The sequence below is a fragment of the Colias croceus genome, chromosome 17 (genome assembly GCF_905220415.1).
Source record: "Colias croceus chromosome 17, ilColCroc2.1".
NCBI lineage: Eukaryota > Metazoa > Arthropoda > Insecta > Lepidoptera > Pieridae > Colias > Colias croceus.
Genome location: NC_059553.1, coordinates 1,248,358 through 1,477,756, shown reverse-complemented (window position 1 = coordinate 1,477,756; position 229,399 = coordinate 1,248,358). Strand labels below are relative to the sequence as shown.

At 34.0% G+C, this 229,399-nt stretch overlaps 18 protein-coding genes and 1 long non-coding RNA gene across 24 annotated transcripts; 7 read left to right on the top strand and 12 right to left on the bottom strand.

Moving 5' to 3' along the window:
* Positions 1-32,062: 32,062 nt before the first annotated feature.
* On the bottom strand, positions 32,063-33,732 carry LOC123699271. Its single transcript, XM_045646193.1, has one exon. The coding sequence runs from the start codon at positions 33,730-33,732 to the stop codon at positions 32,506-32,508; it is 1,227 nt and encodes a 408-aa protein (XP_045502149.1). The 3' UTR covers positions 32,063-32,505.
* Positions 33,733-41,913: 8,181 nt separating this feature from the next.
* On the bottom strand, positions 41,914-42,549 carry LOC123699240. Its single transcript, XR_006752505.1, has 2 exons — positions 42,202-42,549; positions 41,914-42,132 (listed from the first exon to the last, which is right to left on the bottom strand). It is a non-coding gene; the product is annotated as an uncharacterized LOC123699240 (long non-coding RNA).
* Positions 42,550-61,883: 19,334 nt separating this feature from the next.
* LOC123699147 (transcription factor jun-D) lies at positions 61,884-64,178 on the bottom strand. Its single transcript, XM_045646027.1, has one exon. The coding sequence runs from the start codon at positions 64,054-64,056 to the stop codon at positions 63,334-63,336; it is 723 nt and encodes a 240-aa protein (XP_045501983.1). The 5' UTR covers positions 64,057-64,178; the 3' UTR covers positions 61,884-63,333.
* A 6,452-nt stretch (positions 64,179-70,630) lies between these two features.
* LOC123699059 (peptidylprolyl isomerase domain and WD repeat-containing protein 1) lies at positions 70,631-84,077 on the bottom strand. Its single transcript, XM_045645920.1, has 12 exons — positions 83,868-84,077; positions 83,426-83,586; positions 83,079-83,217; positions 82,662-82,749; positions 82,253-82,397; positions 75,642-75,821; positions 74,915-75,033; positions 74,108-74,300; positions 73,426-73,660; positions 72,852-73,040; positions 71,976-72,127; positions 70,631-71,081 (listed from the first exon to the last, which is right to left on the bottom strand). The coding sequence occupies exons 1-12, from the start codon at positions 83,983-83,985 to the stop codon at positions 70,938-70,940; spliced, it is 1,863 nt and encodes a 620-aa protein (XP_045501876.1). The 5' UTR covers positions 83,986-84,077; the 3' UTR covers positions 70,631-70,937.
* A 534-nt stretch (positions 84,078-84,611) lies between these two features.
* On the top strand, positions 84,612-95,299 carry LOC123699052 (CCHC-type zinc finger nucleic acid binding protein). Its single transcript, XM_045645909.1, has 3 exons — positions 84,612-84,779; positions 93,207-93,388; positions 94,348-95,299. The coding sequence occupies exons 2-3, from the start codon at positions 93,210-93,212 to the stop codon at positions 94,601-94,603; spliced, it is 435 nt and encodes a 144-aa protein (XP_045501865.1). The 5' UTR covers positions 84,612-84,779; positions 93,207-93,209; the 3' UTR covers positions 94,604-95,299.
* Positions 95,300-99,936: 4,637 nt separating this feature from the next.
* Positions 99,937-103,479, bottom strand: LOC123699169 (THAP domain-containing protein 5-like). Its single transcript, XM_045646060.1, has 3 exons — positions 103,373-103,479; positions 102,533-102,719; positions 99,937-100,469 (listed from the first exon to the last, which is right to left on the bottom strand). Exons 1-3 carry the CDS (start codon positions 103,447-103,449, stop codon positions 100,152-100,154), a joined length of 582 nt encoding a protein of 193 aa, XP_045502016.1. The 5' UTR covers positions 103,450-103,479; the 3' UTR covers positions 99,937-100,151.
* Positions 103,480-103,817: 338 nt separating this feature from the next.
* LOC123699227 (CD109 antigen) lies at positions 103,818-137,567 on the top strand. The gene is made up of 33 exons (XM_045646132.1): positions 103,818-104,054; positions 104,384-104,757; positions 105,512-105,692; positions 105,869-106,040; positions 106,496-106,608; positions 107,826-107,966; positions 108,508-108,688; positions 109,229-109,404; positions 109,805-109,954; positions 110,426-110,650; positions 113,841-114,018; positions 114,473-114,648; positions 114,985-115,095; positions 115,667-115,807; positions 116,524-116,673; positions 117,286-117,425; positions 117,751-117,914; positions 118,281-118,504; positions 118,850-119,026; positions 119,503-119,685; positions 120,442-120,678; positions 121,018-121,202; positions 124,090-124,192; positions 124,556-124,717; positions 125,309-125,410; positions 126,006-126,192; positions 126,754-126,908; positions 129,605-129,676; positions 130,241-130,402; positions 133,779-133,972; positions 135,107-135,281; positions 135,805-135,910; positions 136,735-137,567. Exons 2-33 carry the CDS (start codon positions 104,399-104,401, stop codon positions 136,935-136,937), a joined length of 5,385 nt encoding a protein of 1,794 aa, XP_045502088.1. The 5' UTR covers positions 103,818-104,054; positions 104,384-104,398; the 3' UTR covers positions 136,938-137,567.
* On the bottom strand, positions 121,692-123,766 carry LOC123699228. Its single transcript, XM_045646133.1, has one exon. The coding sequence runs from the start codon at positions 123,456-123,458 to the stop codon at positions 121,812-121,814; it is 1,647 nt and encodes a 548-aa protein (XP_045502089.1). The 5' UTR covers positions 123,459-123,766; the 3' UTR covers positions 121,692-121,811.
* LOC123699232 lies at positions 127,186-129,233 on the top strand. The gene is made up of 2 exons (XM_045646138.1): positions 127,186-127,883; positions 128,308-129,233. The coding sequence occupies exons 1-2, from the start codon at positions 127,430-127,432 to the stop codon at positions 128,361-128,363; spliced, it is 510 nt and encodes a 169-aa protein (XP_045502094.1). The 5' UTR covers positions 127,186-127,429; the 3' UTR covers positions 128,364-129,233.
* Positions 131,077-145,691, bottom strand: LOC123699230 (myb/SANT-like DNA-binding domain-containing protein 3). 2 transcript variants are annotated; one of them, XR_006752503.1, is made up of 5 exons: positions 145,588-145,691; positions 145,427-145,464; positions 133,772-133,907; positions 131,425-131,511; positions 131,077-131,297 (listed from the first exon to the last, which is right to left on the bottom strand). XR_006752503.1 is itself a non-coding variant. In XM_045646136.1 (4 exons), exons 1-4 carry the CDS (start codon positions 132,937-132,939, stop codon positions 131,077-131,079), a joined length of 756 nt encoding a protein of 251 aa, XP_045502092.1. In that variant the 5' UTR covers positions 132,940-132,987. The 2 variants fall into 2 exon arrangements, 1 of the variants encoding a protein (XP_045502092.1); XM_045646136.1 differs by lacking the exons at positions 133,772-133,907; positions 145,427-145,464; positions 145,588-145,691 and adding exons at positions 132,317-132,388; positions 132,564-132,987.
* LOC123699231 (ER membrane protein complex subunit 7) lies at positions 140,551-141,370 on the bottom strand. Its single transcript, XM_045646137.1, has one exon. The coding sequence runs from the start codon at positions 141,296-141,298 to the stop codon at positions 140,618-140,620; it is 681 nt and encodes a 226-aa protein (XP_045502093.1). The 5' UTR covers positions 141,299-141,370; the 3' UTR covers positions 140,551-140,617.
* Positions 142,914-151,580, top strand: LOC123699229 (beta-hexosaminidase subunit beta-like). The gene is made up of 10 exons (XM_045646135.1): positions 142,914-143,173; positions 144,983-145,199; positions 146,455-146,564; positions 147,057-147,265; positions 147,508-147,620; positions 147,989-148,190; positions 149,127-149,253; positions 149,845-149,928; positions 150,910-151,112; positions 151,339-151,580. Exons 1-10 carry the CDS (start codon positions 142,985-142,987, stop codon positions 151,520-151,522), a joined length of 1,638 nt encoding a protein of 545 aa, XP_045502091.1. The 5' UTR covers positions 142,914-142,984; the 3' UTR covers positions 151,523-151,580.
* Positions 151,581-154,786: 3,206 nt separating this feature from the next.
* Positions 154,787-163,315, top strand: LOC123699270. Its single transcript, XM_045646192.1, has 10 exons — positions 154,787-154,961; positions 155,036-155,321; positions 156,117-156,342; positions 157,513-157,652; positions 157,972-158,048; positions 158,160-158,233; positions 158,602-158,778; positions 159,669-159,803; positions 160,418-160,988; positions 162,944-163,315. The coding sequence occupies exons 1-9, from the start codon at positions 154,899-154,901 to the stop codon at positions 160,890-160,892; spliced, it is 1,653 nt and encodes a 550-aa protein (XP_045502148.1). The 5' UTR covers positions 154,787-154,898; the 3' UTR covers positions 160,893-160,988; positions 162,944-163,315.
* An 8,241-nt stretch (positions 163,316-171,556) lies between these two features.
* Positions 171,557-183,033, bottom strand: LOC123699141 (WD repeat-containing protein CG11141). 2 transcript variants are annotated; one of them, XM_045646020.1, is made up of 10 exons: positions 182,686-183,033; positions 179,166-179,329; positions 178,265-178,388; positions 176,998-177,039; positions 176,720-176,841; positions 176,116-176,290; positions 175,658-175,857; positions 175,116-175,219; positions 172,385-172,883; positions 171,557-172,055 (listed from the first exon to the last, which is right to left on the bottom strand). In XM_045646020.1, the coding sequence occupies exons 1-10, from the start codon at positions 182,908-182,910 to the stop codon at positions 171,653-171,655; spliced, it is 2,058 nt and encodes a 685-aa protein (XP_045501976.1). In that variant the 5' UTR covers positions 182,911-183,033; the 3' UTR covers positions 171,557-171,652. The 2 variants fall into 2 exon arrangements, with proteins under 2 accessions (XP_045501976.1, XP_045501977.1); XM_045646021.1 differs by lacking the exon at positions 176,720-176,841 and having other exon boundaries at positions 171,558-172,055; positions 176,876-177,039.
* A 4,412-nt stretch (positions 183,034-187,445) lies between these two features.
* On the top strand, positions 187,446-194,972 carry LOC123699168 (minor histocompatibility antigen H13). Its single transcript, XM_045646059.1, has 7 exons — positions 187,446-187,734; positions 188,877-189,058; positions 190,596-190,758; positions 191,368-191,551; positions 191,984-192,134; positions 192,475-192,633; positions 193,718-194,972. The coding sequence occupies exons 1-7, from the start codon at positions 187,543-187,545 to the stop codon at positions 193,779-193,781; spliced, it is 1,095 nt and encodes a 364-aa protein (XP_045502015.1). The 5' UTR covers positions 187,446-187,542; the 3' UTR covers positions 193,782-194,972.
* Positions 194,973-196,498: 1,526 nt separating this feature from the next.
* On the bottom strand, positions 196,499-201,696 carry LOC123699071 (RNA 3'-terminal phosphate cyclase). The gene is made up of 9 exons (XM_045645935.1): positions 201,552-201,696; positions 201,355-201,472; positions 200,008-200,134; positions 199,561-199,746; positions 199,138-199,276; positions 198,605-198,717; positions 197,828-197,975; positions 197,146-197,256; positions 196,499-196,835 (listed from the first exon to the last, which is right to left on the bottom strand). Exons 1-9 carry the CDS (start codon positions 201,591-201,593, stop codon positions 196,749-196,751), a joined length of 1,071 nt encoding a protein of 356 aa, XP_045501891.1. The 5' UTR covers positions 201,594-201,696; the 3' UTR covers positions 196,499-196,748.
* A 3,245-nt stretch (positions 201,697-204,941) lies between these two features.
* Positions 204,942-208,326, top strand: LOC123699175 (pollen-specific leucine-rich repeat extensin-like protein 2). Its single transcript, XM_045646066.1, has 4 exons — positions 204,942-205,229; positions 205,528-205,666; positions 205,849-206,000; positions 206,129-208,326. The coding sequence occupies exons 1-4, from the start codon at positions 205,182-205,184 to the stop codon at positions 206,948-206,950; spliced, it is 1,161 nt and encodes a 386-aa protein (XP_045502022.1). The 5' UTR covers positions 204,942-205,181; the 3' UTR covers positions 206,951-208,326.
* A 4,753-nt stretch (positions 208,327-213,079) lies between these two features.
* On the bottom strand, positions 213,080-223,172 carry LOC123699236 (iroquois-class homeodomain protein IRX-5-like). 4 transcript variants are annotated; one of them, XM_045646142.1, is made up of 8 exons: positions 222,805-223,172; positions 218,602-218,720; positions 217,982-218,137; positions 216,805-216,972; positions 216,073-216,293; positions 215,385-215,538; positions 214,121-214,246; positions 213,080-213,644 (listed from the first exon to the last, which is right to left on the bottom strand). In XM_045646142.1, exons 1-7 carry the CDS (start codon positions 222,950-222,952, stop codon positions 214,124-214,126), a joined length of 1,089 nt encoding a protein of 362 aa, XP_045502098.1. In that variant the 5' UTR covers positions 222,953-223,172; the 3' UTR covers positions 213,080-213,644; positions 214,121-214,123. The 4 variants fall into 4 exon arrangements, with proteins under 4 accessions (XP_045502098.1, XP_045502100.1, XP_045502099.1 ...); XM_045646144.1 differs by having other exon boundaries at positions 216,139-216,293; XM_045646143.1 differs by having other exon boundaries at positions 216,073-216,287.
* A 2,568-nt stretch (positions 223,173-225,740) lies between these two features.
* Positions 225,741-227,422, bottom strand: LOC123699343 (lipase 3-like). The gene has a single exon (XM_045646271.1). The coding sequence runs from the start codon at positions 227,416-227,418 to the stop codon at positions 225,868-225,870; it is 1,551 nt and encodes a 516-aa protein (XP_045502227.1). The 5' UTR covers positions 227,419-227,422; the 3' UTR covers positions 225,741-225,867.
* Positions 227,423-229,399: the final 1,977 nt, after the last annotated feature.

The window sequence follows — 229,399 nt, the reverse complement described above, 5'->3', positions numbered from 1 at the left end:
AGTAGAAAACTAGAAATTAAAATTGGCAAAAAACATGGAAGTATGACTATATTTCCGTGGCAAAAAGCTTTTGCTCCTTGCCATAAAGAAAAAATGCATTCACCGCCAAAATTTAATTGACACGTAAGAGCGTTTTCACATTGTCCGGTCCGATATCGGATATCGGGCGCCGATAGCCGATATCCGATATCGGAGGCTAAGTAAAATGTATGATTTAGGTACCTGTCTTTCACATTGTCCGGTCCGATATCGGATATCGGAGCCAACACCGATATTCCCGTGAACTATCGGACGATAATGTTCAGTGTTACCAACTCAATTTTCGAAAAGGTAGTATACCAACAGCAAAAAAAGCACTAGTTTGTGTATTTTCAGTCATTTCTAGGCGCTAAATGTAAAAAAAAATCCTTTAATTTACTTTAAACCTTTTTATTAAGAAAACATTCATTTAAGTATTTAAAGGCATTAAAAATACTATTTTTACGGGAGCTATTTTAATACCGTCCTATAATATACGGCAATTGGCTGAACTGAAGTAAACAAAAATATATTGCGTTCTTAAATTCAACCGTATCTTCGAAATATTAGTGTCTTTTATCTTTATTTACTCATTCTGCCTCGCTCCTCCTCCTACTTGGACTACTGTTGTGCTGTAAGCTGCTTATTGTATTGTTGTCATTGAGTCACAGATTTAGTGCTTTGTTTTAGCGCCGATATCAAACCTGTATAATAAATAGCACATCTAAATAATATTAAGTAATTAATAATATCAAATCTTTTTTAAATTTTACTTTTCCAGCTATTTTGAAGTCGGTTTCTTTTTTGTAGTTATTTTTACTGTATGTACAACTACGATCTATCAGTTGAATTTTTTTAAATCAAACACTTTTTATTGAAAAGAAAATTTACAATACGGCAATTTTGTTTAGTTTTCTCTAAAATTTCAGAATTAGAATGCGGCGACCTTACATTTTGTCAAGAACGCGCGGCGACTTTTGAGCTTGTTTGGCTTGTTTACTATTTTGGTTGTCATGGCTCGTATGCTTAGATTATATAGATGGCTATATTATTATTAGTCTGTGGTACTACGTAGATAATTTACTGTTCTGTGGTAGATAACAGCACCTACATTTGTAAATGTAATTTGAATTTATATTTACCAGTTTCGTCGCTTTAATACTGAGTTGAATTTTATTTTATTTTATTTGTATAAGAACATAACAGTCGTACATGATTTAATATAAAAAAATTCTAAAATTCACTACGACCACACAACATGTTCTATTATTAAAAAAAGAAAAACAGCATATAAAAAAAACAAGCCTCACAATCTCTCACAATGAAATTGAATATTGAAACTAGATTCTGACTCTGCAGAGGGTACAAATCCAAACTCCGCAGTCAGCAGATTAAACCGGTTTGAAAAACATAGTTTATTTATTACTATTTATTTTATTTAAAATAAAGTTTATTTTTTGTAACATAAATGCATCCACTGATTTTTTTAATTCTCCATATATCTACTTTTCTAGTTTCTGGCAACACTCATGATATCGGGACGATATTATCGGATAATGTGAAAGGGCAAATTGTGTCCGATATCGGATATCGGCTATCGGCTTCCGATATCCGATATCGGACCGGACAATGTGAAAACGCTCTAATTATAAAAAAGTTTCTTGAATGATTTATTTGTATGAATTCATAATAATTATGGTCACATAGAGGAATATGGGAAAAACATTATCAAAGCCATGCTATAAGTTAAAAATTGGATCGCAATATAATGCAAACTGTTCTATTTTTTTCCTTACTGCAAAGTTTTACATTTGTTAGTCAAATACCTACTGAATAAAGAAGTGAATACAGTTACAGCCAGAGAAACCATAAAAAATGACCTGAAAATACACCGAGCTAGTGTACAAAATACGAATAAACTGTGGAAAAAACAATAAGGTTGAAAATAATAATGAAGAGCTGTGTGGGCATTTTCACAAAAATGTATACCCCCTGATTTTCACCTGTCCCTCGAATTCATTAAATTCTATATAATGAAGTAGTTGCCAGAATTATTTATATATGCTATCAAAGTGAAGAAACGTATACAATATTTTGTTTTTTTAACAAAAACTATGACATAATCTAAAATAAAGTTAAGTTAATTATAAATAACCATTGAAAAATGTGTAATTTTACGCTGTCCCCTGCTTACTCTTACGCGTTTATTAAATCATTTCTTAACTTTTTTGTTAGAAAGGTACCATCTTTTAAGGTTTTATTTGGTCCAGGATAATCAGTTACTGTGATAATAGTTAAAATATAATAACCTTATATAACAAAAATAAAATATAAAAAAATAAAAAAGAAAATCAAAAAAATTGTCCTTCCCGGAACGTTCAGTTTTGTCACCGATTTTCTAAAAAAGAAATTACTGTGGTTCAAATAGTTTTGCATTACTGTCAACACCATAGCTACTGCTATGCAACTTATCAGGTTAGAAGCCTTCAGGGTCCAAAAACTGCTTAGAAGGAGTGCACGCGTGTTTGCAAGCCGCAGGGACCAAATTCTTCATTCAGGTATGTGACCATATTTTGGCTTATTTCTATCTATTTATCTTGTAGTATTTAGTTAATTTTGTTTTAAATGTTTTTATATGTAAGTTGATCAAAAGTTTTGATGAATATAAGTGTTGTGGTTATATTTTAAACCGTTTTTATTACGAGAGGATTATCAAATGTGACTTCCGCTGTGTGACTATTTGAGCGGTCACATATACGCTGAACGAAAAGTCACAACATGCCTGAACACATAAAGCAATGTTTACATGGCGATTTTCTTGAGCTATAAAAATATTTTTCTAAGACATTTTTGACTGAGTTCCAAAAGTAGATTTCAAAAATAAAAATAATTTCCCCATACAGATCGCAACAGCTGATTGATCATTTTGCATGAGGAAGTAAATTTTTTTTTTAGAGGAAAAAAAGAAGCAGTATGCATAAAAAGAAACAAAATAATCCAGCAGAACTAAGAATCTAGACAATGTGCCTTGTTTAACTACGAAAGGTAATAATGAAACAAAAATCTTAATTTTTTTTACGATATTTTTCATTGGTTTTTTTTTTATTTACAGATTAACCTTCGTGTTTGCAGCGTCCACTGAAACAAGATTTTTTATCCAATATGGTGATTGAGATTATTTATTTAAGGTTAATAATAAACGAATCACGAAGACTGATTATCGACTGATTAATTTGATTAGTGCCAATATAAAACATAAAAAAGACTTCTTATTCTTGAATCTTGATAGTAATTAACCCTTTAGATAAATAATAATAATGTGATGGCTTAGTCCGAACTGATTGTGATAATTTAGGTTGAAGTTAAGTTAAGTTTATAATCAGGTATATTTATTATGTGCCTGCGTACTTTTTTTTCGCCATGTAAACGCACCCTTTCCCTTTTTAGGTATTCGGTTGTGTGACTGTCCCTATAATACGGAGCTGAATTTTTTAAATATTTCAGTAGATTTTACATTTAATGCCCTTCAAATCAGTCCCTTTAATGGAGAATAATACATAAGTGTTATATTTGTTGCCTTTTCTCTAAAAAAGTATCTAACATTTTAAATGTAAAGATAATAATGACAGTTAAAGTACCAGAGTCACAATACTGAATGTACTATTATTTTTTTTAATTAGCTTAGATCCAAAAGTTGGGAATAGTGAGTGTTTAAAATATACAAAATAACGATTTTAAGTTAATAAATAAACAATATCTAAAAATTCTTATATTTTGCACTGTTTTTCCAGCTACTGAATATAGTCACAAAACTGATATAAAATTGCGAGTCTTTCCATTGTGTCCTATTATTTTTACAGATTTCTCATTTTAAACCCATTGTATTATATTTTTTCTTGAAGTATATTGAATTTCCGTTTTAAAGAGACCAAAAAAAGTTTAAAATATAATACTTTATTAAAAAATGTATTTTTCAAGCAGGGGGTACATTTTTGTGAAAATGCCCGTGTACGTCTGCCTGTGGTGTCTGCGATAGCTAGCTCATAAGTTATTTGATAGATGGCAGGAGTGCGCATTATTTTTATCCACTCGACAACAGATGGCAATATAGGTGTATGTTTTTAACACAAATTTAAATAACGACACATTTAATTTGTGTACTGAAGAGACTTTCGGCATTTTTTTATACATAATTTGGTATTTATTCTTATTTAATATAAATTATAAGAGTATGGCCGCCAAAAATTGTACATTCAAGAAAAAAAAAATGTCCTTGTCATTTTATATAGCACCAGATTTTTTTATATAGTAATTATGGTAGTTTTTAAATAGTTTCAGCTTCACTATGTTATATTTATCATTATATTAATAATTTAAATTAATTTTGAGTGCCTTTAACAAGCTCAATATTTTTTTTTTTGAAATGCTTATTTTCCTTTCCATACTAAAATCATGTGTCCCACTTAGTCATCTCACACTTTGAAGTCACAAAATTATGCAAAAATCTATTGATACCTGTAAAATTTTGGTATTTCTAAATTATTCTGTAAACTTGTGGATAGTTTTAACAAGTTCTAATAAAAATAACATAAAAGAAATTAATATAAAACTCACTTAAAACTATGTCTCACTTTTTTTCACGAATGATACTTCACGCACGGTTACCATAAAATAACACCCTAAATAACTAGATATCCAAGCCACAAAAATATTTTTAAGTAGTGGCAACACCGATTTACATGTTGGCCAACCTTTAGAAAAAAAATCGCCATTTTGTTACTGTCAAAGTTAATCGAAAGGTAGTCGGCATTTTTGCTTCGCAACATTTTTATAATTTTGAGTGAGAATTATGCAAGGTAAGAATACAAATTTACTATATTATTTAAATTATGTGTGTAGCTTTAGTGTTCTAGTAACAAATAAAACTATGCGGCGTCTTATTACTACAATACTTTGGCGAATAAAGGCTTTTTAGGTTATGTCCAACCATATTTTTATTCACGAATGATACCATGTGTTACTATTGTGTTACGTAACATCCGTGAGCGGCTCTTAGGGAACTCACTAGAGAATCTAAAGTTAAAAATTTACTTTTTTACATAAAGAGAACCCACTTCAAAAACTATATATGTTTCGGAAGTTAGTAACTTTTTTACTATAATAATTCGTATTCGTAATTAATATCATAAGTTGTGAATGATTCTTGCATTTGTAAGTCTTATAGAAATACAAAATTTGAGAAATAAAACTTTTTCTTTAATATTTAAATTTGTTTTATTGAGTTTTAAAGTAATTTAATCAAATAATTTAATTAACAATATAAAACAGAAATGTAAAAAAAATCTCCTGCATTATTAGTTGTAATGTACACTACGCTTAACAAAATCACGTATGTTACTATCAGTCACGTATGTTACGGTGTGTTACGATTTCACGACTGTTATTGTACAATATTTGGCGGCCATACTCATAAATAATATTATCATCGTCATAACATCGCACGATAATTTCCTGATTTCTAAAATCCCAATTATCCATACTAATATTATAAATGCGAAAGTAACTCTGTCTGTCTGTCTGTCACGCCTTAACTACTGAACCAATTTTCATGAAATTTGGTATGGAGATATTTTGATACCCGAGAAAGGACATAGGCTACTTTTTATCCCGGGAAAATGACGCAATCCCAGAAATCCCACGGGAACGGGAACGGGTTTTTCTTAGACTGCGCGGGCGAAGCCGCGGGCGGAAACCTAGTGGATACTATAAGAACTCCAATAAATATATTTAACTCACTTGATTTGAATTCAAATTAACGATATGCGTTCAAACTTAGCGTTCAAAAATGTGTTTCAATTTTTTGATATCATCAATACCTATTTGCTTTCAGCGCATATTCCGAATGCATAATACGGGCTGGTATTTGTTTTATAAAATACATATAAATAGGTTTCTCTTTTTTGTATAAATTATAATATTTTACTCATATTTTACTATAGTTGTTAATCTATGGAGGTAGGTACCACTTCAGTATAAATTCAAAATGATGACGAATAATGATACTCTTCTCATAATAATTGTTGTGCTCATTAAATTGGAGAAAATATACTTTAATGTGTTAAATACTGTATTCAAAACACACCTACGCACGGTCTGGTCCACAAAGTTAAAGAGGTACCTTTATGATAAGTATTTAATCTAATAATTGTTTTATTATGCAATGTTTTTGTTTTTGTACGTGTATGGACTGGTAAATTATTTAAACTGTAACCTTGGTTTAAAAATATTCATTTAATTAAAGGGTCGTTTTCGATGTAAGATGTAAGTAGTTCCTAAATAAAATGTGAAAATTTAATAAAACTTCAAAAATGCATTCATATTTAATATTAATTTTAAGTACAGTACTGTTACCTACACAATGTAGGTACCTACCTAACAATATGTTTTTTTTTTTGTTTCAGTTCAGAGACATTTGAAATGCCTTTCCTTGTTTCTTTTACCAAACGTATGTACAAACTCAATTTTTATTATCTGCCTTTTGGTCACGTATCAATCGACGTTACTGATAAAATCTCAGTAATAAACAGTAACTACTATCTCGTATGATATCAAAAGTAGTGATGCAACGAATACTACTTTTACGAATACGAATACAAATACGAATATCAAACCTACTATTCGGCGAATACGAATACGAATACGAATACGAATATCTCGCCTTGGTAATAAAAGACTTATTTATTTATTGAATATTTACTCTTCCAATAATTAAAATTTACAATAGGCAAATTTTTATTTAAAAAACATAAAATTCGTAGATTTTTTGGTTTTACGCGATTTTTTTTTCAGTCTAGGCGAGTTAGCAGCCGTTGAAAAAAGTCTTTCCGAAGCGACTGTACATGACTTCAGTGAAAAATATTTTTTGGCGATTTTTTTTTTTTTTTTGACTTGGAAAATGGACATCTTCTCGCCAAAAGGCCAGTGGAACAGTGGCCTGGAGTGGTTCTGCACACGTCATATTTTTACGCGCGATTTTTAAATCTGTAGTAAATAGAGTTGCGTACAAAAATATTCGTTTTTAAATATTCGTGTATTCGCCGAATACGAATATTCGGTAAATGTCTACTATTCGGCGAATACGAATATTCGTATTCGTATTCGTTGCATCACTAATCAAAAGCTCTTAGGGCTTAGTCTCGGTTCAATTCACAATAAAACGGCTAATATAAGTGCTGGTTAGACGCCCACACAGAAGTTCCTTCCGATACACATAATTAATATTATAGCAACATTTTTTTATACTTAAGTACATTTTTTTATTTTTCAAACGTTACCCTCTTTCATTTTTGGAACTAATTGCAAGTAAGAATTATTCAAGATCGCGGTGCGTGGAATCAAAATAGTAATCGAATTGGAAACTAAATTGATCGAATCAATTTCGGCGGTAAGGCCGCTTACTCACTTCACGTACCTACCTGCCGCAGGGGCAATATTGGAACAATGTATTGGAGCGGTCGGAGCAATTTCAGTTTTCTTCAAATTTCCTTGCTTGCCTATACACCACAACTAAGGAGCCAATTAAGGGTCCAATTCTAAAATTGCCTCTGCTGCAGGTACGTGAGTAGCCGGTTTTAGGTTTCGAATCTTAACGATAAAGTTCTCTCAATGTACCTCGCGACGTAACTAAATCCGCGAAAACCAAAACCAGCTGTAGCACAAACAGAAATCATACGTTCGTAATTTTCAATCACATTATATCTCGTAAAATCATAATTGATTTATTGTTAGCATAACCGCCAAGATCTGCAAGGCCGTTGGCCGGCAGCAAGCTGCTTCTGAGAACTTGCTAATAACTATTGAATGACAACCGAATTGGCACGATTTGGATAACTTGGCCTATATTTTGTACGCAGAATAGGTTTTTTTTTAAGTGAAGGAAGCTGACTGCGGTATTGACTTGCAAATTTTCTCAGTAGCTAGGTATATAATTTTAGTACTAGGTACCTAGTAGTAATAATTATTTATCTACTAAATACAATACATACTTATTTAATAGATATACTAAATATAATAATTATTTAATAGATAATAGGAACATGAAATTTAAAAGGAGATGGGTATCTAAGAATTAAATTCAATTCATATGAGTTCATATGTAAAAATTAAAAAATATATCCTGTAAATCTTCACATCTTATCAAACTCACTTTTAGGTATATTGGTTAAATGTAAACATAACTTTAATTAAAATTCACGATAATTTGAAGACCAATTCATCATTCCTAAATTCAAAAACAATTTTCGGATTACAAACACCAACAAAAATTGGAGATGTGCTTTTATTTAATTGACGTCTAACTGACATTGCATAAACTAAAAACAGTTAAAACACCGATAGAAAGATATCGACGTGTAAAGCAGTTAGGTATTTGAAGTCATTTTGTATTTATTTTTGTAACATTGATTTCTTTTTTTTTGTGATTTTCCCGCCTGTCAAAATATTTACGCCATCTTGTTTTGAAACCGTAAGATCCGGTACATTAGGTCACAATCACTTGAAGTCGTCAAGAGAGGCTTGGCACAGGTGTCGGTGATTCATGTATCGTGCACTTGCTTGGCATTCATTACTATGAGATAATATACATAGAAAGATGCTCAGCTTCCGATTTGTTGGTGTTCCGCATTAGTGTTATTATGTCATCGAGACAGCGGTCAACAACTGGAAAAAAAGATGACAACGTATTCTTTATTAGACTTTGGAGAGACCGGAGACGAAAAAAAAATTGGTAATAAATGCATGTGAATATTTTCGATCCTCTAGTACCTATACAAATGTAAATTTATGCAACGTAATATTTTTCTGGAAGATGGTAAAGAAGAGAAATGAGTAAAGTTTCCTTCTTTCTTTCATTGGTCTGAGCTTTAATTATAACTTCTCATAAAATTTATATATTTTTTTTGTTTTTGGAAAATATCTAGAACACCTTTGCTCGATGCGAATTCTACCCCTGCTTGATTATATTATTTGGTAAGTCCTATTGCGTAAGGATACAAAGCATAGTATAATTTTTATACTTTGTACAAAATAATATAAGTACGCGGTTTAGTTGTGGTTTGTTTAAAAACAAAATACAGAGCAGGGATAAAACCTTTGATAATAATCCGTTATCACTTCATATATTACCACAAATAATTCATTGTTCATAAATTACAGAGTAGGCAATCTCGGACTTTTCTAATGAAACTAAGTGTACAAACCTACAAAATGTATTGAATGGTGTTACATTTGATGTTAGGGGCGAGGGTTGCGATTTATGGGTAGGTTAGTAATTGCGAGGGTGCTTCAGGGCTGCCACTTAAAAAAGAACAAAACCTTATTTATGTATTTATCAGGTTTTAAAAGAGATCGACTTCTTTTAGGGACTGGGATTTGGAACCTTTAGACTTGAAGCCCAAGTTCTTATGAGAATTATCTAGCCAGAATCATCAGCCCCGATTCATAGGTCATGTTAAACTACAGGCTACTGGGACCATATTATGACCTCTTATTTCCAGACAGTTTACGCCGTGAATTGAACTGACTGGCAAATTCATATTATACAATAATTCACCATAGCTGGTTAATACGATCATAATATGAATTTGCCAGTCATTTCAATTCACGGCGTAAACTGTCTGGAAATAAGTGATTATATTAGGGTCTCAGCTGACTTACCCGCATCGTGCATAAACTGATATAAAATTTGAAATGGAATCGCTTTTAACTTTACAAATTGTAATACTTAATCGTTTACAGTTTAGAACAGGCAGTGGGTAGGTAATTAACTAATTAACTTTATTCAAAAACAGTTCGTTTTAATGTTCTGAAGTTTTCCTCAACGTTAATGATGTTTTGTAATTTGTATGTTTTTTTATTGTTCAGGCATAGTATAAAGATTATACTATGGTTCAGGTTCGTTAAAAATATTTTAAAGTCCTTAATCACTCAGGCCCCGTAACCACAGACACAATAGAAAATCTATTGTGTCTTGGACCGATCGGGCCGCTTGGCGTTTTAACCCATTGAGCCAATGGGTTAAAACAATAATTTATGATGATAAATTCTTGTTTTTTTGTTGTATCTATACGGAAAAAGGGGTTAATAAATAGGTTTGATTTATGTCTCCATATGGGCAACCCTACTGAAGTTGACATTGGGCAGTGAAGTTGAAGGTCATCAAATTGGAAATTACGTCAATAAAAAGATAGTTAAGATCAAAGATAACAAATGCAAGTTTGTTTTCCCTTCAGCCTACAACGGATTTATGTCATGGCCCTATATTATACCCCTGCCTGCCCTGACTGGCCTGATGATTTTTATATTTTTTATACGGTAGACATATCTAATAAATTAATAATCATACTGTATACTGTTTTAATAATTAATAGGTACAAACTACAAACGTATAACATATTTTTGAAGTTTCGTCCATCAGTGGATATTCCAAGGCAGACACCACACTTATAAACCTTCTGTAATCGATTCAATTTTTTTGACATGAAAATTGAAAATACACTTTTTCAATTCTTACTAGAGATGCGCCGAATAGTGGTTTCACCGAATAACCGAATACCGAATACTATTCGGTTAGAACCTTACCGAACCGAATATTCGGCCGAATTATTCGGTTCAATAGTTTGACGTGTTTTGATGCGTAAACCGGTTCTAACGGGTCGCAAGTAGCTGCCGGCTCGGTGGCGAGCGAGCCTTACCGCCTCACCGCCCGCCACCCGCGTATATCGCCCGCGCACTCCGTGCCGTCTCAGTTGTTTTGAAACTTCGCACAAAATATTAAAATTTTTAAATTGTTTAAAAATTTCATATTTTTACTTTAAGTTAGTGTTTGCAATATGTGCGGACGTAATGTCATTTTCTATTGGGACTAAAAGCATTGTTTTCAGACTTCAGGATTTAAAGTATTATAAATATTAAATACTGACTAAGTTCTAATAATAAACATGATTAAATTATGTTGATATAAATTTACAAAATAAACGTTGGTTTGAAATGTAATGATCGTTTTATTTTATACAGGGTGTAATCGTTAAATTTGCACAGGCGATTATTCCATAACTATTACAGATATCAAAAAACTTTTAACTCGTATTGAAAGTACTATACCTAATGAGTAAAATGACAATAATAACTTTTTAAAAATAAAACGAGAAATATCCAAAAATGTTACATGACACGCTCCCATACATTTAGTATGAAATATGACTATTTCAAACATTTAATATGAAAGGTTTTGCTTTGTTATTTGATTTTGTGCTATAATTATTTCGCAAATTTTAATGAAAGTTCATTTAGAGACTGTAAATAGAGCTCGATGTGGAATACAATGGTATTCCAAATCGAGGATTAAGGTTTTTTGTGTAACAGAACATTGGCTTAAACAATGTCAGTTGTTAATAAATATTGATAATTATAAATTAAAAAGTATATACTTCAGGACATATGCTATTCATGGAGGTTCTCTTATTTTTGTACATAATAGTGTAAAATGCAAAGAACGAACTGACATTGTTAGTCTTTCTGTAGAACGGACCATTGAACTGTCCTGTGTTGAACTGGAGCGTTACATTATAGTTTGCGTTTATAGACCCCCTTCCAGTGACTTTAATATGTTTGAGACAGTCATGGAAGAAATATTAAAGCGTTTAAGTAGGAGTAAAAAAAAAGTTATAGTATGTGGTGATTTTAATATTGATGTACTTTTACAAACACAAACGGCAACACGAATTGTTAATTTGTTTCAGTCATTTAACCTGTATAAACTTTTTAATGAACCCACACGAATTACACCTACTTCTGCAACCTGTATTGATAATATATACTGCGACTGCATCTGTTTAGAGAAAAATATTCTCAATACACTCACTTCGGATCACTGTGGCCAGAAAGTAGTTTTTGAATGCGATTGCTATTGAGATAATATTATAATAAAAACCTGCCCGTACTGAATGATCAATCCTGTCATAATAATCCTTGTGAAATGTTTAAAAATCTTTTTAATTTAGTTCATAGTGAATTTGAAAAAATATTTAAAGTTAAATCTTTAAATATTACCAAGGATTTACCATTTAGTAAATGGGCGACACCTAGCATACATAGATGTAGGATTGTTCTTTATGAGTTCCTTATATGGTATGAAGCAATATAATAAAGATCCATCTTTTCTTAGTTATGTTAGAAATTACTCAAAAACTTTTAAAATTGTTTGTTTTACTGCGAAGCGTTTGTATATCAGGGATAAAATACGCGACTCGGATAATAAAGTTAAAACAGTTTGGTCTATTATTAATGGTGAAATGGGTAAAAGCAAATCAAGTAATACCATAAAACTTGTAAATAATGGCATGGTTATTGACAAAAATGCTGATGTTGCGCTTGCTTTTGAAGATTTCTTTAGTAGTGTCCCTGCTAGCATTACTAATAATTTAAATTCGTCTTCAATACTTGCAGAGACCTTTTTGAGGGACCATGTTGCGGGGTGCAGTACATTATTTGAATTGCGTCACGTAACTGCTAATGATATTGTTACAGCATTTAAGACACTTAATTTAAAAAATACTTGTGATCTTTGGGGAATGTCCGTAAATTTAGTTAATAATATAATAGAAAATATTGCAAACAATTTAGCTTTCATATTTAATAGGTGTTGTGACTATGGTACATTTCCTAATTTACTAAAGCTTAGTAAAGTTATACCTCTATTTAAAAAAGGTGATCAAGAAGACTGTAACAACTATAGACCTATCTCGATTTTACCAACATTAAGTAAAGTTTTCGAAAAGTTAATATTAAACCAATTGACTAGTCACTTTGCTTCTAATAATTTGCTGCACACCAAACAGTTTGGTTTCTGGATGCTGGAGTTGCACTACTAACACATATATATAAGGCATGGGAAAACTCAAAAAATGCTTTGGGGATATTTTGTGACCTCTCCAAGGCATTTGACTGCGTTGAACATTGTACTTTATTGCGTAAACTTAATCACTATGGGATTAAAGGACAAGCTCAGAACCTCATAGCCTCATACCTTCATGATAGGATACAAACTGTAGTTGTTAATGGAGAACGTTCTAGCGGTGCGTCAATTAACATTGGTGTTCCACAAGGATCTATTTTAGGACCCTTCTTGTTCTTGGTATATATCAATGATCTACCTTATTATTTACAGGATAGGTGTGAAATAGTTCTGTTTGCAGATGATACCTCATTAATATTCAATGTGGATAGGCATGACCCAAATGTTGACGAAGTGAACAGTACTCTTTTACACATATCCGACTGGTTTACTGCTAATAATTTATTATTAAATGCCAAAAAAACAACTTGTGTTGAATTTCTACTACCTAACGTTAAAAAGTTGAGCAGAAATATTACCTTGAACGGGGAGGTATTACACCCTACAGAATCGACTGTATTTCTTGGGTTAACATTGGACGAGAAACTACAGTGGGGAGCCCATGTCAACACCGCTACAGGTAAGCTCAGTTCAGCAGCATATGCAGTCCGAAAGGTAAGGCATCTCACCGATGAAGATACAGCTAGATTGGTTTATTTCAGCTACTTTCATAGTATTATGTCCTATGGAATTCTACTATGGGGCAGGGCAGCAGATATAGAAACTATATTTATCTTACAGAAAAGAGCCATTCGCTCTATATATAATTTACGTGCTCGGGACTCACTAAGAGATCTCTTTAAGAATACTGGTATACTTACTCTACCATCACAGTATATATTTAATAATATTTTGCATGTACACAAAAACGCCGACTTACACACAAGAGTAGGAGATAGACACTGTTATGGCACAAGGAACAGAAATAGAATTGAAATGCCATTTTTCCGATTAGCTAAAGTTAAAAATTCATTCATGGGTCAAGGTATACGCTTTTACAATAGAATTCCTCATAATATTAGAGAGTTTAGTAGTTCTAAATTTAAAACTTATATAAAAAATGTACTAATTCAGAGAGCGTACTACAGTATTCAGGAATATATGGACGATAAAAACCCATGGAGGGTTGTCGCGTAAAAACCACAGGACAGTTCTTTGTATATTATGATATATTATGTATTTAGATATAATTTACATATTATGTAATATCGACATGATTTTAAAAGAGCAACTATGGAGTTTCTTGCCGATTCTTCTCCATAGATCACTGCTTTCCGAATCGGTGGTAAATGTTAAAATAATTATGTAATGACGATTCGAAAGTGCTACTAAATAGTAGTCTAATTGAATAAATGAATGTTTGAGTTTGAGTTTGAGTTTGAGGATGTCGTCTCGAACATTGTATCATGTATGGGAGCGTTTCATGTAACATTTTTGGATATTTCTCGTTTTATTTTTAAAAAATTATTATTGTCATTTTACTCATTAGGTATAGTACTTTCAATATCAGTTTAAGATTTTTTGATATCTGTTATAGTTACGGAATAATCGCCTGTGCACACTTAACGATTACACCCTGTATACCTTAGGTTCAAACATTCTTCATAGGATTTCTTTAACTTGTGTATAGTATGACATAAATCATTCATAATATGAAGTTATTTATTTAGTTCTATAGCCAAGAAAGTAGAAATACTCATACCGAATATATTCGGCACCTTAACCGAATAATTCGGCCGAATACGAATAGTGAAAAAGATGCCGAATATACCGAATACATATTCGGTATTCGGCGCATCCCTAATTCTTACCTATTAGAACTTCGAAGCGATTTATATTCATTAATTTACTCTAGTACCGCTTCCGAGTAAGTTATTCATGTTTTTCTATTAATTCCTAAGTCTGGCTTAGCCTACTTAAAACATCCATTAAATAACTTGCAACAAAGTATAAATCGATTACTCGACTAGTTTTTCACACGTTTTACTCTTTAATATTATGGTCATTTTATAAAGAAGCCTTCAAGCTGTAGGTAAATACGGACATCATCAATAAAATATATAAACTTCATTTATGGTAAACAATTTCATAAAAAGAATTACAAAAATTAGGTACTTACATAAATTTATTATTTTTGTTATAATATCTTAAATTGAGATCAAATTGGCCTTTATCCGCTCTTATTTTCAAAGTTTGTTTTTTCACCGTTCTTTTATTAGGTACGCTTCATTTTATAAATGCAAAATGAAGCTGTACCGCGATAAACGGCGAACCAATCGTCCTCTGAATTTACGTGTAAACAATAATAAAGTTTCAATGAGTTTTTGTGAATCACGCCATTTAAAACGACCCACAAAATGTTCAAGGTTTCCTGTCAACCTGCCAGCGAGAAATAGTGAAAACCATGACAGCAAAAATAATGAAAACTGTGAGACTTTATAAACAATAATTATTCTAATTATTATTATTTCTCCTTTTTTTTCAATGGATATTCGAATAGTAGCTAGTTTAGTAAAGACATTAAAAAAATATAAAAAATCATTTATATTTTTTTAATGTCTGAATTACTCTAGAGTATATTTTAAAGCAAAGCTTTATACTTTTCAATTTACATAAAGGCTAAAATTTTTCATTTCAATTCTTGACTTGACATTTAATTATTTATTTATTCATTTTATAGTTAAAACGGTAGATATCATACAAATTACATTTTATAGCAATTAAATAAATTATATTACATTATATTATGAACAAAAAATTAAATAAAATCAAATTACAATTTATAAAAAAACAATAAATTAATATAATGAATGGTTTCTGTGACATGTTAAATGCCTTCTAAAAAAGGTACAACACCTAGTACATGTTTTTAAAATTTATTTATTTTCATAAACCTTTAAGTGATAACTTTTCAAGTGTTCTTTTTTTCGTTAAAGACTTAATAATACCGTAACCACTTAACATCAGGTGACCCACCTTCCCCTTTGCTTGCTCTGACATAAAAAAAAACTTAGCTCCAATATGTTGGCAATTCAAGCTCGCAAATCCCATTTCCACGGAAGTATCGAATTCTGTTCCTCTTCGTGCATGTATCACTGTTGGCCTCCCGCCAAACACAACTACTTACATTTCGTTTTTTATTTCAACGAAAAAGTACTTTGGGATTTCTTCAAAATTTATTTTAGAGTAAATTGCTTTTAGCTTAATAAATTTTAAGCCCTGGATTAATGATTATAGTTCTTTCAATGTTTCAGCTTGTAAGTATTTATACAAAAACTAGCTTTCCGCCCGCGGCTTTGCCCGCGCAGTCATAGAAAAACCCGCATAGTTCCCTCTCCCGTGGGATTTCCGGGATAAAACCTATCCTATGTCCCGGGGTAAAAAGTAGCCTATGTCCTTTCTCGGGTATCAAAATATCTCTATACCAAATTTCATGCAAATTCGTTCGGTAGTTAAGGCGTGATTGAGTAACAGACAGACAGAGTTACTTTCGCATTTACAATATTAGTTAGTATGGATAATCAGCTCAAAACTGTATTGTTTAATAATATTGAAATCTTTTGCTTTACTGTAGACATTAGATTGACCACAATAAACATAAAAAAAATTGAAAAATCTAAGTTATTGAGATGAGTTCACCGAACAATGAAGCCTATATTTTTTTCATTCTCCTCAAAAGGGCCTCGAGGCCCGCGATAGAAATTAGAAGCTATGCAATAGCTTAAAAAATTGTTTGGCAATTTTCCCCTACTAAAATTCACTCCTTACATCAATATATTTTCTCAAATGTTCGAACATTTTTATTATCGTTAAATTCGCAAAGTGAATGAAGACCGGTGATGAATGAATGGTAGTTCCCAGTCCTGTCAGTTTATAGTTAATCGAAAAATCAACCATATGCCGTTGAATTAAGAATAGGTATTTATATTTAAAAAAAAATTGCCAATGGACAGTTGCCAGGCTGATACAATTTTGTAAATAAATACCTAGATGATGCAATTCAGAACTTTCTCGATTTTCGCATATGAATAATTTTCTAAGAATTGTTGGGATTTTAGATGGAATTCTAGGTTTTTGTATTTTGACAAATAATTATGTAGTTACCAGTTGGTAGGATTAATTTTGTTTATTTTTGTTAGAACGGTGAATAACCGTTTTCAATATTTACAAGAAATCAGTTGTCATGCGGCCAAAAATATTTCTAGTCATAATGTTATATAGACTGTATGTTTTATTAAGCTATTGCATAGCTTCTATCGCGGGCCTTGAGCGCGGGGACCGAATCCAGAAATTGCGTAACGAAAAACCTCACGCTCCCCACTCCGACGGGCACGGAGGTGTGGCTTGGAGGCATTTTATGCAATAGCTTTACCGCGGCAGTCCCCGAGTGCCACACGTCTTCTTTTTCTGTTAAATTAACTGTCGGCCCGGTTTAACCATATCTTATTGTCTTGCAGCCCCTTTTATTCACAGCCCAATGTAAATAAGATTACTTACTACTTATTTTAGCGAGTGAACTTGTAAGCCAGGATCTGAAATAAATCGCATGACATCATAGGATCCGCAGCAAATAAAATTGTGCCCAACTCTAAATACTAATTAAGATGTGGCAGCGTTGCCAGTGAAGTGTATGGTGACCATGAATTTTTACTTTTGTCATAATTTTCTTTAATTTTGATGTCTCAAATGTTGCGTTAGAAAAGCTCGTTCTGTAGGATTATTGAAAGGCAGCAAACAAGCATGTTAGATTTAACATATAAGTATGTAGCTATTTACAAGGGCTTCTAATTGTTACTAAGTTTTGTAGATTTCATAATTGGACTAAATATTCAGGAATTATATTTTACAGCGCTAATTCTGAGACTCTTGGAATCTAGGTAATCGTATCTTTTACTTTTCCATCATTCCTTTTGTCTCTAAACGTAGGTACCTAGCTTACTCACACTCTTACTGTTCCATGCTTAATTCATATTTAATATTAAATAATATTAAATATTAATATATTCATATTTATTTGATATTTAATTAAGTTTCTTATAATTGTCCTAAATAATCCCAAAATATATAAAATAATGGAGAGTCTAGTAAGGGTGGTATATTTGTAACACCGATGGGCATTGGGCACCGCTTGCTCTTATTGCCGTGGTTTATTTGCGTCAAATACGCACTACGTGTGTAGCGTAGGTTTTATTTACTCTTGGATTGATTTTTTCACAATAAGAGCAAAATCTGACCTGTGCCTTTTTTCTTCTTTTTATTGAGTGAATGGCAAAATCAGGGTCCACCCAAAAAATATGTCCTACGTTACTCAGAGGTAAGGTTCCTAATTCCTATTGATATAAGGCTGTGTTTGTCGGTCGCATCAAGTAACATATAAAAAAGTAGTAAATCATAAAATGTATATGTATACCTAACATAATTAAAATGATCTATGAACATAATATGATCTATGAATATAACGATGATTAATAAAATCATCACATAGGAAAGTACCAAATTACAAGAATGATTTATATTTTAGTATGCTGCAAATATATCTGCAAATATATTATTATGATTTCAAATATGACGTTTAGCTAAGTATATGAAAAGACTGAATATGAAGAAAATTATACCATATTGTACGAGTTAGGTTACCATGAAGATCATTAACAATTATTGGTTTAAAGTATAAGCTGTAATAAATTTCCAAACGTTCTTTAGCGTCCAGCCATCAAAGGCGACAAAAAGACTTTACTTCTAAATCGGTAAGTTCCCGCGCAATAAATCAGATGGCGCCCAAGTGCTGAGTCACTCGCGGGCCGCGGGCGCACGGATCCCGCCATTTTTCAGCCAATTTAGTCTATTTTCAGGACAAAAATTAAAGCCCATTGGCGCCAAACAGATGTGACTCATTGTGAAATGAAGATAGACTTCGATTGTTGGCTATTAAAGGTAATTGAAAGAAAGTTTTGTAATAAAATACTATTTCTTTGATTAATTTTTTTACAATTTTTTGCAATTAATCAGGAAATATATATTAAACAAATGGCCAATAATTAATAAAATTCATGTTTTAAGAATTACGAAAAAAATATTTACTTACATACATAAATAATATGTATGTTTTATATCAATTATTATTACTAATTTTCATTTATCTTAAAAATATCTTTGAATAACAAATATGTAGTTACACCAAATATTATTTAGGACGATTATCGAAATAAATACTTCGTGTAATTTCACTTCAAATAAAGGACAGCGAAAAGCGCACACAGACCGATTAATTATATTTGATAAAAATATTCCCATTGACCCATATAAATGAAAATCGTAATATTACAAAATACCTATGTAATTCCCACTTACCATTCATATGTCATTTACGGTCTGAGAGGGGACGAAATGTGACGTTGTATAGGGTTACTGACCCCTACCATGTGTTACTTTTTCACACGTGATAGCCGATAGGAAATCGAGATTTTCTCGATAAGGAAACTACGGCGTACTTGATGTTATCGGATAAACTGCAGAAAATATTTTCATTTCGAGTGTTAATAACAATATAAGCTACAAACTTCTCTACGATCGGTTTTCATGATCACAAATTGCAGTACAAGTTTGCCGTGAGCACTGGTTTAAATAAATAATTTATTACTACCTATTAGTAAAAAAATACAAAATGCTAGTACCTAATCTATGTGTGGGTATGAAACATACATGATATTATGTATGCTGAATTCGAATATTTTTAAATTAATGGTATTGGTCTAAGATCCGACCATAAGGCGAAATTCAACGGCGTGATAATAGAATGAGACCAATTTTATAATTAATTTAGTCTATAAAAAAATGTATTAAAAAGGGTTGACTTGGAAAATCCTGGACAGGACATTTTTAATGAATTAAAAAAAACATTTATTTTAATTTTTTATTAATTGCAGTTTCGAGATAATAAAACAATTTTGTAATAAAACAGCGCTGACATAATTTTTTTTTTCATCATCCTATCAAGTGAAAATAACTGGTACCGACATACCTGTTTATACCTGCCAATTTAGCCGTTTGTCCCGGTAAATATTAGAAAACGACTTTGACACATTCTGTAGGTTTCATACTTTAAGTCTATTATATATATTTTTTTTATTATCTTGATATTGCAATTAATTAGAAAAAATGTTTTTTTTTTTAATTCATTAAAAATGTCCTGTCCAGGATTTTTCCAGTCAACCCATTTTTAATACATTTTTAATAGACATTAATACATTTTTTACAAAATTGGTCTCATTCTATTATCACGCCGTTGAATTTCGCCTTATGTTCGGATCTAAGACCATATGATATTTTCTTATACAATAGAGGCATTCGAACTACTTATACGTCTTGTGCCACAAATTGTACGTATTGTACAAATTGCACGTTATGCCCACAATACGCCAAAGCCCAAAAGACGCGGGTTTATAAAGCATTTTAAATTTTTATATGTACTATAAAACTAAAAATAGAATAAAAATCGTATAATTAACACCCACACACTTTCGAGTACCACAAGTACGGAGCACCCCATGCGAGGGGCGAACTGCGAAGGCGTCCCGACGTCGCGCCGCCGCCCGGCGCCAGACGGACGTATTCCGCTGATTGTTAGGAAATTGACCATGCTAGAAGTTGGAACACGATACAGGCTACGTAAACTTCTTTAAAAAAATAATAAATAAATAGATAAATAGGTACTTAAATTTAAAACAAAAATGTATTTGTGTCATGTATGCTTTCGATCTGTTTTCATTTAAAACTCCTAAAACTAAAAGAAAAGTTAAAATAAAAAATTGTAAAAAATGCTAAAATGTTTGACTCAAATAATTAATAAATAAGTAGGTACTTAATCAAAAATTGTAACGAAAAATTTTGATACCTAAATTAACAGCTACCAACAGAATAACGAATTATAGGTACCTACCTACGTGAGGTGTTTTTTCAAGTTTTCTGAATATTTCCAGAAGCACTAGCATTTAAAAATATACAAAGGTGCTATACCAAAAGCCGAATCAATGCAAAAACCAGGTTTACATAGTATTTATTTCTTAACTTTCAAAGCAGACAACGTAGGTACATCACTCAATAAATTTCACATCGATCATGTAAACATGAATTATTCAAGTTAACCCCAGTCATAAAAACAGCTTGTTTTACAAGCCATTAAATGCCACATACACCATTAATGGTTTACCTTTTACGTGGAAGGCATTTAAATTGAGACTTTCTAGTAGATTCTAGAACGCTAAAGATAATTTTGGTAATACCAATCAAATTACTGTTAAAATCATTGGGTAAAATTAATAAATTACAATAGCTAAAAAGAAACAACTTAGTATTAAAAATAAGTTGGTAATTCAATTGAAGTACGGACAGTAAAAAGTATAAATAAAAACGGCTATCGTCCAAAGACAATAAATAAATTGGCTATCTTGGCTATATATATGAACTTTGTTCTGTTTAATTCTTGGTTTAATTAATCTATAGATTTGTCTATGGATCACCTTATTGAAGGCGGTCAAGGTGAATTCATAAGTTTAGTATGGTCCGAGCTTTTGATCCTTGACCCTTGGATGGCCTCACCTAGTCCGTACATTATTCAATTATTTATGTTTATTTAAGTCATAATATAAGACATGAAAATGCGTGGTTTGCAACAACAACAATTAAAATAAAATAAGCATTTACATGTTCGTAAACGAAAACTAGTTATTATTCATAGGTACCTACTTATGTCAATTTTATGTACTTGTTTCGTTAGACAATATATATATATTATTTTCGAGTATACCTAGGTAGGTATACTCGAAAATCGAAAAAAGTAGGTACTGATAGGTACTCTAATAAAGGTAGTCTTGATTCCGTGTTGCATAATTAGTGATTCTTATAAAACTGAAAAAATATTGGCAAATTGACTACATGCGAAAAAAACTAAAAAAATAGGTAATTAATCAATATTCTATATTACTTATAGTATGAGTATTTCACACTATAATAATTATAAAAGAAAGACAAAGGAAAATAACTATAATAGAAATGAATATGACATGTGCATTGTTCAGACAGACATATACGGAAGTATGTTCTGGCACCTTGCCTTTATTTGTTAACAAATTGTTTGTGAAACCTAACAAAGAGTCCTTTACTTTAATACATTTTTTTCCCTTGCTATTATTACAATTTGTGTAGCTTCAGCGATTATAATGTGAACAAACGATATTCATAAAATATCAATTGATAACTTAAATATAATGCCTAAATACCTTTGAATGAATGAATGAATAAATGAATGAATGAATGAATGAAAAATTCTTTATTGCACACAAAAATACATGATACAAAATAAGAGTGATACCTACAAGATATAATATAGGTATATGTACAGAGGGCGGTCTTATCGCTGTAACCTTTATACCTTTACCTACCTTTATGCCTTTACTTAAAATAAACAATTACCTACTCACTTTTTTGTTGTGAATTCGGGATAAGTTGAATTCATGAAATTTATACATTCATAACCAAGTGCTGAATGTTCTTGAACAGATTGCATTTATACATTCAAAAAAAATGAAATTTATGAAAAGTAATAGAGCCCTATTAAGTGTGAAATTAAAAAAGTTTGAATTAAATCTATAGTCGTAAGGAGTCGGTAACATGATACAAACACACAAGTGGAGCTAGTGTGTTGTTAACAAAAATTATTAAAAGAAAATTAGGTACTAATATAAGTGCCTAGAACAACAGTGTTTACGTTTCAAGAATCCACAAAACCACAGATCGCTAAATAGACAATAGGATAAATTATAAAATATTGTTTGCACGTCCAGAGTTTCAACTGAACAGATTTTCCTGTTGAATTTTCATCAATGTGTCGCCCTCTATTTCTAGGTAAAACTTTGTTTTTTTTTTACATGTGAAAAAGTGGCACAAAAACACTAGTAGGTAGGTACTGTACCTCAAGTTTGATAAGAAAAGCTTATTGAAATATACATCAACAATGAAACAAGTTTATAAATCTGTTTTTAATCATTTTAATCACAATACCAGTAGGTACGCCATACTTCAAACAGATTCCTCAGTACATATTCCAATAATTTTCAACACAACCGCTCGATTACAATTTACGATAATTACACAGAATAATGTATTCCCAGTAAATTATAAACACAATCAGGTTTTTGAGATTACACGCTCATACGCATTTGTAATAACGTTAACCGCAAAGACGCGTTTATTAATATTAATGGGTCACATGGATGACCATGTGCTGGTTAAGTCGTGACAAGTCATATTTTATCTGATAAAATATAAAGGTACATTTATATGGGAGCAGGGAGATGCATTCAATCTTTAGATTTTGTACCTAGGATACAGATTACTAAATAAGCTAGGCTTCAAATTTTGGCTCTCGCAATGTACTATATGATGAGCACTGTGCAGTGTGCACCCATTATGTGCAAATAGGATAAGACTATATGCTATGTTTTTTTCTTCAGTTTTTGTTTTCGAAAAAAATGTCTATCCTAGACTTGACCACTTCTGAAAGAAAGATTGTTTTGTCCCTTTGGGTTATTTTCTGAGATCTTTTTAATTGCGCAAAATTTGGAAATTTTCTTACCGATTTCAATCATCCGTAGGCTATTTATATTCAAACTCATAAAAAAATGCCGCTGTCTTTTGAAATTGAATTTCAATTTCCCTTGTCTATGACTGGACTCACGTAGGCGATATCCATGTGCTATGCAACGTGACCGATTCATTCATCTCTATATTAATTACAATTATTATTTATACCTACGACACATCAGTCATCACCGTACTCGCTCCCACGAGTGCATACTCACCTTGAATGCTTTTGACCTTCTACGATCTCAGTTCTCACACCGTGTGTTGCTAGTGTCAACAATTCTCCTCGCAAGGGACTTATTTATTTAGAGTTAAAAAATGATATCCAAATTCTTGAAAAAAAAAAAACAAGATAATATCATAAATTGAATTGTATGACTCGATATTATAATCCAAATAAAATTTGAATACAAAAATCAAATCACTAAAATTAAAATTTCACGGCAACGAAAACTCCTATTATTTCCCCCCACGAAAAAGTGCTCAACGTGGCCAAAAATTTTTCACTTTTATACTTAGTGAACTTTGAAAATCTGCGTCTGGCAACATCGTTGAAACAACAAGGAAATTATTAATGGATAACCATGTTACCTTGATTAAAGCACAAATTATAGTTTAAATATGTAATAATGCCATTTGAATGATGAATGAAATATCAAAATATAATGGGAGCTATGTTTTTGGTTGTCCAAAATATTTTTGTATTACTTACAGCTTGGTAACTAATACATTGTCGAGCACGCATTTGCTGTGCGAATTAGGCTAGCTAGCACTGCAACTGGAAGGTTCAAGGTACATAGACAGCTGTGCTGTTAGCTACAGAAGATCGGCGTGAGGTAGAAGCGAGGTAGGTACTTTAAAAACAAATATTAAAAAATTGAATTACTTATAGTGTGGTCTTCAGTTTTTAATATCAATCAATCGTTGTTCGTTAGACTCGAGAACGTCTGGGCCGATTCAGCAGATTTGGTTTTGAAATGTTTTTTTAATTTAAAACGAAAGGTTTAAACAGTGAGAAATATAATAAAATAATTGGGTAATTGGTGATGGTAATACGAAGTAGCGGGTCAACTAAATAGTATGTACGTAATATTTATCCGTAATAATATAAAGTTCTCAATTCTTAAATTCGTATTGTGCATGTTTTTTGTAGACCGTAGTCTGTACATAGGTACTACATAATATTATGTTCACGTATTTCTTTAATTTTATTTCCAACTAGCTTCCGCCCGCGACTCCGTCCGCGCGGATGTCGGTCTTCGCGTGGATGGTTTATTTATCCATTTTGAGTACCTCTGACAATAACATCTTATAAATATCTATTGGACCCAATTCCCAAATACGGCTAGGCCTATTATAATACGCAACGTGTGTTCGCGGTTCTACGGAACAACGTCTATGGACAAAACTGAAAAATTAAGATTATTTTTTTTCTACGTATTTTTCCAGGATAAAAAGTATCCTATTTTACGCCCAGGATAATAAGGTATAATTATACCAAGTTTCATCGAAATCGAACCGCTAGTTTTCACGTGATGCCTTCACATACAGACAGACAGACAGACAGACAGACAAAAATTTTTTTAATCACATATTTGGGTTTGGTATCGATCCAGTAACACCCCCTGCTATTTATTTTTTCAATATTTTCAATGTACAGAATTGACCCTTCTACAGATTTATTATATGTATAGATTTGTAATCATAATAATTATTGTAGACGTAAACATAATATGAAGATTGATCACACGTTGGCTACTTTAAAGTGTTGACCACATAAAATATTCAGTCTTTTGTTTGAAAAAATCTTAAGAATTTTGTCCGTCCATCTATCAGGGCTACCACAAATTCAACTACTAGTTTAAAAGCTACGAAAGTATTTTTTTACATAAAAGTTACTCTTAGCTTAATAGTTAACTGTTATTTGGCAGCTTTACTTTTTAATTAGGTACCTACTAGCTTACCTCCCGCGGCTTCGTCCGCTTTCTCTAAAACGATTTGAGATTTAAACTATCCTATCTCTCAAGCTCAAGTTGGATCGAACTGCACAGTGCACATGGTGTGCGAATTTTATTATAATCGGTTAAGTGGTTTAGGAGTCCATTGAGGACAAACATTGTGACACGAGATTTATATAAAATTAGGTATTTTATTAAAATAATTAATGCAGAGCGAATTACGGTTTGTTGCATTATTACCAATTGCAACTTGTGTTATTCATTTTGATTACCTCAATCCATCACAGAAAACATTATACAAGATACCTACATAGGATAATCAAAAAGTAAATAATTGTTATTCTCTTCAGCACCAAAACAAAGTAACACCAGCCGGCCGCGGCAGCCCTAAGTCCTTTTTTAAAACTAATCCACGTTTGACATTGACATATAGCCTACTATATTTTTTATCTGTTGCACGGCTGACCTCGCGCCCAATGCGATACTCATATTATGCTTTTAAAAGACCGTGAAAAACAATTTTTGTTTACTTAGACAAAAAAAAGTGACTGACGTTATTGTTGTTAGAGAATCAGTTTATAAAGGGGTGGCTTAAAATTTCATGTCATTTAGCGTAGATAGAGATAAGTTTCTTTGTTTTTTTTATACCTTGTATTAACTTTGTCCATCATATCGGTTGAACTATAACGGCGCGAAAGATTTGAATAATCTTGATTCAAACTGTTCCACACGTGAGAGATTTAAAGATTTTTTTTTATAATATTTGGAAAATATATTAGGATAGTTAGGGTTGTCCCATTAACTTATCTTACATTTTTTACGACAAAACAAAAGCTCGTTTTTACATCCATTACAGTTTACAACATTATGGTTGTAAATTTTAAAGGTTTTATTTAACAGCCGAGTGGTACCTGCTAACAGAAAATGTGATTTATCGATATCCTCGAGCTCAACCAAGGTTTTTTAAGTAGGTAGGTAATAAACATTACTTAAAGCACTTAGCTTACATTAAAATCCTTAATACATATGTACGGTTAAATGTTAATTTTTAAGTTTAATAAGATTTGTGAGAGGTAAGGATAATTTATGTCTTCAATTAAATGATACCTAGCCTACGTCTCATATATAATACCTAATTACGAGTAGGTACGTAGGCAAAAATATTTAAGTATTTAAAAAAACCTGCAATATCATCCACGTCATATTTTAATCCAAACAACCCAATAAAAAATTAATGGAAGTAGCTGTTACTCCATCGAGAGCTAAATAGAGACAAGAGTAAAATGTGGCTAATAAGCTACATTTCCACAATGTCTCCCGTCACATATAAAAGCACAGAACAGATAATAGTGAAGATTGGTAAACAGATAAATGAAAAAAATAAATATAATTTATGCAAACTCGTGGAATACTTTATTTATATGATAAAGTTTACTAAATTTAAAACAGTTACTAAACCTTGAAGCAGACCGTTAGCACGTTAGTGCAGCGTCACGACTCACGCCGATTTTTGTTTACTTCCGCACCATTACTGGCTAGTGGTTATGTATATGAACTTAATTAGCATAACATATATTGTCTAATGTTTTATTAGAACACTAGCTATCCGCCCGCGGCTTCGCCCGCGTTTTCAAAGAAAAACCCGCATAGTTCCCGTTCCCGTGGGATTTCAGGGATAAAACCTAGCCTATGTTACTCGTGGATAATGTAGCTTTCGAATGGTGAAAGAATTTTTCAAATCTGCCAAGTAGTTTCGGAGCCTATTCAATTCATACAAACAAACAAACAAAAAATCAAACCTAGTTAAACTTTGCGGGAGCGATTTGACTTTTTTAAAAAAGAAATAAAATAAAATTAAACTTAAACTTATTTAATTATTTAACTATAACAAGTGGACGATTTGGAGTCACAAATGTTAATGCCAGAATTACATGCAATGATACAAGCGATACCTTATTGCGAAACAAATGTTTTCCATTATGTGGAATGCTTATGTTAAATTGCAAGAACTTTCCGGTGGTCTTGCTGAGGCCAGCGGAAGGCTATTGCTCAACCTAATACAGAGGGTTGGGGTGGATGCGTAACTCCTCCCTCCTTAAGTGCGAAATTATCGGTTTGTTCATTTTTAATAACTATCCGATGATTTCGCAGACACATTACATTTAATACCTTATAACGAAGTAAGTAAAGTAAAAATAGAATTACAAGTACAAAGATTAAAAATAGAGACGTATAGCCTAAAGTAGCACTGAATCCAAAGTTTCTTTCACTGTTAACCATTTCACTATCACTGAACACTGATTGCTTTAATATCGTTGACATATATTTAACTTCGTCCAAGTTGATTCCTCGCATATTGAGTACACGTGTACTGGATAATGTTGGAGTTCTATTCACAGGTAATTGCGGCAAAACTATAATTTTTGTTGGTTCTACCGGATCATTCTCAGTGATTACTTGGTGAGGGCGAATCGTTATATTCTGGATCTCGATGCTACATGGTTCGTCGATGGTCATTATGTATGTGCCCACGACAGGATATTTGCTGACATCACCATTGCAAATTTGAGTCAGAGTATTTCTGTATTTTGAGAAAAGTATCCAACTTATAGATGTGATTCTTTGCATTCTCACATTCTCTATATTGATTAGCTGTTGTTCGCAGTGCATTGGGTTTCCTTCAAATTTAAGCAGTTGTTCTATGCAAGTAGTTTCAGGATAAGGCGTTTGATTTCGTTCATCGCATAGAAATTGTTCTCCAGCAGCGAGCGATCGGCACGGTTTTACGATCGGTAAGTATTTCATCCCCTTTGCCAACAGGTAAGGATATTTAGGAAAAATGGAAAGGGTTTTACTATCGGATGCACGGTACATAGGTATAGAGTATAATTTGTAATAGTTATAAGTATAATTATCTGTAATTGGAACCTCCATTATGAACGTAATCTGGTTTTGTTTAATATACGATTTAACATTAATAGTTTCTTCTAGTTTTACTAAGTTTGCCTCACTCGCTTTAAACACTAAATTTTCAGTTTGAGATATGAGAATTAAATGTTGCAACAACTCAGTAGAATTAATAATACTTTGATGTAGTATGGATACTTTACTAAATGCTAGAGCAGTCTCTATTTCTCCTAATTTTATAAAAATAGTACGAAAGTTACTTACAAATAAATTTAAAAGGCTTACAACATAAGTAGTATAAACCCAATGATTATCCTTAGATGCTAATTCCTTAATCATAGATTCTACAATTTTTAAACGCTTATCTAATATATTAGAATTTTGATTTAAGACTTCAGTAGTATTAATAAAACTATCGAGCATTTTAGATATTAAAGTAATTTTATTTCTAACGATAGTTTGATCGTTTTCAAGTTTAGCTGTAAGTTTATCGTATCTCATTGCGTCACTATAGTCTAAATTTCCGGTTATAATTTTAATTAAGGAACCTAGAGGATTGAGGATTCCTCTCTTGACACGTTTCTGTGGGACTAACTGTTCGTATTTCTGAATCGTTATATCACGAATATATTCAGCGTGATATTTTGCCACTTGAAAATCGTGTAAGTATGAAATATTCTTATTAATTAAACTATCGAATTCACTGTATTTGCTAATAATAAAATTTAAGTCATCATTAATCTTATCTAAATTTAAAACCTTAATTATAGTCCAATAGTCTGTTTGAAGATATGCTTGCCCTTCTTTCACAGGATAAATTCCCGGGTTATGTAGAAGAGGTTGTAGTCGAAGGGCCAGCGCGGACCTCATCACTATCAGCCAACACCACCTGCGGAGGGCGTTTTACATTTATAATAGGGACCTTAGTCTTCCTTTTACCAATCTCTATCGGTACAACGTTCCTTGAACCTTGTCCTATAACCTTAGCTTTATGGAATCGCGGCTTATCCTTGCTTTTTCGCTTATTAACGTCTTTTGCAAATATAATTTTTCCTGATGGGAGACTGATTGGATCTTCACCACCTCTCCTATCTTTTACCTTTTGCTTAGTTTCGATCATTTTCTCTGCTAAATGTTTATATAGAACCTTTAAACGTTTTGCATGGTCCTTAACCAATTGCTGTATATAATGCTGCTCGAAATCAGCGTTAAATAAGCTACCTGAATCCGTGTGACCAAATACGACTTCAAAAGGGGTTAAGCCCGTAACTGAATGAATTGAACTATTATAGGCAATAATTGAATACATCATTACTGATGCTGCATCCGTGCATTTCTCTTCGTATTTCGCACATCTATAAATTTCACTAATGGTCGAATGTAAACGCTCAATTAATCCCATTGAATTAGGATTATTAGGTGAGCCGATATGAAGCTCAATTTTATGTAAATTCAAAAATTCTTTCATTAGCTCATTATTAAATTCACTACCGGGATCTGAACTAATCTTTCTAGGAGTGCCGTAAAACGAAAAATACTTCATGAGTGCACGCACTACTTCTGCCGTTGATCTATTGTCTATTGGAATGGCTTGACCTAACTTACTAAATGCATCGATAATAGTTAAATAATAATTTCCTTCTATCTGAAAAATATCAATAAATATTTCTTGGAACGGCGCGTCCTGTGTTTGAGTTAATTGTAAAATGGGTTTAAAGGGATTACGATCATACTTCATTTTAGAACACGTTTCACAAGCATTAATAAGGGCTGAAATAGTTTCCTGCATATTGTGCCAAAAATAATTTCTACGTATACTTGCTAGAGTCTCTTTAATACCGCGGTGACACGTTTTACCTTGATGGTGTTTTATTATAATAGCCTTTTGTTCCTTCTCATCTTCTATAAAAACTACACGCTCCGTACATTCAAATAACAGTACTGTATCCTTTCTAAATAATTCTATGACAATGCTAGTAAGGTAAAGGCTCCTAATACGGCGGTAGTCAAAATCGCTTCCTAATACGGTGGTATTTCTATTTTCGAGTTTTATTCCTGTTTTATAAATTTTAAGTACACCAAAACGTAAGCTATTTATTCCAAATTTATTACTCCATGACTTAACTAACGTTTGCAAGTATAGCACATAGACAACACAACAAGATCAATCAATCTGTGTAACGGCATCGACATGAGAGGTGTTTCCATACAAACGCGAAACAACAAAAGTAAGTACACTAATATTTATAAACTAAGTTTTTCGTATAAAAAAGCCGTTCAAGTTTGTATATGTATTGTTTATTGCATTTTCCTACTATTACACTCACTATTTAAATAGCTTGTTTCATATTTGTAAGTTATTTTCTACCCAAAAAATAAGAAATAAAATACCGCCGTAATACGATACAAATTTTATAGATTAATCCTAATACGGTGGCATAACTCCGAAATAGGAAAAATACTGGGCATGTTTAATTGTTTATAACTTTCATTTGATTTACTTATTGAATTAATTCCAAGATTAGTTGGAATAATTATTAATCTGATAAATTAGAAACCATATTCTGCGGTATGTTTTCTTAACTAGAAATCCAGTTAAATATGAAAATGGTTGAGTACAAAATGTTTGTTTCTTAGAAGGGGTAAAAATAGGAAGGTGTATTTTAATGTATCACAAATCATTTATTTTGTATAACTGTTGATTTGAGTTTTACACATCTGAGCCAAAAAACTGTTATCATTTGAATAAGCATTTACATTCTCTTGTTTATCGAATTTTTGATGGGTCAGAATTAGGATTATTAAAAACACGAGTAGTTTTCCTATTACGGTGGTAGATATTTCCAGGTAACTCTGTATTAGGTTATATATGATCTCCTATTACGGCCCTATTTCATAGAACTTAAAATTATCAGATTTAGGGTTGCGTAAATAAATAAGAAGTTTTGTGTCTTTTTTTGTGGATTCTTATTTGATATGCGTGTTTTTTTTTCCGATAAAACTAAAAGCATAAATGAAACACATTAAAAGTGAATCAACGTAATCAAACCAATGGTTAATGAATAAAAAACTTACAATTTACTTTACTAACACATTCCTATTATTTAACAAATATTATTTGTACGGAACTTCAATGTATATAATATCTGACCCTCCGTATTAGGAGCCGCCTACCGCAGTATTAGGCTCTGACCAAAATCATACCTCCGTATTAGGGAAAATCGACATGACTATTTAAATATTTTTTTAAAATAAGAAATATCATGAAAATAAACATAGACTCAACAGCAATACAAAATTTAAGTTCCACTTTTAACGATAAAGTGGTTTGGCACCTTTAGAAAGACTTACAAATGCTTATTTTTGATACTTACTTTCAAATGTTGCGAAATACCTCCGTATTAGGTGCTTTTACCTTAAACTGTTTGCGATGTTCATCATCTTCGAAATAAATGAAATACTTAACTTTTGGTTTAATATACTCTTTTAAAAATTGTTTTACTAGATCCGGGTTATTAGTAGGCAAGAAAACTTCTAAAACCTTTTGTTTTTCACGTGAAAGGTCGTGAACTTGTATTTCGTTCTTAAACCACGTATATACTAAAATTTGATTTGGTTTTGTGTCTATTGCTTCATGTAATATAGGTATACCGGACGATTCTACAATATTAGCTGAATGAACTGTATCCGATTTCGACGTTACAGATGGTGACCTGACTGGGTAGTCACATGTTCTAGGAGAACTCATCGCCGATAGAGTTTCAGAGTCGGGAATAGATATCGTTTCACTAGAATCGCGTTCTGATATAGTAATTGTACTAGAGTCGTTACGTGTTCTTGGCCTATTGTCTCTATCGCCTATATTAACAACCATAGATTCGTTTTCGTTATCGGAATTCGTAGCGTTAACCCTAATTTTAGATAAAGCGTCCGCGTTTAAATTTTGCTTCCCATTATCAATCACAAATTTGGAATTAATTTCAGAAATATAAATATGTGGCAATTTCAGATTTGGATCGCAATTTGATTCTACGATTTTTTCTTGGTAGAGGCTTTCGTTTGAAAATTTTTTTTATCAGACGGAAGCACATTAATGTCTTGAGTATCGTCAGTGGGTGTATAAATCTCATTCTCATCGTATTCGTAATTCGTATCATAAGGATTACAGCCATAGTAATTGGTATAGTCGTAAGGATTATAGCTATAGTAATTCGTATAGTCGTAAGGATTGTAGTTATAGTAATAATTGTCATTATGTAAGTCGGTTTCGTTCACTCTAAAACCTGGCTGAGTTATATTTTGTGGTCGAGGGGGTGCTGTCCTCATGGAAACGTCAGTAGTCTCAAAGTGGTTATTTTGAGGAGGTCTTTGACCAAAATTCTGTGGCGTTATACCAAAAGTTTGAGGAGGCCTATAACCAAATTGTGGGTTTTGATTAAATGTTGGTCTATAACCAAATTGTGGATTTTGATTGAATGAAGGCCTATACCCGAACTGTGGGTTATTATTAAATGGTTGTTGAGGTGTAAATTTAAAACCAAATTTTGCCTGTTGTGCATTTTGAGGTACATTTGGTATCCCAAAATTAGATCTTTGTTGAGGATTATTTTGTAAAAATTGGGGCACCGTAACGTTAGGCGTTTGTTTCGGCACCGTAGTATTACTATGGATACGATTGCGCGATTGGTATTGCTCGTGAAAATTAACTTCTTCTAAAACGATTTCTAAAGCCTGTTCCAATGTACTAGGTGATTTCAGTCTAACAATACGCACCATGTTTTCGGGCAAATTATACAAGAAAACGTTCAGGGCTGTATGATTATAAATCGCAATTTTCGCGCGTTTAATTTCCGTGTCTACCGATAAATTTACCTTCGATATTAATAATGATCGAATATTCTGTATCCTATTACAAAATTCAAGGTAACTTTCGCCGGATTTAATTTTACAGGACTCGAGAGAGATTTTTATGCAATCCTCACTACGCGGATCACCAAAATGCTGTTCTAGTAATTCCTTTAAAGCGGGCCAAGTATTAATGTCTTCGCGCTCGGATAATAACGCGGCGGCATCGCCTATTAATCTACTAGTTATGGCATGTAAAACGTAAATATTCTGTTCTTCATGCCCTCTAAATTTATTAATTATATATTCACATTTTCGAAAGAATAAATTCAAAATTCTTTTGTCTCCACCAAAAAGGGGAATAAGCTTTAACATATCACTCGGAATTGTTATTACGTTTACGCTTTCCATGTTAAATAAGTACAGAGTAATTAAAGTTCTGAAGTATTAAACCAATTACAATAATTTCGAATTATAAAAATCACACACACAGAAATCAATTTAAAACACAATATAATAAAAATTCTTAAAATATAGCAGAATAAAAAAAATTATATGTTATCAATTACTATAAAAATTAAAACTTGAAGTAAAGTGAATCACATATAAAATATAAAATTTATTAATTGACTTACGATCAATTTTGAGATCATTTAAATCAATTAATATTAATATTTCTTTATGCAAAAATTCATTTACTTTTCTTATGTAAAACTTTTATTTAAGTTACACTCTATAGCTAATTAGTCTGTGCAGAGTTTTATGCAAGACAATTCTTAGAATTAAATACGATAGTTCTTATTGTATAAGTTATAACTAATTACTGATTTAATAGAATTTCATATTAAAACCAGATCCGTTATAGTGAGAGACGTTCAATCCCAAAATAACAGTTAAAAAAAATAATTAAAAGTCAAAATTACACTCTCGTAAAAAGGATATAGGAATATAAGAAAGGATGGCAAAAAGTTTTACTCACCAACCGATCGTCGATCCCATGTCCTTGTCGTGGTCGTTTAACAAATTTATATTTCGGTTCTTTTAGGATAGCACGGCCTTTATAGCAATGTTCTAGGGCTAATTTTGAAGACCTCTAGACATGCAGACCTTATGTGGCTATCCTACCGGCTGCGCCAGTTAAACTTTGCGGGAGCGATTTGACTTTTTTAAAAAAGAAATAAAATAAAATTAAACTTAAACTTATTTAATTATTTAACTATAACAAGTGGACGATTTGGAGTCACAAATGTTAATGCCAGAATTACATGCAATGATACAAGCGATACCTTATTGCGAAACAAATGTTTTCCATTATGTGGAATGCTTATGTTAAATTGCAAGAACTTTCCGGTGGTCTTGCTGAGGCCAGCGGAAGGCTATTGCTCAACCTAATACAGAGGGTTGGGGTGGATGCGTAACTACCTTTCCTCTTTATAATATTTGTATAGATACCAAGGTTTTCAGGAACAACATTTGAAAATCTGTGAAGTGTTTGGATAAACTCCGCTTCGTTTGGAACTAGTTATTAATATTATACATAATATGTGGTTTGGTCCTTAATGTTACAAAAGTAACAAATTTTAAATATAAACAGATTTCCCTCTTCTGTATATTGAGGTAGGTAATAGTGGGACATTAGAAATTCATGGTAATTTCAGTGAACTCTAATAAAATTTATGTTTTGCATAGAATCCACATCCCTTTTTAACCGACTTCAAAAAAAAGGAGGAGGTTATCAATTCGGCCGGTATATTTTTTTTTTTTTTTTTTTTTATGTATGTACACCGATTACTCCGAGGTTTCTGAACCGATTTACGTGATTCTTTTTTTGTTCGATGCGGGATGGTGTCGAATTGGTCCCATAAAAATTTTATTCGGCTAGGCCTAGTAGTTTTTATTTTATGAGCATTTTTGTCTGTACTCGATGACTTAATTTCAATGTAGCAAGTAACTTTGATTCACTTCCCGGTAACCGATTGAGCTGAAATTTTGTATACGAATGTAAATTGGATAGCGATGAAACATTATCATGACATGGAGCTGATCTGATGATGGAATCGGAAAGTGGCCATAGGAACTCAGTAATATATTGACTCAACTTTATCGAGTTTGGGCTCGTTTGATTCGTGTTGAAAAATACACTAAAAAGTATTAAATAAAAATAACTGCGTTAAAAACAACCGACTTCAAAAACGGAAAAGTAAGAAATAAAAAAGATTTGATATTATTAATTACTACATATTATTTTTATGTGCTATTTATTAAATAGGTTTGAAGTCGGTGCCAAACACTAAGCACTTAGTATTAAGCCCATGCACCGACATCAAACCTTTTTAGTAAATAGCACATAAAAATAATATGTAGTAATTAATAATATCAAATCTTTTTTATTTCTTACTTTTCCGTTTTTGAAGTCGGTTGTTTTTAACGCAGTTATTTTTATTTGATATCAGATGATAACAATACAATATTGTAGTAGATATTATTTGCTAATGACTGCGAATGATTGTTTTTATAATGCTTGGATTTTGTTATTTTTTTTTTATTCAAAACCAATATGCATTAATAGATTATTATGCACCACGTGCACTATTGACTATACATATAAATTACTAGCTTCCGCCCGCGACTCCGTCCGCGCGGATGTCGGTCTTCGCGTGGATGGTTTATTTCTCCATTTTGAGTAACTCTGACAATGACATCTTATAAATCTATTGGACCCAAGTACGGCTAGGCCTATAATAATACGCAAAGTGTGTTCGCGGTTCTACAGAACAACGTCTATGGATAAAACTGAAAAATTAAGATTAATTTTTTTTCTACGTATTTTTCCAGGATAAAAAGTATCCTATTTTACGCCCAGGATAATAAGGTATAATTTTACCAAGTTTCATCGAAATCGAACCGTTAGTTTTCACGTGATGTCTTCACATACAGACAGACAGACAAAAATTTTTTTAATCACATATTTGGGTTTGGTATCGATCCAGTAACACCCCCTGATATTTATTTTTTCAATATTTTCAATGTACAGAATTGACCCTTCTACAGATTTATTATATGTATAGATAAGACATTAAAATAAACAATTATCTTTGTTCGATGCGGAAATCGTAAACAATATTGCTAAACAAAAGAGGCTTGCAAGGAAAATTGCAATGTTTCCCCACAAGGCGCTCGCTGCGTGCGTGAAATACGCAGGTGTTGCCAACTCTACATATATGGCTCCACAGATTAATTATAAGTATTTTTTATCTGTGGGAATTATGCGACGTTATGCGTCTGAACAAAAAAAGGATAAATAGGTACCTAAGTCATAATAAAATGTTAATCAGAATATGTAGTCGTACGTTAAAAAGAAGTAGGTAGGTAGGTAAAATATTTTTTTTTTGTAATAAATGATCATTGAACATATTATTTTTTTTTACAGAATAACTTGTAGCTGCCATCGCGGTAAAACTGTATGGTGTGGAGTTGAGAGTCGTATTAAAAAAAAGGAGGAGGCAATTCGGCCGGTATGTTTTTTTTTATGTAGGTATGTACACCGATTACTCCGAGGTTTCTGAACCGATTTACGTGATTCTTTATGAGCATTTATGTCTGTATTTGTACCTAAATGTTGCAAGTGCAAGTTTGAAGTCGGTTGTCTTTAACGCAGTTGCTATTGTCCTATGGAAAAAATCAAGATGGAGTAACTTTCTATGGTAATTTTCCGATTATCAAAAATTCGTAACTCAAAAACTTAATGTTCCCTACAGATTAAATTTCTGATTTAGGTTGCATAGGACAATAGCTAAGCACAAAAAAAATTACGACTCTCAACTCGACGCTCTATAAAATACAGTTTAGACATACCTACGTCGGAGTACTTACACGTTGAAAATTAGGTTTATTAAATCGCCCAGATAATTGCATACTAACATTTAATGCACATAATGCACACACTATATCATTATTTTATATTCCACTTGTCCTTAAAGTGTAAATCATAAAACATTTAAATAAAATAACAACAAAGCAAATCGTGCGGCTCATCACGTAGGTAGGTACACTGCAATACGTTGCAACTTGCAGTTGTAAAGAAATTTAAATTTGTGCAACTGCGTTACATTTCCTATTTCTTATTTTTTATGGTATTGAAGAACCACGATAAGGCGGGAAGAAAATTTATCCCAAAAGCCATACAGTGAGCCCTGAGCGGCCCGATCTGACCACGACACAATAGATTTTCTATTGTGTCTGTGATTCCGGGGGCTGAGTTATTAGGTACTAAATCCAAATTTTTTTTACTAATAATTTTTTGCAGATCCATTATTTTTATTCGCTTTTGTGGTTCATATATGTAGATAAAGCATTTATTTCTCCAGATAACAGGTATTTTGCTGCGTTAATTTATTGTATAGTTCACAATTTAACTTTCAAATAATAAGTTACGAGTTAGATAATATTATGTTGAACCCTTAGATTACAAAATAAAAGACAGATGGAGCGTTGCCGAACTAAACCGAATAATTTATCGTCATTTTCAATAAAGCTATGTGTGCTGTCATTTCGCCGCTGCACTGTACGTACACGGTGATTCTGTGTGCGTGTAATGTTGCCAGATATTGAAAAATTTCCCAAATTTTTCCCCAACTACAGAAAAAAGAGGGTTATGTTTTTTGAGTTAATGGATGTATGTATAATATTTCTTTGACACGCCCTGCAGTGTTGCAACCGTTGGACCGATTTTGAGTTGTGAGGTTTCATTGCAATGATCTGAATTATTATGTTAGTGGCGGTAGTGACGTAGGCTATATGTATACATAAATGAGAAGTCAAGTTTTAATTTTTATTTAAATTCTTTTATTACATAAAGTACCTGCCTACTAAAGTTATATGTATATTGACAAAATAATTGTATTCAATTTTTTATTAAATAAATTACATAAAAAAGTTTCAATATTAAAGTAAATTAGTTAAAAGTTCTATAATAATTATATTATTTTTTATTTTTCATAATATATGAATACGAATAGCGGTAGTTTTTAGTCGAGAATACGGGACATTTTATTTTCATCATATCCATCATGGAGTTCACATAAATTAAATCGCCAGCGAAAACGACTATGACGTTTTTAAGCTTTATAAAAGTAACAAAATAATGTACCTATTATGCTTATTAAAATAATCTAATAATTATCATGAACCTTTAGTACACTATACAAATAATCACATTCACGATCGAAAAATCCAACAGCATTACCCTGAAGATCTTTTAACCATTTTACCGTTTTACCAATAAAAATGGCAAATTCATTTTCAAAATACTGGGAACATACGTTGAAGTTTTGTATTCCTTCATATCTGTAAAATTATTATTCGTATTAAAGAAATAAATCAGCCAAATAATCTACAGAAAACCTGTGAAACGATGTTTTATCTTTTTTTTTGTTTTCGGGAACAAATTTTACAGCGTTTTATTATCACAAGACGGCATTTTTTTACTAAAATTGCAAACCCTTTTTGACGTATTGCATGACACTTTATGCGCTATAGCACTGGTGCAGCGACGTATTTGTTTTTGATTTCGTATTTTCTTTGACAAGGGCGACGGGCGGTTGTCATGCTCCATCTGTACTTTATTTTGTAATCTAAGGTTGAACCCTTCAATGTAAGCAATTAAGACTGACAAATGTTAATGTCATTTTAAGTTACGACTGCTTAACTACTGGGTGTATCGTTAAGTGGGTGGTCATAGTGTCACCATCTTAATTTTTATTTTGTAAATATTCAAACTGTAATAGGTATTTCACATAGTACCCAAATGATCACAGAAGAGTGACAGACAAAAAAATTGCAAAAATACCTATGTGACAAAAGGCAGGTAGGCCCTAGCTGATTTTTTTTTATTTTGTTTACATTTTTGGTAAAGTGAAAGCGAAATGGAATCTCCGAAAACAACAGCCTAAGTAGGTACTTGTTTCCTGTGACCTCGGTTAAACAATTAGGTACTAAGTATATGTACCTAGATTACTGAATTACATAAGTTTACCATGAAAACTCATCAACCCTACGATAATACGCTTAGATTACTTAATGATCTAAGATAATACGTGATCAGTGATGTGTGACGTTTCACAATACCCTAAATTGTGTATATTACATACAATACCCTAAATTGTGTAGTGTAGGTATATATTATATAAAATACCCTAAATTGTGTAGTGTAGGTATATCCGTATATAGTCTACAGAAAACCCAAAGAATATTTCACAAGTCATTCAAGTTTTGAGAAATGGATGCAGTTTCCTTACAGTAAGTTTTGTTTTTACCTCCTTTCCTTATATTATGGTGAAGAAACTCGTGTGTGTAATAATTAATAATTTATTCATTATATTTATTGTAATGAGGGAGTCCCGTGGCCCAGATCTATGTGTACATCTTTCAAACAGTGGATCAATAAACCCCCCTCTCTCAAAAATGTATTTGAAATCCTAATTATTTTAAATAAATTACAGAATAGTATGTTATCTAAATTTCGCATCAACATATTTTACTTCTTAGTAAAGTTTTAGTTTCCCGTTGCTACCAAAATTCTGAGAAATATATCCATAAAACCCGGGAGATAACTGGTATTTCTACAAACAAGCTAAAGATCCAAATCGGTTCATTTGTTTGAAAACTACACAGGCCCAAACCGACAATCAAATACACAGATCTTCAAACAATTATTTGCGCACAGGTATTGTGTGGCCGAGGACTAAAAAGTAAAAATGAAAGGGAAATCTAGCATACGGGACTCTCCGGACCACCCGCCTAAAATTGTTTAAATTATTGCGTATGGCAATTAATTGTATTTTCATATATTTATAATCTCTAATTAGGGAATTAATTCACCCTTGTCACTGTTACACCCACCCACCCACCTACCTACACACTCAAAAATAATATACGTAAGTAACTACTTATATAAATGTATTTTCTTTACATCTAAAATTTAAATATCTACTCAATTACCCAATATTAAATTTATTCTAAATTTCTAATAAACAAATAATCATTTATTAAAACAGAATATAATATATTATGTTGATAATTATTAATCATGTATGTCTTAACACATGAATATTATATGAACAAGGAAAAATGTAATTCACTAAAAAATAAATAGGTCGTTTCCACATTAGCCTCCTTAACAGTATCGAGAGTAAATTCCTTACACATTTCTAGGAAAAAGCTGACTCATACTCTTAGCAGGTTTAACAATTGCTTACAAACTCCAATATAAACCCACAACTTGCTGACGAAAAATAACATTTATTCCAATACAATACAGTTCAAATTCATATGTAAAACCATGGTTTGTAAGACGTTATAATTAAAACGTAAAACGGTCTGTTAAGGAAATAGTTGATTACTTTATTTGTACAATGAGTGGAATGTAATTGTAATACTATAGAAAAACCCGTCAAAAATGTGACAACTATGTGTAAAATAATAGATTTATAATCCAGTTTATGTTCTTACCAATACCTATTACATAACACGTGTAAAAAATTGTATAATATACCTAATATCGTTGTTGTTACGATTATTATTGTCGAACAAACAAATAAATTATCTTTTCGAACAAGTAATAGAGTTGCCACTCACTTTCGCCACTCTTCTCAATCTCTCGCTCAATCCTTTCCTTACTATTATAAATGCGAAAGTAACTGTCTGTCTGTTACTCAAAACTACTGAACCAATTTTCATGAAATTTGGTATGGAGATATTTTGATACCTGAGAAAGGACATAGGCTACTTTTTATTCCGGGAAAATGACGCAATCCCGAAAATCCCACGGGAACGGGAGCTATGCGGGTTTTTCTTTGACTGCGCGGGCGAAGCTGCGGGCGGAAACCTAGTAATTTAAAATGAATTTTATTTTTATTTTTAAGAAACCAATTTTGTCATTTTAAGATTTAGACTACATAGACTTTTAAGATTTTACCACTTTATACTTACTTAGTAACTAAGTGCCTAGTTACTAGTGAGGCAATCCAGATAAAAACGAAAAACGACATAAACAAGCGTTTGTCGCTACATGATATAAAACTAGTCGCTACTCGCTGCCCGCAGTTAAAAAAAGAAATAGGTAGGTACGCACCAGATTTTGATACAGTTTTTTAATGGGGTAGGTAATAAGATTTTAATTTGTTAAGTTTTATACCAAGCAGACAAAGCCGCGGGTGGAAATCTAGTTTGTATAAATGGAAACATATCTAGAAAATAATGCAAGTACCAGGACATCAGAATTCAATAAGAGGTACTTACAACCTACGAGTTGCTCAATAGCAATCAAATAATAGAACAGTAGCAGCTGTTGTCCAATTTGGAAACGTGAACGCAATCGTGCTGTCGAATTTAGACGGCCATTAGCGGGTTTCCCGCTCCTCTGTAGACTTTACTTTCAGCAAACATGGAACTAGCTCGTCTGGAAGCCCCATTAAAAACTTATGTAGCATCTTTATTTTATTTATATTTATTTATTTGTTTATTTCAGGCAATGAATGTAGTTACAGTTAAAGGTCTTAAAATAACTTAAAAACTACGGCCCATATGAACTTAAAACTACTTAAATACTAAATTAATAAACGCTATATATGTCTTCGGCGTGTGACGCGATTCTGCTCGGTATCCGTCCGCGGAAGCGGCGAAACACAACTCCCTGCGGCCAAAACCCTTCGCACATGTAAACGCTCAGCTTGGCAGTCGGTACTCTCACCACGAAGGAGTTGAAGCTCACTTTATGGCGAGACTCCAGCCGTTCCACTCGCAGACTCAAACCTGTCAAAGCATATAAAATGTTAATACATCTAAATATACAAATTTTAAATTTATAAATATAATGTGCACCTTTAATTTCAGTAGCTTTGAAAAATAAGCTTAGGAAGGACAGGTAGGTAACTAAAATTAAACTTGTTAAGAAAGGGTTTCCAGTTTCCAATTCCACCCTTTTCTATTTGAAACTACAAACAACTAAGATCCACACAATAGTTGCAAATTGCAATGAGAAATTAATGAATGTCTTCAGCACGAATGCTTGTAATTCGCAAAACAAATCGCTATCAAATCACGATATCTTTTCTTTTGCTGCAATGCCACAGCACACAGACCACAGATTTACTTACTACAATTTTAACAGTCAATAATAGTATTTAAAACCTTGCAAATAACATTTAAAATTTCGTTAAAATATTACAAACAAACATATCATATTCCTTGTTTATTTAAAGTTTTACTTAATTTAACAAATATTTAAAATAAAGGTCACTTCCATGTATTTATTAAGTAAACATTTAGCCAACACTAAACAGTGCTGAGTTAATTAGCACCGTTTTTACAACACAGACTTGAAGTTGTTTTTAAATCCACGAATTTATTTCGAGAAGCAATAACCTCGAATAATGTTTGTGCTTAAAATGCAATGAGGTTTATTTGCCAATTCGTGTTTCGTATACATATTTATTTTGTTAGATTCTAGCTTCTGTGTTTATTTATTTTAAGAAAATGAAGCTAGGTATAAGAAAAGCTTCAAATGATGTGGAAGAAAACACAATTTTATTTAAATAATTAAACGAGGTAACTAAACTAGAACTATGTATATGAAAATATACTTACTACATAATTAAATTAAATGTTTTTAACTCGTTTAGGAATGGGATATGATTTTTTTACATTATCTACATAATTAGTATCATTTATTCTTTCATCTCCTTTCATCATTCCTCAAGTTACAATAATCCATTTGGGTAGGCATTACAATGTTGCTACTGTACTGTTGGCGTTGTGTAGCCAAAGAGTAAGCAAATAGGTATTCTGTAAATGTTTACGAGTGGTTACGAAAATACAGAAAATATTTAAAATTGCTTAGGTATGTTATAATGATTTGAAGTTTTCAGAAAATAAATTATTTAAAATTCGCGCGGGTCAATTTTAAATGGTGCGCGTTAAAATTATTATTATCGCAAAACGGTACTCATTGCTACTAGTATAGTTAGTGTTATATTATCTGTGCTTACAAACGTGTTTAGATATAAGCTATACCAATAACAGAATACAGATAATTAATAAAATTGACGTAACCACACAACTGCGTTCTCACCTTGACAGCGCCGTAAACAATATATTGTCTATTTTTATCCTTGAATATGTGATTAATGTTTATTTTAAATTATATGCAGGAAGCAAAGATGCTCGCACAGTGCTGTTAAAAATAACAAGTGTCAACATTTGATTTGTCGTTACTCGAAAATATTTTTTAAGATTCTATTCCGTGTTGATTATTCTAATATGGCAATATTAAGACAACCAAATAATAGTTTATATCGTTTTACATCTTAATTCTAGCAGAACCATAACAATAAGCAAATAATTACTCTAAAGTTTATGCAAATACAAACCTATGTAACTAGGTAGCTTATATAAACTTAATATTTATGAATATGTTGGTATAGTTAATGTAGAATTAAAATCAAACAGGCCATGACATTCCAGAAAACGGTCAAGTGCGAAATCAAACCTACCACTGTGGGTTCATAATACAAATAGGTAATGCTATGATTCAAACATTATGCTATTATTCTTCTGTTTGTATTAGGTCTATGAGTTTAAAAATGTGTCTGAACCGATGATACTTTAGATACTTATAAGATGAAAGAAATCTACAAATGGGTCTTTCTGATACTTTAATTTTTCGTTCACAAATTTAACTTTAAATCCATCTTATTTTCTTTATCCATTATTTACTTTCATGTGAACTCATTATAATTAATTACTTGATTAACATACTATTTATTATCTAAACACTTGGGAGTCTAGCAAATGGGTCAAACGTGGCAAATTAGGGTCATTGCGCTGGTTTTCGTCCAATTATAGGAGTTGCCAACTTTGTGATACGAAATAAATATTTTGGAGCACCCTTCCTTAAACATATAATTTTTTTTTTAAGTCCTTATATAGTCTTCTTTAAGATAATATTAAGGGAAAATAAATCATTTTGATGTATCTTTTTATTTAAATTATTTTCTGCAAAAGTAGGGTAAATGCTAGTTTTCGTCCAAAAAAACTGGTTTTCGTCCTAGTGTAAGCTAGTTTTCGACCACCGTGTAGAAAAAGGAGGGTAGGTCAACTATTAAGTTTAAAATCAATTACAGGTAAATATATACGTTTATTTAATTAACATTACAATTTCTCACTACCCAGGTTTAGTTTTACTTGTGGTTTTACTAATAATAATCAATATAACTAGTCAACACTGAGATCTATGTAGCACTTGGCAGTCCTTATAGGCGTTAGTGATGACTGTATAATCATTCATAATAAAGAAAGGAATGCGTTCCTTACAATGTAAATGAAACAAGTAATAATTACAGGACTAAAAAATAACATAAAAAACAGAAATATTCATTCTAACAACAAAAATTTTCATTCTAATACTTTGTTTATCAAATGAAACGTACTATAAACACACAGCCATAATAATAAGTTTTAGCTACAGAATCTTCAGTGTACGCAGCGTCTTTTTTTTCTAGATTTCTTAGACTCCTTCGAGGCCATCTAAAAACAGTAAGATCTTTCTGAGGATACGTTGAGTAAGTATAATAAAAAAATACTGCATTGGCAAAACAGACCTAGAATAAAAGATGATACTCAAGTGAATGATAATCAAGAAAAATACAGTGTATTATGTCTGACCTACCCCCATTTATGCTACGAATAATTGACTCTACTTCACATAAGGAGAATGATACATGACTGAATGAATGACAATATTAGGTACCTACAACACTCTGGCCCTCACCAATTATTTATAAGGAAGATACTGAATAGAAAACTTTTCAATACGTAAAAATAGACGAAAAGTAATGCAAAAGAATGGCTATATTTAATTTTTGGATACTCCAATACTCATTCATGGACGAAAACTAAAACATTTAAAGCTAAATTTAGTTTTCGTCCACTTCTTTAAATATTTTTTTATTTTGGCAGCACTGACATAGCAGTGGACGGAAACCAAAAAAACTAAACTAATAGCAATAAAGATCACTTCGGGAGAAACTATTCAGTATTTAAAAGGTCCGATAAAGTAAAATGACCCTAACAAATATTCACGTAGCTGTTTGAGTTTCCGTCCACTTGGACGAAAACCAAATATTTTGAGAATTTGGTAACCTAGTATCCGTCCACTTAATATTTCGAAGAGTATTATAAAAATGTATGATAAACACTTATAATTGCGTTTATTATGCTTATAAATAAACATACGTACCAAAAATATTACGTAAACTAGCTAAAACAGTGATTTACCTTACCATGAACTTTTCTCGCCGGCAAATTTTTCTCTCGCGCGATGACATCTGCAAGGCACGTATGCGAAGCGGCCTCATTTACGTTAATTTTTTGAACTCTCTTCTTGTCAAATCAAATTTTAATGTTGATAGTACTGTTGCTTAAACATTATGGACCGTAAAAAGTGCAAACTTGCGCGGGAAGGTAGGTTTGTATTCAAGTTTTACGCACATGATTGTAGCAGGTCAGTCAAATGGACGAAAACAGAAGCTGGACGGCAAACCAGCGCAATTACCCTACGTTTCATAGATAATACAAAACTTCGCAATTTCTATGATATATGATTTTAAACGATTTTAGACTTTATGAAATGGACATAAAGACAATATAGTTTTCTGTAGATACGTTTTTATAATTTATTTAGTTCTGCAATGCGTGAGTCACACCCTTTGGGTTGGATGAGTTGTGAATACTATATTATATTTTATGATACGCCTTCTATGGACTAGTAGAGTAGAGTATAAAATAACAATTTGCAAGTACCTACAGTTTATAAATTAGGTATCACTTAGCAATTACGTCAATTTAAATTGAAAAAACGTATTGTTTATTCCAAACGAAATTAAACAAAACCTCAAGACGAATGTTTTTCAATTTATAATCATTTACATTTACAATCATTAAATTCTAAAATCTCGTCTATTATTTTTTAAAATTAAGATGTGTTTTATAACTATTTTTTTAATAATCTTATTGCAAGTAAGTACAACTGGTAATAAATAATAATAATTTGAAAATTTTTTTCTATTATTATTATATTTATATTTATAATTAATTAAATTAAGTGACATAATTTGCATGCTGTTAATAACGGCTGAACATGCTGGAACTCAATAATTGTTACCTGACATCTATGTATACCAATATACCATGTTCTTTGGCAAATAAATTAATTTGAATTTGAATTTGAATTCGTAATTAAAAAATGACAAAACCCTCAGTGATACCAGTATCCTTAATCTGATACAAAAAAGGTAATTAAAACGATAACAGTTAATTTGGAAATAAAATGATAATCACACAGCTGTAATGTAGCTTGGTAATTAAATGGTCTGTCAGAATGGGCTCGGCGACTCCACCTCCTTGACCCACTTGTGAAAGGACAATGTCGCGCCCATATTTGCTTTTATGGTACTTATGTATTACAATTTTATATATTTCATGATTTCATAGATCATTGGACAGCCCACTTGTGAAATGTCAATGAGATTGACACATGCAGCCATTGCAGTTAAAGAACATGAAGATTTATGTTTATAATCATACTCTGTGATCATACTACTTACATAAAAGCTTACATAGTATAAAACAAAGTCGCTTTTTCTCTCCCTATGTCCATATATATAAACTACGCAACGGACTTTGATGCGTTTTATAATTTATAATTTATTAGGCTTTATACAAAGCGGGCGAAGCCGCGGGCGGAATGCTAGTATGGTACCTATAAATAATTAAAAAAAATTGAATTGTATCTATATATTATAATTTATAATGTTCGAGATACATTACATTATCTGTATTATATAGAATACTTGAAAGTTGCATACTTTTGCCTATTTTGGCATCTTGCATGGTTACTTTTGCAACTTCAATATTTAATTCTTAAAACTACCTTACTTCTGATTATTGTAAAAGCTTTTTCACCTAAAAATCCTTCAAAAATAAAAATAAAATAAAAAAGGCCCTTTGCTTTCTCAACGCTAATATAGAGCTATTATCCCAAACCTCATAAAAAGCAATGACGTGTAAACTTCGTTGTCAATAGAGGAAGGGCTGAGGGTTCTTTCCTTGTTCTTTCTGTTTATTTTATACTAGCTGCGCTCCGCGGTTTCACCCGCGTGGCTCCGCTCCTGTTGGTCTTAGCGTAATGATATAAAGTCTATATCTCTATAGCTTTCCTCGATGAATGAGCTATCTAACACCGTATGAATTTTTCAAATCGGACCAGTAGTTCCTGAGGAGATTAGCGCGTTCAAACAAACAAACAAACTCTTCAGCTTTATAATATTAGTATCGATTGCGATGAAACTACTAAAAAAATGTATTTGAATTTATAATATCGAATTCTTATATCGAAAAGTGGCAAGATCTGGGAGAGGCCTACGTTCAGCAGTGGACACGGACAGGAGTCAGGAATAGGCTGATGTGATGTGATTACTTTTTATATCAATTAAAACCATAAATAAAACATGCCAATAATTTGAAAATAGTCGCAAGAATTAAGGATAATAAGGTCATTTACCGTAACTCATTTCTAAAATTAAGTTGTTAGAAGTTACCTATACATACAAAACCAACGTTATCCTTATTCATCAAAATATACTGCGCTCTAATCTATTAACACCAATTACCTACCTTAATTATGTAAGAAACAGACAATCAACATTGTAATGTAACCTAGAATTTACAATGTACCTAGGAAGCCTAGAAAATCTAGGTCTTCGTTTGAGTCTAAGGCTAGACAATAATAGACGCGGAGTACTAGGATATCAGAGTTGGCTAGGAGTTACTTCAGCTCTTAATTTTATGTTTGTGCTATAACAGGCTTGCGAGCATACTGAGAGACTAAGGATAAGTGCATCATGACAATGTTATATTGTTTCAAGTTATACTGGTCATTATTAAAAAAATCTTTATAAAAGACAGTATTATAATCATAAAACCAATTATAACATATTTTTAACGCTTATTTTCACAGTTCTTTGTGACCAATATTACTAACAGACTAAGTATCAGTAGCTCACTGATCACTGCTGCTGCTGCTTCCAGCTTCACTCGTGTGCTTCCCAAATCCCAGGTAAAAGTGGCATATATGTATGTGTTAATTCAGATTATCATCTATCTTGGTAACCAGTAACTACCTAGCTAATTTCATACGAATCTTACAAAGAAAGCAACAAAATACCTATATTCTTAAAAAATTTCACGTTTACATAGTGCGTTTATATACAGACTGTAAGCATGGATGTATCAACCAATGTGACCCAACCCTTGCTGCCCAAAGGCTGTCATTCGAGAACAAGAGATTGTGCAATGCAGACTAGAATGGGGTCATTTCCGAACTACATCGACGCAATTTGTCGACATTATATTTTAATCTCAAAACCATTGGCATAGAGCTTAATTTCGTATGTGCAGAGCTATAAAAATAATTTATAGTCCATCACTAGTGCTAGTCTGACGCTATGCCTAGATTTAAGATAAATATTTATAATAATTTAGCTTTTACTAATAAATGGCCAAAAATATAGTTTTTAGCTTTTCATCCTTAGGCTGGTTGCAGAGCTTGACCGACCGTCAGTGCGTACCGTCGGTCCTGACGCGGACGGTACGCATCAACAATTGTATGACTATGACACTAATGCGCATGACAATACGCGTGCGTATGGTCGGTCTAGCTATGAACGGTTTTATGAATTTCCATACATATGACAAGCGCGACTGACGTACGCACGCGGCACGCACTGATTGATGGTCGGTCAAGCTCTGCAACAAGCCTTAGTTTTGTTTCATTATAAAAACAAACCACGCCTTCATGTTTCACAATAATATTATCATAAAAAATATATGTAACTAATTACTGGAAAACATTTATCCTGTTACTCTAAAATTACTGTTAAATTATTTTATTTCCCAGTACAAGTTCTCAAGTACATAATATAATAAGTGTCACTCGCTTATCAAAACAATAAAGAAATAACGGAAATAATATAATCAGATAACATTCACGGAAATAAATGTGGCATTCTTGGCTTGAGGAAAATAAAGGGTGTACTAATTGTGACACGTTTTTATTGTTAAATTCTTTGGCAAGATTGAAATATCAAAATCGTCGTTTTACTCCATGACGTGACGGTATTGCCATGACGCGACCTTGAAATTTTACTTTGAACGCGCCTAAAGAAATATCTCTTCAAAAAAACACAAAACGCGACAAACGAAACCTTCATTTCAGAAATTAAGCAGAGAAAATCATAAAATTTCATTCTTACGCTAATAACCAAAGAACCTTTCAAAGAATACAAACAAACAAGAACACATCTAGGTATACTAATACATATTATAAAGCTGAAGAGTTTGTTTGTTTGTTTGATTGTTTGTTTGAACGCGCTAATCTCGGGAACTACTGGTCCGATTTGAAAAATTCTTTCGGTGTTAGATAGCCCATTTATCGAGGAAGGCTATAGGCTATATAAAATCACGCTAAGACCAACAGGAGCTGAGCAATGCGGGTGTAACCGCGGGGAACAGCTAGTAGGTATTCAAAATACATGTATAAATTGTATTTAATTTTAAATCGGTAATACAACGTTATGTACGTTATAATATTATTTTAGTGGTTTTCCCCTTTTCAGATAATATAATCAAGTAGGAGCGAAAACATAGGTAATAATATTTAGGAGTAGACGAATAAACTCCAAACGGTATTTTAGCACGCAAAACTTCCTATTATTTATTAAGTAATTAAATAATAATAGAAAATTACTTTGTCTTATTTCACGACCGAAAATTTGCTCGGTTTTGCAGAAATGTTCAAATTTAAAATAGCATATAAAAAATAAACACATACTCATGTATTAATAATTATTTACCACGAAACTTTTATACAAAAGCATGACAGGTCATACTAAACGTAAAGTGCACGAGAGAAGCCGCACTGCAAAGTTAGTATCATGTACTATATATAATCTGCAGTATTATTATATATCCTTATTCCTTTTTGAGTCAAGCGTGGGAGGGCAGTATGGTAACTTGGGCCGTTATGAAGCTTTCTCTAACGTTTTTATGCAAACATTTGCAGTTCAAATTATATTTTCTTATGTGTTTCTAAACAAGTTCTTCATTTATGTTTTATATGGTATCATTTAAAAAGTTTTTAAATGCAAATCTTGTAAGTATTCATAAAAGCTGATACCTAAGTATCTGTGACTGTATATGTATTATATATTATACTCTATCTTATTCGATAGGTAGGTACCTGCGTCTTACCTAATATTATAAATAATAAATTCACTAATAAATTGTCAATTAAGTATAGTAACTATTTTATTTGAATATTTCTTACAAAAATATAAAAAACACAGTTTCTGACCTTTATTTCTTATCAACGAAGGAAGACTTTCTAAAACGCGAATATATTTTCAACTTCCTTATAGTTTTTGTTGTTTTTTACAAAATTTATTCAAAGTGCAACTGTCTTGTAAAAACTTTGTTATCTTTTTCAAGGAGATTTTATGCAAAATTATAATAAAAAACCTACCTGCGAATTAGGTACATACTTTACGAATCTATACTAATATTATAAAGCTGAAGAGTTTGTTTGTTTGTTTGAACGCGTTAATCTCTTGAACTACTGGTCCGATTTGAAAATTTCTTTCGGTGTTAGATAGCCCATTCATCGAGGAAGGTTATAGGCTACCTATATATCATCACGCTACGACCAACAGGAGTGGAGCCACGGGGGTGAAACCGCGCGAAGCAGCTAGTAAACTATATTTTCGTAGAAAATACCTAAGTAAGTACACTTATTGATATAAATTCGATAATTCTGCAATCTTATGATAGTAGTAGGTAGTAATCATGCTGATACTTAATATGAATGTCTCTTCGTTGGAAAATCAGGATAATTTTTGATAGTACGATAGCAATTTAATCTGCATATTGTACAAGATACCGAATATCTGCTCGGAATAATTTAAAACGGATTTTTGTACAATAAAGCACTATTCACATAGTTCAATTTATATAGTACATGATAAATAATATAAAATCTATAAAAGGACCCTTCTGAAAAGAAAAGCCCCCCTTAAAATAAATTTAAACAGCAATGGATACTGTTATAGGATCTCGGAGTGGAATAATTATTATTTACCTAATTTGTGAAGTTATTTCTAAGAATATAAACATATACTTTCATAAATATAATTGATAACATGCAGTGGTTTTATTTTTAATTCTGTCTCATGAATATACCTAGGTAATATTATTATGTTATAGATATAACATATAAACGCTTTGTTATCGTCGGCCTTTTATGGAAGTTGATTACAAATGGCCAATGATAATACAAAGCCAAACAATTTAGCAACTAGACTAATCAAATATTGTTTCGTCGTTTTATAATTTGTTCCTAGAATTATTCCAGGTTCTGTATTGTCCATTCTACGACGTTGCGAAATACGTCTTCGATAAGAAGATAAGATTAGATTAGTCGCTGGCAAGCTTTACAAACAGGCTATCTTTGCTAATGGTTTAGCCAACTTATGGATTTCGAAATTTTTAATCTGTATTTTTTATTTTTTTTATCTGCAGACCTGAAACTTCACTTTGACAGGGCGGCAAATGAGCATGCGGGTCACCATTCGAATATCGAATACAATGGTAATTCTTTAATAATTGTCACCATTGTGTTGAACAATGGCCGTCTACCAATTTTATAACGTCGGGTTTATTGTTCATTTGTTCAAATACTATATTTAATTCTAAGCGAGGGAATTGAACAGTCAATTATGGGCTTGGTTTTTCTAATGTAAATCTTTAATTAGTAAACTGAATAATAATAATGATCAGGTATTTTTTCAGATGGTGATTAATAAAATGGGAAAACATAAAGAATTTCGGCATGAGCTGTAGAATGATATGAAATGGATATCAACAAATGCTATGCTGTCGAAGCAGACTAATAGATTTTTTTTTACACCACAGTCGCGCTTTGAGGAACATTACTAAATTAAAATTGCGTAAAAACGCAACATTATTTACTTACGCAAAACAATTTGAAGTACCTAATTAATTTTGCGTCATAATAACTACAATATAGTACATTTTACCCAAGTGATAACAGCGGCCTGTAAATATTAACATAACCTATTGAAAATTAAAATATTCCGTTTCAGCAGAACAACATTCTACGTCACAATGGTAGAAAACCAAAGAATAATTCAATTGTTTGGAAGCAGTGTACACTGTTTCGAATTAACCGGGTGTAACGACCGACCGTCCATCGACCGATTATCATATTATGTCTTTGAGCGAAGTAATCAGTCAGTGCTGACAATATTTGAATCCTTTTTTTAATAAGAAACACGTTAAGAATATTTTATAGAAAGTATGACAAAGATGAAAATGTTAAAATATACTAATTAAGTAACACCTAGCGTCATTATTTCATAGGTAAATTAAATACGTCTGTGTCTCTGTGGTATTTTTATAAATACATATTATGTAGGTTTAAATTATAAAATTAGTTTAACTGTATAAGCAATTTTATAGCCTTTTTAACCGACTTCAAAAAAGGAGGAGGTTAGGTACAAAAAGTACAAGATATTACGTAGCACGTATTAATATTGAGTTTAGAAAAAAAAGCAACACAGTTTAATTTTTTTTTTAAGTTTGCCAATCTTGAGTGCAGTAATCCTGAAACTTTGTAACTATTATCTCGTTTGTAATTAATATTATATATATCTACTTTATTTTAATCTCAACGAAAATGTCACACTATCATTTAAAAATCAGCGATAATTTTTTCTTCCTTGTTTTTTTTTTTAATTTAAACAAATGTATCGTCGTTTGATAAGACAGTATGTATTATGAAACACAATGGAAACACATTGTAATCTCCTTAGTTTTAGATATAATAATGCTTTATGTGAGGGTGTGTCTAGTCTGTTATATTGTTTTATAATCACTACCTACATAGTATAAAACAAAGTCGCTTTTTCTGTCCCTATGTCCCTTTATATGCTTTTAGAACTATGCAACGCATTTTGATGCAGTTTATTTAATAGATAGAGTGATTCAATAGGAAGGTTTTAGTATATATATAATTTATCAGGTTTGAAAAAAAGTGGGCGAAGCCGCGAGCGGTAAGCCAGTACATGATATTAAAGCTGGAGTGTTTCTTTCGTCGTTTATTTAAACGAGGTTATTTCAGGAACCACTGATTCGAATTGAACTTCAGGTTTGACATTAAACGTTTATTTATAAAAAAAATAACATTTCAACGAGTAGGTACACATCCGAGCTCAACATCGCAAATTGTTAGTCAAGTGATCAATAATTTATTTGCCATTGTCTACAGTTTAACACTAGAAGCGACACATAATTTGCATACAATCACTTAACAATACTCCATATCCACGACATACTTAATAAACAATTGGTTTTTCGATAATTTTCTTCGAAATGAAATTTCAAATCAATAGTAGTACCTAGTACTACCTACTAGAAACATTCACTCAGACACAGAATAATAACTAGAGGTGGTAAACTTGACTCAGAATGCCCAGCTCTCATATTTTTCGACCTGAAACGAACTTCATAAAATTTTGGCTGTATTTGTCAATTTTTCCTTAAAAGTTGTCCAGTGGAAATTCATGAATCATGTCCAGTGGAAATTCATGAATCATGTCCAGTGGAAAAGGTTAGCTGATAGACCTTCTGTTTAGATACTTTTTATTTTCGTATGGCAATATAGCCAATAAAACTCAGACGCTTTTATTATGCTCTTATCGATAGATTATTTTTGAAATTGTTAGAATATTAAAGTTATTTTGGGAGATATAAACACTGGGCTATAATCATAGCTCTCCCTTTATTCGGCGAAGACGCTTAAATTACAAAATATGTATGTGTTTCCAAATACCAGTTACCACCATACCTGATAGCACAGATTACTTAAATAATTAGGTAGCTCATACAAAACGCTAAGCTTAAGTGAGGTTTCTGTAATCGGACTATTCTTAAGAGTAACAACGACAAGGTGATTTACTAACCATTCCTCTGAAATTAAACACTTATCAAATCTATTAAAACGAGGTAATCACATGTAATGGGACAATATCGTATTTCTTATATATCTATTTATCAAAATTAATATACCTTCGCCTACGTACATCCTCGTACATCACACAAAATTTAGTATTAAACCAAACAATAGAGCATCAACCTCCGTCCGTTGATTTATATGAGGCTACGAAAATAATGTTCTAAATATAATTCTTGTATTACATATTATTAACGCCCACTTCCATCAATTCTCTTTAATTTATTATACCATGGTAAGGAACGTTCTCAGAACGGCAGTAAGCGATGGCTCCCCATTCTTTGTCCAAAATTCTTTAAATCGGGTCAATGACACCCCGCCATTTTGGTGTGTGCTTTATTTTATTTCTGTATTTTCGTATACAGTAACTAATGATTCGTGTAACTTGGTTATGGTTTTGAGAATATTCGTAAAATTGAAGTAATACATAATAACTGGAGAGATTTTCTTCTTTGGTAGATTTGTTCGAGGTTCCTTTCAATCCCTACTCTAATAAAGTATGGTAAAAATTACCTACTTGTTTTATCACTCTGTATCTAAATGACAATATTGACGAGGAAGAAAAATTCACAAAAAAGCGCCCAAATAGGTATTTCTTTTTAGTGAAGATATCTGCATCTTAGATCTTGCATAGATACATTAGTGACTAGACGACTAGAGTAACTATCATGTATTAGGTACATAGACCAAGCATAGACCTATATCAATGGATGCACAAGATTATGAACCTAGAAATATTTAACTTTTTAATTATGATAATTCGGAAATTATTGGAACAGTCGACCAAATCCAAGACCAACAACACTGCACAGTCTGTAGCTAAATGTTTAAAATCATACCTAACCATCTTTTGCTGTAGTCAGGTAACAATAAGAAAACCCTCCTACCGAAACCCTACAATAAAATTAAACAGAACACCTGTTTTTTATCGATCGTAATATTTCTATCGTACGCACACACATGCACGCGCGACACTGCACACATGCGCTATAACACGTAGCATTATTATTCTTTGTCTTCGAACAAAGAGCGTGTGCGCAGATAGCGTTGGATTATCTACTTTTATTATTTAAATAAATTATGAAGGACCTACATGACAAATATAGGAAACAATTTAAAACTGGTATGTTTGATAATTTTTAAGGAATAGATACCTAATTAATTCGAACATGAGGCGGGATTCGAACCTGCGTCTCTCCCTGTAACGTGGCGAGGCCTGACCTTTCAGCCACCTATGATTGCTTTTCTATATGGATTTATATTTTATAGGTACCTAAAACATATTTGTAAAAAAAATCAAGAGCAGTCCTAGTAAAATTAAGGTCTATTAATGTGTAATTATGTATCTCTAAATATAAAATATGCACTGTATTGTTTGTCCTAGTAGAGCTGTCCGCAAAATAATTATAAAGAAATACCGCTTGTTATGTAGAAATTAATTAGTCATTATAATTAGCTTATATTATATTTAGTACAACGGATGATATTATTACTAATGCATATATTTAATATTAAACTTGACATATTAATTCTGCTCTTTGAACCGACGTTCAAAATCCAGTTAATATCAGTCCAAACCACTCTGTCCAACGTTTTACTAAATAACTGCTTAATACCTTTTATGTTAGGTACATTACATGTTTGAAAACAATTCTTTTGTTCGTTATTTTTGTCCTTTGCGCACCGAGCCATAAAGTCAAAGAACCGTTTTTGAGATGCGGATTATTATAGGTAAACCAGAATCTGATGGCAATTGGGGAAATCAAAATTTTGAGTGTGCAACCCTAGGGAAAATGGACTGACCGATCTTGATACTGCGTATTTTTTATTTTGTCCTCAACATCATTAGTCACATTACATAAGTGAACAATACTGTACCAAATAATGAGATATCCACTTAATTGTATAATATACATATTACTTTTATCTATGTAATACATATTATTATTTACACATACCTATATTTGTATATTCATTATCATTAAGCCATGTAAAAATATGGATGTAATGATAATGCAGATCAAAACTAGATAATGCTAATATTTTTTTTTTATAAAATAAAATAACAATAAAATAAAATAAAACTATGTTTATTTTCGTTAGTATTAACTATTAACAGATACACAAATAATTATAAAATTGACTTTGACAGCTTGGACTTGACGTATAGCCGTATTGGAAACTCCTGTAATAAGTTTCATAAAATTATATTGTAATCAAAAAACAATATTATAGTTAGTTACCTACATAAAATATTTTAAATTTTAAGTATCAAAACGGGTAAGTCCAATTTACCAATAAAATATTCAAAATTGAAAATTGTGATGTGTTTGACCCTTCTTCATCGAATGTTTTTCTATACACATTATAAACAACACCTCTTGCTTGTGATCGCAGCGGCTTTTTCGACATCTTCGAAGATTTTTTAGACAAAATCCTAAAAATTATTCAAGAATTGCAAAGAAGACAAATAATTTGACAACCATTTTGATAGTTGTCAAATATAATTGCCATATGAAAATCTTTTATTTCTTAAATATAAATATGCCATCAGATTCTGGTAGACCTATATTATCTCCTTATGTTTCTCTATGGACCTGTTTAAATCAAACACAGCCATGTAAACAATGAAAGAAAGTGTGTCAGGAGTCGCTTTCCGCCATTGCATTGCATTGTGAAATTCGTGAAAGTGGTAAGGTTTGCGCGCCAATTTGAACGTTGACACTTTTTTACGAATGGCAATACTGTTTTTACTTTTTACTCAATCAAATTTATGTTGTGGGACAGCAATAAATTACGTACTTTATGTACATTTTCGACTGTTATTACGTTGCGTTATTGTTAAGAGTTTAATATTGTATAAAATCTTTTAAAAAGCAAAATGTTTTCATGAAATTACAGAAGCAGAAAAACCAAGACTTCACCAACCAGCTTGTTTTTATTATCATAATTATGACTTAAAAATAAGCAAGATTGAAAGATAGAAGCTGTAAAAAAGATGTGCATTGAATAATTCAACATGTGAAAATAAGCTTTTATTATATAAATTGAAGAAATAAAATTGTATACTTGGCTTTCCGCCAGCTGCCGCACGTGTCGTCGATACAAAATAAAATAAATCTCCAATACAATACATAACCGTACGTTCCATGTTACATAACATAACATTTCTATTATTGGGATCTGTGACGTCAATGTACTTATTAAATCTAATTTAAATTATGATAAAATTGTATGAAATGTAGCTAGCCCCCAAATCGCTAAACCGTAACTAAGTCTGTTTGAAATTCATTAAGAATTATGAAATGTTTTTTTTTTCATATAGGTACCTATCGCATTGTATAAAGGCACCATCTAAAGCTGATGTATGACTTTACAAGCCTCAACCAACTCCTATTAGTATCTGTCCACACATTACGTTTTTTTGTGTTCTAACCAATGAGTCACCGCTTGTCGGTAGCCAGTACAGAGAAACCGACCGCACGCAGAGGTTCCTTGGACTGCTTCCAAACACTATTGTCAGGAAAGTATATTAGGTATACTTATTGTATACGGGTTTTTCTTTTTTTTTTATTTGATGGCTGTATACCTATATACGCACTGTATCCATAATAGGATGTATTGAAATAAAACTTATTAGGTATGAAGTCGTTAGAATTTTTTTTTAATTAAGATTTAATTGTTCATAGTAATATTATTACAAAAAGTTCATTCAAATCGTTGTGAATATGTGTGACATCTATAAAAAATGTGTGCGTGTAGGTACTAGTGTACACACGTAAAAAATGAAACTTCTTTATGACCTTATTTTTCAAAAAATAATTTACTATATTGTGCAACTTTACAGAATAACAGAAATACGTCGAATCACGAGTGGTAGGAATAAGAAAAAGATGGCGCGTAACGGAAAAATGTCACGCGTAACGTTTCACTTCAAAACTCAAGCCAACGGTTTTGGCTTATGTTTAGAAATTGTTACATTTAGCAGATTAGGAGTAAGAACCTCTTACAGGATTTTAGGCACTTTCAATAGCTTACAATCGATCAGCTTATAAAGTCTATAGTCCTGGATAATACGTCTATAGGTAAACCAGAATCTGATGGCAATTAGGGAAATCAAAATTTTGAGTGTGCAACCCTAGGGAAAATGGACTGAACGATCTTGATACTGCTTATTTTTTATATTGTCCTCAATATCATTAGTCACATTACTTAAGTGGACAATACTGTACTTAATAATGAGATATCCACTTAATATTATATAGGTAGGTACATACTTACATGTATAATATAGGTACAATTATACATATTACTTTTATACAGTATACAGGTAATACATATTATTATTTACACATACCTATATTTGTATATTTATTACCAGTATGCCATGTGAAAATATCGATATAATGATAATGTAGATCAAAACTGCTTATATTTTTTTATTAAATAAAATAAAAATAAAATAAAACTATGTTTATTTTCGTAAGTAATAACAGATACACATTATAAAATTGACTTGGACAGCTTTAACTTGAAGAATAGCCGTATTGGAAACTCCTGTAATAAGTTTTCATAAAATTATATTCTCATCAACAAACAATATTATAGTTACCTACATATTATATTTTTTTAATTTAAAGTATCAAAACGGGTAAGTCCAATTTACCAATAAAATCTTCAAAATTGAAAATTGTGATGTGTTGGACCCTTCTTCATCGAATGTTTTCTTATCAACAATATAAACAACACATCTCGCTTGTGATCGCAGCGGCATTTTCGACATTTTCGAAGATTTTTTAGACAAAATCCTAAAAATTATTCATCAACTGTAAAGAAGACAAATAATTTGACAACCAATTTGATAGTTGTCAAATAAGTTGCCACATGAAAATCTTTTATTTCTTAAATATAAATATGCCATCAGATTCTGGTAGACCTATAAAACACTGCCATTCTTAAAATAATAAAATAGATTGTATTTTCATAAACATTCAAAGAGCGTTCCTTCGCTATTGAAAATATAATTGTTTAAATAACATCAGACGTACGAGTTAAAACACGACTGTTTGTAAATTATTAAATGTATAACAATGCCCATATTAACTACATGTTGTTGCACTGACCCACTTATGAATATAAAACAATGAAATCTAGGACTTTCTAGGGGACCTAAAACGATTATTTTTACTAGCAGGAGCCCGTGGTTTTACTTGCGGAGACCTCGGCTAACCGTCCTTTCAGAAACGTAGCCAGTTTAGTCCAGTTACTCCAGACTTCAATTTTTTGAAAATAAGTTATTCTTGTATGACATGAAGGAGAGGACTGTGAGAATAAATAAATGTTTGATATGAATCTAATTTCGTTTTATTCAAGGGTAAATAATATTCAGTTTCTGTACTTTCCCCTTTGATCTTGAGCCACTGTGCCCTAGATCCCTTTAAAAAATCATACATGTACGGTGTACCTACCAATGTAGAATGTACATGTTTGTTAAAAAAAACTGTTTCAATAAATTGTTTTTTAATAAATAACATAAAATTGCCCTATTTAAAAAAAAATACACTCATATTTTTTTAACTCATTACAAGGTCGATGAAAAAATATCAACGTTTTAATTTCATCTGCTACCTATCTATGTACATTCTCATGATTATAAAATTTTAGCTACTTAACCAGTTATAAATTAAACCATCAATTTAAAGTACATAATAAAATGATAAATCAAAAACAACTCAAGACGCAGAGTGGTCGGTTGAAATTTTCCATAAAATTGGTGTCATGGAAACTTTTAAGAGCTTACTATATTTACGTTTGATTTTTAAAACGCGCCAGATTTTACAATATTTTCATTAATTTTTGCTGTTAAGTTTGTGTAGATATAATATTTTATATAATGATGGAATAAAAAAATATTATGTTTTTGCATATTGTAATTCTCTGCAGATTCAAATAAAAAAAAATGAATGTGTTAGTGGTAGATAAAGATCAATTATTTATATGAGAAAATACCGGTCTTGAACAAAACATGTTCATAAATACTTTTGATTTTGGAACGTTTAAAAAACTGTTATTAATTTTGGAAAATTCTAGAATGAATTACAACACACTGATACAGTGAACTGATTTTTTTTTATTAAGCACGATTGTTTACCATATCACAGAGAATCGTGTCACACAAATTCAAACAAAACGTATCCATTATCAAAGTAATCACGTCACGTCATCTGGTATTCGGATGTCCGGTTGAATCCATTTGGCACCGATGTTCATGAGTGACCTTCGTTATATTTATAGATATGTTTATCTAAAATCATTGATCTGAAATGTGTACAAACTGTGTTCAACGAACGTGACATTTATGACGAATTTAATCATAATTAAATGACAGCTGACGCACGCCTTCATAATAATGTTATCGTAAACATGGAATATAATAAATAATTAGCCGCAAAGCAGCATTGCAACTGCAAGCAAACATGCAATTGGTGTCGCATTTGTTTGGCAACATGAAGATCGTTGGACATATTATATTGAACACAATTTTTTGATTCTTTATTTTGCCTTTATGCGTGAAACGTCATTTTGACAGGCCGAATGCGCAATACATTTTTTCAATATGTGGGTATAATAAATAATAATCATAATGTTCATAATACATATAAACTTTACTATTTATTTAGGTAAGCAGTGCATGTTATGTAAGTCCAAAAGTCCGTTGACCTTTATTACGAAACTAAGTAAATAGCATGTAAATAGGCACACAATGTTGAATAATGGACGTACTTAATAATATAATATTATCAGAACCAATAAAATACGGTACTTAATACACTAAATCAAAATATACTGAAAAGAAAAATAGCGTTCGTTAGCATACATGCACAATGCACATGGATAACTATTTTTTCTTGTTGAGGATCAATGTTTTCCCTCTACTTTATAGTTTCTCGGAAAATATTTTGGCCTACATAAGCTTACAGGAAAAACTAACGAGTCGACATTAATTTATTACTCTTTTTTTTACTCCTTATAATTATTGCGTCACATGATGCAATAAGCAAGAAATATAGGTAAGTTTAATTCAATGTCAGTTGGCTCAGACTCGTCTGTCACTTTCTTTTTCACGTCACACTTCGTGGGCGTGATTTCTGAATAGACAATAATGAATAGTAATGACGTTTATTATCAATTCGTTTGAACTACATCACCATTATTTTTTACATTGGTGTTATATTTCTTACATGATAATATATTGTGTCTAATGGTGTCATTCTCTGTGTTTATTTTGCAGTAGACGCTTTCTTATGTTTACAATCTTCAACAGCTCCATAAAACATAATTTTGGGATAAATAAAAGAGAATATTAAATGGTATAATAATCTTCATAATTTATTTCTCTCCATTCTTTTATCATACAATATGTTCAGTATAAAACAATATACTTTGTTAAATTTATAGAAATATATTATTTTAGTTATAACTGTTCTTTATCATTTATAAACTTACAAATTATTGTTAACATTCTGAAATCTTTTTGTATAAAAATAATACAAAAGGGTTCACTCGTCAGACTATCGCGTATTTCACAAATATATTAAACAACATTTACAGACGAGCTCCCCCAATATAATATATAATAACAATTCAACTTGTTAGTTGGTATAATTACTTAAAATACCTAAAGAAGACAATGGTACAGAACAATTTTACTGTAGCACATTTTAAATGGTAACAAAAACAATAAAAACGTAGTTATAGGCTTCCGTTTACAAAGCGTAGGCACTCGAGATTGCTACTTGATTCTAATAATTAACCATTCTCACTAATAAATACATCGCACTTGTACCCATCCTATTCAAACTCATTCGTTCACTCAGCTTTCATACATCCATCAAAATCGGACGGCCTCATGTTACAAGACCTCTAAAGAGCACCGGGTCAGTTCTGAAACGTACAAGAACTCACACTCATAAATCTCACTCACAAATTACAACTCACTCGGTCTCGCATACGATCAGTCTTTCACACGAGCTTTTTGTAATCATCCAGCATGTATCAACTATTTCATCAGGCACCGAGGCGCCGCGAAGCGATGAAAAAGTTAACCTTGTGCAACAAAACGTGATTCGGAACGTCCGATTGCCGAACACATGGCCGCCATTCCGCGAGGGCGGCGCAGGCGGAATTTTAATTAGCAGAACATCCGCTCGTGACTTGTGATACGCCGTTGCCAGCTCTACCGTATATCCCTCTCTATCGCACCAATACCATTGCGGCCCTGTCAAATCGGGCCTCTCTTTCAGTTTGTAAAATTGTGCATCTGTTTATCATGCAAAGCGAAACGACAAAAATATTATAAAACCGCGCCGTCAGGTCACTTCGAACGCAAATGAACAATGGAAATTCCAATTTGGCGGTTCGAAATGTCGAAACCACAGCGGTGCGCCGTGCGGGAAGCAATAAACGTAGAGCTGGCAACGTCGCATCAGTCTCGCTCAGTTTGCAGTCCAATGACGTTGCACGATTATCCTTTCTAGTTTCTACACTATTCTATGAGACGACGCAATACTGATACAAGGAAAACGATAAAACTGCGACTTACAAAGGAAGCTACACTCGTGAACCGCTAAGTACATCCTTCGAACGAGCGGAGGTTCCGCCTCAGACTTAACACCAGAGCATCTTTTATTTATCACCTTATCACTAGAGTTAACTATATATTACACGATAAAATTAAGATCACAAATTGCTTTGTATGCTGCGTCCGAGCGGGCGCGACTAGCATGGAATGTGGGGAAGGGCGGCGCGCGCGCTCAGAAGTGCGTGTCGATGTGGCAGCCGCCGTTGGCGTGCTCCAGCACCTGCTGCTTCAGCCGCGAGACGTGGTCCTTCAGCTTCACCACCATCTGCGCCAGCTCCGCGTTCTCGCCCTTCAGTAACTTCACTTTCTCTTCCAGCTTCGAGATACGTTCAAGTTTCCGCCGTCTGCACTTGGAGGCGGCCACTCGATTCCTCTGCCTCTTGCGTTCCAATTTGATTCTCTCCTGGGAGTCCATGTCGATGGGGGAGAGTGGGGGCGAGTTTGTGGCGCTCGGGACGGTCTGGGGCTCGTCCTTGACCACCGGGGTGGGGTACCGGTCGAGCGGGCGGTCGAGGTCGGCGTACACGATGCGCGAGTGCGGCGCGAGCGGCGCGGGCTCGCCGTGGTGCAGCTTGTCGAGCGCCTCGACGAATGGCCGCGCGTACATCTCTTGCTCCTCCGTGGGCGCCGCGGGGGGGAACAGCACCGGCCCGCCGGGCGTCGGAGTTGCGGTGGTGATCATGCCGTTCTGCATGATCAGCTTCTCCAGCTCGGGAGAGCCGAGCTTCAGCAGCTGCAAGTCCGGCGACGACAGCACAGGCGGGCCGCGAGCCCGCTTGCCTCTGCCGAAATCCAAATCCAATGTTAATGATCTTTTCAAATTCTCTACTGGTCCGCTGAGGGGATACTGCTCGTCGTAGAAAGTGGTCTCCATCCCGTGGCCGGACCGAACCATGTGTTAGCACCGAATCACTCGGTATCACTGAACTCACTACACGAACAAAACTTTCTTATGCGAAAACGCACGTCCACTACGCTCGGCGTTCCACTTGTTTCTAAACATTGTCAAGAAACAACCACTGCTTTTATTCCATGACTCAGATAAGCTATTTTTAGCGTTAGCGTCAAATTTTCGACGTCCTATTGGCCGAATATGACGCTATATGACGCGAAACTTGCGTGCTATTGGTGGGCACACGGATCGTAACGAAGCGCGAGGCCACAGCGGGCTGTTTACGACTTGGTGCGATTACTGAGAATCGACGGCACTGTTTCCATTACACTCGCGATAACGATTTATTGCATTAACTTTTAATTATTGTGCTTAAAAATTAAACCATTCACTGATCCTTTCTTCGTTGAATAATGTAAGAGGATTACTTACTTATTTATAAAGTAATAATTATATCAGGATAGTGTGGGAAATTCTCTTTTGAAAAGGTTCTGATAATCACTAGAAATCTTAAACACAAAGAAATTATTAAATATTTGAAAAACTTTGATGTAATTTTTATTTTAAGAAATGGTGTATTACCACCTAAACAAAAAATTACGTGACCGTAAAGTCGGTTTACTGACGATAGTTGAACGTGACAACGTCCGATTGTGCTTCTTTGTCGCTCGTTCCGCGCTCTCGCTTGCACTTCAAGCCTTACACGCCTCAGAGCGAGGTAACGCCGCATGAGTCATGTTTTTTCGCGCGTGCAACCGGCTCTATCGAATTATAAGACGTTGTCACGTCAAAAACAGTAATAAGCATTTTTTTTAAATTAAGTAGCTGTTAGGTACATATTTTCCCATATGCGTAATAAATATTATGTAGATTGTAGTAATGTAATGATTCAAACAATTAATAATTATGAAACATCGATCATAATTATTACTTTCTGAAGTGAAGATAGTTAGGTGGGTAATGGGTATATGTATATAAAAAATAAAAATACTTAATGTACAAATGAAATACGATATACATATGTTTACATATTCAAATATATCTTAATCTAATCATCCATTTTATAATCTAAAATTACATTCATTTTGCTTAATCTGTGATAATAAAAAATGGGATATTATTTTTATATCAAAAAGCTATAATGGAAACGCAGTCAATAGGAGGCGAGGCGGAGGCGGGGTAGTCGCGCCAAACTGTCGGGCGCGAGGAAATAAACGACGGCGGCGCGCGGGGGGAGGACATACTGCTTACATGAGAGCGAGCGAGATACATGCATCCTTCTCGCTTTCAAAGATAAAAGTCCAGCAATAAGAAGGAAAATAAAATGCATCTAAAATTCTTCAATTATGGAACACTTTGTTGTTATTATTTTGACCTTTAATTTGAATATTTTTTAAGTACCTAATTAATTAACGGTGTCCGATTTTAAAATACATAATTATTATGATCCTCCTTGGGATGTATCATACAGTAACTATCAAGTTTGAAAAGATATACCTACCTAATTGGAACTTTTTATTTCGGCACCAGTAAACACCGCCTACGATAAAAATAATTATAACTAGGTAGGTAGGTAGCTGTACCTAATTGAAAAACAAAATTTGTTGACATGCATTAACAAATTTGCCAAAAGTTTAAAATATAAATGGAAAATTCTAATAACAAAAAATAGGTGTTAGAATATATCAATATACCTAGGTATGGGATTTGGTTTTTATTAGGTAATTCGCAAATTTACAATGAAAAAAAAAAATATATGTATCAGTAGATGCTGTACAAGTTTTATTTTTAAAAAGTTATTATTGTCATTTTACTCATTAGATAAAGGGCTTTCGATATCAGTTTAAAGTTTTTTGAAATCCATACCTACTAATATTATAAATGCGAAAGTAACTCTGTCTGTCTGTCTATATGTTACTCAATAACGCCTAAACTACTGAACCAATTTGCATGAAATTTGGTATAGAGATATTTTGATACCCGAGAAAGGACATAGGCTACCTTTTATTGCGAAACATATATCACGGGCGAAGCCGGGACGGACCACTAGTCTACAATAAGTTAAATGAAACGACGAATTTCTATTGAAAACTAGATGTCTCTTATTTAAAAAATTTAAATCCTATCATCAATAGATGGCGCTGTCTTTAATAAAAATATTTTGTCTTATAACATTGCAATTTAAGCATATATATATCAAATAACATTATTAAAAAGAGCGTTATTTCGTAACTGTTTTTCATACAAACAAAATATAAAATAAATTATAGCGCCATTTACTTTTTTTAAATGAGATGAAATAGTTGAATTTAATGCTTCTACTTGACACTAGATGTCTCTTATATAAAAAGATTTAATTCCTTTTGACAACAGATGGCGTTATCTAATTAAAGTTCTGTTTATTTAATTACCCTTATTTATTATTTACGTTCAAATGAAAATTTTACACAAAATTATTAAAAAAAGTTAATATTATGTGCGCAACCGTTTTTTAACTATTTAAAAAAAGCAAATATTAGCGCCATCTAGTTTTCTTAAACGAAACGACAGCTAAATTCAATGCTTCTACTTGACACTAGATGTCGTAGATGTGGGTGTGTAGAAGAATTTTTTCCCGTCGACAATAGATGGCGTTAGTGTTTTTTAATATTATTTTCAAGTAAATTAATAATCTAGATACATTTTATTAAAGTAGAATATTATAATCGATAATTCGCACCTGTTTTTCAATGATCATCAAAAGAAATCTCTAAATGAATAGGTTTAATACAAACTTTGTACACTTATCAAAGACCGATAACAATACAATAATTTCATGTAGGTACTTAGGTACAAGCAATGAATTTATGGGTGTATTTTAGCTTTAATTATTACTTGTGTTTCTCGGTTGAAAACTGAATTCAACTGATAAAAATTGCGCAAATATTTATCGCAGCACGCACTAAGCATTTAATACGCAAGATGTACATTTAATACCTGCGGGACCGATTAAAAAAAAATAACTATATAGCAGAGAGCTTTTCCTTAGTCACTTATCACAATTGGCCTTATTTTATTTTGTTTTTATCCCGGGTCACTTTTGTGGAGTTGAGACGAGCGCAGCGGCTAGATTAATATAAAAAATAACAAAAACAAGACGTTGTTCATAATATTGTATATTTATAAACAACTTTATTGGTTTTAAAAGTAAATATGAACATCATTTATTCACACTACCACTCAGCCAGGGGTTCAATCACCCTCAAGTAATCAAGTTACAAATTTATACGAAGAAATGCATCAAGTAAAAAAATAATACAATGTTCTTCCTTTCAAATCTTAATTAATAGTTAGTTTGTGGTTAATAACTAAACTATTACTTAACAAAATTTATTAAAATCGGTTCTAGTTAAGGTTTGAAAATTCAAGAAACATGAAACAGTATAAATGTCGCATTTTAAATTTTAATTAAGCCAATACACGTGAAATTTATACAGGGTGTAATCGTTAAGTGTGCACAAGCAATTTATTCCGTAAGTATTGCAGATATTAAAAAACTTTAAACTGAAATTGAAAGTACTTAACCTAATGAGTGAAATGGCCATAATAAATTTTTAAAAATAAAACGAGAAATATCCAAAAAAATGTTACATTAAATGCTCCCATACATTTGATTTCCCATACATTTTGTATCCATAGCAGATTTTCGAAATGATGTCCTCATTGTGCAATACAATGAGGAGCTCTATTTAAAGTTTCTAAATGAACTTCCCTTCAAATTTGCGAAGTAATTAAATCAGAAAACCAAAAAAAGAAAAAGAAAGCTAAAATCTTTCATATTAAATGTATATGGGATATTCATATTTCATGGGAGGGTTTTAAGATAATTTTTTTGATATTTCTCAATTTATTTTTAAAAATTTATTACGGCCATTTTACTCATTAGGTTAAGTACTTTCGATAACAGTTTAAAGTTTTTTGTTATCTGTAATAGTTACGGAAAAACCGCCTGTGCACACTTAACGATTACACCCTGTATAATATTTTTGAACGATTGTTATTTGAATTTGTATTGATCAAGGGCGGATCCAGCTTTAGTGCCAGGGGGGGGTCACATAGTCGTAGTCGAGTTACAAAAGCTATATTTTGATAAATTTAATTGATACGTAGATAGTAGTTAGATTAAAAAAAAAAAACAGCCAAGTGCGAGTCGGATTCGCGCACCATGAGTTCCGTACAAACATTTTTTTATGTTTTAACTTTAAATTTATGCTTTTTGCAAATTTTTCCTTTTGTAAGTGCTATAAGACGTAACCTTCTAAATTATTTATAAAATTTCAAGATTCTGTGTTCACGGGAAGTACCCTGTAGGTTTTGATTCCTGGCGACACTTGCAAATGTCGAAATTTGCGATAATTTGTAGCTTAAACGGCTGTATCTTCCGATTGCGTTGGGTAATAAGTTTGATTTTGTCACAGCTTGAAGGGACCCTAGATTTAAGTACCTTTTTGATATAAATATCAGTGTGGAGGTATCCACGCGTTCAAGTTCCTGAGAAAAAGGATCTTGACAGATAGACAAACTTTAAAGTTATTAAAGATTTTTGTCATACATATTATGTTATTATTATTTTTTTTTGTTATTATTCCTCTATCTGTGCTATACGATGTTGCTTCGTACCGAATTTCAAGATTGTGAATTCACAGGAAGTACCCTGTAGGTTTTGAATTTTGATTACCTTGCGAATGTCGAAATTTGCGAAAATTGTCAGCATTTACGGCTTCTGATTGCGTTGACATAGAAATTTGATTTTAGTCTATATAGACTTGAGTATTTCATGTGAATATCAATTAAATACATGTAAGCGTTCATGAGTAAAGAGGTTGTAAGTTTAAAATTATTAAAAATATTTTTTTTTCATAATGTTATTAAAAATTTATGTTTTTCGTAATTACTCCTATATCTGTGTTATAAGATGTTACTTTGTATCAAATTTCAAGAGTCTGTGTTCATGGGAAGCACCCTGTAGGTTTTGATTTCCTTGCGAATGTCGAAATTTGCGAAAATTTTCAGCATTTATGGCTGTATCTTTTGATTGCGTTGGCTTATAAGTTTTATTTTTTTCACAACATCAAGGGACTGAAGATTTAAGTATACGATATAAATTTCAGCTTGATACGCGTTCCTGAGAAAAAGGAAAAATTCCTATACTAACTTTAAGGCTTGAATCGGGTAGAATTCCCTTTTAATACCGAAAATTAATTCTAGTAATTATAACCGTTTTTCTTCTTAGATTCTTAATGTACATATCTAAAAAAAATGTATATTAAAGTTTCGAATATGATAAAGGGCATGGTTGTTTTTATTTGTTTATTTTACAATCAGGTTTTTTTACAAAAAAATCTTGAACTGAGGTCGATTTTTGGACTTTAAACCAAAACGCTAAGTCAATATAACGTCAATTATTGTAGTGTTTTTACAGTGTGTTTATGAAATTGAAACACAGGGCATGGTTATTTAAATTTTGATTCCATAGCAATTAAAACCGCATAGGTATTCTGAAACTCGCAACTAATTGCAAGGGAATCAAAACCTACAAGGTAAGTACTTCCCGTGAAAACAGAGTAAGAGTCTTAAAATTTGGTTAAAGGCAACTAATATCACAGATATATATATATAATATCTAATAGCACAGATAAAGAAAAAATTGCTAAAAGCAAAATTAAACGATACGACATAATAATAAAATAAGTTTGTTCGGAGCCCTCTGTGCGCGAGTCCGACTCGCACTTGGCCGTTTTTTTGTCCTAATTTTTTGTATTTTTTATTGTTATTTACCATATAAATTGACCTGATTTCGAAACTTTAGCCTTGTTTCGTTTAAAAAAAATTTTGCTATTTTATGTCTTATCTACGAACTGGGATAGGTATATGTTGATATTTGAGGTTTTGTGAGAAAAGTGTGCCTAACAGCAAAAGTTGTAAAAATATTTGTATTACCTACAACTTCACCTGCATTTAACTTTATTCCGCAGTTGTAGTTTTTTTTGAAAATCGAGAAACCCTGTTTTTTGTCCTTAAATCCCAACCCCAGATCGACCGTAAATAACTTTTCCTCTAATTTTTGTTACATTCTCTTCCGTTTGTAATTGATTTCATTGTTCTAGACTTTTATGTTTCAAAAGTTAATAAAAACATCATGTTGAACAATATTACTTTGTTAAATTAAAAAGTTAATATTTAATTAGTGGTCCACTTAGGTCGTGGACCTAGCCCAGGGGGGGGGTCATGACCCCATGACCCCCCCTGGATCCGCGCTTGGTATTGATGTCAACAAAACAAAAGATACGATTTTATTTGCAGTGATATCAGATTGTGCATACAGGTAAAAGACATTATCGATTGCACGCATACTATTTATTATTTTCAAAAATCAAAATATGTAGTTTTACCTCGTTTTCATAGAAATCAGTACCAAATTGCTTAAAATATTTTTCATAATTCCTTCAATTTTATTCAGGAAATATATATATCGCACTTCTTAGCAACGAACAAGGATTATTTAACTTATAAAATCAAGAAAAATAAAACAAAAAAATGTACAAAATATTTTATTCTTATACATACAATATTAAAATAACTTATTCACAGTTAATTATCTACAACTTCTCAATCGAAAACAATCTTACGTCTTTTATCTCTTATTCTTGAGGTTCACAATTATTATTCCTGTCTTGTAATTTTATTCTATTAAAATTGTAAAATTGCGTTATAATGTGTCAATTAAGTCATTTGTTTCATGACTTTACAGCATTATTACAATAGAGTAGTCCAGAATTACAACCATATTATTTTTGAATATGATTTTATTGATTTGCAAATCACATCCATACTAATTTTTATTTTTATTTCACAGTAACAGATATAACTCTCACGTCGTCATATGGTTTATCAGTTTTGGGATTCGTTTTTACACTTCCGATGTTTTGGACCACCTCCATGCCGCGGATAACACGACCAAATATTGTGTGCTTGTTGTCCAACCAGGGCTGAAATAAAAAAAATTTTTATTAATTTATTCATTTATAAGTGCGAACATATTATGTGAGCATAAAAGGTTGAAATTTGGAACAGATATTAATTATAGTCTGGTAACTGCTTGTAACTGGTTTATCACCCAGACTACTTTTTAACAAAGTCGAACATGATGGAATCTGCCGACTCCACCTGATATTTTATAAATAATTGCTATACGCTATATTTTCAAAAAGAAGTTACTATAAAAGGAGATGATTTATTTTTAAGTTAAGAAGAAAATAATAATGAAGTTGAGTCGAATTTTTTAGATAATGATAAAGCTGTTATAATGAGGGTAATGAGTAAAATAGGGCTTATATTGCTGATGGTGAAGTTAAATATGATGACGATTACAATGATGATAGTGTTGAAGTTGATGGTGAGACCAGTTCGGTCTCGAACTGATGAGCTGGTGACGGGCTGGTATTTTATTTATTTATAACTAGTGGTCCGCCCTGGCTTCGCCCGTGGTACATATTTCGCAATAAAAAGTAGCCTATGTCCTTTCTCGGCTATCAAAATATCTCCATACCAAATTTCATGAAAATTGGTTCAATAGTAGGCGTGATTGAGTAACAGACAGACAGACAGACAGACAGAGTTACTTTCGCATTTATAATATTATATAGTATGGATTGAAACGGTATTATACCAATTACAATAATTATAGCACATTACATAAATTACATTATGAACAAAAAATAAAATAAAATCAAATTACAATTTACAAATAACAGTAATTGATTGCTAGTATTTAAAAAAAATCGATTTTTTTCACAAAAGCTCAAGCAAGCCGACAACAATGAGCACCATATATCCGCAAACTGGGTTCTTTTTGAGATCATTGAGGCAATGGACACACTCACGGTGGGCGCGAGCGTGATGAAGAACTGGCTGCCGTTGGTGTCGGGCCCCGCGTTGGCCATGCTCACGGTGTAGGGCCGGTCGTGCTTCAGCTGCGGACGGAACTCGTCCGCGAACTCGCCGCCCCATATGCTCTCACCACCGCTGCCCGTGCCTGGAATAATTCATCATTTAAGTCATACAGGGTGTTCCATATTCGGAGTAAGTCGTCGTCGTTGGCCTATTTGATCTGCATCATATATTATGCAGTTACATTTAAATTTTAATTTATTAGCGTTGCAATTTTCCTAATCGGTCATGATTTAGGGCAGTGTCGTTCGTGGCTAAAGAGCCCGAATCTGGAGCGACAATAACGCCCTTCCTTCCCTTCCACATCGGAGTAAGTAGAAAATGCTTAAACAACAAAACGACGCCATATTCGCTCCATTGCGAGTTCACAAACATATTTTCCACCAACCAAATAGACGCAGTTTACACGAACTTCAGTAACGCATTTGACAAGGTATATCATCTGATTTTGATAACAAAACTACAAAAGTATGGTAAATGTGGTCGAATTTTAAAACAGGTTGCATCCTATTTGTATAACGGGTAACAGGAAGTTATTCTTACAAGCTTCAGATCTTAAGCGTTCATAGCAACATCTGGAGTTCCACAAGGATCGCATCTGGGTCCACATCTCTTCATTATTTACATTAACGATACATGTGATCCTAGCAATCATGTCATATACAATAGTTTAATGAAGTTTACTATTAACGTCTAGGCGCTACAAGTTATGGGTTTAGTTTTTTTATCATAGTTATTTTATAGCGACATGTTATGATTTTAGAGCGAAACTATGTTCTGAATCAATTACTTTTCAACCAAAACCTCACCTGTAGGATCGCCAGTTTGCACCATAAAGCCCTTTATAACCCTATGGAAGATGTGCCCATTAAAATATCCATTTCTCGCATGTCCACAGAAATTCTCCACAGTTCGAGGCGCGTCTTTGCCGAATAGACGTATGTGAATATCACCGAGAGACGTGTGTATGATCGCCTGTTCGTAGAGTCGTTGGACACCTGGACAAGGAAAAATATATTTATATACAAGATTTTTTTTATAACTTTTGTAACTTTGAATGTAAGTTCCACCTGGATGTATTTTTTGTTAAAATTATAAATTAAATAAAATAAATTTTCAAGACTATTTGTTGTTTTTTTTCACCACACATTTCAAAGAGTCCAAACCAATAGAAGCATATTTTATAAAATTTACAAGTTAAATAAAATAAATTTTCAAGATTATTAATTGTTGTTTTTTTTTACACCACTCACCAAAGAGTTTTCCCAAACCATCTCATGTTAGTTTTGTAAAATCTTGTATAAAATAGCTCTTTGCATTGATCGAATTAAAAAAAATTAATTCTACTATACCAAAAGTTTTTAAAGCTAAATCTGTACCCACCTTGTCCTTCCGTAGCCGATATGATATCCTCCTTCGAGGGTTTCTCATTGAATATATCCCGGTCAGCATCAGGGCTCTTCACGTCATCAGGACTCCTTCTGGAGAACATGTAGAACCTGTTCTTCTTGTACGCCGTGCAGAATAGCGTGGGGTCCATCTTGATGGTCAATAGCGTTGGATTCTCGGACCCTTCCATTTCTAATGTAGCCGCTACTTTTGATTGGTTCGTACGACCCTGGATGAGCAATAATATTTATTTTATATCAAACACAGATTACAGAAAATATGCACACCATGCACTTCGAAATTCTCTTTCAACACACATTCACACAATACCTAAATATATTATACAATCTCTATTAATTCTGCTAATATTATAAATGCGAAAGTTTGTGAGGATGGATGGATGGATGTATGAATGTTTGTTACTCTTTCACGCAAATACTACTGAACCGATTAAAATGAAATTTGGTATGTAGGTTTGACAAATAGTCTATGGGAAAAATATAGGCTACTCCTTTACCATGTCGCGCGATATAATCGTATTCTACGCGGGCGAAAACTAGTAAAATATAAAAAGCACATTTCATTTTAGAAATCATAACTACATCTCAGCACAACACTGGCCACTATAAATAAAAAGAAAAAAAAAACAAGCTGTCAAGCAAAAAAAAATAATCACCTGAAAGAGCGCCAAATGCAGCGCGCGCAAATTCTCCGGCTTTCCGAGTGTTGCTGCACATCTATTAGTTGTTAAATTCACTAATTTGACACCAAGCATTGTCGCGTATGCAACGAAATGCCCGCTAGTGTCAAACACTATGTTCGCGAGTTGGGCCGCGTCTGATTTCTCTAATTCACGCTCTGTTGCCATGCTGAAAGAAATAATGCATAATACATATGTAGGTGGTGAAGATTCATTTACTGTTTTTTTTTAAGTACATCATTGTAACAATGGTGTCAAAAATCATGCAACATAATCAACATTAAGATTCATTCAAATTAAAACCTTATGTTGAGGCATTAATGTTCAAAGTAAATTGTATATGCGTATTACGCTTACAAAATTACTAACAATTTTCGAGCGTGATTTTAAGTCTAGTTGCTGCTATTGTACGTCAACGTCTACACACAATATAATTATTTCTGTTTGTTTTTAACCAAAAACATAAGACCAACATGAAGCATAACAACTGGAATTGGTACCAACAAAAGATAAATTAAATTGAATTTTTGAATGACCGTCAAGACGTATAACATCTTAGTCTCCCCGTTACCACGCTCGCTGCAAAATGTGCAAAACGTCGGGAAAATAATAGTGAATAATTCGCGTTTAAAATCCGTTAAAATCTTTAATTTCTAAAAGGTTAATTTTAAGATAAATCATTTATTATATGCCTCAATGAAAAGATTATTATTGCGTGCAAATTTGAGGGTAGGAGGAGATTTTACAATAATCATAAAAATAGAGATAGTAAAAAATAATTACCGTCTTCCAAACTCCATGTTGGGCAACTGTTGTGTCTGATGCTGTAATTCTTGGTAGCGCTGCAAGCTCTCATCCAGGACTTTGTGAAGCTTCCCGGTTAGGAAATGGAAAATTCGTACCTAAAAGAATAATTGTAATAAATATTCTAGGAGGAAAGTAATACTCATCTATACTAATATTATAAAAAGGAAATGTTTGTATGCATGTATGGTTTTCACGCATAAACTACTAAACCGATTATAATGAAATTTGGCCCACATATAGAGGGTAACTTGGATTAACACATAGGAATTGGTTTTATCCCGGAAATCCCACGGGAACGGGAACTGTGCGGGTCTACCTTTGAAAACGCGGGCGAAAAGCTAGTTACTTAATAATTTACTCTACTTATATGCTTCATATTCTTTTATATATCCTCTCATTTGGATGGCTAAATCTTAAAATTTTACACTGTTACAATTCAAGAAATGATTTTGTATAAAAATAATAATGAATTATCAAAACTAATATTATAAAGAGGAAAACTTTGTTTGTTTGTTTGATTGTAATGAATAGGCTCATAAACTACTGGACCGATTTTAAAAATTCCTTCACCATTCGAAAACTACATTATCCACGTGTAACATAGGCTAGGTTTTATCCCGGAAATCCCACGGGAACGGGAACTATGCGGGTTCTTCTTTGAAAACGCGGGCGAAAAGCTAGTTAATTATAAAGAGCGAATTACCTTTCTGTCCAAACTAATGGAAGCCATTTTCTTTCCATCAGGCGAGAAAGCGAGCGCAGTGGGGTATGTCTTGTTCTTGAGGAAGTCAAATAAGTCTGTATCAAGCTTTGATGTGAAGCGAACGTTTTTGGGAAACTGGTACTCGTGCTTTGGTCCTGTCCAGTACTCTACGATACCTGCCTGAAGTATTTAAAATAAGTTTTATTATGTTATTAATGTTAATTATGTTTTCTGTTTACGACCTACCGTCACTTTATTTTATATTTTTGTTCACGCGAATTGTAAAATGCATTGTCATTGTGTCATCTTAGCGTCTGAGTATTGAACACATCTAATAATAAAATTTGTGTTGTAATTAATATAAACCTGTGCTAAAGAAAGTAATGTGTACTTAAATTATTGCTCATTGTGTATTGTGTCATCTTAACGTTTGTCGAAGGAATTAAACTCAAAGCGATACACCCATTGGGAGTTTTTATTCATGGTCCTTACGATTGCCGGATATAAGATATAAGATATAATATTAAACGATACTGGAGAATACTGGCTTTGGAGTTACGACAATATCGAAGTAATTATTGGTGGATTACGACTAATAATACGTGACATCGAGTTGGGTGTTCTATCATCGTGTTTCGTGTCTTCACATCTGCACCTGGAGGTTATTTTGTGTATAAGTGCTGTGAGTGAGTAAATAAGTGGACAAACCGTGAGTACATTCGCAATATCGTAATAATTGGACTTTAATATTGTATTGGGACTTTAAGTGTAAATCGTATATAAAACTTGCTAATTGCTATTACAAAATAATTGATTTGTACTTTAAAGATGGATGTCATGTGAACTTGTTATATAGTTCAAGGTTACGTGTTTAGCTGAATCTAAAAAACAATTAGGTATCTTAGATCATTAAGTAAATAGTTAAATAATTATGTACTTAAATATTATAATCTGTGAATAAGTACCTAATTGTCACTTTATGAACATTGAATTTATAAATCTATTTCGGATTTTATATAGTAAATATATTTGATTTATTAGATTACATATTTCAAATAGGTATTTCACGTTGAGATTTTTATAAAGTTTTTTATATATTAATTTTGTTTATTGTTAAAGATGGAATCTTATATTAAAGTGCAAAACAATATATATGAACGAATTACAAAAGCTAGATCTAATTTTAAGAAATCGCCTAAAGAACGTTTAGCGAATGATGCGTATTTATCGACAAGATTGGATGCGCTTGAGGAACTTTGGTCTCAGTTTTTGCAAACTCACACGCAAATTATTCAAGTTTCGGAAAGTGATAAATTGAACGCTACTACTTATGTCAAAGCTGATACATATGGCAATTGTGAAGAACAATATATCGATTATAAGTATGAGTTGCGGGAAGCTCGAGCTAATTTAACTGTTAAATCAACCTATGTACATCATGCGGCAGATGGCAGCACCACAGCTACAGATTCGAATCAACAAGGTTTTAAATTACCAAAGATTGCTATCCCACATTTCTCCGGGAAATATGCAGAATGGACGAGCTTTCGAGACCTGTTTTTGTCACTGGTACATAGTAACCCTACATTGGATGACGTTCAACGCTTACATTATTTAAAATGTCAACTCACTGGAGAAGCGGAACAGTTCTTGCGACACATACCAATAACTGCAGAAAATTATAAGTTATGTTGGAAACAGCTTGAGGATCGGTACAGCAACAAAAATTATCTTGCCAATTGTATCTTAAAGAAATTTATGAATCAAAAAACTGTAACAACTGAATCAGCTACAGCGTTACGCGAAATATTAGATACTACCAATGAATGTATGTTTGCACTTAAATATTTGTCAATAGATGTAAGTACTTGGGATACTATTGTTATTTATGTTGTAAGTTTAAAATTAGATTCCGAGTCCCGTAAGCAGTGGGAACTGCAAAGTAGTAAAAATTGTAATTTATTACCAACATATAAAGAATTTATAGAATTTTTAGAAATCCGTTCACGTTCATTAGAATTTATTGATCCTAAGGTAGCTAAACAAAATACTCAACAATATAGAACTAATTTTACTCCGAAAGCGTTTCATATTTCAAATTTAAAATGTATTTATTGTTCTGATTATCATCATTTGCGAAATTGTAAAAGATTTTCTAGAGAAATAACTGATACTCGACGGAATTTTGTCCAATCACAAAATCTTTGTTTTAATTGTCTTGGTGCAGGTCACAATGTGTATTCGTGTCGCCAGTCTTCCAGGTGTCGTATTTGCAAGAAGAAACATCATTCTTTACTACATCCCAAAAGTGTATCGCTCCCATCGGTGCCTCAAATGAGTGAGTCAGAACCAGATGCTAAGGAAGCAACAGCATCTACATCAACACAGGTAAAAAATATTAATAATATTAGAGCCTGCTTTTCGCGTTTCAGTGGACAAGTTTTACTTGCCACCGCATTAGTTAATGCCAGGTCACACACAGGCTCATTGATCACGTTAAGATGTCTCATTGATCAAGGATCACAGGCTTCATTTTTGACTGAAGCCGCTGTTCAACTTCTTGGGCTAAGAAAGATTCCACACAAAAGCTCCATTATTGGTTTGGGTAGTGACCACTCAAGTTCTGTTGCCTCTAAAGCGAGGGTAGAAATTGAGATTGAATCACGCCATTGCAACTTTAAAATTTGCGTCCAAGCTTTTGTGCTCAATAAGCTCACCTCAGTACTTCCGGAAAGGAATGCTGTTGTTAATCTTAGTCCTGAAGTATCTAAATTAGTTTTAGCAGATCCTTTCTTTGCAACACCAAACAAAATTGACATGCTCCTTGGAGCAGATGTTTATGGTCAGATTTTGCTTGAAGGTCTGATCAAGAATTCACCCAGTGCATTAATCGCGCAAAATACACAGCTGGGTTGGATTCTATCGGGTCCAATTCAATCCAGATCGAGCTCCAGCACTATTTGGTGCAATCATATTCATCAAAATGATGAATACGAACTTATGAAGAAGTTTTGGGAGCTTGAATCGGATCAATTTGCCTCTGATAAATCACTTCTTACGGAGGAAGAAATTAAATGTGAGAATATATACTCATCAACTACTAGGAGAGATAGTTCAGGACGCTATATAGTACATTTACCATTTCGAACCGATGATCCAAATTGCAAATATGGTAATTCAAAGGCTATTGCAATAAAACAATTTAATCGGCTTGAGAATCGTTTATTAAAAAATCCTAAGCTTAAGGCTGAGTATGCTGCTGTCATAGAAGAATATAAAAATTTAGGTCACGTGGAAACTGTGCCATCACATGAAGAAGATTTGGCTGATGCTGTATACTTACCTCACCATGCAGTGATCCGAGAGGATAAGGATACTACTAAAGTCCGAGTTGTCTTCAACGCTTCTTGTCCAGGAACCAATGGCATCACATTGAATGACGAACTTATGGTAGGCCCATCCCTACAACCTGACTTACGTCACATTATAATGCGTTGGCGTCAATATCCAATTTGTCTTGTCGCTGACATTATAAAAATGTACAGACAGGTGAAAATATCTGAATTACATACAAATTTTCAACGTTTTGTGTGGCGTGAAGATCCAGATCAAAGATTGCAGCATCTGCGCCTCTTACGAGTTACTTTTGGTACGGCTTCAGCACCTTATCTCGCTGTGAAATCATTACAGCAAGTTGCACACGACGATGGGGTGAAGTATCCGCTGGCTGCTGAAAAGGTACTTCGTGAATTTTACATGGACGATTTTATGTCGGGTTGTTTTTCTGTGGAAGAAGGCAAGCAAATTTATAAAGAAATAACACAACTTCTACAAGGAGGTGGATTTGTCTTGCAAAAATGGAGCAGTAATAGCGAAGAAATACTTAAAGAAATTAACGAAGATGTTGAAGATCAAGCAGAAAACCTGAAACTAAAAATAGATGAAATCATGAAAATTTTAGGACTTACCTGGAACAGAAGAACCGATGAATTTGAATACGTAGTAAAACTTCCACAACTCTCTCCTCCTGTAACAAAAAGAAAGGTTATTTCAGAAATTTCTCGATTATTTGATCCTGTTGGTTGGCTTGCGCCAGTAATAATTTCAGCCAAAGTTTTTATACAGAAATTATGGCTCTCGGGAATTGAGTGGGATGATGAACTTCCTCCACAATTACTGAAGGACTGGCTCAAGTATAGAAGTGAATTAGATACACTTACCAAATTTAGTATCCCACGCTGGATCAACATCAATAATGATGATAAAGTTCGCGAATTGCATGGCTTCTGCGATGCTTCAAATGTTGCATTTGCGGCAGTTGTGTACTTGCGAGTGGTTAACTCCATTGGGGAAGTTAATGTTGCATTAATCGCTGCCAAAACAAAGGTAGCGCCCATTAAACAAGTTTCGATTCCGAGATTGGAGCTTTGTGGAGCTGTACTACTCACAAGACTGCTACTTGAAGTGTCTCAAGCCATGGGTATGGAGAAATCTTCTATTCATGCGTGGACCGACTCACAAATTGTGCTCGCTTGGCTTCAAGGACAACCTAGTCGTTGGAAAACCTTTGTCGCCAACCGTGTGTCGGAGATTATTACTTCGCTGGAACCGCAGCAATGGCAACACGTATCTACCAAGGATAATCCTGCAGATTGTGCATCGCGTGGCAGTACGCAATGGGATGTTCAACTCTGGAAGGAAGGGCCGAAGTGGCTGCAAGAAAAGGATATAAATTTTACAAGAGGTCGAATAGAAGATACAGATCTAGAAGAAAGAAAAATGAAAATTTGTTTAATTAATACTCACAGTGATGAAGCAGATCCTAAAGAAGAAATATACTCACGCTTTTCATCTTTGAGAAGACTGCTCCGCGTTACTGCACTCTGTAAAAGACTAATTAAAAGAATGAGAAAAAAAGGAAGTAAAGGACCAGAAGGATTGGATAACAAGTTTTGAAATAAGAGAAAGTTTTAAAATATGCGTTAAAAGATGTCAAGAAAAACATTTCGATGAAGAGCATGCAGATTTAAGAAATAAAAAAGAAATAAATAAAAAAGTAAACTTACCTCACACAATCCAATCCCACTGACACCAGGGCACTTTTTGGTGGGAGAACCTCTGGTTTTACCCCCTGATATCAATTACGAAACATCTAAAATCACAAATCTCAGACGGTGGCAAATGACTCAAAAAAGGACACAAGATTTTTGGCGTCGTTGGTCAAATGAATATTTGACTCAATTTTACCATCGTTATAAATGGAATAATATTTTTCCTGAGCCTAAACTTGGAGATTTAGTATTAGTAGTAGAGGATGATCTTCCACCTGGAAGATGGTTATATGGTATTATAGTTGAAAAACATCCCGGATTGGACGGAATTACGCGAGTTGTCAGTTTAAAATGTAAAAACAATGTAATTAAACGCCCTGTTTCTAAATTGTGTTTTTTGCCAGTTACTAACTAATGTTGATTTTTTTTTCTGTTGTCTGTCTTAAGCCTCATACTTTGTTCTTTATACAAACTAATACGAATATTAGTAATTTCTTACTAGTTATGTATGTGGTACCTAATATTTTATTTTGTATTTTTGGTTTTGATGTTAAATTCGCTAAGATGTTCGTTAGTATTTACGTTTTGTATGGTATAGTTGTATTAAGGAAAATTGTGAAAATTTGTCCTTGGTGGGCTGTATGTTTACGACCTACCGTCACTTTATTTTATATTTTTGTTCACGCGAATTGTAAAATGCATTGTCATTGTGTCATCTTAGCGTCTGAGTATTGAACACATCTAATAATAAAATTTGTGTTGTAATTAATATAAACCTGTGCTAAAGAAAGTAATGTGTACTTAAATTATTGCTCATTGTGTATTGTGTCATCTTAACGTTTGTCGAAGGAATTAAACTCAAAGCGATACACCAAATGGAAGTTTTTTATTCATTTTCTTTGTTGGAAATTCTAAATAAATATAAAAAATAAAAATAAAATTAATTACTTCACCAATTTTGCAAGGGTTGTCTTATAATCTTATAATCTATACTAATATTATAAAGCTGAAGAGTTTGTTTGTTTGAACGTGCTGATCTTAGGATCTACTGATCCGATTTGAAAACATTTCGGTGTTAGATAGTTATCGAGGAAGGCTATATATCATCACGCTAAGACCAACAGGAGCGGAGCAATGCGGGTGAAATCGCGAAGCACAGCTACTGAAGTACAAAAGTATCATAGAATTAATTTTGATTAAGTATTCATTGCCATGCCGCTATGGTTACGGAAGGCGAAAGAACGTGGCGAGTGGAAGAAGTTGGAAGAGGCCTTTGTGTCACAAGGACACGCCAACACCCACAATGCAATTTAATTTTAGTTTTAAGTAAAAATGTAACCTGAAATATTGGCAATAAAGGCTATAAATAAATAAATAAAAAAGTATTCATTAAAGTTTGAACATTAATAGTATTTAAGGCGAGTTGAATTGAATGCAGTTGATGCAGCATGTTGATCTTTATAAATTCAAAATTACGATCTCTACTTTATAATTTTGTATTTATTTTGTGTCTTTAATAATAAATTAAAACTTGTTTCCTACTAAAATAAAAAATTTTACCTTATCAACAGACACAGCAGTCTCAAACACTGGATTGTATTTGATAGTGGCCACTTCTTTTTGGTGCAATGAAAATGTGTGCAAGGGAGTGCTTGTCGTCTGCGTGCCGTCAAATATGTGTATCTTATTGCTGTTTTTTTCTGATCTGTGGAAGAAAAAAAAAATAAACACAAAAACTGTTTTTTTTATGAACCTTTAAATAGAACAAACATATCAGAGTTGATTTATTACTCTTTTTTAACAAATAAATGCAATTTATGTGTGAAGAATACTTTTAAGAGATTCATTTCTGGGGCTGATTTTGCTACCAAAAACACATTTTTTTAATATTCATTTACATAAAGTCACAATTATTGTGGGTAATAATTACCCATACGACTATTTAACCTACCTCTCAGGTAATACTTACATTGCCAAAGCTGATATGGGATCACCAGCTGAGTGCACCCACTCTGTGCAATATGGTTCAAACTCTATTGAAATCATGTTTATCATGTCTGAAACAAAAATTTCACAGATTTTAAACACATAAAAATATAAAATGATATAACACATAAAAAAAATAATAATATTTTGCATAATATTTTGCTTTATCCTTCTAATATTATAAATGTGAAACTTTATGGGGATGAATGTATGTATGTTTGTTACTCTTTCACAAAAAAATACTGGATAGATTTGGATGAAACTCTCCTACATAAGTACATAAGTTTTATTAGAATAACACATGAGCTATATAAATTCTTGATATGCAGGTGAAACCGCATAGCATAGATAATATTAATAATTAGTTTCCTTCAACTTCACTTATTCAATAGGGACTTACCAAAGTTAATAACATCAAACACTTTGACAGTCTTCTCAGGGGATACAGTACATAGCAAGGATCCTGTGCTGTTAGCCGACATGTGACTGATTGATGCCAAATGACATCGGAAATGCTTTACAAATTCTATACCTTCCTCCTAAAATGAAAATACAGGGAAAAATAAATTGAATATTCAATAGTGCAGAGACTTCTTGGAAAGGAAATAAGTACATAGCATGTTTTATTAAAAAATATTATTAAACCTCTAAATAAATCCTATATTATTAAATTTTAATTATTATCACACTTTTCTGGTTTTTTGTGAATTTGTAAAAATGAGATTTTAATTTTCTTTGTAAGATTACCTGTTTCTTCCAAAACTTCAGATGTCCATCCTGACTGGCTGTGATAACAAAATCCGTTTTTGTGACTATAATGTGTGTGATAACATCTCTGTGCATGTAACTGCGCTCATATGTCTCAGAAGAGGGCAGATTTTCGAGATACAGAGATTCAAACTCCAACACTGAAAATGTTAAAAAGAACTTGATGAAATAAACATGCAACTGATATAATTAATTTTTTACTGACTTTTCGTTATCATCTCAACAAAAAGTAGTTATTTAGAATAATTCTACCATGCGACTCGTCAAAATAGCAGCAAAATACAAAGACAAACATAAACAATGTTCGTATAAAGTTGACATTTTACCCAAAAATTATTTCCCTAAGACCAATGTTATTATAAAAATTGTACACCAGAAGTAGTCTGAGTATTAAATATTAAAGAAAGCAATAATAATAAACCTTTTCTCTTTTTAGGCTTTGGTTGGGATGCTTCGGAAGGCATAGGTCCTATCCAGTTATCACCTTCCTCTTCTTCTTTGCCCGCTTCTGGACTAGCAGGTCGCTTTTCTTCCGACATATTTTTTGGGATTAAACTTCTATAAATATTTTATTTCATTAATTATTATTTCTATATCTACAACATCCCACTATGCTCAACTGCTCACAACTCATTCAACATATTGTGTGTCATTTATGACAGATGATTATGAATGGTTTTGACATTTCAATCACTGGTTTTACGAGTTAGGTATATCAAAGAGAATTCACTACGTTTTAAAGGTTTATTGCTCTGAGGGTGGGCAGTTTTTAATTATTTAGTCATATAATATTATATAATATTTTTATGTAAATAATGTGATTATACGTGGATTATACATAAATCTGGACCTATTGAAATAAAACACATGTTAAATATTTGACATCGATGATAATCGGCTTACTCAATTTTGTTGTTATTATCATGCTATTTTAAACTGTTTTGTTTATACTTACCGCGATCACGTGATATAACATGCCTCATCAAAACATTCAAGGCCTCCAGTCATTCGCTAATCCACTTAATACGTTGATTATGTATTTAAGTTTTGATAATAGTCGGATAAATAATGTATACATATCCTTACAAAGCAAAAACGATGGAAGTTTCGTATTTTATATGGCAAGAAAGTTATGGTAATGGCGCGTCCTAAACTTTTTATTATTATGTCTATGGTCAAAATGTCTTTTACGAATTCGTAGTGATGGTGGCTGGCTTCCTTGCAGACATAGCTTCATAAATTACGTCTAATTTGTAAAGTTCATCAATATTTTATTGAAAAGAAACTAGTTCTATTAGTGATTTAAGTGCTCAAGAAAATATACATCTAATCGGTAAGTGGAAAGTGAAATAAAGACGTGTGATATGCGCGGCTACCGGTACTCTACACGTGGTTATGTGTTATACCGCGTACTTGTAAAGAATATGTTTGGTCGAATTCAACAATGAGTTCAGGTTCAAATTCATGTTACTGCAGTGTAAGTGCAGTGGAAAAAATAAAAGTTTTTGATTTATCGTCATGTTATATATTAGGTTGTTTAACCCCTTGTCTGTTATAAAATCTTTAGAAGAACGATGTCAAAAAAATCGCATCTGTGGACCCCGCTCCTGGAGCTTGATTATACCGTGACGTACCTTCTGTCGTATTTTTTACAATTGTATATCGTAAACTATATCTTTCCTACTCAAACTAACACAAAATATCAACAGAAGAACAAGGATGGCATACATCCACATGTTTACATAACAAAAACGTAGCTACGAGCGTCTCTAGCGCTTTAAAAAGTTACCGTCCAACGTCTCGATTTCGCGCGCAGCGCCGACAGCGTCATTGGGTTTAGTCATCGATTTTAGGAATGTTTTACAAAGGTTTCATATGTCTTTTATTGTTTTAACGATTCGTAAATGAACACTATGCTTTATCATGACATCTGTCATCAAATAAATGTAACAGAATTCATCCTGTCAGGTATCCAAAGTTCAAGAGGTACTTTTTTCAAGTGCTTTTTTTGTTGTTTCATTTCTCGTAACATAAAAACTTCTTACAGCCAAAACTCTTTTGTAGTCAAGTATAAGAACCGAACTTTAATATAAGTTAATAACCTAAACCACTTGGATTGAAGAATAATTAACGGTCCCTATTTTTTGCCCGGCGCTCGGCCGCTCGGAATGGCTAATGTTTTTGTAAGCCTTGTATTTTAAAAAAAATGTATAGGAATGAATGGTTTTTATTATTTAATGAGTTTGTATATGTATTATTGTAAATACAATAAAACCTTTTTGTATGAATAATTATTTATTTATTTATTTTTAACGAGTTTTGTACAATGAACTAAAAAAAATTGCTCACCCTGATTTCAAGTTAGAATTACTTATTTATTGCAAAGTAATTTATGACTAAGATATCTTTTATATATTAGCTTGTTTCATAACGATTCGAACGATATTAGTTATACAAAGTAGCTCCCTACAAAATTTTAGAGATATCGTCATTGTTTATAACTCGCACGGTTTCGCGCTGACCACGCAGAATGGCCTTCACAGATGCGCGAAACCGTGCAAAATGGCCGCCACAGCTGAAGGGTTATTGAACGTGGTTTGACAGCAGTTATTGCGATCCACATCAAATTAAGGTAATTGTTGAGCGTTCGCCTTTAGCAATAATCAAAGGACATTAAAACTCATGTATTGTAAACAAAAATGCTAGTAAATACACCTTTGTTCATGTCTTGCTTGATAGTTTCGCAAGTGCCATGTAATCAGCTTTTTCTTTTTGCTCGTGACGCATCTCAGTGTCATACAAGTGTGGGAAAGTACAACTAATAAGTATAGTTGCGTGCTAGGCGCTAAGGACGTAAATGTCTTGTCGTTAGTTTAATATAACACAATATATGACATGTCTATAGGATAATTAGTTGAACACAGTTGAACATAACCTTAATGCCCTACCACAAAGTACAGTACCTAACAAATTTAATACTTTATATACACGTGTAGTTCGCAATTGGAAAGCGATTTGGTCATTCTTAGGCACATGGATGAGGAAATATCACAATTATTGGAAGATATTATAACCTAAACATTACACAAATATGCATAGAAGTTCCATTCACCTTTTGATATGTCACGAATTCTCAATCTCATAAGAAGAAACAAATTGAAGTTCTTGTACCAACTTCATTTATAGCTTAGGTATTCATATAGGTAACTTCTCTCTGCTATATGGTACATGAGGAAAATGTGTTTTCTGAAGCTGTTATTATGTACCTACATAGTAATTTTAAATGAGTCACATTATGGTATGAAGTTTATATTGGAATATCTTATGTATTTAATTATCAAACATATTTAACTATTGATTTTAAAGCATGTTCTAAAGCTTATTCCTCATGCTGCATTGTGTAATCAAAAAGTCAAAATTTTGTTGTATTCCTAATAATGATTTCTGATTTCTCTCAACAAAATAACGAGCCTTTTACTTATTGATATTGGAATCCACCATGACTGAGGTTGCAATATAACAATTTTATGTTGATCCAATATACTCAGACTCGCCAATTCAAATTTTCAATGTTTATTTACTTACTTATTTAATAAAATCGTTTCATTCCCACATTTTGAAGCTTTATAAGATTTTTTTCGTGAGATTATCGTGCAAAAACTCAGCAATTTCTATAGGTCTCCATAATAAAAGCCAAAAGAGACAGCGTGCATAGGTACTACTATATATACATTCCCTGCATAGTTCCTATTCCTGTGAGATTTCCGGGATAAAAATTATCCTTTGTCCTTTCTTGGAACTTAAACTATCTGTGTATATTGAATTACTATGTTTAAGTTTATATATTAAGTAGATTCAGATGAAATTGCGAAATAACCATTAATTAATAGATTTAGATTAGTTAACATATTAATGAATTGCCACATTTTTCATTATCTTATCTTGGAAAACATGAAAAATTAATTGAGTTTTAGGTTTTCTAAAAATATAAAGTTGAACTAGGTACCTATACAGAATTATAAAAATGATTGCTTAAATAAGTCATCCATCCTTTTTATTTCTTAAATAATTTTTTTAATCCATAAATGAGTATTCTGTATTGCTGTAAATTTTATTATAAGGTACTTATATAGTTGTATTGAGACCAACTAGAATCTAGATGTTTCAATAAAAGTCAAATCAAATTTACATAATTTTGATACAACTTGTTTATTTATTATTTATTACATTTAACATAACGATCAAATTCTGGTAAGTAGGTAGGTAGTTCATGTTCATGTTAGAAGTGTTAAATTAATATTATTATTGAATAACAATTTTAAAAGTACATAATGTGTACAAGATAACCCCATGATGTCTTAGATAAAAATTATTTAATTTTTACACTAGGCCGATTGTTTCTTTGCCCCAAAGTGTCATCTATAGTTTCTTGAGGTGAAATTCAGTTGCTTGTGTGATATCCTACCATCAGATAATTTATTAAACATATCATTTATTTATTTATTTATTTATTTATTTAAAAAAAATATCACTTGCCGTTACAGGTCATTCCCAATGCGACAAAGATACAATTTTATTACCAAATAAACTTAACTAACTTAAAAAAACTAATTACTTAGATATTATTATACATACATAAATTAATATAGAAATAGATTCTAAAAATTACAAATCAACTGTAACACCACCCTTGCGAACTCACTCATTGGGCAATGAAATAAGTCCGCCCTTTCATGCGCTTCATTTATGATGCGGATGACTCGTATCATTGGTGCCTTCGCAAGAAGGCCGGTTCGTGCTGTGGGCACCAGCAACAGCGGCGAGCGGCGCCGTCTCCACGCGAATCTGGTGGGAACGCAGAAACTCACACACTCAAGCAGCCCTGAGTTCTGCTCCCCACCACGAAGAAGACCTATAATATAAACGGCAAGCGAAAAGTCTCGCCGTACACTCAATTGATTGTACCCCACCATACCCAATACAAATAAGGTAGGGTACATCAACGGATAAAAAGGATATACCCCGTACAATTTTAAATATAAGTGTCTCATGAATTTATTTTGGACCCGCTCCAACATTAATTTATATTTGTCCTCATGAGGAGCCCAAATTGCTGCATTATGTTCTAAACGACTTCTTACTAACGCGTTATACAGGACCTTAAGGGTTGTAATGTTAGTGAAATCTTTAGCCTGTCTCAAAACAAATCCAAGGTTCCTGTATGCCGTTTTACATGTTTTTATTATATGGTCACGAAATCTTAGATCAGAAGAGAACCAAACGCCTAAGTCCCTACCCTGCGTCATACGCTGAATTGAAACTGGACCTATTTTGTAGTCGTATAAGAGAGGAGACTGAGTTCGATGGAAACTCATTACTGAACACTTAGCCGGATTGAAGTGAAGCTTGTTCTGACTACTCCAATGAAGGATCATAGAAACATCATTTTGTAGGCGTTCACAGTCCGATAGATTTCTTACTTCGGCGTATAATTTCAAATCATCTGCGAATAGTAAACACTGACCATAAGTGAGGACGTCCGGCAGGTCATTAATCATTATAGTGAACTCTAAAGGACCGAGGTTACTTCCCTGACTTACACCTGATCTAGTGAAATATGACTGCGATTCGCAGCCATTATAGTCGACATATTGTTGTCTGTCTTTCATATAGGAGGCCCAGAATTTTATCAGTTTCGGAGTAAATCCCACCTTCGCAAGCTTTCCCAATAGCACATCATTGTCTACCGTGTCAAAGGCTTTTTTGAAGTCCAGGTAGATAACATCTACCTGAACTCCAGTGTCCACTGCAGGTACTACGTATGCCATTAAGTTGAGTAGATTAGTAGTAGTACTTCGCGCCGGTCTGAATCCATGTTGTTCCTCGCATAGCTGTGCTGATACCTGCGAATACACACCCGCCTGTATTGCCGATTCAAAAACTTTTGCTGGCGTTGAAAGAACGGCTACTGGTCTGTATTCGCTGATGATCGGCCCCGCTTTACCCTTAGGAACAGGAATAACTCGAGACGTTTTCCATATATTTGGAAAAATGTTAGAGTGTAAACAGGCGTTAAATATGCGTTGAAGAGGTTCAGCCAGCACCCTACTACAATCTTTAAATATGAATGCTGGTATACCATCTGGGCCAGCAGAAGTTTTGGGTTTTAAGCGCGCCAAAGCTTTTCTGACCTCTCCTACTGTCATCATATCGATATGAACGCGCGCGCTCATGAAATTGTTTCACCAAGTGACAGGTGCAGGGAGTTAGTGAACGGGAAAATAGTCTAAAACTATAATTAAATAAATATGTACATAGATAAAATATTTTGCAACACTCATAATTACCAACAAAAAATTATGAGTCGATGTTTCAAATGACTAAACATGACGAAATTGTTCAAACTTAGAAATATGCAAATGTATAACCACACTGGTCCATTTACGATTCTCTGTATCCATTGATTGATGTTACGAGACGCAACTAGCTGAATTACATTCCCTATCGTGCTTATTAATTTGCGTTCACCGCGATACAATTGTCGGGACTCGGGACTGCAACAGCGAGACGCGATGCGCTCGCGCTTATCAGACAGGGTCAAGAATACGTTACTCAGCTCAAATAACAGTTCTAATTCACTCTCTTTCATATACTTACGTTAGACAGAGACGCACTGCGGGGTAACGACCGTGCAGACGTTTGTGACTGACTTCATGTCAACGAAAGTCCAGAAAAGAGGTCATTCAATGACGGCGCCTCTTATGAAATTGATGCATTCATGCATATCTGATTGAGGCATTAGTATCAGCCGTTGCTTATTAATCATTACTAAAACGACATAAATAATGAAAATGCTACTTAATCGCCATTAAAAAGCTGTTGCATCAATATAATATTGTCTATTTCTATGATACACGTGTATATAGCTATTTTAGTATTGCTTTATTTTTATAACGACTGCATAGGTCATCGTTCTCGTGATCTAATCGTAATAGTTAGTGACGAAACAGTATGGTTGACTTCCGAAGCAGGTTTGGTCGGAAGGTTTCAACTATGCAACGATACACGGGTGAAAGTGCGTTACTAATGTTACACACACATACACGCAACAGGTGCAGCACCTTCCCATACCGGGGCTTAGTTTTTTCGATGAAAACCCGATTTCTTATCGACAAGCCAACAAGTTAAAAAGTTCATAGGAGTTTAATATTTACTGAGAAAAAAGTTATGAATAGAAGTTAAAATTCATAGATCAACAATATGTATTTATACAATTTCTTATACCTACCAATGACAAATTGTCAAATGCAATATTAATTGGTATATTTTTTTAAACATCTGTTCATCAAAACCGTACAGAACGCAAAAAAAAACCTGCACATTCGCTTCGAACAGCTGTTAGCCACAGCAAATTAGATTCAGAATCGTCGATCAGATCGAATAATTCGTGTAGTTTTGAAAGTTACTACAGTTATTCCTAAAGGTGTCCCGATGAATATACTAAAAGCCCTCGAGGGAGGGACACAAGCCTGCGGTGGGGGAGGGGGGGAAAGGTCTCTTTTTCAAGGTTTTGACTTGTAACTCGAAAATTATTCATAATATCTGTTTAGTGACTTCTACATTAATTATTAACATTAAATTGCCTATAAATTACGTCTAAACATTTTTACCGTACGATCAATACTTTAGGAGATACATAGTACTTAAGGTGATAAAAATAAGAAACAACATCGTTATAGGTACTTGACTTGACTAAGATGATAGATAAGTCGCGCTACAAAGATCCTCGCTGTTTGCCTCGCCGCATAGCAACTGGCACTGGCAGGCAGGCTACCGCACCCCGCGTGCCGCCGTGCCACACCGCCCGCGCCCCCCGGGCCCCTTCTCTTTCTGCATAGTTTCAGTGGGTGTGATACAACCTCAGCTATTTACAGGAAGGGAAAAACATCAATTATCAAGATTTTTGATCAAAAGCCGTCACTAAAGGAAACAGCAACTGTATTTTATGACCCAACGTCAACTCAGGAGGTTATAGCAGAAGCCGGAGAAAAAATGTTTCTTGCAGTATACCGAGCGCCCTGTACTCAGTCTGAGATCAACAGACATCGATTCACAGTTTTTCTGAAATCTTGTACCAAGCCCAAACCGGATCTTTCTTCCCTCCCCCCTACCAAAGGGTCAGCAAAATATCACGCCTACAGAGTATTCCATCAAGTACAGGAGTGGCTTGGGAACCAACTGCCTCCTGAAATATGGGGTTGGAAGCGAAGAGTCGATGGATACTTTCGGAACCAATCACGACCTTGGATCCTCCTGCTCCTGAAGCGTTGTTAAATTCAATTTTTTGCCGATGTAAAAGTGGATGTTCCGGAAAATGCAGTTGCCGAAAAGCGGACATTATGTGTAGTCTTATCTGTAACGGCTGCCTAGGAGCTTGTACTAATGGACGATGTATCGATGTTAGTGATAAAGATGACGAAGATGAAACACAATTTGACTAATAAGTCGGCATACTCGTGCAAAAAAAGATATTATTTCTTTTTATAATTAAAATTTGTAAAACTATGTTGTTTCTTATTTTTCTTACCTTTAATACTCTGTATCTCCTAAAGTATTGATCGTACAGTAAAAATGTTGAGACGTCATTTATAGGAAATTTAATGTAGATAATTAATGTAGAAGTCACTAAAGAGATATTATGAAAAAAATTTCGAGTTACAAGCAAAAACCTTGAAAAAGAGACCTTTCCCCCCCCTCCCCCGCCGCCGGCTTGTGTCCCTCCCTCGGGGGCTTTTAGTATATTCATCTGGACATCTTTAGGAATAACTGTAGCAACTTTCAAAACTACACGAATTATTCGATCTGAATAAATTAATTTTCCCATACTATGTGCATTCAGCTGGTTATAGTGCATCTGGTAGGTAATTTCAATACATACCTATTTAATTTACTCATATACCTACTCCAAACTGACACCGTGTACATGTTTCTATTAAAATATTAAATATAAAATATTGTTTTGTTTTATATTTACTACCTATTTATATAGAATACGTGTGTTACACAATATCTAATATATAAAAATCAATGCCACTTTTCGTTGTAATTCCATAACTCGAGAACGGCTGAACCGATTTCGATAATTCTTTTTTTATTATATTCCTTGAAGTACGAGGATGGTTCTTATGTAGAGAAAACGTTAATATGTACCACGGGCGAAGCCGGGGCGGACCGCTAGTTTATTATATTTTAGTCAGCACCATTAGAAAGTACATAAGGCGTAAAATTACAGATTTTTCATAGAGCTCACTTCGTTTGAATTATGTACGTTGTATACGTACGTACGCTCCTGCCCCTGCACATTTCAATTGAGTCGGCACGCGCCAAAACGAACAAATAAGAAGCTTATTGTATTATATATTTATAGCACATAATTGATGTCCACGCATTCGTCCACGTGGGCAAACCGTGGGATTGAAAAAGAAATTAAGATGAATTGAAACCAAACAAATTCTTTACAAATACGTTAATATTAGTAGTATTAAAGTAGATAATCGATTTAGATGCTTTAAACGTAGGTACGAACAAGAAATGTAATTACGAATGTGAACTCCATCAAACAATCCATTAAAAAAAACAAATATTATACAAAGAAAAAAAACATATATTTTTTTCTTTGTATATGTACGTAGTATTTGTTTAAAGCACAGATATAACTGCAGAAGTATAGTGTGTAACAGAAAAATTGTGATGGTTGCAGAAAATGAGTTCAAGCGTGTGCTACAAGTGTAACCGTACCGGGCACTTCGCCCGCGAGTGCACACAGGGCGGCGTGGCGTCGCGCGACGCGGGCTTCAACCGGCAACGGGAGAAGTGCTTCAAATGTAACCGCACGGGACACTTCGCGCGCGACTGCAAGGAGGAGGCCGACCGTTGCTACAGGTGTGTATTGCGTAGAGTGCCGATGAATTGTAGTAACTCATTATTTTAGGACCCGAGACATTCTATGATTAATAATCATTGATAATGTCCCTTTGTATGTCCACAAAAAGCCTTTACAGTAATTAGGCTGACAGTCCACTAGCTAATATATAGCAGTCTTGCATAGTCCAACATTGGAATTACCTAGAATCAATATCGGAATTGAAGTCCCGGGTGAATAATAAATACATCGCAGAGATATCCTGTTCTAATTCTACTTAATGGAACCGTGTTCGCTTGCTTTTATTTTGAAATGTTCATTGTACAGATAACATTCAATTGCTCTTTTTTCATAACACATTTATGCCAGTAAGTTATCATAAAGCGTTCGGTTTTCGGACAATGAATACCATCTAATACTTATGAAAGAATCAATCAATCTAACGACCTCTTGAAGTTTTTATAATATGGTAACAGAGTCGTTACATATAAAATATTTCTCTAAGAATATCGCGTCATTGAACCTGACCCTGACCGAATCGATCCACATTCGACACTGGCGAATTAACGATACTAATTTTTATCACAAGTCATTGAACTTTTTGCTATCGTCGGCCGGACGTATGAAATCGTGTGTGCATATAAAATAATGTATATATTACAATTTCTAATAAGGAAAATTTAATATTTAAAAGCAAACATGCAATAAAAAATAAAGTGAATCTGAAAGAAAATTTGAATAGTAATACATATTATATATATATATATTGTTATTGTTAGTTTTATTGTTCAGTTCAATTTGTATGTGCTTGTTAGACATTTTATTTCTTTTGTTTGTGGCGATAATTGTGCCACATGTATTTGTTACGTAATGACCTTAATGATTGCTACAAAGCAAACATGAAGTATTACGTTTTTCGAAATTAAAATGACAAAGACACACATAAAAGTAGCGCTAATGTGATGTATCCGTTTTCCAGATGTAACGGCACGGGGCATATAGCGCGCGAGTGCGCGCAGAGCCCGGACGAGCCGTCGTGCTACAACTGCAACAAGACGGGGCACATCGCGCGGAACTGCCCCGAGGGCGGGCGCGACAGCTCCAACCAGACGTGCTATAACTGCAACAAGTCCGGCCACATATCGCGCAACTGCCCCGACGGAACCAAGACCTGCTACGTGTGCGGGAAGCCCGGACACATCAGCCGCGAGTGCCCCGAGTCCGAGCGGAACTAACACGAGACCCGCACCCCCTATACACATTATAAACAAATTCAACTATGTATATTATGATGCCACGCACGGACTGTAAGCAAAGGACGCGTTAAGCATTAGATCGTAAGGCCACAGACTGTACGAAATGAAATTAATACAACGGAATTATAAGCAGCGGTACGCAGAGACTGAGGGTTAATGTTGACTTGTATATAGGTCTCCCGCGCGGTGTTCGCCGTAGGTTAATGTTTGTTCTTGCACGTGAAGTTGTGTTTTTAAATCATTTAATAATCGTGATTGAACTATTGATGAGGTAGCGTTACAGTTTTTAGCATTACAGAGTATATATTTAATATATTTTGTACAGATTTATTTGTCAAAAGATAAATTGGTTGCTGGCGTATGATGACTTTTCAATGTTGTGGAGGCCCCGGAGATGTGACCCACGTGACTCCTGCTTGTTTTGTCGTTAAGCAGGAGGCGCCCTTTCCCTCATATCTTCGACTATAATTACTATCAGTTAATCTTTGTTTTTTTTTATAATTCCTTTGTTTATGAGGTCCTGCTGATTTGTGGAGAATTCAGTGGTTAATTAATTAGAATTTCATTAATCAGAATATTTTTTATTTTGTTATCCCTTACAATGTGCCTGTACAGTGAACACATGGAATGTAAAATATCAGCTTCAGTGGGAGATAATAAAAATCTTGCCTTATTTTCAATAAGTTTTCCCTCTTGCCCTGATTCTCGCCACACAATCACACAAACACCAAATCCTATTAGACATAATGAACATTAACATTTAGACCATAGAAAAAATGAGTGAAGGGTAAGGATACAAGGAGAGACTATAACAACAGGTTCACTTAAAAGTCTATTTGCTGGTTGTTTTGATTCGAAATATTATGATGATTGGTGCTTCTAGAGTAGTGAGTGGAGAGAAAATGATTTTATTATCATTTGAGTGGTAAGATTTCGATATAATTTGTAAAGGAAAAAAAATAATATACAGTACTTCTAAAATACAATCAAGCTTTTTTAATCTTTGTAAAAGGCACGAAAGCAATTACGCTTCTGTTTTTCTCAATACTACTACTACTGGCTATTCTAGAGAAATCATTTTTATAGAAAACGAACGTATCTGAGCATTTTTCATGTTAGATTTCGCTTTGTAAAGAAAACTTCTATTTTGTATAATGAAAAAACCCATATAATTATTTATAGTAAATTACGTCACGCTATCAGAATGTGACTCAGTGTTTTGCACCTAAAAATGGTAGTTATATTTAAAACTAGCGGTCCGCTCCGGCTTCGCCCGTGGTACATATTTTGCAATAAAAAGTAGCCTATGTTCTTTCTCAGGGTCTAAAGATTGTCTGTGCCAAATTTCATGAAAATCGGTCCAGTAGCTTATGAGCCTATTCATTACAATCAAACAAACAAACAAAGTTTTCCTCTTTATAATATTAGTGTAGAAGTGTAGATAAAGGATCTGACTTCAAGGTCTTCTTACACATCAACTTCATACTTATATCTACTTATGATCATTGTAGCACAGTCCGCCCCTAGCGATTAGTAGCGCTATTTTAGCGAATAATTTCATATTATTATAATCATAACAGTACCTAATAGATAAAAACAGAAAAGCTTGAAGCGAAACCGACCAGGAGAAAATAAAGAGGATATTTTAGGAACAATATCTCTAGTTCTCTGCCATTATTGTAAATGCATAAATTATTCTTTCACACCAAAATAACTGAACTGATTTTGATATTGAACACGAAGATAGATTAGACTAGGAAAGAGGCTAGGTTTTTCACCAAAACTATTTCTGAATTAAGTGAAGAAACGCAAATATAACTACGGTTATCACGCGAATGGCGCGGGCGGCCTACGAAGTGAACGGTGAATGCGAGCGTAGACTCATCGTAGACCCAACGGAGTGTTGGTAATAGAAAATTACCTAAGTTTAGTATTAATGGTAAGTATGCAGCTAGCATAAATATGAATACCTGATAGAGGATAGTGTGCAATATGCATGCATTCAGAACCACTATGGCATGCGAGATGGCATTATATTATTTTTTTTTTATTTGATTTTTTAAATTTTATAAAGAAGACATTCTTTTATTACAATATATATAAATTATATTCAATTAAGTCAAATATCTTGGTGAAAACAATCATTTTGTCGACTATAATTTCTAAAAAAATTCACATTGTTCGGATTTTAATTTCATAAGTTATCCGAGTCCAAAATAAAAAATCTTTTAACTAACAACTTAAGGATTTTTGCAGTTAGTTAAAAAAATTGTTTGTTAGATCTGTCAGCAATTTCAGATATTTTTAGCTTCGAAATTGATACTAAAAGTGAAATCAAGCAATCATCGGCTCAGTTATCTTGATGGTATTCACAAATACTGTATTAACCCTTATTAAAACGCTGGGAGCTATACTTCCCACGTCTCAGATTGAAGTAAATCGTGTTTTATTTTTATATGCTTAATCCTAATGCAGTGTATTATTTATCTACGCAATCTTAACATTTCAGATAACTTTTTTTCATGGAAATTCCTTTCAGAGAATTATTACATGTCATGGTAAACACACGTCAAATTCAGGTGACGTGATTTTGCCACCGAAAACGACCGTTATTTTTTAGTTTTTTGTGTAGTGCTGAAAAAAAATTAGATAAGTAGATTTGAGTTTTAGCTATGTAAACTAGACTAGTGAAACGTAAAAATATGCCCAGAATCTTTCGTTTATACCTTGGTAGAGTCGATTGAAATTAAGTCTTTAGGTATCATCCCAGTGTTCTTCACTGCACACGACATTCGGAAATTCTATATATAAAATCCGTGTGTCTAAATAATCTTTTTTAGTTGGTTTAAGCAACTTATTTATTATTATTCATTATTTCCTGATCAGATAATTAGACATCTTAACTCAATACATTAGTTTTTACCTATTGCTTTTATTTTGTTTTAGAAAAATGCCTTGTTTATGTTGAAGTCATTCATTTTTCAATTCCCGAATTCTTCCCTTAGTAAAAGAAACTTGCATTGATGAGTACTTTCAACTGCTTTATTAAAAAATATGATCTATATAATTTTTTACGATAATATTTAATTCACAAGTGGAGTCAGGGCAACTAGCTAGTGTTTTTTTTTAGTTGATTGAATGTATTAATGTGTACCTATATTATTGATAATTTTATTTGTACTTTCAAAAATTTTTGCACGCCATTTACAATGGTAGTATATGTGATATAAATATTGTATATTAACACCTCTGTATGACCATATACGTGCAAATAAACAGATTTGATTTGATTTGAAAATATTGGTGTCATACTAGGACACTGGGAGCTATAGTTCCCACCTTTCCAACCTTTTTACAAGAGAGAACAGATGACGGGATATATACTTCCCACCAAAAAAAGGTTACTTCCCCCCCACTAACCCCTCTTTTGTGTGCATTTTTGAAATCTACGACCCAAAATTACCCAGGAACGTATCTTACTTTTTTGTTAACTCCTCCACAGGCTCGCGTTTGAATAAGGGTTAATTGAAAAAAACTCTTAACTAACAAAATAGACAATAAAATTTCCTAAAATTATTAAATAGGTATTCATATGTTTGTAAGATAAGTGGTTGATGGACAATCAGGTTTGAAAAATCACATATTTGAGCCAAACAGCGCACGGACCGCGTGCACGGTCTTGAACTTGATTACCAGGATATAATATATAACATTGCGCGCGGCCGGTGTGGCGGGGTACGAGTGGGGCGAAGTTTCGTGCATATACTAGTTCCACAATATACAGATCTTAGATTATACTAGGTGTATAATCTAAGATACAGATACATACAGTAAGGAAACTTCATACAAAATGTTCGAAATGGCTCCCCCCCCCATCAAGCGTCTTTACGAGGGTATTGAGGGGGATCGATAGTAGCGGGTGAGAGCGTTTTCACATTATCCGATCCGATATCGGATATCGGACGCCGATAGCCGATATCCGATATCGGATCGAATAATGTGAAAACGCTCTGACACTGGACACCTTAGGGCTTAGATCAATAAAGTAATGATCATGTAATGTAATGATCATTACTTAATGACACAATATACAGATACATACAGTAAGGAAACTTCATACAAAATGTTCGAAATGGCTCCCTCCCCATCAAGCGTGTTTTCGAGGGTATTGAGGGGGATCGATAGTAGCGGGTGACACATCCATAGATTTTGAATATAGTATGGAAAAAAGTTTAAAGTGATGTCAATTCACATTAAATAAATATCGATTGTTTCAGTTGGTAGCCCTTTCAATAAATATATTTGTAAATACAATATCTGACTACAAGTTAAAAAGAGACTATTTTTTAATTTCTATAGATATGGCAGCATGAGTTTTAAATTAAGTTGACATATTTTCTACCAAAATGATAGCTACAAATAGTCACTATTAGGAGTCCAGTCTGTTTAAAGGTCGCATCTATTTTTACGCAATCTAGAAGAGCACGAAAATATAAAAAAAGGAAACCTTAAAAAAATCTTGTTTAAATTGATGTGCATAATTACGTAAATATTAGGGAAGAAAAAGATAGATATTATAATTATTGTATTTTTATCGATACGTGGCGTCTCCACTTTGTCAAGCACTAAGCCTGTCAAACTATTTTCTTTTTCTTCCTAAAACAAAAAGGTAGAGGTTCTATGCTCGTATAATAATAATTTTAATTTATTTTTGCATATTTTGTGTTTTTTAATTTTATTTAATTTATCGTTTTAAAAATAATTTAGTATGTATACCTACATACAAGTATTGTTAATTCTGGTTTAAAATAATTATTATTGAATATATGTATCATACAAATATCAAGCATTATAAATAATTTAGGTACATTAAATAGCCTTCGGCGTCCATAACAAAATAAGATTTCGAAATATAGCACTGATAAAAACGTATTTACTTTTACATGCTGTATTAATTCGGATTGTTTCTTCTTGTAAATTCATATTTAGGCTACACCATTTTTGTATTTTAACGGGTTTTAATCTCAAAATTACCACAAAATCAACTGTGAAAAAAAGCAAACAGAAATAAAGGCCGAATTGATAACCTCCTCCTTTATTTTTGAAGTCGGTTAAATATCAAAAAGGTAACAGCCCTATAGCTATATACGTCATAATTTCATCGCAGGGGCTTAGTTTCCTAACTGTATGTACGTAGTATATATCTGTCAACTGTGCTAGTTCCGTGTTCATAGCTTAAGCAATGCACGCAGATGCGATACATTGTGCAATCTATTTACTCGGTACTATCTGATGGTTCTGATACTTGGGAATTAATAAAAAGAGGATTTTATATTAAACTATGTATTTTAATTTCCTTTAAATAATATCAACTTAGTAAGCTTTTGTCGTTTTGTGTAGTAATCAATAGTTTTATCAGTTTTTGCTTCATGATGTAATCTAATTTTGGAGTATTGGTTTATAACCCGACTTAAATGGATTCGATGATTCAATATTGATGGCTGATTCAGTGATTCAGTGACTTATGCTACTCAACAACTTCTTCTTTCGCCATTAGATCAGGTGTCGTATTTAAATCAGGTGTCTTATTTAAATCAAAACCGAATTTATCAGCTGTCAAATTTCGAACAAGAGTTTTGTACCTGGCACATTTTTCCTTTAGATAATAATTTTTACGTCGTAATATCCTAAACTTCTCAGCAAGTTTCTTTCTAGCTGCAGATTCCTTAAGTAATTTTTTCTTCAGTACAATTGTTCTCGGACTGTCGAAAATTGATTCTGAACTGCTTACTGAGTCAGACAATGGTTCTGGTTTAAATGAAGATGGTTCACTGGTTTTTTTAGGCTGAAAAAAAAGGTTTCAGTGTAGTCGGTTGTATTTTTATCGAACACTAGCTGAGCCCCGCGGTTTCACCCGCGTGGCTCAGCTCCTGTTGGTCTTAGCGTGATGATATATAGCCTATAGCCTTCCTCGATAAATGAACTTTCTAAGGCCCCGTTTCCACCTGCAAGTAAACTTCTGCAAGAACTCTCGACAGTCTGTCTGACAGCAGCTTGCATGTGTAAACTATGTTGCAAGTGCTGTCGCGACAGTTTGTCAAGCGCTTCTTGAGAGAAGTTGCGAAAGCATGTGTAAACATGACTGCGTCTACTCGCGACAAATCTCGCAGCTTATCGGTCTAGTTCCGTATATCTCGCAGCAAGCTGCAAGTATCGCCCGCACGGCTTTTGATTTTTGTTTATTTGAAATTAATGAGTCGTGAATGCTCTTGTGAAGAATGAAGAAACTATAAAGTCAATAGGATTAAATGAGATCTTAAGATGGAATAATGTGATTATTTTTTGAAAATGAAATGAAATGAAAATTTATTTGTTGAATAGGCATGACGACAGTATCCATAAATGATCGTATTAGTGTTTTTAAGGGAAAATGTATAATAAATAAATTAAATATAGTGACTTAAAACATTAAGATTAATGAGATTATCAATAAAATAAAACATTGAAATTCTGCAGTTCGCCATTTTGACTAAAACACGCGTGACGTCACGATTAAGTAAACAACTCACGTCAGATGTATTTTGTTGTTATGAATATGTTGAGAATACGCATTTTTATTTATTTTCTATTGTTTCACGTATGCTTTATCGACTCAGAACAGAAATATAATTGCGAATTCACGAATACGTGATTTCGGGGTTCTCCGCGCCAACTTTATACAATCATTTCTTATTATTTTCTCGCTTGAAATAATTACTAACACATTTTTTAGCATTATTTTTATGTGGATTCACACTGCAATACTGCACACTACTTATAAACTTTGAAATTCGTTTCTATAACACATATTAAATAAATATTAATTCTTTAATTTTCTTCGCAATGCGTACAAATAATTACGTATTTACTAAAGAGTGACGTCACGCCTACGCCATGACACCTGTGACCTGTTTTGGCACAGTTAATAAATATTTTTTGAAAAAATGGCTTTTACCTTCGTTAAATTTAAGTATATTACCGAAATATAGGGTTTTTCTTGTAGGTATAGTAAACGTATACACACATTATGGAAGAGGATTTCAAAATCTTTCGTCATGCCTATTGTGGTTACAAAGTTTTTATAATAAATTTCATGTCCGCACAATTCACCAACAAATTGGCATACAATATATTTATATTATGCTTATCTAATTTTATAATTTAACTAAGTTATTATTCAAACAATATATTATTTACATTAGTTCATTAGATCATTTTACATTAAATAGTACACATTATAAATTATAGTATACGACTAGCTTTCCACCCGCGGCTTCGCACGCGTTTTCAGAGAAAACCCCGCATAGTTCCCTTTCCCGTGGGATTTCCGGGATAAAACCTATCCTATCTCTCAAGTTGGATCGAACTGCACATGGTGTGCGAATTTTATTATAATCGGTTAAGTGGTTTAGGAGTCCATTGAGGACAAACATTGTGACACGAGATTTATATATATTAGAAAAGAAGATTTATTTCACAAAATAGAATAGAAAAATTGTGACAGTAATTCCTATCCCGTCACTCGTAAGATGGTGTGTAAACACCTCCGCGATAAGTTGCGATAGTATGATCCGCGAGCTTCTCGCATGACATTTATTGCAGCAATAAAATGCAGGATATGTAAACGACATTGCAAGTAACTCATGCAAGACTTCCGCGAGTTTACTTCCAGGTGGAAACGGGGCCTAAGACCGAAAGAATTTTTCAAATCGGACCAGTAGTTCCCGAGATTAGCGCGTTCAAACAAACAAACAAACTCTTCAGCTTTATAATATTATAAACTACCACAACCTAACCTTATCTATGGTGTGCTCAAGTAAGTATTTTTATCGCTAAAAATAAAAAGACTGTTAAAAGTTAAATTATTACATCAATGCAGGGTACAGCTGTTTTCCTTAAGTATATTCGTCCTGTCTTTGTGGTGTATTTGTCATCTTCTTTAAAATGAATAGAACAAATGCGTGAATACTCTGATGGTAACCATGTATCCTCACTACGATTTTTTTGTACAAATTTAATCCACTCCTCCCTTTTTTCGTGGCCGTGATGCGGAAACCTATAGACAAGTTGAATTAAAATTAACAATACGGAAATATTCTTGTTTAATGCTCTATGTAAATATTTAATAATAATTAATATAACCTTCCTTTTCACTTTGCGTAGTCGGGTTAACCGTTAAAGTATAATATTTCAGATAAATATTTCAGGACAATTTTCACACACGGCACAATCTGATCCCATACTAAGCTTTCGCTTGTGTTATGGAAACCAGATGGCTGATAAACATACATAAATAATTTTTAAATAAATACTTATATAGATAATTAACACCCAGACACAGAGCAAACATCTATGTTCATCACACAAATATTTGCCCCGGGTGGGAATCGAACCCACGACCTATGGCTTGAAAGGCAGGGCCACTACCAACCGAGCCAACCCTAAGAGCAATTAGGTTAATTGCTCTTAGAGCCAACCGGTCAGTCATAAATACATATTTACATACTACACCACGGTAATATTTTCTAGTAAATTAAATGGATTTTTTTAACAAATAACAGACTCATCGATAGTGTCACGTCTGTGTGTACAGAAATGTTGTTACTTGGTCTATGAAAATGGCGCCGAACGCAGAACGTGTGGTGATTTATTGTAAAATGATAACAATATTATTAAAATGCATGACTTACTGATAATAAGGAAACTTACTGGTGAAAAGTCACTCCTCGGGCTTTGTTTGTATTATATGAACTGTTAAAACAATATCTCATCACACACGAAGGCATTTTGAACAGAGCATTAACACGTGTTGACGCGGCAAGCGGGGGGCATAGACTAAGTGAGATTGAGACGCTTGTCTCTAACCACAGAACAGTAAAAACTTTTTTTTCCGTCCCGTGTCTATAACTCATGTTACAAATAGTGTAGTAGCAATGTAAATAAAGCAATGATAGGAATGATCGTAGATATACTACGTCCATGGTGATACGAATTAAATGTAGAGGGTCGTAAATCACATAAAGGTAGTAAATGCATACCATGGATGCATACTATACGATAGTAATTTTATTTTTGGAATCTGGCAATTTATTCTATAAATGAAATGACGCAGGACGCTTCAAATAATTTAAATGGCAACTTTAACTGTCACACATTCACCGGGTGTGGTGCGGCTGCGTGAAGCAAGTTCCTGGCTTTACTTTTTCGTATGAATTCAGTAATGGAACCGCGTAACGAACTTGTTGTTAATTTCTAAAAGAAACTTATAAACAATACTTTTAATGTAATAAATTTATTATAGTGTGAATAGTGTTATAAGCATTTCGTGTTTCTTGTTTAAAACAAAACAAAGCCAACCGTTTCCATGGGCGTTAACTTCGGTTAAAAATAAGTAAGTTATTGAATTAATATTAAGGTTAATCTTGTCTTAGATTTTATAAATGTGACCTGTTTATAGTTAAGCTAATGAAAACCTTTGTTATGCTTCTATTGCGTGTGAGTTTATACATGTTTCCGAGTAAGAAAAGGTTGATGACAAACAGTAAACAAAACGTTTATGAAGTTACCACCTTTGTTGAAATCACGATTCTACAAGTAAATAACTTATAAATAAAATAATTAATAAATCTAATAAAATAAATGCAGTTCGTTCAAAATTCTTTGATTACAATCAGAGTGCAGATTTATTTATTATTTCAAACAATAATAATTTACCCACAGGTATAAGACTGAAGAATGAATCTTATATACATAGCTCCTTTACTGATATTGCAAACATGCGCCGGGCAGGACTATGCAACACCAACATACAACACAGATTACAACCAACCCAACCCAACAAATGACTACCTCAATACTAATGACCCTAGATATGATAATCCGTATGACCCAAATCGGAGGTTCCAAAATCGTAACCAGTATGACAATCCCTATGCAACGGATAAAAGATATAATCAGTATGATAATCGTAATAGTGTAAATCAAAATGTATATGCATCTGAGAATACCCCTCGACCAGTCTGGGATTCGAATATAAATTTTCCACCATTCAAAGCTGGTGAATTGGAACATGACAGTGTTATTATTAATGAGGCGTAAGTACATTTTGTAATCTATACTAATATTATAAAGCTGAAGAGTTTGTTTGTTTGTATGAACGTGCTAATCTCGGGAACTACTGGTCCGATTTGAAAATTCAGTGTTAAATAGCCCATTTATCACAGAAGGTTATAGGCTATATATCATCACACTACAACCAACAGGAGTGGAGCCACGGGGGTGAAACCGCGCAGCTAGTAGATTATAAGAACTAGGACAGAGATGTATGTGCATTGTGCATTATAAAAATAATTATCATATACCTGATTAAGTATTCGATGGAGCAGGGCACATGTTTAACATATTTTATTAGCAAACAATAGATTTAAATTATATTTAATTAGCTCTGGACTAGTATCTCCATTAGTATGGACTTTGGTTTATATACATTCAATAAGTGATTGAACAAAACTAGCATAAATTATGAAAGCTATGTGGTGATATTCCTAGCCTAAGTTTAAATTCCGATACTGCACCATAAACTAGACAAGACCAATTTGATATAGTTTGGAAGAAGTAGTATAGCCGTAGTGAAGCCACTAGCAAAGTATTTTATTAAACTTTCAATATAAAATACCTTTATTAAGAATTATTAATATTTAACCTCTTTTATAATAAGCTCAAGAAATGTGGGTTAGGCTAGTTAGCTAAATATATTTTAAATCAGGCATTATTTTCGTTAAAGAAATGAATATATGTATAACAATGTTTATTTTTAAACTATGTACCTAAAATCCTTCCTCTTTTCAGTACATATTTTATAGTAGCATCAAAAATGGTCCGTCCAGGTCAAATATATAAAATTTCGGCAAATATACTGAAAGCAAGATTGCAGATGACAATAAGAGCTTCTATTTCATGTAATGGAGTGGAAATGGCTCATGTTGTTGAGAAAGTGAAAGAGGGGGTACCTGAGATTCTGAATATGAGGGTAAGTTACGTATTAAATTTTACACTATACATATTAATATAATAAAGATTTGTAGTATTGTCTGTGACAAATAAAGTCAAAAACCACTTTATTAAATTAATAAAATTAATTGAAAATATCCAAGTTCAAATATTTGATAAGTTACTAACAGGACTTTAATTTGTACACTTGCTCAGATACCGCCAACATCTGTACCCGGCGACTACAAGTTGCGTGTAGAAGGCCTCTACTTGGACGATCCCTTTGGTGGAACGGCATTCGCCAATGAGACTCAGCTTGACTTCTCACAGAGGTTCATGACTATATTCATTCAGATGGACAAACCAGTTTATATGCAGGGACAGACAGGTATGTAATGACTATTTTACTTAATGTAGGAAATACTTATTTGTATAAAAAGTCAAGCAAACTGAATAAAAAAATTTAACATTAATTGTAAGTACAATTTGAATACTAATACAAAATTTTGTGATTTAATATATTCGCAAGAATCCTATTGCTTGTTTGCATTGAATTAAATAGTTAATTATATTTGCCGGCCTAAAGCACGTGTTGCACAATGTAAATTTTCTTTATAGTATATATGTATATGCATTTCAGAAGTTTCAATTGATTTCCTAATCATTCAAAATGAATATAAATTAATTAAATATTCTCAGAAATGTTTATTTTTACGAAAATATGTTCTCGAAATTTTTTTCCACCTAAATAAGTTACAATTGAAAAATGTTTTAATGATTTTCAGGGTATAGAATTTTTCATTCCCATTACAAAAGTATAGCTTTCCTATTCCTTCCTTGCAGTGCGATTCCGAGTGATTCCAATCAACACAGAATTAAAAGCATTTGGTAGATCCATAGATGTCTTCATCTTGGATCCCAATGGACGAATCATGAAAAGATGGCTCTCCCGACAGGTAAAGTATTATCTTATAACCCGATCAAATGTACTCTTAACTTTCAATTTTTCTATGTATTTTCTTTATATATGATTTTCATGGGTATCATGTAAGTCTGAATCAAAAAAAAGTGATAATTTAAAAGACACAAATCAAAGTCTTGTCTTAGTTTTCCAACAACCGGTATTTAGATCAAATTCACAACAAAGAAGAAATAAAACATTAAAGTGTCATTTTTCGAGACGTTCATACGTTACGAGACGTAGGGTCTTGATTCAAAACATAAAACTTGATTCTACCAAGAAACAAAGGCGATACTCGATATTCCCATTAAAACAGACATGCTTATACACAGTAACAAGTTACGTAAATAATCAGATTAAGAGCTTAAAGCCCATTAACACAAGTTTACAAGTGCTTTCACGGATGGAAGGATTTCGATTGTGGCAATGCAATAAAGAGTTTTATTGTTACAATTGGGTATTTGAATAAAAAAAAATTTTGTGCTAAATGGAAAGATTATATATTAGTTTTATAACAAAACTATTTTTTTAATCTTTTTTTTGCAATAATTCAAAAGTTATTTCAAAATAAAAATTAGTCTTTGAATCCAGTACCGAAGACACACCGACAACTCCCGAAGCGTCACCCGGACGCGTGTGACGTCATAATGTTAGTTTTCACTCATTGCAGTTGATAGAAAAACGTATACCTACAACTGTAACATTTTGACGTCACATCAATGGTGACCAGTCATGGCGCGTTTATAGTCACGTGATTTTAATTTAAATTTCATCAATTTTTAATTGCTTATAATTAATTGAAAAAAAAAATTTTTTTTAGTTTTCTGCATTAAATATCGATATAATTAATAATAAAGTTTTAAAATACATAAAAAAATCAATATTTTTTATTATTCTAATACCCAATTTATGTGTGCTAATAATATATTGATGGTATACAGACGATTAGTTCCCACTTCGAACTTTCTTTTGATCTTTGGCAAGTTTTGTTTTGTACTTTTGTCTCAATCAATTAATATTGATAACACAGAACACTATAATATTATGTTATCATAATATAAATTGATTAAAATTGTTTTATACCCCAAAATAAAGTAATCCTTTTTCATATCAAGTAAATTTTATGTTAAAACATCAAAATAATGTAATGCCAACAAACTGGACAGTTCTTACAAAATTCTACGGATTTTTTATAATAATGCCATTCCACAGAGTAACTTCGGCACAGTGAGCCTCCAATACCAGATGTCTGAACAGCCGCAGTTCGGCGAGTGGCGCGTGCGTGTAGAGGCGCTGGGTCAGACGGAGGAGGCCCAGTTCCTTGTCGAGGAGTACTATCAGACTAGGTTTGAGGTGAGTTGGAAGATACGTAAAAAAAAATCATGTTATAGAATTTTATTTTAATGAAACTAGACATATTTCTCTAGTATAGCTTTTTAAACATTTTTTGCTTTGTAAATATGTATCGACTGTCCTTTTACAAAACTATTTTCCATCACTGTGTTAGTATAATAAGAAAAATATCTGAATTGATTGAACACACTTGAATTATTACTTGCAATTACTTAATAAATAAAATTTTGCACGCAAAAATTCCGCATTACACGCAATTGAACATAACACTCGCAGCGTGACGTCATCACAGAAGCGCGCGATTGAATGCGGAAGCAAATGAAAGCGGTGAAACTTTATAATTTTAACTTTGATGTATTGATGACCAATATTGAAAAAAATTACACTCACAATAACAGTCCAAAGTAAAACTCTGTCTATTCGTGTATTGGGCAGAGTTTAGTAAATATGTTGTCGTATAAACAACTAGATTGTGTTTATACGACAACATATTTACTAAACTCTTCATTGGCCATCAGCATTAAAATGTTCCGTATACCAGGTGAACATAACGATGCCGGCGTTCTTCTTCAACACGGACGCGTACATCCACGGGCGCGTGATGGCGAACTACACGTCGGGCGCGCCCGTGCGCGGCAACCTCACGCTGCGCGCCACGCTGCGCCCCGTGCCGCAGCACCGCCCGCGGGACCCGCGCCTCGACCGGGATCCCTTCGCGAGGGGTGAGTACGGGGACCGGGCCTGGGATCCGGGATCCGTGGGACCTTGTGATGATCTATTCAAATCATTAAATTACGGGATACGAGGGGTACTTGGGATCCACGATCCGTAGGACCTGTGGGATGCTTTCGAATAATTTTTATTTACATACTTGCTAATTATGATACTAATTGACTGTTCTATTAAGATATAAAGAATATGTATTGATAAGTATAAAATCACTTAATGAAGTTCATCAAATTGCATAAAAAAACGAAGAAAGAGGAAATATAAAATAATAAAAAGCCTACTTAAAAACTATGCAACAAAAATAATAAGCTTAAAAAAAAGATTTGGTTCGCGAGATGTTATATTTTAAAATTTAAAATTTACTGAAATTTATTTTTGTTTGATTATTTCTTTTACTAATCTCATTTATGTATATGTGACGGTAACACTGTAAAAACTATTAGATTTTACATGAAATCCGACTCGCGATATAACACACTATCAAAAAATTACTCGCAATTGAAAACTGTCCAAAAAATCCATTTCCCCCACAGCCCGACCGAATTACAACCCGTATCTCTACAACGAGAGCGCATACCAGCCCTTCGAGTACGGCCAAGAGGAGTACAACCAGCGCAACATGAACTATAGACCGGGGCAACCGAACCAAATTGACCATCCCGATTGGTGGTACGATCCGCAGAAGGTGGTGACGAGGATGTTTAATTTTGTGAGTATATTTTGCCAGATTTTGTGTTAAAGCAAAAAAAATCCGAAACTAATTTCTTTGCCCTAACACAAAATCTGGCAATCATAAAAACAAAATACAAGTTTTGTTGTTGTTATATTTTTGTGAAAAATCGAAAATAATTTTATTAACTTTTTAAATCACGTACGAAAAATGTCAATGTTCAAATATTTTATCCTTTTTTTTATTTAAGTACGAGTTTATAAATGTTAGAATTATTTTAGCTTGAAATTGAAAACAAAATCCCTCAATTTACTAACTTATTTAATATGCAAATAACTGCATTTAAAACTATGAAATCACAAAATTTTCTTAACAAAAAATGTGTATTAGCTATCTAAAAAAACTCTTAAACAACCGAAATTATTTTTCATTGTCACAGGACGAAAAGTACCCATTCTGGATGCCAAAGCCCGACCCTATTGATTTCGCGAACAACGGCAACAACCTGAACTACAATACCTACACCACTTCACCTTCATACAATTATTATAACACAAAGGGATATGATCAGCTGCCGTATTTGAGATTTGTAAGTAATTTTTTTTCTTTATCACTACATAGTATAAAACAAAGTTGCTTTCTCTGTCCCTATGTCCCTTTGTATGCTTAAATCTTTAAAACTACGCAACGGATTTTGATGCGGTTTTTTTTTTAATAGACAGAAAGGTTTTAGTATGTAATTTATTAGGTTTTAGACAAAGCGGGCGAAGCCGCGGGCTGAAAGCTAGTTCAATATATACTTTGAATAAATTATAATTGGTAGTTACACTTTCATATTAATTGTTTTACCAAAAAGTACATTGTTAAGTTTAAAGACATTGTATTCATTTTCTATTACATCATCTCATCAATTACAATTCAAAAAATAAAGCAGTACCAAATTACTATTAGCTAGCTATTTATTACTCCTTATTGGAGTAGCTTATTAATTTTTTACATATTTAAAAATTGCGTAAAAAACAATGCTTATTATTAAAAATATCCTTATAATTTTCTACAGTTCAACGGCACATACGACTTCAAGTACCCAATGTCTGAATTGGCTCAACTTGTGCCATCTCTAGATGGAGTGGAAGTGATCATCACAGCCTCCATTGGTGATCCGTTCCTTGATGACGTTATAGAGGCTTATAGTATAGCGAGGATATATAATTCTTCACTCTCTGTGACCTTCCTCGGTGGGGAGCTGCAGGTGTTCAAGCCGAGCATGCCGTTTGATGTTTATGTGAGTACTTTTTTGTTATTTAAATTTATATTTAGTTAAAACTATTGAAGGAATTGAGGCAGTTATAATTGACGCTTTGTGAATAGCAATAAAATTAATTGTGACAGTGTTATGCATAAGTATCATTTGTAATTAAAGCTAAAAACGAAAATATTGTTATTTATTTATTTATTTATTTATTCAAATTAAATACACACAACAGGCCACGATCTTGCCGGGTCCATAGGCGCCACATCAATTTTACGAGCAGATCGCAACCCAACAAAATGTGTACAATTACAATACTACAATGGGATACAGCTTAAAGTTATCTAAAGCGTATTACAATAATTTCATATTTAAAAATCCAATAATTCAATATTACATATAAAAGAAAGACAATAAAAATAATGGTTACATTACACAATACATTAACAACAAAACTAGGACATCATTTCAAGATTCGACAGACATGTTCTTTGAATATGTTTATTCGATGATCAAATATATCAAAATCGGGGAATCTTGTGGATAAATCATTGTACAAACGGCAGAAACGAGATATAGGGTTATAAAAAGAGGTATTATTCCTGGTTAAAGGTAAAGAAAAAGTTTTGTTAGTCCGGAAGCGAAATGAAGCATTAAAATTAACAGTAGACAGCAGTGACGGAGAGTGGATAGATGAGTGAACGATTTTATGGAGTGTTATGAGTTCTAGCCTCTGTCGACGCTTTTCCAACGAGACAATATTAAATTTCTCAAGAAGACTTTCGTAGCTAGATCCACTTCGACCGATGTGGTAACGAAGAGAAACCAGCCTTAAGCAACGCTTCTGAAGTCGTTCAATGCGTTTGATGTGAATTGTATAGTGCGGTGACCATATGACACAGTTAAATTCTAGGATTGAACGAATCAGGGTTTCAAATAAATGTAAAAGACTAGATGGTGTTTTAAAACCCTTCGTGATCCTTGAGATAAACCCAAGGAGACGAGAGCTTCTATTGATAATATCATCGAAATGAATTCTAAAAGACAATTTATCGTCAAAGTAAACACCGAGATCTTTAATAACGGAAACACGAGGAAGAACCTGACTGTTAAAACTGTAATTAAAATTTAGTTTGTTAAACTTTCGCGTAAAGCTTATAACAGCACATTTATTAACGTTCAGGGTCATTTGGTTAAGTTCACACCATTTCGCTATAGAATCTAGGTCATTTTGTAGTATATAAGCATCTTGAATATTGGCCACAGTGGAGAATACCTTTAAGTCGTCAGCATACATAAGAGATTGGCATTTTAAGTTGTCGATGAGGTCATTGATAAATACGATAAAGAGTAAGGGTCCGAGATGGGACCCTTGCGGGACGCCAGAAGGTATTAGAACAGGTGAGGATAATGAGCCATTAAGAGCAACAAGCTGACTACGGTTGGACAGGTAAGAAGTAATCCATCGGAGTAAATTACCATGTATTCCCCAAGCACTTAGTTTATTACAAAGTATAATGTGGTTTACTCTATCGAAAGCCTTGGAAAAATCGGTATAGATAGCGTCCACTTGTTGTCTTTTTTCAAAGGCAGAGCATAAATATGAGTGGTAAGTCAGGAGATTTGTAGTTGTCGAGCGTTGTCTTATAAATCCGTGTTGATTGGGAGAAATCAAGGGAAGGAGATGAAAATACAGTGTATCGTAGACTACTGCTTCAAATAATTTAGCCAGGCAAGATAGTATGCTAATCGGTCGGTAATTCTCACAGCTCGATTTGTCACCAGACTTCAAAATGGGTATTATGTGAGCCGTTTTCCATACCCTAGGAAATGTACCAGTCTTCAGGGATTGATTAAACATGATCGTTAATGGAATCGCCAATTCCTTGCAACAATTTTTTATAAAGAGGGGTGGTATTCCATCTGGTCCTGCTCCTTTACGCACATCAAGTTTTCGAATTGTTGTAATAATCTTCTGCTTACTGACTGCGATGTTGTTGAGTACAGAGTTGCTTAAAGATGCAGAGATTGTATTATCGGTAAATGATGAAGTGGAGGATTGCGCGCCTTGATAAACAGAATTAAAATAATTAGAAAACAACTCACATATCCCCCTACTATCAGAACATGCCAGATCACCATACTTCATCGTCTTAGGAATTGAGGACTTGGAAGATTTCTTATCATTAACGTACCGCCAAAAACATTTAATATTATCCTGCAAGGCACTTTCAATTGAGGAGATAAAGTTATTATAAGATTTAGAAATAAGCAATTTACTGCGACGACGTAATAGAGAGTATGTATCGTAATCGCGTGGATTTTTAAACTTTTTAAATTTTTTGTGAAACTTTAATTTTTCACGAACACATCGTTTCAATGCAGGCGTAAACCATAAGGGAAATTCATCGGTACTTTTGGATGTTAAAGGGCATGTATCGTGAATGATTTTATTTAATATGCCGTAAAATATATCGACGTTGACGTCAATATCCTTGGAACAAAGCACGTTGTTCCATTCAATTTGAGAAACTTCATACCGAGCACGCGAGAAATTACACTTATTAAAATTGGGACGCTTAGGTTGTTTGAAGCGGGGTAATGGGCAGTGATTAACTGTATAATTTACAGTAACTGACAATGCTGGATGGTGGCGGTCAACTCGGCTTATGGGGTCTGCATTATTTACTGAAACACTAGTTATTGTTGATAAGACTAAGTCAAGATAACGATTATTAATGTTCTTAATATGATTAAATTGGTAAAAATTGCAAAGATTAATAGTTTCTAAGAGAAGGTTAGCTTTTTGATCCCGTGGATTAGAAGGTAATAGTGAGAAATTATCGGAGCTTTTCAGCCAATCAATATTGGTAGTATTAAAGTCACCAAGGCATATAAATTCGTCAGTATTATCAGATTGAAGAACTATATTATGAATAGATTGATAAAAACTTTTGATATAGGGTAAAGATAAATCTGGTGGTAAGTAACATAAACATAAATGTATACGCCTATTACTTATAATCATCATTTGATGACTTTTACTTTTTTTTAGAAAGTCTTTCACTGGACAATTTTTAATGAATAATATGTAAAATTAAAATAAATTACGTATAGATAATAAAATAAAATAATAAATTTTTCCAAGCGTCATTTTATATTAGTTTCTTCATCTTCTTATAGGGTAATGTTTTTATATTTTAATTCGTATTTTATAATACAGATGGTAGTAGCATACCACGACGGTTCAAAGCTGCCCGCATGGCAGGCGGCGGGCATTTCCCTGGTAGTGACCGCGCAGTTGGAGGGGAGGGGCGGAGGCCTGGAGCCCTTGCGGCCCACGCTCGTGCCCGGACATGATGCTGTGTGGCATTTGAAGATTGATCTGTATAAACTTTTACGTGAGTATCACCATTGTTATAATGCAAAGTTTACTAAAATTTTTTCGTTTATTGATTAGTTTTGATCTATATTTTAACACGTCTTGTAATACAAGATAATACTATTATCGTGAATATATTTTCAAAATGAGTAAACTTCTCCATTTTATGTCTATCATTCAGTGTATTTGTAATTCTTTCACTTGTAAATCATTGAACCAGTGAAAGAAAAATGCAGAAATGATTTACTCAAGCTTAAGAAATGCAAAAACATGATTTGGTTAAAAAAATTGCTCGTTCAATAGAGATTTGAAATTTGAATACAGTAATCAAACTGACATATTCGAAAAGTCCGTTAAATATAAATTTGTATTTTTTTATGCAAGTAGCATAAATGTGATTGATTTGTTTTGCCTAAATAAGCCTTTTAAAATAAATGTTTTAGTTTTCTTTCTAACGTAAATTCTATTTCTAGATCTGGAGAAAGACCCGAACTACCGCGAGACCCTAGACGGAATTACAGGCGTGCGTCTCAATGCACAACTCGCAGACGCGCGCGGAGGTCGGGCAAGTGCTGACGTGCATTTGGTTGCACATTACTCGCCCAACCATCATCATATACGAGTGTCCACTAGTACTACTAACGCGAGGGTGAGTGGATTTATTAAATTTTTTTAATACATGGAAAAAAGCGCGATTCTGTTTGCGAAATTTTGCTATACCAATGTCCCAATCATATGATGTCTTATGATGAGCATAAAAGATGCTATGATGATGGTAAATTTCATTAAAATTTTAGACTAACTTAAACTAAAAAATTTCAACCTTTTGACGTTAGGTAAAAACGATATAGTGAATATATAGTAATTGTATTTAATATGACAATTCAAAATGAGAATAGCTTCAGTTAATAAAGTGAAACATAAAAACTAATAATTTTCATTCAATTTAAACTATTATACGCTATACTAAAATCTATTGTTGCAGGTTGGTGAATACATAATATTCCATGTACAGAGCAACTTCTACATGGAGACATTCAGCTATGTTGTCATGTCTAAAGGGATCATACTCACTAGCGGCCAGGAGAATATGCAGGTGTGTTTGTGGTTTAGTGCCAAATATTTTTGTGCGATTTGACTATATATTTTTAGTTCGTTTGTTTCTTTCTTTCTCCCTTTATCAACAGTAACGGAGTCACGCGGGTAAAACCGCGTAGCGCAGCTAGTATTGTATATTTGTCTTGAATGAAAGCTTTTATTGCAAAAATATTACAAGAATATTTACAAGTCCACTTTCCTCGATCATTCCCCATAATGTGTCCTATTCGATATTTGTCCTACTAACGAAAAATTACGAATATAATATAAATATGTACATCTATATGTACGCACCGGAATGTGGGTCGACCATTAAAACGGTGGGCTGATGATATAATATACGTCGCAGGAAAAGACTGGATAAAGACAGGCAAGGACAGAGAGTTATGGAAAAGGATGGAGGAGGCCTTTACCCAAATAGGGGTCGAAATCTCTTAGATAATACTAACACTAATTATAAGTTACCTTAATTTTAAGTAACTATTTACTAACAAAATTGTATATTAGGTATGTAATAAATGAGATTTCGAATAAATGGCTTATATATTTATTTATATGTACTTACACAGGAGGGTGTCCGCACGTTCGCAGTGGCTCTGTCAGCTGAGATGTCGCCCGTCGCCACCGTGGTGGTGTGGGCGGCGCAGAGACGGGCTGTAGTGCTGGCCGACTCGCTTACCTTCCCTGTTAATGGCATATCTAGGAACAATGTGAGTATACACATATTGACATATAGTACACATGTACACACACAGGTTTAGCCCGTCCGATTAGGGCCCTTCTGGCCTCCTCCACTCAAGCGACAGTCCAAGCCGAGGTTCGAGATCCCCGTCAAGGGGGGACGCCCTTGCGCATGTCGCTACCAGGGTGACTTCAGTTCACCCCCGCGTCCGCGTTAAAATGTAGAAGCCCTTCTGGCTAACATTGAGAGACACCACACAAAATAAAAAAAAAAAAAAAACACAGGTTTAAAAAAACACATTCATATTATAATAGCAACACATGCTTACACACATACATATTACATACACGTTGTACAATATATTATAAAATAGCAGCATATACATGCACGCACACGCATAGATAAACACAACGCAGTTGTATATGTACGTGCGTATTGGTACGCATGCACACGCACACGTAGGTAAACAAACGCACGTATGTACACGCATATAGATACACACTTGCGTGCAAGTACGCACGCCTACACGCACGTGTATACATCGGCTTAGGTATATATGCTTTGTGTTTCGACACATGAGCATAACAAATATGCACATTTTACTTATGAATTACGCACTCAAAATATAATATGTCCACTTACGCATACGTAAAATATTAAATTACATTTAAAACTCATTTTTAACGCATAACAAATGTTATGCAAATTGATAGATAACTCATAATAATATTGTGTGTATACCAGTTCACAGTGTCGATAAACAACCGCAAGCACCGCACGGGCGAGCGCGTGGAGGTGGCGATCTACGGCGAGCCCGGCGCGTACGTGGGGCTCTCCGGGATAGACGCCGTGTTCTACACCATGCAGGCGGGCAACGAGCTCACATACGCTAAGGTATAAACATATATTTATCTGTTTGTTTGTTTGAACGCACAAACTTCAGGAAATACTGGTCCGATTTGAAGAATTCTTTCGGTGTTCGATAGCTCATTTATCGAGGAAGGTTATAGGCTGGTTATAGGGTGGTAAAGGTTATAGGTTATATCATCACGCTAAGACCAACAGGAGCGGAGCACTGCGGGTAAAACCGCCAAGCACAGCTAGTGTAAGCAATACTGAAAAAAATTGCAATACATAAGGGCCATGTAAATCCCACGGGTTTGACAATTTTCGCGAAGACAGGACAACGTCTGTCGGGTCAGCTAGTGAAATTATAAAATTGTTGTTTTCATTTAGAACTACCACAACATTATTCTTATTACACACTAGCTGCTCCGCGCGGTTTCACCCGTGGCTCCACTCCTGTTGGCCGTAGCGTGATAATAATATATAGCCACGCTACGCTAGGAATGTTATAACCTTTCTCGATAAATGGGCTATCTAACACCGAAATAATTTTTCAAATCGAACCAGTAGTTCCCGAGATTAGCTCGTTCAAACAAACAAACAAACTTCAGCTTTATAATATTGAGTATAGATTATTTAACATATTATTATTATTACCAGGTGATATCAAAGATGTCTCAATTCGATGAAGCCACGAACGGCACGTTCGCGTACACGTGGCGCTCGCACTTTGGTGATGCGGATGAGCTGGTCTACTTCCCGTCTACTAGCTTCGGGATAGACGCTAATCGAACTTTTGAGTGAGTTCCTATTATATTTTTCTTTTTAATTATTATTAATTTGTTCATACTGTTTTAAAAAGTACGTCTGCTTCATTGTTCGCGTTAGCTACTGAACGGATTTGCCCGCAGGTGGTAAATGTCGAATAAAAGTAGGATTATGAAGTGGATTGATTTATTACAGCTTTGAGTACACATTACTAATCTTTGTTTCGAGATTGTAAGGACATCTTTTTTCCAAATTTTTAGTTTTATTTAATTACACATTATTTTGTGTAAATTAATAAAACTAAACTGTTTAAATTATTATATCTTTATTTATTAATATCTCAATACGATTCTACAGATACGCCGGTCTAGTGGTGTTCAGTGACGTCGCAGTAACCCGTCGGCACACAAACTGCAACCTAACACTCGGTTTCGCCGAATGTCTCGACGGCAACTGCTATCCCGTGGAGAAACATTGTGATGGAGTCACCGACTGCGCGGATAGGACGGACGAGTCGCATTGTGAGTGTTGCTATGGCAACGGTTGTTTGCTATGGTGATGGAATGCGTTGCTATGGCAACGGATATAGGGCTGTCCGTTGGTGCTAGAGTGATGAATGTATGATGTGTTGTTAGTGTTACCAACTTTTAATTTGAATATGAAAAAAGTGTACATCTTAAATTTAATCATTTTTTTTTCTTATTTAAATTCACTCTATGTACGCGAACTAAATACATAAATAAAATCAACAAGCACCAGTTCTTAGTTCGAATTGTGTCTGTGCGTGACATGCGTGCTTAAATCCGTACATCATTCTAAATTTGAATTGTATCCGTGTGTGCCAAGATCTGTCTAACGTTCCAAATTCAAATGTGTCTCGCCCGCAGGCCCGCGCGACACGTCGTACGAGCTGAGCCACTTCCGCAAGTTCCGGTTCAGCCGCGTGCAGCGGCAGTACGACAACGTGTGGATGTGGCGCGACGTGAACATCGGGCCGCACGGCCGCTACGTGTTCACGCTGGACGTGCCGCAGGTGCCCGCGCACTGGACCGTGTCCGCGTTCAGCATGTCGCCCGCGCTGGGGCTCGGCATGCTGCCCGCGCCGTGCACTGTGAGTGGGGGGTGGGGGGGAACAGGGGCACTGTTTTTTATATAGGCAAAGGCGAACGGGCAAGTGGACTCGGTTCTACAGCGTATAGACATCTACAGACGTGTCCGGAGATGTGATGCCCATAAATTCTATAAATAAACAAAAAAAAACGTGTTAGTTACACAAATCATAGCTCCAAAACAGCAGAACTTTATTGAATTTGTCTCCTTTAATATGTTTAAAAATTTCTAAAATTCCATGCATATCACCTTATCTGCTTATAATCTTGCGATTGATAGCACGTCTTTGATATATTTTTTCGAAAAACTTCCAAAAAGTATGCTCGCTAGTTCGCTCTATTTCCAGTACATCGGCGTGCTGCCGTTCTTCATCAAGGTGGAAGGGCCGGAGCAGTGCCGGCAGGGCGAGCAGCTGGGCCTGCGCGTGGCCGTGTTCAACTACCAGCAGCAGGACATCGAGGCGGTCGTCGTGCTGGAGGCCTCGCCGCACTACAAGTTCGTGCACGTGGAGGAGCACGGCATTGTGAGTGAAACCATTTGTTATCATGCTTGTGAAGTTTCATTTTTTCATTCCGTTTTGGCTCTGTGTGGCGTGTTGTCCCTTTCTATCTTAACCCATTGAGCCCGGAGCGGCCCGATCGGGCAATAGATTTTCTATTGTGTCTGTGATTCCGGGGGCTGAGTTATTAAACAAATCCTCTTTGTTTTACTAAGTTTCTCCGCCTTAATTGTGCAACTTGTGAGTGTTCTTGAACTTAAATGAATGATTGAATATAAATATTCTTATTATTAATATCTGACCTAATAAGTTATACTTGTTTAATAACACAAAAGTGAAAGAGATGATTGAAAATACGTGGCGATACATGACCATTAACAGATTGATTGTCACTTTGATTTTTTATATATCCTGTTAAAATTTAGTTCTACTTTATTTCTAAGTAATCACATATCACATGAAATTGACTACCTATTTACTAATAATTCAATTGTACCCAGGTCCGCTCCTACAACCCGCGCACGTCGTTCGGCGAGCACCAGTTCTTCGTGTACATATACGCGGGCGACGCGGCCACAGTGCACATCCCCGTGGTGCCGGCCACACTCGGGGAGATACACGTGCACATACACGCGACCACACTGCACGGCGTGCACAGAGCTACTAAGACGATACGCGTTGAGGTAAGTGTATAAAAGAGGTTAGAGCATATAAAAGAGGTTAGAATGGCAATAATTCGTTCCAAGTCCGCGCAAATCCGCTTACGCACATATTTGCAATTTCAAATCTAGCCAATCATAGCGCCGCGCGATCACGCGATTTAAAATGGAACGAATCATATGCATGATGATGATATGAGCAGTGCTCATATCCTTGGTGCGTCTGCCCCGCCTACAATGCCTTTCTAATCTCTTTTATATGTTCTGTGGTGTATATACAGGGCTTTTTAAGTGGGATATCAAAAAATTAAAAAAGGTAGCGTGCCAGAAGTGAAACATCTTTGCCAAGATTCGGAGATATCAAAATCGACGTCTTACTCCGTGACGTGATGGTATTGGCATATTGAAATTATACTCTCAACACGCTTAGAAGTTTAACTTCAAAAAATAAAGTTTACGTGAGCGTACATAAGACCAAGATACACAAGCGCTGCTAAGATTTTAAAAAGCGTTATGTTTATTTTGTTTTATCTGTTCTGTGATATTATGGTGCACTGCAAGAATTAAACTCTCGCTTCGTGATTTTATTTAAATACAATAAAACATGTAATTCAACACTTTCAAGAATATTTAATTTCCTTTCAGAGATAAAAAACTCGTATTCGAAACTTAAATTTACCTTATCTAAATATGGTGTTAAATTTTCACCAATTACTATAAAAATACCCTATTTGTTACACTACATAAAAAAATAATATAAAATAAATCTTTTCCCCCCAGGCGGACGGTCTCCCTCAATACCGGCATCAGTCTGTCCTACTCGACCTCTCGAACCGCGCGTACGTGTTCCAATACATGCACGTGAACGTCACGGAAACACCAATCATTCCATATGAAGTGGACAGATATTATGTCTTCGGGTCGAATAAAGCGACGATTTCGATTGTGGGTGATGTGGTTGGACCCCTGTTTCCGACTATGCCGGTGAATGCGACCAGTTTGTTGGATCTGCCGATGGTTAGTGTTTTATTGTTTTTGTTTTGTGATACATGTATAGTTAAAATTGGGTTAAGTTGAGAAACAAAGAACATCTCTTAGAAATAAAGCTCTATGAGGGAAATTTTTACTTTTGTAAAATTATTACCATGCAAAAATAAAAAGATTTCCCTTTATAAATTTGGTAAAGTTAAAAAAATAATATAAGAATTAGTAGACAAACTTATACCATGTTTATGTAAGCTAAAATTGCTTACTAACATACTATCATAATTGTCTTTTCATATTTTTCTATCTATACTTTGTTCTATTTACTGTATTTGGCAATGATTCAGTCATTTTCTCCTCCCACACCCGCAGGAGTCAGGCGAGCAGAACATGTTCAGTTTCGCCGCGAACATGTACCTAACGCTGTACATGCGTCTCATCAACCAACGCAACCGCACGCTCGAGCGAGATGCGTTCGCGCACATGAACGTGCTGTATCAGAGGCAGATGTCGTACATGAAGCCGGACGGGTCTTTCTCATTGTTTAGGAGTGATTGGTAAGTAGTAACGTACCTGAAAACCGACAAAAAAGAAAAAGAAATGTCGCAAACCACTTCTCGTTTAAATGATGTCAATCCGTTCACATGAATGTGCCGTACGTTTCATTCTCACTGTTTAAAAGCGATTGATCCAAGATTGATCGATTAAAATGGAATAAAAGGATGTTGTCTTTGGTTGGCTAATAAAAAAAAAGAATAGCGTGATCCTGGTAAACAGGTTTGAAAAAGGAATAATCGAATGTTCTTTTTTAAAACTTGGCTGGTTGTAAAAAAAGTATCAGAAATGAATGGCGCGAAATTACAACTTTTTAAATGACGACGCGTTCATGCACATGAACGTGGATGATTTTTTTTTTATAATTTTGTAACTCTAATATTAAATGAATGCAGAAATACTTATAAGTATGTAATTATTAGTATTTTCTAGGGTTTGATTTTACGCGAGTATTATACATTTAGAAATTAAAGACTTTTTAACGGATTTTAAACGCGATTTATTCATTCTATTATTTTCCCGACGTTTCGAACACTTTACAGCGAGCGTGGTCACGGGGAGACTGAGATGTTGTACGTCTTGATGGTCATTCAAAAATTGTTATTTGTGAACTACCTCCACCTATTCCTCCGTAGTTGGTATCTGGAGTATTTTTCCGGATGTTGGCAGTATTGGCTGATCGTGTCTTCTAGTCTTTTGGTACGTTTGACATGGGATTTTAAATTCTTAATAACAGGATCCCAGGTGTTAGAAAGTTTCAAACCATCTTCTCTATTGAAATTTGGATGTTTTTTAATTTCAATAGCCTCGCGCACAAGTCTTGGAAAAAATTTATTTTCTCTGGCAAGGATTTGTGGTTGGTCAAATCTTATGAAGTGGTTGTTGTCCAGTGTGTGTTCACATACCGCAGACTTCTTGTGACGCCGATGCTTGATATCCGCAATGTGCTCCTTCAGTCGGTTAGCAATGCTTCTTTTTGTTTGGCCGATGTATGAGAGACCACAGTCACAGTCTAACTTGTACACGCCTGCATCTTGTAGAGGAATATTACTTTTAATTGGTCTCAAGAATTGGTTTATCTTCTTATGCGGCTTATATATAGTTTTAATTGAAGCTCGTCTTAGGATTCTTCCAATTCTGTCAGTAACTCCCTTCACATATGGTAGGTAGGCCGGTTGTCTTTCAACTGTGTGTGGCTTCGTTCGACTCCTGTGATGCTGTGGAGGCGCCTGCAGCTTGTTGTTACGTAGTACTCGCTTGACATGCTGCAGTTCCCCGCTGAGGTGGGCAGCATCACAGAGGTGGCGGGCTCTCTGAAACAAAGATTTACCGACAGAAGCTAGTTGGCAAGGGTGGTGGTGAGATTCACCATTGAGGTACCTATCAGTATGAGTGACTTTCCTATACACTGTATGGTTGAGCATGCCATCCCGTCCCCTCATTATTAAAATGTCAAGAAAGGCTAGACGGTTGTTAGTTTCTAACTCCATAGTAAATTGGATGTTTTTATGTATGGAGTTAAGATGTTCTAAAAATGCAGGTATATGTTCAGTAGGGAGTATTGTGAAGGTGTCATCTACATAGCGTTTATACAGTCTCTGTTTGACTGGTGCTGTGGCCAAGGCTCTCTCCTCGAAGTCTTCCATAAAAATATCAGCGACAACGGGTGATACTGGAGAGCCCATGGCCACCCCATCAACCTGCATGTAAAATTCACCATTCCACAATAAATAGCCAGATGTTAGGCAATGTTCTAAGATCTCTGCATATTCTAATGGCATATTGTGTTCACCTAACCTTTTCTTAACAATATTGATGCAATCAGTCACCGGGAGATTAGTAAAAAGAGACTGCACATCAAAGCTAACCATAGTTTCATTGTTTGCGATATTTAGGTCTTTTAATATCTCAACAAAATGGTATGAGTCCTTAACATAAGCACTGGTGTTACCTCTGAGGGGAGCGAGCACCCTAGACATGTGTTGTGATAGTTTTTGAGTGGGTGTATCAATTTGACTCACAATAGGTCTTAATGGAGTATTAGTTTTGTGTATTTTAGGTAAGCCATACATCTTAGGAGGTTTCACGCAAGATGGAATAAGATACTTAGTGTCAAGATTTAATGTCGTTTTGTGTTTATTTATAAGGTCAGTTGTTTGTTTCATTACCTTATTTGTTGGGTCCTTGTCGACTTTTTTGTAGGTGTTTTCGTCCGACAGTATTTCCGACATTTTGTTGTTGTAATCTGACGTATCCATTATAACCGTTGCGTTTCCTTTGTCAGCTCGGAGTACTATTATATCTTCATTCTTTCGCAGGTGTTTTAAAGCGATAGACTCAGAGCGAGAGATGTTAGGTTTCGGCGGTTTGCAAGTGCGTAGTACACAAGATATGTCTTGCCGAATCGCCTCCGCGTCTTCTTTAAGAATGTTGTTTTTGAATAAAGTATCCTCCACATGACTTATTATTTCTTCGCAAGGTATTTTTTGCGGCGCAGGAGCAAAGTTTAAACCTCTATTCAGTACCTCAATAGTTTTGTTATCAAGAATTTGTTTTGACAGATTGACAACTGTTGTCACTTGAGGTTGACATTCAGTGACGTTTGGATACTCAGATGACATTGAGTTATTCTTCTTGGCCAGTAATTTTTCAAATTTTTGCTTTTGTTTATCCGTGCATGATTTGAATTTACTATGTGCACGATTATCTAAGATGTTCAAGCACAGCTGCCAATCTGTATCTAATGCCAATCTGTATGTAATCTCAGTCTCCCCGTGACCACGCTCGCTGTAAAGTGTTCGAAACGTCGGGAAAATAATAGAATGAATAAATCGCGTTTAAAATCCGTTAAAAAGTCTTTAATTTCTATATGTAATTATTTTTTATTAGGAACCAATCTGCATCAAGTGTTTGGCTGACGTCCTTCTGCGCTAAAATCTTCCAAGATGCATCTTTCAACGAATGGGAGAACTACATTTACATTGATCCTAATGTAAGTTAATTACTTAATTTTTTTAATTTAATAAAATAATTAATAGATTATTGTGCTTTAAAAATTTAAAATATGTATAAGTAGCCCTTCAAGGTTACAGGTTATGTGTATTATTTTTATGTCCATTTATAATTTTACTAACCTAATATCTCCGTTATAATATTACTTGATTTTTGAAGTGGCTCTATCACGTTCATTGGACCTGTCTGCTGTTGTTAATCTGCTAAAATCCCCAATATTCATTTAGCTAAAAGTATTTATATGTGTGTACAGGGTGCCTCTTTCACGTACAATCGTCAGCGTCTCCTGTAATTGCTCTAATTATTTCCCAAATATTAATTTAGTTAAACACTATATATTCAGGTGATATCTATGGCGGTGTCGTGGGTGTTGGAGCACCAGACCCCGGAGGGTGCGTTCTACGAGGTGACGTGGCTGCCGGACCGCAACGCTAATGCAACTATAGACGTGCCGAAGGACAGCCAGCTGTATAGGGAGGCGGGTGCACAGTTACGGGGGAGAGAGGTGAGAATACAATAGACACGCGTTATTCCAACAGTCGTTTTGCAAGGCCTTGTCGAAGTATCGAATTTCTCAGATTATAGGGTGCCTAGATATCCACACACCGGATAGAACACCGGGACTATGGGAATAGTCGGGGTGTTTTTGCGCAAGAGTATCTTGTAATTCGACAAATTACGGGTCTTATTATAAGATAAGATGTTATAGGTACATCGTGTTCCATTGTGTATTTTGGAATTAAAACAATATCTTCGAGTAGAGCACAATAGTGTTGGTACGTTTTTTTACTAGTTGTATACTGTTAAATCATGCTTGATCGACGTAAAAATTGTCAAAAAAAAATAGGGATGCAATTATAGACAGGATTATAAGGGGCGACGGATAGGCCAGGGGCCGGTGTAACGAGAGTCCACTGTATAAAAAATAGGAGTTTATTTTGCTTAGAATTTATATCGTTCAGGAATAATGTAACTTTCAACTGGTGAAAAAATTTATATGTGGTAGGATTTTTGAAAAATAAGCAAACTATGTTTTAGATTGTATCACATGATTTGTAATGCTTCAGATACATATCACGTGGTTTTATTGTTGCAGGTGAACAACTCAATAATATTGGAGCGGAATATATCGTTGACTGCGCAAGTCGTTATAACACTGGAATCTGTCAAGAATCTCAAGGATATAGGCGTCAGAGAGGTATGTTTTACTTTTGGGTTCACTAAATTGATTATTTTTTTTGTGTGTGCGTCATGCATACAAAGTTTGATAATTATTAGTTTGTTTTTTATATGTTTTTATTTTATAATAGAACATGTTGTGTGGTCATTGTGAATTTTAGAACTTTTTTATATGAAAGCATTCTTATTCAAATAAAAAAATACGTGTGGCACTCGGGGTCTGCCGCGGTAAAGCTACTGCATAGCATGCCTTCAAGCCACACCTCCGTGCCTGTCGGAGTGGGGAGCGTGAGGTTTTTCGTTACGCAATTTCTGGATTTGGTCCCCGCGCTCTAGGCCCGCGATAGAAGCTATGCAATAGCTTAAAATAAAATTTATTTTGTGTGTTTATGTGTGTGCACAAATAAACACAAATGACATCGCAAGGTTCTGTTAATTGCGTGTGTGTGCGTGTGTGTGTCTGTGATCATTATGTATAATGAGACGCTCGCGGGCGCGCGTTTATGTGTGCGTGCGTCCATTTGTGCGTGCGTCTGTTGCGTACGTGCGTGTGGGCGTGTGTCCGTGCTAGCATGTGTGTGTTGTATTGTTTATAACCGTGTGTGCGTGTGCAGGGTCTGTCGGCGCGCGTGGCGACGGCGCAGCAGCGCGGCGTGGCGTGGCTGGAGCGGCACCTGCGGCTGCTGGGCGAGTGGGCGGCGCCCTACGCGCTGGCGCTCACCGCCTACGCGCTCGCCTGCGCCAAGGCGCCCAGCGCCGAGCACGCCTACCGGCTGCTCAAGCGGCGCCAGCGGGCCGAAGGTACACACGGTGTTCCACTAGCGGTCTACACTGAACCAGTCAATATCCTTATTGACGGTTATTAAGGTTATTGACTAAGGGCGTCGGTTAATATCCTTATTGAATGATTTTTATATTTATATTTTTTAGACTTTTAGTCAATGACCTTAATAACCGTCAATAAGGATATTGACTGGTTCAGGTTTTGACTGTAACATATTATACAGGGTGTTCCACAATGGTTCTGTATACAGGTTGTCACATTGGCGGTGTATTATGCCCGAAGGGACATACAGTTTTACATAATATACTTATTGCGTAAAAAATACTTAACAAAACGACGTCAAAAATTATTTGTTAAATTTATCTTTAAATTCCATGTTGTCATCCCTAACATCGCGCAGCTGGCATATATCGATTCGCTTATAAAATAAACATAATATAAGACATAAACTTAAGCCTTTGTCACTTCTGCCATTCACTCTCGTTTTAATTACCTCCACAACACGAAATTCAAAAGATCAAACTTTTTTTTATCCCATACTGGCATAATTTCTAACATGTATTTTATATGTTCCAAAGGTGGTCTAATATACTGGGGTCAAGAACCAGTGCCAGCGCCGCCATACAAAATGGAAAATCAAAAGCCTTTCCTCTTACCGCGACTACCTTACAAATATGACTCGAACAACATTGCTACAACTGCGTACGCGCTTCTTGCTTGTATGGATCATCAGGTGAGTGAAATTAAAGCAAATCTGTTATAAATTATTAAGTCAAAACTGAAAAACAACTTCTTTACCAGTTTTATAAATAATATATGTGGGAATAGGATAAAATATTAAGATGTATTTCATGATTACTAGTTTTATTTTTAGTCTGTGTTTGTCTATTATTTAATCTGTGGACATGTTATCTGTAGACTGTAGATTTTTGGTTGTCTATGACTTGACTTTGTGTTTTTTGGTACGATGTAATGGAGGATTGTTAAAATGTATTTTTGATATGTAACCGGTGTCTGGGAAATAAATCGATTGGGCGAATTTGGCTTTTCATTTACACCATCCCCACATAATTTGGGGGTTCGTCCGGGATACGGGATGGTGGAATAAAGAAAAAACAGACGAAGACTATGATGCCGGTGATTTAACCTGATTAAGAATTTACGAATTACGAACGAAGACTAAGATTTAAAGAAGCTTATGATTATACGATTACGACTTGAAGACTATAAAACTTTTTATTTACATTATTCAACATGCCGCCGAAACGAGTAAAAGATGATGATGATTGTGGTGAACCATCGCCGCGTATTTCCTTCAATGACTTAGAGAAATCAATGACGCCATTTTCGGGTGATGATGCCTATGGCATCGAAACATTCGTAAAAGATTTTGAAGATATTTCCTCTTTAATGCAATGGGGCGAAATAGAAAAACTCATATTTTCGAAGCGGCTTCTCGCGGGAACCGCCAAGCTATTTTTACGTTCACTAAGTGGGACCACCACGTGGGATACACTTAAGTCTGAGCTCCGTGAGGAATTTGGTAAGAAGTTGAACAGTGCAACTGTTCACAAGAGACTTTCAACTCGCCGGATGAAGATGAATGAGACTCATCAGCAATATTTTTTACATATGAAGGAACTTGCAGTACTTGGGAATGTTGAAGATGAAGCCCTGATGGAATATGTCATCGACGGTATTAAAGACAGTGAGTCCAACAAAAATATTTTATATGGCGCTTGTAACATTAAAGAATTCAGAAAGAAATTAGACATTTATTCAGAAATTAAGAAAAAATCATATTCACCTAATAAGATTCAAAGTAATTCAGTATCAAAGTCCATTGGCATGAAAATTCAAAAAACACTACGAGTAAAGAGATGTTTCAATTGTGGAGATTTAGATCATGAGTCGCCTAATTGTACTAAAGGCATTAAATGTTTTAAATGCAACTTGTTTGGCCATAAATCAACTGAATGTTCTAAAAGTATAAAAAAGAGTTTGGAAATTATGTCAACTAAAAATAATATTGATGTGAGACCTTTCAAGAAGCTGAAAATAAATAATATTGATGTAGAAGCCCTGATTGATACCAGAAGCGATGCTAATTTAATAATTATGTCTTATTTTAGGAAGATTCAAGGTGAAAAATTGTTATCTTATAGTTCAGGAACAACAGAAACTTTAACTGGAATAGCTGAAAAGGAAATTTATACAAAAGGATCTTTCACAGCAAAAATTGAAATTGATGATTGTTATTTTGAAACTTTATTTTATGTTGTTGATGATGGCGCTATCCCTGTCAACATTATATTAGGAAATCCTGTACTGAAAGAAGTAGAAATCAATTTTAAATCTGGAACTATCACTGCAACAAGAATATTACACCTTACAATGCTAGAGAATGAAAATGAAGATATCACAAATATTGAAAACAAAGAATATAAGAATAAAATACAGAATATTATAAAAGAATATAACCCCAAAAGATGTACTAAAGAATCAAATGTAAAACTTAAAATATTATTAACCGATGATGTACCAGTTTATCAGAATCCACGACGATTGTCACCTTTGGAGCTTAACATTGTTGACAAACAGATTAAAGAATGGCTTGATGAAGGAATAATAAAAACAAGTAAGTCTGATTATGCTAGTCCAATTGTGCTTGCAAAAAAGAAGAATGGAATGTTATGGAAGATTAAGGATGGAAATAAATTAATGGTTGTACCTAAGAAAATGCAAAATGAAATTATAAGAAAACATCATGAAAACGGACATTTTGGTTGTGTTAAAACTGAGGAATTAATAAATAGAAATTATTATATGGAGAATTTAAAAGAAAAGATTAAAACAAACATTGATAATTGCGTGGAATGTATACTTAATTCAAATAAAAGAGGAAAGAAGGAAGGATTTCTACATGTAATAGATAAAGGTGATTTACCATTGTCTACTTACCATATTGATCATCTACGACTGTTGACTCATCTGGGACAGATGATTCTGCAGGATGACCGTGTGGGAATAGGATAAAATATTAAGATGTATTTCATGATTACTAGTTTTATTTTTAGTCTGTGTTTGTCTATTATTTAATCTGTGGACATGTTATCTGTAGACTGTAGATTTTTGGTTGTCTATGACTTGACTTTGTGTTTTTTGGTACGATGTAATGGAGGATTGTTAAAATGTATTTTTGATATGTAACCGGTGTCTGGGAAATAAATCGATTGGGCGAATTTGGCTTTTTATTTACACCATCCCCACATATATAGCAAAGGTCTCAGCAGGCAGCCTTGGTGAACACCAATAGACGCTGCAAGCATTATAGAAGTTAATAAGTAGATTTTTTCAATCTGTTTAATTTTCCTACGGTGAACTATATGTTTATTTAATAATATATGTAATAGGATCTTATTTTTTTAGGACAACAATGAAGCAATCGTTATGTGGCTGAACTCTCAAAGGCTCAAGGAAGGAGGATGGGCGTCTACTCAGGTGAGATTTCTTAAACTTTGATAAGAATTTTGTTTATACATTTTTTATTGGAAAGTATATAAATGTCGTGGCCATATCGTAGATTTGCTCATTTCATGAAATGGCCAATTTAGTTTGGCCAGATCGTTAAATCGTTAACGTTTCACGATTTGGTCATCCACATTTATTATTTATTTATTATTTATTTATCTAACCTAATCTATATTTTATACGATCTGACCAAATGTCGATGACCAAATCGTGAAACGTTGACGATTTAACGATCTGATCAAACTATGTTGGCCATTTCATGAAATGAGCAAATCTACGATATGGCCACGACATAACCATGAAAAAGATTGCTATTGCAATATGAATATTTTTAAGAAACTTTATTTACTCGGAAATGTTTAATTCTTATTACTGGAGCAAAATTTTAATAAAATAACCCATTATTAAATGCTTATTTATCCTGAGAATTTTGATATCTTCGAATTTTTCCAAAGAAGTTTCACTTCCGACACGTTTGCTCGGCACAAACGCTCTTTTTTTATTTATTTTTTTAATTATATTTTATCCGTACAGGACACGTACATAGCCCTGCGCGCGCTGATCGAGTACACGAACCGCAAGCGGCTGCGCGACGTGAGCGCGCTCAGCGTGAGCGTGGACGCGGTCGCGCTCAACGGCTCCACGCGCTCGCTGCGGGTGGACAACCACAACCTGGCCGTCATGCAGAGCATTGAGGTGCGTACACAGCGTGGCGTGGCGTGGCGTGAGCGTGGCGTGAGCGTGAGCGTGAGCGTGGCGTGGCGTGAGCGTGGCGTGAGCGTGGCGTGGCGTGAGCGTGGCGTGGCGTGAGCGTGAGCGTGGACGAGATTTTTAAGCTATTGCATAGCTTCTATCGCGGGCCTTGAGCGCGGGGACCGAATCGAGAAATTCCGTAACGAAAAAACCTCACGCTCCCCACTCCGACGGGCGGAGGTGTGGCTTGAAGGCATAGCATGTAATAGCTTTACCGCGGCAGTCCCCGAGTGACACACGTCTTTTTTTTTTAATTTTCGACACAGACGACGCGTCCATAAGAAAACAGTTGCGAGTTAACTGCTACTGGTTCTATGTATTAATAAAAAGCAACGAATATACCCTAACCCACCTCTTATCCAAACCATGACTATGCTAAATGACGTTCAGTCAATGCATTGAATGTTACATTAATCAAATTGACGAGTTGTCCTTTAGTCATTCAATTAAATGTCGTCATTCGCTGAACGCGCTAGTCATTCAATCAAATAACAGGTTCAACCAGATGACTGCGACATATAAATTTTAGCGTTTATAAAATCAGTAAAATAAAATAAGAATAGTATATGAGGATACATTAAAAAAAAAATGACATAGCCAAATAAAAAACATTCAGCTCATGTTTTCTCTAAATCTTTCTTTAATAACTGTATTTTTAAAAGAAGCTGTTGTTTTTCTAATTCAAAGATGATATCTTTATGTTTTAGATCTTGTTCTAAAAGCTTTCGTTGTATTATTTTCTGGTGTAGCTCCTCTGTTCTTATTTTCATTTGAATCTTTGCTATTTCATGTTTTTCTTCAGCTAATTCATCGAAAGGCATTTCTTCTTTTGATTTACCTGCAACACATAGAAAATAAATATATAATCGCATATAAAAACAATGCTTTTAAAATCAAAACCTCAACAATGTTTATTCTTAATCTTCTTCAGTACAATTTTAATTATACAAGTTTTTATAACTTACTTCGAAATATTGGTGTCCTTTCTGCACATAGTTTCTTTTTGGGAGGTTCGCTTTCCTGTTTTTGTATTATATTATCTTTACGTGACTCTGCAAATCAAAAGAAAAATAAGTTATGTATAATCCATACTAATAATAATATTATGAACTAGCTTCCGCCCGCGACTCCGTCCGCGCGGATGTCGGTCTTCGCGTGGATGGTTTATTTCTCCATTTTGAGTAGGTACTGACAATAAAATCTTATAAATATGTATTGGACCCAATTCCCAAATACGGCTAGGCCTATAATAATACGCAACGTGTGTTCGCGGTTCTACGGAACAACGTCTATGGATAAAACTGAAAAAATTAAGATTAATTTTTTCTACGTATTTTTCCAGGATAAAAAGTATCCTATTTTACGCCCAGGATAATAAGGTATAATTATACCAAGTTTCATCGAAATCGAACCGCTAGTTTTCACGTGATGCCTTCACATACAGACAGACAGACAGACAGACAGACAGACAAAAATTTTTTTAATCACATATTTGGGTTTGGTATCGATCCAGTAACACCCCCTGCTATTTATTTTTTCAATATTTTCAATGTACAGAATTGACCCTTCTACAGATTTATTATATGTATAGATGTAACTCTGTAACTCTGTCTGTCTGTTACTCAATCACGTCTAAATTACTGAACCAATTTGCATGAAATTTGGTGTAGAGATATTTTAATACCCGAGAAAGGACATAGGCTACTTTTTACCCCGGGAAATAGGATAGGTTTTATCCCGGAAATCCCACGGGAACGGGAACTATGCGGGTATTTCTTTGACTGCGCGGGCGAAGCTGCGGGTGGAAAGCTAGTTTTACCTATATATGTGCATAATTTAAAATATAATTTGTCAAACCATTAGTAAGAACATTAGGAGCATTGCTTTCTTCCACACCAGGCACTCGTTTTATAACAGTATGGGTAGTACCTGTAGATGAAAGGTCGTTATTTTTAAAGATTTTTTTAAAGCATTAAAATGTTTTTGTTTGAAAAATTCCAAATAATAGAAAAAATCGACTATAGTCACCAGTACTTATAAGGTAAGTATGTATTCTTAAAAAAAAATCTTTCTAAGGTACAAAATTTAAAGTCGTGTCACCTACTTGGTAGACCCGAATCGGAGTCAAACTGACTTTCATTGCTATCGACAGAAAGGCGCATAATTTCTTTCACTTTCTCTTCTGCAATCGTAAGTTTTTTAGTTCCTCCACTTTTATAGAACTCTGCTATCTTTTTTCTAGTGTCCCTTTTTATAGCTTCATACTTAATTTTTAAATGTTTGTGGTCGCGAAAAACAGAATTAGTCACACTGTTGAATGCCTTTTCGATGTCTTTCCAAGCTTTTTCTTTCTCTTGCCAAGTACTGGCGTCGCTTCGTTTACTCTCAATAATATATCTTCTTGCTTCGATTAATGATAGCAGGAGGTGCGTTTCGTCTTGCGAGAAATTTGTGCTTCTTTCGCGTTTCTGCTTTTCCATTTTGTACGAACAAAAACTTTAAAAGTAACGTTGTAAACAATGACACAACAAATCACAACAAATCATCAGACACAATTAGGCGAATCACCAATAATTTAGAAACAAACTTTTTAGTAATTATGCTTTTAATAATGTTTGAATTCACAAAAATAAACGTATTATTAATAAATAGATAAAAGCGAGGTTAGCGTCTCAACAACTATTAAGTGACTGATATTTTTATCAACCGGATATGTTATCAGCGAGTATAAAAGTCGCTGACACAAAAACACGTTATCAGAGGCCCATATCTGTTACATACCGGTAAATAACAGATAACCATCTGAAACTTCATAATATGAAACATGTGGAATCTTTAATTAATTAATATTAGATGTACTTTTTTATACTCTATAGTGTATCACAAATTAACGTACTACGATATTTCACTGTTCTTATGATGTTTATAATTGGTGCTGTTCAAAAAAATCTGTTCCCAGCGTATAGCACTCCCTACGCTTTGTACTACTGTAAATATTTGATTATTTTCACATTCCATCTTGACAAAGGCCTCCCTCAAGGATTTCCAGTACGACCGGGCCTTTGTCCAGCAGTGGACGTCCCACGGCTGAAACGAACGAACATTCCATCTAACATGCGGTGTTCCCAAACAACTAAGACATTGGGGCCTTCAAGAAGAGAGCTTATTTGTCCATAAAAGGCCGACAAAGCACCTGTGCACAGGCCACTTCTAGTGTTACAAGTGTTTATGGGTGGTGGTGGCCACTTAACATCGGGTAGCCCACCCGGTTCCTTTGCTTGCTCTGACATAAAAAAAAACCATGTTGCTTACCCCACAGATCCCGGAAGCGTGGGGCACAGTGAAGGTAACAGCCCGCGGCGCCGGTTACGCCATACTGCAGATGGCGGTGCAGTACAACGTGGATGCGGCGCGGTTCCAAACGCCCCCGCCCGCGCGGGCGTTCGACCTGCGGACACGCGCGCACTATCACGGGAGGAATCAGTCGCATATCGACTATCAGACTTGTGCTAGGTGAGTGCAAAACGTATTAATATGCCTTTCGATTTAATTGTAGATGTTTTAATAGCCCTTTTCAGTTTAGTTAAAAAATAGGTACTTACTTATATATTTATAAATTTTCTATAAAGTATGTAAAATAACAAGTAAGTAAATAAGAGCAGTAATTACGTGTGTACATATCTATAATATAAAAATGAATCGCAAAATGTGTTGGTAAGCGCATAACTCGAGAACGGCTGAACCGATTTCGATAATTTATTTTTTATTATATTCCTTGAAGTACGAGGATGGTTCTTATGGAGAGAAAACGTAAACATGTACCACGGGCGAAGCCGGGGCGGACCGCTAGTTTAATATAAATGCATGATTTTGTAGCAGAAATAAAAGTAAAAAAAAAAATGAAAAAGAAAACACTGTTTTAGAATCTTGTAATGTTAATAGAAACTTTGCGTGTGTGCAAGTTTAAGTTGGAGTTGACGTATTACGTCAGATATATGTAAATTTTAGTGTGTACGTATGAGTAGACGCACCGTACTGCAACATATCTATCGATATGTGGTAATTAATTTATCCATATAAAAGGGACAAGTCTCTTGAATAGCAACGCAACGGTTGATAGGTATGTGAAATCTTTGTGGTTTTTGGTGTACTTAATTTATGTAAAACATGTATTTCACTACATAGTATAAAACAAAGTCGCTTTCTCTGTCCCTATGTCCCTTTGTATGCTTAAATCTTTAAAACTACGCAACGGATTTTGATGCGGTTTTGTTTAATAGATAGAGTGATTCAAGAGGAAGGTTTGAGTATATAATTTACTAGATTTCCGCCCGCGGCTTCGCCCGCGTTTGCAAAGGAAAACCCGCATAGTTCCCGTTCCCGTGGATTTCCGGGATAAAAACTGTCCTATGTGTTAATCCAAGTTACCCTCTATATGTGTGCTAAATTTCATTGTAATCGGTTCAGTAGTTTTTACGTGAAAGAGTAACAAGCATCCATACATCCATACATCCATACAAACTTTCGCCTTTATAATATATATTAGATTAGGTTTTAGACAAAGCGGGCGAAGCCGCGGGCGGTAAGCTAGTTCTAATATAAAAGATTGAGTTAAGCACATACAACCAACAATATCCCCTCTTCCAGCTGGACGCTCCTATCGGAGTCCCCCCGGTCCGGGCAAGCGGTGCTAGAAGTGGGCGTGCCCACGGGGTACTTAGTGCAACAACAACGCCTCGACGCGTACGTGCTGGCGCGGAAAGTGCCGCACTTGCAGCGGGCCAAGTACACGCCCACCAAACTTGTGTTTTATTTCGATTATGTGAGTATAAGCGGGTGAAAATAATAAAAGTAGTATAAATAAATACGCTTTAATAAGATCAATGAAATTATTGTTTTGTCATTGATCTTTCAATTGTACACAGTTTGAAATAAATCATACAAGTGAAGCTTATAAAATGTGTTTAAAAAATTAGGAATCATAGGAACTTCCGATTAAAGTGAAATTTCGTGCATCGTCTCTAGAAAATGAAAACGTCGTTTCATACGAATTATTTCATTTTTCATAGATTTGATTCATAATCTATTACGAAAACAGTAGAAGCTGAATTTGATATTTTTGTTTTTATGGCATTGAAATGCTTTATAATTTATATTTAATATAAATTTATGAACAATAGAAAAAAAAAATCGATCACGAAGCGGGAGTCAGGCGTCCGCCCTGGATCGCCGTAAAATGCGGGTTCGAGTCCCGCCTCGTGATCGAATTTTTTCTACTGTTTATAAATTTACAATAGAAATTCTCAAAATGTTTTATTCAATAACATTATATATTTTTACAACAGTTGGAGCAAGAAACAACGTGCGTGAACTTCACACTGGAACGTTGGCACCCGGTGGCCAACATGTCGCGGTATCTCGCGATACGGGTCTACGATTATTACGCACCGGGTATGGATATTTTTATTATTTTTTTTTTTTTACATTTAGTTTATTATACGACAAATACAAACTTCGTGTTAATCAAATTCAAACTAACTCGACTAAAAAGTTTTTTTAAAATTACAGACATAATATATTTGTTTTTATATGTACAGTGTAGCTAGAGCACCTTTTTATTTATGACCTTTTTTTTTAAATAACCGCCAACATTTTATTTTCGAGTATGCATATTATGAGAATAGATAGAAATATTCTTTGTGAAAAGTATCCTGGCAAAATTTACCGGGTCAGCAATTTACGAGTATCTTTACATGAAGTATAACTTATATTAAACCTATTGTAAGAAATAAGACGGGAAGTCGGGTTAAATATTAGTTTGAATGTAGTAAGAATAGTTGTAGTTGATAACAAAACGCAGCAAGTCAACGGCTATTAGCAAAGTGAAGGTAGTTGGGTCGAATGTCGTATAAACTTACTTAAAAATCACATTTACTGTAATTTATAATAGTAAAGTAGAATTTATGCTTATTTTGTATAAATATTACATGATATTAACTAAAACTAGAGAAATAAGTTAATTTAATTTAAGATAGCATGTAACTCATTTTAAGTGAACAAACTGTTCTTATGAGTAATAAAGTCTTTAAACCTATAAACAACGTCCGAGCCCCTAGGCACGATTCGTACGAATGCGCCACGAGTCAAAGGAACGCGGCATTTTATAGTATTCGACAGCTAAACATGTCTTGACAGGCAATAGTGACAACTATAATGACAACTATTCATCCACAAAAATATTAAATCAAAAATTACGTCTAACACTATAATTCCAGAACGATTCAACGAGACGATATTCGACGCACTACCAACGTACCTACTGAACATTTGCGAAGTGTGCGGCTCGTCGCAGTGCCCGTACTGCGCGGTGTACAACGCGGCTCGCGTCGCATTCGCTTCGCTTTCGCTTCTCGCGCTCTGCGTGCTCGCGAGCGTGCTGGCGGGAGGGCAAAGGGCGGACGATTTTGTACGGTGGTGATTTTGATGATAAATTAAGTATATTTGTGGTTTTTTTTTCAGGTGTAGAGTGGTTCAGTTTGATGAAATGTTCAGGTATAACTGAATAGTTTAAAAATTTAATGTCTAGAAAAAAAATGAAAACAAATATTTGAAGAATTGACAAGATATGTTTGCAAAAAATACGTATTTTTATACGTCCTGAACTTGGTAACTAAAATAATATGTAAAAGAAAATAGAATTGGTCGCAAAAAATACCTACCTATTTTTTATACTTACGTCACAAATTTGACGTCTTGTAAAATAAAATTTAATCCTAGTGAATCACTCTGTATACTGAATCTTAATTTTGTTACTGTATTAATATCTTCGTCCTGCACATTATTAGGACCTCCAAGTGACTATTTAGTGCATTTATTATAATATGACACTAATTAATTAATAAAATAAAAAAGGCATGATCGTTTGCAAGTTAATCATAACAAATTATTTAATCAATAAAGAATTACATCTATAAAGAAGTTATTTTGGCTCTCTAAAAATTTATAACACGACATGCCAAAAACGTGAAAAACTTATAAAAGTAAAAGACAATAAATTAAAAAAAAGACATTAAAATTATGGAACCTAAAACAATAATTAAAAAGCATATCATATTTAATTAAACGTGCAATTTTAAAATATATAAGACGTCTTTTCAGGTTGTATATTTAAAGTTACATGATACTATGAAATGAAAAGTTATTTAATAACATAATGAAGTTATATGCGTTTTGTAGATAATTCTGTATCTATCATTTTATTAACCACCGGTTAGATTATATTTATATGTATTTTTTGTTATTTCTGACTACAACAGTGAACAAAATTCTTTTAATTTTGAAGATCATAAGTAGAAAAATCTCCATTCCATTTTAGCGTTAGTATTAAAAAGAGGTGTTCACTTAGCGTAAGATCAATACATTTTTATTGTAATATAATTTCTCTAAATAAACATGCCTGTGTATATAACGTTATGTTTTGTTGCAAGATTTTGTAACAAAATTGCGCTTTACCAAATCATTTCGCTTTTTAAAGAAATCTGTTTTCATTTTTTACAATTTTGCTTTTTTTTTCTTTACTAAACAGGTGCTTTTTGAATGCGCGAATCAATTTGAGACTTGCTTACGAATGCCTACTTATATAAAAGACTAATTTACAATTATTTTTACAACTTTATAAGTCATTATATTGCATACAGAAAAATGATAAGTATAATAGCATGAAATGCAACCTTGCCCTTAAGTCTTAAAAGGCAAAGTGCATCCACACTTTATGTATATAATATTAAGCGTAGTTATTATAAGTTTTATATAAGAAAAATATTTTTTAAATTTACCCATTTATATACGAAAAGCACATGTCAATAAATTTGCCTTATTAATTTAAAATTGGATGACACTTAGATTTAAATTTTAGATATATGATGACAAAATTGTAAGCCAATTGTAATTTTGTATGAGAAAAATTATTTTTACACTAAAAAGAGGTAGATTTATTTGTAGAATACGTATATTTTCCAAGTATGTACAAATTAAAACCCGTCCAGACATAAAATTAACAGCAAAATTCTGTTTAAAATACCGTCTAGAGTTTAAATATGTCTAAAATCGTTTTTATCATTGTTTATTTTATAAAAAACTAGCTTCCGCCCAAGACATTGTACGTGCATCCCCGTTTTTCCCCGTTCCCGCAAGAATTTCGGGAAATCCTTTCTTAGGGGACGCCTACTTTATGACATCTACCTGCATGCCAAATTTCAGCCCGATACGTCCAGTGGAATGGGCTGTGCGATGATAGATCACTATATCCTATACCTATATACCTTTGAGTTTTATATATATATAAATGTATTTTCTTGCATGATAATTAAGATTAACGTACTATAGTACAATATACAAGTATTGATTCCATGTCACCTCATCCAATATATCTATTTACTCAGATACTCCCATTATCCTTTTACTAAGCATCTTATATATTATAATTCTTTATTGAAATCGGTATTAATGTATTTTGCATATATCATGTAGGTTCCTTTTTTTAATCATATTCACAAATGTATTAACTCTCTGTCTATGTTTCTATGTAATAAAGAATCTCTATATGAAGTTTCATATAATATTGTGTTTATGTATATAAAAAATTAAGAGAAAGAACATTATTAAATTTAGTACAAAAAATACACTACATATTTGAATGTATATCATTCAATTTTTACAACTTTTACAATATTATTTATTTGTAAATAATATTGTAAAAGTTGTAAGGTAAAGTTAAAAAAGGTAAATCTTTTAGAAGAATATTACAAGTTTTTACTTCCTAGAATGCTTTAAGTACATAATATTATATGAAATTCTATATAGTGATAATGTATATTGCGGAAGGTTTTTATAAAATAAGCTAGACAGAGTCAAACATATGAAAGGTAATTAGTTTGTATCAATACAAATATTTACCTGCCTCTGATTTAATTTTACCTTACCTTTCTATATAATAAAATATATAAAAAAATAGCGATCATTGCTTTTTGTACCAGTGTATTGAATCTCATGTAGTGACAATATTCATGTTACTTAATTTGTTTCCGTCCAAATTTACCAATGACTGATTTTTCTTTGTATTTTAGAATGTGTGTAATATTTTATGATTTGTAATGTAACATTTGTAGGAGTGAAATCTCTGAGTAAAGATTTATTTTTAATAAAGAGTTCGAAAAATTATATTTGTTTTCTTTGTATAACCTACCTATCCTATCCTACTAATTACTATATCCATTTAGTTAAATTGTCTGAATAATAATTGAACATACATAATATTAGATTGTCTTATATCTTGTAGCATACATCAGTCAAAATATTTTTTTTCTTCTCTACCACTCTAGATGTATATCCATATATTGAACAATATTCACAAATGGGAAATACTTGCAAACTAGTGCATCAGATTCACCAATAACTTAGTCAAAAATATTGATAAATTATTGCTCATGCCTACTTCAACTGTAATTATTAGATGTTTAAAAAGTAAAGAACTGTTTATTATAATATCTTGTTGGAAATTGTTACAAAGAGACATTTTAAAAACCAATCTAGTTATAGACAATGAATAAAGTTTATTTTATTTAATCTGATGTCTTTATTCCATGCTTACTTCACATTATCTAGAGATGGTTTTATATTATTATTTTACAATTTCATTAAATACTGGATTTGGATTTTGGACAAATATAGAAACTTTAGTTCTTTTCATTCTGTTCATATATCGATAATTAATACTCTACATAGTATTAACAGTATATTTATAAATGAAAATCATGTTAGTTACAACATTTCTACTTTATAAGACATCAATAACTCAATGTCTACTTTAGATTCATCTCCTTGGATTACAATAAAGGTTCTAGCGGAGGAAGCCAGGCAAGTAACTTTTGTAAGTCATGTATTTCCATTCATTGCAATCTTGCAATCTCTTTACAACAAGCAAGAATTTATTATTTATCTCATTGTGAGATTGCAAGTTACAAAATATTAGTTAGAAATATATTGCACATCAAAAAAGGGTAACAAACTTTTGTTTGCAAGAAAACACATAATAATTTAAATAATTTATTGTTAGTTATTCCTATATAGTAACACAAATTTGACTAAATAATAACACTCCTATTGTCTCTTCTTAATTTGTTTTGCTTTAGAAGTGGATGCTTTAGCACCACCATTGAATAATGATGTGATCATCTCGGACATCTCTGGAAGTTCAGACATTTTAGCCATATTGCTTATTTGCTTCAAGTCCTCCTTTGTTTCTGGGTCATTCATCATTTTGGGTAAAATCATGATGAGCAGTAATGGGAGCACCATCATAATAACCATCGGGTTGAACAAGAAGTCTGTCAACCTCCATTGTTCTCTTACTTGGAAATATCTGAACTTTGTGAATGCCTTCATTTTGAGAGGATAAGGAACTTGTATTACCTGCGATGTTTGGATATAGTTAACTTTACGTGCTCTAAATTTGCCTTTGGAATTAATTTCTACGCGTACAGGCTCGTACATATAGTCAGGATGCGCAATTTCAACCACGTATGAACCAGAAGGGACATTGTGTATACTAAAGGAGCCGTCGTTTTTAATAAATCCAATGTATTCACCACCGTTTACGTGTATTCTTGTATCTACTTGCCAATTACTAGTATCTTGTTCTTCTGGTGGAAACACTCGGCCTTCGATGACATATCTACCAACACCAACTTCGTCTTCCATAGAATTTACTGCGTATGATACATTTGCTAAAAGCAACAGCGTTACGGTCGAAATAAATATTCGTAACATTGTTTTGTTCATTTCACGTGATGATAATGAAAATCTGATTTTAGATGATCGAATCACACAATTAATGTAAACTTTTCTATCATTGATTCATTAATGTCACTGTCATAATGATGTATGTCAATAGTCACATTCCTTTTTATTTGGTAGACTTTGGGTAGACTACAAGCCTTTTGGTTCGATTTATTCGAAGATATGGCAACAGGTAGCAGACTTGAGGTTTTACAAGAGGTTTTCACCACGTTTTCACTTTTCAAACACATCAAAATTAATTTTATTAAACTTCTCTTTTCATAATGCTCTAAAAATATATAATAACTAGCTTTCCGCCCGCGGCTTCACCCGCGTTTTGAAAGAAAAACCCTCATAGTTTCTGTTCCCGTGGGATTTCTGGGATTGCGTCATTTTCCCGGGATAAAAAGTAGCCTATGTCCTTTCTCGGGTATCAAAATATCTCCATACCAAATTTCATGAAAATTTGTTCAGTAGTTTAGGCGTGATTGAGTAACAGACAGACAGACAGAGTTACTTTCGCATTTATAATATTAAGTATGGAATGCTCTAAAAATATATAATAACTAATTTTGTAGGATTGCTCGGCGGCTCAAACTCGATGGTCTTTTTTTTTGTGTCCTCACACAAAAAGGACTCCACGGCTCAAGCATTAACGATTAACAAGGAAGCTGAGGCTACACAAAGAATTTTATTAAATCGTTACCTTTCCGCAAACCAAGCATCCTAAGGTGTTCTATAAGTAATAAATAACTTTTATGTATTTGTTCGTCTGCTAGGCTTTCACCGTTCAAGCCCATAGGTACCGCCGATAATGTACGTTCTATATCTTACTTAAATTATTTAGCTGTCCAAAGCCTATATAAAAAATAAATAAAATTAAATATATTACAATAAGAATGATTTTATAAACCTACCTGTAATTGTACATTGAGAATAGTTATTTTTTAAATAATTCTTAAGTTAACGTACCTAACTCTACGTAACTATACTGTGTTTAAACCACAGGTTTAAATCAAACAAATCAAAGATTATAATGTATACTAAGATGTATACTGGGGTACTTTATAAAATACTAGATATGCCGCGCTGTTTCACCCGCAGGCGAACCCTAATTCCTAAATCCATTTCTTTAGCATATTTAAAATTTTGGCACATATTAAAGCTTCATCAATGCAGAGTATCATCAAAATCCGTTCAGTGATTTTTGTGTGAAAGAGTAACTAATTAACGTAACTAGTTACTAATCTATATCGTGTTAGTAGGATTGAAAATTATTTTTGTTTAGGTAATACCTGGTAAACTATTTCAGTTTATAAGTAAATTTATAAAGTAAATTATAAGTAATACACGTAGGGAAAAAATCTTGTGGTATCAATAATTAAGAACTTTACATAATAAATTAAATTATATTTTGCAATAAATTCTCATTATAAACCACCTATTTTTGTCACCTGATGGAATCTCTGTTGGCCTGTCTGCTATCAAAAGCAAAATTTCTAAAGTTCAAGTTTTCCAGAATCGCAATCCGAAAGGTTATCAAACCTTACGAAATCAATGAAGATTCAGAGCAATGTTGATAACACATGTATATCTTCGCATATACAAACAGCGCCCTAGGAGAAAATGGCCAGTGTAATTCAAGCTGCGTATCGAGTCGCTACAGATTAATGTGAATAAAATAATTATATGGATATTTCGCACAAAATGATACAGACTTTTCTATTTTTCGCGTGCCTCGGCATCGGGGCCGGGATGTCGGTTGTGAACCCGGGCCCCAAGTTCCCCCCCACTAAGGGAGAAGTGTGGCCCAAACCCCAAGAAGAAGCTAAAGAAATTAAGTATTATTCATTCAACCCTTCGCATTTTAGTGTTAAGGTATGTATCGAATACGAATATTTATTACCCGGTGTTTAAATGGAATATCATTTAGCTATGCAGTAGATTTTTTTACAATAAATAGTATTATTATCATTGATTGATGACTTAACCCGTAACAATTATTCAATTTTTTTGCAGTTATGATTGATCTAGTATGCGATTTGTGATTTAAATAAAATTATATGCTTGGCGCAATTATCGATTAAGTACCGGCTGAGTGCTCACTATCCTTGATGTTTGTGTTTGTTTGGCATGTTTAAACTGTGACTGTATCATAAAGTATTGTAAACAATATTTTATAAATAATCAATGCTGATTCAGGTTTTTCATTGATGATGCACTAAAATAGTTGCATTAATCATGTCGATAGTGATAGTTTTGCGAATGCGCGGAAGTAGTGAAAGTACCTAGGACAGAAGGCAGAAATTTTAGAAACCTTTCAGCATTCCAAAAAATATTTTTAGTCATATTCAATAACTTCTTGTTCCTTAAAAACTAGGATATTGGCCTATATCAGTATTATTTATATTCTACTAATTAGCTTTTACCCGCATTTCGCTCATATCGTAGTTAGGTACCTACTATATCTACGCGGGTGAAAAAAATAACAACTGCAGGGCATCTCATCTCATTATATGAGAAATATTCGGATTAAATTACAATAAAAATCATTATATCTGTTTTAGAATATAAGAACCTAATGGAACTGATTAAAATTGTTTACACATTATTTTCTCCCGAAGTTCAAAGAGCAAAAATATTTGTAAAATCGTCAATCGATATGATTAAAATGCACAGACAGTTAGGTACCTACGTATATCTTTTAGGTAAAAATTACTGTTTTTTCTAGATTATTATTAACTAGTTTTCCGCCCGCGGCTTCGCCCGCGCTTTCAATGAAAAACCAGCATAGTTCCCGTTCCCGTGGAATTTCCGGGATAAAACCTATCCTATATCCCGGGGTAAAAAGTAGCCCATGTCCTTTCTCGGGTATAAAAATATCTCTATACCAAATTTCATGCAAATTGGTTCAGTAGTTAAGGCGTGATTGAGTAACAGACAGAAAGACAGAGTTACTTTCGCATTTATAATATTAATAGTATGGATTTATCAATAAATAATTATTCTGATATTATTAACCAGGTACTTAGTTAGTGTGATTAGGTACATTTTTTTTTCTTAATCTTGTCCTATTCTGGTAGATACCTACTTATATCAATCCTCTCATCCTTTGTTTCTAATCGGTCAATCGAAGTGTTTGATCAAATAAATAAATATTTATATATTTACATTACAATAGTGTTGAGTGTTATCACTTATCACAGTATGCAACAATAAATCAATGTAAATAATTTATTGTAATATAATATTGAACGACGTTCGTTAAAAAAATCCCCGTTACTTATAAATTTACCCGATACTTGCATTGTTTCCATACCATATCGCTTTTTCTAAAACCATCACTGAGATGTGTTTGAGAAAATAAACGTAGAGCGTAGGCGTATGCGCAAAAATGTGTACCTATGTATCTTCCAATTCCCTTTTTTTTATTACCCACTAGCTGCTCCGCGGTTTCACCCGCGTGGCTCCACTTCTGTTGGTCTTAGCGTGATGATATAATATAGCCGATAGCCTTCCTTGATAAATGGACTATCCAACACCGAAAGAATTTTCAAATCGGACCAGTAGTTCTTGAGATTAGCGCGTTCAAACAAACATCCAAACTCTTCAGCTTTATAATATTAGTATAGATAAAATGTTGCTCCATGATATGCGACTAAATAAGTAATTAAATCACCCTCACAGGTCGTAGGACACAAGTGTGCGATACTCTCAAACGCGATAGAGAGATATTCATTCGTGGTCAAACACAAGATAGGCTCGACCCGGTCCCGTCGCGAGAGACGCAAGCGCAGGAACGGGCTGTCACACGATGAGAACTACCGGGGTCGGCTGCAGGAGCTCGAGGTGGACCTCACGGCGCCTTGCGAGGAATACCCGCATGTGGATATGGATGAGAGCTGTGAGTACATTGAACCCAAAAAAATTGCCAATTGCAATGCGCAATTTGCCAATTTTTATGTATGTGGGTGGGCTTTCAACCGATGTCCGATTGACGTGATTATTATTGTGAAGTTGGTGACGTACTGGTAAATCCTGATGCAAGTAGCTTACCATATAAAAGTCATGAATATTGAATATGCATTATGTTGCGATTTTAGATTTGAAGTTATGTAACTACCTACTAACTTTTTCGGTCGTGAATCTCTGGGAGCAGTAGAAGCATTCTGAAAATGGTAAAGTTTATAAGACTTTATTTTTTCGTTAATTAATACCTAATGATAGTAAAAAAATAAGTGCATATGTATTCACAAATACGCACATATTTAAAAAATCTAAACTATACCTACTATAGAGCCTACACCTTCCTGAAAAACCAACTTCCACCTTAAAGCCGGCAATACGATTGCAGTGAACCCAACGCTGTGATAGTCATGGGCAGCGTCTATCACCTACCACCAAGTGAGTCGCCTGCCCTATTGCTAGGTTTACTATTAAAAAAAAAATACATAAAAAGTATTATCATATCTGTAGGTATGCATCGGAAAATCCTGGGTTGCATTATCAGTGCAATGAAGTTATATGAAATAATGGTAATTAAATAGAAACACAATTTAAAGTATGTAGGCCTAATGTTTTACGGTAATCGTTATCTATAATGTAGAAATATTTATTTGTTTACCAAAACTAAACACAGATTACATAATTTTTGCCATTTCTTTCCCTTGATTGCGAATGTAAATAAGTTGTATGATGGGGTAAGCAAAATTTCTAATGTTTTATTTGGAAAAAAATAATAAGGAATAAGGAGATTGGAATTAAAAAGTTGCCTAGAATATCAAGACTGTTTCAATTCTGTTGCAGCAGTTTTCACTCAGATTGTATCGGATTTCTTCTCCATTGAACTATGACAACTTACGAAAAGAAAGTACATTATGTGAATTTTTACACAAACAATACTAAACTATAAATCATTTGTTTAATTGTCCCATTTCTTTTAAATTTTCAGTTTAGTGGAACATGGCATTGCTTAGCTGATTTTTTTTATTAAGCATAGATCCTTATAACTGACTTCTTGGCAATCCTTCATGGTGTATCTATCATCGAAGATAGTGTCCATTTGGCAAGATCTGTGGGCAAGATATAGAAAAATCGCTGAAATTATTGCGAATGAATCTAGTTCAGAAATTTAGGAATTTAATCCATTGTTTTTCCAGATAACCTGAATGTATCTGCAACTGCAGCATTACGGAGTCCCTCTATTTGGGGAATTATCAGAGGTCTCGAAACGTTCTCGCATCTCTTCTATCTTTCTGACGATCGAAATGTAAGCACGCATTTAGCAAAATTTACATATAAGTTTTGTCAAATAAGATCACCACCATCAGATATATAATATATTTTATAGACTACTAGCTTACCGCCCGCGGCTTCGCCCGCTTTCTCTAAAACTATTTGAAATTTAAACTATCCTATCTCTCAAGTTGGATCGAAACTGCACATGGTGTGCGAATTTTATTATAATCGGTTATGTGGTTTAGGAGTCCATTGAAGACAAACATTGTGACACGAGATTTATATAAGAAGATCGAATCGAACTTCAAATTTTCTTTCATTTCTGTGATTAAAAAAGTTGATCGTGCAGCGGCCACTATACACTTTGTAAAAATTGATAGCATATGAACTTAATAATAATTATCTAAAAAGCTGTAACATAAAAAGAGTCAAATACTTAGGCCATTTTCTCATCCTTTAGACAAGGATTTTCTTAATATTTCAATAACAACTGCGAAGATTAATCATATTCTCCTTTTTTTAGGAACTGCGCGTCAACAAAACGCAAATCATTGACTACCCGCAGTACTCCCACCGGGGCCTGCTGCTGGACACATCGCGGCACTACATCTCAGTGGCGAACATCTTGAAGACGCTAGACGCGATGGCGATGAACAAGATGAACGTATTCCACTGGCACATCGTGGATGATCAGAGTTTCCCGTACCAGAGTGAACGATTCCCGGAGTTGAGGTAAAATAAAAAATGGTGTGCGTTTTTTCTTTAAGGTTGATAATTGATATAGAATTTTGCTTAACGGCACTTGATTCCTATGTACTTTCTTTGGTGTAGCATAATTTCACCGAGAAACATATTTTGTTAATTCTTAAAAAGCGCTTTTCATGTTTGAATTTTCGATTGATTTCTGATCCGGCGTCTACTTCGCTATCTCGAATATTGCTTGTTTGATTTGAATGTTTTAAATATAATTTCAGTCAACAAGGCGCTTACGATCCGTCTATGGTATACACAAAGGACGACATAAAAATAATTGTTGATTACGCAAGAGACCGGGCGATTCGCGTTATTCCTGAATTTGATGTACCTGGTAATTTTATATGAATATTTTACCGATGCCGATAGATTGAACAAATCGCGATAGTCTGATGTTTGGTTCTCCATCATGCAATAATGACTGAATCGATAGTTCAGAAATACTATCATAATAGTCTCCAGCTTATGCAGTCATGTTCTGAAGCTAGATTTAACTTTTGTACACATTTATCTAAAAATATCTGACTCAAATACCTAAAACGTAATTTGCAATTTGCATATTCTCTCGGTAAAGTTTACCTTCATTTATAATGGGAAAATAAATATTTTTAGAGTTATTTTAGAGCCTTCTTTGACTTATTTTTATCATTATTCTTCATATCATCAGCATTTTCAGCAGTTACATTATTCTCTCATTTTCAGGACACACACGATCATGGGGTAACGCATACCCGAGTGTGCTCACGGAATGCTATCGAATGGACAAAGTGATTGGCCTGGGTCCCATGAACCCAACAAAGAACATCACGTATAAACTACTCCGGGACCTGTTCCAGGAGGTGCAGACCTGGTTCCCTGATAAATACTTCCACATTGGCGGTGATGAAGTGGAATTGGATTGCTGGTACGTTAAAAATTCTCGTCTTTACTGGACATTTTCCTTTGGCTCTCAATATATTATGATGAAATGGTTGATGTTTCGAAGGTTACAGATCCTGACTGTAGCTTGCCTTTATATTCTCGAGATAGCTCTTTTCGTAAAAAAGCATACAGCTCATTTTGTTACTTTTGAAAAAGACAGCCTGTTTCAGACTAGGGATCCCACCCGACTACGCTTCCCCATGTGTAAATCAAAATTATTTTGTGCCAATTGTCAAGGAATGGCTATAAAAATTTATAATCACTTTCCCGCAAATATAAGGAGTTGTAATCTTAATAAATTTAAATGGAGGATTGCTGCATTTCTTAAACAAAAATGCTTTTATACGGTAAATGAATTTCTAGCATATAAGATAAACGAGGACTTGGCTTAGGCTTAAATAAATAAAAATTGACATAATATTTATTTATAATAATTTTATTAATATAATTTTGCAATGTACCTATTGAGATCTAGTGTTGTGTGATATTGTATAATGTAATTGATAATTTAAGATATTTGATTTTGTAATATTATTTAATGTAATTTATAATTTAAATAATTTGCACGCTCAACTACGAGCAGAATGTCTAAGCACCTATACAATTTGTACCTCAGCTATATGTAACTACATTCAGCAAATAAAGACAATTTGAATTTGAATTTGAATTTGAATTTGAATTTGAAAAATAACATACAACTGAAAGAAATTGTGTCGTTTCTATTCTTCCTTTTTGTTCACTAAAGTTTAACTACTCACTAAAGTTTGTGTTTATTTTACTTCGATAAGTAAAATAAACACAAGATGGAAAAAGCGTTACTTAAATTTAATAATTCTTTAACTATATACATTTTTCACAATATGTAATTTTAAACGTGTAAGTCCACTTTTAAATATATGCATAAAAAAACGATTTACAGGAGATCGAACCCCGAACTCCGCGACTACATGAACAAGAACAACCTCACTGTGCCAGAGTTGCACGGGATCTTCATGTCCAACGCGATACCATTGCTAGCAAACGACTCGGAAGTTGTCGTTTGGCAGGTAATTACACTTCTATAAAAATACTTTAGTGTTTAAGCTACTGCATAGGCAGCATAGCTTATATCGCGGGCCTTGAGCGCGGGGACCGAATCGAGAAATTCCGTAACGAAAAATCCTCACGCTCCCCACTCCGACGGGCGGAGGTGTGGCTTGAAGGCATAGCATGCAATAACTTTACCGCGGCAGTCCCCGAGTGCCACACGTCGTTTTTTTATTTGTTTAAAATTTAAATGCAAAAAAAATATGTTTAAGCCAGATAATAATTGAAGACTACTACCCGCATTATCAACTTCTTTTTGCTTCCTTTTCTACTTTCTTGCCTAGCATCAAAATTAATGCACACACAAGGAATTGAATTTATAAATTGTCATGAAAAGCACAGCAAGCAATGCAAACTACCTTCAGCACAAGCCACGCAGCAATTGATTATATGCATGCATCCGCATTCATTTCAAAATACAAAAAAAATCTAATAATAAAACTACGTATATATTGGTCCATGGTATAACTTACAGCTATAATTATTAAATTATTTATAATTAATACAGGAAATAATTATTAAATTATAATATTTATTATCTATTTATACAGGAGGTATTCGACGAACACGTTCCTCTATCAAAAAAAACACTTGTGCAAGTCTGGAAGGGAAGTTGGATTAGCGAAATGGTCACGGTAAGGTTATATTACCAATTAGTTAACACGTTTTCATCATCAGTTATATGATATATCATTATCACTGATTATAGCCTAAACTTTTTAAATTTAAGCTATAATCAACTTCTGCCTAAGGTAGCCCAAGCATTAAGCACGGACTGGATGTCGCATGGCATCGCAATAATTTACGATATTAAAAGCAAAAGCAGTGTTATCGTAGATTATTATAAAATAAAAATTTGCATCACCTTTACAGTCTCACTGACGACAAATTCCAATGATGTTCAATCAAAATAAGTAAAATAAAGACAAAATGCGCTCAAAACGATCAGCAGGTATTTTTGTCTTGTATTTCTATTAAAATCCCATTTAAAAAGATCGATCGTTCGGTGTTTGAAATTTGAATGTTGCCAGTTGCCAGTTTACCAGTTTTTTTGGATACCTACAAGGTAACTACCCATAATCAGGGAGTATCGCTTTTTAATAATTGGTCCAGATACTTATTTTATTTAGCATAAATAATAATTGTCTCACCCAACAATGCTTCTGAATGACGTTGTTGGCAATTTATCAACAAACTCATGTACAAAAACTAACCTTTTGCACAGAATATTACGGCATACATAGTAGCCCTGGGAAAACTTCGTATTAACAGTGGCAATACCAAGTTAGGTGTGAAAGTGATAAAACACAACAATTTTCTTGTTACACGTCAAATGTTCATACCGAAATCTCCAGTGTATAAGATATAAGCTTCTTGGATACCTATGTTTAGTTTCATACATATTCTGATCAATACCTAAGTAAATGATGAATGATGAACAGTAAAAACAAACAATAATAACTTTGTTTTTTACTGTTCGATATATGTAAAATAAGTAATAAGATAAAAAAAATTCTAAACCTTGACCCTTGCAAAAGTTCCTTTAGAATTTCGGAAATATCTAAACAATAATTAATTTCATCAATACGCACAGATAAATTTAATTGTTAATCCAGGTGCTCACTGCGGGACATCGTTTGATCTTCTCGTCCACCTGGTATTTGGATGCACTGGGCAGCGGCTGGACGGACTACTACTGGGCTGATCCTCGCCAGATGGTGTATGATGTGACGTACAACAGGACGCTGCTTGAGAACATTGTTGGCGGCGAAGCGTGCATGTGGGGCGAGATGGTAGACGATAGGAATGTAATGAGCAGGTAAACTTGACCGCAACTAATATTTAGATATCTTTTTACTGTAAAAATATATAATATCTACTGAATCGTATTCAAATATTCCGCGCTTTGAACAACTAATATAGCAAACGCGAATAAGAGCAAATTTAGACAACTATTCATCAAACGGACATACAGTTAATTTATCTTTATAATATTTATTTTGTATGTGATGTTTTTCGAGATGTACGAATTTAATCTAATACAGGGTATGGCCAAGAGCAAGTGCAGTAGCTGAACGGCTGTGGAGCGCTAACACAATCGGCAGGCGGTCGGTCTTTGACACGATACCAGCAGAAGTTTATCACCGCATGGAAGAACATACCTGCAGGATGATTCGACGAGGCATTGATGCCCAACCACCCACTGGACCTGGCTTTTGTGTTGCTTAAGTTCTTAAGATATTATTTGTTATAAGTGTTTGATGCTCAAATAAATAAATTAAATTAGCGTATGATTATTTTATTTCTGTAATACCTAATTCTTAGCTTTAATAGCCATTTTCAAAAATTTATAGAAATATAAAATAATTATAAATACATATATCTGTTTATTTTAAACATTTCTTGTTATTATGCGAAAAACCTAAACTTACTGATGAACATGTGAAAGTAACTTGTTCTATGCTTACTGAAGTTACTGATGAACAGCTGATGAACATGTGAAAGTTTGTAACGATGCATAGATGTCTATTATTCTTTCGCGTAGAAACTAATGACGAAAACATACCTATAATAGTTTGCCCGTGGTTTCGTCCACGAGAGAAATCCTGTGGAGAAAGCACACGGCACAGTCTAGTAACATCTTATATTACTCTACTCTTTGAGTAACATTATGAATCAGCGATGTGCTAAGAGCAATTAACCTATAGAGTTCTTATATTAAGACAGAACAAAATACATATTTTCTAATCTACTTACTCTTAGTCAATAACAGCATAAGCCAGATTGAGATAGCGATAGAGTATCTGCACTGTCTTCAAACGTAGCGCGCCGGCAGTCAGTTTGTTTTCCAACCAGCTGGTGGGCTCAGTGCGTCAAGTGTTTTTAACGAAATATTTAGAAAATATAAAGTGAACAGTGTTTCTTTTTATTTGTCAGTGTGCTAAAATAACTATTGTATGTTTAGCAACCGGCCATCACTAGTCGAATGGGAGTTTTGGATAAAAACAATGTAAAAATATCTTTCCATCGGTAAGTGATTTTCAGCAAATTGATAAATATTTATGTTTTAAACCTATTTGAAGGTTTTATCAAGCGCTTTTTTGTAATTTTATGTTGTAACTGTAACATTTACCCACTTTATGGGGTTGTGAAATATAAAATAATGAAATAATTTTTAAAAAACGTCACAATAATATCACGTTTGGCATTTTGTTTACCACCGTAGTGTTGTAACACATCTAGCGTATATTATCGATTTATGACAAAAAATCTATTTCATATTAACGTTGATTTATTTATTTTGTTTCATAAATCAGATTTATATGTAGTTGTTGTTGCAAATAATAGATGTAAATTTTTTACCGCAGGAAAATAAAACATACCACGTGGTTGTTTTATTTGCACTATGTGTTTTAGTTTTCGTTTGTTGTTTATTAATTTCTCTTTCAGATTATTAATAAATTCATTTTGTTTTAGATTTCCAGAGCTAAATAAAAAATGGGTATAAAACGTGAGACATGAGTTGATTGGACGCCGCCACAATTTGCAATATTGTGTTCACTGCATTTCGAGCCTACTTGTTATCAAGATGGATACTCTAGAAGAATTGTGCAATCTTACGCTTACGTTTTTTTTTGTTCCTGTAGATAATAAATACATTTGATTAAAGAGAGTGAATTTTTATTTTGAAATTTTTTACACATAAGTTACCTACTTTAAATGTGTAACTATGTGAAAATTAAACGGTTGATTAAATGACAGTTCTCATAGATGAGAAACTACTATTGAAATACATACTTAATATACATGCGTTTTCAAAGAAAAACCCGCATAGTTCCCATTCCTGTTGGATTTACGGGATCAAAAGTAATTTTTCCAAATTTCATTGTAATCGGTTTAGTAGTATTCGCGTGAAAGAGTAACAAACATCCATCCTCACAAACTTTCGATTTATTAGTAGGATGTTAGGAAAATGTTTTCATTAAGACTGTCCTTTTATTAACTTGTTAAAATGCTGCATGATTCCTTCATGCTGACTGTGCCTTTCTCCTCACTCCTTTAACTTTATCATCATTTCCTTCTTTATTTTAAATTACATTTCAAGTTTTAAAATTTATTTTATAATGTACTAACTTTCCGCCCGCGTTTTTAAAGAAAATCCTGCACAGTTCCCGTTCACGTGGGATTTCCGGGATAAAACCTAACCTATGTGTGTATGTACAAAATTTCATTGTAATCGGTTCCGCAGTGAAAGAGTAACATCCCTTCTCACATAATTTCGCATTTATTATATACGTAGGATTAAACAAATAATGTATTCAACTGAAATTAATTATAAGTTTTGTTTTTTTATTATTTATTATTTCACGAAACCGTAAATGCAAAATACATTCACGATTTTATCGATTGAAGCACATCCCATCACTATCACCTTCTATCTATCTAAATACGTACCTATAGTAAAAATGGTGCCATGACTTAAGTAGCCTACTCACGATTCAATTTCAGTAACAATCTGCTGACACAATCTGCAGTGAGCTGACAGATTGTGTCGTGAATAGTATAGTTGAGGGCACGTTGGGGGCGTAACCCAACATGTTGTGTATTGGATCGGCGCGGAAGCAACCCGACAAATTGTCTCAGCAGATTGTGTGCGTGTTGAAACGTGAGTATTGTGATTGCTCCAATCTCGGCTCAATCGCGCTGCGCAGTAATCGCAAAATGGCGGTTTTGAGATAAACGCGGGAAAGACATTTTTACATATTTGAGGAAGATGTTTATATTTTATAGCCGTTTATACTTTATAGCCCTTGAAATCTATCAATAAAATTGGAAAAAATACAAGCTTTACAAAGATAATTATCTTATATTTCATAAATTAGTATATCCATTAATAATGCGTATTATTGCGTTGAGGTTTAGCATCAGGCCAGGCATCAACGTGACGTGCACACGTTGTGGCAAGCAATCGCGGAATGAAATTGTATCAGCAGATTGAGGGTTGGATGAATCGTGAGTAGAGAACGCTCAATCGCGACTTCAACAAATTGTGTCAGCAGATTGTGGGTTGTGTTGGACCGTGAGTAGGGCCTTTATGTTGAAACGTAGCTTGTTGTCTATAGCTGTCTCATTCTTTCATACGACGTTTTCTTTAGATAGAGAGAAACAAATATATGTAAATTGTATACGCTCGATACAAGTACTCTATAGGTTAATTGCTCTTAGGCGATGTGAATATAAATTTAATTTGGTTATTTCACGGGCCGTGAAGGCATACTTATTTAACGGTAAAATATTTTTATTAAATTATCACTAATACTGATATAATAAATATATCATTATTAGAGTGATAATTTATTAAAAATTGTATCCAGGCAATATCCAGGTATAAGATAACAGATAATTAAAAAATATCAGAACATTGCAACACTGGAAAAACCGGTTTTTTTTTCCGTTACGCATATCGATTATTCGTTGTCTGTGAAGTTTTGTAAACAATTTGTTTGAATGGTTGAATACATGTGCACTGGGTTTCTAAATATATTTTTTTACTAAATAAAATCGGGAAATGTTTCATCATTTACACGCATAATATACAGGAAAAATGTCTGGTTATTTGGAAGTGAAGTATCCTTTCAAATCAAACCTCGGCTTAAATCCTTTCAAGGTGAATTTCGTAAGAAGTGATTTGTGCAACACCTGTTCCCACCTTTGTTATTACTTATTGTTTACTTTTTGTAGTCTTGGAAGAAACAATGGTGCATTTTACGACCGAGTGTGACATGTACGGGTGGCGGTTCGCTCGCTGTGTATTGTAGCGAGGCAGGAGCCCCAGCAGGGACGGTAGACTTACCCTCTGGGTGTATAGTGAAGAGGGCGAAGTCTCGCACGAGGCCGCATGCTTTCGCGGTATTTTCCCTGGATGCGCCTTCGAAACCGCGGATACTATTAGCTGCACAAACATTACAGGATGCACAATTGTGGATGGATAAAATACGTGATTTATTGAATGGTGATAAATTAAGAGGTAAGTCTACCTTCAAATATTTTAATAAATTTTACTCAAGTATCCGTAGCAGTAGGTAGTTTTGATTCCCCTTTCAGTATTTATTTCGCCAAAATAATTTAAGTGGAATTATTGTAAATTAATTTTTATACAACATTTTTTCATGTTTAGTTGATAAATCATAAAGTCAAAATTTCACTAATGTTTTTTTAATTATTTATACTCAAGCAAATGCAGAATAAAATAAACACCAATTTTCAGTCAGTGTTTATATTATATATGTGTGTTTAGTTCTTTTGTTTTTAATAAATCATAGTTTTAGGTCACAGTAGTCATCATAATATAATTAATATATTCATGTGCATCATACAGCCTTTTTTTGTGTCAAACTTGACGTCACCACAGGACATTGAATGCTAATTTCTATTGTTTAAAATTAAATATTGACCTAGCATGTTTTGTTTCAAATTTAATGTACTTCTTCCTGTTTTGTTTACATATTAGGTTAACTAAATGTTTTTGTTTTAATGAGGTTAGTAGGCATGACCTGTGATGTGAATATAACAAATATTTTCCTCAATACCAGATAGTTATTTGGAACAATTTTTTAGAATTAAATTATTTATTATCTTTATAGTAGAAAGGATTTAGAAATTTAATTACTGTATTTAATAATAAAATTAATTAAATGTTTTGTTTAAATAAATTTGCTTCTGTGTCCATATCAATGTTACCATATGTGCTAAACATCATCAAACCATCGCAGATAAAACCTCACTCGTCATCCTCAATCATGCTTCATTCATCTCATTTCAGGCTCAGAATCATTGCTCAAAGACTCATACCCAGTCACTGTGGTCGCTACAGAATTGTCTAGGAAATGTGGCTTGATGACTGACAGTGTGTTAACATTGTCTTCCGCTGGTCTACTAGTGGCCCAGCCTAACACGAGTCTGAAAATAGACTGGCAGCATATAACTGATGTGGTACTGACTAGAGAGAATGGCGACAAAAATAAGACTTGCACTCTTAGCATAGATAGGTGTGTTATGTTTTCCTGTTTTGGGTTTTTCAAGCCCTTAGTATGCATGTTTGATAAATCAAGCTAGGATTGCTTATGGGAATTTTGTCTTGTGTTCGGTTTTACACAAGGTTTGTAGTATTGGGAATAAAGGATGCTTATTTTTAAATTTACATGCAATATAAGTCTGGCTGCAACCACAAATACTAAATAATATAGTCTAACTGATTATTGCTTACAACAATAAGACGAAAATTCTATTCTAAAACTTGTTTCAATTATTTGAATACAAATAATACCTGAAAAACAATCCTTGCCATAAAGCTGAAATGATCAAAGATAACATGGGACTGTGCTGTTATTGGATACCTTACTTTCCTGCTTTACTTCCTTATTAGTATTTTATAATTTTATACTTTCCTCCATATTTTATTTACATATTTTACTGTTCTGTGTTCCACACATTATATTCCTTTTTTTAGAAAAAAATAAAATAATATTTTTTGAAATGCAATATGTATCGTATAAAACAACATTCTAATAGTCTAGTTTGTGTAAGTAAAAAAATTGTTAAACATTTAAAAGAGTTTCATTTAAGGAAGGTATTTAAAAGGTAATGAAATGTTTCAAATTTTACTAACAAACATAAAAACTGTTACAAAAAGCAGAAACAGACAGAGACTTATTTATTTATTTATTTGTCTCATCACAACATTAGGTAAATAGATACATTGCTTGCAAATACATAGTGAGTGAGCTTATCACTACTACTACTACTAGTTGGTAATTATGGTTTATGCAAACAATACACAGAATGCAGTGTTATATATTTATATATCATCAAAAAACACCTAGCTCTTGGCAACGGCCAATTCGCACATATATGTGTGTATACTTATGCCTGGCAATGGCCAGGCATGACAAGAAAACGCGTAACCACCCGTTTTTTTATTCTTGAAAAAGAATTGAATTATATAAAACTTGCTATTATACCTCTAGTATATTATCCTGTTAGATTTTTTTCTTTGTGGCTTTTGGAACAGATTAACAAACAATCTACCTTCCATCGCTGAAGATTGCTCTAATTTCTAACCATGTGAAACTAAACTAGGTTCAATTATGTGATAAAAGTGTATATAAAAAAATGAACCATACATTACAATGTATCCTTAAAATACTATTTCGTTACAGCGGTTTTAACCAAGGCAGCGGTGAGATGAAGTTCTGCACACCGCTCGCTTCTGACTTGGTGAATGCAGTGAGACAAGCGTTAACCGCAAGACATAAAAAGCTTAGTCGTAGCGACGGGGATCTAAGGAGTGATGATATGGGTAATGATCAACATATATAGAAATCATTGATAAACATTTATTTCTCTGTACAATTTACTAATCAATAAATATTGATAAAATATTAACAATACCTATAACAGAGCCTATTAGTAGTAGTTTTTACATATTATGAAATTCGAAAAAATTTAGAATAAGTGAATGTGTGTTTCTTATCAGTTCAATGAAGAGGTAACAATACAAAGTATAATTAATTTTTCTCATTACTTAAAAATATAAAAATTAAAAGTTTCTTCTGCTTTGTTTAAAACTTCCACCCTCGTATTTATGTCTCAATACAGAGGAAGGTTATTTTTTACAGGAGAAAACCGTCGTACCAGTTGGTACAGTGGGCCTTCTGAAGTTTCATTGGATGATACAGATCTCATTATGTCTAAGGTAATTTATAAACTATATGAATAACAAAGACAACAAAATATTTATTTCTTTCTGTATCAATTTTTTTTTGTAAATATCTTGATTATTATATAATCATTTTGTTATTTGCAGGATTGTCAACAGATCCCCGATGGACAGCTGTGGCGATGTGATGATACATTGGCTCCTCTTTCACCAGATGATAGGTAACTATTTCATTGTGTTTGCTCTCTGGGTTATTATTTGTCTAAATAAAGCTTTCGTTGTATCGGTTTTGGTACAGAGGATGGGTATTGAAATAAGAATATGGGGTTGAGGTCAATGTATGTTAAAAAAAAAAACAAGGAGATGAACTTTTGATGATAATTTTCTCTCTTAATTTGATGATAAATTTAATGTTAAAATATATTTGTAATGTAAAAAGTATTTGCGTGCGTGTGTACATGATGGCGAGCGTACACGGGTGCGTGCATGCGTACGTACGTGTGCGCATTCGCACGTATATGTTTACGTACGCGAGTGCGCTTGTTTGTGTACTATGCTATATACTTTTGCTGTATGTGTGTGTGCCCAGCGGGTGGTCGCGTCGCTCGGCCGTGTCGGTGGCGTCGGGCGTGTACGAGGAGATCGCGGACGAGGCTGTGCGGCCGCGGCCCGAGCACACGTACGAGTCGGTGGAGTGCGTGTACGGCACCATGCGGCGCGCCGGCCGCCGCGCCGCGCCTCCGCTGCCGCCGCGCCAGCACGCTAGGTGAGCCACTGTCCCCTACTGCCCGCCACTGCCCCCCACTGTCCCCTACTGCCCGCCACTGTCCCCTACTGCCCGCCACTGTCCCCTACTGCCCGCCACTGTCCCCTACTGCCCGCCACTGTCCCCCACTGTCCCCTACTGCCCGCCACTGTCCCCTACTGCCCGCCACTGTCCGCTACTGTCCCCTACTGCCCGCCACTGCCCCCACTGTCCCCTACTGCCCGCCACTGTCCCCTACTGCCCGCTACTGTCCCCTACTGCCCCCCACTGTCCCCTTCTGCCCGCCACTGTCCCCCCACTGTCCCTACTGCCCGCCACTGTCCCCTACTGCCCGCCACTGTCACCCACTGTCCCCTACTGCCTGCCACTGTACCCCACTGACCCTACTGCCCTCCCTTGCACCCCACTTCAGATGGCTACAGACCAGACACAGATCTCTAACACTAAAACGCTTCCTAAGCTTAAAGGCCTTTTCAAACTACAGCGGTATCCGCTACCGCCCGCGGGTAGCGGTATTCCGATAGCACGCGATTAAATATCTTATGGAGACTCCAATCGCGTACTGATCGGCTTTTCGTTACTATACTCGGATCGGTAGAAGATCGAAGTTTGAATAGGCTTTTATACGGTCCGCTTGATACTATAATAATTAATCCATACTAATATTATAAATGCGAAAGTAACTCTGTCTGTCTGTCTGTCTGTTACTCAATCACGCCTTAACTACTGAACCAATTTGCATGAAATTTGGTATAAAGATATTTTGATACCCGAGAAAGGACATAGGATAGGTTTTATCCCGGAAATCCTAGGGGAACGGGTTTTTCTTTGAAAACGCGGGCGAAGCCGCGGGCGGAAACCTAGTTAATTATAATCGTGTCCGCTTGCAGCACGCTGTCGCGCGACGCGCTGGCGGCGGGCTGGCGCGGCGCGGACGTGACGCGGCACGGCTCGCTCGGCGAGCTGGCCGAGCTGCACCGCGCCAACAAGGGGATGCGCTACAAGCACACCTTCAGCGTGTTCAGGTATACACACACACGCACACACAAACAAATATTTATTAATAGTTAAATTTGTAGTAACTCAGGCCCCGGAACCACAGACACAATAGAAAATCTACTATGTCTGGGACTGATCGGGCCGCTTGGGGCTCAATGGGTTTTGAATGCATGCAATAGCATGTGAATTTTTAACAGGGGTTTTTTACTACTCTTAAATTTACTTGCTGGTTTATTTCCTTGAACAATATGACAAACGACATTATATAAAAGTACAATCTTTCGAATTCATATTATGACCTTTATGCACAAATACATACACCGACATACTAACTGTTGAAATAATTGTATATTGAAACACGACTTGTGGATGCTGATAAATTAACTTTATTTTTATAATACTTTATTAAGAGCTAAATTGAGCGCACACGACATAATATCACGAACCAAAGAGACAGGAGGAGGGTAAAGAGTAAAGACGATTGCAATTTACTATGATACCACACAGACTGTGATACTATACAATAACCAAAATACAGTTTGTCTATTACAACACTAACAATGAATAATCATTTAAAATTAGTGTATAGTTTAAAAAAATACCTACGTAAAAAATGAATATAATAAAATATTTTTTCCAGAAAACGTTTGAAAAGCGACTCGCGCGTGACCTCCCCTAAATCGGAGAAAGAGACAAAAGACGTAGAGACGAAAAAGAAAAGATTCGACTTCACGCCCACACGGGACATTTTCAAGAGCTTCAAAGTGCACAGAAAAATGAAGAACCTCAAAATAACAGGACTGGGCAAAAATGAGACGAAAAGCTGCGAATATCTCGACGAAACGGACCACGTGGCGTCGAACCGTTGCTCCAAATCCGTCGAATGTATAGAAAAATTTGACGACTTTGACGTGTCTCTGGAAATCAATGAAACTAACGTATCTGCTCTTGCTCTGCCCGAAGAAATAGTGGAGTTAATATTTGGCGATAAAATTAGATTGAATTCCAACAATTTTGAGCAAGAAAGTGAATATATGCCGATGTCGCCGATCGTTCCGCCTCCGCCGATAGAACAACACTATATAGTGATGTCCCCTAAGACTAATACTGCTTAGTCGGTATTTTGATTAAAATGCGTAGTCGATTTTCGACTAGGGTATTTGTGTAGTCGATTTTTAACTTAAGAGCTTGTGTAGTCGATGTTGACTGATATTTCTGTGCCTCCAGTGAATAAGGGAGTAAGACGAGTTATTCCCTTTGGTTTTTATTGCACCATTGGATTCAGCTCGTCAAAATACACAACATATCAAAAGGACATATCTCTAGCTGCATCCTAACCCATTTTTTCGAATGACCCAAACGGTATAAGTAGGGTGTGATTAACGGTATAAGTTACCTTATCCATCATTTTAGGCAATCGCAAAGGAACTATTCGTCTCGAGTCAAAATAACCCACGAACACAAGGACGTATGTGTAGTTATACTTTTTGAATAAAGACATAATTCATTTTGTTCCATCCGTGCTAACACAATTTTAGTATATAAACGCATTTGTGTCCTTTTTCTAACATGAGCATAAAGGAACTTATAAATCTTTATATTAAAAAAAAAAGGTATTTATCAATCAACTTGGAATACTAATAATATTTCTATGGAAATTAACTATTTTTTGCAATAGATAAAAATACAGTTTTAATTAACACATTAAGTGCATTTAATGATATTATACTCGTTGTTTATATAAATATATTAGGTATCTAAAAAAGCCAACAAAAATGTTAAACTTATATTTTCTTCTTTTAATTGGGTAAGTTTTCTAAAAAATAACTAGTTTTTAATCTTTTTTTTTTTAATTTAATCTAACCAATAATACTATAATTATAGACGCATAGAAAAAAAAATTATAACCAGTCTTGTAGAGTCTCTTCAAGTCGTATTTGAATCCAAGGCACCTTCAAATCTGTGCTTAATTTTTTCATAAAATCTCTGCGGCTCATTGTTTTTTCTTTATTTATCTATATTATTTTGATATTATAAGATATAGAAATTGTTAAAATTTCATAATATCATGCCGTAAAATATCGCCACAGACTACCTATAACTTTCCCTGTAAGGTAACTGAACATACAGGAATATGGTTTTCGAGCTTCTCTTAACTCTTTATAGTGCTTGTATCCTCAATGTATAACACATATTCGTTTATAACCACCAGACAACATCTCAGCCACCCAATCCTCTTTCTTGGAGTCCAAATCCAGCGGAGGACAACAGTCATTTACTAAAATTGAAGGTTTTTCGTCCTAGTGTTAAAGTTTTCTGGATCCTATTTTATACTCAATATATAGTATATAATACTATATCATGTAAAACGTGACTTGGAAAAAAAAATATTCACATAAATCACAAAAATTTTTTTTTTAAACAATCGTAAAAGTTACGAAAAGCCCAATTATACGTCAAAATGACGTACAACATCCTCTTTACTACAAAATGGCGGAATTTACCGGGAAGAGCCAACTATGTACTGCTAGGTCTCGACGGCTAATGAGTTGTTTCTGGATTTCGAAGTGATTCGATGGTAAATATAGAAAAGACAAAGATATTTCGCCGCGGTGTACATCAAATTTACGTAGATTGGACTTCTAGGGTTAAATGCATAAACACCTAAATGTTGTTTTGTTTTTATTATATCTAATAACGTTAAAAAATCCGTTGATTTCACTCGTTTTTCAAGCTACATGCATGGTTGTTCCACTAAAAGGCTTCAATTGAGTCATAAAGTACACAAATTTCAAGCATGATAAGTCGCATTATTTCTATAAAACCAAAACTGGCAATAATATAAGTCGTGTTATGCGACTATGAACATAGTGCTTTAGGGCATAAGTCGTTATATTGCAAAGAGCAAAAAAAAATTATGTGAATACATTGAGTTATTCCATGAAGTACTCGTTCATAAGGCCACAACTACAAAAAAACACGAAAAAAGTATATTTATGGGGTTGTTACAATATCTGTTTATATGTAAAACTAAAGTCTAACATCATATCTTACCCATACAAGCTTAAAAATTTGAAGTTATAAAGATTTAGTGTTGATATATAGTTTTTTGTCTCTCCTGAAAAGTGCTGTTTTTGAGTTATTCCCTTATTCACTGGAGGCACAGATTTATAACTGGGTTTTACGGATAGGTTACTTAAGTCGGGTATTTTTGGGACTTTTATAATTATTCGCGCGATAAATGTTTTTGAGATTTTCAATGTTTGAAGAAAAATAAACATTTGGGACAAGTATCTATGATACATTGATGCGTTTATTGACAAAAAAATTAAACTATTTCTTAACTTAAATCGCATTATGCTAAAATATTATACACTTCAAACTCGTAAGTGGTAAGTAATGATGCCATGCTATTTATTCTAATATAACTTCTTAACTATAACTCGACGTTTTTACGTTGTTATAATATTATCTTTATTATTTAAATTGGATACCTGTAAAATAAATAAACTCGGTAAAAAATAAAAATTAAATCAAATGGATAGGACAACGTATAATTAAAATTTTTGCACAAGTTATTTAAATTTTCTCAAAAAATATAGAAAAATAAAACCTTTCCATAGATTTTTTTTTCAAAAACCCTAAAAAAAATTAGTAGTTGTAATTTCTTATTCTTTATGTGATAGTTTTATTTATATTATCATTAAGTAGTGTAAATTTTCCGAGCCTAACGCTACTTCACTGCCAAATTATAATAATTATAAGCTTATAGCAGTGGTTCTTTATTATTCGGGTAAATATAAAAAATGGTTCGAGCGGTTCTAATATATGTCCATTTAGGTTATTTTGCTGTTAAAATAAATTGACTAAGATCAATATTTTGTCTCTTTCACTTCAATTTGGCCTAAAGAAGTAGAAAATGTAATAAAATTAACATTGATTAGACAATTTCATAACAAGAAAAACACAATTACAATGGATAAAATAAGTCGGTTGGTAAAACAAAAGTTCATTCTAAATCGATTTTGATACGCCCAATATAATTATACAGATTGTAAGTCCGTACGGACGACATATAAATTTGAAATCGAATTTGCGATAAGATCTCCTTAACTCCGATTTAAAGCTCTTCATTTACATTATCCAACACTGATAAAATTTTAAATAAAATCAATGAATAAAAGTGCATCACACCCTGTAACACAATTACCATCACTTCATAAATTTTGTAACAGTAAAATATGACTTATTCTCTCTTGTATTTTATGGAAACTTAAATATTATATAGCATAATACTTTCATCACAATAGTCAATTATACATACTTACTAGCTTACCGCCCGCGGCTTCGCCCGCTTTCTCTAAAACGATTTGAGATTTAAACTATCCTATCTCTCAAGTTGGATCGAACTGCACGTGGTGTGCTAATTTTATTATAATCGGTTAAGTGGTTTAGGAGTCCATTGAGGACAAACATTGTGACACGAGATTTATATTATACATACTTATTATTTATTCATAAATTAAAACTTTTGATTAAGCATCCAGCTTCGTAAAAGGAAATTATTATGAATACTAGTTTCCGCCCGCGACTCCGTCCGCGCGGAAAAATTAAGATTTATTTTTTTTCTTCGTATTTTTCCGGGATAAAAAGTATCCTATTTTATGCCCAGGATAATAAGGTGTAATTATACAAAGTTTCATCGAAATCGAACCGTTAGTTTTCACGTGATGCCTTCACATACAGACAGACAGACAGACGGACAGACAGACAGACAAAAATTTTTTTAATCACATATTTAGGTTTGGTATCTATCCAGTAACACCCCCTGCTATTTATTTTTTCAATATTTTCAATGTACAGAATTTACCCTTCTACAGATTTATTATATGTATAGATGACTCTTCTAAAAAATAACCTACGCTAGAAGACTGAAGGAGCCACTTCGTATATAAAGCCAGTATTAATAGAGGACTTATTAAAAAAGCGAGCTTATTACGATGTTAGACTATATTAGCCATAATATTCTTATTGTACCAGAGATAAATTATTGGCTAATAGCTAATCCTAGGGTAAGGCTTGGTTTGCGTTGTGTTGTGATATCTGAATGTTGTTGGCTCTCGTTATATTTGAATTTATGGCGGTTAACTAATTACGCCGGGGTTTTTGACCTCTATAAAGTTCGGATACGTATAAAACCATTATAAAACAATAATTATTGCTTACTCTAGCCTTTAATATGGCTATATACGATGTTAGATGGAATGGTTAATCATTTTTGTGTCACGGCACATGAGTCAATTTAAAAATTGCTATATTTCAATTCAAGGGCACAATATGAAACTAGGATTATATGGAGTATTTCTTATAGAGGTCAGAAATTTAGGCGTCAACTTTAGAAGTAAAATTTTGAAGTGTCACGATGCGCGAACTAATAGCTGATTAGCAGATCAAACTGTGAGATAAAAGACTATTAGTTGATCGTCAATTGTTGAGAAGTATTGTATGGATAAGTAGGGAATGTTTTTAGCTTAATTCGCGGCAATTATTGCTTCGCTATGTACGGTGTAGGTCGCATCACAGCTATATTCGATGTCGTAGATTAAAAATTTCGTAAATTTACTTTGTTACAAAATTAGTTAATTACAAGGAGTTGTGTTGACACCATCGCTAGTAGAGAACGAATGTTAAATGGAGTCTGGTTAGTGTAATACGTTCAATAAAATGATCTCTATCAAATTATATATCTCTATCTCTTTTTATTTTGAAAATGAAACGCCGTGATAGGGTACATACACTCTATTGTGATTCCATTCCTTACTGGCATGGCTTTAAATAAACAAATACACCCATCTTTTATTTACATCATGTATTGAAAATGTTTTAATCTACGCCATCGAACATAGCAGTATGTTTGCTAGGTTTCTTGATCTGCCTATTTAATTAAATCGTAGTTGTAAGTACTTAACGATTTTGATAAAATAATTTAACCTGATCTCTATTATGTGTGTATATGTTTGATAAAATATACTGCATTGATCTTATTAATTGTTGTTTTCCGCCAAAACACGTATTGAAATAGCTGATTTAAGTATGGTAATTGGTATGAAGATAAGCGTCTCATCTTTATGAGATAATAATAAGACAGAAGCGTGATCAATGGGAATTTAATAATCCTTTGAAAATGTTAGCATTACCTTGACAATCCAGCTAAGTTTGCTAACGTTATCTACATCATTTAATAATTTTTAAGTGTTTCGTGAACGTTACCCAGATACAAGAGCATTGTCAAATACTTGAAAAACATTATTTTGTAAAGAAGCATTGATCATATTATTAATTTATTAAATTATAAAGAAGAAATACATTATAGTTATAATAAAACACACTTTATGTAATTGCTCTTAGTAATATCTAACCTATTTCACATAATTAAGCAGAAACTTGTATAATTTTGTTTCGTTCGATTCAGATAATATATTGTATATTACGAAATAGATTTTACATTGTCTGTTTTATTCACTGCTTAAAATTATATTGTTTGTTTCACTGTATTAAAACTATTTTTTATATTTTTTTTTGAAAGCAAAGGTTTGTGAAGAAGGACCAAAAAAGTTTTTTGTTATTTTTGTTAGATGCTCTTTTGTCTGCATCATGACGTATTTAAATAAAGTTTGTACATGTATATTTTGTTGTTTTATTTACTTATTATTACCTACATATTCACCCCCACATATCGTGTTTGGAGACTCTAAATTTGATCAAGGGAAGGATTCCTTTCGATAGCCGTAAATCAAAGACCCGAGCAGACAGCTCACAATGAAATTCCATATTGGTATACGCCTGATTAATTTGCCCGTATGTCTAGGGCTAGTCACTATCTGCCATTTCTCCATGGAGGATAATTTATAGGAGTTATCAATTAAAATAGGAAAGTGGACATACATTTTCTTACGAACGCCTGAATGATTGTCTCTGTTAGGACTGAGATAAATACAAAACAGTCACAAAAACTTAAAAAAACAACTTTACTAGCATTCACTTCACGCACCACGAGCCGTATCCACATTAACAAATCCGCCAACACGCTAGCCGCAAGCGCATCGAACCAAGAACAAACACATATACAAATCACACGCATATTTCGGCGGACTTGTCGCCAGCGACTATACTATAACTTGACCGCAGTGGCTGTACCGCTCTATAGGGACTAGGTATGTGCGCGGCGAGGCGGGGGAGAGTACCACGTTCCGTTTCTTTCTAATTTCTCACTCGTGCTCTTTCTTACCCCCACCCCGCCTCACCGCACATACCTACACCGCCCTACATCCACTGTGGTCAAGCTAATATGTAGTTATAGTTCTGTGGATGGGTGCGCCAATGAATGGTATACATAAAACTTGAAGTACAATAAAGCTAGTTGTCAACTTAGAGCTGGTTTAATGTTCGAAGGTTGTCAATAAAACCACAAAATGTAAAGCATACTTTATTATTCAATCGTATATACAGTGCACCTATAAAATAAAGGTACGCTAAGTTGTCATTATGTAGGTTATTATTGTAGAGGGAAATACATTACTTATTCGTGAAAAATACAATATCTGAAGCATATAAAATTGACGATAACAGAAACATACCAAAATTAAATTCTACTTGATCCACAAATAGAACGGTATTGAATTTACAAAGCATATGGTACGGGAGCTAGCAACGTTTAAAAAAAAGTCATTTTAGTATAGTTGGGTTTTTGATATACTGTTTCTCTTGCTATTTCGGTTAGAGTCCGGGCTGTCTGGCTGGCCGCAGTGGTTGCGTTTATTAGTGCGCATCTTATCTGCACAGGAAAATATCCTTAATTTAAAGTCATTTTTTAACGCGTAATTTTTAATCTTTTGCCTTTAGATAGATCCATCAGACATAATTTTTTTATTGCAAGACGTTTTTTTCGTTGTAAAATAGGTGCCATACGCAATTTTTATTTCAAAATAACTAAAATGTCATCGAAATAAGTGAAATTACATCAACATGAGTCCGCTTAAAAGGTAAGTAATAACTTTATTATTTATATTGTATTATCCTTTTTTAATACTTATATTGAATAATTAGTAAACTAATATTTTTAATAGATGGTTTCATATTTATTACACTTTTGGGTATAAATATGAATTTGATGATATTTGTATTTTCTAGTGTTTGATTTTACGCGAATATTATACATTTGAAATTAAAGACTTGGGAAAATAATACAATGAATAAATCGCGTTTAAAATCCGTTAAAAAGTCTTTAATTTCTTGATGATATTTGGTTTTTATCAAGTTTACATTAACGTCCTATTTAAGGTTCGTTGGGAAAAGGAGGCGATATGGTAGATTGTTGCAAAAAAACTGTAAATAGTAAAATGAATATTATATATAGTATAAGTAACACAGTGATTACTTATCCTTCACTGGGACTCATGTTGATGGAATTTCACTTACTTCGATGATATTTTAATTATTTTGAAATAAAAATTGCGTCTGGCACCTATTTAACAACGAAAAAAACGTCTTGCAATAAAAAATGTATGTCTAATTGATCTATCTAAAGGCAAAAGAATAAAAATTACGCGTTAAAAAATGACTTTAAATTAAGGATATTTTCCTGTGCAGATAAGATGCGCACTATTAAACGCAACCACTGCGGCTAGCCAGACAGCCCGGACTCTAACCGAAATAGCAAGAGGAACAGCATATCAAAGAACCAACTATACTAAAATGCTCACTTGTCAACGTTGCTACCTCCTATACGAATACAATCCATTACATAAAAAAATGTTTAAATAAATAGGCCGCACCAAGATTAAATTGCCGCCAATACAAATTGAAATAAAAAGCACCAACATATTTTTTAATAAACAAAAAAATAACAATTTTGTCCAGGACGAGATTCAATAATACTTTTTCAAAAATTTAAACAAAATAAATACAATTTTCAATCAAACGTAAATTAAATAAAAAAAAAATTATATAAAAGGAAAAAATATATGTATTATATAAAATCTATATACAATCATAAGATACTATAATACTAATCAAATACTTACAAGATTATCAATAATAAATAAAGAGAGCCGTAATAAAAAGGAATGTGAAAAAATAAACTTTCTCTGCTTTCATAAGTTTTCATTGCCAGAACGTCAACCATGAGTTTCTGAACTAAAATTAGAAAATAATTTAAAATATACGATATTATTGTGAAAATATTACATAGTACTGTCACGTATTGAGAAATTAATAAAGTATGACTATTGACACAATATACAGATACATACAGTAAGGAAACTTCATACAAAATGTTCGAAATGGCTCCCCCCCCCATAAAGCGTGTTTTCGAGGGTATTGAGGGGGATCGATAGTAGCGGGTGACACATCCACAGATTTTGAATATAGTATGGAAAAAAGTTTAAAGTGATGTCATTTCACATTAAATAAATATCGATTGTTTCAGTTTGTAGCCCTTTCAATAAATATATATCTGTATCGTATCTGACTACAAGTTAAAAAGAGACTATTTTTTAATTTCTATAGATATGGCAGTATGAGTTTTAAATTATGTTGACATATTTTCTACCAAAATGATAGCTACAAATAGTACCTATTAGGAGTCCAGTCTGTTTAAAGACCGCATCTATTTTTTACGCAATCTAGAAGAGCACGAAAATCTAAAAAATGGAAACCTTAAAAAATCTTGTTTAAATTTATGTGCATAATTACGTAAATATTAGGGAAGAAAAAGATAGATATTATAATAATTATTGTATTTTTATCGATACGTGACTTTACCACTTTGTCAAGCACTAAGCCTGTCAAACTATTTTCTTTTTCGTCCTAAAACAAAAAGGTTATATAAAAGGAGGTTCTATGTTCGTATAATAATAATTTTAATTTATTTTTGCATATTTTGTGTTTTTTAATTTAATTTAATTTATCGTTTTAAAAATAATTTAGTAGGTATACCTACATACAAGTATTGTTAATTCTGGTTTAAAATAATTATTGAATACTTATATGTATCATACAAATATCAAGCATTATAAATAATTTAGGTAGGTACCTACATTAAAATAGCCTTCGGCGTCCAAAAAAGACAAGATTTCGAAATATAGCACTGAAAAAACGTACCTATTTACTTTTACAAGGTATATATTTTATTGAGATTGTTTCTTCTTGTAAATTCATATTTAGGCTACACCATTTTTTAATTTTAACGGGTTTTAATCTCAAAATTACCACAAAGTCAACTGTGAAAAAAAGCAAACAGAAATATACAGGCCGAATTGATAACCTCCTCCATTTTTGAAGTCGGTTAAATATCAAAAAGGTAACAGCCCTATAGCTATACGTCATAATTTCATCGCAGGGGCTTAGTTTCCTAACTGTATGTACGTAGTATATATCTGTCAACTGTGCTATTGACTACAGAGTCCGAAAAACTTAAATATCAGTAATGTTTGATTACGATTAAAAAAAGACCTTTCTTTACATAGAGCTCATGGTTGCCACTGGTTAGTTTTTTTCATAACATTAATCATACTGAATACACACTGTATAAATTATTATAACAATTTTTCATGTGAGCAAAAATATGAATTACAAGGAAATAAAAATATTTGAAAGGATTAATTATAAGAGTTTCCTATTGAAAAATTGTAAGAGGGTTATACATTTTTGAGTTAAGTCGTTCATAAACATACATTCTATAGCAACAATCAAATTGAAATGGAATGGGTCAGACTATTTTAATGTTTTTAAATAGTCTACTTTTTGGTCCTTTCACTGTCTGCCAGAAACTGTGTCGGAAACAGAATAACCTCCTCCTTTTTTTTGAAGTCGGTTAAAAAGTAGGTAATAATTATATTTGGACAAAAAAATCGAGAATACATCACAATTCAAACAATCTTATTCTAAATTAAGAAGTACGACAGAGCCTCTGTAAATAAATGCTTACGTTTTTTACTTTCGTCAGACTATAATTTCGATTCAAAATACCTTTGATCAGTTGATAAGATGACATTTAACAAAAATAGTATCATGTAAAGAGAAATTTATAAGCGATACATCGTCGCTGTGAATATTCAAAGGAAAATATAAAATTGAAAATATCACGTTAAAGTTTTAATTAAACCAATATGAAACGCCATTTATAACGTATGGTTAATGGGAATATTAATACGTAGTTTACATAAATGAAATACATAGATAAACTAAGGTTTGAACATGATTAAAATATGTCAGAAAAATGTAATATCATGTATTATATTATACAAGGCAAGGAATGTTTATAATTACTCTTATTGATTAATTTCTTCGTCATTTATGGCACGGGTCCATTCTAAATTACTGAAATGTTAAGGCATCAAAACTTATATTCGCTAATATATCATAAGAATCATTAAAATCGAGGCACTATTTGTTCATATTTGTTCTATTTCTATTAATATAAAAGGCATGAATGTAGTTATATGTTAACCTAGATATTATGCTGTGCGATGTATGTCTTAAAATATTATTATTGTGATGTATTGTATTATTTTTCAAAATATACAAATATCGTAGAAACAATTCATTTAAGCGATATTAACGTTGCTTCAGCTATATTAGTTAATAAATAATTCAATTTATTGAAAAAAATCATCAAATAAATCAGTATTCAGTCACAATATAGGGAAGTATGACGTATTATTATTTTGTTTTATTCGCGCCTAAATACGATCGCGCGAATTCTATAAATTTTATTGCGTTTAAAAACTGATTGCGATAGTCTATCATTACTTGTATAAATATCTATTCATAAATTATATAAATATCTATTCAAAACATCGTCAATTATTTTTCGTTATATAACCTCCCATTCACTATCTAAATTTTCATCTGGCGATATTAAATTTAACCCATCTCTGACGCCATTTTTCATTTCTAAATGTAACTCAATATTCTCTAAATTCCACGTATTGGGCAGTTGAACAACTTTAGGAACTAAATCGATTATTTTTTCCGTTTTCTTCTGCGCGGGTTTTTCAATTTTCGGTGTTTCTTCTTGTACCGGTTGTTTAGTCTGTGGTATTTCATTATCTATGGTGTTTATGTCAACATTGGGCTTATACGTAATTTCTTCTTTATTTGTATTGCCTGTGGAAGTTTTAATACTGAGCGATTCCAAATTAAGCATTTTCGCCAGAATTTTTTCCTTCTCTTCAATTTGCTTTTCGAGCTGGTCGTCATTTTGATCGGGAATGTTACTGAAACACACAAAATTATAAGTATAGTAGTTGTTTGCACATTATCATTTTCACTGGTTCTTTTGCTTCTCTATCACCTTTTATAAACTAGCAAAATATTTAAAATTTCCTGAATATAAAATTCGACGATCTTTCTTTAAAATAATTAATCTAATTTCTCCTAATAAATAAATTTACAAATAAAAAAACAGAATGTTCTACTAGCTTTCTATTAAACGAAAAACTACAATTCACAAACTAATGAATGTCTTCCAAAAAGAACTCAACATTTGACTAGCAATATTCAAACTGATTGACCACTTTCTGTTAAAAAAAAAAACTATACGTACCCATAAACGCTAACATTCATAACACACGGGCTAGTATAGCTCACGTCCCTCCTCACGGGCGTGCAGTGTCTCGGCGTACTCCCCCCCGACCCCACCTCCCTCTTCCTGCTCTTGCGACTGTGTATCAACTCCCCCTCACATCCCTTCTCCATTATACTGTTGTACAGTTTCAACTTCCTCTGCAACTCCTCCGATTTCACCCTCCTTATTTCCTCCACATCACTGGATACGTCTTTGAACTCGTTTATAATTGATTCGAGAACATTATCCGATATATCTCTTGGTAAATGTTTGATGGGGGGTAGTTCGAAGCATTCCTCCCCGTTCGGAACGTTTGTATCGAAGTCTGTCGCTTCGTTCCTTGTGAACAGGGCCATGGGTTGTTCTAGAACGCTCTGTATGTAGGGCACGGTCTGGTCGATGTGCGTGAGGTCCCGCACCGTGCTCACCGCTTGCTGGAGTGACGAAGTGAGCGATTTCGTCATTGCGCTTGGCTCCTCTGTTGGGTAAAGCATCCATTTTTACTGCTATCTTACTTAGAGCTACACACAAGCGACATCCAACAGAGCCATTGCTCACACACCAACAAGCGGTTTACGGTGATTTCAAAATTAAGCGTGATAGAAAAATAAAAATGCAAAAATCAAACAAAAAATATATATTCATATAAGTACAATGGCCTTGCTGATATCGATGCTAGTACGGTTGTCCCTTTCACGCGTATAGAGAGTGAAAGGGACAAGTCAACCTAAATGAGACTAGATCTAAATTCATTATGTTGCTACATCTAAAATTGGTCGATACATGGTAAAATTATATAAAAATTATAATCGATTTATAGTCGAGAATCGATGCTATCGACTACACGTCGCTCCTCACTAAAACTACGTATAATTAACAATAATACTTATCGTAATGGAATAAAATGCAAATTAAAACATGCAATAACAACGATTCTTAAAGCTAAACAAAGTACTACATTTACAAAGTAAGTACGAATATAAAGGCAAAGCCACACAATTTGCTCATGCAAGTTTGACACAAATACTGAATATTACAAAATGCAAAGCGGAATTTTCACATAATATGAAAAAATATTTAATTCAATAAAAATTACGAAATAATATTTAAATTCAATAATAAAAAAAGCATATAGGAATGGGAAATACACAATAAATGTTTATACCTATGCAAATATGTTTCAAATAGGACACAAATTACGTATTTTTTTAAATATATTTGTCATTTAAATAAACTATCTGAAAATGTTTGTGCCAATTAAAATACGAACTCAAATAAAAATTAACAATATGAGATATTTTAATTCCTTTTTGGAATTTTGTCCAAATAAGTAAAGTTACAACAAAATGATAGTGTTAATAATTATTATTTAAAAAAAATGCAGTTGCAGTTTTTCAAATTTTAAAAATTCAATTCAATTTAAATGTGGATGGACATTAAGATGTATCTAGAATATTTCTTTCTTGCATACTTTAGTTAAAAAATTATGGCACAGTACAGGAAGATAAGTTGAAAAATATCAATATAAGTAGTAAAGTTATTTTAAACAACTCATTTATGTGCAAAGAATATATTATATGTATTTGCATATTTGTGACTGTGATTATTTTCTAAATATTTATTAAACATACATTTTTATAACTAGACTTAACTGTAAATGTAAAAAAATTGCTACAAAAATATATTTCACTCTTCCACATTGGTCCTAATTTGGTTTTAGTTAAGGCACTTAAGTACTTATAAGTTATAATTAAAATACTAAAAAAATGCTATGGTAGAAAATGTAAACAAAACTATTAACCTCATTATTTTAAAACAAGAACATTAAAAAAAAATCAAGATCAAGTTATCAAGATCTTTGGCTAATACTAGATTCCATTTTGGGTCGGATTGCTACCCCAGATCAGACAATTTGGTAAACCGTAAAAGCACACCCCGGACACTCCATACAAAATTATCGTTTTGATAGTCACACTGTAGAGACTGCAAATGTGTGTGTTAACGCTTTATGGTTGGCACATTTGTGACTAGCGTAAAAAAAAATTCGCATTTTTCTGATGAAATACATCTTCTACGAAAAACGATAATCACAAATCCAAAATAATAAAATTACTTTAAGTCAATTTGATTAATGTTGTCAATCTTTGTTGCGTATCGTCCTTGCAGAAAAATGCGGACCATTTTTAGGCTGATCGTGCGGGGTGAGGTAAGTGTTTAATTTTGGCGGGAGGCGGAGAGTGTCCGTTCTGTAGCGTTTAGCTACTATTATGTTAGACTATACAAAATGTAGCGTCAAACAAACAAACAAAAAACTTGTCGATAAAATATTAATTGTATGATATAATCTACGTATAAGATATAAAATAGTGGATCGCCGGATCAATAGCTTGGGATGTTATTTCGAATGTATGTATGTCTGTAGATTTTAGAATTTATTAAGTGAGATTTAATTTTGAAGTGGAACTACTTTAGGTGCGTCGAGAATAAAATTTAGCATTATGTCATGGCCAAAGAAGTTTCGCTTCTTACACGTGTGCTCAGCACACACGCTCTATTTTTGTAAGAGGGATAAGTATTTTTTGTCGAAGGGGGTAATTTTTGGATGATTTTTTTTCCTTGAAGATTTTTTTCTTATTGGAATAGAATTTTTTTGTGTTTACATTTTCCACCTATGTTTACACTACAGACTACTGCTTAGCGGCGAACAGACCTTGCGCAAGCGCGGCCGGCTCGGGCTTGTGCGCGAGTCGGACCAGCGACCTCTCGCCCTCCAGGACGAAAATCTCGTCTTTGTTCACTGATACTGAGAGGATTCTGTAAGAAACGATAATATTTTTATTTTTATAGAAAGGATTATAAGGGAGGATTAGGAGGGAGAGATTATTTTTTGGATGGAAAAAGAATTTTTTTTGTAATAGATTGTGTTAAACTTGTTTACTGACACTGAAAGGAACCTGTAAGAGAATATTTTTGGTGTAAAAATTAGATTTTTTGTTTATTTCTATTTTGCTATGGAATTTGTTATATTTGTTTACTAAACAGATGAGGGTGTAAGAAGGATTTTCCTATTCATTTTTTGTTACTTACTACATACGAAAAATAAGATTTTTTTGTGAGTTTGTAATGGAATTGTTTCTAAGCAGGGTTTTTTTTCATAGCTACATCTCGCTCACTGTGCGACACCGGGAAGTGTTCGTTCACACGTGTGGGGGTTAGCTAGTGCATGTGTCAGTCTGTCTGTGTGTCACTCACCGCCGCAGATCGTCGACCACCGCCACCGCAGTGAGCGACCTCGGGTCCAGCACGTACAGGAAGTGCTCGTTGTGCGACACCAGGAAGTGTTCGCGGAACACGTGCAAGGGCCCAAAGTTGTATTCCCGGTCTGAGTGGTTGTGCTTCTTTTGAGACGGGTTGAGGAGCTCCGCTACGGTTAGCGGGTTTGATATCGCCTCCTACAAAAAATGAAAAAAATGATAGTTGCTAAGTATAGACACTTAAAAAAAATCTGTGATCTAATGGCTATGGTTAATTGATATGGTATGGATATAATGGTTTTATTTTTGTCTTTAAACATTAGAATGGGTCATTTATAGGGACAATTATTTTTTTCACATTTACAAAAAAATGTTTTACATAATTTTAATTTGCATACCTAAGCTACCCCTCCACACCCAAAATTCAAGAGCTTTACCATCTTTTATAGTTTATACCTTAAACAGCAGCGTCTGCAGCACGTTCCCCGCGCGATCTGCCCGCCACAGGCGCAGGCCGGCGCGCGCGCAGTACGCGGAGGGCCCTGCGCTCGGAGCCCCCGGGGCCCCTGGGGCCTGACCCCCGGGGCCTCGCGCGTATGAGTGCTGGAACACAGCGCCCAGCGCGCAGAGACTGCGACATACGGTATATAGTGTTATAATTTGTTTTCTATTAGGTAGCATTTAAATTAATTAGGACATTAAAAATTAATCAAGGGGAATACTTAAGTAAGCTATTAAACGGCATATTAGTATTAAAAAACTATTAAAAATAACACAAACTACAAGAAAATTAAATTCCCCCACCACTCAGTATGTGTTCAGGTGAATAAAAATGACATATTTCTCACATCGTACTGCGTTTCACTTTCCGTCGCAATTTGAGTATTGCGACGAAAAGTGGCTGGCTGACGATATATCTTTCCCTTTTCAAAATAAAAGACTTACAGCCGGTTTCACAATTTCCAATTATGTTCTGTCTAGATTATCTAACAGCAGCGTGTTCTGGTGGTAGCCCATCTGCACCATCTCCCCCGACTGCACACATGAGCCCACTCCTCACCTCTTCCTCTCCTTCTTGCCGAGCTGGCTGACGTGCCAGCGCTGGTCGCGGCGCTCGCACACGATGCCGCGGTACACGCTCGACACGAGCAGCGTGTTCTGGTGGTAGCTCATCTGCACTATCTCCCCCGACTGCACACATGAGCCCACTCCTCACCTCTTCCTCTCCTTCTTGCCGAGCTGGCTGACGTGCCAGCGCTGGTCGCGGCGCTCGCACACGATGCCGCGGTACACGCTCGACACGAGCAGCGTGTTCTGGTGGTAGCTCATCTGCACTATCTCGTGCTGTTCGTTCACTATCTCCATAGATTTGCAGAGGTGCTGCAAGTAGGAGGGTATTTTCAGTCAATCAGAATTAATTCGTTAAGCACGTATTTTGTAATATTTTGTGATACTTATTCACGATTTCAATCGATTTACATAGTCATAACACCACCTTATAACAAGCGGGCATTAGTAATTTATTAATTTGTACTTTTTTTTATGGTCCTATATTTCTTTTTAATAATTTAAAAAATAAATAAAATAATTAAAACGTATTATTTACCCACGTTTCTGTGTATTTAAAAATAACATTAACAGTGGGTCTTATCTTAAGTGTATAATTACTCAACTCAAGTTGATTAGGGGGATTTTTTGACTTGAGTCATGTAACAAACTTGTTGTGATAATTATGTTCTGTATGATATATTTCTATGCAGAGTAAATTGAATGTTCATACAATGAATTATGTTTGTACGAAAATTATAATATTTTTGGCCAGGTCTATCGCCTTCCAGCGATACAAGTATTTTTTAAACTGGTCCACTAGTTTCGGAGATTATTTAGTATGAAATTGTTCAATTTATTTTGTACTAGAAAGCATAGTGTTCATCACACAATAATTTTCTATTACTGCTAATTACTATGCAACTACGTCACATAAAAACGTAGTGCAGAGTGCATTAACCTTAAAAATTATAAACATTCATTCACGCACAATACAAATGATAACAATAATTGAGAAATTTGAACCAATTGAACTTTAAAAATATAATAACAAATTGAGATAATTACCAGTTTATCATATTTAATGTTTCAATAATAACGAAATTAGCGCTATGTACACCGATAAGACGAACGGAAGGTAAACATAACGAAAACAATGACGTGATGTTATTATTATTTAACATTTAAATTTCATTACCTTAAGTGTGGTAAATATGAGTTACTAGTTGCTAACTGCACACATACCTTGATAAAGATCAAACTAACTAAGTCTCAAATACACATACATCTCACTGATATTCCTTGGATATTCCCAAAAGCGACGAAAATTTTCAAGTTATGGGATATTTTTTTAGGATAGTTTTTAAATAATCAGAATTAGTTTAATATTATAAAATAATATATTATGACGAAATCCAGTTATTCACCTTCTTTTCATTTAATTAAATTTTAATGTAAGTTGCATAAATTAAAAACATGTAGTCTTTTTTTTTCCTCACTAAATTATAATTGTATTATTATTCCGTTATTGTATAAAAACAATACTGCTGAAACTCACCATATAAAAGTCAATTTCAGTCATTATAATAACTCCGTCCTTATCTCCTGAGAAAAGCCGCATGCCATTTTTGGACCACTCTATTGATGTTATTTTACTTTTGTGTAGATCACCGATTGTGTACCTAGAGTTAAACAATTATTGAATTATTATACAGTATAGTGAACTATGATCACAATTATTTGTTTTACATCTATAATATAAAAATGAATCCCAAAATGTGTTGGTAAGCGCATAACTTGAGAACGGCTGAACCGATTTCGTTAATTCTTTTTTTATTATATTCCTTGAAGTACGAGGATGGTTCTAATGTAGAGAAAACGTAAATATTTACCACGGGCGAAGCCGGGGCGGACGGAGTTGCATATAAAATCATTGAAAAAGTTAAATTGTTTGTCTTTAGAATATTAGTTTAGGCTATTCCGTTTGATTTTTTTTTTTGGTATGAACTAAACCACATTTGATCTTTTAATCTGAAGGACAAGCATTATAAATCTGTGCTCTATAGTTGTATGTGGAAGAGAATCAACAAACATTGACATATTGGTCTAATTATTCTGTTTGTAAAAATATACTTTTAGTTTATATACAATATAATGAATAAATGTTTCATTTATCATCTATCTATATAGGATAGAATTATTTAAAAAAAAAATGTGTGCGTGTACTAGTGTACAGTGTACACACGTAAGAAGTGAAACTTCTTTATGACCTTATTTTTCAAAAAATAATTTACTATATGCAACTTTACAGAAATACGTAGAATCACGCGTGGTAGTGATAAGAAAAAGATGGCGCGTAACGGAAAAATGTCACGCATAACGAAAAATGTTACATTTAATTTTTTTCCAACCCCCATAAAGCAGTTTCTCTTCAAAAAGAATAAGCTATTCTATCTTACCTCTCCACCTTTGGTTCCACTTTAGGTTTAAAAGTGTCGGGAACATTTTCAGGATGTTCCTTTGGTATTTGGAACACAGTCACCTGTCCTGATGCATTGCCTGCTCCCACCATGTAGTCCACCGTACTCACTATCTTTACAAAGGTTATTGGTGATGTGGAGGCCTGAAATAGATATTTATAAGTAAATCTATACTAATATTATAAAGCTGAAGCGTTTGTTTGTTTGAACGCGCTAATTCTAGGCTAATGCTAGAGTCAGGAACTACTGGTCCAATTTGAAAAATTCTTTTGGTGTTAGATAGCCCATTCATCAAAGAAGGCTATGTCTATATATCATCACGCTAAGACCAACTGTAGCGGAGCCACGCGGGTGAAACCGTGGAGCAAAGCTAGTAAAATCTTAAAATGAATCACAAGCATGTTAAAACATTTTGTTTTGTTACAGGTGGTTGAGATTAATGTTAGATTGATTTTAACTGTATGTTGTTCTATATAAGACAATTGAACAGGTACCGAGGAATGTAGATTAAGTTATATGGTAACATCACAATGCATTTCTGAACATTGAACATGTATGTATAAGAAAATGTGAAAATATATAAGGAATTTAATTTTCAATAAACATGTGTGAATAAACACCAAATCATAAAGTAGAAAATAATGAAACTTGTTCTAGTAAACTTTTTATATTGTAATGACACATATTAAAGGACGTAAGAATCATACTTTTTTATTTTCATGTTATTTTTCCAAAATTTTATTTAGTTACTAAATATTTCGCTTTTTTACTGCTTGGTTGCCTGGCAGAGATCACTGCTTAGTGATAAGGCCGCCAATTGTACTACATCTTTCTAGTACCATATTTTCTTTTATTGTTTCTTATTATTTAATTATTGTATTACAATAAAGTGTAATAAATAAATAAATAAATAAAGGACAGCCTTCGGGCCGTTAGATTGAGTTCCACATAACAATGCAATTTATTCACCTTGCTCTTGTGCATAGCATTCAATATTCATTATTGTTGATACTCTTAAAAGGGGTGACAGACGTACGAGTAAGTACGCGAACTTGTGGCTCGACGACCTTTTTCGCTCGTGTGTCACCCCAAGTACGCGTACTTAAAAACCGTCGAGTAAGTTCGTTGACGATCCAACATGTTTGAAATTTTACTCGAAGCCCGCCTTGGCTCGCACGTCTGTCACCGCCGCGAGCCGAGTAAGTACGCGAACTTTAAAACCGCGACTTTAAAGTTCGTACGTCTATCAGCCCTTTAAAGGGGTGACAGACGTACGAGTAAGTACGAACTTGTGAGATATAGATAGATAGAGACTATAAGAACTTGTGGCTCGACGACCTTTTTCGCTCGTGTGTCACCCCAAGTACGCGTACTTTAAAACCGTCGAGTAAGTTCGTTGACGATCCAACATGTTTGAAATTTTACTCGAAGCCCGCCTTGGCTCGCACGTCTGTCACCGCCGCGAGCCGAGTAAGTACGCGAACTTTAAAACCGCGACTTTAAAGTTCGTATGTCTATCAGCCCTTTTACACTTGTATTCATACACAATATATTATATACTTGCAATTCAACATCAGTATGTATGGACTATATTTGGTGACTTAATAATAATTTTATGATTTGTTTTTAAACAGGAAAAAGTGAAAAACTTAAAAAAAATATATAATGATAGAATTTTCTACAATGTAGCTATAAATGTATTAATAAATATAAAAAGTTATAAACATTATAGATAATTTTCTCGAAATTTAGCTGTTTTTTTTTCCCTACACTGTGTCAGCTGTTTGTAAATAGTAATTAAACTAAACAGTTCCAAAATTTTCTTAATGATCTGAAGCCTATTATGATCAAAACAATTACTGCTAATAATGAAAGGGTTGGCTTTAGAAACTTGCGGCACGAATTTCGGCGTGATTTTAATTTTTTTTGATCGATAATAATGCCCCGAAACATACATTAGCGGCTTTTCGTGCGGAAACTTGTAATTACAGAGAAATCTTAATTTTAATTTTTGAGGTTATGCTCAAAATTGTTTGAGTTGCATTGACACAAGTGATAACTGCGTTAAAAACAACCGACTTCAAACTTGCACTTGCAAAATTTACAAATACCTACAGACAAAAATGCTCATAAAATAAAAACTACTGGGCCTATCCGAATAAAATTTTTATGGGACCAATTCGACACCATCCCGCATCGAACAAAAAAAGAATCACGTAAATCGGTTCAGAAACCTCGGAGTAATCGGTGTACATACATAAAAAAAAAAAAAAAAAATATACCGGCCGAATTGATAACCTCCTCCTTTTTTTTGAAGTCGGTTAAAAACTACCTACAAGAATTGTGTTTGAAAGAGATAACAAATGTCAAAATGTACATTAAAAACCATAGTTCCTTCATAGTTCATTCAAAAGCATGTTGCTGAGGGACAACAATTCATACGGATTATTGGCGAGTAGTATATGATTGGGGCAACATGGGTATGTTTTTAAAAAAGTTAATCACTCAGACCCAGACAACCCATTTGCATTTGTTGCCCCTGATGGGACTCATACTCAAAGAATTGAGTCCCAGTGGCGTGTTGTATAGATATTTTTTAAACTATAACCACCCAAACTTCGATGATATTATTAAAGAATATAATATGTGGAGAAGCTGATTTGAAAAAAATAAAATTGATCCATTCATTGCCCTTGTAAATTGTATCAAACATGTATAATTATTAAAAAAATGTTTTTTTTATTGTATGTACATTGCACACAAATTGTTAGTAACAGAACCGAATCTGTCCACCCCGACTCCACGTGGTACTTGTCTATCATACACTAGAGTGTATTAAAAAAGTCGGAGGCGCGGAGGAGCGTGGCGCCCGCGTGTGCTGAGGAGCAGGCAGAGTCAAGCGAGCCGGAGTGGCTGAGGCTGGTCGCCAAAGGCGACCAAAAAGCCAAAGCTACGAAGGCGAGTGAAGACTCCTGCCTGCAACGAGGTACACGGGGGCAAGCGCCACGTTCTGCAGCGCCGGAGCAGTCAAGAAAGCCCATAATCTTCAGTATATTTCTAACTACATTTCACTACATAGTAGAAAACAAAGTCGCTTTTTCTGTCCCTATTTGCCTATGTCCCTTTGTATGCTTAAATCTTTAAAACTATGCAACGGATTATGATGCGGTTTTTTTTAATAGATAGAGTGATTTAAGAGGAAGGTTTTAGTATATAATTTATTAGGTTTTAGACAAAGCGGGCGAAGCCGCGGGCGGTAAGCTAGTATAAATATAAATTAAAAAAAAAATAGAAGGGGGGGGTTTCCGCACCCCCCCACTTAACAGGGGGTCTCCCCTTACCTCCCCCCTCCCTTTCCCTCCCCTACCCCCCCTTAATTCGTGCCGCAAATTTCTAAAGAAATACCAACAAATTGGTTTAAATCCAAAATATTGCGAAATAATTAATTTAAAAGTGTTACAAGGTGACCGAAAACTTAGTAGGAAGTAGGTATATTTACCTCGCATCTGAGTCGCTGTATGTTGCCTTTTTTCCTATCATACCAGTACACTAAGCCCACATTCGTCCCCAAGGCTATATATTCACTTACAGCATCCACACAGGTCAAACACAGTTCATTAGAAAATATGCCAGTCTGTATTTTTGGTGGTATAAGATTCAAAATATGGGAACAAGGAGTCCACTCTCTCACGAAACCTTCTTCTGCGCCGCTTGATACTTCCATATTGTTCTTTTTTAACAATCAATTCAGTCTGTCGTGGTAAAAATATATTTTTGTTAAACAATGCATTTCTTTTGAAAGTATTTGCGTAAATATTTTCAATAATCTAAAAATGTATTATTAAGTGACAGCCTAAGAGCATTGACACTGGAAATCGGAATGTTGGCAGCAACTAGCAAGGGAAATGTAAAAGTCAAAAGTGACATTATGTAATAGTAGTAACACAGATAAGTAAATTTCGTAGACTGAGAAACTAATAGACAAAGGTACTCTGTAACCGCGACTGAGACAAAGATAGTTTGTCAATGTATAAGTTGAATGTTGCCACAGTATCCGAGCTCCCGGATGTTTTGGAAAGGGTAAATATTTTTAGGAGCAATTAAATAAAACCAGTTATGAGATTTTTCTTTTGTCTTTATAGTCAATTTAGTAGATACAAAAAATATAAGCAGATTGATTATTGATGACGAAACACATTTCTTACTTTTTCATTGGCTTGTTCATATTTTACAATATTTTGTGAGAATCCAATCTTTTCTATAGGTCTACCAGAATCTGATGGCATATTTATAATTAAGAAATAAAAGATTTTCATATGGCAATGTTATTTGACAACTATCAAATTGGTTGTCAAATTATTTGTCTTCTTTGGAATTAATGAATAATTTTTAGGATTTTGTCTAAAAAATCTTCGAAAATGTCGAAAAAGCCGCTGCGATCACAAGCAAGAGATGTTATTTATAATGTGTATGGAAAAACATTCGATGAAGAAGGGTCAAACACATCACAATTTTCAATTTTGAATATTTTATTAGTAAATTGGACTTACCCGTTTTGATACTTAAAATTAAAAATATTATAAGTAGGTAACTATAATATTGTTTGTTGATTACAACATAATTTTATGAAAACTTATTACAAGAGTTTCCAATACGGCTATTCGTCAAGTCCAAGTTGTCTAAGTCAATTTGATATTGTGTTTATCTGTTAATACTTACGAAAATAAACATAGTTTTTATTTATTTTATAAAAAAATTATTAGCATTATCTAGTTTTGATCTGCATTATCATTACATCCATATTTTTACATGACATAATGATAATGAATATACAAATATAGGTATGTGTAAATAATATGTAATATGTATTACATAGATAAAAGTAATATGTATATTATACATGTAAGTATGTACCTACATAATATTAAGTGGATATCTCATTATTAAGTACAGTATTGTGCACATATGTAATGTGACTAATGATGTTGAGGACAAAATAAAAAATAAGCAGTATCAAGATCGTTCAGTCCATTTTCCCTAGGGTTGCACACTCAAAATTTTGATTTCCCTAATTGCCATCAGATTCTGGTTTACCTATACCACTTCGATCCATTAATTACGTAGGTCTGGATCATCTGGAAACAAATCGATACACATAGGTTAATAATAATTAATGCTCGCAGGTAGTTCAGGTTCTCTAAAATTATAAGTGTAATTTTATGTCAATCACAATTATTACTATGAGAAATAATAAATTAAAATATGTTTTCGATGCCGAAGTCTTCCCAAAACACTGGGTTATTATGGGATTTCATATTCATTTACTTTCGAGTTTCGCCATATTGTCAAATCAATATTTTTTTATTGATGATCGGGGTATTATTTTTCCCGACACTGGCAACACTTACTTGTTGATGTTTATAGGTTATTGAATGTAAAAATCGATATTAATAATAATATAATAATAATAATAATAAAGTCGTACTTACGCGTGAAAAGACACACCGGCAATTTTCTTCTCACTATCGCTTATACATGCAATAACACGACAACGCACCATTCTATTTACTTCGATGTCTATATTAAGATAATTTCACCGTCTTTTCAATGTACTCGTATTGATTTTTTACTAAATAATATCCAAAATTCGAACACCAAGCACGATGAAGGCACGAACTGTCAAAGTTTGTTTCGCAACTCAAGTTGCGGATCTTGAAAAACAGGTTACACACTAAGGGACAAAAAATTGGGTATTTGTGTCTTTGTCTTATGCATTTGTTATGGTATTTTCGCTCTCTTTCTTGTGTAAGTGAGAAAGGTATCGTCATTGGGTCTATTAGTTACTCTGTCTACGGTAAATTTATATTACGAAATAGGGTACCTACTCAGAGCAATAAACCTATAGAGTTCTTATATTGAGACAGAACAAAATACATATTTTCTAATCTACTTACTCTTAGTCAATAACAGCATAAGCCAGATTGAGATAGCGATAGAGTATCTGCACTGTCTTCAAACGTAGCGCGCCGGCTATATTTTGTTTGCCTTCCAGCTGGAGGTCTCGGTGCATCAAGTGTTTTTAACGAAATATTTAGAAAATATAAAGTGTATAGTGTTTCTTTTTATTTGTCAGTGTGCTAAAATCACTATTGTATGTTTAGCTACCGGCTATCACTAGTCGAATGGGAGTTTTGGATGATAACAATGAGAAAATATCTTTCCATCGGTAAGTGATTTTCAGCAAATTGATAAATATTTATGTTTTAACCCTATTTGAAGGTTTTATCAAGCGCTTTTTTATAATTCTATGTTGTAACTGTAACATTTACCCACTTTATGGGGTTGTGGAATACAAAAGAATTAAATAATTTTTGAATTAAATAAATTCATTTTGTTTTAGATTTCCAGAGCTAAATATAAAATGGGTATAAAACATGAGACGAGTAGATTGGACGCCGTCGAAATTTGCTAGATTGTGTTCACTGCATTTCGAACTCTAGAAGAATTGTGCAATCTTACGCTTACGTTTTTTTTTTGTTCCTGTACATAATAAATACATTTGATTAAAGAAGGTGAATTTTTATTTGGATTTTTTTTACACATAAGTTACTTGTGTAACTATGTGACAATTAAACGGTTGATTAAATGACAGTTCTCATAGATGAGAAACTACTATTGAAATACATACTTGATATACATGCGTTTTCAAAGAAAAACCCGCATAGTTCCCATTCCTGTGGGATTTACGGGATCAAAAGTAATTTTTCCAAATTTCATTGTAATCGGTTTAGTAGTATTCGCGTGAAAGAGTAACAAACATCCATCATCAAAAACTTTCGCTTTATTAGTAGTTTGAAAGGAAAATGTTTTCTTTAAGACTGTCCTTTTATGAACTTGTTAAAATGCTGCATGATTCCTTCATGCTGACTGTGCCGTTCTATCTTTATTTTAAACTAGATTTCCGCCCGCGGCTTCGCCCGCGTTTTCAAAGGAAAACCCGCATAGTTCCCGTTTCCGTGGGGTTTCCGGAATAAAACCTACCCTATGTGTTAATCCAAATTACCTTCTATATGTGTGCTAAATTTCATTGTAATCGGTTCAGTAGTTTTTACGTGAAAGAGTAACAAACATCCATACATCCATACTTACAAACTTTCGCCTTTATAATTATTTATAGTAGTAGGATTAGGTACATTTAAGTTTTAAAATTTATTTTATAATATACTAGCTTTCCGCCCGCGTTTTTAAAGAAAATCCCGCACAGTTTCCGTTCACGTGGGATTTCCGGGATAAAATCTATCCTATGTGTGTATGTACAAAATTTCATTGTAATCGGTTCAGCAGTGAAAGAGAAAGTTATCCATTCTCGCATAATTTCGCCTTAATTATATTCGTAGGATTAAACAAATAATGTATTGAACTGAAATTAATTATTAATTTTGTTTTTTTTTTTATTATGTATTATTTCACGAAACCGTAAATGCAAAATGCATTCACGATTTTATCGATTGAAGCACATCCCATCAATATCACCTTCTATCTATATAAATACGTACCTATAGTAAAAATGGTGCCATGACTATGTTGAAACGTAGCTTGTAGTCTATAGCTATCTCATTCTTTCATACGACGTCTTCTTTAGATAGAGAGAAACAAATATATGTAAATTGTATACGCTCGATACAAGTACTCTATGGGTTTATTGCTCTGAGGGTACCTGTGGAGGGTACCTATTTGTACCCGTGAATCGTGATTGTTCGTTATATATATATATTTGGTGGAATGTACACCTCTTATCAAAAATTAATTTATCCATTCTGTATTATTAAACCCTTAAGATATTCCTGTCCTGATTTCCTGTAAAAAAAAAACCATTAAAACACTTTTAATCTCTATTCTATAAAAATCAAAACTGTAGCAAATATTAATGAACCTATCGAAACGCCACATAATATAATTATAATATTATTTTAAATACAACTTCCAATATTCAGTGTCGAAACGTTTTCGTATTTGAGATGTTAATATCTTGCCACATACAATTATAATATTATAATATTTGTTATCCGTTATAAAAAAATATCCTTTAATTTATTATAAAAAATTACCTATTACACTGATTTTTTTTTATTTACAAATAAGATAGAAATATAATAAGGAAAGATACTTTAGGGAAACATAAGATCAACCACAAGGAAATAGGCACGTAATCAGTTTTGAAACAGTGTTACCAACCTACGAACGCAAAGTGCTTATCGACGTTTCGGCGTATTGTACATTTGTCATTTTCTTGTCAAAGTGAGACCGTGGATGTAGACGATAACTCAGTACTTACTTAATTAAATAATTACTTAAAATGGCAGAATCTGTAACAGAAATCCCGATAAATTTAGAGGATAGTGTGAAGGAGACGATACAAAATGTAACAGATAAAGCACCATCAAGTATTGAAGGAGTAGCGATTGCGTACTTAAGTTTGGTGATAATGGCTGTTTTACCCATATTTTTCGGATCTTTTCGATCAGTGAAATACTTAAAAGAGCAAAAAGTAAGTAAATAACATATTAAAGAATGCATCAGACCCTTTGCTACAAGAATTTCATGAATACCTTTCATTATTGTATGAGACTGGCGATTTATATTATTGTCATCGTGGCATTCACGGGCTTATAGATGAATGATTTACAAATATTAAATTCTATAACAGAGGTGTAATATCTTGATCAAAAAATAGGAATTCTTTGTTTTTATATTTTAAAATTATTTTCAAAACTAATTTTTCATATCTGTCATCTTTTGTTTTAGACATAAAAGCTATTCAATAGCTAACATATACCTACTTAATATTTTGTATATAAGTTTGTATATATATCAACAAAGTCAACAACTCTCTCTCTTATAGCTTACCCTATTAAATAAGCTTACAATTTTTTTACATATAAAATAAACTTGAATTTATTAACCATGAATTGAATTTATAAACGAGTCATGAGATAAAAACACAAATTGGATTGTAAGATACATGTTACAATTGTTGACATTTAATACCTCAAAAGTGTATTTGTATTTTCAACAGTAACAATATTATGTACCATAAAATTGGTTCTAGCCTTGGCTATAGTATCTGTGAAAGGACAGTATTTAAAAAAAAATACAGTAAAAGCTCTTTATTCGCAGGTAATAGCACAGAATATATATTAGTGAAAGAATGTTCACTCCCTAACAAAAGTCAACTTTAGGCATAAATAATAGCTAGTAGTATAGCTCAGGGTTGGTACTCGCCGCCAATTTATCATAGGTACGCAAACACACGTCACGCGACCGACGCGGACGCAGTGAGCGCGCGGGCGGCGAGTGGCAGGCAACCCGAGCTCGACTGCCAACTCAGTCAGCAACGGCGCGAAACATACCTAGACATCGGAGAAAAACCCCCCTGGTAATAGGATCTGTAAATGTGCCGCGAATAGAGAAACTGTGAATGTGGAATAAACTACGAAATATGAAGCAAATACATAAAGAAATCAGTTTAATTGAAGTTTTTGACCATACCTATTTATTAATTACTATTTAATTAGGTATTTATCTTTAAACCGCAAATAAACAATTTTAGGCCGCGAATATAGGAATTAGGTCACATTTTTTAAAAGCGCGAATAAGGAGCTTCAACTGTATTATAAAATATTTTTTTAGGAATCTGGTGAGCGACCTGAGACAATGTCCAACAGGGATGCACTTATGTTCCCACTGGTTGCTTCATGTGCGCTATTTGGTCTCTATATTTTCTTCCAATTCTTCTCCAAGGAGTACATCAACCTTCTATTAACGGGATACTTCTTCTTCCTCGGAGTGCTGGCCCTTAGCCACCTTCTCAGGTGAGTGTTTATAATTTTATGTCAAGATAAAATGATATGTATCTCATTAATATTAAATTAAAACTATTTGTTCATTGAGTTATGAATAGAATACATCATTTAAACATCCTTTAACAAATTTAGGGAGCTGTCATTTTTCCATGAAAAGTGTACATATTAAATCATTCAAATATATATTTCCGACATTTATTAGTTTATACTCTGAAATTAATGAAAAAACACATACTCATTTTCTTTATAATTTAAAATGATGTTTTGCTTTCAAAGCCCGCGAATGTCATTTGGCTATTTGAAGTGAGTACAGTTTATGTTTGTAATATATAAGTGTATATTGTAAACATTTAAATTATTTTATTTTGTCTGTCAGTGGCAGCAGTTGATGAATGTACAGCATCATTTTTTGTTCATTCATTTACGATAATCCTATTAAAATCATCAATAATAGAAAATTGCTTTATTTTATTGATGTATGATGATATAAACTCTTGCAACAATTTGCGAAATTTTATATATTATATTTTATTTTTCTTATAAACTTTTTTAAGAATTTTTTTGTATGGCAATATTATCAAACAGTTTTCTGTAGCGTCTTAAAATTTAAAAAAAGTTGCTGTACAATCCTCAATATTTTTCTCTGTTGGACCATGATTTATGTAATAATAATATGTCAGAAGAGGTATTGAAATGGAATAAAACCAATGCCACCATCAAATGACCAAATTTACGAGGATAATCAAAATATAATTTTTATTATGGCCCTCTATAGTTCTAAACAGATCCCCTTATGTCATGTGACCATCAGTTTTTCAATTCAAGCCAGTAGTATTATATTATATTTATGTATTGCCATTTACCTGAAACTAATTTCCATCATGTTTGTCAAATTTTCCACACAACAACCAGAACCAATTGAAAATTAAATTGAAATAATGTAATCTAAGCTTAGCTCTAAGTCTTTTTATTATTCACTTCACTATTAATAGTGAACTCAAATATTTATTTTTTTATTTGTTGTACCATACTATTTAACATTTAAATACAAGATAGAGAAAATGCAAAATAGGTATGATTGGCTGCCTGAGGTAAAGGTAAAATAAGCTATACAAATAAATGTATGAATGTAAAGCAGCTGGCTGTATGTAAAAAATAATGATATTTTCTTACATAATTTATTTATAAATCTATAAAGAATAGAAAAAATCGGTCACAGGGGGGATTCGAATCCGCGTCCTTCATGCCAGTCCGGGGCGGACGCTTGACAAATTCAGCCACATAATATATCTTGCATACAATAGATTTTTTTTTACAGCATTAAAATGCATAAATAAATGTTTTTAAAATTTTGAGAACAGATTTTTTATAACATTAGGCGAGATTCGAACCCGTCTTTTTTAATCAACGATTTTTATTATGAATGCAACACCGCCATACGAGAAAAACGCGGGTTCGAATGCCGCTTCATGATTAAAAAATCTGTTTTCTTTTTTGTATTGAATGAAAATTTTTCAAATTTTGAATAGATTATATTCTTCTACAGCCCCATAGTAGCCGTGATGATGCCAGCATCGGTACCCAAAGTGCCGTACCACATTCTCTTTACCCGCGGCGATCGTGACGTCGTCAACTATAAGTTCACGTCCTATGACGTCATCTGTCTGCTCATTTCTTTCGTATTCGGCATCTGGTATTTGCATAAGAAGGTAAGTTTGTAAATAAATTTTTGTAGGTAGGTGGATTTTTCTCACATCATAAAAATGCAAAAGAAATAAAGAAACAGTATCTTTAATTTATTTATTATTTGATATAACCCAGATCTATTCTTTATCTGCTCGGGTTATACCCACTTTTTCCTTGTTAAACCTATTACAAAATGCCTAAAGATAAGGAAAAATAAATACGTAATAAATATATTTTTACGTGCTACCGATTCAAGGATAGCAATTCCCAATAAAAATAAATTATATAAAAAAATATTGTAAGTAAAATAAAAAATGATACAGCATCTTGTAAATCTCAAATTCAGATCATAAAGTTTAGTATTTTTTTGCTCGAATATAATTTTATGTATGTTATTAAATAGGAATGTCCGGTTTTTCTTTATTTTTGAAATGAATTATGAAACTTCTAGGCGCTTCGAGAATAAAATTTCAAGGTTGCGTAATGGCAATACCGTCTCGTCATAGATAAGGCGGTTTTCGGTTCAGTTTCGGTTTTGTTACCTTTGAATCTTGCCAAAGAAGCTCCACTTTTGACAGCTCGGCACACACGCTCATTTTAAATATGTATGCTTTAAATATTTATCTTTCCAGCACTGGATCGCCAACAATCTCTTCGGTATTGCATTTGCGATCAACGGCGTGGAACTATTGCAACTGAACAACGTAGTGACTGGCTGTATCCTCCTCTCGGGGTTGTTCTTGTATGACATATTCTGGGTGTTCGGAACTAATGTGATGGTCACTGTCGCTAAGTCCTTCGAGGCGCCTATTAAACGTATGTATATGATTTGTCACGTATATTGTTACAAATGTTTATTTATAAAAATGTGGAAGAAAGACAATAAGTTAAATGATAGTAATAAAAACAAAGAAAAGCAACAGGTGAAATTAATATCTCTTTTGTTCCGTGTTTTAGTTATTGTGTCGAATTTTTAGAAAATATTTTTTATAACATGGATGACATTTGTTTTTTGGGAGCAAAAATATGATAGGTTCATTGGTCAGAGGTATAAAATGCTCTATGGTATCATGCAAAATAAAACATTAAAAGTCGACTTGCTGAAAAAATCTTTAGTTTTCATAATGTTAAGGTTAAACAAATGAAAAATGTTATGAGAAAGATGTTACACGTCTTGACAATGTTGTTCACCAATTTAAATTAAAAAGTTATGAAAATTGGCTAATATTATATATCCATTTTTCGCAGTGGTATTCCCCCAAGATCTGCTCACCAACGGTCTGAACGCAAGCAACTTTGCCATGCTTGGCTTGGGAGATATTGTAGTGCCCGGCATTTTCATCGCTTTGTTACTTCGCTTTGACAAGAGCCTGCAGCGTAACTCCGAGTTCTATTTCAGGTAATATTTTGTTATATTATAGTTTTTTTGGTTATTAATGTGTGTTTTGTTGTGATGGAATTGTTTTTATTAAAGCAAATTTGGGTTCAAATGTGGATATACAGGGTGCCCCAAAATGGGTCGGGAATGATTTTTTTTTATTGCGTTCTTATTCTGATAGAATCTTTCTAATGTTGAAGTTCTTTTTAAGGATGGTTTGATAATCAATTTATATTATTAAATTTAATTGTTATGTGAATAAACATGAATTTTCAAAATTGTTATTGATGAAAAAATATTTCTTTTTTTTATGATAATATTGATTTTGAAAATGTTGATAATAACGATTATTGTGCCGTAGGGCGACGTTCGCGGCGTACGTTGTGGGTCTGCTGGCTACGATCCTGGTGATGCACGTGTTCAAGCACGCGCAGCCGGCGCTGCTGTACCTCGTGCCGGCCTGCCTCGGCACCCCGCTCGCGCTCGCGCTGCTCCGCGGCGACATCAACGCGCTGTTCAAGTGAGCACCCTGTACACTGTAGCCGCTGCACTCGTGCCGGCCTGCCTCGGCACCCCGCTCGCGCTCGCGCTGCTCCGCGGCGACATCAACGCGCTGTTCAAGTGAGCACCCTGTACACTGTAGCCGCTGCACTCGTGCCGGCCTGCCTCGGCACCCCGCTCGCGCTCGCGCTGCTCCGCGGCGACATCAACGCGCTGTTCAAGTGAGCACCCTGTACACTGTAGCCGCTGCACTCGTGCCGGCCTGCCTCGGCACCCCGCTCGCGCTCGCGCTGCTCCGCGGCGACATCAACGCGCTGTTCAAGTGAGCACCCTGTACACTGTAGCCGCTGCACTCGTGCCGGCCTGCCTCGGCACCCCGCTCGCGCTCGCGCTGCTCCGCGGCGACATCAACGCGCTGTTCAAGTGAGCACCCTGTACACTGTAGCCGCTGCACTCGTGCCGGCCTGCCTCGGCACCCCGCTCGCGCTCGCGCTGCTCCGCGGCGACATCAACGCGCTGTTCAAGTGAGCACCCTGTACACTGTAGCCGCTGCACTCGTGCCGGCCTGCCTCGGCACCCCGCTCGCGCTCGCGCTGCTCCGCGGCGACATCAACGCGCTGTTCAAGTGAGCACCCTGTACACTGTAGCCGCTGCTGTACACTGTAGCCGCTGCACGACTGACAAACTGCAAGGGGATTCACGAGCTCATCCTGTATATTGCAGCTTTCTGACATCCATTTGCATCACTCCGTATCAACAACTTTCTTTAAAGTAAATAGGGCGGGGCTTCAAGCGTAATTTTTTTTATTTTTCTGCAATTTTTTCCCCTGGTGTTAACTTTGTATTAAATTGATTCGTTTCTATAACACGTCTTTTAAAATGACGAATAACAATAACAATTGTTCGAATAACAATTTATGAAGTGGAACTTCTTTAGGCGAGTGGAAATTAAATTTCAAGGTCGCTCCATGGAGTAAGGCGACGATTTTTGTATCTTTGAATCTTGCATTAAAGTTTCACTTCTGAAACGTGTGCTCGGCACACGCTCTTTTTTACGACATTCATATTCACGTCTTCAGCAAAAAAAATTAAATCTGTTTCAGTTATGAGGACCAGCCGGCTGTAGAGGAGAAAGCTGACGCGAGTAAATCGAAGAAATCGGATTAAAAACCGGTTTAAATTCAACCTAAGCACAAATTTACAGCACACCATGATATAGTACATAGCGAGGGACCAGGGTTGCTCGGATTTTGGTATTCTTCGAAAATTTTGAGACTGTTTATTATGGAAGTCGTCGGAAAAATGTCAACTTGGTAGTAAGAAATGTCAAACCTTGTTCGCTGCATGTCAAGACTTGGAATGACGGAAAGCGTTGTTCGCATGTCGAGATATATTTAAAAAAAATGTCATGTCAAAATGTCTCTATAAAAAAAAAACTAGCTGTTAAGAGGTTTAAAAATGTTCTTTGTATATCTGTGTAAAGTGCGACGCTATGTCACAGTATACAGATACAACCAGTAGGGAAACTTCATACAACCTGTTCGAGATGGCTCACGCACACAAGCAAGCGTGTCTAAGGATATTCTTATATCTGTCAAATGTCATAATACCCTTAAGATTCTCGTAAACGCACTTGCTTGTGTGCGTGAGCCATTTCCAACAGGTTGTATGAAGTTTCCCTACTGGTTGTATCTGTATATTGTGGTTATGTTGTGCAACTCATTCTTATGTGTAACTTATTCTATGTGATAGAAATAAGGAATAATATTTAATAAGGTTATATTATAGCCTTCAGTTAATTCAAATGTGGCGCAACGTTGCTCTACATGTAGCGTAACATACTTTAATGAATATAAACCACAACATAATGTGGTTTTTTTGTGCTAAAGTCGGTGTTTTCTCATAATATCAGCTTTAATATTTGAGACGTATTTCCTTGACTTTCAAAATGAAACTTTTTTGGTGATTTGGACTTCCATACCTGTATCTTCCAGGGGGTATTTTCGCATAATGATTAGGTAAAACGCATTATATTAGTATATTCTGAATGGCTTGTGTCTGTCCCTCCCTTAAATCAAATCGTTGTAAATATATTTTCGTAGGCAAATTGCGTGGATAAGTTATTTTTGTTATGTTTTTTTCATTTATCAGAATTTACGAAAATTATCATCTCTCTATATTTTAAGGATTCCTTTCTTAATATAATTTGCATAATTTTTTTATTGTATGTATGTATGTAATTCAATGCATATGGCCGTAATTTATTAGAGTCGTTTGTTGGCAGTGTACGAATATTCGTATTCAAAATAAAACTATATTCATATTATACGTAAATTTTCATACATTTTGGAATTATTATATCATTGTGAAAATATATTTAAAAAAAAAACGACTTGTGGCACACGGGGACTGCCGCGATAAAGCTATTGTATGCTATGCCTTTGTAGCGACACCTTGCTCTGAATCGCGCAAGCGAAATTTTTTCGGTACAGAGCTATATATATACAACTTTCCGACATAATCCATTGGGGCCCTAACGGCCGGCCAGTCGAGTAGACTGGTCGAGAATCTTCCTTTTTCAATGGAGGAATTCCACCTTTCTCTCTCCACACCTTCAAGCCACACCTCCGCCCGTCGGAGTGGGGAGCGTGAGGTTTTTCGTTACGGAATTTCTCGATTCGGTCCCCGCGCTCAAGGCCCGCGATAGAAGCTAGGTATGCAATAGCTCAATATAATATTTATTGTGGAAGTATTTATATTAAAAAAATATAATATTTAGGTTTTCAAATTTAGTAACTACTTACAGTTTTTTCAATTATGATGCCTAGCTTGCGTTTTTGTCAATTTAATTTATAATTTCTGTTTAACTGAACTGTCTTGAGTTATTTTACTCATTACATCTAAATAAGTCGAAAATAAAATAATGGATAGTAAAAAGCTTGTAAAATAAGGATTGAATAACATGTTTTATGCTATGACGTCACAAAATACGAATATTCTACACTGCAAACATAACTTTATTACGTCTTGTAAGTGTGAACTTGTAACGAATTTATGTAACGACGTTCGCCGAAAATGGGCTAAGTAATAAATATTTTAAAATAATAATTTGCGTTTTATTTTTCAGCCACAAAAACCATTTAAATAAGAAGTACTAAAATGTTATAGGTATATTCTGTGCCAAGTTCTATAAAATTTCAAATTATAGTTAAAACTAGCTGTCCACCTGCGGCTTCACCCGCTTAGTAGAAAACTTAACAAATTTTAAACTGAAACCTTCCTCAAGAACAACTCTATCTTAAAAAAAACTGCCTCAAAATCCGCTGCGTAATTTTTAAGATTGAAGCATACTTAATTGCCGCGCTCGAAAATGCCGCGGGGCGAACCGGAGCCGTCAGTTTTTGAGACCGCACTAAAACGAGCTTCAGTCGCTCTCATCTATATTACTTGCTCTCTGGCTTGCGTAGTTGGGACGATTCCGGTCGTTGGTTAATTTGCTCGCACGTCAAATTGAAAAATGAACGACGAAAAGTGCCCTCTACTAATTCAATTGCTACTACGAATCCTCACACTAACACAATAAATAGTTGAGACATGATGCGTGGCAATACAATTGGCGTTACATAAAAATAAGTAAAAATAATATCCTGACTTGATAAGGAAAATGACTACACTTTTGGCGTCATAAAGAACAGATAACTGAAGGTTTGGCTCGCTCGAAATTTTATTTCTACAAATTGGCTCGCGAGCCAACGAAGGTCATTTATCTGGTTGAAAATTGGCTCGCGCGGCTGCCGCGCGTATTTTGTACGCAACTTTAGACTTTAAGAACTTTAAAAAGTAGGTATAAAGGAACTCCAAGGGGGTAAAAATAAAACAAAATATAGAATAAATTAACGTTTATTACAAACATAAGCGTCATCAGTCGGTTATAAGCTTAACATTTATATACTTACACAAGACATATTTTACATTTTTAGTACATAGAAAACAAATAAATAATACAACATATTCCTTTACGTATTATTCAAGCTAAATATTAATACACGCAGTATCAATTTTAAATACATTATACTCTTTCACTCTTATGCATTTCTTCTTATGATAGAACGAGAGAACAGTCATCAAAAATCTTCACTCTGGTATATTGTTATTCACAAAACCTAAGCCGTTGCATTCGATCATGTTTTCAGAGCCTTCTGGACGAATTGAGAATTTCACCTGTAAGTAAAAAAACATTTATTATATACAAATATAAAAGTTTTAGAAATAAGTAAAAATACGAAAAAAATCACTACCTAGATCGATCAATAAATATATTTTAGGATATATACTATCAAATGAATTTTTACGACTGAACTGCCAGAAAAGTCCAAACAAAATCGGTTTAATCGTTATCAGAGAATAAAGAAGAAACAAACAAAATATGACCAGTTGTTTATTTATAAGTACCTACCGCATGTACCAGTGCGGTATTATGAAAAAAAAAAAAATACATAATATCAATATTATACATATACTTATAATTTACCTTAGCTATAGTTTCAGCTATATGTATAGCGGTCTGTGTGTGCAGTGTGACGTCACCAACTAGTACCGACGACTGGCCTGAAGCTAGGCACATGTACAATATCATCTGGTCCTGAAACAATGACTGGCATTAACTTCACACATGATGAGCATGTAAGTAAAGAAAATATATTTACTACTAGCTTCCGCCCGCGACTCCGTCCACGCGGAAAAATTAAGATTTACTTTTTTTCTACGTATTTTTCCGGGATAAAAAGTATCCTATTTTATGCCCAGGATAATAAGGTATAATTATACCAAGTTTCATCGAAATCGAACCGTTAGTTTTCACGTGATGCCTGAACATACAGACAGACAGACAGATCAATATTTAATATTTTTTCAATATTTTCAATGTACAGAATTGACCCTTCTACAGATTTATTATATGTATAGATAGATGTATTAGCACATTTTTTGCCCTGGAACCATAACATTGAAACTGAGGATAGAATATGTTTATTTATTCTTCAATTTTCCACAATCTACAGTAAAACAAAATCCACCTATCTTCAAATATACTGACCCAAATATCTGCTCCTATGAGCAGTTCAGTCGACTATTCGACTGAACTAATCAATTGACCAAAAAATCTATCTTCAAATATTTACAACCCTTACCAACTCCAGCAAAAAAAAAAATACCTGAGCATGCGCATCTACACACGCTTTAGATTCCAGAACTTTCCGTAACGGTTCCGCAGCTTTCCGCCCCACTTGTTGCGACTCGATCCCGCGTCGCCCGAGCGCGTCGCTACCAACTACGCAACCACTAGCGAATGAAGCTGCTAGTCTAAGAAAAAACAAAAAAAATCTTTTGATACTCAATTTTTTGCAGGTTAAACTAGCTTTCCGTCCGCTTTGCCTAAAACCTAATAAATTATAAGCTTAAACCTTCATCTTGAATCACTCTCTGTATTAAAAAAAGACGTGTGGCACTCGGGGAGTGCCGCGGTAAAGCTATTGCATGCTATGCCCTCAAGCCACACCTCCGCCCGTCGGAGTGGGGAGCGTGAGGTTTTTTCGTTACGGAATTTCTCGATTCGGTCCCCGCGCTCAAAGCCCGCGATAGAAGCTATGCAATAGCTTAAAAAAAACCGCATCAAAAACAGGGACAGTGAAAGCGACTTTATTTAATACTATGTAGAGGTACATGTAAAGGTAAACAAATATAAAATGTGGATTTCTATATTTGTACAATCAAATAAAAATAAAAATAAAGTATTTTGGCACATACTTGTGCCAAATTTCAAATATGTACTTACTAAAAAAGTTTTATAATTAATGTGATCCCTATTTATTTAAATTTATATTTTTTAACAATATCTACAATAAAATATTCCTTGTACACGATAATTATAACAAGATAAGTATATAATGGAAGACAGTAAGGGGAAAAATAAAAGAAAGGATGAATCTTACACAATGCCCGCACAATTATCGGTCGCCATGTTCCGATCTTCTTTATAACTGTGAATGTTAGCGGAGTACCCTCGCAACTCGGCCTTCGCCCCGTCACTCATTTGATACGCCATCTAAAAACAGATTTTTGTAAATTTTCACATTTAGTTCAAATTTTTTGTCTGTTGTGTCTGATATACCAAAACTTATAATAAGTAAATTAACATATTTCGTGTTTGAATTTACGGAAGATAATATACATGTAGAAATTAAAGACTTTACCGGATTTTAAACGCGATTTATTCATTATATTATTGCGCATATAAACACAACAAAATCACAAAATGAATAAATCACGTTTAAAATCCGGTTAATTAGTTAATTTCTACACCACATTTTTGTAAAAATTATGTTTAATTTTTCCTTAAGATGAGTAAGGGTAATAGTTTTATTCAATTATGACTTGTTAATACTATAATTTACTAACTCACTATTTAAAAATGACTATATTACTACTGAACTAAAAGTTAATGTAAAAACTCAAAATAACTTACTTTGACAGGCAATGTGCCAGCTACAAAGCTCCAACCGTCTATACTTTGAAGCTCCATTCTTTCCACAACAGATACACTATGGAATGATCTGACTGGAGTCACATCAACTCTGACGTGACCACCACCCCGGGGGAAATAACTAAAACGAACATACAAATATTGTTTATATTTTTCCTTATATGAGAAATCAAGAAGCACAGTAAGAAATAAAGGAACTGTGACCAAATTAATATACACTTTGATAACATAACTAAAATCTAAATATGTTTATACTAAGTAAGTACACAAACAAATAAACATTTTTTTCCACAATGTAAAGAGTTAAAACACTGTCTACATGTCTACTAAATTAGAAGTATATTTAAAAATTACACATTTAAAATACTTATTATTATTTCTAACATCTTTCTATACGTCACTTACCCCCTCCTTATTATTTCCATAGAGAAATCCCCGCCAAACCACTTAAGGATATTCCTAAATACCTTATCCATATAGTCTATCTGAGGGGCCATGTCAGCGTTGGTGCCTCCCTTAAGGTCCAGGGTAACGGGTGAGTCGGCTAATAATGCACATGGTAAAGCCACTTGTAGAAGAAGACTTATTGAACTGTGAATATATAATTAGTAAATAAATATACACAGTAATAATACTGTATTTTTTTATGAAGTAGATTCTATAGATTTTTTCTTTCCAATGTATGGGAATTAAGCATTAAAAAATACTATAATTTTATTTATTATTAGTTGAATATATAACTGATGTATCTTGCTGCAGTCAGCAGTGGCATTAAGTTAAACTATATTTTTTAGTAACTCAAAAAAAGCATAAGAAAATAGTTGATACAAAAAAAATAACACAGTTACCAACCCTGCAGTTTGAGTATCTGCTACATAGTGGCCACCTTTAATTTTTCCTGGGATAAATTCAATTTCGGTAGAGCCAATATTTGCACCTTTTAATTTGGCTTTACACATTTCAGCTACTAGTTGGATACCTGTAAAACATAATAATGAGTGCACTGAATGATTTTGTTTTTTTTAACATGTAAAATTGGTCAATTAATAAAAAAAAAAATCTTCAAGTAGCTATGTAATTGAAGCTTATGAAGTGATAGTTAACAATATGGGTTGGCTTTAGTTAACTGCCGCACGAATTTGTTGGAAATATTTATATTGTTAGTTAGCTAGGTAATGTAAGATTGTAATTCCAAAATATTATCGTTAGGAAACTTGTAGTTTTTTAGTTATTAATTTTTAAAGTTAATAATTTTTTGTGCGAAAAAAGCGCATTTATCCGTTTTGTTCTGCAAAAAAAGCGGACCAAGACGTTCGATTTCACTGTACTGTGACTTTACTCAGCGGCCGGCGAGTGCCAAAAGCGACTTTAGGGCGATTCCCACTCAAACAAAAAAAAATCTACGTAAGTAGGTTAAAAAACTATTAAACTTTTATTTTTAATATCCAAATAGGTAGCGAGGAGCGAAGCGACGAGCGTGTTAGGTTAACCCTTGAACTGCCGCACGAGCCGAGCGAGCGAAGCGAGCGTGCCGCGGCAGCGGCCGGCGAGTGCCAGAAGCGACTTTAGGGCGATTCCCACTCAAACAAAAAATAAATCTACGTAGGTTAAAAAAAAAACTATTAAAACTTTTATTTTTAATATCCAAATAGGTAGCGAGGAGCGAAGCGACGAGCGTGTTAGGTTAACTCTTGAACTGCCGCCAGAAGCGACTTTAGGGCGATTCCCACTCAAATAAAAAAACTACGTAGGCTTACACAACTTGTTTGTATTTTATTTATGTATCGTAATTTTTTTGTTATTATCGTCTAATGCTTAGTTAAAATGATTTAACACCAATTCCATACATTTTGAGGTTAGAATAGGAAAATTGTTTTTTCTCCAAAACTATTGGTTTCCTAACTTTCCCCTTTTGGGGGGAGGGTCCCCCCCTCCTCCTCCCCCCTCCCCTCCCACAAAAAACCTATAATACGTGCGGCAGTTAACTAAAGAAACCCCAACAATATTAAATAATATATATAAAAATGAAACCCGTTTCGCGTTGTCACGGCATCACGCGTGAACGGGTGGACCGATTTCGATAATTTTTTTTTATTATATTCCTTGAAGTACGAGGATGGTTCATATGTAGAGAAAACGTAAATATGTACCACGGGCGAAGCCGGGGCGGTTTAATAATAAATGAATAAGAAAACTAACCTTTTAAATGTTGAGCTGCTAAGCCAGGTTTGCTTCTTCCTGCGCGAATATTCAATACTCTCACAGGAATTCCAAGAATAGCACTAAGTGATATAGTATTTCGTAAAATTTGACCTCCCTATAAAATTAAAATATTGTTTAATGATTTTTATATAGTAAAAAATCTATAATAAAAACGGTTATCATATGGAACTGACCCCTTCTAAAACGCTTCCGTCTATTTCCAAAATTTCAGACATTATATGCGTTATCCTACTCTTTTATATCTCTCTGATAATATTATAATATATTTTAGATATTATTATAATATATTAAAAAAAATGAACCGGCTAACGCAGTAAAATTTTCCCAAAACAATATTTGACAGTTTAGTTTTGAGTTTTGACTGGTTTTGACTTTTGACAAACAGCTGGTTCCAGTGTTGCCACTCAAATCAGGCACTCAAAGAGGCACTCAAGGGTTTCGAACCTGAACATAGGGTTCGAAACACCAGTGCAAACTTAGCACCCCATCTATGGAATTTTGGGTCGAAAATGACCTTGATCGTTAGGTCCCCGTTAGGTCCTTTAAGGTCCCACAATTTTTTCGTTAGGTCCCCTTTAGTTTTTTTTTAAATAATTTTTTAAATTTTAGGTATAAAAAAATGCAACTTTAGCACCCCATCCATAGAATTTTGGGTCAAAAATGACCTTAATCGATAGGTCTCCGTTAGGTCCTATAAGGTCCCACAATTTTTTCGTTAGGTCCCCTTTAGTTTTTTTTTAATAATTTTTTTTTTTAATTTTAGGTATTAAAAAAGTTACACTTTAGCACACCCCATCCATAGCAAAATTGGCAAATTTTATCAAAATCGTATTCTTTACCGTTAGGTCCGTATAGGCTCATCATTGAAATTGTTGAATTATTTATTTTATTAAAATGATAAAATAATAAAAACCTGCGCATGCGCCTTAGAGCATTAAGGCATGCGCACATCATACATAAACAGCGCGAAATTTAAAATGGTATCGTTTCATTTATTAAATAAATCTATTGTTCTGAGAGTGCTTATTTATTAATATATACACCATAGATTGACACTACTTAATACACTAATAGTTATTTTAATTCTAGGTTGAAAAGTAGGTTTTACATAATACTTAGTACATTATTTTGATAAAACTCGTAGGGTTCAGCCTGCGTTTGCAATGTAAGCGGAAAACATGTAATTTTTTACGACATCACATTAGAAACCTCAAAAATAACGGTACTTCTCCACTATTTAATGGATGTTATTATACATATAAACCTTCCTCTTGAATCACTCTATCTATTAAAAAAACCGCATCAAAATCCGTTGCGTAGTTTCAAAGATTTAAGCGTACAAAGGTCAAAGTGACATAGGGACAGAGAAAGCGACTTGGTTTTATACTATGTAGTGATAGTGATAGAGTCCGGCTAACGAATGAAAAGGCGGCAAATTCAAAAAATCATCATATGGTAACTTAGGTTATAGTTGGAAATAAAGTTTTGATACTTTAATTTATTATTACGAGCTTTGTTTTTTTGAGAGATTAACAACATCTTCATCTATATAATATTATATAATTTATATATGTAATCTGGTACAGTTATCTGATACAGATAAAAAAAGAACAGCTAGTGAAAGTAAGAAAAAACATAATAAAATACAATTGAATTTTGTTTAATCAATATAATCATATTAAATCTAAAAGCCGCGTTCAGCCGCGAATAAAGAATAAGAATCGCTATCATTATCTCTGACATCATTAACTCTTCCATGTCTGCAGTTATTCCATCTTGTTTTTTTTGTACTACTCTTCAACATGAATAACCGTTTGGTCATAGAATAAATCTCGTCGAGATACTGATTTTGTGTCTTTAAACATTTTGAACAGACAGATCGTTCAATTTTATATTGTTGCTTGAATAGTTTTTAACTGGATTACTGGTATCATCCATGCAAAATAATAATAATAATATTAAACAAATCATACCAACTTATAATAATGTGCAATGCAATCAAGATGAAAAGCATCAAAATATCAAGTCACACTTAACAATGCATTGAGATATTTCTCGTAAACACTCTTGTTTTTCCTTGAAAACTACATCTCTTTAAAATTGTTTCATTTTAAATTTATTAATCATAGTTTAAAGTTTTCGTCATGTTTTCAACTCAGTTTTCAAAAATATTTTTTTTTTAATTTTTTTTTTAGAAATCACTAAAATCCTAAGCTAAAATCGCAGAAAAAAAAAACACTTTGACAAGCTTTGACACATCAACAACTCAGGTTTTAATGACAGATAACTGTCAAGTGTTGCCAAATAAATTTTCGAAATAAAAAGCCAGTTTCATCTTTCGAACCAGACATGACTAGTATAGACACAAGATTTATTTATTGATTTAAATTTAATAAATGAAACTTTACCAATTTAAATTTCGCATTGTTTATGTATGATGTGCGCATGCCTTAATGCTCTAAGGCGCATGCGCAGGTTTCAATTATTTTATAACTAGTGGTCCGCCCCGTTTTCGCCCGTGGTACATATTTAGTATCCTACATCCTTCTCCTGGCTCTAAACTACCTCCCTGCCAATTTTCAGCTAAATCGGTTCAGCCGTTCTTGAGTTATAAGTGGAGTAACTAACACGACTTTCTTTTATTTAATATATACTATATAGATTTTAATAACATAAATAATTTAACAATTTCAATGATGGGCCTCTACGGACCTAACGGTAAAGAATACGATTTTGATAAAATTCGCCAATTTTGCTATGGATGGGGTGCTAAAGTGTAACTTTTTTATACCTAAAATTAAAAAAAAATATTAAAAAAAAAACTAAAGGGGACCTAACGAAAAAATTGTGGGACCTTATAGGACCTAACGGAGACCTATCGATTAAGGTCATTTTTGACCCAAAATTCTATGGATGGGGTGCTAAAGTTGCATTTTTTTATACCTAAAATTTAAAAAATTATTAAAAAAAAAACTAAAGGGGACCTAACGAAAAAATTGTGGGACCTTAAAGGACCTAACGGGGACCTAACGATCAAGGTCATTTTCGACCCAAAATTCCATAGATGGGGTGCTAAGTTTGCACTGGTGTTCGAAACACGTTCGAAATGGCTAAAAAATAAGAATTTACCAAAGCCACTTGATCACGAATAATATACATAGTTACTGATTACTGGAGCGGAACTCACCAGAAGTCGGAAACTAGTCAGAACACTAGTAATTAAAAGTGATAGTTTTTCTGGTACGATTAAAATTTTGTAATATACTCATAACCTAAACTAACCTAGTATTTTTATTGGTTGACTTTTGGGTTGACTAAACTTCATTGGCCAATAAAAACGCTTTGTTCGATATATTTATCCGGTTCTGTTTGAGAAAATTGTATGATAAATTACTGAGAAAATTATTCTTGATCACGAACTATTATCGTAACAAAATAATAGTTACAACCACAGAACAGTATTATAACCTTAAAGTATTAGTTGTAATCAAGAATAATGATCTCACTAAAAATTTGTGTATTAAAAATGTTTACATTTTAGGACGCACATATGGATGTCAACAGACAACAACAACATATTGACAGATGTTGGAAATCGAATCGAAACGAAATTCCTCGCAAAATGTCAATAAATGTTTTGTTGAGATTAATAATTATTATTAACAATAAAATAGGACGCGCTTCTTGCAAGTGCTGAACTTTAAAACTTGACATACATGTGCTATGAACATATATCTGATGATATGAAGCTGTGATTATTTTTGGGCATTTTGATTAGCTAAAAGTTGCTCGCGTCTCCAAGAATGCAGAGGAAACCAGGATTCCCCGTAGCAAACTGCAACATCAAAATGGTATTTGTATTGTTTATTATTTAATTGTGTACTATATAAATAAAAATACAGTATTCGGTTCCCAGTAATGGGATATAATAATATTAATTATTTATTTAAATGAATACTGAAATAATATAGGCGTACAGTAATGCAATTACAGTATTAAGTTGTTTTTATGTAACGTGTACATCGTTGTTTGACCTTGCTACTTTTACTAGGTTGTACTAGGTATAAAAATGTATATTTTTAATTCAATTGAATATTTTTTGGTGTTTTGTTCAAATATTGTTTATTCATATAATGATTTTGCTTAAAGCCGGATACTTCGATAGTCCCAGACATAGCTGGCGATGATGATTGGGAGCCGCAGCAGCGGAGACAGCAACTCATTAATTTTGGCCACTCGCAGTGGACATTCAATAATTGGAGTTGGTTGGTGACTAAACAGGATTTGGGTTTGTATTGTTTTTTTGTATTCTATTATTGTTGTCCATTTTCTATGTAAATTTATTATAAAATTCCCAATATTTGGTAAAGTTTATAACATCTTATATTATGCAGTTTTAGCACATATCAATTTTAAAATAGATATTAAGTAAGGGTAAATAATATTCACACATGTGTTTTATTTTTACAGATTTTGTAGAATTAGTAAATGGAAAATATACAGCTGGTGTGGCAGCTTTTGTCAATGTAACTGTGAAGAGCCTCGACATCCATCGTGAGAATGTTGGGTACGCTACATCTGTGGGAGTTACTAAAGGATCTGCTATACATAGGGCAAGAAAGGTGTGTTGGGATATATTCTAGTTTTTAGCAACAATACATAAAGTATAATTTATTATAATATTTACGATTTTTAGAATTTAACTCAATCACTTTATGTCCAGATTGAACTATATTTTTTTTCATTGTAGTGTGCAGTAACGAACGCCTTGCGCGAAACGCTGCTCAGTTTCGGCGGGAACGTCGCGTCAGATCTGCTAGAATTATTAGAAACTAACAAAACGGAGACACCAGTGGAGCCGCAGCAGGAGAACAACCAAAACCTGCTGAACAAGCCGACGGAGCCGAAGAACTCGCAGCGCAAGGAGCCGGAGGTCGTGAGCGCGGTGCGGGTGCCGCCGCCCGCGATCAAGAACGCGCCGCCCGTGGCGCTGGCGCACGTGCCGCCCATGCCGGCCAACCTGCCGCCCAGCGTGCCGCCCAGCGTGCCGCCCAGCGTGCCGCCCGCCAGCCTGCCGCCGCGCCCGCCCGCCAACGCCCCGCGCCCGCCGCGCCCCAACGTAAGTTTCGTGGTGCCGCTGGTGGGGGGCGTGGTGCCCCCCCCGCTGTACGCGCCCCCCCGCCTGCCCGCGCCGCCCCCGCTCTACCCCAACGCCTACTACGAGTACTCGGGCCCGTGGCACTTCGCCTACGAGCCGTACGACCGGTCGCACGGTAACGTCAACCTGAACTTCAACGTGCCGCCCAAGAACCTCGTGGTGAACGGGCGCGCGGGCTCCGTCGAGTGCAAGAACGCGTGCCGGCAGGGCCCCGGACACGAGGAGCCCGGCCCCTACCCGCCGCCGCAGAACCAGGGCTGCTGGATCAAGCCGACGATCTTCTACGACGGCTTCTGGACGGAGCAGAAGGTGAAGAAGTGGGTGGCGGAGCAGGTCGAGAAGCAGTTCCCGGAGGACGCGTCCAAGGCTTCGTCGCCGGGCGGCCCGCCGGAACCCTCCGCGCCCAAGTCCTAAGGGTGGAGTGGAACATATGCTGTCCGATCCTATATGTTGCGGGTGCAAAATATAAACAAAAAATACACTGCTAGTGATTACTCCTTGCCGACGTTTAATCGGTGCGCCCGAATTTATTATTTTCGTCTCTCTAATAACGAGTCTCAATATTGAGATTAAAAATAAAAGCAATTTTAATGCATTTTTATCCCTGTAAAAGGGTTTATGTTTCGCCCCGCGTCACAGCATATGTTTAGAACCTAGTGTGCTCAAACCCTAAAAAGTATATTTTAAATCTCTAGACACGTAGCGTTTCGAAGTTAGTGATATATACACTTAGTTGATGTAAGTAACTATATTTTTATTCAAAATACACTATTTTTTATCGAATTTTTCCTGAAGTTACTAGTTATAGGTATAGGATGTTAGGATGTCGGCCGTTTGAAGCTTAGCGTTGCAGAGAAATATAATAGGGGTGGTTAAGGAGCTAAATAAAATGAACATTAATTTTATGGATTGAAACTTTCATTTCATAGTTATCAATCGATAGTATTAAAGTACACTTATGTTTTCTTGACAAAGAATCCGAATAAATTTCTATATTAAACTATTCAAATACAATAAAACACTTGAAAGTCTTATTTTACTTGTTAATTTTTAACAAAGTAAAAGTACGATTTTCAAAGACTTCAAAAACAACTAAATCGCCCCGCAGAATGAAATAGAATCGGTATAGTTTGCTTTCTATAGGTACTGTGTGCAGGATTTGTAGTTGTTTTAAGCAATAATAGATTATTATATGTATATTAAGCCAATTAAAATTGATCCGATCACTGTCACGAAGTTTTAACAATAGCTGAGAGTAATGTGAGCATTGCCCGGTTCTTATTTCTATTTAGGTATTTAATAAATTTAAAACTACGATTATTTATATAATAACATCTATATACAGACAAACACACACCTACTTAAACGTATTTAAGTAACACAGTCTGACGAGCACGCATTAAAAAATTGTGTGAAAGTATTGGTATAAGCAATTAGAGTTTAAGAAGCTTTGCAATCAATCAGTCAATTGCATTTTACAAAAGCCAAGAATTTACATAACATACTTAACATACATACACTACACTACAATATTTACATGATATTATTTTATAGGTACTCAATATTTTGGAAGTAACCAGGCAATGCTGGTACCCGCCAGCTATTTTGCCTATATATTTACATAGGTAGCTATATAGAAATGTTTACAAATTTTTATAAACAAAGTATTGTACTCGAATTTAGTTCTAAATAAAGGAATTGCATTATGTACATAGTTCGTACGTAGATATAATGATATTGTGTGGTATTCAATACGTGTTTTTATTACAATAAATTGTTTGAAATTGAAACATGTTTGATTGTTTACTTTTGGTTGAACCTTTTAATATTTTTGTTTATTTAAATTTTTTTTTTACTATGAAACTTTTTATTATCCTATTTTCTTTTCCCTCATATTTCTGTTAGTGAATATACAAAATTGAAGTTAGTTTTTAAAAACGAAATCTCCATAAGTTTAATTAACGACAGGAGGCGAGTGAAGAAGAAGCCCGGGCTGAAAGAAAAAGGCGCCAAAAACAAGCTCAGGAACAATTCAGACTAAAACAACTTGCGAAACAAAAAGACATAGGTTAGCCTTTTGATATTGTTTTGACTGTTTAACACCTTTTAATACTATAAGACGTTATATTTTTCGCAATAAGTTACCCTAATAATTATAATTTGTAAACTTATTGTTCTAAACGCATTGCTGCTTAAACAGATATTTTTTTCTAAAAGAATTATTATTTTTTCATTTGTATTTCTGATAAGCTTATTTTCTTGTGTTTCTTTTGCTGTCTTAATTTAATTAAACTCTTTTCCTTTATTTTCTTTGTAATAAATGCTTTCGGTGATTGGCTCTTTTTCTTTTTAAATTTCCACCCCTTCAAAAACATAAACATCGGTCATTTTTTATAAAGCAAAACTACCTATATCCATGCCCAAAACATAACTAACTTTACGTATAAGTTCTCACAATAATGGTAGTTTCAGATAATAATGAACTTGATAAAAACAGCACTAGTATTGATAACTTATTAATGGGAATTCCTACGCAAGACATAGTGATAGAGGAGACGGGCAACACCGTGGAAGAGAACAAGCGCAAATCACCCGCACTTGAGACCTGTGTTGCCAAACGACGAGCCAGTGTTATGAATAAGCTTGATGTTGTACAGACGAAATAAAATATTTTCACAGTATATTTGTTTATTGAAACAACCCCTATAGAATAGTAGTACAAATGATAATAAGTTTTTCTTTTTGAACTGTAGTCGGGAGTAAATATACGACGACGACCAACATCTACGACTTTACATCAACAATCAACATTTCAATGTGGATCGATGACAATATTTACCAAACTTCCACGAGTTAAAGCTAAACTATAATATAATTATAAAGAACAGAAAAGAATTGCTTGATCTCAACATTTTCTATAACTATCAATCTCTGTAGGTATCTATCTATACCAATATTACTGAAACCTTTGTTTGTTAGTTTGAACGCGCTAATCTTTAGAACTACAATTCCGATTTGCAGAATTATTTCTGTGTTAGCTCATTTATCGAGGAAGGCTTATATATCATCACCGCGCTAAGACCAACAGAAGCGGAGCACAGGTAATGTGTTTCTTGAATTTACTCCACAAAAAATCTAGATTGATACAAATTTTTCAAAACTTAATTTCTGTTCAGAAGCATCACTTCTATCACAGACTAATAATAATATACTACGTATACAATGCTTCTATAATAATCTTGTGCTAAACTAGTGGTCGTGAAAATTTTTTTTGCAGACCAGTGTTATCCATGATATTATGAGTTTTGGCAAATTTGGTTCGAGTCTTACAAACTACATACTTACCACAAGGTTGTGAGACATTTTTATATTTTGTTTTTGTGTGTATTTGGTATAGAGACAGAGATAGATATCATAGTGTGAATAATAATTATCAGACTACTTTTTACCAATCGCAAGCGGGTTTGTATTCTAGCTAGTAGTAGATGTAGGCAAGGTAAATAAATAAAACATCACAATGCGAAATCATATTTTATTAAAATCACTAACAAGTTAAGGCCTTATACAAGTATATACAGGACTAAATATAAAAATAGTCTAACAGTTATTGTACTGAGGCGAAAAACGAAACGTGCCCTACATTCAAAACTAAACTAAAATCAATTATTATGAACTTACAAACTAAAAAGAATTCTCCAATTATATCAATCGTCACCCTACTTACTTTTAGGCGTTCTAAACACGACCCAATTAACTTTAAGCATACATTAAATTACATACAAAAATATTATATTAATAAAACTCCCGCATCTTCATACGAAGGAAAATACTACACCTTCTGTGCTTTCTTTATTTCACAAATGAAATATTTTACTGGAACATTCTCGAACGTGTTTATGACGCCTAAAAACTTAAAATCAATTACAATAAGATCTAAGGTGATATAACAACCAAGCGTATGTATACTTTTTAACTAAAACAAGGTCGATTGAAACATAACCCTCAATGGATCTTTTATATTATAAATATACTTTTATTTTTATAAACCCAGACACGATATTCAAAATAAATGATTAATGCGTTTAAATAAAACCAAATGAACCAACTCCATTTCCAATGTTTAAATGGTTTTATTTAGAACCAAATTTCAATAGTTACTTGTTGATTTTTAAAAATATATTTCACTTATTTATCTTAGGAAATACAATATTATATTTCGAACGGCTGTTCAAAAAAAAAGGTCGTATTTATAAAATAACCAATAACCAATTGATTTATTTCCATTTCATTTATTTTAATTTAGTGTTTTAATAATGCGATTTATTTAAATGAAAAATACTACAAACGTAAATAAAAACCAATGTTATTTACTTATTACAAATATATAACCGTTAAAGTATTATGTATACAGTGTAATATTATAATATATTTGCTACTATAACCGGATATCATATCTATTAGTATCATAGATACACCACGCCTTATTTATACAGTAAATAGATCCTCTAATGTTAATCAAAGTTTAAAAATATACCGTTTTATCGATCGCACAGTATCCACGTCCAACGAGAAATTGTTACAATGAATTTTATCAATTAAAGAATATGCGCATTAAATCAATTTTAGATTTTTTTTATTATTTCCGTGTTTTTAATGATTATGAACACGTAAAGTTGGCATTTACGGCTGTATACGAAAATTGTCAGTTATATTTTTATCTCAAACTAGCGGTCCGCCCCGGCTTCGCCCGTGGTACATATTTACGTTTTCTCTACATATGAACCATCCTCGTACTTCAAGGAATATAATAAAAAAAGAATTATCGAAATCGGTTCAGCCGTTCTCAAGTTATGCGCTTACCAACACATTTTGGGATTCATTTTTATATATAAGAAGATAATACGAGACTTTTAATCGGGGTTCAATTGTTGTAATTTCAATCTTTTAATATATAAAATTATCATGTCGCTTTGTTTGAAGTTAAACTCCTCCGAAACGGCTTGACCGATTCTCGTGAAATTGTGTGTGCATATCGGGTAGGTTTGAGAATCGGTCAACATCCATTTTTCATGCCCCGACGGGATAAGAGTCAGGCATTATTATAAGAAACTTCATATGAATAACAAAATTTGTCGATCGACGTGTGTCGATATTCCGTTTTATCGATCGTGTGTTTTCTACACTAATATTATAAAGAGGAAATCTTTGTTTGTTTGATTGTAATGAATAGGCTCAACTACTGGACCGATTTTAAAAATTCTTTCAACATTCGAAAGCTACATTATCCACGAGTGATATAGGCTATATATTATCACGCTACGGCTGGTTGCAGAGCTTGACCGACCGTCAGTGCGTACCGTCGGTCCTGACGATACGCATCAACAATTGTATGACTATGACACTAATGCGCATGACAATACGCGTGCGTATGGTCGGTCTAGCTATGAACGGTTTTATGAATTTCCATACATATGACAAGCGCGACTGACGTACGCACTGACGGTCGGTCAAGTTCTGCAACCAGCCTAAGACCAACAGGAGCGGAGCCACGCGGGTGAAACCGCGCGGCACAGCTAGTACCACATCAAATTATACCAAATACATCTTATTTCTTTCTTAAATATCTCCAGGATGAACACGATGTCATAAAACAGTAATATTTCCTGTAGAATGACAGAGCTAGATAAGCTAGATCGGTAAGTGATAAGTCGTCTAGCGCTATCACTTTCCCACACTGGATTTAAAACTGCTTTAGGACATTATAGTAATAATATATTCTTGGTAATACATATTGGTATACAATTACAATATTTTCACTGCTTCTATAAAACTGTTAAAGTTTCTGTATAAAAATACATAAGGTACAATATAAGTATTAAGTAGGTATATAATAATGCAGTTCCATATTTTGTTGTGCAAATCTATATATATAAAACTCAAAGGTGACTGATACAGTGATCTATCAACGCACAGCCCAAACCACTGGACGTATCGGGCTGAAATTTGGCATGCAGATAGATGTCATGACGTAGGCGTCCCCTAAGAAAGGATTTTAGAAAATTCATCCCCTAAAGGGGTAAAATAGGGGGTGAAAACTTATACCATGAAAATTTATCTTTTCCACGCAAGCAAAGCTGCGGGCAACAGCTGACGTTTTCGATGTTATACAATATAATATGTAGTCAATGTTATTTTATAGAAATAGTTGAAGTAATTTATAAGAACACATTTTTATCAAACATGGAAGCATCTGCGAATAATCTATCATATTCTGTATTGAATGTTTGTTCTAACATACCTCCGGATTGATTATTTTTTAATTTATGAGTCAATAAATCATCCATTGCAAAAAAAATCCCCGTACATGTTTTTGATCATGTTTCAACATATAAATGAATAGTGATCTCTCTGTAGATGAAACGCTATCCAAATTCGTCTAATCGTTAACGTGATTGTCACGCACATGTTAACAAGCGTTTAAATTAATGATAGATTTTTATATCAGAAATATGTAGTTACTTAGTTAAAAAAATTATTAAGAAATTATTTCCCGACCAAATATTCCGTTTAATATAGAAATTGAATATATCAACATTCAATGCTTTATAATTGTCATACAAATGTATACAACTCATATGGCCCACAGACAGTCATGCCGCATGTGCAATGTGCATGCATGTTAAAATTCCACCAAAAACGTCAATTAAATACAGTTTTGACGTTTATGTTTGACAGTAGGCATGTCAAGCTCAATGACAGCTTGCATGTCATACTGCATAACTATCGGTATGTCATGTCGCTTGACAGTTAGCATGTCATGTCGCATGACAGTTAGCATGTCATGTCGTATGACAGTTTGCTTGTCATGCCGCATGACAGTCTGCATGTCATGTCACTTGACAGTTTGCTTGTCATGTCGCATGACAGTTTGCATGTTATGTCGCACGACAGTTTGCATGTTATGTCGCATGACAGTTTGCATGTCATGCCGCATGACAGTCTAGGCACCGTTTATCGAAGTGTAGCCGATGTAAGACACTACAAAATTTAATTGTATGGACGTGAATCACTATAACGCAGTGGGTAATGCGCAATCCTTCCGATGTATCTGTAAGAGAAATAATACAAAATTATTTTAATTGCTCTAGAATTTTCTATTGTTGTTCGTTGTTGCTATCTGATGAAAGTTTCATGCATTTTTTTTGAATGCATTTCGATTTAAATTTACTTTTAGTCGGTCGCCAGTTTGAGATTATTTTTATTGAATAAGGGTTGATTTTTCAATCCTTGGTTAAAATTTATTCGTCCAATAAAGTATTACACGAACATAATATATATTAAAATGTCACCTGTAAACTGTCAAATACGGACAATTACAATGCATTTTTGAAATCTTAGTTTAATATGTTATCCGAAGAATAAGTTTTAACCAACGATTGAAAAATCAGCCCTTATTCAAGCAACCAGGACTCATCTTGTTAGTTATAAAAAAAATTATAACTTAAAAATTATTAAATTATTAGTTTTTTGTGTAGGCGGGTATGCAATTGCAAGTAATTAACGTATATGTCTGTCTGTACGCACGCGTTAGACGGGCAGCTCGTCGTGCTCCTTCTCCCGCTGGCGCACGGCGACGGCGGTCTCCACGAGCAGGTACAGGCACTTGAACTTGTCGCGCTCCATCGGCTCCGGCGCGTGAGTGCCGACCACCTGACGACAACACAATATTATTAGAAATTATACACGGGAGGCCCGATTCGATATTAGTTTGAATGTAATAAGAATGTACTGCGATTATAGACAACTGCCTAATTGATGTACAGTTGATAACAAATTACAGCAAGACAACGAGTATAAACAACGTCTGTGCCCCTAGGCACGATTCTTACAAAAGCACCACAATTCAAAGGAAAGCGGCATTTTATAGTATTCGACAGCTAAGCATGTTCTGACAGGAAATAGTGACAACTTCATTGGCAAGTATTTATCCACAAAAATATTAGGTAAATCAAAAGTTACTTCTACCAATATTATTATAGGACATGGGACAGGTTTTATAGTGGAAATCTCACAGGCGGGATCGATGCAGGTTTTTCTTTGACTTCGTGAGCGAAGCCGCTGGCGGAAAACTACTGATAAATAAGTGTGTATGTAGCTACACCTCGGTCTGAATCGCGAAAGCGAAATGTTTTCGCTACGGATTATAAATACAACTTTCTGACGACCAGATCTGACCAGTTGAGTTTTTTTTGAAGTGAAACTTCTTTATCAGGGTTGGAAAAAAATTTAGTGTAACATTTTTTCGTTACGCGTGACATTTTTCCGTTACGCGCCATCTTTTTCTTATCCCTACCACGCGTGATTCGTCGTATTTCTGTAAATTAGCATATAGTAAATTATTTTTTGAAAAATAAGGTCATAAAGAAGTTACACTTCTTACGTGTGTACACTAGTAGACACAAACATTTTTTTGTGTGGTGTCTCTCAATGTTAGCCAGAAGGGCTTCTACCCGGCCAGTTGAGTAGACTGGTCCTCCTTTTTCCACGGAGGAATTCCACCTTCCTGCCTGCTGCTGCTCAAGTGTGTACCATTATCATCATTTCGTCGTCTCACATCCGTGAATCGGGTCTTATAGGGATTTTGTCGAAAACCAGCGCCAGGCATATGCCTGGCACATGCTGAACTCGATCCTTTTTGGCGATACGGGGGCACTTTTATCTAACATTGTTTTATTTTTGTTTTTGTATTGTTTATTAATTTCTTTTTTGTAATTCTTTTTTTTATGCTTTTACTGTATTGTGTCTCACTATTTGCCAAATAAACATTTTTTCTTTTTTCCTTTCTTACCTGCAGACGGCGCCGCAGCGGGTGCGGCAGCTGCGGCAGGTGCGCCAGCTGCGGGTGCCAGCCGCCCGCCGAGCCCTCGCCCGCTTCGCTCGCTTCGCCCTCCGCTACCACCGGCTCGCCGTCCATCGTGCGCACCGTCACCACTGCCGCCGATCTGTATGGGGAAAACATAATTAGATCACAAATGTATACATTTTTGATGAATTGATCCGTGTTCGATACGTTTGTGTTTCACTAAGACACACTACATTATTTTTAACAGTTAAAAATTTATGACAATAATCGGAAAAACCAATCTGTTTTATTTAATGACATACATAAATGTTGGATAATAATTATAGGTGATGGAAATAGCACGGACCATAATTTATTATAGCAACACATACCTCATAACACCAGGGTACATCTTTTGTATCAGCATGTTATATTACCAAAATGCAGACTCGAACAGCGCAAGCGTGGCCTGTACCGTAGCAAATCGCCGTCTCTACCAACTCAGTCGGGTGGCACTGTTTGCAGCTAGCGTACTGCAGCTCAGTCCCCTGGCACACGACAAGCAGCTCGCAAACTGTAGATGGCTGATCAGTCCCCTGGCACAAGCAGCTCGCCGCCAGTCCCCTGGCACAAGCAGCTCGCCGCCAGTCCCCTGCCCCGCGCCGCTTACCCGCCCCCCCGGCCGGCTGCTTACCCCCTCGCGGCCGGGTGCACGTCCTCTGCGTAGCGGATGACGGAGTGCCACACGGAGGGGTCGTACTTGACGTCCTCCTCGCTGACGGCGCCGGACGAGTACTCCTCGTGCTCGCCGTCCGGCGCCCCCGCGTCGCCGTCGGCCAGCTCGCCGTCGCTGCGGTACACCAGCAGCCCGTCGCCGTAGTCGTGGTCGCGCCCGCGCTCGCCCTCGCCCTCGCCCTGCAACACAACATATCGTTAATAAATAACATTTAAAACACATGCAATATATTTATTAATATACAATTTGTGGGACGCTTTTCGCAAGTTATAACTTGTAGTTAATACACAATTAATGTGTAAAAAGTTACAACTAAAAGTCTCTTTTGCTATATATATGAACTTGAAAATAAGTTTATTATCCTTTGAAAGTAGATGTTGCTTTTATAAAAATCACCTTTTATTACCACAATTTTATAGAAATCACATACGTAACTGAAAATCAGTACAGCAATACATTTTAATTAATAACTCAGGAATCACAGACAAAATAGAAATTCTATTGTGTCGTGGTCAGATCGGGCCGCTCGGGGCTCAATGGGTTAATGGTTGCTTTGCTGGCGGGGAGTCCTTTTTACCACTATTGCTATTTTTTTCTGTTCTTTGTGTTAGATAATAAAATATATATTTTAAATGGTGGCAAATAAAACGCTTTCAATTCTATTTCCAAACGGACCTCAACCACACCCACCTCAATCTCGGTGCCGTCCCAGGAGGTGACCACGAGCGAGCTGGAGCCGGCGCCGCTGAGCTGCTTGCGGCCGCGCCGCGATATCGTGTAGTGCAGCGGGTCGTGCCCCTCGCGGCGGATCATCTCCGGCAGGATGCGACGACGCGCGTTTATGAACCAGTTGCATACCTGGTTTACGTCAAATTGTTACAATAACACGGAATAATTGGAAAAATATTAGCTCAATGGCGTGTAACTTCTTTATGACCTTATTTTTCAAAAAATAATTTACTATATGCAGTTTTATAGAAATACATCGAATCACGCGTGGTAGGGATAAGAAAAAGATGGCGCGTAACGGAAAAATGTTACACTAAATTTTTTTTCAACCCCGATAAAGAAGTTTCACTTCAATAACAGTTATCTATACTAATATCATAAAGCTGAAGAGTTTGTTTGAAAGCGCTAATCTCGCCAACTATTGGTCCGATTTGAAAAATGATTTCGGTGTTAGATAGCCCCTTCATCGAGGCTATAGGCTATATATCATCTCGCTAAGATCAACAGGAGCGGAGCACAGCTAATAACAAAGCAGCAGACAAAAGCAAATATTTCTATAACTTGTGTCAGTCTGATACATAATCCACATCACTGCCAAGTATCATCAAAATCTGTTGAGTGGTTTTCACGTGAAAGAGGAACAAACTTACATATTATATCCATTCTCATAAGTCACTGATTCACATTTATAATACATATTAGTAATATAATAAATCATGTTGTCATGCTAGAAAATGAGCTAAGAAAAAATAAATGCTTTAATAATTATAATTTGCTTTTTAATATTTTAAGTTCATTCATCCTTTTGATTGATTCTATAAAATCAACCTATTCGCTTTGCTATATAAATTGTATAAAAATTTATCATGTATCTATTGGCTAACAATTTACGACTGTCTAAATATGTACATGTATATTTTAGTATTTATTTGCAAACTAGCTTACCGCCCGCGGCTTCGCCCGCTTTGTCTAAAACCTAATAAATTATATACTAAGACCTTCCTCTTGAATCACTCTATCTATTAAAAAAAACCGCATCAAAATCCGTTGCGTAGTTTTAAAGATTTAAGCATAGAAATGGACATAGGGACAGAGAAAGCGACTTTGTTTTATACTATGTAGTGATAGAATAACTTACTTGCAACACAGTTAAGTTAGCTTCCTGACTGAGCGTCAGTTTCTCGGCATCGCTCGGGTACGCGTTGTACCGATGTTCATACAACCACCTCTTCAGGATTTTCACCGAATGCTTCGGAAGATTGCCACGCCTCTTCCGAATGATGACATGATGACCCTGGAAAATAAAAAATAATAATTTATTTTAATTTCTTGCTCAAAATTGAAACTCATGTAATAAAGATAGACAATATTTGTTAATTTGTATTAGATATTTTAAAAACTTTCATACTACTAACGGAATTGGATACAATTCCGAAAATTTATGAGTAGGCCCTAATAATGGATGTATTATTAATTATAGACGAAAATAAAATTTAACCAACACAAATTATATTACATACATACAAATTTAGTAACGTTTAGTAAAGTACCAGTTTAATAGTATTTTCTAGTGTTTGATTTTACGCGAGTATTATACATTTAGAAATTAAAGATTTTTAACCGATTTTAACGCGATTTAGTAATTTTATTTATGGGAACATAATAAACTGAATAAATCGCGTTTAAAATCCGTTAAAAATCTTTAATTTCTACCAGTTTAATGTACCTATACACATTTTCTAATTTGAATTCTCTTACCGGAGGCTGCGACGTGGGCATGCCGCCATAGGAGATGGTGATTCTCTTCCTGTCTGATTCCCCATCAGTGCCGGATTCATTCTCGTCCGTCGACGACGTCGAGGGGAAACGGTCTCGCGCTGGAACAATATACGCATTTCATTTACTTTTCTATTGCATAAAATATGTATGTAAGAACATCTCATATAACGCATGTGCAGCAGACATGTAATATTTGCTATTTAAAAAATAAATACAATTTCGTCCATATATTTTTATATATACTAAGGTCATCACAAAATGACTTAAATGTAATAAGATAGCTTTAAAGCCGTTGTAGGTACCTATAAAACATTGTAATACTATATGACTGCCTAGCATAATATGAAATCGAGAAGTTCTGAATCGATTACATTCAAGGAAGTCACTATGGACTAATGATGTTTAACCTAATTTAACCTAACTCTGAACATTGTCTCTCGAATTCGTTGAACATAATTTAGTCATTTAAAAGCACTGCATTGAGGCATGAACTATATGTATATTGTAATTCTGTTGTTAGCAATCATATAAAAGTTTTGTAAAGACCTATGTATGTAGTAGGTATGTGTGCTTAGTCAATCAATGCACCGTATCTCGACAGCCGTGACCAACAAGGCGCGTGAGATGTAAACATCATGTAAAATAAATATTTTGAATATCAGACACAATACATACATGCAGAGTCCTTTGAATATAATTTAGTTAGTGTCAATCTGAAGGTGAAATACATGGACAAGGACATCAAGAAATAGGTAGATATTTTTAGGATACATCTATGAAAAAATATATCTCGATCTAATTTCATCAAAATAAGTTGATGATTGATGACTGATTTCCCCACTTGAAAAAAAAAGTTAGGAATAGGTATCCTACTTAACATATATGTATACACCCATGGGTGTATGTTACGAAAATTGCGAAAGTTTAAGTGCATAAATAAATAAAATACATAGGTATGTATTTGACAAAATTTGCACTAGAACGGCTAATCGAAATTAGATGAAATTTGGCACGAAGATAAAACTTAATCTTAAATACCTACCACATCAGTATGACCTATACGGTGATACGATCGAAGCTGTTAGCTGAAGCTAAGTAATAAATAATTAGGTACCTACATGTTCTTAGAATTTTTTTAATGAGGATGTTCGTTTATAAGTTGCGAATATAGGTTTGTTTTAAATATTGTTTGGTGAAATACATGGTAATGATATAAGTAGTATATTTTAAATCATAATATTTCCGAACGAAAATGAAAATTAGCAAAATAACACGCATGTTGTGTTATTTTTGGACTACAAACTGAATAGTTTGATCAATGAGTCCCCCTCTTTGATGTAAAAAAAAACATGTTCCTTCTATTTTAATTCAGGAGACATGCTATGCCTGCAGTTGATTTATTACAAGGGGGAAATGCGTGTAAATGACAATGTAATCATTACACGTAGTCACGCATTTCTCGAAAATAAATGTGAAACTTTATTCAAATTCGTTTAGCTGACTTCCATTGCATAAACATTGCCCTCTGACACTCGCGACGGTCGCGCAAGTACAATGGGCTAATTAATTTGAACACAAACTATTTTGAGCGAGTGACATTAGGCGTATGTATATTCGCCGCATCGCCTGCTTCGACGTTCTATGGACGATTTAATAGAATTGATATGATTTTACGTTTTGGTCAAAGGATAAATGGGCAGTAGTTACTTTTGTTTGATAAAAAAGAAGTAGTAAATGGTAGTATTGCTAGATATATTGTGTAATAAATTAATTTTATTTAAATTGATTTACTTACTTTATCTGTTTTGATCTTAAACAAAAATCTACCTGACTGTTAGTAGAAGTCATAGTTATAATTTTTATCATTAGGAAATATCTCCACTAAGTGACAACCTAATTTGTTTTCTTTTAGTTCAGGAAAAGCCTATGCAAGCAACGTTTATTCAACACTTAGCAATCTAGTGACTGCCTCCTTGGTACAGTGGTTGACGCGTGAGCGTAGCACTGAGGTGTCTTGGGTTTGATTCTCGGTGGAGACGAAAAAAAAAAATGTCTCGGTCTGGTAGGACAAAGAAGGTTGATCACCTACTTATCCCTAAAAAAAAATCAATCAGTGTAACATAATATGTGTATGCACCTTCCCCTTACCCCACAAGGGGACATGGGACTTCACTAGAAATTTAGTGAATTAGATAATAATCTAACGGTTTTTACAATCTTACGGCAACATAGATAAGACAATCAGAAGTTATGTAACAAAAATGCAAGTATATTTTGTGTCTTTAAACATCTAATAAATTTTCTTATCAGTCACCTAATTTTAAGCAATGATAACTTTATCTTTTCAAGTTATGCAGTGCTGTTGACTTTTTGGAGATAATTAAAAAAATCTCAAAACAATTTAAACATAAGCCAGACAATATTACTGATTATACCATTAATAAATGTTAAAAATCTATTTGAAAAAATAGATTGATGATGTATGGAATTATAACTATGTATTTAAAACTAAAAATAAAAGAAGAAGATGAAACATTTCTAAGATAAATAGGAGGATGTATTTAAACCTTTATCTATGACTAGCTGTGCCCTGCGGTTTTACCCGCAGTGCTCCACTCCTGTTGGTCTTAGCGTGATTATATATAGCCTTCTTCGATAAATGGACTATCTAACACCGAAAGACTTTTTCAAATCAGACCTGTTCCTGAGATTAGCGCGTCCAAACAAACTCTTCAGCTTTATAATATAAGTATAGATTACTAGTCTAATATCATATTAATTCTAAATAATATAATATTAAAGACAATAAAAGCTAAGTAGTACAACTTTCTTGAAAATAATCCTAATAAGTAATTATATACAAATTTCGTAAAATTACTCATAGGATTTTGTAAGATGTATGTTTGTGCGATATGTATAGGTAATATCTACCTACATACTTATAAATATATATTTTCATGATTAACAATCCCTTCACAAATCCTTGTAGCTTTTTTTGAGGTGTGGGTTAATTAATATGATTAAGTATATTCACTCTTTAATTGTATAAATATATACAATAAATGAGATGAACAATATGTTTTAAAAAAAGGAAAGTTTTAATATGTGTAAATTAAAAAAAACATAGATCATGAATTTTGTGAATTGAACAATCACTATGAAGTTTTTAATTAGTATCAAATAACAATTAGAATACCAATAATCTATACTAATATTATAAAGCTGAAGAGTTCGTTTGTTTGTTTGAACATGCTAATCAAAATCCGATATGAAAAAAAATTTCAGTGTTAGATAGCCCATTCATCGAGGAAGGCTATATATCAGCACACACCAACAAGAGAGGAGCCACGCGGAGCACAGTTAATTAATTATATGGAAACATTATGCAAAAATAAATATATGGATTAACAAACAAATATAGTATGTATTGAAAACTGGAATTAAAAGTTCAATGGACCCTGAAATGCAAATCTTTACGGGGTAACTTGTTATCAAACATCAACAAGCCGGCCGCGCCCCCTAGCGGAGCGCGTGATTAAACTTACACCAAACCCGCGACGGCGATTAAATACGACCCCGCCATTATTTTGTCTCCATGACCGCTGTCAATTTTCTGTCATTACGACATTTTAAAAGTCATCAAGATTCCAATAACGAATTGTAAACAAACAAAATAATCAAAAATCTGTCACAAACATATTGCCCATTCAAAGAATCGTATAAAATGGTCACATACCCATTATCGATTAGCTTTCCTTGACGACACGTACAAGCCTAAAAATAACTCGTGCACGTGCCAAATTACACTTCCTTAAAAGTTCTCTCGTCTCAATTAACTTTAATAAATGTAACTCCCGCAAAATGAAATTAAGTTAAATGGTCTTTGCAGCACTTTTAACACGGATCTCGGTTATCAGACAGCGTAACGAGCCACAGTTACAGAGCAATGTGGCGCATTGGCGCCATTTTACTTTAGTGAGATCGAACACCTAGGTGACGTAACAGACCTAGTTTTTAGCTGAAACCATGCACAGTCACCCAAAAACTATCGAAAAATAGATTTTTACGTAATATAACAAGGATTAAATTAAATAGTTGTTTTTGTATTGATGTCACCTTGACGTATGTCAAGCTGACATGCATGGCGGAAACGTGGCGTCGTTTTAAGACCGGCTTTCTTACCTCCAGGCGACATTGACTGCTGTCTGTTTGAAACGCGGGCTTCTCTGATAATGTCTCTCGTTATTTCTCTAAGGTCGCGTCGTTGCTGGTACGTCATAGCGGGCCGGTGGTGTTGCTCTAGTGCTATACCGGCCGTAGGTGGTAACATCTTCTATTATTCCATTGGAAAGAAAATGTTTGTGCACATAATCACATAAATACAACGATCAAACATCACTTATTCAAACAAAATTGCTATTATAAATGTCATTAACACTAATAAAATAGAACGGACTAATATGGAACAGCAAATCGAACTAAAGCGCGACTGTATTCACTGACGGACGGCCGTTTTGGGGGACGGCGGGAAGCACGCTACGGCGCCGCCGCACAACTATCTCTTTCACACACATTAATAATTGTAGCTCTATCTCGCTTGCACAGACAACGCTATGATGACAGTACAGCGGCGCTTGTCAAAACAAAGCGTGGGCTTGGCAATTATTATTATTTAAAATGTCAAACAGCCAAACATTAAAATTAACAATGCATTATGTATACTACTGCCATCTAGTATTCTCTTGAGAATTACTTGACTCGTCTAAATTTTTTGAATTTGATAAGTTAATGAATTGGATCGTATCTGATCTTTGGTATAAGTATAAGTTAATAATACCTATATCGTCTAAACTCTAAAACCAGTTGAAACTTGTAACATAGTTAATTTAATTCTATGATAGGTATTTCTTTAGTAATTTGCGGCACGAATTAAGGGGGGGGGAGGGGAGGGAAAGGGAGGGGGGAGGTAAGGGGAGACCCCCTGTGAAGTGGGGGGGTGCGGAAACCCCCCCTTCTATTTTTTTTTTAATTTTTTTTGAGTTTATATATATAGTAGCTTACCGCCCGCGGCTTCGCCCGCTTTGTCTAAAACCTAATAAATTATATACTAAAACCTTCCTCTTGAATCACTCTATCTATTAAAAAAAACCGCATCAAAATCCGTTGCGTAGTTTTAAAGATTTAAGCATACAAAGGGACATAGGGAAATAGGGACAGAAAAAGCGACTTTGTTTTAACTACTTTGTAGTGAAATGTAGTTAGATATATATTGAAGATTGTGGGCTTTCTTGACTGCTCCGGCGCTGCAGAACGTGGCGCTTGCCCCCGTGTACCTCGTTGCAGGCAGGAGTCTTCACTCGCCTTCGTAGCTTCGGCTTTTTGGTCGCCTTTGGCGACCAGCCTCAGCCACAGCCACTCCGGCTCGCTTGACTCTGCCTACTCCTCAGCACACGCGGGCGCCACGCTCCTCCGCGCCTCCGACTTTTTAAATACACTCTAGTGTATGACAGACAAGTACCACGTGGAATCGGGGTGGACAGATTCGGTTCTGTTACTAACAATTTGTGTGCAATATACATACAATAAAAAAAACATTTTTTTAATAATTATACATGTTTGATACAATTTACAAGGGCATTGAATGGATCAATTTTATTTTTTTCCAATCAGCGTCTCCACATATTATATTCTTTAATAATATCATCGAAGCTTGGGTGGTTATAGTTCTTTTTTTAAAAAATCTCTTTACAACACGCCACTGGGACTCAATTCTTCGAGTATGAGTCCCATCAGGGGCAACAAATGGGTTGTCTGGATCTGAGTGATTAACTTTTTTATGAACAAACCCATGTTGCCCCAATCATATACTACTCGCCAATAATCCATATGAATTGTTGTCCCTCAGCAACATGCTTTTGAATGAACTATGAAGGAACTATGGTTTTTAATGTACATTTTGACATTTGTTATCTCTTTCAAACACAATTCTTGTAGGTAGTTTTGTCAATGTAACTCAAACAATTTTGAACATAACCTCAAAAATTAAAATTAAGATTTCTCTGTAATTACACGTTTCCGCACGAAAAGCCGTTAATGTATGTTACGGGGCATTATTATCGATCGAAAAAAATTAAAATCACGCCGAAATTCGTGCCGCAAGTTTCTAAAGTCAACCCCTATGATATTATAATATATCATATTAGTTATGTACAAAAACCGAGTTACAAAAAAAAAAACTAAAACACGCAAAACTGAAAACGCTCTCGACTCAGAAGTCGAGAGCGTTTTCACAATAACCATGCAATAACCGATCCGATATCGGATATCGGACTCAACTTTGTATATTATTAATTTACTACCTGCTTTCCCGGCTTCGCGCATATTGATTTGCAGTGTTATTAATGCCCCAGAAAAAAATAAAAAACAAAAATTTGCTCTCTGTCTTCTAAATAATTGTACTTATAACTTTCTAGAATCTTTGTAGTTACAAAGTTAGAAACTTTATCTCTTTAAAATAATGATATGGATCAATATCCATATCATTATTTTAAAGAGATTTAAATCAAAAAATAAAAAATATCAACATATTTAATAGGATTTTGTTCTAATTTATAACAACCGACTTCAAACTTGCACTTGCAACATTTACAAATACAGACAAAAATGCTCATAAAATAAAAACTACTGGGCCTATCCGAATAAAATTTTTATGGGACCAATTCGACACATCAAACACCGCATCGAACAAAAAAAGAATCACGTAAATCGGTTCAGAAACTTCGGAGTAATCGGTGTACATACCTACATAAAAAAAAAACATACCGGCCGAATTGATATTTGCCTTTTTTTGAAGTCGGTTAAAAAGTACTTAGATGCAATTTTTTTTTAAGTAACAAAATAATACTATAAAATTTATTACATAGTTAGGTATCTTATGTGGGACAATGGGGAATTGTTACTTTTAGTTCCTTCTGTGTAGAGTGTAGAGTGTAGACCTTAATACGTATATTATTATGAAAGAAAAATAAAGAATATTTAAAATTAAGAGCATTTTATTTCATAAAAATATATATACCTAGTACATTATGTCTAGCCCGTTACAAGAGTTAAACAATTAATAAATAAACAAATATGTATTTCGTAACATATTATGGACGGTGAATTATGAATTTAAAATTATAACTATGCATTAGACAAATCTTATCATTGACATACAAAAGACTAAATTAAATGATAAAAATAAGTTTAGTAGTGGTTTTTGATGGATTCTACTAATCTCTGGTTGATGACTACGGGAGCTCTGCGAGAGAACTGGAAGTCCATGTGGGTGAAGTGCTCCTCTGGCACCTTGTAGTAGTCTCTCACGTCTGGCAGTTCTCTGTGCAGCCTCTCCACATCCATAGGATGCGCCAGCCAGTCATCCTCGCTCCAGTAAATAGCTACTGGCACCTTAACTTCGGTCATGTTGTATTTCGGTGGCGCTGTCGTCCCGTACACGGCAGTGTTGGTGTCAATACCGTAATCGTATTTCCTGAACTCATCTGATGATAGAGCTTGACCATAATGCTTCATCTGCCTGGTTGACGCTCCAGCGGGCAAGTGGGACAAGATTTCGTGGATCAAATCGACATCCATATTCAATGGATTCAATCCGGAGACGACGAAGTTTACGTTGGAGCACAAGTACTTGCATCCTACTTGTTTCTCGCACATGTCACCTCCGATTGTGTGGATCAGCTCCTTGGGCAATCTGAATTCGCCGTAGCCCAATTGCTTCTGGAGGGTTTCGAAAAAGGGGCTGTTTGGTGCGATCATGCGCACGAAGGGGCTGCGTGCGTTAGTCATGTAAACCATGGGAGCTAAGGCGTACATCATGGCGATCTTCCTGCGGTACTCGGGACGAGTGGAAGCGAGGGCAAAGAATGCAGTTGTGCCTTGGGAGTGGCCGACGTAGAATACTTTATCCTCTTCTGAAGTGCGTAGAACGTAGTCAATCATGGCGGGGAGATCGTGCTGTGCGATTTCGTCAATGCTGAATTTCCAAAAGTCAGCTTGGACTGGGTGCTTGCTGACATGACGGCGGGAGTACCTGCTTCCACGGGCGTTACCGAGCCAGACCTCGAAACCCGCATCGACTAGCATGTAAGCGAGGGATTTTCCTGGGCCCATCAATAGCCAGTCGTCAGCGCTTCCTAACAGACCATGCATCAGGAATACTACGGGACGCTTGAGTACGGTCGTTTCTTCTCTGGGTAAGACACGGATCATTGTAAGGATGTAACCATCGTCGGTTTGCACGGTGTGCTCCTCCACTTGGTATTTGTTCTTCTGGAGAAGTTGAGTGGCGTTCAAATGTTCGTGATCACCTTCAGCGTGGATGGCTGTTTCGTAAGTCTGGTGGAACTTTTGCTTGTCCTCTTCGGTAATGTGCTGCAGGGTTCTGTAGGCGTCGCTGAAGATCCTCTCGATATCATTCTTATTGTTGACGGGCGATTTAGGTCCGACGGCGATGTGGATACCCTTCCAGGCGACAGAATCTCCGTATTTGGGGATTTCTTCACGGATGACTTTGCTGAAGAAGGGCGACGAGAATTCCTTGGAGACGACGCGTGGGGCTGGGTAGTCGCTGTTGTCTTCGTAGATGTATCTTTCTTGGCTGTCGACTGCAGGTCTTCTGAATTGAAGCTCGGTGTCCAAGGGTTGGAAGACCAGGTCCATCTGAGGATAGAACTGGTGGCGGAGGATGTTGGCGCTGCACGCGCCGACGATGGCGAGGAGGAACAAGCAGGCCCTCATTGTGTGTGTCAATGTGACTAATGTTGAGTGTTTACGGCTATTTATACAATAATTTTCGCTGACATAACAGATTTGCCATTGCAGGCAATTTTATATTAATGTTTGATATAATAGATATGTTAGTTTATAATCGGGCTTTGCTTGTTTTTTTAAATATTAGATATAATTAATATTTTAATGTATTAAATAATGTAAATAGATTTCGATTAGTTCGACACAGGGATTTTAAAGGTTTATTTTAGAATCTTTCAAAAAAACTTTAGAAATAATACGTTTTACGTTTATTTATTTTAGAAAGATAAGATTTCTTTCTTATTTCTTATTTATTTTACAGATACCTAAACATATCATAGATATTTTATGTTAAGTATTTTACAAATAATAATAATTCATAATTAATTAATATTTATTTATATATTACTAGGTTTCCGCCCTCGGCTTCGCCCGCGCAGTCAAAGAAAAACCCGCATAGTTCCCGTTCCTGTGGGATTTCAGGGATTGCGTCATTTTCCCGGGATAAAAAGGAGCCTATGTCCTTTCTCGGGTATCAAAATATCTCCATACCAAATTTCATGAAAATTGGTTCAGTGGTTTAGGCGTGATTGAGTAACAGACAGACAGACAGACAGAGTTACTTTCGCATTAAAAAAAAAAATATATTAATAAAGTATGGATGTAACTAGATAGGTATGATAATATTAACTAACTACCTATGTATATTTTTTAATTTCTTTATTTTGTTGCATATTGTAAGGCTTCAATTATTTTTTATGTACTGTATTATTGTATATTATGTTAATGATTTCACGTTATTCGATTAAAATGAATTTTGAAATTGAATTTGAAAATTAAGATATACGCGTTAAAGGCTACATTATATTATGTATATTAAAATAACTAGTTATTGTTTTATGTTATAAGAACTAATATAATTGTTATCCTAGTAAATGTAGGTAACGAAATAAATAACTGAAGACGAGCTTTATATGGTTAATCCCATTTTAATTATGTCCCAGTTCTGACAGTCAATTTAGTGTTTTGTTAAAAATAATTGTTTAAAATGTGTTACGTTTATTGCATACTAGCTGTGCTCCGCGGTTTTACCCGCATTGCTCTGCTCCTGTTGGTCTAAGCGTGATGATTATTATACTTATAGCCTAGCCTTCCTTGATAAATGGGCTATCTAACACCGAAAGAATTTTTCATATCGGACCCGCAGTTCCTGAGATTAGTGCGTTCAAACAAACAAACTCTTCAGCTTTATAATTATTAGTATAGATTAGTACCTAATATTTTGTAGGTTTAATGCAATAATGTGTAATGGACACGTAACATATCATCATATTATGTTTTTTTTGTGAATCTAAGAAGGTAGGACCATGTAGGTACTTATGTTGATGTTACCTGTTATGGGAGATGAATCCAGGTTTTTTTTTAAAGACTACCTACATACACATTACACATTATACATTATTACTGTTGAAGTAATAGGTAATGTACAATAATAATAAAATATTAAGTACCCCTAGAGACATTCTATACCTACATTGTTTTTTTTTATATTGGGAAATAATAAGTCCTCTAGAAAAAAATCTCTAATTTTCCATGAGGCTTTCCCAATATATTTTCAAAAAACCGTAGAAAAAATATAATAATTTAAATATTTTCCAATCAAACTTAATTAACACGTGAAGTGGGTCACTAAACTTATGTAAGGGTTTATACACACGTGTACCTACTGCAATTTGTTTCATTTAACATTGTATTAGTTGAATGCACTGAATGGAATTAAGCTTACCTATATGGTTTATAATGCCTTATATATGGCCTTCATGGTCCCATTTTTTTTTTTATCATAAACTTGAAATATAAGTACTTATTGTTATTTTTACTGGTTTTGGAAAGAAACATGTAACTATACCTACCTATGCTAATTAATCTGAGAAAAGCTAGACACAGCAAAAGAAAATGTCAATATAAA

Excerpts from the sequence above, each read along its gene's own strand:
- LOC123699343 (XM_045646271.1), bottom strand. The coding sequence starts at position 227,418 with ATGAGGGCCTGCTTGTTCCTCCTCGCCATCGTCGGCGCGTGCAGCGCC.
- LOC123699169 (XM_045646060.1), bottom strand. The coding sequence starts at position 103,449 with ATGCCTTCGTGTGTGATGAGATATTGTTTTAACAGTTCATATAATACA. Across the intron at positions 102,720-103,372 it reads CGAGGAGTGACTTTTCACCA|GTTTCCGCATCACGGCCACG; the intron begins GTAAGTTTCCTT and ends ACTTGTCTATAG. Across the intron at positions 100,470-102,532 it reads CAGCTGTACCCTGCATTGAT|CCTAAAAAAACCAGTGAACC; the intron begins GTAATAATTTAA and ends CTTTTTTTTCAG.
- LOC123699071 (XM_045645935.1), bottom strand. The coding sequence starts at position 201,593 with ATGTCTGAAATTTTGGAAATAGACGGAAGCGTTTTAGAAGGG. Across the intron at positions 201,473-201,551 it reads ACGGAAGCGTTTTAGAAGGG|GGAGGTCAAATTTTACGAAA; the intron begins GTCAGTTCCATA and ends TTAATTTTATAG. Across the intron at positions 200,135-201,354 it reads AGCAGCTCAACATTTAAAAG|GTATCCAACTAGTAGCTGAA; the intron begins GTTAGTTTTCTT and ends TATGTTTTACAG.
- LOC123699236 (XM_045646142.1), bottom strand. The coding sequence starts at position 222,952 with ATGTTACCACCTACGGCCGGTATAGCACTAGAGCAACACCACCGGCCC. Across the intron at positions 218,138-218,601 it reads TGCCCACGTCGCAGCCTCCG|GGTCATCATGTCATCATTCG; the intron begins GTAAGAGAATTC and ends TTTATTTTCCAG. Across the intron at positions 216,973-217,981 it reads CTAACTTAACTGTGTTGCAA|GTATGCAACTGGTTCATAAA; the intron begins GTAAGTTATTCT and ends GACGTAAACCAG.
- LOC123699059 (XM_045645920.1), bottom strand. The coding sequence starts at position 83,985 with ATGTCGGAAGAAAAGCGACCTGCTAGTCCAGAAGCGGGCAAAGAAGAA. Across the intron at positions 83,587-83,867 it reads AAAGCCTAAAAAGAGAAAAG|TGTTGGAGTTTGAATCTCTG; the intron begins GTTTATTATTAT and ends TAACATTTTCAG. Across the intron at positions 72,128-72,851 it reads GCAAACTGGCGATCCTACAG|GCACGGGCAGCGGTGGTGAG; the intron begins GTGAGGTTTTGG and ends GAATTATTCCAG.
- LOC123699229 (XM_045646135.1), top strand. The coding sequence starts at position 142,985 with ATGGATATTTCGCACAAAATGATACAGACTTTTCTATTTTTCGCGTGC. Across the intron at positions 146,565-147,056 it reads ATCTTTCTGACGATCGAAAT|GAACTGCGCGTCAACAAAAC; the intron begins GTAAGCACGCAT and ends TCCTTTTTTTAG. Across the intron at positions 149,929-150,909 it reads GGATTAGCGAAATGGTCACG|GTGCTCACTGCGGGACATCG; the intron begins GTAAGGTTATAT and ends TTGTTAATCCAG.
- LOC123699052 (XM_045645909.1), top strand. The coding sequence starts at position 93,210 with ATGAGTTCAAGCGTGTGCTACAAGTGTAACCGTACCGGGCACTTCGCC. Across the intron at positions 93,389-94,347 it reads GAGGCCGACCGTTGCTACAG|ATGTAACGGCACGGGGCATA; the intron begins GTGTGTATTGCG and ends TCCGTTTTCCAG.
- LOC123699175 (XM_045646066.1), top strand. The coding sequence starts at position 205,182 with ATGCAGAGGAAACCAGGATTCCCCGTAGCAAACTGCAACATCAAAATG. Across the intron at positions 205,667-205,848 it reads GGTGACTAAACAGGATTTGG|ATTTTGTAGAATTAGTAAAT; the intron begins GTTTGTATTGTT and ends TTATTTTTACAG. Across the intron at positions 206,001-206,128 it reads CTATACATAGGGCAAGAAAG|TGTGCAGTAACGAACGCCTT; the intron begins GTGTGTTGGGAT and ends TTTTCATTGTAG.
- LOC123699232 (XM_045646138.1), top strand. The coding sequence starts at position 127,430 with ATGCCGCCGAAACGAGTAAAAGATGATGATGATTGTGGTGAACCATCG. Across the intron at positions 127,884-128,307 it reads CATCGACGGTATTAAAGACA|GAAGATTCAAGGTGAAAAAT; the intron begins GTGAGTCCAACA and ends GTCTTATTTTAG.
- LOC123699168 (XM_045646059.1), top strand. The coding sequence starts at position 187,543 with ATGGCAGAATCTGTAACAGAAATCCCGATAAATTTAGAGGATAGTGTG. Across the intron at positions 190,759-191,367 it reads TCTGGTATTTGCATAAGAAG|CACTGGATCGCCAACAATCT; the intron begins GTAAGTTTGTAA and ends TTATCTTTCCAG. Across the intron at positions 192,135-192,474 it reads AACTCCGAGTTCTATTTCAG|GGCGACGTTCGCGGCGTACG; the intron begins GTAATATTTTGT and ends ATTGTGCCGTAG.
- LOC123699271 (XM_045646193.1), bottom strand. The coding sequence starts at position 33,732 with ATGGAAAGCGTAAACGTAATAACAATTCCGAGTGATATGTTAAAGCTT.
- LOC123699270 (XM_045646192.1), top strand. The coding sequence starts at position 154,899 with ATGTCTGGTTATTTGGAAGTGAAGTATCCTTTCAAATCAAACCTCGGC. Across the intron at positions 156,343-157,512 it reads TGCACTCTTAGCATAGATAG|CGGTTTTAACCAAGGCAGCG; the intron begins GTGTGTTATGTT and ends ATTTCGTTACAG. Across the intron at positions 158,779-159,668 it reads CCGCCGCGCCAGCACGCTAG|CACGCTGTCGCGCGACGCGC; the intron begins GTGAGCCACTGT and ends GTCCGCTTGCAG.
- LOC123699231 (XM_045646137.1), bottom strand. The coding sequence starts at position 141,298 with ATGAACAAAACAATGTTACGAATATTTATTTCGACCGTAACGCTGTTG.
- LOC123699141 (XM_045646020.1), bottom strand. The coding sequence starts at position 182,910 with ATGGAAGTATCAAGCGGCGCAGAAGAAGGTTTCGTGAGAGAGTGGACT. Across the intron at positions 179,330-182,685 it reads TACAGCGACTCAGATGCGAG|GCCTCCACATCACCAATAAC; the intron begins GTAAATATACCT and ends TATCTATTTCAG. Across the intron at positions 175,858-176,115 it reads TGCAGACGCTGCTGTTTAAG|GAGGCGATATCAAACCCGCT; the intron begins GTATAAACTATA and ends CATTTTTTGTAG.
- LOC123699230 (XM_045646136.1), bottom strand. The coding sequence starts at position 132,939 with ATGGAAAAGCAGAAACGCGAAAGAAGCACAAATTTCTCGCAAGACGAA. Across the intron at positions 132,389-132,563 it reads CTCCGATTCGGGTCTACCAA|GTACTACCCATACTGTTATA; the intron begins GTAGGTGACACG and ends TTTCATCTACAG. Across the intron at positions 131,512-132,316 it reads TCCTAATGTTCTTACTAATG|AGTCACGTAAAGATAATATA; the intron begins GTTTGACAAATT and ends TTTGATTTGCAG.
- LOC123699228 (XM_045646133.1), bottom strand. The coding sequence starts at position 123,458 with ATGGATACGTCAGATTACAACAACAAAATGTCGGAAATACTGTCGGAC.
- LOC123699147 (XM_045646027.1), bottom strand. The coding sequence starts at position 64,056 with ATGGTTCGGTCCGGCCACGGGATGGAGACCACTTTCTACGACGAGCAG.
- LOC123699227 (XM_045646132.1), top strand. The coding sequence starts at position 104,399 with ATGAATCTTATATACATAGCTCCTTTACTGATATTGCAAACATGCGCC. Across the intron at positions 106,609-107,825 it reads AAAGATGGCTCTCCCGACAG|AGTAACTTCGGCACAGTGAG; the intron begins GTAAAGTATTAT and ends GCCATTCCACAG. Across the intron at positions 115,808-116,523 it reads ATGGCATATCTAGGAACAAT|TTCACAGTGTCGATAAACAA; the intron begins GTGAGTATACAC and ends TGTGTATACCAG.